General features: G+C 44.0%; 10 protein-coding genes and 1 long non-coding RNA gene across 26 annotated transcripts in view; 7 read left to right on the top strand and 4 right to left on the bottom strand.

Moving 5' to 3' along the window:
• Nucleotides 1–5,137: 5,137 nt before the first annotated feature.
• Nucleotides 5,138–8,330, top strand: LOC112566620. Its single transcript, XM_025242883.1, has 3 exons — nt 5,138–5,536; nt 6,110–6,499; nt 6,648–8,330. The coding sequence occupies exons 1-3, from the start codon at nt 5,164–5,166 to the stop codon at nt 6,953–6,955; spliced, it is 1,071 nt and encodes a 356-aa protein (XP_025098668.1). The 5' UTR covers nt 5,138–5,163; the 3' UTR covers nt 6,956–8,330.
• A 3,100-nt stretch (nt 8,331–11,430) lies between these two features.
• On the top strand, nt 11,431–29,378 carry LOC112566528 (probable ATP-dependent RNA helicase DDX10). The gene is made up of 20 exons (XM_025242749.1): nt 11,431–11,661; nt 12,389–12,449; nt 13,130–13,260; nt 14,657–14,815; nt 15,548–15,668; nt 16,652–16,766; nt 18,466–18,562; nt 18,937–19,041; nt 20,127–20,289; nt 20,856–20,940; nt 21,287–21,388; nt 21,704–21,791; nt 23,382–23,470; nt 23,678–23,984; nt 24,454–24,576; nt 25,082–25,240; nt 26,864–26,917; nt 27,316–27,455; nt 27,560–27,673; nt 29,213–29,378. Exons 1-20 carry the CDS (start codon nt 11,521–11,523, stop codon nt 29,268–29,270), a joined length of 2,412 nt encoding a protein of 803 aa, XP_025098534.1. The 5' UTR covers nt 11,431–11,520; the 3' UTR covers nt 29,271–29,378.
• Nucleotides 29,379–30,001: 623 nt separating this feature from the next.
• Nucleotides 30,002–46,630, bottom strand: LOC112566530. 11 transcript variants are annotated; one of them, XM_025242751.1, is made up of 8 exons: nt 40,347–40,609; nt 37,932–40,106; nt 35,769–36,052; nt 35,111–35,378; nt 33,434–33,623; nt 33,059–33,207; nt 32,263–32,437; nt 30,002–31,460 (listed from the first exon to the last, which is right to left on the bottom strand). In XM_025242751.1, exons 4-8 carry the CDS (start codon nt 35,211–35,213, stop codon nt 31,217–31,219), a joined length of 861 nt encoding a protein of 286 aa, XP_025098536.1. In that variant the 5' UTR covers nt 35,214–35,378; nt 35,769–36,052; nt 37,932–40,106; nt 40,347–40,609; the 3' UTR covers nt 30,002–31,216. The 11 variants fall into 11 exon arrangements, 8 of the variants coding, with proteins under 8 accessions (XP_025098536.1, XP_025098538.1, XP_025098535.1 ...); XR_003099620.1 differs by lacking the exon at nt 40,347–40,609 and having other exon boundaries at nt 33,434–33,651; nt 37,932–40,149; XR_003099618.1 differs by lacking the exon at nt 40,347–40,609 and having other exon boundaries at nt 32,263–32,598; nt 37,932–40,149.
• A 14,111-nt stretch (nt 46,631–60,741) lies between these two features.
• On the top strand, nt 60,742–90,801 carry LOC112566804. 4 transcript variants are annotated; one of them, XM_025243171.1, is made up of 4 exons: nt 60,742–62,133; nt 66,156–66,446; nt 87,410–87,628; nt 88,137–90,801. In XM_025243171.1, exons 2-4 carry the CDS (start codon nt 66,294–66,296, stop codon nt 88,314–88,316), a joined length of 552 nt encoding a protein of 183 aa, XP_025098956.1. In that variant the 5' UTR covers nt 60,742–62,133; nt 66,156–66,293; the 3' UTR covers nt 88,317–90,801. The 4 variants fall into 4 exon arrangements, with proteins under 4 accessions (XP_025098956.1, XP_025098953.1, XP_025098955.1 ...); XM_025243168.1 differs by having other exon boundaries at nt 66,153–66,446; XM_025243170.1 differs by lacking the exon at nt 60,742–62,133 and adding an exon at nt 64,419–65,356 and having other exon boundaries at nt 66,153–66,446.
• Nucleotides 90,802–105,857: 15,056 nt separating this feature from the next.
• Nucleotides 105,858–134,756, top strand: LOC112566839 (EF-hand calcium-binding domain-containing protein 6-like). Its single transcript, XM_025243231.1, has 25 exons — nt 105,858–106,148; nt 107,435–107,753; nt 111,192–111,274; nt 111,898–111,995; nt 112,266–112,340; nt 112,690–112,756; nt 113,346–113,512; nt 114,864–115,001; nt 115,653–115,936; nt 117,999–118,141; nt 118,474–118,622; nt 118,861–118,971; nt 121,781–121,879; nt 122,444–122,620; nt 122,894–123,050; nt 124,072–124,125; nt 124,419–124,489; nt 127,297–127,445; nt 128,819–128,979; nt 129,272–129,358; nt 130,325–130,410; nt 130,694–130,790; nt 131,546–131,578; nt 133,542–133,601; nt 134,007–134,756. The coding sequence occupies exons 2-25, from the start codon at nt 107,486–107,488 to the stop codon at nt 134,220–134,222; spliced, it is 3,030 nt and encodes a 1,009-aa protein (XP_025099016.1). The 5' UTR covers nt 105,858–106,148; nt 107,435–107,485; the 3' UTR covers nt 134,223–134,756.
• Nucleotides 134,757–135,176: 420 nt separating this feature from the next.
• On the bottom strand, nt 135,177–230,829 carry LOC112566838 (activating signal cointegrator 1 complex subunit 3-like). The gene is given in 48 exon segments (XM_025243230.1): nt 135,177–136,570; nt 137,072–137,163; nt 137,260–137,356; nt 137,677–137,830; nt 138,245–138,396; nt 139,008–139,176; nt 139,542–139,597; nt 139,967–140,101; nt 141,026–141,137; nt 181,036–181,161; nt 181,476–181,608; nt 185,211–185,331; nt 185,844–185,981; nt 207,145–207,287; nt 208,534–208,654; nt 208,892–209,037; nt 209,204–209,370; nt 209,706–209,791; nt 210,223–210,443; nt 210,810–210,978; nt 211,320–211,415; nt 211,755–211,847; nt 211,849–211,910; nt 212,216–212,441; nt 212,930–213,106; nt 213,635–213,721; nt 214,452–214,616; nt 216,221–216,241; nt 216,243–216,341; nt 216,574–216,798; nt 217,733–217,924; nt 218,123–218,224; nt 218,226–218,258; nt 218,634–218,725; nt 219,562–219,718; nt 221,214–221,378; nt 223,070–223,210; nt 223,406–223,606; nt 224,344–224,469; nt 224,752–224,893; nt 225,672–225,805; nt 226,091–226,143; nt 226,507–226,627; nt 227,015–227,131; nt 228,034–228,314; nt 228,534–228,724; nt 229,505–229,786; nt 230,492–230,829. Coding segments are annotated over 44 exon segments (5,880 nt in total). The 5' UTR covers nt 227,105–227,131; nt 228,034–228,314; nt 228,534–228,724; nt 229,505–229,786; nt 230,492–230,829; the 3' UTR covers nt 135,177–136,228.
• On the top strand, nt 142,563–153,222 carry LOC112566840 (cell wall protein DAN4-like). Its single transcript, XM_025243232.1, has 5 exons — nt 142,563–142,938; nt 146,992–147,288; nt 147,730–148,011; nt 148,893–148,974; nt 149,644–153,222. The coding sequence occupies exons 1-5, from the start codon at nt 142,866–142,868 to the stop codon at nt 150,824–150,826; spliced, it is 1,917 nt and encodes a 638-aa protein (XP_025099017.1). The 5' UTR covers nt 142,563–142,865; the 3' UTR covers nt 150,827–153,222.
• LOC112566841 lies at nt 160,926–178,744 on the top strand. 3 transcript variants are annotated; one of them, XM_025243235.1, is made up of 7 exons: nt 160,926–161,407; nt 169,169–169,338; nt 169,493–169,777; nt 174,041–174,385; nt 174,798–175,019; nt 175,649–175,724; nt 176,096–178,744. In XM_025243235.1, the coding sequence occupies exons 2-7, from the start codon at nt 169,263–169,265 to the stop codon at nt 176,205–176,207; spliced, it is 1,116 nt and encodes a 371-aa protein (XP_025099020.1). In that variant the 5' UTR covers nt 160,926–161,407; nt 169,169–169,262; the 3' UTR covers nt 176,208–178,744. The 3 variants fall into 3 exon arrangements, with proteins under 3 accessions (XP_025099020.1, XP_025099019.1, XP_025099018.1); XM_025243234.1 differs by lacking the exon at nt 160,926–161,407 and adding an exon at nt 166,578–166,931 and having other exon boundaries at nt 169,177–169,338; XM_025243233.1 differs by lacking the exon at nt 160,926–161,407 and adding an exon at nt 166,579–166,931.
• Nucleotides 187,384–204,023, bottom strand: LOC112566842. The gene is made up of 2 exons (XR_003099707.1): nt 200,811–204,023; nt 187,384–190,535 (listed from the first exon to the last, which is right to left on the bottom strand). It is a non-coding gene; the product is annotated as an uncharacterized LOC112566842 (long non-coding RNA).
• A 4,325-nt stretch (nt 230,830–235,154) lies between the features above and the next one.
• On the top strand, nt 235,155–243,759 carry LOC112567009 (probable G-protein coupled receptor 22). Its single transcript, XM_025243442.1, has 4 exons — nt 235,155–235,997; nt 236,280–238,311; nt 239,359–241,409; nt 242,223–243,759. The coding sequence occupies exons 3-4, from the start codon at nt 240,931–240,933 to the stop codon at nt 242,509–242,511; spliced, it is 768 nt and encodes a 255-aa protein (XP_025099227.1). The 5' UTR covers nt 235,155–235,997; nt 236,280–238,311; nt 239,359–240,930; the 3' UTR covers nt 242,512–243,759.
• Nucleotides 243,760–244,449: 690 nt separating this feature from the next.
• LOC112567008 overlaps nt 244,450–253,007 on the bottom strand; it is a 14,838-nt gene continuing 6,280 nt past the window's right edge. Inside the window, exons 2-5 of the mRNA XM_025243441.1 lie at nt 248,421–248,448; nt 247,799–248,052; nt 245,924–246,059; nt 244,450–245,353 (exon numbers count right to left, since the gene is read on the bottom strand). Of these exons, the coding sequence (XP_025099226.1) occupies nt 244,989–245,353; nt 245,924–246,059; nt 247,799–248,052; nt 248,421–248,448 (783 nt within the window). The 3' untranslated portion in view covers nt 244,450–244,988. The remainder of the gene's footprint in view (nt 245,354–245,923; nt 246,060–247,798; nt 248,053–248,420; nt 248,449–253,007) is intronic.

The following is a 253,007-nucleotide window of genomic DNA, read 5'->3' as shown; positions in this document are numbered from 1 at the left end:
AAGATGCAGTGAGAAGAGTCAGCATGAGCAAGTGGGGTGAGGGTAGTTCTGTTCAGCGAAGAGTAACGATTACAACGGCCGTTAGAACGGAGCCAATGGATATTTTTATATTTTACAGTGAGCATTGATTTCATAAAAGTATACTATAAACATTCTGCTTTAGCTTCATTGTATTTTTTCTTTTAATTTTATAACCTTTCTAAGTATATTTAATTGCTGTAGTCTTGAAAAATACTCCGTTTCGTTATTTGAAAAAAAATGTGGTTAACTGGAAATAAAATTATTTTTGTAGTTAAAGTTTTACCTTTTGCTAGCCCGCATCTTTTCTGTACTTAAATCGGTTTGTGGGCGTCTGTTGATAATTTGCCGGTTAAAACTGTCGACAGATTGCTCCTGTCCTGTTGTCTTGACTTATCTGCTGTCCTGAGGTTTGCCAAGAAGTAGACACGGATTTCAGTTGATGCTGCTGTTCAGCTGCTGAAGCAAGGTGAATTTATACTGGCCACCACTCGTGTGGGAGTCGCGCGTGCTGCATCCCCTCCCGACAAGTACACGCAGGAGGTGGAAGGTGCAGCAAATCGTGGGTTTGGGTTGACATGGACAACACTCTTCTGAACTCGTGACAGCTTCAGTTTTATTCATGTGTGACAAAGTGAAGCCTTGATCGTGTTCTGGTCACGGCTCCCTTTATTGATTAATGATTCCTACACGAAATTTGAATATTCATCAGCTCCGCTCTCTTCCCGGAAATCGCCGTTTCTTTTGTTTCCGGTCATCCCTTGACTTAAAAATTGTAAACCTGACTGATTGAAAGATATTAGTGATAATTGAACACGTCCAGGAGATGAGTGAATAGACAAGTTTTATGATAGCCACGTGAGTTCATTACTTTCTTGTCCGGTATCTTGTGTTCTAGTATGTGACAAGATGGCGACCATGGAGGCCGTTTGCTGCCTAAACACTTGGATCCTTGTTCATCCTTTGACAGTGGAATGTAAGCTGTGATGACCATGAAATACAACGGTGTGGTGTACAACACGCACCTGCCGGCATTTCATGGACTTTTTCTATTCTCTCTCTCTCACACACACAAACCAAACAACAAACAAACAAACATACATACATATACACACACACGCGCGCACGCTCCTCACACATCCGTTCATCCTACTGTTGCCTACTACCTTGGTGTTCTCTATGAAGGTATCCATGTCAAATGTGAGAGACAGTGAGATGGAGAGGGAGGATATGGATGGTATTTATGTACAGGGTATCACAGCAAGAGGAAACTTGTGCTACTCTCACAGTTGTAGTGTTCAGTTCAATGAAGGGATCAGTCACCGATTTCCTTCTCTCAGTTGTGTTTGCCTTTGTTGTGCAAAGGATGCAATCTTGACCAGGTCTTTGCTTTGCTACTGAAGTTTGTGTATGGACCATTTGGCACTTTCAAAGAAACGACTTCTATTGTATTACGGAAACATAATCTCGTCTAAAAGCTACTGTAAAGCTAATAACTATTTATATTCTAATGTTTGTTACAGTTGATTGTTATCAGACGATATTCGATGCCTCCTCTAGCGGGTGTGTGTAAGCCCATGTGAACAAATTCCTTAAATAATAACTTCCTATTTCCGGTACAACCACTTGGTTATACCTTACAATATTTTAGGAAATGTATTTTTATTTTGGGTCAGTGAGGTGCATCCCTCCCATTCCCCTACACCATGCCCCACCTGCAGCAAGACCGTGTATAGAGCTCGAGCGTTGACGACACCCAGTCTTCAAATAAAATCCACTTCTCCACCTTTCTTGCGACACGAGTTTCTACCTCAGCCTTTCCTTCAGCGCACCCCTTGCCTACCTTTGTTTGCACTTGGTCCAACTTGACACAAAGGCCATGAACACCTGCACTCGCTGCTTTTTAAGCCAAGAGGATGCACTGAATGAAGCAGGAGTCTGGCTGAACATGTACCTGTCACCATCCCACAGGATGGCCAAACATCAGTTCTTTAGCCGGCAGTAAAAATATGACATTTGGAAACTGTTAACAATTTGATAAACAGGTAAACAGGTATGGCGTATTGAAACATACTTATACAATTATTTTCATGAAGATTTTTAAACTCTTTATTTAACACAAATGTTACAATACCCGTGCTTTCCGGACCCTGCGCTGGTTCATGACGACTTAAAAATAAAAATAAAAATGAAAAAAATAAATATAAAAATAAATATAAGGTCTGAACTACAAGCAACATGGAGACTGAGGTGGAGAGATGTGAGATGTGAAGACATACTTCCCTAAGAAAGCGTTCGACCCCGTATGTTTAAATTTGCCTTCAATTCAAATAAGTGCATGGGCGTGTCCCCTGTATAAAGTGGACATCTTCAACACTGGAGACACCACAGACAGTGACAGGCATTTCCAAGGCGAGCAAAGACAGACAATTTGAAGGATTACTAGTTCTGTTTCTTCGGAGTTATCAAGGCACGGAGGTTTGCTTGACTTTTCGTTTACAATATAGCTTTCCTTTTAAAAGTGGAAATAATCACACACCGAGTTATTTCTGTCCCAAGGATGTAAACCTTTCATTAACTCATTTCTCTTTTCGTTATTTTTCCTTCCTCCCACGAGTCTTCTACTCCACCTTCCAATAAGTTGGTGTAATAGTCTAGTCGGAGTCAAAATTTCTGAGAGATAATTAGTTGAACAGTCGTGAAAGTGTAGGAAGGGTTTCAGTGTAGACGGTCATTCCAGCATGTTTGTGCCCAGCTTTACACTTGTAGTTGTTGATGGTACAGGTCCGTTGGTACATTGTAGATTGTACACGTCATCGCCACACAGAATAAGTGCATAACTGCTTCTGGGATACAATATCTCATCATAAATTTATGTCGCCCAAATGAACATACATGCATGTCTGTCCTGGTGTGTGCAAACAGAAGGCCGTTCTCAACCCATTACAAATAGATCAAGTGTGGAAATATTTTGCGGCCATCATGTAAACAAAATTGAATAACAACGTGGTTTTGCGACCATCATGTAAAAACTTTACCGAAAGCAATAAACGTTCCTCCGTATTCATCCGGTGAACATGTATTTAAGGTGTTGGGACACTGACTGCATGTTCATGTTCGTCACCCAGTGCTGCCAATGAACCCTGTTCATGGTTATGATCATTACCCCAGTACTGTCATGTCTTCTATTTCTTTACTTTTTCTGGGGATTACTATCTCTCCTCCGAACCGTCCAGAATCTTGGCATTACTGTGGAGGAATCATGATCTCTTGAATCGCATAGAGTAAGTCTCTAAACAGCACAGTCCATCAGTCCATCGTCTTCAGCTTCATAGGCATAAGCTTGGATTCCACACTACAATAGTATCATGATGATTACGACAACGACAATGTTAACGACAATGATTATTTGGGGTACCCTTCCTACCCCTCTTGCTACTGCTAGCTTGGCAGTTCTGTCCTACAAGGGCTGTCCAGTCATCATGGATGTTGCTGAATGTCTGTTGTCCCGAATCGAACAACATGGGGCTTCATGTGTGCAGTTGTATGATTACAACCGCCAGTGGTCGCCTCCACCTGCTGCTTCGCCAACTCGCCATTGCCACAGGGATTCAAACCGTGGCGAGGTGGGAATGATTCGCACAACATCTGTGCGCTCAGTTATTTATGTAGTGGAGCCATGACACGGGGACACCTCCATTATCTAACCCTGGGGACCTTGACCCAGTGGCACTGAACCCCGTTACATCGGGGGGACTCGAGTCTACAGTGGATGACCAGGGCTTCAGCTGTCTGCCACTCCACAACGCCTGCTGGAACACCATCTCGACCGTTAAAACCTTCTGTATGTTTCAACCAGCGATTCTGCCGGAATCAGTCCTCGCATGCGTGGGGTAGGTATGCTCGTTATCTTAGACGCCGACCTGGGTGTGGCCTCTGCAAATAGCTATGAAGAACCACTAATGGCAACTGGGTGCCAGGTGAGGACCAGTCATAGGCCAGTTGCTCTGGTAAGCACAACAAATTACCCGATGAGGTGCTACCTCTCGCTAGCACCCCAAACACCCCAATGGACACGAGCACACTGCTGGTCCTAAACAAGTGCGCTGAGCAAAGCCTGTGCATCACTAACACTATGTTGAATCTGGCAGACACTTACAAAGCCACCTGGCTGCACTCATAACTAAACACTAAACACCACAGACTGTCCCATCTGTGCAAGAATGTACTTTCTCATTAGCACTGGGGAGTTATTTGAGAAGACACAAACATAAGTGAATAAAGCTAATCCTCGCCTTCTTTGAACACGAAGGACATCCAGGAGGAGGAGGAGGAGGAGTGGTAGTAGTGGTAGTAGTGGTAGTAGTGGCAGTGGTGGTAGTCGTAGACTGGTAGTGGTAGTATACCGACGCCCCATCTTATTAGTAACCCCCAATTGCATTGGGCTCCACCTTGCTAGCAACAGAACAGCTATAGTCTGTCAGTATTGTACAACTCACTACTGTAGTTATTGCTAGTAATACATAGTCTGTGTGAACACATTGCTAGTAACACACCAAGTGTCATGTCGCAGCATGCCATCACCTGCAGGAAAGGCAGTCATGTGGATGTTGAAGGTTGTCTTGGTGTTGGCGGCCAGCCGGCACATCACTGCACGTGTGCTCAAACGATCTGCAGAAGGCGACCTCCTCGACTGGGCCAGAGACTTCCTCAGGTCCACAAGCAGCAGTGGTGCTGCTGACCACTTAACAACCAGCAGGTCCTCCAGTGTCCTTCGCCGACTTGACAGACGACACGTGTGAGGCTCTGATGACACAGTGCGCGCTGCGCGACTCCCCGGCCACCCGCTACTACGTCCTCTGGCGGGACGCCTACGCCACCGCCGAGCTGGACAGACAGCGGCGTCAGTACGACGACTCCCTGCGACGTCTGAAGGTCTTCGTCAACACGCTCGTTGACTCCATCATCGCTAAGCAAGCCATACAGCTGCCGACTGACTTGTGCACTACTGGCAGCACTGAAGCAGAGATAACGCCAGCGACCTCTCAGACAATCACTTCACCAACGTCTGTCACATCTGCTTTACTTACCTCCATAGCAACCACAACCACAACCACAAGCACGCCACCACCTACATCTACTCCAATGACTCAAGAACCGAAAACTTCCACGACGGCAACTACTCTTCCTCCTTGGAGCACTACAACCACCCAGTCACCTGCGATCTGCACATCGACTGCAGGGCCTGTTCTCACAAGCGCAGATCCCTCTACAAGTGGAGCATCGGAAACGTTTTCTACCAGCACAACAACTACGTCGGTACCGCTCACAACCACAAAGACGACAACAGTGACCACCGTGTCAAGTGTATGGGAGCAGTGCGTGAGTCCCTGGAGCCAGTGGTCAGGCATCTATGGCTTTGGCACGCAGGAGAGGACGCGCCGTGTGCTGAGGGATGACATCGACTGTCCTGAGGCCAACACTTTGCTGGAGACAAGACAGGTGGACAACTTGCGAGGTATTCCAAGATAGTTTACAAGATAGTTGTCCCATGTTCCAGCAGTAGAAGCTGCTTCTACGTCAGCAGTAGAGAACACCCCTTAGCAACGTGTGCAGTAGATATTTATCTATTATTGTATTTTAACAGCAAGAAAATGCGTCTCTAAAGTAGCCTACTAGCTAAGCCCTCCTTTGTTTTTCACGAATGTGTGCAAGAAGAGCTTGAAACTTACGAAGTACATTTCTTAATATATTCACCAATGCAATTTTCATTGAAAATATGTAATCTTACGTTTAATACTTTCATTAATTATTAACATTTTACAGAAGAGTAAAAGTACCCTTGTCAGACGATAATGGCAAGTAACCTCACTAAAAATGCTTAAAGTTCATTGGGCGGATTTAATGCTATCGTGTAGAAAGTTCGGTAATGGGAGTATGGTAAGTCAGGTAAGAAGCTCTTTTGGTATTATGAGATGTTATCTACGAACGAACACGTCTACTTCATTGACTTGATGTTTTTCTTTTCGTGTGCGTTTTTATTTTACATTCACCGAAGAATAACACACATGCAATGTGGTTTGTTTGACAGACAGCAGAGGGCGATTTGTTTTTGATGATATGACTTTAGTCAGTGGTAATTTCTACCATGACTTCGTGCAACCAACACGTGGCCTGCCCCGAGACCTGCTCGTCATCATTGACTCCTCAGCCTCCATTCCAGACTCCGAGTTTGAAGCAGTTAAAAATGGTCTGAAGGTCTTGATTGACGTGCTTTGTGGCAGCTTCGGCTTAGGCAGCAACAACAACAGGATGTCAATCATCCAGTTCTCGTCCGAGAGCAAACAAGTTCACCAATTCCGGGAGCCTCAGAGTCGCGACGCCCTGTTGGCCGCAGTGGACAGCATGCAGCACATGAGGAGCTCCACGTGCACTGGTACCGCGCTCGAGATGGGCTACCACGCTTTTGACCCCTTAAACGGTAAGTCTTAACGGCAAACAGATTGTTGAATATTACATTGCAAATGAAACTGACCGACTGAACTGTTGTTATTCATTTGCGATGTTTGGCATCGTCTGAGTTTGATACAACTACTGACAGTGGCCTTTGGCACACTACTTGTTGACAGGTGCTCGGTCGACTGGTCATGTTGCTCACGAAACCTTGCTCATCACAGACGGAAGGTCCAACTGCGGTCCTGACATCAAAGAGGCTTCCCTCCTTCTCCAGAGCCGCTCCACTGTCTTTGCTCTGGCCATCGACCTGGGCTACGATCTTAAGGCTGCCAAAGAACTGCAAGCCATTGTTTCCACAGAAAGCCCTCGCTATCTGTTCTCTCTGGCCAACTTCCAGGACTTTAACGAAATGGTGCGCATGGTGCAGGTTAGCAAGACTAGCAGTACGTGCTTGGAACTAGAAAACACAAATGACAGCTAAGACTGAACATTGCAGCTTCAAAATTTCTGACACCTTGGAAAAAATACCCCGCTTTCTCTCCACCACCACCAGCCCCCGCCACACACACAAGATAACAAGCACAGATGTAAATAACGATAGTAACGGACGTACACATCAAAGTCAAGTATCTTGGCTGGCTCTGAGGAAAGTTCCCTTAGTGACAGCTTCACTAGGACTTCAACATTTTCTTCTATGTGATCGAAGTCTGGATCTGGAAGATTCCACATCCTGGAAGTCAGCTGGTGTCATATTGTAATACGGTTGATGTGATTCACTCCAGTCACTATCAACCTGACCAAGTATTCGGTCCAAAGCTGCTGTATCGTTGGCATAGACACTTGAATTCCTCTGACATGTCATCTACAAAAACAAGTCAGCATTTAAACCGATATAGTGACCGATGCTTCCATCCTCCCAGTTGAAAAAAACTTTGTAGGGGCAGTGGTCTGGGTTAGTGACATTTGTCATGTCCAGTAAGCTGCAGTTCTTTTGTCCAGTGAAAGGAAATGCTCTCTTATTTTTTTACTTTCGCAATGGAGGCTATAGACTAGCAACCAACCTTATAGCACAAGACTGTACGGGCATTTAGAATTATAGCACCGTGCTATCACGGACTTGTATTACTGGACTGCTGGCAGACGGTTCCCCCCTCCCCAGTTAACTGCTAAAACGAGGCATGAGACTACAAAGCTTCCGGTTTAGTCACATTTTTTGTTTAGGCTCACCGAGACTAACAGCGGAGAACGTTGCAAGACGCTAAACGTTGGTCTCGGCAGACAGACAGCAGTCCACCTACACACGTCCATGGTGCTATTTTCTGTGACTAGGTCCTGAATAGGTCCTGTACCCAGCTACACACCTTTTATATCCTCAGTTTTGATGTAGGTGTTTTTGCTTAGCTAATTTTATTGTCTTTGGCATTCCAAGCTTTGACAAGATAAACACGGCATTCGGAAAATGGAAATGCGCATGTCTGATGGCCTTTTGGTCTTATTTTCGTTTAGGGTAAGAAGTGCAGGCTCGACGTGCATGCCAGTTCAAGTCGTTTAGATAGTTACACATTGCATAAAATCAAATAATATTTGAATTATGGAGGTAGAAGAAAATCATTATAGCAATATACACGAGTCTCCGCTATCTCAGTCAACCGCGGGTATAGCTGACCAAATAACCGCTAATACAGCAAAATAAACAACGAATAACTCACGTGGAAAAGACAAGTTATGTTGTACATAAAGTCTTACAACAAGAAACTGAACACTTCTTATAGCATTCCTATAATAACTGATTTTTTTCATGTAAGAAATGTGTATCTATTTTACATATATCACGAGTAAATATTAAAATAACTATTATCCTCAGTGGCTTTAATAGTTTTCAAAGATAATTTGGTTTTTCGCTTTGTGTATACATGTGAGAGAGAGAGAGAGGAGGATAAGTGGGAGGGGAATCTGAGATAGCAAGGAATGAAGCCTCTGGGTCTTGTGTCACAATCTTCACCCGAGACATCAACAAAAAACATCGCGAGTCTCAGTGCAAACTGTGTACCAACGGCTTGGAATTCACGCCACACCAGTCACCAGTGACCCGACAACCTCGATCGTGCTGACGTGTCATTGGCTGTCCTGGCGGTGACCCACAGGTGACGTTTGACTGAGACGTAACACGAGCGGGTGAGCGCAGCTCTCGCTAACCGGCGCTGGACACTGGCGAGCTCGTCAGGTGTGTAAATTGAGAAAATATAGTGCAAGCTACGACTGACATCTGCACTGCCATCACAGGTGAGTTAGGGGGTCAACAGGTACATGTTGAGGACAGAACGAAACAAATTGAAACAATGGCCGTCAAGACAAATGGATAAAGTAGTGGCGATAAACTGAATATAGCTACAAGTTATTTCAACTTCTTGAAGTGGAACACGAAAGGATTTATATTAAAGCTAACGTCTCCTAGACTTTATGGTTTATGTGTCCACATTGGATTTTGTGTGTCTAACTGAAACATTTAGAAAGGCTTTCCACTCAGAGAGCTTTCCCTGCCACACAGCGTCCAGCAAGTCACGTGTTAGGTTATCAGAGCACGGAAAACGATCGGGAAGACTCTTAATCCTGATTGAAAATGAATTAGTGTCTTGTGTAAAGCATATTAAAATAATTTAGATAACATTTCTTTAGCCAATCCTTTCCAAACATGGTATGCGTGAAAAATTACACAAATGTGTTTAAAATATGTACAAAGCGGTTAAAGCCCGTGTGACATGTGAAGGTGATTTTACTGATTCTGCTGAGTGCACGAAGGGAGTTACCAACTTTTTTGTCTTTTTCATTAATGAGCTAGCTTTAGAAATTATGAACAATGGACAACATGGAAACTGTTTGACATCATGTAATGGAAATATTTATTCTTTTATTTGCAGATGATATTGTATTAATGTTAGAAACTGTAATAGGACTACATCAACTAAATACATTGCATAAAACATCAGTAACACTTAGTCTACATGTTGATGTAAATAAGGGGGGAGCCCGGTAGTGTAGTGGTTAAAACAATCGATTGTCACCACTGCAGTCAGCGGCTCAGGGTTCAGATCTCTTCTTGAGACACTTTCTGTATGTGACACATGTTCGCAGGACTGGGAGTCCGGGGTTTTCTCCGCTTTCCTCCCCCTCCCCCGATAGGGCGAAATCGCTGCAAGGTGGAAGCACTTTTCTACTAAACAAACAACAAACAATCTAAATAAGAGTAATGATGCTGTGTTTAGAAAAGAGGGTTTCTTAGCAGCGAATGAAAGGTGGTAAACACATATAAGTATTGACAGATATGGTTGCTTTAAGTCAAACAAAATCATTTGTATGCTAAAGACCATTTTGATGATAAGAATCACCTGTAAAATAAACTAAAACAAAGGGACTTTAGTAAAGCTAAAAAATAAAATGACAGCAATCGTTAAAGGAAATGTTCAGACAATAGCCATACAAAAGCTAGTAGGGGAATTTAGAAAATGGAAAGATAGGCGAAATAATAACATATAATAAGTCTCAAAAGCAAATATAAACAAAACCAATGAGATACTAATCTTATGGTATGTCTATTTCTCTTATGGTGTTATGTCTCTTACAGAGGCTGGATAGCAAACTTAAATCAAATTGCAAAGTGCGCAAGAATGCTTCTGCCTTTAATGTCCAGCAGGTATGTCTTAGTGCAAACATGTTTCCACAGTTTCAGAAGGGACAAGTCGTAGTCACTATTTTGCTTTTTAGGGTTGAAAGTATCCATGACACTCATCACGTGATTTTAATATTTTGTCCTTTTAGGCAAAAAGTCCACAGCTATCGCCAAATGCCGAGAGTCAGTGATATTCCAAGAGGGATGTAAGCAATGGCGAGAATCCAGAACAGAATCAGAAAGAGAAACGATTCTGACACGTCCACAGCGGGCAAGGAATCGAAGGATTCAGACACCCTGTTCGCAATCTCAAACCACGAAATGTGTCCTTCATTGATAGAAGTGTAAGTCAGATAATGTATATTGGGATGGATGGAAGTGTGTTAATATGTGCAGTACTCCTTGGGGTAAATAAATAGTCAAGAACACAGAATTTATGTGAAGTGAGAGAGAGCAAACAAAAGTGTTTATCCTTTGTTTACATGTGTTCATCTAGAGGGCAGATTGTGAACTTCAATTCTGCAGAAGAGGTGTGCCTCGGCCATGCTATCTGAGAAAACACTTCAAAAACCAGAAAAAAAAACTTACACGATATTGCTTTTGCTTAGATCTTTCATAATAAAAACGCCCATAGCACGAAAAGTAGTCATAGTACAACCTGCCATTTTAAAACGAATTGCACGTGCGAAGCATACCCATTTGATGTACCCGTAAGGTGACCAGACGTCCCGCTTTAGGCGGGACAGTCCCACTTTTGACCTCGTGTCCCGCCTGCTCATCGGGCGAGACGCCCAATGTCCCGCTTTCTGGCTTTCTGGCAAGTCTATCAAATTGTCCCGGTTGTCTTTAAAAATCACTATTTTGGGCGTTCTTTGACGGTGACGACACCATCATCGGCACGTGTCCCGCTTTCGCCCCCGCAACGTCTGGTCACCTTATGTACCCGCGAACTGAGTATGCATGATAAGGACGGCTTCCTCCAAAGTGAATAGAATTCTGTTGACAAAGTCTTCTAAAGTCTCTTTGGCTCCTCTTTTACAAAATGAGAGATGGCGACAGGTGGAAGTAGGGAGAGGACGGTAGTTTGTCTTACTACAATCAAAGACGAACGCACAATACCCGCCACGAATTATACACGACCGTGACAGCCGCCCACAAAATATTAATTCGTGGTTCGTGCAGTCACTGAAGCGCGCCAGCTGGCCAAGGGACGTAACTCTTATCTGGCCAAGGGACGTAACTCTCAGCTGGCCAAGGGACGTAACTCTCAGCTGGCCAAGGGACGTAACTCTCAGTACTGACAGCGACTTCCCGTTTTGTCCACCACGCGATGGTGGCTGGCTTCCAGACAAGTTGAAGACAAGTTTACACAGTAAATCATGGAAGGAAAAAGTTTTGGTCAAAAATTTACATTTAAGCGAAAACGAAGGGGAAAGAGCCTGAATCGAAAGTCAGCTGTAAAAAAGAATCAGGTTATTATCGATGAAATTGCAGACCTTAACAGGAGGATAAGTGAAGGGGTAAGTAATTCTGTGTAGACATCACATTCGAGGAAATTACTTAAATGCTTACTCGGTACTTTCTGCTAGGATAACGCAAAGAATTATAAGTAGCTTTTATGCGTTCAGAGAAACAATACCACGACAGCAGTCAAGCCATGATTGAGAGAAGGTGTGTTTTGAAACAATTTCCACTGACGATGACTGAGGGACTTATATGTTTTCTGTTTCCCAGTGCCATATTATTTGTGTTTTCAGATGCCTTTCATTGAATTTTCTTTATGTGATTTGGATTTCTTTTACACGATTTCTAAAAAATTGAAAACACAGATTAGAGTTAGTCTTTCATAACCCTGTCATCGTAGAACCTTTTAGTACATACTTCGTGATTATATTAGCAGCTGTATTGTACAATGGCTGGATGGTCCAGTAACAAATGCCAATAAAGCATAAACATATTAGAAAATCTGCAGAAAGCTGTGCAGCACAGTTCTCATGTCACTGCTGCAAGTCATATGAAATGTACACATCACAAAAATCAATGAAAAAAGCAGTGCTATAAGTGTCATATCAAATTCATGTAAATGTCACCGTTCACACATCACAAAACCAGTTGTGCTACAAATGTCCTTTCACTGTTTACACAGTCCAAAAATTGAGTTACAAATCCATATAGTCATATCATGTTACATAGATAGTGCAACGGTAAACTCATCAAATAAAATATGCACTTTTTCATTTGTTTCAGATAGTTTCATCTAAGATTAAAAGTTTTACAGATTTCCCTTTGAGCAGGAGAACTCTAGATGGTAAGAACTAAATTTAGAGTGTCATCCCACAATGAAAAAAATTTTTTTCTTTGTTAAGTGACAGCAGGAAGTCTTACAAATAATCAAGCATATGAGTGATTAAATTTACACATATATATGCAAGAGAAGAAGTAAGCAGTAAAAAGTGAAGTGAAACCACAAAGTCTTACAAACAATCCAGTATATGATTGGTTAAAGTACATCCATAGATGCAAGAGAAGAAGAAAGCAGTAAAAAGTGTAGCTCCAGTTCTAATTGGCTGTGTCCTTAAAAGAAGTAGAAGTTACCTATTCTCTGCTATCATTTTCTCATATATCTCTTTCTTTCTTTCTCTTTTATTTGTGGGGTGAAGGGAGACTGAATATATGCATGAAACAAATTTTATTTTTAGGAGTTTTTTGGCATAATCTGGTGGTGCAACAGTTAGTGTTTGTCACCAATACAGTGAAGGCTGTCTGTCCTGGGTTCAGTTTTTGTGTCGGACATGCTGTTCTTTCTCTGCATGTGGCATCTGTTTACAGGGTTGGTTGCCTTGCCGTGATATAGCCTTATTTGCTGGCTAGGTGTAAAACACCAATTCTCTCTTCTCCCAGGTTTGGGTCGTACACAAATAATTTTTAATACCATTTAGATGCAGCTATAGCAAATAATTATTTTAAAACAAATAATGTGTGCTGCAGGTCTAAAAAATGCCAAATATGAGGTGCCAACAGAGATTCAAAGGGAATGCATTGGTCTGGCGCTACAAAACAGAGATGTCCTGGGAGCGTCAAAGACTGGATCAGGAAAAACGCTGGCATTTATTATACCTGTAATAGTTGTATATATTTCTCTGTGTGTGTATATATATATGTGTGTGTATGCCTTAAAGAATGAACAAGTTAGCAAAACCAATGTGAAAGTTAATCTTTTCAGTCACTTATGTTTTGATGAATGACAACATTTATTGGGCCTTCATTAGCACTAGAACGGTGGCATGCATCAATTTATGCAATTAGCAATATTGACATTTGCTGACTTATTAAGAAGTTGGATAAAAAAAATCAGGAAAAATCAAATTGTTATTTGTTTCTGTTGCGGAGTTATAAAATGATAAATGCAACCGTACTCCCTTGATGTGTGATGCACCTGGAATCTATAAACACAGACTCAGTATTGGGGTGGGCAAAGTTTTCTTTTTGCAGCCCAGTCTCAAAATTCTAAGCTATGTAGCAGGACACTAAAATACCCAAAACCAATGCCAGGTAACCACATAACAAACTTAGTGATAATGGATGGACAACAAATGAGTACATAATAGCGTTTACTTACTGAATTTATTGTCTGTCATAGGTGAAAGTGAAGCTGTTTGAATTCGCTCACAATAAAACTTTAGAAACAGCCTTTTCTTTGAAGGCAGCAGCTGCTGCCGATGCTCTCTCATAACTCTGTCAGACATGTCAGCCATGTACTCTGTGTTAGAATGTTGTACTTGATAGATTAAATTTCAGTCAAATTAACTAAGGCTGAATAAAAGAATAAAATCAGGTTCACTTCACATTTTGGCAGACAGGCCGGTCCAAAGATGTCTGTGGGCCATACTTTGCCCACCTCTGCTCTATATAACAGAACTAAGCAGCATAGACCTCTGCTGTAAATGCCCTCACAAAGTGCCCCTCAAAAATGCCCTGTACAAAGATGCAAGTGTTATGGAATCATGAGCCTTCCTTTTCCCCTACTTTTCCAACACCCTATCAAAGGGCAATTGGTCCAACTGCTTTGTGGGGGATTTTTGAAAAGATAACTAAGAGAGTAAACATCTGCTGCAGATAGTGAGTCCAAAGTTTATTTGACAGCCATAGCTGTTGGTTTCGACCTACAGAAGTATAAAATTATATCATGTAACTGATTAGGTATATGACCTTAACCATAGACTGAACTGAATCTTTTTTATATTTGCTATGAACTCCTGTCATTTTACAGCCTTTTCTGAAATGGATTGTAAACCGCTTTGAGCCTGGCAGATGCTGGAGAAATACGCTATACAAATAAACTCATTATTATTATTATTATTTGTTTTATCTTTGCTCACCAGGGACACGCCATGGTTAAATGAATTTTCAAATCCAGTAGATTGTATATAAATATACATAGATTAAAGTATTGTAATATATTTAATGAAGAATAAGATATTTAAAAATATAATTAAAAGAATATTAAATATGCAGGTGCTGGAGACCTTGTACAAAATGAAGGGGAGTCAGCTCTGTGGCTTATGTGCTCTTATCATATCTCCAACCAGAGAACTTGCCTATCAGACTTTTGAGGTATTGAAGAAAGTGGGACGATTTCACGATTTTTCTGCAGGACTTGTTATTGGGGGCAAGGTAAGCTAGTATTAGTGCATTGATCTGTTTGGTTATAAATAAACATAAAGGGGTAAAAAATGTATCTGCCTTATTCATCCTTGGTGCCACAAACTATGAGCCATCAGTGCCTTAGAGACAATAGATCTATGATAACAACAAAAATCTCTAGAGGAAAATCCTTAGAAAAGCATCCTGCAACCTTACTGATGATGTATTGGCATGCAGTATGGCTACAGATATGTGATGCATAATTTCTGCATAGTGTATGATCAGGACTAGAAACTGCAGTGATCGTACATTTTATGTAGTCCTGAATACATTTTTATAAATGCAGTTGGATATACATAAGTTCTGTTGGATTTACAAGACATTTTTATTTCAAGATAGAGGAACAGTTTATTTCTGCTTTGAATTTTCCTTATAATTATGATGTCTGTGACATGTTCAGATTACTTTTCATGACCTTTTTGAAAATGTTTGATTCTTGTCTGGGTATCCATGTGAAGATCAAAGTAATGTAGCCAGAAAGTTTTGCAATGAGCATATGCCAAACTCTTTCTCTTATCTCTCTTACACACACTTTTACCTATGCAAATGTATCTGTATATAAGATTTCTTTTACAGGTTACTTGAAGTACACCAGTTCACCATTTTCTCAGTGACAGTCTGGTTGTGTAACCAGACCCTTCTCTCTCTTTTTAACTTTGTTTGATATTTGCATATAAACTGGAATGATTTCTTTTTCACCAGCCACTTCAAGAGGAGGCAGAGAGGATAGCCAACACTAATGTCATTGTCTGCACTCCTGGTCGTCTCCTGCAGCACTTTGATGAAACATTTAATTTTAGTGCAGACTGTTTGCAAATTCTTGGTAAGACTTGGCAGCATTGAAGTGAACATATAGTGCATACATTTATAATAACCACTATACAAAACTTTGCATTGTGCTGCTTAAATAAGCAGAAGACCTGTACTCATGTATTTAGTTTAGTATTCTGTAAGCAGAAATGCAGACTAAGTTAAAAAGTTTCTTTTGATTCCTTTACCATATTATTTAATAGTACTGCATCTTTTGTTGATCATAGCATCATTTTTCAGCATTCTTATGTTACTGTCGGTCTTTTTGGAACTGTTTTGGACTGGTTCTGGTCCTATCTGACTGATCACTTTCAGTTTTTGGTAGTTGTGGGCACCACTGCTTTGCCTACTCCTTTGAAGTACAGGCTGCCTCAAAACTCTGTTCTTAGCTTCTTTTACTCACTGTGTGCATTCAACCACTCGGTTCCACCTTCTGCCATTTAAGCCTGCAATAGCACAAGTATACTGATGATACACAATACTTTTCTGAGCTACTGATGCCTTACCACTGAGTTGGTCTTTTTGATCTGCTTGTGTTACCCTCCTCTCTGTGCCACACATCAGACTGGAAAAATTTAGCAGGAATTTTTTTTTTTTTTTCCTGTCTGGAAATCTCTACCCCTTTCTCTTTATATATGCTCAAAGCCTTCAAAGCCCATTACTTTCAGAAATATGTTGCATAATCAAGCATACTATTCCACTCATTCCTCAGTTTTTCAACTGTGCACATTTGCTGACACATGTGTTTATTGTATGGTTGACTGATGGTTTGTTTTGTAGTCTTTAATGTGCAGCACTTTGAACTCGCATCCATTTGGAGAAATGGGTTTTACAAATTCAGTTATCATTATAATAATGTTGATTGTTTTGTCTGTTGTTCACTTTTGAGCTTGTTGAGTACTTTTGAGTTGGTACATTAGATAATTATTGCACACATTATTGTGAATAAATGTCTCCAATTTAGATTGATTTACATTTTGTAACTCTCGCTTTCAGTACTGGATGAAGCTGATCGCATTCTGGACTTAGGTTTTGCAAAGGCCATGAATGCCATCATTGCAAACTTACCTGCAGAGCGACAAACATTGCTGTTTTCAGCAACACAGACAAAGTAAGAATCATTTGCTTTTAATGCGTTGTTGGCCTGGGAAGTTCTACTGAGTTCACAATATATCTCATATATGTGGGCACAAGAATCTAGTTTGAGACACAATAACATGCAGGAAAGATGGTTTGAAGGTATCAGCATTTACAAGATATAAACTTAAGTATTTCTATCACATAGGATTTTAAAGTACAGCCATGTCTTGCTGACATCAGCCAGTCCAGTAAATCAGGTGATGGCTTACTTTGGTCATTGTAGGGGATGCTACTTTGTGGCTTGACCCCAGCTTACTTTCGTCCGTCACGTTTTTTGTCTTGTTTGATTCCTATGGGAATTTTGTTTCTACCAGCTTGTGCACATATGGACATAAGAGGTACTGCAATGCATCTGACTGTGGAGTATTATTTCTGTGTGTGTGTTCCTGTACGTAAGACTTTTTCCTGCTTGATTGACACCAGGGTCTTTCTTACGGTTCTTTCTTGCTTTCCACTAATAATTTCTTTACATGTGGGACACACTTTCCTTTGTACCTTTTGGCGATGTAAATGCTACTTTAAGTTAAAATATTGTCCTCAGTATATTTCTTCAGCAGAGTTGGTGAAAGCAAACATAGATTTCACATCTTTTGCAAAGCTCACATCTTGCATCAGAAATTGCTGGAATGTGCTGAATACTGATGTAGTTCAGCGTCAAGAGAAAATGATCTCCCTCTTCAGTGCAGTTGCTTCTTTCACATTGCATGAGACCATCCACAATCACCTGGTGCAGAACAAACCAAAAATGCCCGCGACTTGGATTATTTCCATGTCCTCCTTTCCTCATATTACAGAAAAGAGGTTTTTGTACTCAGTTGTAGTTTAGTCTGCTAGTTTGGAGGAATTCATCCTCGTTCGTTTTGCCAAGATCGTCCCAGAGTTGAAGGAGGCTTTGTATAGCAATTTTCCAACCAATCATACATGATGAATTTCTTTTAAGTGTTGGCAGCCATGACAAAGTTTTGTGCAAGAACTATGTGACCCAACTTATCCAAGATGGCATCACAAATAATGTGGCTGCTAAACATGCCAAGGTTGTTGAGTGAAAACCTGGTAATTTTAGGTGTTTTTCTATGAGGTGTGGAGCCTTTCAGATACAGTTCTTGCTATCCATACTGAAAAAAATCTATGTATTTTGGTGGATTCAGTACATCAAAGATGGTTGAAGCTGCACACCAGATCAGCTGGCAGTGTTTGTTCATAAGTTTCACGAAAGGGTTTGATTCAAACTGGTCAGAGCGGAGTTCACAGTTTGCATGCAAGTACAATACTGGCTGGCCCAACAGATTGCTTCGCTGACAGTTCTGCGCCCACTTATTACATCAGCGGAAATGAGAGCACAAGACTTGTGAAACTTCTAAGCAGCAGCATGTGCGGCAAAACCAAAGGTAGATTCTACTAAAGAAAGGAAATGCTGTTAATTCCCCTCTCTTCATATTGCAGAAAAGAGAACAATCAAAAATCTTTAGTTAGAGAGTTGTGGCAACTTGGCAACTCCAGGCATCCTCGCATAAACAATTATAGTCAGTACAGTGAGGTGTGACCGCGATCACATCCGGGTCAGAGTGGTTTCTCTTTTCTGACTAAGTGGTGGCTCTAGCTATCCTCTTTGATTTTATGTAATCGTAATAATAGTAATTTTAGTATATTTCTTGCTTCATATGCTTCAGATCAGTCAAAGATTTGGCACGGCTAAGTCTTTTTGATCCCGTGTATGTATCGGCACATGAAAATGCTGCTTACAGTACTCCTGTTCATCTGGTTCAGGTCAGTTTGCAGTGATCAGGTATATAGGTCATCCCCCATCAGAAAGAGAAAGCTTAATAATAGATTACACCATAGTTACTGTAAAATTTGTCAATGAATTCATTTGTAGGATTACTTCATTTGTTAAAACTTTTTCAATGTGCAAAGCAAGTACATTTACCATATTCAAGTAGTAATTTCATTCAAGTTTTTATTGATAAAGTTGACTATGCATCAGGTCAGCTGAAATGCATATTGTTTGTGTGTGGGATGAATAATTGTATGTAGCATTTCTGATTTCATTTTCAGACAGTTTAAACTTTGGAGACTTATGCTGCTGTTTATGGCAAAAGATTGGATAATCTTATTAGGACTGCTTTTTTTTTCATCCACAGAGCTATATTGTGTGTGATCTGCATCAGAAGATATCATTGCTATGGTCATTCCTAAAAAATCATCCACGTTGCAAGATTTTAGTATTCCTTACGTGCTGCAAACAGGTATGATGAAACATTCTTTTGTTGCCTATACTGAAGGATTGATTATGAGGATTTTTTTAAAAGTTTCTCTATACATCATTGCAGAATGGTTTGGTTCAGCATTATTTAGACCCCTATGATTTACAGAATGTTGGAATATTCTTTTTTTAATACAAATTACTACTTTCTCGACCTTCAGCTTTAAATAATATTAATAGTAGCATTTCTATAGTGGATTTCTATTGTGACAGCTAGCACTTTCACGTAAGATATTAAATTTATTTTGACCTTTGAGATCATCTAGTATATCTCTTGTTTTCCCGTTTTAATATAGCCTGGCTGATAATAATAAGTGGGAATTTATAAAGCACAATATCTCACCCAAAGGCGGACTCATTGCGCTGAACGAGATCATAAAATAGTAACAAGGAACAAGTTAACAAAAAAGTGACAAAGATGTTGAACAAGGTGATAAAAAAGTAACAAAGATGTAGAACAAAGAACAATGTAAGGACTCGCTCTTTTCCTGCAGTAGAGGGCGCTCGCTGTAGATTTAACGGTAACGACTCCAGAGAATAAGGTTAGTTACATCAGGAAAATACTGGGAAAATATTGAAAAATCTTGAGAATATTAAAAAATGTTATCATAAGAAACTGCGAAAGGTGATTATCACTTTGGGTTATTCACTGTAGCTCAAGGTCACTGCTGAAGTGAGTGAAGCACGGCAGAGTGGAATCCAGCCAATAGATACAAATAGTTGATGATGAGGATGATGATTGCTGATAATGGATGATGATGATGAATCGTACAATATCCAGTAGACTCCATTTGTAACTGGTCAGTCTCGCATCTCAAGTCCTCAGTTTACATCCAAGAAAAGACTGCCTTTGGAAAAGTCTGAGATGAGCATTCACAGACTGCAGAGTGTAATTGGGCCCCCAAAATTTATTTGTAAAAGGAATGGTTGACTTCTTTGTTATGATATAGCAATGGTTAGGAGGAAATGCCGAAAGATGTAAAAGAGATTGATTTAATATAAACTATAAATGCTTAGTTTTGGCATAGTTATTCTGTGCAGTACTTTTGTAACTGCTAATGATTTCAGGTAAAATTTGTACATGAGGTGATACGAAGACTGCAGCCAGGCATGACTGTGTTGTGTCTTCATGGAGGTATGAAACAGCTGAAGCGTGTTGAGGTGTATGAAGAATTCTATCGCAAACAGCATGTTGTGCTTTTTGCTACAGACATTGCATCCAGAGGACTAGGTATGATGACTGGAAGAAATTCTTACATCTTGATACTTTTTGCCACCATTCATTTTATTTTAATATTTGCCAATTCTTAGTATAAGAGATTTTTTTTTAATGTTGAGTGTCTATATTAGCTCATGGATGTGTTTAGGGGGATTGCTGTCAGTCTGCCAAGACCAACGCTTAGCCTCTTGCGAGCCTAAACAAAGAATGGGACTAAACCGGAAGCTTTGTAGTATCATGCCTCGTTTCAGTAGTTAACTGGCAAAAATCGTCTGCCAGCAGTCCAGTTATAGCAGTTCCTGATCACCTGTATCAAAGTCATGACAGTTTTAGTACTTAAACCATAAAATTTTTAAGTCAGCTAGTACAAATAAAAAGAGTTAAAATAGTGATTGAGGAATTGTTAAATTTTATGATATTGTGTTTGATGCTTTTCCCATTTCTTAGCACTGAAAAAGATTCTTATACAGTTCTGTATAAGTTCCCTTAAAGTGAAGTAAATAAAAACTGATATGGTGACTTGCCACCACATTCAAGTAAATAACATCTAAGTACCAAATTTACTTTTGTGATCACAGACTTTCCTGCTGTTAACTGGGTTGTACAGTTAGATTGTCCAGAGGATACAAGTACTTACATACATCGAGTGGGACGAACTGCAAGGTAAATATTGACATTCTGTTGGACAAATGTTGACTGCTGGCTTTAATGTAAAATAATAAATAATACCCCAAAAAGAATGAAACGGTTTTAAAGCTCATTCTTTTTTCTGCTTCTCTCGTTGGCACATTATGTTAAATGATGCTCCATAAAACAGACCTTTCATCACAAATGTAAACTGTAGAATGGCAGTTAGTTTTATTTGAGTGCAAGATGTATAACATTTAACATTCATCATCTTGATGCATTTTTGTCTTTGAGATTCTGATTAATTGGGGACATATTTTTCATACTAAAGAGTTGTTGTCTAGACAGTGAAACTTCAAACTGTCCACTTTACTTGCTTCAGATTTGAACGTGAAGGTGAAGCGCTGCTTGTATTATTGCCAACAGAGGAGGATGCTATGATACAGCAGCTTCAGTCAAGAAAAATACCCATTAACAAAATAAGGTTTCTTTTTCTTTCACTGTTTCTCTGCAATCTATTTTTCCTCATACTGGAGTAGTTCTAGTCCACATTGATGCTGCTTAGTAATCTAGACTGTATGTTATATTGGAGGGAAACATCACACTTAAGATTTTAAATAATCATTGCAAATCGAAAAGAAAATAACAAAACTTATGTTTATGATGAAGACATTATGATAAGTCAAAATAAATGACAAAATAGTTTTGTGTCTAAAATGTATATTTGGTGCTGTTGCTAATTTATTAAATTTCTTTGAGCTGACTAAATTAATTATCATTTGGGTTAATTCTGTAACAGGGTAAATCAGAAGAGAATGATGGATCTCTCCTCTAAGCTGCAGGCACTGTGTGCCTCAGATACGACACTTAAAGAAATGGCTCAGAGAGTAAGCCCTGGCTGTGACATGCCATTCTTTTTGTGAATATATGTGTTACACATGCATCCATATGTAAAACATGATGGAAACACCTGCACTCATACATCCATGCACACACAAAGATTGTTACGTTAATATTAATTAAAAAATACATAATTTATATACTCACACTCCAAAGGAGTATGCTCCGCACGAACAAGAACAAAGCATTGATAGCATACGAGGGACAGGAAACCAAAGAACATATGAACTATAAAAGAATAAACAACCATACTAAGAATAAAATCAAATACAGAAAACACAAGAACAAGAGCTGAGAGTAACATGACATTGCAAAAGGAAGAGTGTGAAAAGGGACTAGCAGTATAGGAAAGGTTGTTAGGAGTAATGTTTATGGAAGAGGTGTGTTTTCAGTGCACGTTTAAAGGATCTGATCGTGGGTAGGTGGCAGATATGGAAGGGGAGAGTTCCATTGTTTCGCTGGACAATAACCAAAAAGCCTGTGCCCATATGTTGTTGATCTGGTGACAGGAAGAGTAAGAAGACGATCATCAGACGAGGACTGGAGTTGTCTAGCTGGGACATTAGGGAAGAGTGGTTCAGAGAAATAATCAGGGCAGGTGACAGCATAGAAATAAAACGCAGCACAGTTTGTACTGGATGTGAGAACAGATGGGAAGCCAGTGTAAAAAATGAAGGAGAGAGTTTTTGTGGAAATCGTGGATGTCATACTTGCTTAATGACACCAAGACTGATGTTCCCCTCTTTTTCTGGAGCTACCAAACTGAATTATCTTTTACCTTTATTGAGCTAGGACATCCCTTTTTCCACTAAGAGAGAAATCTTGGCTTCCTCTGTTCCACTTCTCAGTGAAATAGCACATCACCGAAGTCAGGCTGTTATGCTACCTTGAGCTTTAGAGGATTAGTTCAATGAGACAGTTCCTCATTGAAGGAACCACTAAAACTCTCATCACATTCACTTCCTGTGTGCTATCTCAGACTACTGCACTGCACTCTTAGCTGGTTGTTCTGATGCCACTCTCAATCACCATTCAGAAAGTTCAATATTCTGCTGCCTAAAACACATCACTGTCAGTCTTGTACACAGGATTGGCTTCCTATCTCTGAGTGCATCCAATACAAGGATGCTTGTATGTACTATGCCATGATCACTGCATATCTCCTAAGTACCATTTTTTGAACTCTTGTTTTCTCTGTTCTTCATGAGCAGCTATCTTTATCTAGGCTGCTTCAAGTGTCACCCCTTCAGTTTCCATTTCTTTTTGTATGATTGACTTAAGCCTTGAAATTTTGTCCTTTAATGTTTGACACTTCTTTTTTCTCAGCCTTGAAACCTCAATAATGTATTTGTCGTGGTAGTGCTACTTTTAATGTGTCTTCATTTGGTCTCTTGCTTGACTAGATTGCTTTTCATATCTGAATAATGGATTATTTGTTGTGTTTTCTGAGTCATGTGCATACCAAATACTTGTTCATTGTACTTGTTGAATAGATGCCTTATGAATGCTGATCAATATTATAAATTAGAGAATATTGTTGTTTGTTAGCTGTGATTTAACAATGTGAAATATTGCAGGCATTCAGAACCTACCTAAGAAGTATTTTGCTGATGAAAGACAAAAAAGTGTTTGACGTTCAAAAACTTGATACAGAGGCCTTCTCCAAGTAGGTTTTTTTTCTATTATAGATTTCATATGAGATAGACAAGTAGGATAAGCTTTGTAATATGAAAATGTAATGGTTAGGTATTTATTATTATTGTGAAAAGTTATATTAAGCAATACTAAACTTAGAAATTCCTGAATAATACAAAAAATATTTATCCCCTTTAATTTATTAAACTTTTTTTTAACATTTAAAATTGGAAATCAGATCATTAGGCCTTGCCATCCCACCTCGAATCCGTTTCTTGGGAAAACATGAAGCACAAATGAGGGCACAAGACAGCAGCAGTGGCCAGGACACTAGCAGTGAGGATGAGAGTGAGGACAGTCATGATGAAACAGACGAGAGCTCTGAACATCTGCCCAAAGCAAGAGAAAGCCAAAGCAACAGGAAAAATGAACATTTTGCAGCGTTTCTGGATGAGGAAGACACAGATGATGATGGGGAAATAGGCATGTTTAGAGTAAAGAAGACAGCAGCAGCAATCACACCTGTAAGCATGGTGCCTGAAGAGGTAAGTGAATCCATTACTGTGTCTGTAAGCGCAGTGCCTGAAGAGTTGAAACACCCAACCCTCCTCCTTCATCTGGGCTTGGGACAGGCAGGTTACTCGCGGGGTTTCCAGGTGAAGTTAGCTGGGGGAATGCTGCTGTTTAATGATCATGTCTTGTAGGAGAATAAGTAAACCTATAACTGTTGGTTTTCTCGTGTATTATATACTTATATGTAGACTTATTCTATTGATGTTGTAGGTAGGTTGTTTGATATTTTGACTTAATAAATTCTGTTTTAATAATAGACAGATAACCCAGCTTGTGATACATATATAAATTATATGTTAACATGGAAACAATTTCCACACTTTTCGGCTTTGACTAGGACAGGGAAATTAACTTAAGTTTTTAATTAACTAGTAGTATTTGATATCATGCCTTATGCTTGTATTTCAAAGCTTTCTGTGTTTGTTGTTTCTGTGCACACAGACAGAGAATGAGGAGGAAAAGAACTCACGGAAAAGGCCAACAACAAAGGCTGCCATAGCTAAGCGCATGCTAAAGAAAAGTATTGTTGCCAACACAAAGACAAAGTTTGACGATGAAGGAAATGTAAGTTGGTATATCTTGGTTAAAATTGTTATTGGTTCTTCTCCACCCCTCCAGTTTTCATTTGGGAGATATGCGCCTGCAGTGAGATGCAAAATCATGTTTACTTGCATGACTAACATGAATGTCAGTACCATCCAACCCATGCTGACTCACAACTAACATGTGAACAATACCAAGAAGTTGGATTGATGTTTCTGATTTCTTAAAACAATTTACTTTGCTATAGCAGGGGGAAACAGTTGTATGTAATTCTGTCCAGTCTAGAAGTACTAAGCCTTATTTGTTTGAACTTGAGAATTCAGAACCCAAAATACCACAAGTAGATATTTTTCACCATTCAGCAAGATTTTTACAAACAAAAAGGCATTTAGAAGCTAGTTTTTGTGACTTTTTTAATATTTGTGGTAATCTAAAAGAAACTGTGGGCTAGAGAGGGACAGATCCTTATAAATTTTCTGGTGATATACTGATATTTGTGTTGCTGCACACATTTTGTGTTGTACAGGCAGTCATTGACATCCACAAGAAAAGATTGACTGATGACCAAGAAAGGGTCGAAGATGAAGCAGGAGGTATTAATGTAGAGGCAGCAGCAAAGCGAATGAGGATGGAAGACATGGTAGACAAAGATTTGTACAGACAAAAGATTAAGCAGAAACACAGAGTAAGTGTGCCAACCACTTTTATTTGGTGATTGAATTTTCTTTAGATGCTGGCTCAAAGAGTTCTCACACCATTTGTCACACACTTTTAAAATTCGACAAAAATCTGAAGCACAAACATGCTGTATTATTATTGATGTAGGTCACTCAGTCAGTTATCTCTTAACTGGCATCTGTTTTTGGGACGAGCACATGGATAGATGCAGCAGCTGACTGGGCCCACCACTCTTGCGTATTTTGGGCGATAGCAGGTCCTGTACATGACAACCACACTTTGACATTCATAAGCCAGTTCTTTCTCTGGCTACCCTCCAAGGTGCCTTGAAGGAAAGTCTTCGACGGGGTTTCGTGCCAGGTCACCTGGCCAAAGAAGACCGGCTTATGTCACTTGACTGCTGAAAGTAGGGGTTCATATGACTGTGGCAGTCTTGTTTCTTACAAAGTCATTGATCTTATGTTCTTTGTATGAGATCCGGAGCAGCCTCCTTAAGCACTTGTTCTTGAATGCCTGGATTCTTTGTTCCATCTGGTCAAGCAGAGTCCCTGTGTCACATCCGTAGAGCGGGATCAGCACTAGCAGGGATTTGTACAGTTTGTACTTGATAGTGAACCTTATGGTTACACCAGATCTTGTCTAGTCTAGCCAACGCCACAATTACCATTGCAATCCTGATGCTGACATCTGGCATGGAGCTGCCGTCCTGGGGTAGGGTGTCTTCCAGGTATTTGAAGCTGCTTAACTCTTTGAGCTTTACCCTGTTTGTATAGATCACTGCCTTGCCTCTGCCATTGACCATAACTTTGCTCTTCCAGTGCTATTCTCCATTCCATATGCATTTGAGCAGTCAGTTTGTTGGTGAGGTCTTGCATTTCCTTAATACCTGCTAACAGATCTATGTCTTCAAAGCATAGGTTGCAGATCGGTCTTCTGCCAAGGTGACATCCTTGACATACACCTACTGCTGTGTGAAAGTACTCCTATTTGGTTGCTCAGGATTACTGTACTCGTTGAGCTGTTGTGCAGTGCTTGAACAAGGCCTTCTTTGATGTTGAATGTTTGCATCACATGGCACAGCCCCTCATGCCACACTCTGTCAAATCTCCTTTGAAGTAAATGAAATTGTGGTAGGGGTTCTGCTAATGCAGAAGACGCTTTTATATGAGAATGTGACAGTTGAAGATCTGCTTAACTGTGCTTCTACATGCTCTGAATCCAGCCTGTTCTACTATCAGCTCTTATGCAGTGGTTGTGATGCAGTTCTGTATGATCTTAAGCATGACTTTGCTTGGGTGGCTGATACGGCTTATGGTTCTGTAGTTCTCCCATTTCAAAACCAGGATGCCAGCATTTTGACAACCCCTCACCCTCATTCCATTTAGCTTATGTTCCAGATGGTTCATTGTAAAACACCAAAATCCTCATCTCCCTCAAGCACCCACCCACTCTGCTTACATCAAACTACACAAACACAGAAAAGATGATGTAACTTCATTAGCAATGAAAAGCAACTTCTTTTGACCATAACAATTTGGACTGTTATTAATTATAAGTTCATAAACCATAATATATGGAGAAAGCAAAAATTGCAACTATGGAAGACAATCTTGATTTTCATTACTTATAGGAGGAACGATTGAAGAAAAAAGAAAGACTGCGTGCAGAGAAGGCTCAAAGAAGAGTGAGTAAAAATAAGTCTGTCTTTATTGTAATTCAGGACAAAGCTTAGTCATACATAGTGTAAAAGCTTTGTAAAAGTTTTATTGTCTATATTTGTAGGCACCAAATCAAATAGTGTAAAATCTGTTTGGTGCTGAACACTTTACATTTAGCACATTTAGTTTGATTGTAAAGATCTACCCTCACCTTTTCCATTTGTTATGTGCTGATGTTAAGCTGGAAAAATCCGGAAACAGTACGGACCACACAGTACTTTGGTGCACAGAAACCAGAAGGCATGAGGGAAAGATGTGTACAGTGTAGTACAGTGGTGCTTTACTCCACCTTTTTCTAAATCCTTTTTTTTTTTTTTGTCTTTGAATGAAAGAAAACCTCAGCTGACCAACTTCTACATTTCAGGCTGGTCAAGAAGATGAGGAGGAAGCTGTACTTGCTTCTGCAGATGATGATGTAAATCCTTTGAACTTCATCCCAGACCCTGATGAGCTGGCAGCTAGAATCTCAGCACAAGAAAATAACAGTGGTGATGAGAGGAGCAGGTTAGTTCCATCCTTGAGTGTGTGTGAGCGAATGCACATGTTTATAAGCTGGTTGTTTTTACATCTTTATATTGTTGACTAAAACCATGTCTATATGCTTACAGCTTTGGGGAAGAGGAGGATGAATCCTCAGATAATGAAGAAAATAGTGGTTGTAATCATTCATTCAGTGAGTCTGTGTCTCAGACCAGTGATGAGGAAGAAACAAGAAGAGAAAGGTATTACACATTTTTGTTTGTTTTGTTTTAGTTCATGTGGACGATAGTGCATATAAACTTTTATGTGAAAAGACATGCTCATTTTTGTCTCGTTAGAATAGCATAGAGATTATTTTAGCTGTTGGAAGATGGAATCTTATAAACCAGTTAGAATCTGAAGATTTTATCATGATACTTTTGTCTACACCCATGAAGGGGTAAATGAAGACAAACCATCTTTCAAGTGCTAACCTACAGCCTAAAGTACTATTTTAGTAAGTTAGATTATCATTGTGATTTTAACTGTCTTTGAGGATAGCACTGACTCGACTGTAGCAGACTTTGTTATCTCTGCCCCACTCTCCCTTGTGCTCTGTGCATGGGTGGGAGAGGAATATTTTGGAAGTACACTTGTCAGCCCTCCTATCAAATTACTTCTAGAATTATAGATTTAGACAAACATCAAACATGACGATGACTAAAGGGGAACAAATTGATCAACGAAAGACAGGGTGGTTTCAGTCATTAGCATTCAGCTGCTTTCACCCACTTCCATTGTTGATCTAACAAGTGCATTTTACTTTATGAGCTATTAAAAAAATGATGAAGCCACATGGGCCTTCTTAGCAAAGCTCAGTGGTAAATCATAAAGAAATGCACATGTATCTAGTAGCAGCGAATGGAGACAAGTATGGGAGCTTGGTGAATCTGAGTCTAAAATATTTAATTATTGTCTGAACCTAGTTATCATATTCTTCCTTCACTATCTTTCTAAAAGAAATCTTTTATTGTAAGTTATTGGAAAAGAATGGGTATCAGATATATTAAATGGTTTTCTAATTACTTTGAAATGTTATATCCTTGACAAGGGGTTATGATTGAGATGATCAGGCACTCAGATTTAAGAAGGGGGAACAGGAGTTTAGTTTAAAGGTACCTGAGGTAGCTGACTTTAAAAGACTTTTTGATTTATAAGTAACAAAATATAACAGAAGAAATTGTTAATGTAGTGTCTATTAGGAAGTGTGAGCAGCCTAAATGTCCGCTGACAAATGTAATTCACAAAACAATTATTTCCCTTCAAAATTTCAAGTAAAATCTTGTAAACATTGACTTAAGATATCTAGTATTAGACTAGTTGAGTACTTGGCGAAAATAAATAGTATATTTTATACCTATGAATGACAGTAAGACAATCAGTAACAACAAACTGTAATCTGCAGATGCTATGCTGTTTGATGTAAACTTTAACCTGCAGACACAATACTGCTTTGTTTTGTAAACCAATTTTTCCGTTTTATCATATTACAAACTGCTTTCTCGTGTTTTAAGTCTTCCAAATAAGATGTAGGCATCCATAGATGTAGTATTTTATCAGCATTTTCACCTGAGTGAATAGTATTTTGTCACTATCCCAATGAGCGTATTTACAAAGAGAGGGCACCAGATGATTCATACAAACTGGTTAGGCCTACAACTCTACCAGAACCTCTCATTGACAGTAATAGGTATTGCCCAGAAAGCCATAGGCACCACTTGAAGACTGCTTTTTTGTCGCAGTGTGCAAGATGATGAGGACCTGGCACTTCGTCTGCTTGCTGGAGCCATGCACAGATGATGACAGCTTCCACTGGACTGTTTTGATTTCAGAACACCATTGACCTTAATTGTTTATAACAGCTGTGTCAGGCATCTTACGGAGTTGATAAAAATGATATATGCAGTCTTTCTGTTGTGATTTGCTGTTGTGCAAGTGATCTCAACCCCAGGATTGGCCTTGTTTTATCCTACCCAGAAAACTGTATATCTTGTTGCTGTTGGTTCACTCATGTTCACCGCATAGTCCTGAGAAACAAAATGTTTTTTGGGATATATAAAGCACCGTCATTTGTAGCTCTTGCTTTCATGGAATCTGCAATTGTCAGTTTTCTAAATCTAGCAACATTGTGGCCAGCTAACCCCCCACATGTGAAATCCCTGATTTTTTTTTTTTATGTATGTTCACCCCAAAGACTTGTGTGAAAGGAGAGGTGAATCAATAATGTGTGTACGTAGCCTGCTGTCTAGGTAGGATGCTGTGTTTGATTAAAAAAAAAAATCTTTGTAGGATCCCTGCTCCCCACAATTAGTAGGTGGGGTGAAGGAGAAAGATTACAGAAGCAATCTGGAATCTGTTGCCAGAGTTATAGCATGATGCTGTATGTCTGCCTGAAATATGGCTTGCATTGTTAGCAAGGTAGCGATGGTACAAAGACAAAACCCACGGGATAGTCAGCGAGTGCTCTTCATGTTTAGTTCCTTCAGACTTGGGTTCGCAGGCACTCAGAATGAACACTGTCCACTTCCTTATTTCTGTGTTATGCAAACGCTTTTCAAAAAAGATCAGTGAATGCTTCTCTCAATAGAGGATACATCTGTTTCCACCACCAATGCTGCATCTATCTTACAAACTCTGAACCCTGTACATTCTTTAATAATAATAATGGGTACTTACAAGGTGATCATCATGACCAAGGTATATCGCACTGTCAGACCAATGATAAATGAAAGATAACAGCGAGCAGACAGTGAGGTACTTCTAGGGACACTAAACAACATAAAGATGAGGTACAAGATAACAGTAGACAGTAGGTACTTATAGAAACTAAACGGCATAAAGATGAGGTACAAAAGTAGAATATAAAGCAATGGATGAAGGCATATAAACAGTGTCAGGTGGAGTCGATACATGATTGTTAACATGACAGTACTGCCAGGGTGTGAAGATTAGTAATTCAGGGTCAGTACTTTGTGGACAGATATGTTTTCAGGGAGGGTGTGAATGTAGCCTTGGAGCCCGAGTGGTGAGTGTGTCAGAGTGAGTTCTAAATACCCTGCTGGCCCTTGTAACAGAAAATTGCAATAAGCACAATAATATTTTGGTTTTGGTCGAGAAGTAAAAGGGCTGTAAGTATTCCTAATATCACACATGGTGTAAAAGCAGTGTAAACGTTTTGGAAAGAGCAGCTCTATAAGGAGCCACACAGCACAGCATCAAGAATCCTCAGCACATACCACTTTCATACCCGCCACACCAGGAAAACCTCAGTCACAAATCACACACACATGATCTCAATTCATTCACACTGTAGCGTTTAGAAGTCACATGACCGAAACAACGAAGGACGACTTCAGTCTGTTGGTCCTGCATGCAGGCGCACAGAAATCTGACGGAACTCTTGTCATCTTGTCATCACCTGGTATTGCAGACACTTTTGAAAATATTTGTCTTTTGCGGAGTCTGACCGTCAGTCTAGGCTGTACATCATAACATGTGAGCAGGTGTACACAGCACGACTCAAGCTGTTATTGTCTTGCACTGGTACATTGTAAAAACATGACCGAGGAGACCACATCCTCTATAGGAGATTTATATAAACAAGCTGAAGGAATGTGTGGGAGACATAAGGCCTGAGGCGCAGCAAGATTTGGCTGATGATTTACCTGAGGTGCATTCTTTGAAATAAGCATTTATTTATTAACGGCACAGTCACACTTGGCTGCTGGGTGCCGCCGTCCTAAAGGTCACGTGATGTCAATGGTCTGGCAGGCCAGCCTCTGTGATTTGTGTCGGTAGAAAGGTCTGTGGACGGCCGTGGAGTCCAGGTGAGTCTGGCGCGCGATTGTGTCCATGAAGGCCTTGTAGAGGTCGCTAGGGTCCACCTGCATCGGCGATGAAGACGACGAGGCCGCACGTGTGACGATGTACATGCGTGAAGACACGTCCTCGCTCTTTACCGGCATCTCACTCTTTCGCTTCATTCGCTGTCTGTGCACAGATTGAAACGACAGCAATAGTCTGTTTACCCATACTTTTCTTTTGCCAAATGCTCTCACATCTACCCAAGTACATTTTGTGACATCATCTTGGTTTACTTCTTTCCTGACCTTTCTCGAGAAGAAAACTGCATTTCACTAAAGTCTCGGTACAGACCATCCTGTACTGAGCTCAGCCCTCTCATTTGGAAAAATAATTTGCGGTGAACAACTAGACCTAGGATAAACTGAACCAAAGCAATTCAAATAAACTGCATATAAGTAAAGTTGCACTTTAATAGGCCTAAGACGAGTGGCCGACCTCAGCATTCATCAAATCTTGACAAATGGAAATAGCAGACATTTCTTTCTTACAAATTTCTACAAACGCCGGTAAACGCTCGCAAACCAAAACCTGATGTGTCGACCGTGTGTTCTAACGAATGCTGCGAAGTTCTAAAATGTCTTCACCGTCCACTGGCCATCCTGAACTCGGCTTGTGCTCAGACTTGGCGACGATGTTTGAAACTCGAAGCATTGATCATATGCTGTTTCTTTTTTAACTTTCTAGCGCTCTGTTTCGATTCAATAATGAGCTGCGGGCGTGACCTTTTGTAAGAAACACATTTTGTCCAATAAATTTGCAAATAACAGTTCACAATGACCAGAGGTTTGGCACAGATAATGAACTTAGCAGGGTAGGCTTTCGGGGACTAAAGCTAACACACTGCATGACCAGAAAGTACTCAGCCCCCATTAGTCACACGGGGAAGTTCCATCAACCACCTGAGGCAGATGTCGCACGTCACGCCTACCTGTTAGTGACGTAGCGGATGCACTGTCTAAGCCTGGAGTGTAGACATCCCTCTCTGCCCTTCAGACACTGGCGCTGGTCGTTGCTGGCGGGCCTTGGTGTCGGACAGAAGGGCCACAACTCCGGCGCTGTCCACTTGTCTTGTCCTGCTGCCATCACTTCCTCCTCTGCTGGCTCTGGACCCACAGACACCAGCTTACATGTCCTTGCAGTGCCATTCAAATGATGAAGATTCGTATAAATTTTACTCTTGTTCCCCTGGTTATCGTCACAGTGGTGGTCGTCATGCTACTTTGGTCAAACAAGTAGACACAGAACTTGTGGATGGGAGAAAATGCTAAACATAAACCAATTCTTTGTAAATCAGGAACACAACTTTCTCATAAACACACAGGAGACACACACTGAGGTCGTAAACACACAGGAGACACACACTGAGGTCGTAAACACACAGGAGACACGTCATACTGAAGTCGTACACACAGGAGACACACACTGAGGTCGTAAACCGGAGGGTGACAGGATATTGCAATCACACAGTGCAGTCATAAACACAAATCGGAAAACATACACCGAGAGCACAGCTGTACAGCTACTTTCAATCAGGGTATAACCTGTGCCTGGGTGGTCAGTGAATACATCCAAGCGGCCGTTAGCTCCACATGACATCTACGATGACAGGTGACTACACACATCAGCAGTCAGCAGACAAGATATTATATATATCACTCACACAGTGACTCTAGTGCTGTGTGTGTGTGTGGCGATGACTGCTGACCTCAGCATGCTCACCATACCTGTGTTTACGGGTAGCTCCACACTCTCTTTCTTTTGCGCCGTAGTCATCGCGCACACGCCAGTCGGGTTCCCATGACAACCAGCCTCAGCCAAACTGTGTTTGACCACCTGATGTCTCCATGCTCCGGTCCTTGAGCAGCTTCTTAACCTGCAACAGCAGCTTAATCCTAATCTGTTGTCATGCAGCGTGTGTGCGTATGTTAGCTATGTCTGGGTACTATGTACCCTATGTCGCACTAGGTACCCCATGTCCCCTATGTCGTACTATGTACCCTATCTCACACTATGTACCCTACGTCACACTATGTACCCTATCTCACACTATGTACCCTATGTCACACGATGTACCCTACGTCACACTATGTTTTACTCACATATTGTGTCTTTCAGGGTCGGCAACTGTGAACGGTCGGGTAGGTGTGTGCACACCGGCTGATGTGACGAGGCCAGGGTGAGGTCTGGCGGGGCTCAGTGAGCTGATGTACAGCTTGTCCCGGATGTCGTGTCGTTTGGCTGTCTCCTGTCTTCCATCCTCACGGGTGGAGGGCGGTGGCCATTGATACGCTGATGGAGAGGGATGGGGAGACCAAGGCTGTGAGATCACGTGACACCTCTTTCTTACATTTGCGAGTATTATCACTACCATGATGATCTATACAGTTTTGTTATTTGTATTTTTGACATTTAATGTCTCACTCTTGTATTACCTGTACATTTGCTCACCTCAGGGGCTCAGTGTGTTTGGTGTCTGCCCGTTATCGTTACCTTGTGTTTTTCATGTCATTTCGTTGTTATCGTTGGTCAGCACAGAGAGTATATGATATAAGCAAAAGTTGGCGCACATTTATGATTATTGTTACCGCAAGTAACATGTGGTACCTCCGTAAGACACTTGCTATTATTAGCACTACATACTTAGCACTGTCATTACTAGTATTGTGACAGACATGAGTGTACACTGTACTGTACACGTCCCTCAGTTCTCATCGTACGGTGTGGATGCGATGTGGACACAGCTCGCTGAGTTTCCAGACACTCGTCAAGCGAGAAAGTGGTAACCTGGTGAACTCAGGATCTCAGACACACCCGTTAATATGTGTTCTTCCTTTCTCTCCTTCCCCGCTTCCCCGCCTTATCGCAGTGATAGGCTCAGTGTGTTATCCGCGGTGTGATCCACCCCAGGTACAGGTCTGGCAGGGTATTACTCGTTGACACGGGGACACCACTGTACATGCATGTCTAATGTGTACACACGTTCACAGACATGTATATATGTATACTGTACTAGGAAACATCATTTGTTGTCCGGCGCTCACATACAATACATATACCTATGTATATACCTATACGTACCTCATACATTCACATACATATACTCAAAAACACACACACATAATATGTACATACACATACAAATATACACATGTGCACAAATAAACATATACACGTACACACATACAGACAGACATGCACATAGCACATCACATGCATGTCTACACATAGGTACACACAGGTATACACACACATGCACCCACAGCTACATAGGTACATACACATGTATACATACGTATAGGTACACACATGCACATAGATATTTGTATACATCCACATGCATACATATCTACATGCCATACACACAACTATTTGTTCTTTGTTGATGTCATCTGATTGTTTTAGACATCGGTCTGTCCGAGTGTCTGTCTGTCTGTCTGAGTGACTGTCTGTCTGTCTGTCTGAGTGACTGAGTGACTGTCTGTTTGACTGTCTGTCTGTCTGAGTGTCTGTCTGAGTGACTGACTGTCTGAGTGACTGTCTGTCTGTCTGTCTGAGTGACTGACTGTCTGAGTGTCTGTCTGTCTGTCTGAGTGACTGAGTGTCTGAGTGACTGTCTGTCTGTCTGTCTGAGTGTCTGAGTGTCTGTCTGTCTGTCTGAGTGACTGTCTGTCTGTCTGACGCCTGATTACTTGAGGGAGGAGGTACACGTGTGTGCTGCTTGGCGTGCTCTCCCTGTCAGACCGCTGTTGCTACCTGGTGGAGTGACCCTGTCTCACCTTGCAGGTGTGGAGAAGAGCTGTAGTCTCCTGTCACTGTTCTCAGACATCTTGACGATCGGACACCAGGGTGGGAGGACGCCAGCCTGCTACCCGATATCATTGTGCCAGGTGGCTGTGACTGAGTCCTGTCAACACATGTAACTGGGTGTCAACCCGGGTATCCCTGTATTTTCCTTTCTGTCAAACAACGAGGCGATTGTGTGAAGCGCCTGCAATGAAGTCAGTTGGGCGGGTGGAGCTTTGTTGACAGAAGTTGCACCAGAATCTGTGGACATAAACAGACGACAATTCTGTCGATGACAATAAAGACAATATCAGCCTTCTTTGATCAATAGATGAAAGGAAATTTGAAACCGCCAGAAGTAACCAACAACAGGTAAACAAGCACGTGACAGGCAGGAAGATATACAGGACAGAAATATCTTTCAACATAAACCTTCTGGCGATTGAGTGGAACTGGCGACAAACGACTTTTGCTGCTAGAAGTGGGTAAACAGACTTTCTGTGAGAAAGTGTGTGTGTGTACAGGTGTGCGTGTCAGTGAGTGAGAGAGAGAATGAGGGAGCGAGTAGGAGTGAGAACACGTCAGCCAATGCAGCTCAAGAAGGTCCGTGACGACAGAAGTCGAAGTTCAAGCAGGTGTTCGATTTCTTACCTGGATACCTGGCTGCAAACGTTTGATCGATCGACTGTGTCTTGGTGCACCGGACGACACCAGACTCTACTTGTAGGTACACAAACTAATGATGACGACAGCCCCTCAGCCCGCTGACCCCAGTGTCAACCTGCATTAGTCAGTGCACGTGGCTGTGAGCACGAGAAGTGGCGGTGTCAGCCACTCATTAGTTCTGCAACACTCGCTCTACACTTGTGCATTCGTGTGGAACCTTTATGGACTCTCAGCTACTCCCCCGCTGTTCTACATTTGTGTCTGGAAACCTAATAGAGAGAGAGAGAGCGTGAGAGTGAGTGTGTGAGAGTGTGTGTGAAAGAGTGCATGAGTGTGAGAGAGTGTGTGAGAGTGTGTGAGAGAGTGCATGAGTGTGAGAGTGAGATTGTGTGTGTGAGTGTGTGTGAGTGTGTGAGTGTGTGAGAGAGTGTGTGTGTGTGAGTGTGTGAGAGTGTGAGTGTGTGAGTGTGAGTGTGTGTGTGTGAGTGTGTGAGTGTGTGAGTGTGTGTGAGTGTGTGAGTGTGTGTGAGTGTGTGAGTGTGTGAGTGTGTGTGTGAGTGTGTGGAGAGTGTGTGTGAGTGTGTGAGAGTGTGTGTGAGTGTGAGTGTGTGTGAGTGTGTGAGAGTGTGTGTGAGTGTGTGAGTGTGTGAGAGTGTGTGTGAGTGTGAGAGTGTGTGTGAGTGTGTGAGTGAGAGTGTATGAGACAGTGTGTGTGTGAGTGTGTGAGAGAGTGCATGAGTGTGAGAGAGTGAGCGAGTGTGTGTGAGAGAGTGTGAGTGTGTGAGTGTGTGTGTGAGAGTGTGTGTGAGTGTGTGTGAGTGTGTGAGTGTGTGTGAGTGTGTGAGTGTGTGAGTGTGTGAGTGTGAGCGAGTGTGTGAGTGTGTGTGAGAGTGTGTGTGAGTGTGTGTGAGAGAGTGTGTGTGAGTGTGTGTGTGAGTGTGTGAGTGTGTGAGTGTGTGAGAGAGTGTGTGAGTGTGTGAGAGTGTGTGTGAGTGTGTGAGTGAGAGTGTATGAGACAGTGTATGTGTGTGTGAGTGTGTGAGAGAGTGTGTGAGAGAGTGTGAGCGAGTGTGTGTGAGAGAGTGTGAGTGTGTGAGAGTGTGAGTGTGTGTGAGAGAGTGTGAGAGAGTGAGTGTGTGTGTGTAAGTGTGTGAGAGTGAGTGTGTGAGAGTGAGTGTGTGAGAGTGTGTATGAGAGTGTGTGAATGTGAGAGTGTGTGTCGCTGTGCAGCATGTTCATTTTCAACTCTTCACGCAAAGTGCGGGGCTTCGTCCAGTCCCACATCTACTGGGTTATCAATCGTTTCTAAATTTACTGACGTGGACAGCAACGACATTCTGACAGACTGAGATGAAGGGATGTGTACTTACAGCCATCTCTCACAGTTTATGGCACTCACATCACTCAGTGTCACAGCAAGCTGAGAATTTACTCCATAGCTGACATGTCAGTGTCAGACAAGTAGAGACATGTCAGTGTCAGAGAAATAGAGACATGTCAGTGTCAGACAAGTAGAGACATGTCAGTGTCAGAGAAGTAGAGACATGTCAGTGTGCAAGGACCGAGACATCTGGAGCATCTCATTGTTAGAGGACATTTCAGTTTCAGGACAGAAGATGGTTCAGACAGGTGACAGAGGTGACAGAGGTGACAGAGGTGACACTGCCACAGCTTAGTGTCGGTGGTGCACGGACTAATATTCGCACCAAACATATTCTATACATATTATATACATAGTGTGACATAGATGTAAGGCATGTACATAGAGCGTATCGGTGTACATGTATTCCAGATGGTGGCCACATGCTGTGAGAGTTCTGCTTGTGATTGCTATTTCTGTAGACATCCTACATGTCTACGAGTATATACGCCACATACAGTGTCTATGCTCATCAAAACTCAGTTTACTACTGTCATATCATTGCTGTTTTTCACAGTTAATTATGGAAGCTATTTCAATAATATCTATATCTGTACTTACAGTACATTCCCCACGCAAACAGTATTTCATCTCAGCATCTGATGTTTCACGCGAAATGTGAAGTCGCGAGATAGAATAATGAGATACTTCACGTGTTCCACGGAATAGGAAAGGTGTACATACATCTCCTGGAATAGGAAAGGTGTACACACATCTTGTAGCCTCACCTGTGTTGCTGTAAAGTGTCAGGCATCCCAAAGCCAGCAGCTGCAGTGTGGACAAGCGGCGAAAGGCCGGCACCTTGTCAGAAAACCTGTCGGACAAGTGAGTCTGTGGTGAGGGCAACCGTCAACAGTCGCCCTCGTGCAAACTCCCTCTGACGTCAGCAGGCGGCCAGGTGTCGCAGGTGAAAGTGGAGATGTGAACAGCCGGGGATATTAAATGGTCCCCGTGCTCGGGATCAAAGACGATGGTGTAGATAGAGGTTAGGTTGTACAGGGTGCATACACAAGACGAGTGAAATCAAAACACAGCAAAGTTGAGGAGGAAAATTTGATAATGTGATAATGTGATAATGTGACAATGTGATAATGTGATAATGTGACAATGTGACAATGTGACAATGACTCCGCCAGTCTGTGACACAACTACTACTACATGCACGAATCTCCGCATCCTTCATCAACAACAAACCCTTCTCCACCCTGTCACTGCAGTCATGTCACAACAAGTGGCAGTGAGTTTCCAGCGGAGAGCAATGAAAGGTTTCATTGTTTGGGGTGGGTGGGTGGCGGTGCCATCAAAAGAACAATGGCTAGCAAGCACTTCAAGAGGTGTTCGGTCTCTGTAAAATATAGATATTGCTGAACAGAGCAAACACAAACAACTGCAGTGACCTTACACAGACAGAAAATAACAGCATGCTGCACTTTTTGTAGCACCTCCGTCTGTTCAGCGAAATGAGTGGGTGTGTCTGCAAACTGTGCTAATGGCAGGTGCTGACAGTGACAGAGAACTGTGTCTAGCAGCAGCTAACCTAGTGCCACCTGTTGTTACCTGCAAACTGTGCTAATGGCAGGTGCTGACAGTGACAGAGAACTGTGTGTCGCTACCAGAGTATTCGGGTGACAGTAACACTGTATGAGACTTTTTCTTACAACTGCACTGGTCTCTGTTAACATCCAGTGAAAAGTCAGCTTCTAACCACACCAACACCTGCAGCACCAGCACGTGGCTGATCGTTAGTGACGTCACCGGCATCCACTGGTCGTTAGTGACGTCACCGGCATCCACTGGTCGTTAGTGACGTCACCGGCATCTGTTGATCATATAGCGTTACCAATATCAACTGATCACATGTAGCATTAATGATATCTCCAATATATCTGTGGCGTTACTACATATCTCCTGACATGGCCTCCAGGAGACTTGTATTGATCCTTCTGCCACACGACTGTCACTGTCACTGTCACTGTCACTGTCACTGGCTGCAAATGCCATTCAAGGAGGTAATCGCAACAAGAACTTTCACTATTGTCGCAGCTGATAAGGCCACCCGCCACCCTCCACCCGTTGTAGACAGCAGGGTGTCATTCAATCCTCCCTAGCATGTGACACACCACAAGGTGACAAGTAATCACACGTCCTGTTTCCACACTCGCGCACACACTTATGAACGTGCTCGTAGGCAAGCGCGCACGCGCACTCCCTCACCGGAAGTAGAGATCAAATCCACAAAGAGCCGTGGGTCTGAGCTCAAAGAGCTCGTGTGACTCACTTCAGGCCTGCCTGGCAGATATTCTCACGAAAGAACAGCTTGGTGAAAAACGAGTTATCTTCCAGTGAAATCGGGACAAATCCCGGTAAAAGCCTGGCTTAAGGTCCTTGCATTTTACTGTAAAATGAGATTTTCTTCAAGATGTTTATTTTAGCGGAGGCAGGGTGTCAGCTTCAATATTATACACGCATTAACCATCAGGCCACGTGACACGTGATTATATTGGTTCTCGCGGGGTTTAATGGAGGAAGAGGATGGCAAGAAGAAAGCGAAAGAAAAAGAAAACAGCGCTGATACCAGCAACAAATTTAAAAAAACAAGTACATATCAAGAGTAATCATAAAACAAACATCAGCGATAACAATAAAAAAAAGAAAGAAAAGAAGACTGTCAGGTAATCCTGCTAGTGATTTGCATGAGCACATATCTGGCACCACGAGGAAAGCCTAGTGGCTACAGCAGCGGGGTCCGAACCCCAAACCACTCACAGTAGCCGGGTATCATGATACTTGTGTGACGCAGGGTACTTACACAACCCTCCCCCTCATCCCTACACAGCATCCAGCTGTGAAATGGTTATCCGACTCCTCAGAGGGTAAGGCGGCGAGGGGAGAATGGCACCGCCCTCACAAACAAGGTGGCTAGGAGACTAGTGGTGTCTACAGCTCACCACCTCACAAACAAGGTGGCTTGGACACTAGTGGTGTCTACACCTCACCACCTCACAAACAAGGTGGCTTGGACACTAGTGGTGTCTACACCTCACCACCTCACAAACAAGGTGGCTTGGACACTAGTGGTGTCTACACCTCACCACCTCACAAACAAGGTGGCTAGGAGACTAGTGGTGTCTACACCTCACCACCTCACAAACAAGGTGGCTAGGAGACCAGTGGACTCTACACCTCACCCCCCAACCACCACGGGGCTGTAATTGTGAGACCACACACTCGAGTTTCTCTGTGCAAAATCCCGACTTAGTAAAAACCTGTTCACTCAGCCAACACAAGTCTTCGTCTGCTCTCTGTGTCAATGTTTACGAGTGGTGCGATGTTTTTGTTACCTGGGTGCCGCCAGCTCTGCTATCACCTGTCGCAGCAGACGTTTGTGGAAGTATCTCGATATCAACCTCACACACGAGCACCTAGGCCTTGTGCTTGCCTCGCAACTCACAAGTGACAACATTGTGAGTGATTCGCTCACTCTTCATGCAACCGCTCCCACAATTATAAATCACACTGATCCGTGCGCACCGAGAAAGTTGACCCCCTCCACCCTATCAACCACCCACCCCCCACTGGCGGCTTCTCGGCTCCTCTGTTCCTTTGAAAGTCGGGTGTCGGGCGAGACAGCACACATTTTCACATTTTTACATTTATCGATAGATTTCCCATCATGACGGACACGATATTGACTGACCCCTTCTTCTCCCTTCCCCCTCCCTCTCCACCATTTCCTGAGGAGTGGCGAGGTCTGGGAGTGTGGCGAGTGTAGTGAGGTATGCGAGTGTGGCAAGTGTGGCGAGTGTAGTGAGGTCTGGGAGTGTGTAGTGAGGTCTGGGAGTGTGGCGAGTGTGGTGAGGTATGCGAGTGTGGCGAGTGTGGTGAGGTATGCGAGTGTGGCGAGTGTGGTGAGGTCTGGGAGTGTGGCGAGTGTGGCAAGGTCTGGGAGTGTGTAGTGAGGTCTGGGAGGGTGGCTTGCCCTGTGGAGGCCAACGAGAGCAAGTCTGGTGTCGTGGACGCACCACAGGTTTCACACACGTGTACACGCCGCACAAAGACATACGGAAACAACTCTTTTGCAGGACTGAAGAACGATTAATCTACTTGCAAGACAAGTCCTGTATACCGAGTACACCAATTTCAAGAATACTCAGTAAAACGCCGATGAAGTAGTCTAGAGCAGGGGTGGGCAATTAATTTTCCCGGGGGGCCGCATGAGAAATTGGGATGGTTTTAGAGGGCCGGACTAATATAGTTAACTCAGTTTTACCCAATACTGTATATATACTGGCGGGCGAGCCAGCGGGCGGGCCGGTCAGAGACAGGAGGCGGGCAGGATCCGGCCCGCGGGCCGCCCCTTGCCCAGGTCTGGTCTATAGAGTAGAAGACTGAGTCACACATGTAAATACTATGTTCACACGGAATAGACTAAGTTTTGTTAAGCTGCTGACATTTTAATGTTTTGGGGGAAGAGCAGAAACTATTCTGGTTTAAAATCAGTTGACACGGGACGGTTGTGTCACGATAATGTCTCCTTGACGGGCAAAGATGACCTGTACAGCTGCTTAATTGCCATAGCAACGAAAGACAGATGTCTTGTGCGAGTGTGAACAGTACTGAGCACAGGGAGGAGGAGAGTGAGCAACACTGTCGCAGCTGTTGACTATATGTGGAGAGTGGGAGGATCACGAACTTGTATTACTGGACTGCTGGCAGACGATTTTCTCCAGATAACTACTAAAACGAGGCTGTTGTGTACAAAGCTTCCGGTTTAGTCGCATTCTTTCTTTAGGCTCGCCGAGACTAATAGTGGAGAACTTGGCAAGAGGCTAAGTGTTGGTCTCGGCAGACAGACAGCAGTCCACTTCTACACTTCCATGGGTGGATGTTGTAAATGTGTTGTTTATGTGTGATATGTAAATGTGTTGTTCATGTGTGATATGTAAATATGTTGTTTATGTGTAAATGAGAGCAGTTTACCTCTACACTTCCATGGGTGGATGTTGTAAATATGTTGTTTATGTGTGATATGTTAATGTGTTGTTCATGTGTGATATGTAAATATGTTGTTTATGTGTAAATGATATGGTGGATGTTGTAAATATGTTGTTCATGTGTGATATGTTAATGTGTTGTTTATGTGTGATATGTTAATGTGTTGTTCATGTGTGATTTGTAAATGTGTTGTTTATGTATGATATGTAAATATGTTGTTTATGTGTGATATGTAAATATGTTGTTCATGTGTAAATGACAGCAGTTTACCTCTACACATCCATGGGTGGATGTTGTAAATATGTTGTTCATGTGTGATATGTAAATATGTTGTTCATGTGTGATATGTAAATGTGTTGTTCATGTGTGATATGTTAATGTTTTGTTTATGTGTGATATGTAAATGTGTTGTTCATGTGTACAGTGAGGGACACGTGACGTCTGCTAAGGCCGCCATCACTCTTTCCAGCGCCTCGTCGTTTTCTTCCTTTCCTCCTCTCTTCTTCTCACCAGCGATGCTTGCCAATGGCTAAGTGGTCTTTTCTCGGCGCTGGCCGTGTTTCCGGGCGCCTGTCCTGTCTCCTGTCTCGTCTCCTGTCTCCTGTCTGCCGGGAAATGTGTTTAGCAGCGATGGCGCTTGGCGGGCCTAACGCGATTCTCTCAAGACTTACAACTCGCACACGTCGAGGACTGACAAGATGAAGCAGCAAAGACCGAGGACTGGGTGGTCTGCTGATGACAGCAATGCTCTTGTAACGACATTCACCTCGCAAATTCTGATTCTCATCTTGACTTCTAACTGTAGATGTACTTGAAAACTGAGCTGAAACTCCACAGAGAAATGTCAGCTTTGCACGATCACCATTTGATGAGACGAAGTGGCAAACACTGGTGATAAACAAAATATCAGTTCCTTTGACATGAACACAATCTTTAAAAACAACACAAGCACAATGATAGATGGCAGTCTTCAAATGCTGAAACTGGCTCAGCAGCTGGTTTCCAACAGCACACAGTACACTTAGTATACATAATACACCCAGTACACACAGTACTCACAGTGCACACTACTCACAATACACACAGTCCACACAGTCCACACAGTCCACACAGTGCACACAGTCCTCACAGTACACACAGTCCACACAGTATACACAGTCCACACAGTCCTCACAGTCCACAGTCCACAGTCCACACAGCTCACATCACGTTTGGCATGTCGTCCATACAAAGGTTGCTGTGTGGAGGACAAAGCAAGCTCTCAACACACTGTAGACTGAAAAGCTTGAACACCTGTGGAGAAAACTCGCCTTGAAACTGTAAAAGTTAAAATGTTTAAGCTTTAGATGGAGGACTATACGAGAAAACAGTATTGGATGATACTCTAGATGGCTTTACGTGTTTCTTTCTTCCGGTTTTGGGTTATTTTATTGCATTAAGTGTTGAGTAGTACTTGTTCTCAAACCTTGAAGAGAGCCTGAGAAGTTTACAACGATGAACATATCAGACTCCCAATAGTTTAATATTGCAACACCTGGACACGCAGACAACATCACAGTCTAGCTGCAACATTTGGTAGTCCAGGCGAGATAAAGAAAGGTTAGTTTAACAGCTGAGTTGGAGGTTGAGCTTGAATATATTCTGGAGGACAATACAGTGAAGAGCAGAGTGTAGAGAGTGCAAAGGTCATCACATCTGTGGCAGCAGCAGCATCCACTGAGCCACAGCGAGTTCATGGAGCAGGCGCAGTATGGCACACAAGGCATGTAGCATCACAATTCAATCGACTTCATTTTACACCAACACATCTTGTCTAAGTTGTAAACAAATTATGGAGGAAGTGCATGGTGCACACCAACACCATGGAGACACCACGGACAGGAAGGAACTGACACCAGACACACACGTTCCTGGACTAACCGCAGGCGTACAGACTCACATCACATGTGTATAGACTAGTCACCAAGACACCAGACACACAAGCGCATGTGCCACACACATACACGCGGACAAACTGCTTGACTAACTCTACAGGAAGGGATGAGAGGCACGAGAGCAGCGCCATGTGTACAAGTTGAGGACCATAAGCAAAAAGCGATTTTTGCAAACAGGAGAGTGCAAAAACTGGGGAGCTGACCTCCATATTTTTAGTTCATATTTTAACACATTAAACAATATTGGATTTAGCGGCCAGGCCGGCGGAAATATCTAGCTCTCGCCTGGATAGCGATTAACTTTTATTTTATTTCCACTTGGGTGGGTCATATAAAAAATATGGTCAGTGCGCAGGCTTGCTTATGCAAAGTGTGTGTGTTTGTTTGTTTGTTTGTTTGTTTGCGTGTAAGTTGTGTGTGTGTGTGTAGCAGAAGCAGCAGCCACCTAAACGTGTATTAAAAATAAAATATATGTATGACTAGATGATGTTATAAATGACAAAATACTGTGTGAGGAGGGAGGGCTGGTGGTCTGAGGTACTTGCACTCGTGTCTGCACAAGTGATAAACAGACGCTTGCACACAAACAAACAAACAAACAAACAAACAAACAAACAAACAAACAAACAAACAAAACACACGGTTATCTGTCTCAAGTAAGCAAGCTTCATCAATCTTGAGCCTGTGCGATGTTTGTGTGTTTTGTAGCTATCATTCATGTTTAGCTGTGTTGCCAGGAGACTGTACTGACAGATGGAATAAAATGCAAGAAGCCACCGCCCCGGCATCAGGAGTCACCGGCATAAACATAAGTCATCTGCACAGAAGTCATCTATTTTTGCAAAAATATCTGCAAAGATAAACAGAAGCAATCTACAGAGATAAACTGCCATCATTGATTTTTAAACAACCCCCAGCCAGTGAAATCAAAATACAATCTGTGAGATGGAGGGCACAGAATGCTGCGAGGGAAGGAAGAAAGAAAATTCTGTGACTTTGCAATGAAACGAGTGTGAAGCAAGTGCCAGATGTTCTCAGCATCCTGCTGGTGGCACCAGACATCCGTGGAGCAGAGCCTGGAGACTACGATGGCCATGGAGCAGATTATTTCTACAAGTCGCTGACGCCCGCCGAGGTCTTGGAGATATTGTTGTACATAACAATCAATCTCCATTCATCACCCGCATTTTGCAATATTATTTAACATATCGTTGTTTACAGTCTCCCATAGTTGCAGCCACTTGTGTACGACTGTAAAGGTTTCATTAATTCTCTTTCTCACTCACTAAACTGTGGCGATGGATGCAGATGCCATTTGACCTTTGGGATGCTGCGGGAAACAGCTAAATACATGTATATGGAAGTGACACTGAGCTGACATGCTGACCACTGTATTTGTGGACATTGGAAGTTGACCTTTTGCTAACATGGCCGAAACTCTAGGCTGGGCTAGTCAAGTTAGCCGACAGGAATAATAGCCATTTATAATGAGTAGAGATTGTAGTGAGATGTAATATAATAATATAATACTAGAGATTGTAGTGAGATATGATAATATAATATAATACTAGAGATTGTAGTGAGATGTGATAATATAATATAATACTAGAGATTGTAGTGAGATGTAATGATATAATACTAGAGATTGTAGTGAGATAATAATATAATACTAGAGATTGTAGTCAGATATGATATAATAATATAATACTAGAGATTGTAGTGAGATATGATATAATATAATACTAGAGATTGTAGTGAGATATAATATAATACTAGAGATTGTAGTGAGATAAATATAATAATATAATACTAGAGATTGTAGTGAGATATGATATAATAATATAATACTAGAGATTGTAGTGAGATGTAATATAATAATATAATACTAGAGATTGTAGTCAGATATAATATAATACTAGAGATTGTAGTGAGATATAATATAATAATACAATAATATAATACTAGAGATTGTAGCTGCTACTCACGCTGAGCTCCTCTCCTCCTCTAGCAGGTTTAACAGGTGTCTGAAGGTGCAGCACAAGTAGACAGCCCTACTGAAAACATTTTCTTCCAGCAAATTCCAGTTGTTATGCCAAATGCTAATGGCTGCTGCCTTCTATGTCAGTCTTGTAGTTGATGCCTTTGTTGAAAACCATTTCTGGTACCTTCTATGTTGGAGCAGTGTAGTTACCAACATCTGCGACTTCTGATGGCAGCCTGGTGGCTACCAAAGTCTGTCGTCTGCATCTCCACCTGAGTATTTCTCCACCTGAGTATTTCTCCACCTGAGTATTTAGTATTTAGAAGATGTCGTCCTCAGTGAGTGTTCCTGTGAGTTTGGATTCGTCCATTGATGGCGATAACCGCTCGCTGGCCTGTTGACGAGCTTTTCTTCTCGATCAGGTCCTCTCCACAAGGAGGTGTCCAAGCTGTTTTCTGAAAAGATGGAGGAAATCGGTTGTACAGAGATGCAGTTGTTAAAAGATTTGATGGGGTGTATAGGGAGGCGCTGTGTGTTGGTTATTTCTGTAGGTCTCGGGGCATGAGGTGGGTAGGGTAGTGCATGAGGCGGGGTGTCGCATGTTTCACTATGTGCTTGCTGTCAGTGGAGGAGAAATAGATGGCAGGCAAATTTACTGACTCATGCTTCCAAATCTCGTTTTCCTCGCGTCCCCTGCTTCCCTGCAGGCGGAGCTTGAATGTGAGTTGAGGAGAGAGGGCGAGAATGGCTTTGATTTATGGCGGCTGTGCGACAGGAGCGCTGCATCACTCGCCCTCGGTAAATTACTTTGCACTAATTGCCCTCACAACTAGGTACTGCTGGAAACAGCAGCATGGCCAGGGAGCCATGTTTGTAAACAGTTGAACAGCGAAGCACGACATACTGTTGCACACTCATTCATCTTCATTCATGCTGCTCTGTGCGAATGGCGCTAACAAGTGAGATGACGATAATGCAGGTGTGACCTCTGACCTGGCATCACGTGAGCAGACCAACCACTAGCACCCACTGGTGCAGGGACTGGTGTCAGGATAGCTGCATGTCATTTGCTAAATGGCGACTTTAATACTATATATACATACACCTCTATAGCAGCAATAGACTGTTGGCCATGACCTGTAGTTTCAGCCACGTGACCATCAACTTCCTTAGTCTTGGTTTTACTGCTGTGACTAAACATGTTGATAAGTATACCTACATGTCACGTGTTGCCGAGACTAAACATGTTGATAAGTATACCTACATGTCACGTGTTGCCGAGACTAAACATGTTGATAAGTATACCTACATGTCACGTGTTGCCGAGACTAAACATGTTGATAAGTATACCTACATGTCAAGTGTTGCCGACTCGTGAGCACCACCCCAGCACTCAGTGCATTCAAGTTCCGCGAGTTTGGAGCAGGTTTCTGTGGCAGAAAACAGACTGTCCACCATTCCTCAACCATTCTCAGTAAGAGTGCTTGGGAACCTTGGGCAGTTGCTTTGTGTGTGTGTGTGTGAGTGTGTGTGTAAGTGAGTGTGAGTGTGTGTGAGTGTGTGTGTGTGTGAGTCAACTTCAACTACTCACCTAACACTCAACGAACTCATGGTCGCCATAGCTGATTCACTGAAACGAATGAACACAAATAACAGCAAAGCCCGCCAAAGATTGCGAGGAAGCCATTCATTGGATATGCTTCAAATAAATAACCAGGGAGCGCGTGAGCTGCGAACGACAGAACGCCATTACTCCGACATGCTTCAGTCACCACAGGACGCCCGCCGCTGGACCCACGATTGACAAACATTTGCAACAAAAACAAGCTGGCGGCAGGCGACTTTAAACATGGCCGGGCAACCAGTTAAATATGGCCGGGCAGCCAGCTTAAACATGGCCGGACAGCCAGGATAAACATGGCCGGGGATTCAGTTAAACATGGCCGGGCAGCCAGTTAAATATGGCCGGGCAGCCAGGATAAACATGGCCGGGCAGCCAGCTTAAACATGGCCGGGCAGCCAGGATAAACATGGCCGGGGAGCCAGTTAAATATGGCCGGGCAACCAGTTTAAATATGGCCGGGCAACCAGGGTAAACATGGCCGGGCAGCCAGGATAAACATGGCCGGGCAACCAGCTTAAATATGGCCGGGCAACCAGGGTAAACATGGCCGGGCAACCATTTAAATATGGCCGGGCAACCAGGGTAAACATGGCCGGGCAGCCAGGCTAAGCCCGGTGTGTTTCTGCGCTCACGTGCAAATGTCAAGGGTCACAGCTGTGGACGAGAGACAGCAGCGCAAACACTGCCATCATTGATCTGCCAAATGCTGCACTCACATCAATATCTGCTTTTCGTCGCCATTTGTTTTAAAAAATTAACAAAGTTGTTTATTTGATTTAACTGCCACAGGCGCGGTGTGGCCATTTTCTCATCTTGTCTCATTCATTTATCATATTCCTCTCTGTTCTTCTTCACTTCCCGAATGTTCCTCTGTGTTCCTGTTGATGAGAAAGAGAGAGGAGGGAGGGATACACATGTTTTAGAACTTTCTGGTGCAAAGTGGACGTAAACTCTGATTTGCTGAGACAGACTGGTGTTCATTTAATACTAAAGTAAGTATTGTTGTGCGGTTGACAGGTTACACACAGGGTTACACAGGGTTACACAGGCACTCGTGCATCACACCTCCTTTCAGTCTGTCCACAACTTTTACAGGTGGTGGCGGTGGTGGTGCTGATGGTGTTGGTAGCCATAGCGATGACTACATAACGGAAAGACGTTTCTTTGCAGTTTCATGTGATTTTTGGACTGTAACTAATCAACTGAAGTATAAATTTATAATTTAGCTATAAGACCTCAACAGGCTTGTTTACACATAATGCACGTGGACTCTGTTGCAATGTTCGCAACATTTGAAGACGAATGTGTTCTCATCATGGCAAGACACGTTTTCATTGGTGGTTGGTGCGACAAGAACTTTGCCCCATGTCCTGCTGTCCTTGTGTCCATGCTGCCCAGTGATTTCCTACAAGCCGCCATTGTTAACTGACGACTTCACAGATTGTGTGTTGTGTCAGTGCAGTCAGCTGTTACAAGCTGCAACATGCTTCATAATTATTTGTTGACATAAACAAGCCGCTAATTACGTCCTCGTGTCTGTACTGGCAAGTGTGTGGCAAGACAGTCAGTCCCACAACTGACAGGACGAAGGACCTGCTGGAGGGCAAGGCCTCCTGGGTGGTGCCGAGCGAGGGACAGTCCCGCGTTAATCTCATCAGACGATGACTGTAGACGAGAAGAGCGAGGAAGCCGGGGTTATTGGTGCGGGGTCAGAAGTTTCTCTCCACAAACTGGAATAATTTGCCGGCACCGAGGCGGGGATGTGGATGGAGGAAGAAGCGTCCGCTAAACAGATTCTGTGGCTGAAGGCGGCAATAGCCAGCAGCCCTCGTGTCCACACCCAGGGGCTGACCTCTGTGTCAGGCAGCGATGCTCCTCCTTCACTGAAGTGGGTGGTCGCACGAGAGTTTCTTGATCAAAACAAAAACAAGGACATCGATTTCGTGCAGTTTTGACAGTTGGGATAAAGTGCTGCTGCTGTAGCCATGTACTCACACGTCACACATCAGTTCATCACAGCTTCACTTCCTCCTCACCATGCTGTGACATGCGCAGTGGCTGTAGACACGTTTTGTGTGACGAGTGTCTGTGACTCGCTACAATCTTACATTTCTGACTTTGCAGTCGCACTAGGAGATGCGAATAACTGAACATCGCCATCACAAGACGACAGACATCTTGCTTCCACGTGACCGGACAGCAGGGTCGCCATCAGCCAAAGTCACGTGGGAGGAAGGAGACGTTGCTACGTGTTTCTATCGTAGACATAAAGGTGTAATCAGTGGCTTCAACATGCACACCGACACTGTGTAGCACAGTGATTGAACTTTAACCTCCTGCTCCACTCCTGCTCCACTGCACCATCAGACCATTGACCTTTCAGCGATGGCTGCGACCACAATCGTCGTAAAACACACAAGTTGTAGTCACAGGTGATGTAGGAGGGCAACAGCAGGTAAATAGTTGTGATGCTACAATACACAGCGAGGTACAGTCACACGGCACAGAGCGTGATGTACTCGGGGTACCGCAGCCCTTAGCGTGTCGTCATGGTAGCAGCAATTAGTGCTATGACGTCAGCAGCACGCACAGACACGTGTAGTGTCGTTAGCTATGACGTCAGCAGCACGCACAGACACGTGCAATGTCGTTAGCTATGACGTCAGCAGCACACACAGACACGTGCAATGTCGTTAGCTATGACGTCAGCAGTACTTAGAGCGGTTCCGTCTCATGCAGCGTGTCGGGGGTTCCCGTCAGGCCCCAGAAGCAGACGATCGATGTTTGTGTGCGAGTGGAGTGAAGACGTCACAGCAGTCGTGTAAACAACGCCGACATCCTGTAATAATGTTTCTACAGCAACATGTCGTCTTAGCTGCTGTTTGATTTTACTCATCCAGCCAGTGATCCTGTATGTCTCTCTCTCTCTGTCTCTGTCTCTCTCTTATATATCGTTTTTCAGTTGGATCTAGTATTTATTTCACTGTAACTAACAAATAAAATGTCCAAGATGACGATGGCGATAATATTTTGGTGATGGTACTAAGGACTACAAGGAAATTCCTTTCTGTTGTACTGAGTTTTTAAATGTCTTGTCTGCCCTGTAGCACTCTGTAGACACTTTGTAAAGATAGCAAATCGTGCAGTTAACATAGGTAGTCCTTCGTCGATGCTACGACACTTTTATAAAAGTAATTAATGTTTGTATAGAATTAAGATAAGACTGTGCAAATGAAGCCAGTGTGCACAGGACCGCACTATTTGTTTGTCATCCAGTAGCCACCTCTTATTACAACACAGACTTTACAGTTGTAAGACTCACTGACTGGCATACATTCAGCCTCCAGACAAGTTGAGTTTTGTGAGTGAATGTGCTGTGATGACAGGTGGAGGTGAACATTTACAGGTCTGCATCTTCTGCAACCTGTCCAACACCGCGGAGTGTTTTTACCGTTTGTTTCTGAGACTGTTGTCGTCTGATTATGTGCTTGGCGAGCTACGTGCCTGCAACATACTGAGTGACCTGCTGGCCCTCACCCTCCACGACCCTCAGGCAGGAGTGAGAATGAAAGCTTCGCTGTTTCTCTTGAATCCCGCGGCGTGTACAGGACCTGGACTGCGGTGGTGTAGACGGGGCTGGCGGAGGTCATCAGGAATTCCCGGCATGAACCTCAGCCCTCCTCAATGGCTTCCATCAGTCGATGGCAGCGGAAGGCGGGCCAATGAAGGGGCCACCCGATCAGCACGCCCCCCAGCGGCAGCTCGAGGTATCGCCATGTTAAGAGGTTAAGCCCAGGGGACGGCGTGCGGGATTCGCGCCTGATGAGGTCTGATTACGGGCCGTGATTACCATATCTGTCCGTCCTCGCGCCAAATCTCTCCATGATCTCTCTTTGATCCCAGTCTCAGCCCTCGCCACTTGCGCACTCGGCTGTTACCGCTGTTTCTGGGGGACGCAGAGGTTCTGGAATGTTTTCCATCGCCGCCGACAATTCTTCCCTCTCTCCAAGATTTCTGTCTCCTAGTCGCCCTCCTTCATCTCCTCCTTCATCTGTCACGTCGTTGAGTTCGTGTTACAGCGCCATCTTCCGCTCGCCTGCCACTGGTCACGTGCTGACGTGAGCATTACTGATGCAACACGTCTGACAAGCACGCTGACAAACGCATCGACTGTTGGGTAGACGATGCCACCGGATGATAAAACATTCGGATTTCTTCAATGGACACAAGCAAGATGCTTGTAGAAACCTGACTAATCATAATCCAATAGCAACAGATATAACTGTAGAACTCAGGGAAATCTTACGAAGTAATAGTTTGAAAAGTGCTAACAATCCACCGACAATCTGCAGAATGAAATGAACGTTATTTCTACATGTAAACGCCCTCAGACACACCCCATGCACACCCTGAACACAACCCAGACACACCCCATGCCCACCCTGAACACACCCAAAGCACACCCCATGCCCACCCAGACACACCCCATGCCCACCCTGAACACACCCCATGCCCACCCCAGACACACCCCAGATACACCCATGCCCACCCAGACACACCCATGCCCACCCAACACACCCATGCCCACCCAGACACACCCATGCCACCCGGATCACACGGTCACCTGCAGTGACTATTTAAAGTTGATAGTTTCTCAGGTCTTAGTAGAATAACCCTGTGACCCCAGATGGCTGGACCAACCAGAGGCGGCGTACATTCTGCGAACCTGGGAGACGTCACCGTCGGTAGAGTCCGTCACGTGATGTGCACAGCCCGGTCACGTGTCCTCACGCGTCAGAGCTGGTGTCCTGGCGGCAGGCCGCGGTGCAGGGTGGCCATGTTTTCAGGCCGATTTGGCACAGTGTACCCACAGCTGGGCCGTCCGGAGAGGAGCGGGCTGTCTGTCGGCCCACTTTTTCCCGCCATCGATCTCCCCCGCTCTTTTCTGTTCCTCCTGAACACCGCAGTTTGTACGTGTCCGTGGGGCGACAGACGGAAGAGATGGACAAATCACAAATCACGTAGTTTGTCCCTGTGAGATGTGAATCGTGTGATGTGTGTGATAGCGACTGTACACTGCAACCACAGACCGACGAGAGCGGGGGAGGCAGTAAAGGGATGCTAGAGGGCGCCATGCCAGTCACTAACGCTCAGACTCACGTGTTTACTTGTTGTTTATGTTTTGTAAGGACAGCGCGCGGTGCGTGTCGCCTCTACACCACGTGATCACAGACAGGCGAGAAATGGCGGTGTTTATTCGTGTGTATTATTGTCTAGCCAAGCTCATTATGTGCCAGCGAGCTTCCATCCCTTTGCCATTCTTCACTCTGTCAGACGAGGGGAGGTCGGTGGTCGCCAGAGCTATAGCTTATATCTATATAAGTACAAGTATACATACGTGTGGGGCGATACGCTCCAGTGACGTCACGACGTGCAGTAACGTGACAAACACGTTCTCGTCTTGACTGCGCATGTCAACGTTTGTCTTGTGACTGTAGACATTGTATACAATAATAATGTGAGTAGACATTGTGTAAGTAATGCCGACTGTGGACATGTCTGTGTACAGCAGCTGCTGTAAACGCTGACGTGTGTCATCATCAGAATCACTTCCTGAAGAGGCGCTGACCGGAGCCGGTCCGACCGTGGGGCCGGCCCCAGGTACCTGTCATTAAGGTGTCGTCAGTGGGGAGACGATAAGACCCAGTAGCGACACAGGCCCGCCAGGGGGGATAATCTTCAGGACCGGTTCAACCAGACAACCAGACCGGTTCAACAGTCGCCTGGGATGCAGACACGGAGCGGGAGGGGCGCCAAGATGGCGTGCTGCTTTTGAAAGTGAGGAGCAATGTTACAGGCAAAGATCCTGTTTATAGAAGACATCGGCAGGACACGTTGCCTCTGTAGGTTGACCTCCCCACACTATAGTGTCTCAGGTCATGTATTACAGGAAAGCCACGTCATCCCAGGCGCATCTGACGAGACCAGCGGGGACGTGGAGGGCGGGAGGGCGAGGACAGACGTTGATGGTGCAGTGGCAAGGGGCTGGTGGGGGTGGACCTCTAGACTCTAGAGTATCGTGTCGACTTTCCAGTATTCCGAGCATGCTGGCATCACTTCTATTCTTAAAGTCAGTCTCGACCCTGTTACCCTAACAACCGATTTCATCTCACTTTTCTGTCTACAGTTGAGTTTCCTCAGCTGCTGAACCAGCCACAGCTTACCTGAATTATTTCAGTCTGTCTGTTGTGAGAATTATTTCAGTCTGTCTGTTGTGAGAACTATTTCAGTCTGTCTGTTGTGAGAATTATTTCAGTCTGTCTGTTGTGAGAATTATTTGAGTCTGTTGTGAGAATTATTTGAGTCTGTTGTGAGAATTATTTGAGTCTGTTGTGAGAATTATTTGAGTCTGTTGTGAGAATTATTTCAGTCTGTCTGTTGTGAGAATTATTTGAGTCTGTTGTGAGAATTATTTGAGTCTGTTGTGAGAATTATTTCAGTCTGCCTGTTGCACTACCTGCTTGCGACAAGAATCACATCTCAGTACTCTCAATGCTGAATCTGTCGTCTGCCTTGGATACACTAGATCATGACATGAGTATCGTGTCCAACATCATGTTTCTCTCTGTCTCTCTAGCAATGTTTTGACCCCAGTGCTGACCGTACCTGACTGACCTCACACAGTCTGTAGGTGAAGGCCCCACATCTGTCTGCTACTTGGAAGTATGGAATGCTTCAAAGCTCTGTTGTCAAGCTCCCTTTATTCACTGTGCACGTTGAACCACTTGCTCCCCGCCCTCTCCTGCAGTATGAATGTATGCTGATGGTACACAGCTGCCAGCATCTGGCCCAAAGTCTCAGCTCCAGTCGGTCTGCACCACACAGCCAACTGAAAGCCTCAACGTCCACCAACAAATCCAAAATGAATGAGGACAAAGCTGAGATCTTTATAGCAACCTCTGAAAACAAAATCCTCCACTACCTTTACTTCCTCTGGCAGAACATCTCTCCCTTCCACCGTGTGCGGACGTTTTGCCGACGGACGTTTCACCGACGGACGTTTCGGAGTCGGACGTTTTGCCGACCGGCGTTTCGCCGCCGGACGTTTCGCCGCATTATGTCAGAGAGAGAGAGAGAGCTTACTTACTTCTCAAAGAATGAAAGTAACTACTAGATTACACAATAGTTCTTTATTTCAAACAAATTTTACACACAGACTTCACAGACAGTTCACTGTTATTGTCACAGATTATGCGCAACAGCTTTGAGAAAAAACATTGATACAATGGCGAGAGAAATGTGTGAGCTAACGGTTCACATGAGGAGGGATAGTGAGAGAGAGTTCACTGATACATTGATACAATGGCGAGAGAAATGTGTGAGCTAAGGGGCGTCCCACACTTGACTTCGGCTAAAGGTCCCGCGTGAAATGCCGAAATGAAGTGCCCCGCGCCGAAACGTCCGGCGGCGAAATGCCGGTCGGCAAAACGTCCGACTCCGAAACGTCCAGCGGCGAAACGTCCAGTCGGCAAAACGTCCGGCTCCGAAACGTCTGGCGGCGAAACGTCCGTCGGCGAAAAGTCCGTGTACCCCCTTCCACACCGTCAGGAATCTCGGACACATTGTCTCTGGAATCTCACATCAATGCAGTCTGCAAATCGATCTTCCTTGAGCTTTGCAGGATCAGTCACATCCGATCCTTCCTGACAGGATCTGCCACCAAACAGCCCATGTCTGCCTTGGTGCTGTCCCTGCTTCTACTTCAACTCTGTACTCGTCCATCTCCCCAACAACCTTCTGGACAAACTTCAGAGGACTCCCGATAATGCGGAGTGTGTTGTCTTCCGTAGGCAAAACCAGACAAAGCTGCATCCATTTCCCAAATTGCTGTGGCTGCCAGTGGCAGTTGGCATTGACAGCAAGATCGCCCCACGGTGCTACCGTTGTCTTCACGGCCTTGACCCAGTGCTTCTGTCCGAGGACGGACGTGTCGAGGTTGATGGTGGGTCTGCCGAGGCCAACGCTTAGCCTCTTGCTGTTAGTCTCGGTGAGCCTCAACAATGAATGTGACTAAACCGGAAGCTATGTACACACCTGCCTCGTTTTAGTAGTTAGCTGGCAAAAATCGTCTGTCAGTAGTCCAGTAATGCAAGTCCATGGTCTGAGCTACTGACGACTTGCCAGGACTCCGTCTCTTCTCTCTGCTCTTGTTGCCCTCGTCAGTGTGCCAGGCATCAGACGCGAGAAACTCGGCGGATGCTCCTTCTCCTCTCCTGGACTCACAGTTTGCAATTCTCGGCCTCTTTCTCCTCCAACTGTGCAAACGTTCAAAGCTTGCAAGCTCCGCCCCAAACACATCTTTTTGAAAAGAAAGACCTTACTTAATGAAACACGCTTTCTGCTCTCTCCCCAGTTCTTAATCTTCCTCCATACACAACACTTCTTGTGTGCTTGACACTATGTCCTCCGTGTCCTGTTGCTTCAGTTTCGTCGTTACATAATAACTATCTGTCGGTTTGTTTATAATCTTTCTTCTCCTTCTCCTCCTCGTCATGCAGCACTAACTTTTGGTGAAAATTAAAATAGTTTGGTTTGGGTATGCTACAGTAGCTGTAGTTAAATATTGTAGTCTGAGTATAAACACTGAGTATAAACACCGAGTATAAACACTGAGTATAAACACCGAGCGTATAGCAGACTGACTGCACTGACCACACTAGTGTCCACCATGCTTATTGGTGTTACTGGTATTAATACAAGGTCTTCATTGTGTTCAAAGCCCTCAGACGTTCATTAGCAGCTCTGTGTTTTGTGCCTAGCCATCAGATTTATGTCATTGAACATGGGATGTAGGTTTTTAAATAAGTATTTTTTCTAGCTCCATGGACTCAGCGATGCCATCATCAACATTGTCTGGAAATGTGTTGGCGAGGAGGTTAGCAGTCTGGCATCTTGCAAGGCCGAGGCGAGGTGTCGAGTTTAAACACGGAGCACCAGTACGTGAGGTGCTGGCCAGTCTCTCGTGTGATCTCGCGGGATTACACCACTAGTCACGTGGGATTACACCACTAGTCACGTGGGATTACGCCAGCAGTCACGTCTGCCATCCTCCTGTCTCCCAGCACCCACTGTGGCAGGCACCCTCGCCAGTCTCGAGACACTTGTCTTAAACCTCTGGCAGGGTTAAATCTCGAAGACGGCGCACTTTAAGATTGATGAATTAACAAGAAGAAAAGGAATTGCCTCCCAGAGACGAATTCTCCCTTTCGTTCATTCCCCACTGAACATGTCGGCGGATCGTACAACTGGTGATGTATCTGTCTGTCTGTCTGTCTGTCTGTCTGTCTGTCTGTCTGTCTGTCTGTCTGTCTGTGTATCAGCACGGAGTAAAGATGCGGAGTTCCTGCAGCTTTGTGTCTTCATGTCCTGTGTTTCATGTCCTGTGTATCCATGTCCTGTGTCTATGTTCTGTATCCATGTTCTGTATCCATGTTCTGTATCCATGTCCTGTGTCTATGTCCTGCACGAGACTTACCTGTCCCACACCAAGTGCTCACAAGATCCCACAGCCCGATGGTGAGCATCCCTCAGCGCCATCACCCGGCTGTCTTCAACCACCACTTGCCACTCAGGTGTGACTACCTGCACGTGTGACTGTAGACACACCGCACCACACCTGTAGTCTGGTGGAATGTCCACTCCAATCACAGCAGATGGACGCTGGTGTCAGGCTGCTTGGGTCTGTAGCTAGAAAACCTCCCGGAGCTGAGCTGCAGGACCAAGTACCTCATTCATCAGGGGAGGGCAATAAGTGGCTGGGGGGGGGAGTGTCAGGCTCTACCCTCCACATACCGTGCCACACACCGGTAAATCACACGTTCACCCACCTGAAGACTACAGGACACTTTACCTCGTTAATTCTGGCCGTTGACTGTTGCTTTGGTTACAAAATCTTGTGGTTAACTTTTCCTACTGCTCCTTTTTTCTTTGTATTCTTGGTGGCGTGAACACTGTGTAACTGCACCAGGGCTACAGAGCAAACAGAAAACAGGAAGACATGTCCAGCCTGCACAAACAGAATACAGGAAGACATGTCCGTCCTGGACAAACAGAATACAGGAAGACATGTCCGGCCTGCACAAACAGAATACAGGAAGACATGTCTGGACAAACAGAATACAGGAAGACATGTCTGGACAAACAGAATACAGGAAGACATGTCCGCTGGTCTACACACCCACAACCTGTAAGAACTGCTCTAGACACTTCCCACCCAGCCACTTGTCCCGATGCTTAAGAGGCTGCAAAGTGTTAATTTTCATGATTACCAGGCTAGCCTTCAAAGAACCTGACCGCCTGCCACTCATGTCCGAGTGGATCGGAACTTGGCACGCACACGCAGGCACCACCAGCATCAGCACCACCAGCATCAGCACCAGCAGCATCAGCACCATCAGCAGCACCAGCAGCACCAGCAGCACCAGCACCATCAGCACCAGCAGCACCAGCAGCACCAGCAGCACCAGCACCATCAGCACAGCAGCACCAGCACCATCAGCACATCAGCACCATCAGCAGCACCAGCAGCACCAGCAGCACCAGCACCAATCAGCACCAGCAGCACCAGCAGCACCAGCAGCACCAGCACCATCAGCACCAGCAGCACCAGCACCATCAGCACCAGCAGCACCAGCAGCACCAGCAGCACCAGCAGCACCAGCACCATCAGCACCAGCAGCACCAGCAGCACCAGCACCATCAGCACCATCAGCACCAGCAGCACCAGCACCATCAGCACCAGCAGCACCAGCACCATCAGCACCAGCAGCACCAGCACCATCAGCACCAGCAGCACCGTGGCTCCGTCCTACAGCAGCAGCAACACCACTGATGTGTGCAAGTATCACCTAGCAACATGTGACAGTCATCAGCTGCAGACACAAGAAAGAACATGTCTACTGGATTCCTTGCTCTGCCAGGCGTGATGGTGTAGCTGTAGCTGTAGCCTCATGTCCACCATGTCCACCATGCTTCACAGACGCCAGAGGTCCGACGGAAGAAGCATCACGGATGGAGGTTAGGAGGGTGGAGGGTGAGATGGAGCTCGTGATTTGTAAAGCTGATGGCAAAATGAAAGATATCTTGCCTGGTAAAAAGCTTTGCAAAATGGAGCACGGAACGGGTCACGCGTGTTGCCTTCGCAATCATTCATCATCCTGGCGAGAGCTCAGCGCCGAGGTGGAGCAATATTTTGAGAGAAAACAGATTGCGTGTCCCTGTCTCCCTCCTCCTCCACACGGCGGCCACACGCGCGGGTTGGTGATGACAAACACAACCTCAACTTGATTTGAGGCCACCAGAACCGTTTATTTATTTTGAGTTATTATGATAATGACATGTAACTGTCCTGCTCTTACTCTGCTGATGTGACATCACCACTCGTGTGTACACATCGTGTGTGTAGGTATGGCGGTATGTATGTAGGTATGTAGGTGTGGCGGTATGTATGTAGGTATGTAGGTGTGGCGGTATGTATGTAGGTATGTAGGTGTGGCGGTATGTAGGTAGGTATGTAGGTGTGGCGGTATGTATGTAGGTATGTAGGTGTGGCGGCTCCTCCACGACAGGAGACGAGAGCGAGCTTGTCTGTGTTATCCTTCTCACTCACTCCATGGTGGATGAACTAGAATCACGCATGATGAAAACTTCACAGGTAATCACAGGTAACAAAAGTCACAGTCTTGCCAAGAAAAATCTACGTTTTTCGATGACCTGAATATAGCGGATGCTGGTCCTGCGCTGACCGCCCTTGGCACGTGCAGCTGGACACAGCACTGGTCACGTGCTCAACGTAAGCAGCCACGACTCACCTGCACCTTGGAATGAGGTGAGTGTCCTGGGTACCGAGACCTCAAGTACTGTTATATTCAGGTACTGACACACTGAGGTGTCGGAGTGCTGAGGTACTGGGTACTCAGTGACGTACTGAGGTACTGAGTCCTGAGGTACTGTCATATTAAGGTACTGAGGTAATGAGGTACTGACACACTGAGGTACTGGGTACTCAGTGACGTACTGAGGTACTGAGTCCTGAGGTACTGTCATATTCAGGTACTGAGGTAGTGAGGTACTGACACACTGAGGTGTCGGAGTACTGAGGTACTGGGTACTCAGGTACTCTTATATTCAGGTACTGGGTACTTAGTGAGGTATTGAGCTACTGAGTACTCAGTTATTTACGTATTGAGGTGTCGGAGTACTGAGGTACTGGGGACTTAGTGACGTATTGAGGTATCGGAATTGCGGGGTAATGTAGCTAAATGCTAGGTACTCAGGGTATGGTGTACTGAAGTACCCAAGTAATGACCTTTCAAAACGGACCAAGTACACAGGTTGCTAGGTATTTAGGTAATAAGTACCTACATAATGACAGAGAAATACCCAGGTGCTGAAGTACCCAAGTAATGTTTGAGAATAAGTGCGGTACGCATGTTCTGATGTACTTAGGTACTGAAGTACCCATACCATCGTGAAGAACTCGGGTGCTGATGTGTATGTTTATGGGGCAACACGGGTGCGACACTTTTTCTTTATGATCGGGTTAACTTGATTTAAAAATAATAATTCCTAAAATACCAGTATGTAATTATGCTTTATTTGGAAGATTAAATATTTGTCAAGTGTTGGCCAAGGTACAGAAACACGTAAAAACGACGAGGAACTGTCGTCTGAATGACACACTCCGTGAAGTGTGTAGTGTGTAGTATGTGTGTGTAGTGGGAAGTGTGTAGTATGAAGTGAGTAATGTGTAGTGTGTGACGCGTGTAGTATGTGTGTGAAGTGTGTAGTGTGTGAAGAGTGTAGTATGTGTGTGAAGTGTATAGTGTGCAGTGTGTAGTGAGAATGCAGTGAGTGTGTGGAGCTCACCCAGCACCCGTACACAGGTATCGCCTCTCTTTGTCCCCCGTGCAGCGCGTGTATTGAGTGCGCATGTCCGGCCAAGCGGCGTGAAGGGCTGCAGACGATGGGGCGATACAGGGAGGATGCTGGGCGGTTGTTGGGAGCACGTCAGTCGCTTGTACTTCGATCTTAGCTGCGTGGCGTCTGCAGCAGAGCGGCGCTGGGGCTGGCGTCTGCCTTCACTCCGCCGCCGGCGCCCGGCCCAGCACGTGCGACAACCGCTGCTGCGACAGGCGAGGCTACTCTCCCGGCACGCTCGCTGCCCCTCCCGGCACGTTTGATCTCGAGACTAATCAACCTTCCTTCCTTCACCCATCCCCCTTTTTCCCACCCTCCCTCCACCCCCCGACACGCACCACCTGGATCCCCCTTCCCCCCTCCTCGTTTGTCGTCACGCGGGCAACGAGGTCTGGTGTCCAGGCGGGAGGCACGAGGCGAGTCTGGCACCAGCTCTGACGCTGCCCGTCACCAGACTCGGTGGCTGAAGATGCGAAGTTAATCGCAGAGCCCGGGAGAATGAATTGACAACAACATTCCCCACTCTGCCCATCACTCTCGGGTAGGGGTTGTTACAGGGGTGGGGGGATGATGGCGGGAGCGTGGTGCTGCAAGTGAAAGCTGCTGGCTTGATGGCACCGCGATTTCGTGCATCAGCGAGCCAACGATACTCGCCAGCTCACGTCTGCGGGTGGCCGGGTAGTCGGGTGGGAGGAGCCTGCCATGTTCGGGGGAAAAAAATACAAAAGCAGCAAACGTCATGTGGTCCAGCGTCATCCTGTACCTGACGTCGCCAGCCATTGATTTTGCACACCGCCACTCGGGTGCACGTGAGATGCTGGCTGCAACAACTGTGTTCACCCTGCTTCCTCACATCGCACACAGGCTCACTTTCAGTCACTTTCCCTGATGACGACACCATTGATGTAAGTACAGAGGGCCGTCTCGAGGCACAAGTGTCAGAGGACAACATCAGCGACGTGACCCCGGGATGGAGGTGACACGACATGATGGCTGTGTGGCCGTGTGTTCTGCCCTCCAACACCCGACATCTTTCAATATGTTCGCTTTACGGCGGGACTGAGCGAGGAACTTTTCACCTTGAAGTCAGGGTACATCAGGGTACATCACTTGTCCAGGATAGCTGAGAGCTGACCCAGCTAGCCACTAAGGGCAGCACGCAGGTGTAGGTGACTACAAGGTGTGAAGCAGTGAAAGTCTCCAGAAGCCGAGGCTGTGGCGAGCCGGCAAGTGTTACCAAGCAACGGAAACAAATGTCCAGGTTCTGGACAGCTCCCGGGTAGAGGAGGCTGAGTACACAGAACCCTGCAGCTGCCACTAGAAGTGAGGAGAGCAGTGTAGGAGGGTCTGACAACCCCGTGCTGAGGACAGTGAGACAACAAACAAACAAGGACAGCATTGTACACCTTTACTCACAGGTGAGTTTGTTGACTCAAACTGTTTGCGAGTTTGTATCAGCGGACTCATGTCCTCCACTTCCCTCTACACCTCTGTATCTCTCACTCCTCTCTCCCCTGCATTTTGTTTGCTTGTCTGTCTGTCCACTTCATGCTCTTGGCTCTAATGTTTCTACACGTGTATGTTCACTGTTCTGACTTTGTCTTTGATGTTGTTGTTTACCTTTATCACTGCAGCTATCTTTGTTCTCCTTTCTCTCTCTCTCTCTGTTTCTCCCTCGGTAAGTCTCTTTATTATCTCAGTGTGGCTGTCTTAAACTTTATTTTTCTTGTTGCTGTCTGAGTCTCTCTCTCTCTGTAATGTGCGTTTGTCTGTGAAATCACTTTACCGTCGGCCATTCCATCTGTCCGTCCATCCATCGATAAATATTTGTGCCATGTAGTCAGTGTAGTCAGTGCGTACATTCACAACAGTCTCCATCAAAAGCTCATTGTGTGCCATCGACTGTTTATTCCTTTATGAATATTGTTGCATATATTATGTTAGATATAACTGTGGATATTATTGTAGTTGTGTTGTAGATGTTGTAGATACCAAACTCGCTTGGATGCCTACACACCTGTGCTAGTTTAGGAGAGCTGGTATAGTGTGTTGGCCACTGTATAGTCGGGTAGACTCTCCAATATGTGTGTTGGCCACTGTACAGACATATAGAAGACTTATGTGTTTGGGGTGGCACTGTCTGTGGGTAGGCGTGCTGTTACCTGGTGGTTAGTACTGAAGGCTGCAAGTACCGAAGGTATTACAATACAATACAATACAATACTATATGTCACACACCTGCCATAGTACTACAGTACCAAGGTATTACAATACAATACTACCTGTCACACACCTGCCATAGTACTACAGTACCAAGGTATTACAATACAATACTACCTGTCACACACCTGTCATAGTACTACAGTACCAAGGTATTACAATACAATGCTACATGTCACACACCTGCCATAGTACTACAGTACCAAGGTATTACAATATTGTATTACAATACTACCTGTCACACACCTGCCATAGTACTACAGTACCAAGGTATTACAATACAATGCTACATGTCACACACCTGCCATAGTACTACAGTACCAAGGTATTACAATATTGTATTACAATACTACCTGTCACACACCTGTCATAGTACTACAGTACCAAGGTATTACAATACAATGCTACATGTCACACACCTGCCATAGTACTACAGTACCAAGGTATTACAATATTGTATTACAATACTACCTGTCACACACCTGCCATAGTACTACAGTACCAAGGTATTACAATACAATGCTACATGTCACACACCTGTCATAGTACTACAGTACCAAGGTATTACAATACAATGCTACATGTCACACACCTGTCATAGTACTACAGTACCAAGGTATTACAATATTGTATTACAATACAATACAATACTACCTGTCACACACCTGTCATAGTACTACAGTACCCAAGTATTACAATACAATACAATGCTACAGTTCACACACCCGCCATAGTACTACAGTACCAAGGTATTACAATATTGTATTACAATACTACCTGTCACACACCTGCCATAGTACTACAGTACCAAGGTATTACAATACAATGCTACATGTCACACACCTGCCATAGTACTACAGTACCAAGGTATTACAATATTGTATTACAATACTACCTGTCACACACCTGCCATAGTACTACCAGTACCAAGGTATTACAATACAATGCTACATGTCACACACCTGCCATAGTACTACAGTACCAAGGTATACAATACAATACTACCTGTCACACACCTGTCATAGTACTACAGTACCAAGGTATTACAATACAATGCTACATGTCACACACCTGCCATAGTACTACAGTACCAAGGTATTACAATATTGTATTACAATACTACCTGTCACACACCTGCCATAGTACTACAGTACCAAGGTATTACAATACAATGCTACATGTCACACACCTGTCATAGTACTACAGTACCAAGGTATTACAATACAATGCTACATGTCACACACCTGTCATAGTACTACAGTACCAAGGTATACATATTGTATTACAATACAATACAATACTACCTGTCACACAACCTGTCATAGTACTACAGTACCAAGGTATTACAATACAATGCTACATGTCACACACCTGCCATAGTACTACAGTACCAAGGTATTACAATATTGTATTACAATACAATACAATACTACCTGTCACACACCTGCCATAGTACTACAGTACCCAAGTATTACAATACAATACAATACTACCTGTCACACACCCGCCATAGTACTACAGTACCAAGGTATTACAATATTGTATTACAATACAATACAATGCTACCTGTCACACACCTGCCATAGTACTACAGTACCAAGGTATTACAATATTGTATTACAATACAATACAATGCTACAGGTCACACACCTGCCATAGTACTACAGTAGTCAAAGGATGCAAACATAAAACATTTGTGTGAAACATCCTCTGTTAGTGATAACACAGAAGTGTGTATGTGTGTGATATACAGTAATATTACAATATTTATGTTGTGACAAACCTTTTACAAGCCTCGTACTCTGGTCACAAGCATCCATCGTCAGATTCTCTAAAACACTTTCACAACGAGTTTGAACCTCCTCTCTCATTCCCTTGGCGCATGTTTATGGTGTAACATTGGAGGACTGCCTGGCTAATCACAGTGTCAGTGATTTCAGACATTTTGTGATGAATTTCATGTCACAGTAGTTCTAGAGACTTTGTGTGTCAGTGTACAGGTTTCAGTCGGTGAATCAGCTAACCACTCGTCTGGTAGGTTGTAATCGTAGTCCACATAGACATCTCCCACTTTGTACACCAGGTGAAGGTGGACTTTGATAACATGACAGTTTAATGTATGTCAAGGACCTGACAAACGGAGAATGATGTTTTGACAGGAGCATACACTACTGTATATTATCCATTATACAGAAAATGACATTTACAATGGTGTACTGGTATCTCTATGTTGGAAGACTGCATCCTGGAGGTGATGAGACCGCTAGGTGAACACAGTTAGTTGTTTTAGTGATTTCAGTACAACAGTCTGACAGTGTCTGGCATTGTGATGACTTATTAGAGAAGATGGCAGCCAACACTGAATGAAGCTCAGCTGTTCAGCCAGTCAGTGCAATCAAACCTCAGCTGCTACTGTGATATGTGAGTTTGGACAATACTTAGTACACGTCTGTAATGAACTTTAACCTTTTATTGCCAATGGTCTCACTGTCGCAGGCTTTCACCTGATGTACAGATATTTCTGGCACAGAATGTGGTGGGACACGTGATGCTGTGGTGTCAACATCTTTGTTTACACAATGCAAAGCTTCTAATGTTATTTCACGGAGTCCACACATGCCTGGTGAGCTCCACATGTCGCCTGAGTTTGGTCCTGACAAGCTCGTGGTGACAGTGAAACCTGTGGCCGTGAAATATTTGTGTGGACTGGTGCTACACGAGCCTCAGTGAAGGTTGCAGTCAGGAGAACAGAAGTGTTTTGATGAAGCAGCCAGTCGTATCCTACACGACTTTAATAAGGCATTGCTAAGTTTAATGAAGGAAGGAGAGTTTGACAACATTTTGCTTAAAACAAAATAAACAGGCTAAAATAGAAACTATATCTCATGGAAATGCAATGAGTCGAGGGCACAACCGTGGTCTCTGTCATCTTCAGTTGACCTTTAACCCACGTGCTTAAGGTGTGACATTGAATTGTGCTGTAAAATTATATAAATATAATAGTAGTGACACAAACAGGCAACGGTGACAGAAACAGATGTCTTCAACACCGATAAAATCAGAAAACATATTTGAATAAAAACTTTAAAAAGACGATCACATCAAATAAAATCCTCCACTTCATGAATTCTTAACAAGTTTCTGACGATTTATCTCCGTCATCAGCTGTTCTTTGCCTGTAAGACTGGACTAACTTACATGTTTTTACTGTTTTCAGCAGCCCATCCACCCTTTGGCGGGAGCCGCGTTGCCGTGGAGACAGAGGGACAAGAAATCATCCAGGGCGACTGCTCATGCCGCCATTTGTCACAAGGAATATTTGGAAAAAGTGCGAGAGGCTGGAAGGAATGGCAGCACGATGGTCACAGTAAAACAAGTCAACAAGTGTGTTGAGAAAATGTCTCGTTGCAAGGAGCTGACAGTGTGGCCATTGCTTCTGTTGGTCCTCAGCGGCATCGGATACCACTCTGTCACTCCGGAGTTTGTGGCACCGGGGGTCTCCTATGAAATGGTGAGCTTTGCTTTCATCTTGTCTTTCTTTCTTGCTTTCTTTCTGCATGTTATTATCATAAGACATTTGGTTGTTCGTCTGTGGCGGAGCTCACAGTGGCATGCACAGTGCTGTGTGTGTGTGTTTATGTGTTCGCGTGCGTGTACGCGCTGTGCGTGGTTGACACAAGAGTTCACGGTGAAGGCTGTCTCAGTGTCTGGCTCTCGTGAAAACATTCCACAGCCTCGCCTCAGTCATCTGACGAACAGCTTCTGTTTCAGTCGATGTCCTGACAAACTTCAAAGAAAGAAATCAGGGCGGTTCTTCTTGCCATCGAGAGATTCGATCTCTAATGTCAAATGTTTCCGTAGTCGGCCATTGCGCCCCCAGTCACGTGACTGTTCTTGTCCGCACACAATCCGCTGGGAGGGGGAAGAAGGGGAAGGCGGGGAGGCTTGTGGTCTGTTGGCTAGTGCGTTCAGCTTGGGAGCAGAATTAAGATGAGGTTTGCCCAGCCCCTGAGAGAAAACCTCCCCGATGTACCCACTGGGTGGTCCTGTAAGTGTGCACTCCGGGTACTCCAGGTACTCCGGGTACTCACTACGCAAATAATGGCGGAGGAACAGCAGAGCTTAGGCTCCTTTCTTCATGCAATGAATGACTTAAGAGTTCACTTGTCCTCCGGCCAGCCTCTTGTGTTTGCCCTGTAGGACCTCGTCACACTCTGAGATGCAACGAACTTTGTCTAGAGACAGGACAGACTCTGTGCCCCCCACGGAGGACTGGACGACTTGAAAGACTCATCTTTATGTCGGCAGTCAGATTCTCTTCCAGAATATAGGATACTGTTTACAAAACACATGCGAGGTGTTCTTAAAATAAGTGAACTGTTTTATAAACAATATGTTTGTAGTTGACGACTACTCACTACTCACACGCTACATGTTCCTGCTACAAGAGACTACTGAGCCAGTGGAATAAACATAAACAAGAGCACGAGACAGCACACGGCTTCAGACAACCTGAGGCAACACTGAAACACTAGTACAGAAGCAGACAAACATTATTTCAAATTCACAAGACAAGACACAGACATAAAGTGCAGTCACCTCCTCACGCAGAATGCCACCCTGGCATGAAGACCAGCGCCGGCCATAAAGCCAGACAACAGGCAAAGGGTGGCACGGACACACATCAAAGTAGGGAGACAATAAACATTGAGTAGAACCCACAGTCCGCGGTGTCAGGCCCGCCTCCCTACAAGTCTTTTCTCTCAAACACAACAGACTGCAAGAGGCTGTCCGGGGCCTTCAGTAGCTCGTCACACAGAGTCCTCGTCACCTCGTCACACAGAGTCCTCGTCACACAGAGTCCTCGTCACCTTGTCACACATAGTCCTCGTCACACATAGTCCTCGTCACCTCGTCACCTCGTCACACAGAGTCCTCGGCGCGCGCATCTCGCACAGGTATCACGTGCATGTCTCACAGGTATCACGTGCATGTCTCACAGGTATCACGTGCCGGCAATCAATTCACCTGAAGCACGAGCAGACACCGTGTGCTCGCTGACCAAAATTCCACAAAAGCTGTTGCCTGGGATTGGAGCGAAACCTTTAAACTACTGACAGTCACAACACAGCAGTAAACTGACGTACAAACCGCCAGGGTAGCGAAACTACTGTCTTCATACGGGTACTCTCAAGGTCTACTGCATTTATACGGGTACTCTCAAGGTCTACTGCATTCATACGGGTACTCTCAAGGTCTACTGCATTCATACGGGTACTCTCAAGGTCTACTGCATTCATACGGGTACTCTCACGGTCTACTGCATTTATACGGGTACTCTCAAGGTCTACTGCATTTATACGGGTACTCTCAAGGTCTACTGCATTCATACGGGTACTCTCAAGGTCTACTGCATTCATACGGGTACTCTCACAGTCTACTGCATTCATACGGGTACTCTCACGGTCTACTGCATTTTTCTCATCCCCAAAGCGAGCGACTAACGCAATGGCGGGGTCAATGACTGCGCACAGTCGTGAGCACCTTCTTCACTCTTCCTGTCGTTGGCTACCCTCCATGTCGACAACCTCAAATTTCTCAAAGAAACGCTGACATCTGACCTCGACTCTCAGCTTTTCATTGGAAAAGTAGGCGGAAAAGAGGCAGGAAGGAAGGAATTGGACTCCGAGAGGAAACTTGACCTTAAAGACAAGCGTACCTGTCTGTTCTACTCTCTAAGGTTCAGGTAAAGTCGCCCTCTGACCCTTTTTAAACGGGTGTTGGGTGAGGTGTTGGAGATCTCCACTTTGGGAGGCCAGCTTCTCGTGAGGGCGGCGATCACCTCACCTGCGCTGCCTGACCATCCAGTCCCTGTGACATCTTTGCAATGTTCAGTCCATCGGGTGAGTACAGCATGGTTGTCTAGGAGATGATGGCCGTCGTTGTGTTGCAGGACTGAGGTCTCGTGTTCACCTGTCAGTGAGGGTCACCTGTCAGTGAGGGTCACCTGTCAGTGAGGGTCACCTGTCAGTCAGGGTCACCTGTCAGTCAGGGTCAACTGTCAGTCAGGGTCACCTGTCAGTGAGGGTCACCTGTACTTGACAGCGTACTTGTTTGTCAAACAGCATCCGTGTGGACAAACGCCGGACATAAGTCCTACTATTACATCTTGACCCACTGAAATCTGCCTTTATAGCTGGAGGAGGTGTAGATAATAAATAATAATAAATAATAAATAAATGTATTCTTATTTATTATAGAGGTGTAGGTAAGACTTAGGTGTGTATGCTGAACACTCGGTACAAACATCTGGAGCAATCTCGAGTTCATGTCGGGCTTTTCTTTGCTGAGCTTTACTAGAGTTGTTATTTCACAGACTACTCCTTCACTAGGCTCTCTACTTTACAGACTGATATCATTCACTTATGTCTGTAAAGTAAAAACTGAATGTCTGTAAGTGATATCATTCACTTATGTCTCTACTTTACAAACTGACAACTCTGTGAAATCGAGAGTTTGGGATGAGAATTTGCGGAGGGAAAGTGAATGTAAGAAAGCATGCAAAGAAGATACCTCCATGTGCTTGCTTTTGCACACACATTGTGTTTGTGTGAGTGTGTGAGTGTGCATGAGAGAGAGAGAAAGAAGTACTCATGCCGTGAAATCAGTCTTTTCGCAAGGAGGGAGCACGGTATCTAGCAAATGTTGACTGGCCCACGTGTAGGAACTTGTTTCAAACAGGAAATGGAGCGAATTTTGGTTTTTAGCATTACACAGCTTACAACATGTAAACTATTCGTGATGTGTTTAGAAAATACTTATAAACACAAGAGCCAACCTTGCATTATGTAAACTTTATCATATTATTTGATGCTGACAGTATGTTGTACTACTATACTATTGACATGAAGATGTAGACAATAACTATACACAGCGATACTAGTACACTCGGGTGACACCTGTTGTGTACATCTGTAGATGTAACACCTGTTGTGTACTCCTCTCAGTACATATAACACCTGTTGTGTACTCCTCTCAGTAGATGTAACACCTGTTGTGTACTCCTCTCAGTAGATGTAACACCTGTTGTGTACTCTATGTAGATGTAACACCTGTTGTGTACTCCTCTCAGTAGATGTAACACCTGTTGTGTACTCCTCTCAGTAGATGTAACACCTGTTGTGTACTCCTCTCAGTAGATGTAACACCTGTTGTGTACTCCTCTATGTAGATGTAACACCTGTTGTCTACTCTCTGTAGAAGATGATGATCCCAAAGTGTTTCGATGCTCAAAGTGTATGTTGCACACCTTCTACGATGTGTAACTGCTCTTTGTGTCCGCCTTCAGTGGTGAGAAAAGTCTCTCTCTATAAATATTATAAAAATAAATATAATAAAGATAAGTAACCACGTGTTTGGGTAACATTACATTACATAAGAATGTTTTCACAAACATCTACACACAATTAAGTAAAACTATGTTACACTTTGTGTACACGTAATTACATGTTACAGAAAAAGTACACAATATAAAATCAAGGATCGTTGCGATGTTTATTATTGTTTATTATTGTGTATTTGACTCAAAAGAAATAGCTGACCTGCACACATGCAATCCCCGTGGTTACCACTGGGGTTAGTGGGGAGCAGCCAGGAGACAGGCCACCTGAGGACACTGCTGCCTTCTGTCAGCTGCCGCAACTGCAATTTGCAGCTTGAGCCTCACACACCTCACACACCTGTACAGTGAGGCAGCACGACAAGGTGGTGAGGTCCTTGTTGTTGTTGTCAGGGCAAAGTGCTGTGAGCCTGTCCTGTAAACATCACACCGCTCTTACACCTCCCCCTCCCCCTACCCCGCTACCCGTCATCCTCACCACAGCCTCCATCCGCCCAGCATCGAAGGTTGAAGATAAGCACAGGTAGCCGTCCTCCATTGTTATTCTATTGCCATCTTCTGACAACAAACATTTGTTGACTGTTACAGCAAGTCGTTAGTGACATGACTGTGTCTGCCAGTGACAGAGACATGTAAACAATGTGTACACAACTGTAAACACCGTTTTACAAGATATATATAAACACTGTACATGTTACACGTGAGCATTGTTTGCACGTGTAATGTGTAAATAGTAGCTGTACATGTTACATATAAACACTGTACATGTTACATGTAAACACTGTACACGTTAGATGTGAGCATTGTTTGCACGTGTAATGTGTAAATACTGGTTGTACACGTTACATATAAACACTGTACATGTTACCTGTAAACACTGTACACGTTACCTGTAAACACTGTACACGTTACCTGTAAACACAGTGCTCCAAATAAAGACTGTTTGTACACGTTACATATAAACACTGTACATGTTCTAGCCCTACACTGTTTTGTACATGTTATACTTTGTACATGTGATACTTTGTACATGTTTTGTTTTGTACATGTTATACTTCGCCAAACATCAGGTGTCCGTTGGTCTGCCCTCAGCAGGCCTGTAATAGTCAGCAGCATGCTCAAGCTCCACGTCTGACCTTTGCTCTCTACTGGCTTTGACGACTGTCTGAGTTCTGAGTTCTGAATGAGTCAAGTTTGAAAGGCAAGGACAGCTCTAAAAGACTCAGTGAAGCGTGATGCTTGAAGGGAGAAGTTGTTTGTTTGTGTTTACAAGCTGACAAAGGTCTGTGAAAAGCTCTCTGTGGCTGTGGCGGTGGTTATTAAAGTTTCAGGATGTAAAACATTCTCGATGCCCAGAGCTGTTGTCACAAAGCTTGGCGGCTGCTGGTGTTTGAACAGCTCCTGACAGACATCGGTCCCTGGAGTCCGTCCATTAAACTCCGGCGAGACTGTCCTCCGTCCTTAACTCTTTCTGTCAAAGGAGGATGCCTTCAATGCCTCTTTCAGACTGAATAAGGGTCGGCCTACTATTCTCTATCCATCATTCAGACCCAGTGAAAAGTCTGTGTGCGGCATTCAGTATGCTTCACTCACATCCAGAGGTTTGTTTGTTGCTATGACAAACCCGACCGACAGAAGCTGCAGAACTGGTCTGTGTACCCACCCCTCCTTGTGTTGCTCATTGGGAGGTTGCTGTTGGCGACAGGACATTGTCTTGCCCTTAACCTTTCACCTTAACCAATACAACCAACTCTTGAACGCTCACTCCATCCTATAGAGTCGATGGATGAGTGGATTTGAGTTCTTAAAGGTCCAGCTGACTGGTGAGTCAGGACCTTAAACACATCCTACATAGTGGAATTCTCGAATGTTTCGAAAATATAGTAAATGAGGATGCTGTATTATAATATTTGTGCATATAGCTCCGCACCTCAACATCAAAGGCAGACTAAAAGCGGATGTACAAACAAAAACACAGCTGGTGTAGAGGACCAACGGTTCCTTGTGAGTCCTGTCAGCTCCTCGTGTTGACAAGACAACAAATGCCATCAGCATGTACATGATCTCAGCCTTGCTGAACCAACAAACTTTTCCGAACCTGAATTGAGTTTCCAAAGTTCGTCCTTTAGGTTTCTTGTCTTCAATATTTAATTTGTCAATATTTACTCTCCCTTCCTTCCCTCCACCACCGGACTTTCCTGTGAAGTTGACCTCAGCAAAGCTGCGAGTGCTACCGGCGATGTGTAGAACTAAATGCAGCCCAGTACAAAATGATTTGTCGGAAAACATCTTTTGAAGTTTTGGGGGAACACTGAGAGCAGAGCCCATCCCTGCACGGAGGAAGATAAACATCTCTGGCAAGGAGCGAGGTGCAGGTGACACCAGGCACATCTACCATCAGCCATCTCTACACAACATGTAGACAATGGCATGGTCTGTACATCAGACAGAGGACCACAGCATGGACCACAATGCGGCCACAATTTAGCGGAGTGTTTCAAAAAATATTTTATTAGTGTGTCAGCGGATTACAAATTCCTATTTCTGTACAAGTAACAAGAACAGGCTCAACAGCCCACACAGAGGTTCATGGTGCATCGCAGACAACCTGTTTCTGAAAAAGAAAGCTGTGAGAAACTATGTCCAGTGTCCAGTCGAGTCGAAACCGTTTCTTTATCTCAACAGGAGATTTCATTTTCGTCTTTAGCTGAGGATTAGAGGGATAAGGACAAGCCGACAACATGTTCATGTTTAGTCCAGTCGCAAACATGTCTGAAACAAGCGAAATGAAGACTTGAATACAGAATGAAAGGGTAGAGATTGGATGAATGAGCATGGAAATGGTCTTCTCTGGATGTGTTTTCACACAGATACACGGAGAGACTCAATGGGAGGCGTGGTCAATAGAATTGTAATCAGGATCAGCGCCAGGAGAGCATGGAGCAACTGTCAACAGTACAACATGGACTGTGTCAAGCATAACTTGTGACATAACTCAAGCATAACTGACAGTTAGAGACATGAAGACATGAGGACCTGAAGACAATAAGACATGGAGACATGGGGACATGAAGACAGGAAGACAAGAAGACTGAAGACATGAAGACCTGAAGACCTGAAGACAATGATACATGGAGACATGGACAAGGGCCTCCAGCGTGGCGTTCCTGTAGTTACGCAGCCATTTCACCTCCTTTTCGCCTACAGAAGACAGTTCGAGCGGCATTATCAGAAGACCTTTGAAGACAAAAGAATATTCAGCTTTCTCTGTTTTCTTCCAACTAAAAATCCAGGAGACTGGCGGAAGAGCCGGAACACAAAATCCGGAGTTGATTGTCATGCACATGGTCACCATCTCGTGTCCTCTGTCATCTGGGCCTTAACATCTTGTTTCCTTACCTTTTGTGTCGGAAAGATTCCTGGTTGAAATGTTCACAGTGCCCCCATAATGTCCATCAGTCTTGTTTTTCATATTTCTGATGTTACCGGCAAAGGCAGCATCTTGTGACAGCCTTGGAACAAACCACCCGAGAGTCTTGGCTGTCTCTTGTTACCTACTTGATGTTTTCAGACCCTCCGTTGTTTCCTCCGTTAATCTTCACTCAGATTCCACCATGCTTGTGTCATCCTCCTCCTTTAGAGGTAGCGCAGGCTGTTTACACCCTCCCTCCATTTCTCTGCCAGTTTCTCTCTGACTCTTTCTGCCATCCTTCCTTTACGATGTTCAGTTGTTGTGCTCACCTCGCCCTCAGTCAATCTCTGCGGATGAAGGGCTCGACTGCATCCTTGGTCTCTGAGTCAGGGGAGGGCATCAGGCAGGAAGTCCTTTATTAAAACTAATCTTTTACACACAGAGTACATATACAGGAGATAAATATAGAGTAAGATACCGTTTTATAACTGCATAGAAATTATTTTGTATTTTAATTGAAGAAACATGTGATATTTCACTAGATAATCACCATGTAAGCCACTTGCTCACAACTACCATTGTATGAGGTAATTCCTACAGAATATTCCTGTTGTGGGAAATTCCTGTTGTGGGATGAGTGACGACACAGTCATGTCACTTATTATAAGTATGTAAGTATCGTTCCCAGAAGCTACTTTTGTCTGTAACCACAGCACGGTATTAATTTGAGTAGCAGTAGCAGTAGAGTGTCAGGAGGACACTGTGTCAACGAGGGTTTGTGACTGTTCCAGACAACTAAGTGGAATTACTTTCTAACATCGCCATTAGTTTCTTTGGGATAATTAGGTTTTTTAAATAATCAGGACAAATCCATTACTGAACTCAGTGTTTCTTTTTGATCTTTACGTTTTGTTTGATTAATAAAAGTAGCTTGACATTTGACACTATGATTTGTGTCTTTGTTGTTCACCATGTAAAATACAAACTACAAGAGGCTGGCACCTGTCGACACTGACCGCAGGATCTGACGACAGTTGAGTCAGCAACACCAGCGCCATCTGTACTCAGCAGACGTCAGGGCTTCATACAACCTTCAGTCTTCCTCATCTTATCTCGTGGTGACACGTCCCCAACTGCCCCCACGTGACACCCGATAGCACAACGGGTACACATTGACAGCTGGGGAGGGTACAGAGCACCCGTATGTACCTCCCTTTCTTCAGTCCTTGTGCAGCCATCGTTGTGGACTAACGGAACCATCGACTTGCACCCAGCCCCAGGTGTCATTAGCGACTGGAAGCCAGGGTTGGCAGTAGTGGTGGTGGGCACCGCACTCTGGCACCCTCACCCTAACGAGAAATGCAGACGTTGTCGCTTTTATTTGTCATAAAGATGCGCAGTTACGCCCCTTTGCTGGGCTGAGTGGTCGCCCCAGCGCCTGACCCTCCCGCCTACACACAACCTTAACAACGTTTATGACCTCGTGGAGATGACATAAATCTGTCGTACGAGCAACCTGTAGGTTACAGGGATGGCGGTGATGCTTATGTAAAGTTGACATCAACTTGTCTTCATGTGGCTGTAACATCATGGATGTGAGAAAAGATGAAAGTTTTCTCTTCTTGATTCACAGTTCGTCCAACTGTTCTCTCCATCATTCTTTCGGTTCTGTTCTTGATTTTAGTGCTTTTCTGGACACTTTTGTTCTGAAGAACCTGGCGATGTCAGGGAAAAAAAAAAGAAAGAGCGACAGATCACGTGACATCGACATATTCGTGCAGCAGCGGCTCAGGTGACGTGGAGACATGGTTCGTTTAGCGATCAGTCCTCCTTAACAGCAGCTCAGCCATTTGTTCGCAGCTCAACGACCGCATGATTTATTCAGATGGTGAGGACGGTGGAGGTGTAAAGGTTTGTACCCACTCAACACCCAATCTGCTTAAAAGGGCCGGAGGCAGACGTTGCCGTGACAGCAGGCTCGGGGATCTCGCGCGGCGTGCTCCACACGTGACCAAGAAAAACCTCCGATGCTTGATGTCTGCTTTGAGAACAAGCGAAAACTGCGGCTTCCCCCCAATGCCACCCCCGCCAGCTCTGCCGCCCGCCCAGTGTCTGACACGCCTCTGCATTTTAAATGAATTACAGCGTTTGTGGGAGGATCAAAAACTCATTGCTTTTGAAGTCACGGAGAGCACTCGGGGATTGAGGACAAGTCAAAAATTCGCAGCGATTTTTGTGAAAGATTAGAGTTTGGGAGAGCCGGTACACTGACGGGCGTGAGAGATCGATCCCCCGCCCTGGACAGGCGCGGAGTCAGACAAGCGTTTGGTCCTGTGAATGCTCCCAGTCCACTCAATGGCTTGCAGATTGCCACCCTAAGCCTCGAACACACCAGCTCCCACTTGTAATGGTCGTGCCAAGTGTGGCCGACATCAGAGGATGTCTTTACCTATCATTCAGCTGGAGGACGCAAATATTGTCTCAGTTCTTTATGTCTGAGTATTCGATCTCACAGCTGCTGGCCAAGGGGGAGGTGTCCTGGTTCTTCGTCAGAAGACCTGTCCTCCAACCACTGTCCACCCTGCCGCACTGCATGTTGTGTATGAACCAGTAATGTGTATGAACAATAATGGACTTTCTCACTTGCTTTCCGTGGGATGAGTTGATTACATCACGATTCCATTACACGGATACTGTACACCACTTGATTGAGTCGACCTTCTGCTCGTGTTGTCTGAATTGTTTGACTGAGTATTGACTCCAGCGTCTGTGATTATTCCATCACTGTTTGCTGGCATCAGCTTTCCCTCCATACAAGCAGTGTGATATATTTACCTACACACATGTGTAAACAAACCAGCATAGCAGACACACAGCATCAACACACACAGGGACAGAGGCCGACAGACAAATGCGCCACGTGCGGCAGACATCTACATACCTACCGTGTTACACCCATCAACCCAAATGTTCTGTGTTCACAATTCTTGCTTCGTTTGGTAATGGAGGAGGTTGTATGCCCTCTCCTTGGTCTGACTCCTCACTTTGCTGACTTGCTGCTTGCCCTGCCATCATCAGTTGCTGTCGTTAGCCTGTAATTACAATGACATCATCAGTTGCTGTTGTTAGCCTGTAATTACAATGACGTCATCAGTTGCTGTCGTTAGCCTGTAATTACAATGACGTCATCAGTTGCTGTCGTTAGCCTGTAATTACAATGCCATCATCAGTTGCTGTTGTTAGCCTGTAATTCCAACCCCAGCAGCAACATTGACATCAACTTCTCGCTAAGATAGACAAAGTGTTTTTCTCCAGAGACAGCACAGTAAACAACAAATGTTTGTAAACATTATTGTAGCAATGCCTCAGATGCAAATCTCTGTAAACTGCAGACACTTTGGTCGAAGCTACACTTTCAGAAGTTCGAACAGGTTAGCATCTCCTTGAAAAGTTTGAGGAAAATCTGAGGATAAAGAGGAATTGACTTCTCCTCCTGTCTTCTGACAGACCAGCCGTCTGGTGGCGCCACTAGTCGCCGAGGCCTGCGAGCAGAATTCTATGGACGGCTTCATTACTTGCAGAATTGTGTGGAGCCAGCAGCCTGCCACTCTTTGATACCGCCAACATTTGGCAAGAAGTCAGGTCTCAGAGCCCCTTACCTCCAGTCCGCTTCTCATGGAGGATGTCAGATCTGAATACATGTTAAGGGGCCGATGATTGGTTTATTGGCAGCGCGCGTGCAGCGTGTCACGTGCAATTAGGGGCCGTTAGGGGCTAGCACGAGGAGAGGGTGCGTGTGCCTCCGTCTCTTCGTTAAGTCTCTTCACACGGCCGTCCGTGTGACGATAGTAGCGCCAGCATCGTGCACGCACTCACGTGTCCATCTGTCCGTGTGTGTGTGCACGTGTGTGTGTACGTGTGGATGCGTACGTGTATGTGTGTGTATGCACGTCTGTGTGTACGTGCGCGTGTGCACGTGCGTGTAGGGCTCGTCAGTACTACACTGTGTGCAGCTCACACCGAGGCTGTGACTACCAAACAAATCGTTTTTCTCTGTAATCAGCCCGCGGTCCTGGTGTCTGCCATGTTCATTGGCGCAAGAGAGATTGTATGAGTTGTAAATGTCTCGTAAGAAACAAACACCGGAAATGATAATTGAAAGTTTCTAATTTGATGGAGAGAACAAAGAACACAGCTGTGGGGCAAAGAATAAAGCAGGGACTTGGGGAACTAGCTGAGCATCGACCCTGTGACAGTTATTTCTTATCTCAGGGCTCTGGCAATGTGCACACCAAGTATTCATCTGTCACCTCAGTCTAATAACACCAACTTGTCGAGCAAACATTTTTTAAAGTTCTGGTCACGTGATATGCTTACAATCACAATGTGATGCTTAGAACAAACACGTGACAACAAGCACGTGACATGTTTCACATCAGGAGACACTCACAAGTGTTGGCAGCCAGAAGGCGGGTACACGGCCTCAGCCATTGCTGTCAACAAACAAGTTCTCGTCAACAAAACAAAGAGCGTCAACACTGGAACAGCAAAGTTTCTGCAGCCCTCGGCTAACGGCGAAGGAAGAAGGATTGTGTCTGTATAAAGCAGGGTGTGTAGGATGAGGGTGTGACGTGTTCACACACGCACGCAGCATGTCACTACAAACTACTATCAACACGCTGATGCCAGGCGCCATCAACACTCCAGGCTGTGGTCCTGCAGGTCCTGTCGTCTGCTGCCATGACAGTGTTTGCTGTCAACATGCTGCACTGCACGGCCACGGTTTGCTGCACAGCACGTCTTGCCTGCTGCACAGCGCTGTGCTGCTTATGGCCGGTGTGTGCTCTCCTACTTCTCCACTACAGGCGGAAATGACGTCACGTCCTTAACATTACAACTTCCTGTCTGTATCTTGCCAGAGTTACCTCCCACATTTAAATCGTCGGAATCCGCCGGGGGCAGGGATGCATCAGCAGGTCAGAGCAGAAAGCGAAAAAACAGTAAATGATGACCTGACGATAGGACACGTGTGCGCGCGCACTGCAGACAGCAGGGGCAGCCCCTCACGACCAGCCCCATCCTGCGAAATATTGAGAGACAGAGCAGATAACTCTGTAGTAACAATTCCTTGCAAGGAAAGAAAACAACAAACAAACCATATCGTGGTTACTATATCGGCATCAACAGGTTCGCCGTCTCCTGTCACGTATACTAATGAGTTGGAATTGATGTAATGTTGATGTAATGTTGATGTAACATTGATGTAATGTTGATGTAATGTTTATATAATGTTGATATAATATTTATGTGTATACGTATACTAACAAGTTGGAATTGATGTAATGTTGATGTAATGTTGATGTAACATTGATGTAATGTTGATGTAATGTTTATATAATGTTGATATAATATTTATGTGTATACGTATACTAACAAGTTGGAATTGATGTAATGTTGATGTAATGTTGATGTAATATTGATGTAATATTTATACAGTGTTTATGTGTAATTCATATGTAATAGGCATTACTTACACACCGTCCTTGCTAACGACTCACAGCTTTACAACAACAACAACAGGACAAGGACCCACCCACTGGCGTGTTCACATCTGCTGCTGTTCATCGTATTTTCCCTTGGACTGCTACCTTCAGTAGCTCCGAGATAAAATGGATGAATGAATCAAGAGAGACAATCTATACAAATACTCACTTGTCACAGGCTTTCAATTATCAGGCTTTTGGCGAACATAATCTTCCATTGGTCAGCAGGCACCTGAGAGCCAGAAGAAAGTGAGTGAAGTAGAAGAGAGAGAAAGAGGAGAGGTGTTGTAGGAGGAAAAGATGAATAATTGAGACTCAAAACGAGGCCAACAATTCGCAACATTATTTGTTCATATGAAACTGGCCTGTGGCGTGTGAACTCTGGCGTGTGTGTCTGTGTGTGTGTGTCTGTGTGTCTGTGGCGTGTGAACTCTAGCGTGTGTCTGTGTGTCTGTGTGTGTCTGTGTGTGTCTGTGGCGTGTGAACTCTAGCGTGTGTCTGTGTGTGTCTGTGGCGTGTGAACTCTAGCGTGTGTGTCTGTGTGTGTGTGTGCCGTGTGACCTCTGGCGTGTGTGTCTGTGTATCTGAGTGTCTGTGGCGTGTGAACTCTAGCGGCCAGTGACACGCTGACACGGCTTTCCTCCTGTCTGAGTGTACGTGACTGTAGACAGTCCTCTGTAGCTCGTGTGTGTGTGTGTGTCTATATGTGTGTGCCTGTGTGTCTGTGTGTATGTGTGTTGCGAGTCGTGTTCAAGTGTACACAAGTGTCAGTGTGATTAGATGTTGGTAATGACAACGTGTGTGTCTGTGTGTGTGTCTGTGTGTCTGTCTGTGTGTGTGTGTCTGTGTGTCTGTGTGTCTGTCTGTGTGTCTGTGTGTCTGTCAAAAGCTATCAAAGGTCGCACGTGCTAACGACAACTGTAGAAATCCTGTTCATTGCCACATAAAAAGAAGTTCTCTGTGCTCGTGTTGTCTGGGTTGTTATCGGTCATCTTTCATCTTGTTTAACGAGAAGAGGCTGATGACAGAGGCTGAGGGCACTTGCTGGGCTGCACGTGCGCCGCGTGTTAGACGGCTTCTGGCGATAGAGGGAAGGAGGGAAGGCGGAGCAGAAGATGGACTGAGCTTGAATATCACGTGACACCATCGTCCACACCAGTGATGCCCAACCTTTTTCGGCCTGCGGGCCATATCCATTTCGGACAGCCGTGTCGCGGGCCACTTCACCGCAAAAATACAAAAAAGAAAAAAAAATAGAGCAGATACCATTTTTTATTAGAAACAAGTTGTACTTACCATTAATTATGTAGTAATTAGTGGGATATTTGAAGTTGTTTACCCAAAACCAACTTCTGAATGTCCGGCCTCACCGTAGAGACACCAAGTCGGAGAACTGAATCGAAATGTTCGTCCATCGAAAAAAAAAAAGACTGGGAGACGCCCGTACGCAGGGATAAATACTTCTTCTTCCCTTTTTTTTTCGGGTTTTTTTAAAAATTATTATTATTACTAACATGCCGATTTTCTGCACTGTGGGCTGAAGTTTCGCGGGCCGGATGGCACCGCGTCGCGGGCCGGATATGGCCCACGGGCCGTAGGTTGGGCATCCCTGGTCCACACCATCTTGTGTTCTACCTCCGCAACAAATTCTGTGAAAAGGTTCTTTTCTATTGTTTGTCTACTTCTTTGGTCTGTTTGCTGAGTTGGCTGGCAGCAGTCAGTAGCAGCCACCAGTCACTCCCACCCTCGGACAACATGCGGGTGGACTGTGGGCGCCGTCTACCCCGGGTAGTACTGTTAGTAAGAGATTTTTACACTTCACAGAGACTGTACAGGGATGTTGACTGTGTACAGGATGTGCACTGTGTACAGGATGTGGACTGTGTACAAGGATGTGGGCTGTGTACAGGATGTGCACTGTGTACAGGGATGTGGACTCCCCTGACATCATCCTGACTGTAAACAGCAGTAGACCTTCGCACACACGGACACAATTACACGGTTACTGTGTTAACTGTTCATCTTGTTACAGTGTTAAGTGTTCACCTTGTTACAGTGTTAAGTGTTCACCTTGTTACTGTGTTAACTGTTCACATTGTTACACTGGTAACTGTTCATCTTGTTACTGTGTTAAGTGTTCACACTATAAAATCAAAGCCATACAATTGAAGAATTCAGATCAGTTGCTAAAGCACACACCCTCATCATGCCGAAAACGAGACAAAATGCCTCCGATGAACCTTCCGAGTTGTAGATATCTGCGGCTGATAAACCATCAAGATGTAGGTATTTGCGGCTGATAAACCAGTGCGGCTTATTTGAGAAAAACGCAGATATAAAAAAAAAACAAAAAACAAACAAACAAATGAGATGGTGCAGGCGAGACACAGGTGAGCTTCACAGACGGCACTGACAAGGTTGACATACACAGAGCTTTTACACTGAAGTATCCACAAAGCTGTCCTCCAGGATGACGTGTCTTAGTTAATCAGAACAGCCACACACACATGCACACACACTCACAGACACACTCACAGACATTCTACTGTCACGTGCGATAGCGGTGTTTACACGAGGCAGAGTAACGGCGAGGTCACGTGACAGCCACGTTGCCCAGCGTAGCATCCGGTCTGTGATCAATACCAGGCTGGTGCCTTGACAACACCCAGGTCACAGTCTTCCAAGGACAATGGGATGCGCTGGTGGTGCTGGAGGTGCTGGAGGGCGTGACAGTTAAGTAGTGTTGATGTCGACGTCAGCAACTGCCAGATAGTCCAGTGACTTAAGTTCAAAGTCTTACTACGCATGGCGCCCTACCCAGAGTGCATCTCGCACATCAATTGGTCGTCCAGCACACTACCCCATCACCGTCCTCCTCATCATAGCTTGACTGGCAGTACCTGACAATCAGTTAGGCTGGCAGGCGGGTACTGGTCGTGGGGGTCGTGGGCGTTGTGGGGGTCGTGGGGGTCGTGGACGTTGTGGGGATCATTCTATACACGAGGACCTGGTAGGAGGCAGAAGCTGACAAGATGGTCACTTAGGCCTGTCACATGGTGATGACCAGGTCTGCATGCAATGACCTGTGTACTTTGTCAACCAGTTCTTTCTCTGTCCACATCAACCACCTTCCAAGGTGCCCGGGGGAAAAGTGTGGTCGTGTCGGGGACAGGCAGCCCCACACCAGCGCCTGCTCCTGAGCTGTAGCGACACGTGTCACCTGTCATCAGTTATTGTCGACACATGTCAGGTAAAAACTGCTTTGAACAGGTCACCGACAGGACTGACATATGGTACAGTGAGATATGTCATACCAGTTGTCTAGCAACCACAACATCATGATGATGGGAATAACGACGACGACGACGATGATAATTCGAATTTTTATTTTGCTGCTATGTCAACAACCTCTACGAGATAATTACACAGATTTTGTGCTCAGATGCTGATTTTATTGTATGCCTTGCACTGATGTTGTTGTTTTTAAGGTGTGTCAGTCGTTTGCCGGCCCTAATGATGTTGCTGAGGGCAGCACGAGAGCGCAGTCACGTGTTTGCCACGTGGAGCTGAGTCTGTTGACGGCCCGATCTTCATTTCCATAGAAACACGAGTAGTTGCTTTCAATTAGGCAACTGCACTTTTGTGGGAGGCGAGCTTTTCATTAAGGTTCCTCCCTGTGCGCAAATGACCGGTGCTGTGGCAGTGAACACGCATGCAAAGCTCCCTGGTTACCACGGGTAGGATGGGGGGAAGGGGGGAGACGAGGTCCTAGAGTTACCTCCCCACGAGGCGCTGCGAGGATCGATGGCAACAAGGCGGCGAACGTGGGCTGCAAATCGCGCCATTATTGGCAATTTGATTCTTGGTGGGCAGACTAAGATGGAGACCAGCAATGCCCCTAGACGCCATGCCGACAGTCCGGACAAGGCCAGTGTGCTGACAGACGACAGGACGACAGACGACAGCGACGACAGGACGACAGCGACGACATGTACACGCTGCACAAAGCTGTCGTCAGCCAAACGTTTCACCAACTCTTGCTCTGGAAAATATTTATAATCCACTTGTTAGACCTGCATTGCTATTTAAACCCCTTAGTGAGATAGTCTGTGGGGAGAGAGAGAACAATGAGAGTATAATAAACAACTTCATAAGGGAAGGAAGGAAAGAAAACACCTTGATACGTCCTATTTGTCATTTATTTGGGCTGAAAAACTCTTATGATCAGTTATTTCCTTTGGCATCCTGTGTGGGAGAACTTGTATTGACCATTACCTGCGTGTTTCTATGAGGGTGTCAGACACAGAGGGACATGCAAGCAGCTGCCGTAAGGATGTCAGCAGCGTGTGAAAGGTCCTTGGTCCTTGGTCCTTGGTCAGCGGTCCTTGGTCCTTGGTCTGTCAGAGACCAGCAGACGATGTGGCAACAGCCACAGGTGTGGTGCTCTGCTCCTGTCAAAGTCGCTGTTGCGAGTGAACACGAGGTGTCCTCTAGAATAATTCTGACAAAGAGCGGGTGATCTTGTGTGATCAAGTTCTGATCACATTTCACACGGAAGTATGCTTGGCTGTTCGAATCACAGTAATCGCAAAACATGAAGTTTCTCGTGAAGATCGTTTTTTTCCGATCTTTTAACGATGTAGCGGTCGTAACCTCTTGCTGCAGTATATTCCCCACGGCAATAGATTACTGAATAATGGTTTCCTATCAATTTCAAGCTAAAGGTTTATGGCCTCGGGGAGCCGACGTCTATGGCCGGGATTGGAGTACAGGGCGGGGTGAGCGAGTCACGTGGTGAGCGAGTCACGTGGTCAGCTCTGCAGGTCTTGCCAACACTTTAACAACTGCGATCTGGCTTTGGCTTTGGAAACTATCTTCTTGAGGATTTGGAGATCGGCGTAGTGTAGTATGTAGTATGTAGTAGCCCTGTAGTAGCCCTGTAGTGTGTAACATGTAGTAACCCTGTAGTGTGTAACATGTAGTAGCCCTGTAGTGTGTAGTAGCCCTGTAGTAGCCTGTAGTATGTAGCTACTCTAATTAGCCTACTACATGCCCTGCACTATACTGCTCCAAACAATGGCAGGCCCCAGCATTGTCTTCAGTTTTATTACTTTGTCTACCACCAGTGACCAGCTGCTCCCAACTTGTTATTAAATGTGTTGCGTGGGTGAGCAGTCCAACATAAGTTGACCACAGTCCAGTTTCGTCTTGTGCGTTCTGACTACACAGTCCAGCACAACAAAGGTCAAAGGTCAGTGAACCCACAACAAACTGTCAGGCGCTGCAACACGTCCGCGTGACGAGGCCGAGATGAACAGAAGGAAACACGCGCTGCACGTTCTCGTCCTGTCCATGTTCAACACCACAGTAAGTCAACACCACAGTAAGTTACAGCCTGGGAGGCTTACTGCCGGCTTCTGAGTGATTTTGAAATGATGCCTCACAGACGACGATGAAGTACTGTAGACCAAGGGAGGTCACTGAATAGCTGCAGGAGGGCGTAGGTGTTTGACAAAATGGCCGCTGATGGCAGTTGCTCGCTCTGTCATTCAAACGCCACGAGACCGGTCAACATGCGACTGTGGGAGGTGAAGAGATAAGACACCGGGACTCTAGTGGTCAACGACCACACAGCAGGACAGGTTAGTTGTCCTGTCGGCTGTAAGACAGGGGTCAGCCACAGGGGACACAGGGCAAGCGGCTACCAACGTAGCTGTCAGTGACCACAGGGCACGCGGCTGTAACCCACTGGTAGTATATTGTCTGTAACCACTGGTACTATATTGTCTGTAACCACTGGTAGTATATTGTCTGTAACCCTCTGATACTATATTGTCTGTAACCACTGGTACTATATTGTCTGTAACCCTCTGGTACTATATTGTCTGTAACCACTGGTACTATATTGTCTGTAACCCTCTGGTACTATATTGTCTGTAACCACTGGTACTATATTGTCTGTAACCACTGGTACTATATTGTCTGTAACCACTGGTACTATATTGTCTGTACCCACTGGTACTATATTGTCTGTAACCTAAGTCCTGGTAGTATATTGTCTGTAACAAACGTCCATGTACTATATTCTCTGTAACTACAGTCAGTCTTTGTGACAGCAATCCTGGCCCTGTGTTGTCTGTAAGCACAGTTAGTGCTGGCCCTGTATTCCCATCAGCCCCTGTCCTTGCTGTACCCACTGCATTATCCGAGGATTTGGTGTAAGTCGCGAAATCTCGTGGAGTCAGAGGTCACCGCAATGTCTCATCGATCATGTCGGAGAAACGCGAGACTCAGTGGCCCAGACTGTTAGTCATCGATAAAAAGGAAGGAGAAGGCGAAACCTTCTGCTGTGGGTCTGTTGAGCCGACAAACATGGGAACGTTTAGCAGACAAGTGGAGGCGAGGGCGAGGGCGAGGAACTTGATGTCGGACTTGGCGAGGGTACAGCGTCTGGTGACTGCGACAGTTGCTGGGACACCGACAGTCGGGATGCTGGCCCCGCGCCTCCTGTCCTCCACATCCGACTGCTTGGTGGACAACAACGAATGGACCAATGGTTAGCTCACGATTTCCCCAAGTCTGCGTGGTGACCTCTATTCGTTCTGCAGATACACACCTGCAAACACTCACAACAAGAGGTCAAAGGGTAAAGTTGCTGTGCATCTACTTAATGTCTGTTGCCAGCTCGCCCGGTGGCTAAGGTCTTCACAATATAAACACACTCACAAACACACTCGTGTTCTGCTCTGGTGTCCGGGTGGTTGACCTCTTCCTGTGCAGGGTCATGTTTGCAGGCTATGTGATGTCATGCTTGTACACGTGTATCTCGATACTAGAAGTGGGTATTTATGGCAATAGTATGGTGTCTAACCCAATAACAACAAATATGTGCACTCCACTAGTCCTCCAGTCCTCTTGCTGTCAATGAAACTTTGCCTTCTAAAGACGAAAGCTCAAGACACAAATCCTAATAAACCGAGAAATTCTGATAAACTAAGGAAATGTTAAAATAACGAATGGACGACAGCCAGTCCTTGTCAGTTGTGGACATCAGGCTGGCACCGTAGACACCAAGCATCCACGTGACTAGAGACTATGTGTACAGTTATGTGTATAAAGTACATTTATACATACAAGTGGGGGCCAGAGGGGAAGACTAGCATCAGTTGTTGAGTGAAGGTGCCAGTGAGCTACAGTCACGTGGGCAAACCTTTCTGAGGGGCCAGCCCTTACAGCGCGCGCTGAGCATCGTGCTTACACACTGTCTGGTGGACAGCACGCGCCCCGAACTCTGAAGGTGCGTGTGTCTGTGAGTATGTGTGTGTGTATGTGTGTGTGTTTGTGTGTGTTTGTATATAAGTGTGTGTGTGTGTGTGTTTGTATATGTTTGTGTGTGTGTTTGTATATAAGTGTGTGTGTGTGTTGCCTGACTGTGGCACTCAGTTTGTTGTGTGCATGCTAGGAGCGCCACCTGCATGTAGAGACCTGTGTAGGAGTGCCACTACCAGAGGAACACTAAGCCCAGTGTAGGAGCGCGTGGTGTCACGTGACAGACATTTTCTCATTTCACGGTTGAGCAGCTCACCGCCGGCAGCAGGGACTCGCCAGTCGATGTGAAAGCCTCCGACGAGACTCGTTTTTGCTCCTTTATTTGTTTTGATGTGAATTTTGTGGCATCTAGATGTCACGGAGTAGTTTTGCCGGGGAGCAAAGAGAAATATTACGAGGCAGGTTCTCTCAGGCTGGGTTCACCAAGAGGATGCTTCTGAGGGCAACATCGTTAGTGGGGAGGGGTAGTCTTCTATTCCCCCTTCCCTATTTGTAATTGCACAATGCGGGACTCAAGACAGTGCCCAGAAGTATTTCTCTGGCAGAAGATACATCTCCTGTCTTGGTGTTATGATTGCAGCTGTTGCAAAGGGATGTTGCTGCAGGTCACGTGTGAGTTGCTGCAGGTCACGTGTGAGTTGCTACAGGTCACGTGTGAGTTGCTACAGGTCACGTGTGAGTTGCTGCAGGTCACGTGTGAGTTGCTACAGGTCACGTGTGAGTTGCTGCAGGTCACGTGTGAGTTGCTGAACTAACTGCATGTCAACAGTTTCTGTGTCCTTTGTGTGCAGCCGGACGGTCCCTCCCCCACGATGGCTGCCTCCGTGCAACCCAAGTATTCTATCAGCCTGGAGGCCTCCAAGACAGTCTGCTGCAGGGGGACGCTGGGATACGCCTCGGGGGACTACTTGTTGCCATATCCTTGCGCCAGCAGTCGCTGTTGCAACGACTCGGAGACTGTGGCAGTGATACCAGTGGACATCGCCCTCGGTTTTAAGTTTGTCTGCATGGTGAGTTGTGTGTGTTTGTGTGGGGATGTGTGTGTGTGGATGTGTGTGTGTGTGGATGTGTTTGTGTGTGTGTGTGTGGATGTGTTTCTCTGTGTGTTTGTGTGTGTGTGGATGTGTTTGTGTGTGTGTTTATGTCCTCAGAACATGTGCGGATAGAATGATGCATTCTAAAGATGTTGCCTCTATGTATCCCCCGACAGAGTCTTTGGGAGGGTGCATGGCCATGTACACGTCATCAGGGGTGTATGCAAAGGGAGAGTTGGAAGAATATATTAATTAACCATACCATGACGTCACTGTGATCTCAGTTTGTGCATGGTGACGTTTGTATGTATGTATATCTCGTGGCAATGTTTATATATATCGAGAATAGAAAGGCAGTAATCGTGCGATGTGGTGAAGTCTGAAGCTTCATCCCCCCTGTAGAGAAATAGGTTGCCCCCCCCCCCCACCAATGACTGAAGCTTGCTGTCCGCTGTCTGACACTGACCTAACCTGTCTCGTCAAGCCCAGGACTGGGGTGCGAACCCTGTGCTACCAGGCCGGCTCGGAGGTGTGCACGAGCAACCAGGATCCTGATCACGTGCCCCGCACGTGCTGCAGCGGCGCTCGCTTCTCCGTGCTGCTGAACCGCTGGTACGCCGCCATGATCATCAGGTGCGTGGAGGGTGTCCACGACAGCCGGTGACGTCATGCTACACCTGACCACACCTTGTCAGCCTCCAGGGGCCAGTCGCACCTGCCTGCTGGAGGACTGCCAGCTCAGGCCTTGACGGAAACTTGAGTGGTTTGAGATGTTTTGCCACAAGTGGTTTGTTTTGGATGGGTGTCCATGTCTGCTATCCTAACCGTCCTGCATGACCGCACACACACACACAGCACTCGTTCATTGGCAGGTGATTCTGTCACTTTGCTGTCATCGTCGCAGGTCACAACACAACGCACGGAAACAAAATCAGATCCCACAGCTTCCGACTGGACTTGGAGGAATGGTTGAGACAGTGCCAAGTGATGTGCCAACACCAATGACCTTTGACACCAACTACATCTTCTGCACAGTGAGTTAGGAGACGGTGGGTGGCACTGTCATGATAAACACACAGGATGTCAACAAGCTGCTGTGTAGTTTATTTACAGCCTGCACTGTACTGACAACACTGCACAGTACTGTCAGCCTGTACTACTCGACAACCTGATTGTTGTACTGGATTGTCTGTGACAGCAGGCACTTGCTTGACAACCTGATTGTTGTACTGGATTGTCTGTGACAGCAGGCACTTGCTTGACAGCCTGCATTAGGACAATCTGTAGAGTGTTGTCTACTGGCGGTCTGCTCTATATTACATCATCACTAGATAGCATCACTATATTCCAACATCACTATATTGACAATCTGTAGAGTGTTGTCTACTGGCGGTCTGCTCTACATTACATCATCACTATACTACATGACTATATTGACAATCTGTAGACTGTTGTCTACTGGCGGTCTACTCTATATTACATCATCACTAGATAGCATCACTATATTCCAACATCACTATATTGACAATCTGTAGAGTGTTGTCTACTGGCGGTCTGCTCTACATTACATCACTATACTACATCACTATATTCCAACATCACTATATTCCAACATCACTATATTAGTCTCTAGTCCTGTCCCGTGATGACAGACTGATGCAGTGGTCAGGAAGACATGGGAGGACATTCACAAGGATCTGAGCAAACACTATATTACATCACTATATTCCAACATCACCATATTCCAACATCACTATATTCCAACATCACCATATTCCAACATCACCATATTCCAACATCACTATATTCCAACATCACTATATTCCAACATCACCATATTCCAACATCACTATATTCCAACACTATATTGCACTGCGCCTTACACACACAAGACCGTTAATGGAAACAAACTGTGAGCATCGAAGCTTCAGTGTTCTCCTCGTGAAACAGGTGAAACACAAACACACCTGTAACGTTCGGTGCTGGCGGCCCTGTGCACCTGCAGCAGCAACAAGGAATACAGTGACGTCACACTGAGTGCAGGTGACAGAGCAGACAGATGTAGTGATGAACTGATAGTACGACACAAACACAACCTCGTGTGGTGTCATTATCTCTACTTCTACAGCAGTGTGGTTTGACCGTCGCTCATTTCATCGCATCTATCATCGTCAACGATGTTTCTAGAACCTGCTTTGCGCGCATGTGTTGTATGTGAGGTTACAACTGTACAATAAACAACAAGTATTTGCTCTGTGGACTTGGACACACGTTGGTAGTCAACAGAAGGGGTTAATGGCAGCCACTTGCTGCCACACAGATGTCCCAGTACCTACATCGTCATCGTGAGTCACGTGGTCCCTGTACTAACATAGTTCATACAGACATACAGCATGGAACGTTCCTTTCTCTCAGACAACGCATTGTAGCAAAACTGATTCCTTGATGCAGACCGCTTATAGAGCCATGGGGAGACAACACACATCATATTGTAGTCTTGTCTGTGAGTGTCAGGTGTGTCGGTGATGTGTGTATGTGTGCGTGAGTGCGTGTCAGCAGTAGGTTTAGTGTGTTTGTGTGTGTGAGTGCGTGTCAGCAGTAGGTTTAGAGTGTATGTGTGCGTGTGAGCGTGTTCGCAGTAGGTTTAGTGTGTTTGTGTGTGTGAGTGCGTGTCAGCAGTAGGTTTAGTGTGTTTGTGTCTCTTTACGCCCGTTTGTACCTCGCCGTTACACGGAAAGAAGTCGCCAGCCAACAGGATGCCCTGGAGGTGCAGGATACCCTGGAGGTGCAGGATGCCCTGGTGCTTCTTGGGAATGGTTAGCAGGTGACCCACCCTGACATCAGCACTTGCGGGAAGTTTTTCCAGATCGCTCGGTTTTGGTAGAGTTAGGTAATGGTAGTTTGTGAAGTACACCAAGTAATTGCTTTTGTCGGTGGTAGTCGTGGTGATGAGGATGAAGACGAAAACCTTTTTTCATACTTTGCACTTTTTTTTCTTTCATTATTTTTCTGACACGAGTCTGTGAATGCAAGGTGGGTGAAAATTTGATCTAAACATTAATTTTATTAACAAATTACTGAGTGTCGTTATTTTCTTTATTCCGTTTCGCTATGTGTGTGTTAACTGAATAAAGAAATCTGTTGGCTAACTTTGAGATGTATTTATTGTTCACTTCAAGCTGACTTTCACTCTGTGACAGACACCCAACATTCAGGTGTTTATCCGTGTCCACACACATGTCCACACACACACACATCATGTACACACACATGTCCACACACATGTCCACACACACACACATACATCATGTACACACACATGTCCACACACACACGCATCATGTACACACCTGCATACCCAACTCTCCTACAAACACACCAACTCAAGTCACCAGGTGGCCGTCCTGTGGAGGGTCTCTCATGTTTGTGAGACAAAGTGTCAGAAATTATTTTGTTGTCACCACAACTGGGAATCCACATTGATTGTCGAATTATTGCCAGACAGCGGCAAACTGGAATTTCAAAGTGGAGAGAACCAAATCGATGTTGCCTTTGAGTTGAGTTGTTGGTCTGCCAAGGCTTGCTTCCAAGTTAATTTCTATTTCATGCCATCTCACTATCTGCTGCACGGAAATGAGAGCGAGAGTGCGCGAGGCAGAGTGGCAGGCGGCGAGGAGGATGAGGAGGACGGGGAGGACGGGGATGTGCGTGTCTGCGAGGGCGCTGCGCCTGAAGCCAGTCGTTCCGCTGATCGCACAGCGCCCCCTGGAGGCCACGGCGGAGATTGAAAGGGGAGAGAAATCAATGGCACGAAGATGGGGAAACAACTGGCGTGGTGGAGCCGATGTTTTAGAGGTTTGCGCCGCGTGTCTGTCACAAGGTCGACCAGGAATCAGCGGTTGGAAGCTGGTGTGGGAACTAATGAAGCAGACGTCAGTTGTGTTTCCCGCGAGGATCCAGCCTCCTGTGGTGTATCCTCCCTCCTCCGTGTCCTGTCCCCCCGCGACAATCATGTATCCTGTGGTGTATCCTCCCTCCTCCGTGTCCTGTCCCCCCGAGACAATCATGTATCCTGTGGTGTATCCTCCCTCCTCCGTGTCCTGTCCCCCCGAGACAATCATGTATCCTGTGGTGTATCCTCCTCCATGTCCTGTCCCCCGCAGACCTCAGTCTTCCCTCTCAGGGTCCAAACTTCATTTTAGGTTTGAAAATAAAGTATTACAAGAAAACGGATTCCTTGAAGCAGAATACACAATGGAGCAGGGATGAAACACGTGTGGGTATTATGTCATCTTTAATAATAGTTGTTGTTATTATTAATATTAATATTATTATTATTATTACATCTCGCATTTTCCACCTGCAGACTTCATTCAGTGCGCTTTACAGAACAAGTAACATCAAAATACAGATGTGAGAAACTCCACGTTGACACGCCGCATTTATCAACAGCAAGTATACAAGTCAACAGACAGAAATACCGGGTAGAGAAGGAGAATGTCACACACAAGCATGTCACAGCAACACAAGCATGTCACACACAAGCATGTCACAACAACACAAGCATGTCACACACAAGCATGTCACAACAACACAAGCATGTCACAGCAACACAAACATGTCACACAACACTGTTCACCAGGATAACGATGATGCTGCCAGTCGTTGCCTGCCGTAGTCCACAGGTGTGTTGGACTGTTTGAACGACACGTTGTCACCACACAGACCCGAGCTTCGGGGCAGGCAGACCAGTCATCTGCCACAGGCCCCGCACTTCTGGTGGTCGTCAGGGCCCCGCACTTGCCCCACGCGGGGCTAAAACGAGCCTGTAACACAGTAATTACAGGTTTCTCTCGACACTGTTGACACACGTGCACCCAGTGCTACAGAGTACAGTGTACAGAGTGAAGTCAATTAGAGAGTTGTTAATTAGGATAACACAGAGATGGAACAGTGTACAATGTACAGTAATTAGAGAGTTGTTAATTAGGATAACACAGAGATGGCACAGTGTACACTGTGCAGTAATTAGAGAGTTGTTAATTAGGATAACACAGAGATGGCACAGTGTACACTGTGCAGTAATTAGAGAGTTGTTAATTAGGATAACACAGAGATGATATAGTGTACAGGATAACACAGAGATGGTATAGTGTACAGAGTACAGTCAATTAGACAGCTGTTAATTAGGATACCACAGAGATGGAACAGTGTACACTGTGCAGTAATTAGACAGCTGTTAATTAGGATACCACACATATGCTGTAAAGTCCGCTACTGGACGAAGGCAAGATGGCGCAGACATAAAACAAAACAATCCCGGGACCGAAGCGGGCAGCAAAACGAAAACACAGATGAACAGTTGACATCGCCATCGATGAAAATCCCTGGCAACAGCAGAAAGAAGATGAAGAATGAGAAAGAAGAGGAGAGCCGCTACTGTAGAGCGAAGTGAGTTTACTTTCATGACTGGAGTGCTAGAGGTGTAGGTGTCACGTGACATACAAAGTTGTGCCAAACTGCGGATCACAAAGGTCGCTAGGTGTATAGTATAGTCACTATAATGTATAGTGTATAGTGTATAATAGGTGTGTGCACGTGTCTTTGTCTACGTGCGTGCCTCGTGTAGCATAGTGAGTCTAGTGCTGTATACCACTATAGCAACAACATTAACTGCACAGAAATTGTGTGGGTGGGAGGTGGAGTACAGCTGCCTGGGACAGGGTTGCGTGCGAGACGGAGAGACAGAGAGACAGAGAGACGGTAAGACGGAGAGACAGAGAGACGGAGAGATGGAGAGACAGAGAGACGGAGAGACGGAGAGACACAGAGACGGAGAGACAGAGAGACGGAGAGACGGAGAGACGGAGAGACGGAGAGATGGAGAGACAGAGAGACGGAGAGACGGAGAGACACAGAGACGGAGAGACAGAGAGACGGAGCAGCAACAACAGACACGCGGCAACTCGACCCTGGACCCACCGGCGGCCATGAGGCTGGGGACCGCCGTCCGCTGCACGCGACAGTCACATTATCCACATTATCTCACATTATCCAGGATAAAGACTTGCCAGATGTGATAAGGAGCAACACTTTGGACTTTAATTTGCTGTTTGTGAAAAGTCATCGAAAGAAAAAACTTTTAATGAAGGAGGACGGCAGGACGTCAGATGGCGTCACGTGACTGTCCTGCCAGTTCCTCTCTTGTGACAGTTTCGTTAGCGATTAACAAATCTTTACTTACAACCAAAGAATGAGACCCACAAGAATTTCGACAAGCTGACTGATGGCTGTGGGACTGTTGCCGTCACCTGTCGTAAGTTCACATTTAATACCAGTCTGGAAACGAAACAGAGAGAGTATCGCAAGTTTGTTTTGTTGACCAAGTGAGAAGTTGTAGTTGCCTCCATCACGACACAAAGGCGATGTTACACACTCACATTTGTTATCATTCCACACATTATTAAATGCTTTCTGACCAACAATAAGTTAAGGTCTCTCATTTCTATTTGGTGTGTGACATTCAAATTCACTGCCTGCCATGCTCAGTCTTGTAGCATCTCTCGCCTTTCCTCCTCTTCCCAGCATCCTCTCGTGTGATGAGCGCCGCTTACTGGAGACTGGTGATGGGCAGACTGAGACACAAACAATTTGCATCACGAGTCCAGAACTTGACACAATAATGTACCCTTCAAATTCATTTGTTTCTTTTGTGTTCACATGTCTAAGCCCCGCACATCTTTATGCTTTTTTGTGCTTTTTCTGTTATTTGATTCTCAAACGATTTCTTTTCTCCTTCAATTTTCATCTCGAGGGAATCTGCGAATATCTAAAAAATACTTCTCTCGTGTTATTTTTCTTTCTTTTTATTCGTGCGTTTTCACCCCTCCGCTAGTGAGGGAGAGAAGAAAAGCAAGTGTGTGATGTCATTGCGCGAGTAAGGACGTGTCACTCAAGTAATCATGTTCACTTCCTTGCCTCCCTCTCTCTCTCCGGGATTTGTTTTTCCCTCTAAGGTTGCAATTTACAGCTGGGTCCTAGGGCTGAACATATACAACTGGATCACAGGGTTGCAATTCCTCCTTTGACATGTGATTTTCCCAGCCCAGAGTGTTTTTGCTGTAAGCCTGGCTGTCGGTCCCCGGGAGAGAAGCGACCCGAGGACCCGAGGACCCGAGGACCTGGTGCCAGTGGCGGCGACGGAGGGTCGCAAGGAGGGCACCCAGTCTCCCAGTCTCCCTGAGGAGACATGTGCACCCAGCGAGACATGCAATGTGTCCTCACTTTGCTAGCCTCCTTGACTCCCTCATCTCACATCTTCATGTGTTCTAACATCCACATGGGACACCGGGGTGGCTGAGGTGTTGGTGTGGGACGAGGACGAGTGGAGGTGGAGTCACGGCTGCTACACAAGGGAGGACACGTGGTCAGGTGAAGTATAGTCAAAACTTATTTAGGGGTTTCGTAGCAGGAAATTATAACAATTGATGGTTGATTGGCTGACTGATTGGTTGGTTCTTTGCTTTGCTTGTTGGATAGTCGATTTCACCCCAAGTGTGAGGACTGATGGAGGAGCAGGAACACTGCCGAGGTCCAGTCAAGTGGTGAGATCCTCATCCACATCCACATCCTCATCCTCATCCTCACTGTGTCGGTGGCAAACGATTAAATAGTGTTCTGCGCTTGATTCTACACACAAAGTAATAACATTATTTTGACTTGTTGCTGTCGAAAGCAAGCAATCGGAAGAAAAACATCAAAACAAGTGCAATAAGCACAAAAATCATGATACGTGCATTACGTGAGCGAGATTAGGTTTCTGATGAGAAACAACTCAGACGAGTGGTGTGTACTGAGCAAGCTGAAGGTCTTGAACAGAGTGCTACATCCTAGAAGCAGGAATTTTTTCTTTTTTAATAATAATAATAATCATCATCATAAACAACAACAACAACAACAACAACAATGCAAAATCTGTAAAGCACTCACACTCCTAAGCAGTATGCTCGTAGCACTTAAGAACAAAAACGAAACATGGACAACATACGAGGGACAGGAAAACAAACAAATAACATATAAACTATAAAAGAATAAACAACAGTACTAACGAAGAATAAAACCAAATACAGAAAACACAAAGAGGAACCAAACAACAAGAACAAGAGCTGAGAGTAACATGATATTACAAAATAAAGGGTGTGACAAAGAACTAGCATTATGGGAAAGGTTGTTAGGAGTATATAATGTTTACACAAGAGGTGTGTGGTCAGTGCACGTGTAAAGGATTCTGTAGTGGGGTGGGTGGCGGGTATGGAAAGGGAGAGAGTTGCAATGTTTGGCTGCACAATAACTAAACATCCTGTGGCCACATGTTGTTGTTTTCATGACAGGCAGAGTCAGGAGACGATCATCAGACGACGAGTGGAGTTGTCTAGCTGGGATGTAAGGGAGGAGCAGTTCAGAGAAACAACACCGTGAAGTTGTTGTCTAGTCAGAATTTCTTCAACAGGCAGCAATGTTTACAGGTTTCACACCTTAATAGTCAAGGTAAGCACCAAGGTATACAAGCGATCCTTGAGGGAATCTGTGCTAAGAAGTTGTTGTGGTTGTTGGTGTTGCTGCTGCTGCTAGTGGTCATGGTGGTGGCAGTATTTGGCGCCTTCAGCAGCTAAGACATGCACTGAACACATCACTTACAGAGATATCTGAAGCCAGGAGCTGGTGCACCGACTGCGAGCGTCAGCCCCGAGTGGGGCACTGCTGTCGGTCTCCTCCAGGCCTTTCTCCTCCTTCTTTCAAAAACTCGTCTAAAGCTGAAGCAGCCTGAAGGTGTACCCAGGAGTTTTGAAGACTATCAAGTTCACAGACTTCAACGATCTTCCTTCGACTCGCGACACTCACCCGACACCTCCCGCCCCCATCTCCTGCCGCCGGTCTCCACGAGCGGGAGGCTGGTGCTTCTGCGAGACAGCCCGTCCCCTGACCCCCATTTTGCCGGAAGTTATCGATTCGATTGGCTTGTGGAGGATGCTGAAGACGTGAGGTGCTGAGTGTCTTGTGAGTGTGAGAAGACACTTACGAGCACTCAGCCCGAGGTGCGAGACGGCCGGACACCAGTCTCTGGAGAACTTCAGGGGCCATTAGCTTTTATCCTCCTCAACTACTGGCACTTTCACTGCTTGCACACGTAATAGCTCGGCGACTGCTGGGGGCTGGGGACCATTTGTGCTTGGCTTGCTAACTGTCACACCATCCAGCTCAGCCAGACAAGTCCTAGGTACTGTCAAGTAGATGAGAGGTCAATAGTTTCACATTCTGACTGCAAAATATGGATCCCAATCCCTAGGCATGAGATAGAAGTGCATCAAGGAGTATGAGAGAACTGAGCATTGAGAGAATGATGATGTGTTTACTGTGACTATTTCAACTGACATACACGACTGTTCACTGGCGGCTGAATGATGACGCACTCATCCTATTTTTCTATTGACATCCATTCTAAGTGCTTCCTGTCACAGAAGTTAAAGAGAATTGTAAACGAAGCACTTCAAAAGGACGGAAGTGACGCCATCGAGGTCTTTAGTGCATTTGCTCATTATTGGCTCTGGCAGCACTTCCTGCAGTGACGTGCACACCCTGATGCACAGCAACAACCGCACAACCGTGGTATTGATCCTCGCCAACCTCCTTGTCCAGCATCACCTCCACTCGGAGAACATGCTCCTTAGGATGGAGGAGGTCAGAATCATTTGACACCAGCATCCTCCTGCCTTCTGGAAGTGCTCTGTTCGTTCAACATGGTGTCAGTCTTGGCTGACGACTGCTTGAGTTGTGATATGGACCCTGATGAAAATAACACATCATCTCTCTTGGCTGTAGTGCTTACAGTCAGCATGGATCCTGTCAGGGTTTGGTTAAATAGTTCTAGTATTTACCATGAAATAATTTGAAGTCTTAATTAAATTCCTGTCTTCTGGGAATCACACTCCAGAAGCCTTTCCTGGCGATGGAAACCTGTGAAACACACCTGTGTAGCGCTAACATCAGACACTGTACACGCCAGTACCTTGAGGGTGGTACAGTATACTGTGCAGAACGAGGCTTAATGAGGCCTTAATGAGGCTTAATGAGGGCTGTTCGTTAATTATTCAACGCTCATCGGGGGTTAATTTGTGAGCCACTCAGCTGCTTTTACCGAGACAAACAAAGGTAAAGAGATGAGTGGAAAAGACCGTTGTCATGTCATCAACTGTCACAAACTGTCAATGGCAAGTGCCAACAGACCTCAGTCGAGTCTGAGGTCGACATTGGTGGCAGGATTTGAGATAAGTGACCCGAGTTTAATCAACTAAATCCCACCATCACACCCCGATATTAATGATACGGAAAGGAAAGTGAGTGAAAGCATGCAAGTGTCTCATGCAAATACCTCTTACACCCCCTACACCCCTAACACCCTTTACACCCCTTACAGCCCTTACAGCCCTTACACTGTCAGTTCCAGTCTCGCCAGGCTTGCAGAAAATAAAAGTGTGTTGCAGCATCAGGCGCTGGTGGAGAGATGCTGGCAACATCAGCGTTGATACAAGGTAACCTGAATAAATGTCCTTACCTTCCACTCACACACACACACAAAGGCAGAAAACTTATTTCCTTCACAAAAACAAGTCTCTTGGTATATCTTTGAAGTCCATAACATACAGTGTGTCAACACAGAAACTGCTAATTATTGTTAATGATCAAAGGTACTGACTGACTGTTGTAGACCAGACTGATGATTGTTGTGCTGATGGGTGTCACATTGCGTGTCAGCGGGTTACCTGAGCAAACACGGCTGTCTTCTTTCAACCCGCTCCACCTCTCCTGCTTTCTTCCCTCACTCGGTAAGGAAAGGGTTAACGACAGCAGCACGAGCTGATAGTCCTGTATACCTCCGTGACAGCCCTGTATACCTCCGTGATAGCAGAACGAGCGGATGTTTGCTCCGCCAGGGCTGCCCAACGTGGAAGAGCCAGACACATGTAGAGTGTGTCCAACTCTTCCACACATCCAGTAGACTTAGTCATCGCTTTGCTTTGTCTCCGCTACCCACCTTCTCTCTCTCACGTCAGCGAGAGGCGGCAACTGTGCAATGGACCTTGTCAACCTGACAACCTCTGTTGATCACAGACAATAAGTAACAAGGACAGGCAACTCTCGCGCGGGAACAGATCTCGTGTGTCGCGCATGCGCTGGACTAAGTTAGTGCTTCGCCTTTTCCGGTTTCGCTTTGCGCAGTTGGTGGCAGAGCTTCTGTGGTTGTTATGTTGACATGCCGGCCACTAGCTGTGCCATTCCACGATGCCCTGCTTGCAAAGGTCGACACAAAGTTTTATGATTTTTTCCGCATCGGAAAACTCGACAACCAAGACTGGGACAAACATCTCGTGAGAGCTGGGAATACTTGTGATTCCATCTTGAAAGAGCGACACTTGCTCCACACATTTCAAACTTGAGTGTTACATGGAAGGTAAGTCAACAGGCGAGACAAATGTAGCTTTTTATATTTTAGAATATTTTCTTCAAGATATCTATATCTGTGTCTGTATCTGTATCTATATCTATCTTTATCTGTATCTATCTGTATCTGTATCTATATCTGTATCCATGCCACGAAGTTGATGTGAAGTTCGTGAAGGACGTTCAGGGCGGAAGACTGCGAGGAGGGGAGCCACTCACGTGTTCGACTCCGTTCTCCCGCTGCTCACTAACTGCTAAATGCTGATTGTGTTGTCATGGCAATGACACAAGTGAAGTACTATCATTTGCCTGATTACCACAAAGACAATTTGCCTGATATTCCACGGCAAGACCCTTCTAGCAACCGACGCTTCTGATAGTCAGTTAAATTCACAGGCAAATGGAAAGTGCTGGTTCCTAGAATGTTCCCTGAGCTCCTGATGTGTGTGGTGGTAATATATACATATACAATATACATATATACCACAATATACATATGTACATATACCATTATACGTATACAATATATACATGAACATATACATATACACCACTTTACAATATACATATATACCATTATACAATATACATATACCATCATAAAATATACATACCATTATGCAATATACAAATATATACATGTATATCTGGGAGTTGTGTCTCCTGTCTATAGCTTGTCGGGGTGGATGAGGAGCAAGGTGGGAGGGATGGAGGGGAAAGCCACTCATGTCTGCACGTGCGGCGAATAAAGTGCAGAAGTCTAGACGATAAGGAGCGGTTAGCTGCCTTGTTTACCAGGCACGTGCTACAAGTTGGTGACGTAGCGCTGTGCCGCGTTACCAGGCACGTGCTACAATTTGGTGACGTAGCGCTGTGCCGCGTAGGGATGATGACAGGGAAGGAAACCGTGGTACCCATAGAAACCCAGACGGCCATACCTACCCAAACTTGTCACGACAAGATATGAACCCTGAAGGTTGCTAACGTGACAGTCTAGACAAAGGAAAGTTTGATGACTGCGCTACTGCAGTCTACACTGGTGGTTGTGTTTATTTATTGACACTTACTGAGTACACACAGTTTCACCAGGTAATTCTGTCGCTGTCAGCTACGTTGTCAATCAGTCATACGAGCTGAGTGGTCACTGCAGTCGTGATTAAAGTCATATAAAGTATGGGCAGCATCCTCCGGCCTGTGTGGTGAGTGTGTGTGTGACCAGAGAAGTCCCAGTGTCAGACCGTGAAGCAAGGGAAGTAAACACAGCTACACTGCGGAGGAGCGGAGGAGAGGTTGTTTCCCTTGCAGTAATGTGTCGACAACAGCGCCAACTATCAGCTGCTCGGCAGCTCGCCATATAACTCTTGCCCTGTGTGAACTGTGTGGCTACTCCAGAGCTTTGTGTGGCACACCATGGTCATCACAAGAGTTTCTAGCAAGTGTGTCTGGCGGCTTCTGCTGCGTTTTCATTCCGCACGATGACTAACTGTCACTTTGTGTCAACTTGTGTGGGTGGCCTGTGCAGTGGTGTGCATGTCTTTGTGCATGTCTTTGGCTGTTTTCTTCAATACCACTCTCATCAGCAGCATGGGAATCTCTAAAGAATTCCTCTGTTCATGTTGGCAGTCCATCTCTCTCCGTCGCTTACAACATGGCAAATGTTAGTGTATGTCAGGTGTAGGAAACCATATCACAGGTTGTAATGTGCGTGAGGTTCATTGTTTTCCCAAACTTACTCCAGTGAATGGCTCATTCCTGACACACCTTATCTCCAGTTTCCATGGAGTATGTAGAACAAGCCTGATATGTCGGCTGTTGAGACAGGGCCCACGTGTTACTGTGGGAGACTAGGATGTCAATAGGAAGTCAGAGGTTGAATATAATATGATTATCTGTGGGCAGTAAGCTTGGTTATTACACGTGCATTCAAGCACCAGTCTGGTGTTGCGCGGCTTTTCTCACCCACGGCAAGGGATTGTTTACCCATTAAACCAGTGAATAATCTGGTCACGAGGAGAAACCTGAGTATGTTGGACTTGGCACCGGCACAGACTGAAATCAGCCTTGAAATCCCCGGCAGGGTGACAGCCAACAGTTGACAAGAAATACAGCCTCGGCTGTTATCTACCTCGTTGTGCCCAGCACCACATACACTACAGACAGACAGGTACAGTACAGGGGCAGTACAAGCACCACATACACTACAGACAGACAGGTACAGTACAGGGGGCAGTACAAGCACCACATACACTACAGACAGGTACAGTACAGGGGGCAGTACAAGCACCACATACACCACAGACAGGTACAGTACAGGGGGCAGTACAAGCACCACATACACTACAGACAGACAGACAGGTACAGTACAGGGGCAGTACAAGCACCACATACACTACAGACAGACAGGTACAGTAGAGGGGGCAGTAGAAGCACCACATACACTACAGGCCTGTACACTACAGGAGACAGGTCTTGTAGAGGGGCAGTACAAGCACCAGTCACACTTGAACACATTTGTGCAACTACCACAACAACTACCAAGCCTTCCTCTCCACTTGCGCTACAACGACAAACAACACAGAAAACATGGCTACAAATGAATAGCAAAGTACATTGCAGTCACACAAAACAAACACGACTGAAGGACTGATCGAAGGACTGAAGGACTGACGGGTAAGATGTTATCGCGTGTGCTTGGCAAAGACCAAACGGTTAATCACATCACATCACATCACATCACATCACGTGGTGAAGGCGAGGGTGTCCGGCAGGAGTCATGACAATTTGTGGACTCACCAAACTCACCAGCACCTGTTGTTACACACCATCCTGCTACACCCCCCCCCTTTCCCATCCTTTCTCTCTCACACACGCTCACACACACACACAGACAGAATCCCCAGATGATAAGAACTTGAATACATCTTGGCACAGACAAATAGAAGCGGCCTGAAGTGTAGTCTACTAAGCCAGTGGTTCTCAAAGTATTTCGGACCGCGGACCACTTTACCTCAGTAAAAATTATGGCGGACCACCAAGGCCTAAAAATCACTCTGTACTATGAATTTCAAATTTAAATTGCCGCATTTGTTTGATTACAATTAAAAACTAAATGTACTTCTGTGACAGTAGTCTAGTAATAAGTTGACATAAAACTACCTCGTTATTTGTAATTAAAATGTTAATGCGAGGAATACATCACTGTAAACATCACTTTGCTGACATGACGACTGTCAGCCGCGGACCACCTGACCTATGCCTGCGGACCACTAGTGGACCGTGGACCACACTTTGAGAACCACTGTACTAAGTAACGGAGCTTACAGAGAGAGGAAGACAGACAGCCGCCCCAACCTGTGAAGTGTACTTCAGACATAATAACACGACAATACAATCGTACTACAGTCATGACACAGTAATGACAGTCATGATCTACTCTATGGATGTACTTTGCTGGTAGAGTTCAGGCCCTTGGGTGAGGTGGGTAGGACACACCCACTACTGTAGCAATCTGAACACGAGAGTCAACCCTCCGCTCACAGCTCACGTGATCTTCACACTCAACCCTTCCTGAGCTTCCACAGAACTTAAGGTGCTGCATGTTGTCACTAGTGTGCCACGTCATTGTTGTTGTGGCAGTCAGTCAGAGTTTGAGTTGTGTGTTTTGTGTGTTGTTGCTGTGTTGTGTGTGTTGTTTTTGTGTGTGTGTTGCTTGTGTGTGTGTGCTGTTTGTGTGTTGTGTGTGTTGTTTGTGTGTTGTGTGTGTTGTTTGTGTGTGTGTGTGTTGTGTGCGTGTTTGTGTGTGTTGTTTGTGTGTGATGTGTGTGTGTTGTTTGTGTGTGTGTCTGTTTGTGTGTGTGTGCTCTGTTTGTGTGTGTGTGTGTGTGTTGTGTGTGTGTGTGTGTTGTTTGTGTGTTGCTTGTGTGTTGCTTGTGTGTTGCTTGTGTGTGTGTGCTGTTTGTGTGTTGTGTTGTTTTGTGTGTGTGTACTGTTTGTATGTGTGTGTTGTTTGTGTGTGTGTGTGTGCTGTGTGTGTGTTGTTTGTGTGTGTGTGTGTGTGTGTGTGTGTGTGCTGTGTGTGTGTTGTTTGTGTGTGTGTGTGCATTGTTGTGGTACTGATTGCCTGTGCGTGAACACCGCGCAGTATTTGTTAATCACCCTAGGTTAATTTGCATAAAATTTATTTTTTCAAGTACAACAGAGAAATCGACAGTCCGTAGCACTCTAACCCAGACAAAGTAAACAGATAAACAATAACAGCTGACATGTCTGACGGAGTCGTTAGAGGTTAAAGGGCGGCTGTCGTCAAAGGAAAGGCTGAGGAGTTGAAAGTTTGAATGTGAGCGACTTCTACAGCTTCACTGTACAGTTTACAGGGTACAGTTTACAGGGTATAGTTTACAGGGTACAGTTTACAGGGTATAGTTCACAGGGTACAGTTTACAGGGTATAGTTCACAGGGTACAGTTTACAGGGTACAGTTTACAGGGTATAGTTCACAGGGTACAGTTTACAGGGTACAGTTTACAGGGTATAGTTCACAGGGTACAGTTTACAGGGTATAGTTCACAGGGTACAGTTTACAGGGTACAGTTTACAGGGTATAGTTCACAGGGTACAGTTTACAGGGTACAGTTTACAGGGTACATGCGGCAGGTGGAGGCCACTGTGTACATTCACATCCACTCCATTATCACGAGGTTTGCTGTGTAGTCACCTGGCGTGGGGGTAGGGTAGTGAGGAGAGTTCATGGCACGGGGAAGTGGGGGAACTCGGACAACCGTGACCACAGCAGCTGACAGAAGAGGGACGACGTCACGGACAGTCCGTGGCCCCGTGTTGCTCAGACTATTTAACCCTTTGGACGCCCACGGACTCAGTGCATGTTGAATGTATGGCTGAATGGAGGAAAACAGTAGAAAGGAAAGGGTTAACTGCGACAGACAGTGTTTGGTGAACAGTTCACCGCTAGCTTTTGGCGGGAACGAGGTAGGAAGTTGAGTCAGGCCCGGGGTACCGAGAGGAGGAGACGTACCCGGGTCACGAGTTGTACATCTCCCGAGTTGAGATTAGTGTGTAGTGGTAGTAGTAGGTAGTGGCCATCCACCCTGGGTGCGGGCGGTACTCACCACTCACCCGTTGTTGGAATAACCTCGCCTAGACGAGGCCTGACATGTCTTTGTCATTACTTATGGAATTGTATTACTGACATCTTCTGTTATTTCTTGTGAAATGGTAAGAGTACCTACGTGGGTTTGGAAGCTGGAAACATGCGAGAGAAAGATGTGTGAACTGGAGAACGTAGTGAGGTAGTAGAGTATGGTAGTATAGTGTATATAGTAGTATGGTGTGTATGGTAGTATAGTGTGACCAAGGCCGTGCTTAGGGGCAGGCGGACGAGGCATCTGCCTAGGGCCCCGCGCTTTTGATTGATATGGTAACTAGGCATATGGAAGTGTAGTCAGGCGTATCACATTCTCGCTGGACGCGCTTGGAGACAGAAGGCTGCTGGACACCGAGGATTTATCGCGCATGAACGTTCGTGCATTGAGCTATTGCTGGATTTATGTGCCACTAGGGGGGCAAGTTGGAACTGAGTGAAGAGGTAGGTATAAGGTATGTTACTGAGGTGTGGCCAGTCTGTGAATTGAGTGGATTGGGCCCCGCCCCTGGCTTTGCAGCCTGTAAGCGAGAGGTCGAGTGCTTTATTTCCTAGTTACTGAAACTTTCTTTTCCCGTTTCTCCACCACCAAAAAAAAAAAAGAAAGAAATAACTACTACGTTAGTCTAACTGAGCTACAGAAGGTGTCGGCACGCTGGGTGGATTGTAGGGTAGGAGGTAGGGAGGAAAGTTAATGCCACTGGACTCCGAGGACAAAAGTGACTTTAGATCCCAACCAAAACCGTGTGATCGTGGCGTGAGGGCCCCGCACATGCCCTTTGCCTCGGGCCCCGCGGGGGCTAAGAACGAGCCTGAGTGTGTGGTAGTATAGTGTGTATGGTAGTATAGTCACCTCCCTGTTAACTCCCTGTTACTTGGTATACCTCTACGTTACTATTTTACCTCCCTGCTACGTGTTATACCTCTACGTTAGTCACTGTTACTTGTTGTACATGTGTTCATGACATAACTGCTGTTTGTTGTGACGCTGTTACTACTGTAGTCACTGTGTAGTCTGTAGTCTGTCTGTCATTATCTTGTGACTACAGACAGAACTAAGGATCGCCGCAGGTGTTGATGACAATAGGTAACACACGGTGGCGCAGTCAGCACCCGGTCCCTCGACCGCCAGGTGTGCACACATTTGTGACATGGTCTTCTGTAGACACCTGTCTTCTCTGTAATCTCCTCACCTGTGAACACTTGTGAAGCAGCTTCGCTCCTACGTTGTGATCAATAGACACGCACCTCACCCACACCCCTGACGAGCAGTTTGCCCCACCACGACACCTCTCTCCCTCTCTCCAAGAGTCGTGGGTACAATAAATGTTGCCTTACACTTCTGGTTGCTGTGCAGCAGGTCGCACTGTACTGGCGCTGTGGTTCTACCCACACCTGGCAACAGGCCAGTTCTTAGCCCCCGCGGGGCCCGAGGCAAAGGGCATGTGCGGGGCCCTCACGCCACGATCACACGGTTTTAGTTGGGATCTAAAGTCACATATCAATCAAAAGCGCGGGGCCCTAGGCAGATGCCTCGTCCGCCTGCCCCTAAGCACGGCCCTGCCTGGCAAACAACAAGCCCCCTCCAGTCAGCGGGACGAGGACTGAATGACTGCCGACCCCAAACTCTGTCCTGCAACCGAACTTACAGGCAGCGACGTCCCCTTGTCACAAAGAACACGTTGCCATGGCGACAAACTATTCAAGAAACCTTCACTGCGTGGCGGTCAGCTGGTGACATCTCGTGGATCATTAGGACCTTGCGGCGGTGGTCCAGTGCCTGGAGCTTCTCTGTGGTCAGTGTAATTGGACTTCGCCATTGCACCCATCGTCACCCGCGTAAGTATAGTGCGCTACATATCGTGTGTAGAGTGATTTCACGATTACAGTGACGATCGGCGATCACAAGTTCATATTTCGTCAGTCGCACTATTCCTTCTCTGCATGGGGTATGGGGAGGGTGGTTTGGTGACGTCACGGGTAGCGCCTGTCCCCAGTAGAGTGAAGGCTGACTGCCCTGGGTTCAGCTCTCGTCTCGGGCACGCTGTTCTTTCTCTCCATGTGACATCTGTTTACAGGGCTGGCTGCTTTACCGTCATGAAGCCCTAGCCAGTCTCCCCCACCACCCACCATCCCTGCATGTGGTACCTGTTGGCAGGGGCGGGTGCACGACATAGAAAGGTAAAGGAAAGGTGGTCCCCCAACCTCTGTAAGTCGGTAGGGAGGGAGGAGTCAGACACCGCAGTTTTCTGAAGGCTCGCTTTTTGTGAGGGTGATGTCCATCTCCGTTACTTTGCTGCCTTACTTCCACAAACCAAGTAATGTGCACAGCTTAGAAAAAGAATCGTCATTAATTCATGTTGAAACTCGTGATGATCATGTATCAAGTCAGTCACACGGTGAGCACGACTGTCCTACAGTAAACTGCTGCAAAGCTGTTGCGATGCTCACCAGCATCATGGCGATGACACACGCTTTCTTTGTTTGTAAGGATCGATGCTTCCAACCATCACTTCTGATTGACCACAGACACCTTTTGTAATACAGGCTGATATGTAGATTCAAATGTACTAAAACAAGTATGAGTAGTAAATATTGACTATACACCGATTTGAAAAATAAACAAATGAAATGAAAATTAAGTAGTTAAAATCATTATTCACTCACCCAGCTGGTTGATGAAGATGAAATGACTTTCTCTAGGATTGCTTGCCTAAGTTCAACCAGTAGACACGTATTTCATATAAGCATGAAGTGTAGGTGTTGTTATTTTCACTTGATGCCACACACTTCGTTACTGAGGTCAGATGAATGTTGACATGTTAAATTACAACAACACAAGCTGACAGAACTTTCCTCTTCTTCCATGTTTTGTGACATGCATCAGTCGACACAATGGCCTCAAATACTGAAACATTAGTTGTTTCCCTGAACTGTGAAGTGTAAGTCTCACATTTACAACCCTTTTAAGTTTGTAGCCACCTTGAATCAACAAAGTACCTGTATACAAAGTAAGTAATATTTCAGCGTGTACTTAATGTCTGCAGAGTGAACGTGAAATGAATGATATGTGTGAAGTTAATTTGTCGTATTGTCGAGTTTACAACCTCTTTGTCTTTACTCAGAAAGTTGAACAGCCCACCCGAGCGCACACAAAGCTGCCACGTGGGGCAACCATGGCGAGTATTGTCTCCCCTGGTGTGGGCCAGTCGCCTCCCTTGCCCAGGCTGCCCTCGTGCCACGTGACTGTCGCCCGTCGGTCCACGGCGCACTTCGTCGACTTCACGGAACTTGCGGCCTCCACATGGAGACCCCCGGGCCTGCGCCGAGAGCACACGATCGCAGGCTACCCTCCCGACACTGACAGGACAGAGGTCAGTGCCAACACGCCTGACATTGGTGTCGCCACTGGTGTCCCCGCCAGGATGCTTCACTTCCCACCCAGTGAGTCCCACATATCACAGCTTTACCTACACTTTGTCCCAACTCCCTCCTTGCGTGAAGTCGCATGTCTCAATGGATTTTACAAAGTGTTTGAGTAACTCGCCCTAAACCTATTTGTTATATTTATTGGCTGTTTGTGAGCCCGGATTCGAGAGAGAGAAAGAGAGAATGAAAGAGATGAAATAGGCAAAAATATATACCATCAGGTAATGGCATCGGACCGAGGAAAAGAAGGAATAGGAAAGTGCACAAAGAATAGCACAGAATCTTCGGTGTTTCTTTGATGCAAGATTTTGAAGGCCTGATTAGAAGTTTTAGTTTTAGTTGAGTTTAGTTCTTGTTACTCATCGAGGACCATAGGGCCACAACAACACCTCGCCAGCGGACCCGGTATAGGGCAGCTCCCCTCACTCGGGCCCAGGTGGTTCCCACGTCCTTTGCCTCGCTCTCTACTGTTCTTTTCCAAGTCTGCTTCGGTCTCCCAACTCTCCTCTTCCCCTGAGGTCCCAGGCTAGTGCCTGCCTGGCCATGGTGTCAGCTGGTTTGTGCAGGGTGTGTCCTGTCCAACATCATTTGCGCTTTTTGATGCTTAATCTTGAAGACCGCCACTAAGAGCTGGTGGTCTGAAGCAGCATCTACACCTCTTGTCACTCCGACATCGTGGAGACTACTTATCCAGTTTCGAGCAACTGTGATATGGTCAGTCTGGTTTTCCGTCTAGCCATCAGGGGAAGTCCTAGTTGTCTTGTGTATATTCTTGTGTGGGAGCACAGTGCCAGCTATGACGAGGTCTGTGAAGAGCTCCCCGTTTACATTGCAGGTGACGACGCCATGTCTTCCCGTGATGTCTTCACCCTGTTGGTGCTATCATCTCCCACTTTGGCATTTAGGTCTCCCATAATGATCTTCAGAACTCTTCTTGGTGTGTGGTCAAGCAGAGACTGCAGGGAGCTGTAGAAGTCTTTTCATGTGCTATATTTGTTGGCGCCTAGCATTGGATGATGGTGATCTTCCTTCCTTTAGCATTGAATCTTGCTGACATGAGCCGTGGTGAGACTGGTTCCCAGGCCATCAGTGCCTTTGTGGCCTCTGTTGACATCATCAGTGCTACTCCCTGGGTGTGACCGTGGTCCAGGTCTTTGTGGCCAGAGTAAATAATAGTTTCTCCTGATGTTAGTCTGGTCTGGCCACTTCCATCTGGTTTTGCATAGCCCAAGAACCCTGATGTTGTATTTTCTCATTTCGCTCGCCACTTGAGCTGACTTGCCACTTTCATAGAGAGTTCTGATGTTCTTTCATACAGGGTTCTGATTCTTGCCTTGGTCGTCAGAAGATGAGTCGGCAAGCTGACTTCCTTAAGGCTTTCACCAGCATGCTTCATAAGCTCTTCTAGAGAGGAATCTTCCCGACCAGGTCCTTGTGGTGGTGCTGTTGCGGTTTCTGTAACAGCTTTTGTTTTTACATGAGAGGGTTGTTAGCCCAGAGTAAAACCTCCAACCTGGAGAGTTAGACATTTTAGTCTGGCCTCTCCCCGGACAGACCTGTACGGGTTGGTTACACCTGCCAGGAGCACAAACCTCCCGCCGACATCGCTCTGTGGATCGACAAGGTGCTCAAGCCACCACACCACTAAGAGATGAGTTACACCAAGTAGTGGTGGCCTGATTGTATGAAGGTTTGAAAAATACAGATCTTTTCCCCCTGGATGTGGTTTTCACCTTCCACTTGACAAATCTTCATGAAGTTCATTCCATCTTGTTATTCGCCAATCTTGTCGTGGTCATTATGTGTAGGCAGTGTTTTTGCAATACAGTTTAAAACATCAGTTTGCCTGTCGCCAGTATCATCTTCAGTTATCAGAGGCTTGGCCCTGTGCTGCTGGTGGCCGGACGTGTGGCTGCCATCCTCATCTCTCACAGATTGTGTCCGGCACTTTGTCTTCAGGCAATGTAGTTAGGGCTGGAGAAGGGGGCATCACACCGGCACATTACACAGTCATGAGTGCGACATCTCGTGCCAACCCCACAGACATTACTCCACCGCCAGACGACAGCAGTCGCACGAGGCGCGCGGTGTGACAGTGATTTGCTGCTGGCGGCGATAATTCCCCATGATGCACCAGCAAGGTCGTGGGATTAAGAGGAAGATTGTTTATATTAGCAGACGAGTGTCTTGCGTTTTTCTTTCGCAGATCATGATATATTGTGGCACTATAAAGGTCGGTGTGAGTGAGGCGGAGCTTGACGCCATCACAAGATGGAAGCCGCTGGTTGCCTGGAAACCAGATCTAAAGACAGTAGTGCAGGCTGACCTCTCAAGGCTCGTACGTTATATTTGGATGTTATACTCAATGTTGTTGTTTTCACCCTTTGCATCACCTTAAAATATTTCCATTTGCTCAGAATGTTATTAGACATCTGTTTCTGTGCCTTTGGGCGTCCATGGCGGGGTAAATGTGGGAGGGACCTGCAGAGGGAGACTGATTGACGAGCGACTGGTTGATAGAGTGTCGACATGTGATGAGCACTTTCTTTCTGTTTACAAATCCACTATTTTTATTTTTATTGGCAGCCATCCTGCCTTGTAAAGACTCGCGGTGTGTCTGTGAGTGTGTGAGGACGGAGTGGGGGGCGAGGTGGTGCGAGTGGCCTCCCCTGTGTGTGACGTGATGGTTGCCATGTTGATGGCTTTCTGTTACGGAACTACACACGTCCGTCGTCGAAACTCAAACAGCGACTGGTGTTGAGCATTTGATACTGCTACAGCAGCAAAGGTCAGTTCAGGCGGCTGCTACTTGACTGAACATCTCTTGCAGGTCTGACGGCGATGGCGCTGTGAACAGTTTCTGTCAGTTAGACTCTAGCATCACAGCAAAGTTTGAACTGTAGCACAAGTTGTACATGTTGCTACAGCAGTAGCTTCCTGCAGGTAAGCCACACTTCAAACGGTAAAGGGAACTTTCATTGCGTAGGTCTTAATGTCAGCTAAAAATTATGTTTAAATAAATAACAAAAGCCGAGAAAACTGCCAGTAAGAGCATCCATTACTTCGCTACGTGTGATGCTATCTGACAGTCTGTGTGCCTCTTCCTTCGAGGGATAGATGTGAAGTAAGTACTTGTTAGATCTGTTGACGAAGGTCGACAACGCCAGCATTTGATTGTTACACCGACTTACTGCCGCGTCTACCAGCGGAAGGAATGAATTGCCATCAGTTACAAAAGCAACTTTAGTTAAATGAGTCTGCACCTCCATGCTCTCCAATTTTAACTTTTATTTCTTTCGTTCTTTTTGTTTTATAGTTATTTATTTATTTTTTTGTTGTTTTGCTTCCTGCTTTCTTCTCCTCGAAAGAAATATCATCAGAGGCTGGCCCTGTCTGGCTTAATGTCACCTTGTTACATCCTACACCTGACTAGAGAATGACATCCATTTGCAGAATTTTTACGCAATTCAGCCAAAGCCAAGTACAGGAAAACTAAGAACACAACAAAGATGTCTTCGTGTATTACAGACGGCGAGGTAGGTCCTATAGTGCTGGCAAACATTCCTAATCATAGTTTACCTAACGCACTGCCGACACTACCATGTGAGTAGGTTGGTGCCAGGGGGATACTTGGTTAAATACTTGGTTAAATACTTGGTTAAATACTTGGCTAAATACTTGGTGAAATATTTGGTTAAATACTTGGTGAAATATTTGGCTAAATACTTGGTGAAATATTTGGTTAAATACTTGGCTAAATACTTGGTGAAATATTTGGCTAAATACTTGGTGAAATACTTGGTGAAATACTTGGTTAAATACTTGGTTAAATACTTGGTTAAATACTTGGTGAAATACTTGGCTAAATACTTGGTTAAATACTTGGCTAAATACTTGGTGAAATATTTGGCTAAATACTTGGTGAAATACTTGGCTAAATACTTGGTTAAATACTTGGTGAAATACTTGGTTAAATACTTGGTGAAATACTTGGTTAAATACTTGGTTAAATACTTGGTTAAAACTTGGCTAAAAACTTGGTGAAATACTCCGTCAGTAGTTCCGCAGCTACACGTCTAAGTGCCAGAACATAGTCAACAGGTGTCAAGTAAAGCTGTCCTGTCAGCATGAATATATCAGAAAGTTGTGGATGTTTCAGTTGGTGGACCTGGTAGCCAAACGTCTGTCCAGGAGCTTCCTGGGGATCCGCACCATGTTTCGTTCTTTTGACGAGACTGGAGGCGAGAGCGTCAACCAGTGAGCTCGCATTGTTTATCTTCACCCTTCATCATCTCACGTGACGCTGGTCGTCGCTTTTATCTGATCTGGGGCCAGGGTGTAGATGAGAGCATAGAATAAGTAATATGGGATAACAATGATTTGTTGTTGTTGTTGTTTGTTGTTGTTGTTGTTGTTTTGAATACTCAGTAACTCAGAAAAGTGACTAAACTGAAATGACAGAAATAGTTTTTTAGCTTGAGTTTGTTTTCACGTGACGCTCCTATACATGTTGTCCTCTCGCCACAGGGATGCCTTGCTCAAGATCCTGTATAACACCGTTGGTTACATAACACCTGAGCAGTTCAACGGGTTTCTTAAAAGGTATGATGAACATAACACGATAGACATAAAGCATAACCCAAACATAAACCTAGTTACAGACATATATCAAGCAGGTATACAAACGTATACTAAACTTTCAAATAGAAGACTGATAGACTTTCGTCTTTCGCGATTTTATTATATTTCATTAGTGTGTCATTACATAATTTATTTTCTATCATTCTACCATTTCTCTATTTCTGTCTATCGTTTTTACTTGTTTGTGTCTAATGTAAGGAAACAGCAGAGTAAGAATCAGTCAGTTTTGTCTACTTTGGGGTGTAGACGTGGGTGGGTGAGAAAGACTGAGTGTGGTAGCTAGCTCACTACGTCCCTCCATCCATTTCAGCCTGGGGATTGAGAACAAGGCCACCATCTCCTTTGACTTGTTTGTGTCTCGCTTCAAGGACAAAGAGGTGGGTGTTGGCTGAACTCTGTGACCCTGTGGGTGGGTGCGTGAGTGGGTGAAATGGATTTCGATTACTAATCAGAGTAATAGATGATCAAACAGGTGTGATATATAAGGCAGTAAATAAGTGTTCTGGTTTGCTGCCATGTGCTTGTGTGACTTCACAAGAGTACAGTTACACAAGCGATTTGCTGGAAAGACGAGGAGTTATCACCTAAACAGCGATGCGGCTTGTTTGCGGATTTTTGCAGATTTTGTGCAGATTTCGATTAATTTTTCGATGAGCTCCGTGTTAATGTGTAATCTGTTCACGTTGTTACAGTATTGTTTGAAATTTTTAAATCAAAGCCGCACACAATGTAAACATTCAGATCCGTTGCTGAAGCACACACCCGCATCATGCCGACAACAAGACGAAATGCCTCCGATGCGGTTTTCAAGTTGTAGATATTTGTGGCTTATAAAGCACTGCAGCTTTTTTGTGAAAAATAAACAGAAAAAATAGTGGGTGTGGCTTGTATAACAGTGTGCTTGATAGACCTAAATGCACGGTACTTACAAAGAAACTAAGGTCCGGTGGGTGTGTCACGTGACAGGATATAGACCAGCAGTGGAAGAGCCCGGTGTGGAGGGCCGTGCAGGCCGAGGCCCACCACTACGCCCACCCAGAGGAGGAGCTGCGCTGTGTTCCCATCACGGAACTGAAGAAGTACACCACAGCCCCTCACGCCGCCACCCTGCTCCACAACGCCGTCAAGAGGGGGTAGGTGTTAGCAGCATCTTCACGCATTCTAGTTCTCGTTGTTGTCCTCCTCCACGTCCTCTAGACTTGTACTGGGGGGTCCTATGACGCCAGTACTTACCTCCTGGGTTCAGAGGCTGAAACACAGTTAGCAAACGATAGATGCAGCCCATTGCAAAAGTATAGATGCATTACTAAAGTCATTACACTACATAATTATCACAATAAAATAATGTACACAAAATATTTGAGTAGAATAACTATACTTAAACCGGAGGAAAGGAAAATTAAAATGTCAACTTCATCCTGTGGAAAAGCATGGACGAACGAAGAAACCTTCTTTTTCTTGCCTCCTTACCATCTGATCATTGGTCTTGATGCCTGCCTTTCACATATCGCTAACTATTTTTGGCAGGTAATATTTGGGCCATTTTCTTAGGTTTTAATGATTGCTTTTTAAAATCTGTAACAGTCTGTAACTGATACATCAAGTGTGTGTGCGTACCTCCCCATGCGCTTTCTATCCGATTACTTGGATTTTTTCCCGATGTTTTATCGTTTCAACAATTTGTTCTCCTATCCGCTTTAGTGCTTCTTGATATATGTATAGAGGCATTACTAACCCTTAGGGTAGTATCCCTAAACTCATGTCAATAAATGAAGGGCACCAGTACCTTGATGTGTTTTCGAGTTCAGCTTAGACTTAGCATTAAAATATGAGCCCAAGCCATTCAGTCACGAGACCGTCGCTTCAAAGTGTATATACTGTATATATTTGCAAATATCGCACCAGTTGTACTGACAACCATCGGGACCATCCCAATTATTGTTTTCTAATTTAGGAATTCCACATCAGCCCACTTGTTAGAACCGAATCGTAGCTATTCATATTGTACCCGCATTGCATGCGAACTTTTCTATGATTCTTGAATAGTTAAAAGCTGGAGTAACTGAAGCATTAATATCCACTCGTAAAGTCTTCATCATGTCACAAAGTGTCACGCGTTCCAGTGAAACTAAATTTACGGGTCTTGACAGAGCAGATCCTCTAATTGTCCTTGTTGCTGTCATTAAAATGATCAGCAGTAGCTGTGGTGTCTGTTGCTACATGTCGCCACACCATTGCAACAATGTTTGCAGCTAGCGCAATGTCCAGCACACGTCACTTGTGTGACATCACCTTGAGGGGTACCCTAACCATGACGGGTGTTGTCCTGTCCTGCTATGACCCTGGTGGTGTTGCCTAAGTGTCACGTGCTGTCTGTCCTGTCCTGCTATGACCCTGGTGGTGTTGCCTAAGTGTCACGTCCTGTCCTGTCCTAGCACCACCTTGAGTGACGTTGTGTTGTTGTTGTGTTTGTTTGTGTTTTAGGGACGTGGACCTGCGCTCGCTGCTGCCAGACGCTTGTTTCCTGCCCAACGGCGTGGTGCTGAAGCCACAGCTGCGCGAGGCCCTGTGTCAGATCGGGGTGGCTCTTGACGACAAGCAGTTCACCTTCTTGTGGGATAGGTGTGCTTTGAATTCAGATGATTTGAACAGAGCACTTTAAGACTCGCAGAAATTGAAAGTTTGAGCATGCATCATATCTTCTTCATCATCTTCATTGTCCATTGTGAATAGATTACATTTCTACATTGGCCTATTCTCTCAAGTACAGCGATTTAAACTGTTAAACAGTTAAACTAGCTATCTACCATCCATTCAACTTGGTTAATCACTTCCTTGCCCCTGTCTCTAGTGCAAATAGACTATCCTACAATAATTATTCTCGCAATAGTTAAACGTTATTTGATCCCCGGTGTAAATTGCATTATTCGTTACACGTAAGTGAGAATATGGCGGACAGGTTGGCTGGAAGTTGTCTACAGATTGTGTGGCGTGAAGATCATGGACCTGTCTTGGTGCTGCGTGCTACAAACGTTTAGCTGCTAGTTTGGGGCGAAACAGACTGGGAAGAGCTGTTTTGCGAAGGTGTCCCCAAAGCTATTTCTTCATCCAAGTTATTTGGTGTTACTGATCAATAAACTATAGTTTCATTGTTGACAGGATTTCAGCATCCCAGAGAACTTCATTTCGTCTAATGAAATGAGTCTAACTAGGACGATGCAAAGAAAATAAAACGGTGTCTAGACATAACATGTGATGGGTTGCCACCTTCAGATATGACAAAGACAAGACTGGTGCCATCCCCACCAAACGCCTGTACTCGATTTTGGATCTGAAGTTGGATGGCGATCCGTGGGACCGAACTTTGCCAGTTGGCACCCAAGATCACTACCGGCAGTCGACTCCATACTACAAGACCACCAAGCAGGGGAAGGTCCATGCATCCCCCGCTGCAGTCCCATCAGCACTAGACGACGGGGTGAGGGGCGAGGCAATCAAAACTCCCAGCTCTCCCTCCAAGTCTCCCACTCATCAAGTGCTTGAGAAAGACACTGCTGGTGAGTGGTATGTGGACAACATTTGTTGGTTTTATTTCTTTTGAAAATTTGGTGAGGGATATATAGATAAATTAATGAGGTGTTGAAAATCGGGTGAGCAAATTATTGGAAAAGGTGGGGAAGCCGTAGGATCATGATACTGCAGATGCTATGTGTGCATGAAATTCCTGAACTGATGACTTTTTCGAACATTCTGATTATACTGTTGTCTTGCGACATTCCTTCTTTTAAAGATCTGCATGACTGCACAGCCGTACATTGCTGTCTTGTTCCCATGATATTCTTACTACAACTTCCGACCATTAATGCTTTCAGAACGGATTGTCTTCCCTCTCAATTTACTTGTCATTGTCGCCTGTAGCCTTCGCCAGTTGCAGTGTACAGTTGCATGCCATCATTTCGCCATGTTACAGCTCGTGACTGCACGATACACACACCGCTGGTTACAGAAAATAAACATGTTTTGTGTCTGGGCTGAGCTGTCGACTCTATCAGCCAACATGTAATATATTGCAGTCTTTCTCGCTCTCCCTCTCTATCACTATTTTTGCGCTCCTCAGTCTTGTCCCACCTTTCACAAACATCTCAACTGTTCAACAGACCGGTCACTGCCCGATGAGCCACACAGGGGAGTAAAGTTCACCGAACTCAGATCAATGCATGTCACTGACTGCAAACCATAAGTAGCACACCATTGTCATAAACGACCCTCAACCTTTCAGTCAACCAATCTTTATAAACAAAAGTTACTTCAGTAGTCTAAAATTCTCACCTACGATCACACTTACAAACACGTATGCACTCCCTTGACTAATCTTCCTTGAATACTCTACTCGGGGGCCGCTGGGGTTGAGGCTGACGACGATACAGTGTCTGTAGCCCACAGCAGGTGTTGACTGGCAGACACACCTGGCCGGCGATGATACACTTCAATTCGTCTTTCCTTCCCCTAGGTAATTCCGGAAAACCTTACTTGCCTATGAATATTCATACTCAATTTTAACTAGATCGTTACTACAAAAACAACAATACCTCTTTCATTATCATGATTTTCAGCCAAATATCAAGTGTTGACACTGTTCTCTCACTGTATAAAGATAACCACAGCAGTAAAGACAGCTTGTCCCTACCTTGACTAGGCCAGGAATTATTCCGATTGCCCGGTCTTTCACACAGAAATTTGCTATAATGCCTTTCTTCTTCTTTAATTGACGGCTGGCGGGGGAAATGATTGAACTCCGTGTGTAAGGGCGACAATCCGAGTTTTTTAAAGACACACAAGGGGGATAACCTCCGTTCCTACCACCTGGATAGAGAATCAGCTGTTAAGTTAGAAAGGTAGACTAAATCCTGTTCATCAGCCAGGTGGAGGTACCCGGTAGATGAAGGGTGTCATCATGCAGGCATTGGCTGAGTCAGCGTGAGACGGGAAACGAATAAACCGAGAAATACTTTTTAAAAGTCGAAAAACTAAGCAAGAAGTTATGAATAATCACATTTATTTATTCTGAATAATTTCACAAGTATTTAAGCAAATGACTACAATATGAAACTGTATGAAGAGCGTTATACAAATAAACGTATCATTATTATCATCATCATCATCTTTGGGAATCAAATGACCACCAAAGAAAGCCGAAAGACACAGTGTCGATTGCAAACATCTATTTTGTTTTTATGGCCTCGGATGATGAATTTAATAAAACGATATTTACCGAATAGCTCTTCCGTGGGCTGTTACCTTTATCCAATTTATTTATTCCATCTAGCTAAATTCAGTGCTCACCTCGGTTGAGCTAAATCACAATCCCCACTACCTGTACCCTAGAAGGGAGAAAGTTATTTCCACATCCAGCACAATGCCAGGTGGCAGAACGGTTTGGGTAGGCCCACTCCAGTCGACGAATACAGGGTTGGAGCCGCTATCCCCGGTTAGGTGATGTATCCAGTTTGGTTAGGTTAGCAGGCTGGAATTTTAGTCCTGGTCGGTGGCCACCATGAAAGGAAAGAATTATAAAGATGTTCTTGGTCTTACGAGTGACTGATATTGCTGCGTGTTCAGCTGCACTGGAGAAGGAGGAAGACAAGGAAGTGGAGGATTCCCCGACTGCTGATGCGGCCAAACGAAGTCAGATCCGGGAGGTGATGCAGCACGACAGTTCGCAGCCCAAGTTTGACTCCATCATCGACTGTCTCTTTTACAAGGTGAGCGCCGTCCTCTTGCAACATCTAGCCTCTCCTCTTCAAAACACGGACATGGGTCTAGGTAAAACTCACTGAGTCTATGTACAGGCGGTGCCTTTTACCTCAGTGAATGTGAGCATGAGTGATTTGGGATTACAGTATTATATAGCAATAATGTCAATATTATAGAAGACTTCAGGTATGTCAGGAGTGTGTACTGTTCTTTGAAAGTTAAGACTCGAGATGTACAAGTCAGGCCGTCCATTGTCAAATTAGAAAATGAAAATAAATCTTACTCTTTTGCATTTCTCTGATTTACTTGATTTATATCTATATAATGCCCTATGTGTCAGTTTGAGACCCGGTACCAAAGCATGCTGATGGCCTTCAAGCTCTTCGATTTGTCGCATGACGGTCAAGTGATGAGGGTGGACTTCCGACGGGTACTGGCCGAGTTTGGCTTTCCGCTGACGGCAGTGGGTCTGATGGACGTCCTTAACAAGTAACGGTGGCCTCAGCTGACGCGAATGACTGTTTTTTGTCTGTTGTTTGTTGTTTTTCACTTCATTCTATCTCTGGCACTCTCACCCTCACTTTCTTTTCTGCTTGTCTAGCGGTCTGCAGGTCTTTCACCTCCTGTTTGTGTCGTTGGTGGTCTTGGTATGTGTTGTATACGCCAAATTTTGTCTGTGCATTTATTGAAACTCTGTGCCTGTGTCCGTGGGTGCGTGTGTTTGCAGGCTGCCCGTTCCTGTCCATCATGGCATGATTGACTACCGCATGCTCCTGAAGAAGCTGATGACGCTGACGGACAACTTTGTCTCGCGCACCCTGGACGCTACGATCAAGTCGTGAGTACCCGTCTGACTTCTAGGGTGTTGCATGATCAGAGCCACATTTTGCTGAGGTGGCTGTAAAGGAATCCATTTTGTTGTTGTTGATACAGAGAGCTTGTAGAAGATTGTGCTAGAAAACGGCGAGCAGATTACGTTTCAGTAGGGAGGTGCTGCAAATATTGAGACTGGTCTTATCTCACTGACTTGTAGCCTGACGAACATCTCTGGTAGTGTCTACATCTGCGCTTATTCTCATCGAACATTCCTCAAGTGACGAGGTATTCTAGTGTCATATTGTCTCTAACAGATCCTTCATATTTTCCATCATCGTGCAGTCAAAAGACCCTATTCTTACAATGCTTGCTAGGCAAGCATACCCCGGGGTCCCACAGGGGCCTCAGGCGCATACTTAACATCTTTTGGCCAAACACCATCACCAACGAAGAACTCCACCGAAGAAGTGAAACCGAGTCCATCACCACGCAGGTTCAACGAAGGCGTTGGCGATGGATTGGGACATGTGCTCCGCCAGCAGACAGCAGACCTTTCCACAGTCGCCCTACGATGGACTCCAGACGGCCGAAGAAAACGAGGCCATTCCCCAAAGGAAACTTGGAGAAGAACAGTGGAAAGGTAGATGAAAGGAAAGGGGCTGAATATGGGGTCACCTAGAGCGGGTTTCAAGCGATCGACATCGGTGGCGCCTTACGACTCTGGTTGAGGCCTATGTGCGGGAGGGAGATTAAACGTGATGCACGAAGAGAATAGATAGATAGCAGTCAAAAGATGATGTTTGACTCTCTTACAGTTGGGGGGGGGAGGGAAGTTCATGGCTACTTACTGTCCTTGCGCCAACTCTCAAAGGAGAGCTTCTTAAAACACCGGTTCATTGTTGATCGCACTTGTCGTCTGCTGGTCCAGGCGAGTGGCAATTTATACAGAGACGACTTGCAAAATGGAATTGGTGGGCATGTTGCTGCGAGGGTCAGACCTGTTGTGGACATCACCGCACTGAAGAAGAAACAAAATCACACGTGCACACGCAGAGCGCAGTTGTGTTTGTTGTGCATCGTAATTAATCTGTCGACACCTTGTGGCAAGCACCACATGTATGTGTCTCATCATGAATGTTAGAGACGGATCCAGCAAGGGTCGGCATGGTGTACAAAAACAAGGAATCAGCAGCTTAGCCACTCTTACTGAAATTATTACAGAAAATATCGTGTGCGCGTTCTCCTGTCTGCTAGTACGTACAGACCACACGTAGTGTCAATAAAACTGTAACTACGGGTGACGAGGGACGGAGAAAGACATCAGACAAACAAAGAGGCAAACGTAAAAACACAAATACAGATACGGACACTGACAGATTCAAAGGTTTGGCGGAATATGACCAAAGCCTTGTTACATCTTTCACACAATGGAGACTGATATCCCTTGGCCTACCTGGCCGCCTACCTGGCCGCCTACCTGGCCGCCTACCTGGCCGCCTAACTGGCCAGCAGGGAGCAGCTCTCGTCGCTTGTCATCTTTTGCTGTTAATCTGAGTGATGTTTTGTGTGAATGTTGATCTGTGCATTTATAATGCAATTTCATATATTCCTGGATTTCATTTTGTGTCTGTACCACTTTTGTTCGTTTCTACATTTGTTTCCACGTCAGCGCTATCTTGTCATGACTGACATTGTACATCTGACTGATATTGTACAACTGACTGACATTGTACAACTGACTGACATTGTACAACTGACTGACATTGTACATCTGACTGACATTGTACAACTGACTGACATTGTACAACTGACTGATATTGTACAACTGACTGACATTGTACAACTGACTGATATTGTACAACTGACTGACATTGTACACCTGACTGACATTGTACACCTGACTGATATTGTACAACTGACTGACATTGTACAACTGTGCATCAGCAGTCAGCTTCACACTGACAATTGTCTACAGTTGCTCGCTAAGGTTTGGATGGTGAGCTGTCCCAGCAAGCTTGGTGCACAGTACACGCAGGTCTGACAGACTAACACTGGGATCTCTCTGAAGCTAGGTTGTGACAGACTAACACTGGGATCTCTCTGAAGCTAGGTTGTGACAGACTAACACTGGGATCTCTCTGAAGCTAGGTTGTGACAGACTAACACTGGGATCTCTCTGAAGCTAGGTTGTGACAGACTAACACTGGGATCTCTCTGAAGCTAGGTTGTGACCGTCAGTGTGATGCTCTAACAACAGTTGTCATTATGGAAACTTATTTCTGTCTGCAAAAGTGAAGCCACTCCACCGAAGACTAACAGTTGAGCTTCTATAAAAAAATCGTACTAACTCTCAACTACTTTTTTAAAATGAGAACTTTATTGACATACGGAGATTTAATGCAATGGCCAGACTGCTGACCACATATGTACAGATGATGTTTGCTGGACACGCAATAATCTTGTTTACATTTCAGCTTTAGTATCATGTCTGGTTTTTTGTACTTTGAGCCTGCCTTTGATGGCGGTGTAAAGTGCGAGATAAATCCTCTTTATTTTTATTATTATTATCCTGCCCAGCTAGAGACTGTATCTGTATAGACATGCATTGATAATGCAGTTATTGAGATGTCTAGCATCCCCGCCGGCTGAGACGGTCCTGTAGACTGGAATTCCATACATTGACAGTACATGTATACGTATTCAGAGGTGAAACTCCTCTGGGAGCTAATAAAGTCTCTATGTGCATGTGTGTAGCGACTACAGTTATTGTGTGCCACACTCACACCTGAGTGTCACGTGACCCTAACCCTGAGCTCTGTCACATGTCGCAGGCTGGTGAACGGCTCGGACGCAGACCCCGACGACGGCCTGTGGGTGCGTCTGGTGAAGTTCCTGCACTCGGAATACATTAACTTCGCTGCTTGCTTGCTGTGAGTTGTCCCTCCATGCGTCTTCTCTCTTCACAAGGTGGCTTCATGCTAGCTCAACATATATTGAGATGACTAGTTATGGAAGATCATTTTAAATGCGTCACTTCGTTACATAAAAAGATTCCAAACTATTTTAAACAACTGAACAATCATTTATGGAAACAGTTTTAATTTTTCTAGGATCCACATGCTTGACTTCTGTTGTATTTAGTTACCTACTTATGTTTCCCTTCTAAGTTCATTATAAACATGTCATCACAATTTTATTTCGAGAACTGATGATGATTGATTGGTGATTGATTGGTGATTGATTGATGATGATGATGATGATGATGATGATGATGATGATGATAGATAGTACATGTATGCGACTAGATACTCCTGCTGTGCATCGCCTCGCTTCACGTTTTTGGAGAAGTGGTTTAATAATAATAAGAGTGAATTTTTAAAGCGCAGTATCAGCCAAAGGCGGACGGTCGAGGCCGATCACAGACTAGTAACAAAGATGTAGAACAAGTTCACAGAGTAGTTTGTGGATACAGTCAGCTTTCTGTGGCCTGCCAGGCGTGCGGACAAGAACATGAAGTACGCACTGAGTGTGCAGGAGGTCAAGCTGGCGATAGAGCGATGTCTGGTGTGCTCCATGACAGACAAGCAGTTGGAGGACCTGCTGGCCAAGGTACCCCTGGACGAGCAGGGCAACATCAAGTACATCGAGTTCCTGGAGATGTTTGAGAGAGAGTGAGTTGCCTTTAACCTTTGATTAAATTGGATTGAGTTCAGCACATCTGCCACCAACTGTGTCGCCTTTGAAATTGGCGTTGTGTAAAACAGAGGAATAGACACACATATGCTTTGGTATACGGGTGTTATCTTTGCGATACATGGGTATACAGCTGTCAGAGTGAGTGTAAGTCGTAAAGTGATGTACAAACAGCTCTGTCCATGAGAGATGATGAGTGCATTGGCAGTGACGTGCAACTGTGTACCTGAGTGTGTGACGTCTGTCTGTAGGCCAGGCACGTGGAACCAGGTGACGAAGTGCGGGGTGACGGTGCCCAAACAACGTGTGACCAACACTCCACCCACAGAACTCGCCAACCTGCGGCGCTCCCAGAGCAGCGTGGTGCCGGCCAGAACCATGATACGCAAGGACCGGGATCCAGGACAGGTGTGCGCTAGGCATCTCTGTCTTCACAAACTACAGCTGCACGATGCATTGTCGTGATGAGATTCAAATAAAAGTCAAGATATGTGTCGGTCATTTAGAAGTGAGATGTTAGACCTTTGCACGTATCTCGAGGCCAGCGTGTTAGCTCGCTGTTGGTCTCTCCCTCTCTCTGTTACTCACCCCACGCTTGTGAGCACTCACATACCCATTCAGTAGCGGACTCACCTGGGAGAAGAACTCTGTGGCACACGGGTATCGCACGTGCGTATCTGGCATGTGACTCTGGCTGTCGGGTTCACTAGCAAGAAATAATTGTAACCATAAGGTGCTTTCCGAGTTACGAACGAGTTACCTTCATGATAGCATCCTTGTCGTTCCTTTAAGTAGGAGCACATTTGTGTGGTTCGTCATATAGTTGACACTTTTTGTGGGTATGAAACATGTGAGAAACACTTCCAAACACCATAAAACATCTTAATCAAGAGCTCAGCAAGTTAGTTCCAGAGTTGGTTAAGAGGAACCGTCTGTCTATAACTAGACTTCACAATGAAGCAGCTGTGTGGCAGCTCACTCGCAAGCGCTGATGTCCGTGGCTCTAGGAGGCTGCCTGTCTGTAGATAACAGAGACACATGGAAAGAAGAGAGCATCTGTTATCTGTTGACCTGCACAGTCGTGATTTGTTTATGTTTGCTGGACATTCTTGTTCTCTCGACGGTTAGCATGTTAATATCTGTTTGTTGTTTCCCTTAGTACTGATTATCCAGTATTAATATCATTAACACAATGTCTACAAACAAACAACTAGCACAACAAGCATGTTTAGGGTGTAACAGTTGGCACCCAGTGTATATGTCACAATGTCAACAACAATGTGGGTTGAGTAGAAAGAATAGATGAATGCGGATATGGTGGTTTGTGTGTATGTATAAGTGTGTGCGTGAGTGTGAGAGAGAGACGAGAGTGAGGTAGAACCACAAATGCCGACTTTTCCTATTCACCTGCCATTGATTTCCATTCCAGCTCAAGGAGGAGTTAAGGACCTTCTTTGACAAACATCTGTTTGACTTCGATGAGGTGAGTCGCTACACGTGCACGTCCCCCAGTGTCTGGAGTTCTTCTGTCCGTGTAATCAGCTGTCATTATTGACATAAACAATGAATTCAAATGGTAAACAAGCATTGCGGCGATTATGATGACCAAAGTCTGGTTTCGAACTAGCAATCCAATTAACAAATGTTAAATACACGTCCATTGCATTTAATTATAGACCAGAGGACACCGAGACTGATAGAACTTAAAACCTCTCTGCTGTCATGACTGTTGTGAACATGCGTCAGTGTATCGCCAAGTGATGGTGTTGTGTGCAGAAATACAAACAGCTGGACAGGAAGTCGCACAACCGCTTCAGTCGCTGGCAGTTCGGCTCCATTCTAAAACTGTGAGTATATCTACTTATGCAATCACTGCGTCCTGTGAGTCCTGGGTAGTGTGGTCTGACGGTTCTGTCACGCCTCCTGGTAGTGTGTAGTCACTGTCACTGTCACGCCTCTTGTTAGTGTGTAGTCACTGTCACTGTCACACCTCCTGGTAGTGTGTTGTCACTGTCACTGTCAGGCCTGGTAGTGTGTTGTCACTGTCACACCTCCTGGTAGTGTGTTGTCACTGTCACTGTCACACCTGGTAGTGTGTTGTCACTGTCACACCTCCTGGTAGTGTGTTGTCACTGTCACACCTCCTGGTAGTGTGTTGTCACTGTCACTGTCACACCTCCTGGTAGTGTGTTGTCACTGTCACTGTCACACCTCCTGGTAGTGTGTAGTCACTGTCACACCTCCTGGTAGTGTGTTGTCACTGTCACTGTCACACCTCCTGGTAGTGTGTAGTCACTGTCACACCTCCTGGTAATGTGTTGTCACTGTCACTGTCAGGCCTCTTGTTAGTGTGTTGTCACTGTCACTGTCAGGCCTCTTGTTAGTGTGTTGTCACTGTCACTGTCACTGTCAGGCCTCTTGTTAGTGTGTTGTCACTGTCACTGTCAGGCCTCTTGTTAGTGTGTTGTCACTGTCACTGTCACGCCTCTTGTTAGTGTGTTGTCACTGTCACTGTCAGGCCTCTTGTTAGTGTGTTGTCACTGTCACTGTCACGCCTCTTGTTAGTGCGTAGTCACTGTCACTGTCACTGTCAGGCCTCTTGTTAGTGTGTTGTCACTGTCACTGTCAGGCCTCTTGTTAGTGTGTAGTCACTGTCACTGTCACTGTCAGGCCTCTTGTTAGTGTGTAGTCACTGTCACTGTCAGGCCTCTTGTTAGTGTGTTGTCACTGTCACTGTCACGCCTCTTGTTAGTGTTTGTCACTGTCACTGTCAGGCCTCTTGTTAGTGTGTTTCACTGTCACTGTCACGCCTCTTGTTAGTGCGGTCACTTCACTGTCACTGTCACCCTCTGTTAGGTGTGTTGTCACTGTCACTGTCAGGCCTCTTGTTAGTGTGTAGTCACTGTCACTGTCACTGTCAGGCCTCGTTAGTGTGTAGTCACTGTCACTGTCAGGCCTCTTGTTAGCGTGTAGTCACTGTCACTGTCACGCCTCTTGTTAGTGTGTTGTCACTGTCACTGTCACGCCTCCTGTTGACGTGTGGTCATTGTAGGACCATGCTAGGACTGTTGACCACTTGAAGGAATGGCTTCGCACTCTTGGCATCTCGTGACGCCTGGTGTGTGAAGTAAGAAGTGAGAGCAGGGCTGACGATGACTGTGTGTGACAGGGAGGGTCAGCAGTTGTCTGTGACCTTTCTCCAATCAAACAGCAGTTGTTTCGTGCCAGTCAGACTGGTTGAGTTTCCTTGTCTCTGACAAGGAGGTTGCCTCACAGAGAAGAATACTTTCCAGCCTCCAGCACACATGGCGTTGAAACTGTCTTTAAAAGCTAGGTGTATCTACATGGTCTACAATACATGATTATTTGTCTTGCAATCAAAACAACTAGTGGCGGCGTGAGTTTGTCGTACAAAGCTCATCATGGAAGACATGAGCCACAACAAGCGAATGGAGCGACGACATACACGAGCATCGTCGGAATGACAGAGGGAGCAGAGGTAGAGTGAGGCTGACAGAAACTTGTTTGTGATGTGTAGCTGCAGATGTCACCGGTCGTAGCTGTAAAATAGCTCGTACAGACTAACCATATCAAAAATTACCATCAGATAGATGGCAAAGATCGCCATCACCGCCAGTACAAGATGACTAGGAGATGACAGCAGTGTTGCTGTGTTGCTGTGTTGCTGGGTTGCAGTGTTGCTGTGTTGCTGTTGTTCATCCCGCTGTTTGGAGACACACCATGATGACGTCACGAGTCTGCGTCCGTTTCCTGGTTGTCCAGGAGGATGTGAAGCTCGTTGCACTGCTCCTAACAGCGGTCTGGGACAGATTTGTCATCCGAGAGCAGGCCAACTCTGTTTTGTGCTGGCCTTCATTAGTGAGGGTCTCAAATGAGCTCTAATTTAAGGTTAACAACGATGATGTCACCTTTCGCTAAGTACCAAAACCTGTAAGTGATTTCCCTTCCAGCTCAAGGAGGAGTTAAGGACCTTCTTTGACAAACATCTGTTTGACTTCGATGAGATGGTGGAGATTGGTTTTTTACGCGACAGGTGAATCTTGAGGACAAAATGGTATTTTGCGATAGGATTAACCCTCTGACAGAAACATGACAACGTTGAGCTGTTGTACAAATTTAGATGTACAGCTCATCCTCGTGAATCATGCATCCTACTCTCCTTGGTGCCCTGCTCCCAGTGCTGCAGGCGTGCTTGGCGTGGAGGCTGAGCATGCTTCCCTCCCACTGACTGTAGCAGACTCGCGGTGTTACTTGCCAGCGCCATCACAGACACGATCGACCACGGCAAGCAAACCTTCGTCTGATGACAGGATATGAAGATTGTATTGAGACGCCGGTCCTCTGTCAGTTCCAAGTATAAAAACACAGGATCCGTCCTGCGGGTCTCGTTGTGAAACAACAAATGTTGCATCCTGAGCGCTCTGGGTTCACGTCGTCGGATACAGGTATTCACTAGTTGACAGACATCACACTTGTACCTGCTGTGCCATTCTTAACGCATCTTCTTTCTTCGTGTTTGTGCGTGCGTACATGTGGTCGCGTCTGTGTGTGTGTGTGTGTTCGTGCTTCTGCGTGGTGCTGGTGGATGCTGGTGGGCTGGTGGTGGTGGTGTGGGCGCTGTGGCGGCGAGCAGATGTGGCTTTGAGATTACCGACTCGGAGCTGTCCAAGCTGTGGCTCACTCTCAACCTCAGCAACGATGGAATGTCCACGTACAACGGCGTCATCATGGAGTTTGCGCCAAGCCACACTCCATTCAATTTGCATGTCAAAAAAGAAGCAGGTGAGTTCACTTACATCGAAAATGACTTTTCAAAATGTTTGTGTAGAGACATTGTGTCATGGAGTCCGTTATCGTAGGTTGCCACCACAAAGAAGAGATAATTATAGTAAAATACACAGAAGTGTCACAGACTACTCTCACCAGAGCAACACACACACGACGCCCGCACGTGTTCTGTCAACAAGTAGACAACACCTGTCCACGGGCTTCTGGTCTTTGACTGAACGCCCGCTGTCTACTTTCTGTTCTTTACTTCATGTCTGTTATCTTTTTTTAAGCTGACTCTGGTCAGGTCCCAATAACACAAACACTCTTCCTCCACACAGTATTAGTTTAGTTTATTCCTTGTTGTTCCTTTGAGGACCATAGGGCCGCAGCAACACCTCGCCAGCGGACCCGGTATAGGGCAGCATCCCTCAGGTGGGCCCAGGTGGTTCCGATGTCCGTTGCCTCACTCTCTACTGTTCTTTTCCAAGTCTGCTTCGGTCTCCCAACTCTCCTCTTCCCCTGAGGGTCCCAGGCTAGTGCCTGCCTGGCCATGGTGTCAGCTGGTTTGTGCAGGGTGTGTCCTGTCCAGCATCATTTGCGCTTTTTGATGTCTTGGCTAGTGGCATTCTGGTTAGTCCCACACAGAATAATACCAAATAATTCTACTTAGACAACTCGCACCGTGTAAACTCAATGCTAACTATACCTTCTCACAATTCTCAGTCTCGCTTCTAAAATTGTAAAGTTTCTGTTACTTGTCCTGACGTCTGGCTACTTACAGAGGAACGGGATAACATCGTGGAGCTATGTCCGATGACTAATGGCCACACTGAAAAATTAGAGTAAGTCGAAAATAACACAATTCCCGTCAGTCCCTGGCCTCCCAATGAACAATACTCTCACGAATCTCAGCGCCAGGAATGTTCTTGCCCACAGGCGCGCTGTCACACTAGCAACCACACTAACACGCCACTGCACGTATTGCCATGGAAACACCAATGCTGGTAGACACTTCCAGACTCTTTGCCCTGGACAATAGTGGGAACGCCGACAGAATGCTCGACTCCTCGCGCGCCCGACAACCGACGAAACTCCAGGCTGCCTGGGTCGGTTCGAGTTATCCCCTACCACCCCACCCCCTGGGTGGGTCCGGTGTAGTAGAAGGCTGTCACGAAGTCAGAAGTCTATCATGAGAGCTCATCTCCGAGTATGCCTGTTCGACCAGTGTTGTGCTGCGACAAGACGCTGACAGATTTCCACCAAGAAACTGTTTTCCAGAGGTCTTCACACGTTCTCTTCACGATATGTCGTTTAGCGCTGTCATTGTTGCTGATGCAAAAGTGTGTTCTGTTTCTGACTGTAATGAATGTTATTGTTCGCAACAGAAGGTGAGGAGAAAAGATATGAAGCGGATGAAGAATCGCCAAGAAGTTCACCTGGTGGGACGTGTGAGCCACAAGTACCTGAACCTCAAGAAAACGTTGGGAACACGGAGGCGCCATGCCAGTCACACATGACTCCGCTCTTCTGCAAATTGCAGCCGTTCGTAAGTCTTGTTTGTATCTCAGTTAGGTGTTGTACTCGCTGGTTGTATGTACACATCAGTTCACCTATAATATGATGTCTAACTTGATGGCATGCTGGCATTGGGGGCATGGTGTCTAGAGCTCCACGAGGATTTTAACTGATGTCCCGTTGTAAGGGCCAACCCTTAAGGCTCTAACAGGAGAAAGTAGCCCGCCCTGTAAACGTACAGAAAGAACAGATGCTAAGAAAAGCCGCCGAAAATATTTTACAAACGTTTTCACTTGAGTAACCTAACTTTGTATATGTGATAGGTATCTTCTAATTGGGAGTGCGTGCGCTCAGCGTTTCGAAAACAGGATCCACATGGTTATGGAACTGTGTCCTTCGAGCAGATGCAGGTAATTCTTTGAAATGTTTTTGGTTTTTTCAGCTACACCTATTGGCAGCTAGTAAATTTGAATAATGAACAACTCTGTGTGGGTGATTCACACGGAGCTCATGCTGACACCACTGATATAATTAAGGCACGTGACGACTGCGTGTCCACCATCTCCTCACTTTCTTTTTCTGTCTTTGTGGCGCTGGTAGTGTTGTTGTTCAGGAAGAACACGAGGAGAAGGAATGAAGGAGACTTGATCTCTTTCCTAAATAAAGTTGATCAAAATATAGGCTTGGGACAACAGGAACACTTTCCTAAACGATCAAAGTTTTCTCTAAATTAATACGCTGAAGCCATTTGAGGGAAAGTTAAAAAAAAAAACAAGAATCTGTACATTGTTTCACTTGCTTCAGTTGACCAGCTAAGACGGACCAGCAGCGATTGTGTGGAGGATGTCATTTTTGTTTCGACAATTTATGAAGTCTGACAATAAGTTATAATTGTGGCTGCATGGTTTAGCATCTATTGTAATTTCTCATTGAAAGAAAGTGACGAGACATGACATCTTTAATGCGACTGACTCATAGTCATTATGACATGGGGGAGATACAAGCGTCTTTACAATACAAAGCAGCATGTTCAACAACGGTTTGTAGGCAAAGGTACATTGTCATGTAATGTGGGTCTAAGTATATGGTCATGAGGCATATTTTCTTTCCAAAGGGGAATGACTAATGTTATACAGTATATAGATATTTCATTATACTTCCATCTATCTGTGCATACGTCTATAAGTAGTTGAAATATTACCTATGAATAGCCTGGTGTGTACAGCTGCATCTAAATATACACAAACTAACCCCTTATTCCAAAATTGAAAGGAAGTAAACGCCAGAAAAGTCAAAACTTCTGTCTGGCACATTTTAATTAAACAGTAGCCAATACAAATCGTCAATATAGAGCCGTGATGTGATATTGTTTTCAGCGGCTGATAGACAGTCTACATTCTGGACTTAGCCCAGCAGAGAGGAATGCAATCTGTGACCAATTCGATTTCAGAAAGAGGGGCAGGTATGTGTGCCACAGACCTTGCTGTCATTCAGTCCAAAACTTGCATTTTCTTAATTAGCACGTTAATGTACATACACCTGCCTGCAGCTCATGTGTGCAATATGTGCAACATGATGTGCATCATTTTCTTTTACTCATGTCTTGGTGGCATCCCTAAGTCCTTTGATAGTTTCTTGTTATGTAACCTAGTTTCAAAGTTGTACTTAAGCCAATGAAAACAACTTTCGCTAGAAGATAGACGAGTATTGTTGCCATAGATTTGAGCTGCTTTTGTCTGGAACAGGTGCAACTATCTGTCATTTATGAAGGCATTTTCCACACCATATGTGCCCCACTCCAGACTGACCTTTTCTGTGGATACATGTAAGCTGGAAAAAAAGGTGAATATCTTTCTCTATAGTAGCTGAAAGAACTTTGTTATTCTCTTTATTTGGACACAAAGTTAAACTCTGTTTCAAGATTAAATTAATTGTCAGAACACTGTTTATAAGATTGGTTTTGTCTTTGACCAGTACAGCAAATCCAGTTTTACTACAGTTTGTTCAGGTTGTAGCAAGAACACTTTACTCTCCTAGATTAAATAAAGCAATGTTACAAATGAATGTAGTATTTTGAACTGTCTCACATTAGTCTGATTTGGGCAGTTTTGATAGTAGTATAAGTATAAATATACTAAGTATATTATCTCTTATTGAATAAAATGTCGTTTAAAGTAGCTAAGAAAATATAACTACTACCAACTAAAAGTACATGACATTCATCAAAGATAAAATAACATTTTGTCAGGATCATGCTTTAAATCAGATCAGATTTTTGTTGACAGAAGATTTATAAAAATTAATGACAATTGCTTATCACAAAGGCTAGTCCAGCTATGTTTCCAGAAAAAAAAGCCTTTGAGAACTTAATACTTTCCCATAAACTAACAAAGGCTAAACCAGGAACAATTTACTACAGTTTATGATCCATTATGCTGGTTCTTTTTTTAAGAACAATGTTCTCAAAAATGTACAGAAAAGAAATGTGAAAGACTAGTTATCAAAAAAAAAGGTGGGGTGGGGTGGGTGGGGAGGGTAAGGATCACTTGTATGTGTATTGTTTCATGCATCTATTATTCTGACACTATGCTCACTAGACTCACCTAGCAAGGATCCCCACCATTTCTAAGGTAAACACCGTGCTTGGTACTAACATTGCCTGTACATCTATCTACTAGATGTGCCCGCTGTTGACAGGCCTGGCCGCTTTGCCCTGATATAGAAATGTGATTGTTAGCTTGGTGTAGAACACAACTTCCCCTCCCCCTACCTCAGCCTATTGCTGCACACATTTTAAACGTTTGTATTTATTTCCAAATTTCACTGCTGTCATATCCTTTTTCCATCTTTCTAATTTTTGTTTTGCAATTTTCAACAGACTAAATAAAACACTGTTACCTGTGCTAACATACACACCCTTATGATGATTAGTTCTTTCTCTCACCTTTGAAAAGGAGGGGAAAAAAAACCCAAACTGCAAACATGAGCAGATCCTATGACACTATATAAAAGAAAGACAGCTGAGATAAAAGATGCTAATCTGAACAATCATGTGATTGACTAGTCAACCATTTCCTTTTTTCACACAATTTTTAGCCTCAGAAATCATCAATCAGTGTCTGGCTTCATCTTCATCAAAATGATGAATATTTAATTCTGTCTCATGAACATATAACAAGTTCTTGTATCCACATAGGTTAGCAACATCACGACAACACTTGCCTCACCATTGCTTCACCACAAAGCTACTCTGCATGCTTAGCCAGTTTGGTTTTAAAAAGCTTCTGATAGAAATCCCTTGATATGCTTTGCGACCGAGGTACAGAGCAACCAGTTTTTGATGTCTGTCAAACTCTTGCTTGATGCCAGATGCATGTGCATTTTATGTGGCTGTTTATTGCTAGTGTTTTGGGTATGTGTGCATTGCATATGTGCTTAGTGTGTGTTTGTGCAGGCGGCCACCCACAGGTACATGCATGTGCAGATTATTTAGATTCACCACAGGCTCGTTGTAGATGAAATGCTAATCCCAGGATAAACTCTCTCATGATATACAAGTGTCGCTGATGATAATGTAATTTACTTTTAACATCAATAATTTAAGAATAGTTCAGTCTTGCCTGATGGTCTTAAAATTTCTTTTCTTTTTCAACATTGGCATTTTATGATCCTGCAGTAAACTAACTCATTCTCTTCTTAGGATAGTCTTTTGCTTCTGTAATCACCATTCCATTAACACATGTATTTATGTTTATTTGTGCATTATGACTGTATCACCAACCTGTCATGATCCCTCCTGTACAGTGATCATTGAAGAATTGTTAATTGTAAAGGTCTTTGAGGATGTAATTTGTTTCGTAATTACTGGGCAGAGCTCAGTACACAAGATAATCTTCCCAGATCTGAGTGAATAACCTCCTCTTGAAATAAAAAAGCTCTAAAATAGAAACATCCACAGTAAAGCTTAGATAATGTTTTACAAATGTCCACATCTATGCTTACCTTGTCCCAACTCCTTCATTGACTGGAGCCTTAAGGTGCGGACACACGAGAAGCCAAAAGCGGCTTCGCAAGCTTGGCTTTCGAAGCAGCGCTTTTCCGAGCCCGCTAGCGGGCTGCTTGATAAGCCGGCTTGGAGGGGGCCGCTGGTCACACACACGAACGCTGTTTCGGTCTTAAATTGTTTGTGCCTATATTTAGGCCGTCTTGAGTCCCATAGCATGGGAGTTAATTAATTCGATCAAATGAACGGTCTGGTCCTCGCTGAGGTTCGCCAGAGGCCCTGTTGCTTTCACAGCCATGTGGAAACGCGTGGAAAAGTAGAACAGGTTCTAAAGCGCGAAGCAGGCCGCAAGCTGAAGCCAAGCAGGCTTACGAAGCCGCTTTGGGGATAGCTTGCAGTGGTGGTCACACGGCAAGCAGGAAAAGCAGGGTTGCTTCGGAAAAGTTTCGCGCTTTTTGCTTCTCGTGTGCCCGCCGCTTTAGTAGTATAATAGGTACCATGTTCATTGGCACCAAGGCAAACCTTTTGCCTGAGGAGACAACAGATATGTTCCTTTTTTCACATTTCATGCCTTTGCCCTACTTCCACAGCCCAGTGATGCTCAAAAACCAATAACAGTGTCAGAAGCTCTGCTGCTTATCAGAAACAAGGTACAAGTAGCATTCATTCTACAGGCTTTCATTTCTTTGCTTGCTACAGTAGTCAGCTTTATCATTGTGATCCGAGTGCAGATAAAAAAATATTAGCCTGAGAGCTAGTTATGTTTGGCTCTACGGTTGATCAACTGATTCAAATCTTGTAAAATTACATAAAAACAAAGGTGTGCTTGAACGCTGTTACATGTTTGTGTCTAAAAATATCAGGAAAATCTAATGTTGCATATACTTTCTTACTTTTGTAACTTTACTATCAACTTTCTGAAAATGTAAACAAGGCATAGTGTTCAATGTAATCATGCATCTTTTAAAACAATTATTAGAGATTTTTCTGAAATTACTGGTACTGAGCAAGTGAGCAGTGTGCAAGTGATGGTCGCACCTGGTGTTTCTCTGCAGCTGATCAAGCACTGGAAGAACCTGCGCCGAGCATTTCAGCACAATGATCGCTCTCACACAGGATACCTGTCTGTGACAGACTTCAAACGCGTGCTGAAAGAGTGCAACATCCCTGTGTCACAGGAGGACTTGTACCACATTGTGTCAGAGTTTGATGAAGACATGGATGGAAAGATCTCATATGTAGAGTTTTTGGATGGTCTGCTTAGAGTGTAACTGTTCTGGGCAATCAGTGTCTACTTCCATCAGAACTATTTTAACAGGGTCCCTCTTACTTGGTAGAAGGTCAAGTATAAACCAAGATGTCTTGATAATTTTTCGTTGAAACTGTGTATTCACAAACACTAAAGCTTAAGAATTACTATTCAACATCCACTAGTTCTAATTTTATTATGAAGCATCCATTAACTTATGACCTTTGAACCAGTTTTGTTCTTGATTCTTTCCATTACTCCGTAACATTTTGTTCTCTTCTTTCATTTAGATAGGAAAAGTGCATGTCACTCAGTTTTATTCTATGGCTGTCTGAAAAACACCAGAAACGATGCTCTTCATGCTTTCAAACTCTGTAACCAACATTTTTAAAGGTTTAAGAGATATAGAAGATATATATATATAGATATCTATAGATACAGGTTGAAAAGATATAGTCATCTGGCTCCAAACATCTAATTGAAAGAAAAACCCAAAACGATTTTGTCTGTTTTCTTGCTGAACGTTTATAAACAAATAAAATTATTTTTAAAACTTAACACTTATAGAAATTTACAGAATCTTATAATTATGAAGATCAGTCTTTGTGTCCCAGTATTTGTTTTGATGGCAGAATTTACAAACTTTGTAAGACTTGTACAGCAGCAAATGCATGCAACTTTTGAGCATTATGCTGTACATATTGATATTTCCAGTACAAAGGTACAAAGATAAAGAGACCAAGAACACAGTCTAGTGTCCCTACAGGGCAAGATATTTTGTCCTGCTGTCACCCTCCTCTCAGTGTGTTTTTAGGCATTTTCATGTTATTCTGTTTAGCCTGAAACTTTGTTTAATGCTAACTCTTTCAAAAGCACTTTTATAAGCTGGTCAACTGTAATATTTTAACATAGCTTCTTTTTTATGTATTTTAGCAGAGTAGATGTCAAACAAACTGGAGTGTATGAAAGCCTTTTGTTTTAATTGAATATAGTTTAATACAGCTCACAGTTGCATGAAATAATAACTCTTTTTTTCAGCACATCATCCTAGCCCAAGCCAGGCTATCCTTTCCAAAAATCAAAACATGCACAATTCCGATTTACACTTTTACCCACATTCCATGCACCAAATCTCACTCATTCTCACACATCTCTAACATCTATGCACACAAACGTACAAAAGCAGAAATCAGTAAAAACTGGTGCACCAGGAAAGAGCTGAGTGAAATAAGAAATCAGCTGAAGAAATTTATAGAACAGACGTGCTTTTTTGAAATTATGAGCAAGAGGTAAAGCCAGATCCATGAACTTGCTGTCACTGGATATGAGGTGTTGGATCACCACCTTTTCTAGAGGTCGTTTTTCAGGAGGGCAGACCTGTCTCCAGGAATCTCTAGTGATGCTGAATCAGATCGAATACTGGGTGAGAATTCTATGTCAACATATTCAAGTTGCCCTAACGACGTAATGTCAAAGCATCAGTTTTTTTTTTAAAGTTAATATTTAATATTTTAAATTAATATTTAGCTTGCTAGCTTTATCATTAAGCTCTTCATGTCAGCAATATACTGCTTACAAATACTGGTGTGATCTCTGAGGGATGACAGGAGATATGCCACTAAGAATCTACAAAAGACTGGTTAAAAGTAGCTTAGACTATAAGTGACAGATAAATAAAAATCTTTAACACAAGATGTTTAATATGTCAAAGGTTTTAATAACCAATAAAAGGTACACTGTTTAAGATTTTTTTGCAATGAAATGTCCAAAGAAAATTAAGGCTGACTTTATCAGAACAGTCTTAATGATTTTGATTACTGTTCAAAACTAAGTATATTCTTCAGACGACCATGTCTTGCAACGCACTATTCTGAACTGTTGAATTCAAAGACTGAACTGAAACTTGTGAAAGTAATGAATAAATCTTCAATTCTTGCACAATCAGTTAAGTCTTCTATTAAAGCTCCACAACATTTCTAGCACAATGATGCCTCACATATTTCTCAGAAGCTAACAATTAGTTCATGGTCATTTCTGACCACCTTCCTGACTGTCACACTCCAAGTCATGCAGGTGGCCAGCCATGTCTGTGCTGCTTTTAGAGCTCAGGTGGAGTGGCAGAACATCAAGGCAAATGTCAAACTGCTGATCCAGGCCGATGTAGCTGTCACTCATGAGATACAAGGTGTAGATTGTACGACCTTGTGTCTTTGGTGTGAACAGTGCCAGGTGTGTCGTTGTACGACCACGAATGTAGCCAATTCTTTTCAGTGCCAACACTTCCCGAGTTTCAATGGCTCCAACCACTAGAATCCAGCCCTCGTCCTTAGGCTTAGGAAAACGTGGTGCATAAGCTTTAGTGTCCGATTTCTGTAGATAAAATTAACAACTTTTTTCAAGCAACTGCTTTCTACAAAATTGTACATGCTGAAAATAAAGATAATTGTTGCATGCAAGTTTACATCTGAATGCTGTTTGAGATCTGTTTAAATTGTTTACTGACTTCACTTCTAGTTCAAGCCATATATCAGTTTGGGGGACACTTTTGTCTAGGAAGGTATATCTTGTGACTTGTCTAATCAAATCCTTGACCCTTTTACAGATTCTTATTTATTTTCTGTCATTTCAGTAAAGACACATGCCTCCCTGCTGTGTATATCTGTTTCTAATTGATGAGATGTCAAAATTACCGCACAATAACATAACCAAACTACAGTAACTTACAAAGACTGAAGTGTCACCAAAGAAAAGTATGCACAAAATAGCAGTCGTGCATGTGAACACACTCCTCCATTTATCACTAAATCAACCCTGACATAACTCAAGGTGAACCACAACTTGAGCACATCTTTGATGCTTGGTGCCTATTACCTTGCTTCTGTTAATGCGTGAAAGAATGACATGCAGGGTGTACTCCTTGTCAGCATGTACAGGGATCCAATCACTGTCAGGTCTCAAGCCCCCTGCAACAGACAGTTGTTGTTTTTGTTGTATAGTCTTAGCCCTTTCAAAGCAGTAAACAACTTTTACAATCCTTTGTGTGAAAAAAGTAGGCTCACCATTATGCATGGTGTGAACTTGTTTCACAGCCTGTTCATCGCCACGCAGTTCAAGGCTCACCTCCAAACGTGGCAGTTGCTCCACAACCCTGGTGATCTGACACAGAACAGAACCAGCTTGCAGTTAAAGACTGCTACATTAGACTGTTACTCCTTCCCTTTTGTTCATTGCACCAGGTAAACAAATGACTGCTACTTTAATCTAACTCACTTAATTCTGTTACTGTATTAATATATAATTTAATTAGTTAATTCCTTGTTACTCCTCGAGGAGCAAAGGGCCGCAACAACACTTCGTCAGCGGACCCAGTTTTGGGCAGCCCCCCTCAGTTGGGCCCATGTGGTTCTGACGTCCTTTGCTTCTCTTTCTAAATTTTTTTAATTAGTTAACACTAAATATTTTAATTGATCTCTTACCTGATCAATATGAGAGCGAGACAGTTCATCTGATAGTAGTCCGTACAAGAAGTCTTCTCTTTCATCACAGGCAGCCATCAACTCAGGTAAACACTCAATTGGAAACGTTAAATTAACAGAACCCTTTTTCCTTGCTCCTTGACTGTGCTGAGGCCTGAAATACAGTGTTTTCTATAGACACTTGGTGCAGCACTGTCAGATACTACTGAGCAGTTCCCTAAAAGTACTGGCATTCTCTTTTACACTACTTTTTACTTGTTACTACTTTTACAATAGGTTTTATCTTACCACCTACCCCTATTTTATTTCTCACATTGTCAGTAATAATTAATCAATACACTGAAAGGAAGTAATTAGATTTTAAACTATGATTTTTAACAAAGAAAAACAGAAGAAAATGCTAAACAATGGCTTATGCTGGCCCTTTGTGCTTCTCTAAAAACTGATACTTCACAAAAACATAGATTGCTGCACAAAAAATGTGCCTTGCATGAACTTGAATTCCACATCAAAGAGACAAATCTTTACAAATTCTTTAGCCTGTTTCACTGTTAAGCTTAGCCTTTACCTAAACCATGCCAGGTGGTATTGCTCTATGAAAGGTAGCATGAGAAGGGAGGAGTCGTGCCACCAGCATCCCTGCACTACCATCTGGAGAAGTATGATGATCTGCAGCGAGGTCACCAGCCATCCCTGGTCAGCACACATGTCCAGCATAGCCTGGCATAGAAAACCGATTTCATTGATGCATTATGCAAGTCAGCTACTGGAGCTATACCAGACGAACTGGTTGAGTCCTGTAAAGAGATACTACTTCCAGAAAAAATATGAGCTGGCAGCAAGATGCCACCCACAACATTCACTGTCTTGGTGACCAGCACTTTACTGCAGTCCAGTGGACTGCCCTGGTCAGCATTGTCACACCAGTCCCTTAGCCCTGATTAGATGTGGAGCTATCCTGAATATCATTCAGTGGCAATGACAGGCCAGTTTATTCTTGGATATTATTTGGACATTTTTTTGTTTTCTTCAATTACCTTCCTTAACATAACATAACACTCTAGCTTCCATCTTTTTACCGCTGCCATGTCATCTTTGCCTATTTGGTAAGCAGCTATCGCTAGAAATGCTTTAGCTTTGTACACCAGTAAATTTGTCTAGAAGACTTGAACACTTATCCCAATGACAGCTATATAAGCTACAGGAAATTTTTACAAAGTGAAAACATCCATTGCTCAAAATAAGTCTTGCACTAAACTCAACTTGTGAAGTGAATGACATTAGGCAAGCATCTAAAGAGTTTTGACAGTTTTATATCATGTTCCACTTACCTGCAAAATACGAATAGCTTGGTCTAGTACTGACTTGGTGTCAGTGTGGTAGTCTGTGGAAGGCAGGGTGACTTGGCTAAAGTGAGCTTGCAACAGCAAATGTGTCTTGGTGTGGGCCGAGTCGAATGAGTGCGGACTGACAGCCAATGGGAGCTTGGTAGCCAGCTCGCTGAACAGAAATGGTAGCAAGTGCCATATTATCCTGAACGGATTCTAGCTGGCATATACTGTATATGTGTATGTACACACAAACATACTTACACATTACAAATGTATGCACTTTAAGACAAAGAATATGTTTGCAAACATGTATATACACATATATACCATGTCTTACAATTAAAATAGAGACATTTAAATACAAAAAGATTTACTGACTGCATAATTAGGAACACCATTATGCTAAATGTTGAGGCAAACTATTTTAGAAAAGCATGTGAGAGTTGCAGTCAACAAACTTAAATCAACTTAATGCTAAATAATATACAGAAGTTAATAATGTTAAAGAAAAGAAAAAGAAAGCAGGCTGAATACCTGTTGATTTGGTCCTCATTATGGCGAACTGGCAGATAGGCATATTCTTGTGCATTCTGTCAAAAATCAGTTTTATACGTCTTATTTTTGGACTCTGAAAGTAGTGTGACACAGTTTTGCACTTCACTCAGACTTTAAGAGTTGGCCTTCTGTTTTACGCTCCATTATTTACAAGTCCTATGCAATTTATTTTCAAAACACTACTAACCAGCATCTGGAACATCAGAACAACTGCAAGCAATGTATGAATTGCTTAATAATAATAAATAGCACATTAGTATAGCGCCTTTTTCCAGCATCAGCCAGACTCGTACAGCTCGACTATTTATGTGTATAGTTCTTGAAAAGTACTTTTATATTTATACCACTGCTACCTGCTTATGTTATAAACTACAGGTAATGTTAGGTTGGTGACTTGTCCGTACTGAAAGGATGTCCAGAAGGTCTGGTATGCTGGCGTCATCCTTGAGGTGCTCCACAAAATTGCGTGCCGTGTGGTGGCTGATGTAGTAGTACGAGGCTATGCGGCCCATTGTCAGTGGGCTGATACTAGAAGCATCCTACCAGCAGAGAAATAAACAGATGCACAGTTGTCCATTGCACAGCCACAAAACACTAATGTCAGATCAGGCAGTCTTTTCTGTCTTTAATAATGGACAGGTTTTCCTTTACTAGTCCTAATAATGAATGATTTGAGAAACCAAGCCTACAAAATGTTTAAGATTAGGGAAAAAGTGAACCCATCTTTAAATTTATGCTAAAGGAGCCAAACTCACCCTAATATTTGCATAAATTTGATTTGGAATGAATGGTTATGAAACCACACACAAAAAGCTGATGTGGAGGCCCAAACTCACAATGACAATGCAGCCACATCAACTGGACATTCAATGCCTAACAGTCAACAAAATAGCTAATATTTTAAAAGCATTTAAGCTGTGGCCACCCAGCTACCAGCTACCAGCTACTGTGCATCCAGCTGTAGACTTCAGCTTCCCACAAGCATGCTGCTAGCTGTGGTATGTGTCGACTGTGCACAGCCTAAGAGCAATGTAGACGTAACTGCTTCTAAATGGAGCTGCTAGGATCATTTGATTTGCTCTAAAGCCCTGATGTATCACATGCTCCCAAATATCTGCTCATGGTTGGGATGACAAATACTCTTGTAACATCAGCAGTCTACATGGTGAATATGACTTTCTGAATGATACAGCAGGTGGACATAATGGACTGTGAAAACTGATCACATGATCTTGCTGCTGGCAGTTGGGGTATTGCTGCTACTTATATAATATTACTTCAGGGTACCTTGCTTCACCCAGGTTGATCTCTGCCACCTGGGTGTGTGTAGCTGACATGAACATAGACAGGATACATTTCACACTTCATTCATGTGCATGTTCACATCTCACTCGCAGACAAACATGCTCCATAGTCGTTACACTTGCACACACACCTACAAAGACAAGAGTGAAGAGACTTACATCGCCAATCTGTAGGCAGTATGATGTCTCAAGTTCCTGCAAGGCTTTCTCAACCAGGGCAGACAAAAAATGGTTGATGTGGTCACAGTCTACGCCGTGCAGATCATAGAAACTGTAACAGATCAGTGAAACATTTTAGTTAAATGACAAGATACAGTGGTACTTTGGCACTGGAACTGCATTTCAGTCTTTGACCAATAGTTCTGAGAGAATTGTGTTTCACTTGCTTGGTCCTTGCTCTTTCTGCATTAGACACCATGCTTACCCATGATGCTTCAGGATGAAACAAAGGGAACACCGTTATTTTGCAGGTTGATTTCTAGCAGTAAACACCTATCCTGGTGTTGTGTTCAGATCTTGCATTTTTTTTCTTTATACATAATATATATAGACATACACGCACCATATGATCATCATGAAACCCAAGAAACTTTCTAGTGCTAAAAGTGAATAAAAGAGGAAAAAGAAAAGTATTCAGTATGTCATGGTTAAATAGATGATGTGAACAATTCTGAAGTGATACAAACACACATGCCCATATGCTCTCACACACAATTATCAACTGACCAATCAGGTTTTTAACTTAGTAATCACTTAGAAATTTCAGTTTTGTGCTGACAACGTCAAGTTTTGATCATGCAGCGGAACGACAAATTTCTCACAGCTTATCTTTATTCATGTCATCATTCTATTGCTGTAGTGGAAGTGACCGTGCTGAGGGTGAGAAGTCTAGAGTACTAGCAGCTTGCTCACACTCTTGGTGCAAGGCTTCACTTGTTCACTGGTGTGTAGCATGGTTTGTTCACTGGTGTAAGGCATGCTTGTTCACTGGTGATGGCCAGGCTTGTTCAGTAGTCTGATCATCTGCTTGTCCGCCCTAATTGTCGTCCTTGTCCTCAGAGTGGATCTCTGGCCAGCGCAGACTACATACACCCTGGTTACACCCTGGTTAGCCGTGCCTACCCCACCCTAACCCTCTCAATGGGCGCACACACACACACACACGCGCGCATGCATGAAGCTTTCATCATGGCTGACAGAGCTGCACCATGGCTCAGTGATATGCACATGAAGTGGCAGGAAGCACGCCCTCTCCTTTCAATCCTTTCAACTTGTTGTAATTAGTCTTTTGAGGCCGCACACAGTACAAACATGAAGACAGACTCAGCTTGTCAACAATGCTAATAAAACTTCCCTTAAAAGTGAGAAGTGAACTTAAATAAACGGAAAAAGCTACATGAACAGTAGTTCATTGAGCAGTAACTATAGCAACAAAACCAGATAAAGATACCAATTTTAAAACTGTCCCAAAACTGGAAAAATCCTTAGAGTGGACTGTGAGTTTGACTGTAAATACTATATACTTATATCCCAGGCAAGGCCCCGCACTATCATATGCATCCAGAAAGTCAGGATATCTAAGTTTAGCTGTACATCACTCCAAAGTTTCGCAGTTCATGTTCTCTTGTGATTCGACAGCTGAAGCAGGAAGCCATTTACAGTCACACATGGTCCCATTAGCAGAACAACGAGTCACCTTTCACGTCCACACACCACAGAGCCCTTGTTGATGCCAACAGTCAGCTATCCACAGCAGCCATGCTGGATGCTAAATACTAGCTGTGTAGGAGGCAGACCAAGACCAAGTGCTGAAGCCAATGACGATGCCTGAGGGCTAACCTGGCCTGAGGGTGTCTCACGCCTGTGTCAGCAACACAAGGAGCAGGAGGGGAGAGTCCAGCGGCAGGCAGACATCCTGAGCCTGGGAGCCAAACACTCTGCCATTCCATCATCTGCTTTGTGTGTCCTCTGGCTGAGTGGTGGACCGACAGAGGACAGCATGGCGACACGAGTGAGCGGCGTCCTGTTTGTGGCACTGACAGTGATGTCATGCATGGCGACGACAAGTACAGGTGAGAGGTCATGTAGCGCCTTGTCTGACGATGGCATCTAGTGACGACAGTTCACATACAGCAGGTCGCACACATCATACATATATACGTGTATGGCACGCACAACTATGAACATGCGAATGCTAAGATGACAATAATAACAAAGAAGGATTTTGATATGAATGTGAACAGATCGTGTGATGCGGGATGATCCTACTAATGTGATTTTGTTTAGAAACTGGGGTATCGCCGGTATCAAACTTTGTTAGTGAATGCAAAGTTTGTTGATTTTGTCGTGACTTGGGTAAAAATCGTACTGTGACCTTTGACCGACAGCGCTAGCATAGACAAAACACTTGGGAAGAAATGAGGCTAACCGCCTCACCACCACATTTCACACCGAGTTCACAGCCACGGCGCCAGCACGTACACCGACACATAAGTAGTCGCTATGTCAGGATGACACAAGTGAATAATTATTAGTTTAGTGTCAGATTAGTCGCAAGTCTGGAGAAATAGCACAGCCGCGATGATTGGTCATGTTAGCCGGACGATGTTTGAGAGAACAACAACAGGGCGACTGTGGGATGCAGCTTAGGGCTGCTTCACACGCCGACAGCAGGCAGTGTGGGGTGTGCTTAAAGGCCGAAGTTTTCTGTCAGGACAGAAGACAGTGGTATCGCCCGTGCGAGGGAAGGTAGGAGTACACGCGATGCTATTTGTGTCCAGTCGTCTCAAATTACTACTGTACCTGGACAAAGGCGGGGTAGAGATCAGAGACACCGCCGACCCGCCTGGCAATAAAACTTCTTCCTCCTCCGACCATTGTACTTGCCGCAGGGTCTGAGCGCTGAGGCGAAACGACTTCTATGTGAACCTACTGTCACAGGCTCTAGCCTAGCAATGCAATGTCTTTCTGAGCTGAGTACTTGGTGTTGGCGGTTAGAAAGCTGAAGTGAAACGGTTTCCAACTGAACACACTGTCAGGGTTAGGACTGAATGTATTCTCCACCAACAAACAAACTAGAATATACAAACAGAGAAGAATGAACAGCGCAAGTGACACAAACATAAAAACAACTGAATTTTCAAACAAAATCAGTGGCTGGAGGCACTGCCGTACAGATTGATACATAACAAAGCAAAATCACCAGTATACATGGAAGCACAAAATTTAACACTATTACTCATCCTTCAATTGATATCACAGAATAAAACATGTAAAGTGAACAAGATAAAAATCAGGCGATAACATACGAGTGGGTCTTGCAGTCTTAGACTGGAAGGAACATGTCTATATAGACAATACATTTATCGGTGTGGAGCTGTACGTGGTAACAACAATTCAGTTTTGAAAATACAAACATTGATGGTAAATTATTATCTCATTAATGAATGATGGTTGGAATTTGTTATTTAAATTATATTATTAATTTCGGAATCTTCATCAGAACTACTGTCTGTTTCAATTAACATATTTTCCTCATGTTCGGAATCAAATTTGTATTGTTCAACGACACATCTCCAGATATCCTCTACTAAATTATAAGTTTTCTTTTTTAATGTGCGTTGTCCAAGTTGTCTCCGATTGTGCTGTACACTTGCTTTGTTGTAATTGGAAGTAGAGTCTCTATCAACGTGTTCATTCCAGTCTAAGACAGCGAGACCCATGCGCATGTCATAGTGCATCGGGCTTTTTATATGAACACGCTTAGGCAGATACATCAGACATATATTATTAAAACTTTCAACATAAAATGTGTCCCTAGACATCACGTAATCCTCAGGATGTTTATACAAAACATGGCCGTGTAGAAAGTCGCTCAGCAGCTTGACAGCAGCAGGATCAGTCAGCACTATTAGAGATGGTATATAGAGCGATTGCCTGCAAGGTGAGCCTTGGTTACACTTGTCATGGATGTTTTGGAAATGTGTAATACATCCATCCAACAAGTGCCTAAGTCTCACAGGGTCGCCATCGCAATGATCTATACACCAGTACACATGATCTCTGACCGCTGCTGTCTTGTCACTAGCTGAGGATGCCACGTCTTGCCGATGTTGACTTTACTACCTTGCGCCAGTTTTTTCATCCCAGCTTTGATACTCTTAGCGACGTGCCACCTCTCGTTGATGTTTCTAACACCTTTATTTTTTACTAACTTATTTATTGTCACATTACGATCGTGAACGTGTTCTTGAATTCTAACACCTGACTCATTCATACTTGCATACATCCTCTCGCATCCCACTGCCTCGTGCCGCTGGGTGCACACGTCGTCCTCTTTGGTGATATGTTGGAGGTTTACAACCTTGTGAGTCGACAGTCCTAGAGTAACATGATCAGTGTGATACGAATTTTTCCGACAAGCGTGCCGTGCATCTGTCATCACACTGATCCCGTCGTCCACAGGAGACTGTTCTGCTGCAAGTGCAGCTGCGACGGACTGGCGCTTCAAGACGTCAACGACTGCAGAAAACCGTGGAAGCCTTTTCCTCAAAAATGTATCGTTCACATGTCCCAAATTGGCAAAATTAGAAATTTTTTATATTGAATGGGGATGATCCCCGACGTAATGTACGCAAGGTACATTCTTTCATTTGCAAAATAACTGTCACTAGTGGGGACGACGAGCTCCAGATGATAGTATGTCTGTTGGCACAGCCCAAAGTGATGATCAGCACATGCCCATCATTGTTGAATTATTCACTTCGAGCGAAGAGGTGCACGAGACTGAATGTGCATGAACTTGATCAATAATATCCTTCACTTGTCGTGCTCACCAACAAACAAACATGGGATTGCTGATGATGTTTGTTCTTGCATGGGTACATTATCACTATCTTGACTGCAGGGAAACTCAGGACTTTCACCGCTCAAGAAATTATCCAGTAGAGAGGACACAAAAGCAGACCGGGACTTACATCCCGATTTTTTTAGCCCAAGTTCAAACTTATCATTAAATATTTTTCTTGCTTCTTCATCATCAAAAAACAAGCGTATATCTTTTGTTACAGCATTATACTCGTAGGTTTTAACAGTGCCGTCCGCCAAAGTTTTCTTACTGCGTTTCTTCAGTTATTTCCTTTTTATTTTTATTTTCTTTTTATTTGATGGAGAATACATTCAATTGCCGGTCCTAACCCTGACTGTGACAGTATGTTCAGTTGCCAACCGTTTCACTCGGCTGAGAAAGACGGTTTATCGCCTGCGATCTCCACCCTGCCTCGGGGCCAGGGTAGCAATTAGGGAAAACTGACCGCTGGTACTGACCCCGTGTACTCCTACCTTCCCTCGCACGGGCGAAACCATTTGAAAACACGCCCATTTCGACTTCGGCCTTTAACTCGGCCACTTCCTCACGGATAGAGATTCCATCAACATCAGTTTATATCACAATAGTCGGTGTTTTCAGGGAACGGACACACACACAGAGTATTTAAACACTCAGTCGTGAGGTCACTGTAACTTCTATCTCCGCGGTTACAACAGCAACGAGCGATGGCGAGGACGTGAACAGCAGGTCACAGCACGCTCCGTAGGACTGTAGGTCTTCACACATTTTGTATTTATTATTATTATTAAATGGTCGTCTTTCGTCCTGAGTGAGTGAAGGGGGATGCGTGCTACGTATCCATACCCACGATCTGATGACAGTGTATGACTTGAGTGAATGAAATGTACCAAAGGCTGGCGAACAAAGAGGACGAATGAAGGGATGAGCACATTTTGACTAGCCTTGTACGTTCTTCCACGCGTGTTGGTTATGTTTGTTAGTTCTGGTTAATAAATTCTTGATTAGCCTGTCGCTTGTTAGTGTTGGTTAGTAAGTAGTCACCAGTCTCTCGCTTGTTTTCAGTATCAATACATACCAGTCTGTTCTTTCATCATCTTGTGAAAAAGCCACGAGCGAGAAAATGCACGTGCGGTGACGACGAGTTGAGAACATTCACAGGTGGAGGTGATGGTGCATCTACAGTGAACACTGCGTGTCTAAAGATGATCTGATGTATATTTACAGGTGGAGGTGATGAACACTGCGTGTCTGAAGATGATCTGATGTATATTTACAGGTGAGACAGAGGCCCTGCTGTACGCGTGTGCACAACATGTGTTGACTACAACAGCATCAACAGTCCACCTGGTGGTCCACTCCAGTTGCGGTGGTTGGCAATGTCAGGTCACGGGACAGTTCAACATGACTGTCAGTCAGGATGTGTGCCACAATCTGTCCAGTGTCATGAACATAACAGGCTGTCAACCTTCCACAAGCGAAGAACTCAGTTGCAACACCACCCTCCCGTGTTCTAACATGACTCTAGACATATTCAACACAGTGGAACCTTCTTTCGCGGTCCTTTCTTTTGAAGGTAAGCCGCCACAAAGGTCAGTGAGTGGGTGGAGGTGTGTGTGTGAGGGGGGTTTCACGCCGAACCAGCAACTCAAGCAGTCAGGCCTTGGGCAGTGGGTGACATCATCCTGAAGTTTCTGATTCACGACCACTTCATGGTTCCCTGAAGATGTGAAACTTGACGACGGCCCAACAGCATGAAAACAGTTCAACTTGCTGCCTTCACACAGGGTTTATAAGGGTGGGGTGGGGTGGGGGGAATGTATATGAACACAAAGCCCTACATGAGGTCATAGTTGAAACCAGATTCTGTGTGGGGAAATAGCACAGCACTCTCATCACCATGGTTACTGTGATTTGTGAAGTGCCTTGAGCTTGGCAATATGGCTACGATACTTCCCTATTATTATTGTTGTTGCACTCCACTTGCGAGCTTAGAGAGTAATCTCTTGTGTCACAGGGCAGAACAGCAATGTCAGTGTCGGCTGCACTCGGAAACTGGATAACACCACACCAGGACCGACCTCTTCAGGCACCAACAACGACCTAACATCCAATTTGTCCCAGTCAGCTCCAAACACTACAACGTCCATCATGACCTCAGAGGGCGTTGATACCCAACACAGCATCTCCTCCACCTCCTCGTCTGCATCCTCCACCTCCTCTGCATCCTCCACCTCCTCTGCATCCTTCACCTCTGCTGTCCTCAACACCACGACTACGGAAAGTACACAGGGCATAGGTACAAGATGCTTTCTTTCTTCTGCAGCACTCTTTGATGCACACCGCAGCTTCACTGGCCTTTCTCAGTTGACCTCTTTATTGCATAGGTCAAGGCTGTTGTCACGGTTTGTCCACAGTCCACATCTTAACTCTAACTACACCAACTCAAATGAACCCTGCCTTTTCTCCATGAAATTATGTAAAATGTTTCCTTTTTGATACATGGCCATCGCACCTTGTAGAGATGATGGTAGTTCTGGTATGCAACAGATATTCTCTGTATACAAGTATTCAAGTGTGTTTGTGTGTGTAAGTATTGTGCGCGCGTTTGTCTATTTGTGCAGCCAGCTATCCAATCACATATAAATATAAATATAGACTATGGAGAACACCTTTTGTAGCCACTTGGGGCCTTAGTTATGAACCCTGGGGGTAACGTAGGAAGTTATAAAGCGGTGTCTCTACCCCGTGGACACCACATCGTGTTTCTTTACCCCAAGATACCCTTGCCCCCGCTGTTTAAGTTCGGTTCCGGGAGTAAAACCTCTGCGGACTGTGGACATCCCCTTATAACCAGAAACAAAATGCTTGTCCTTGACTTCCCCATCTTGCCCCATGTTACCCTCCCTTGATGACTACGACCCCGGGTGGATAGTGGCTAGACGAGAGCATCATGATGTGCACACAATGTGCAAGTAAAAAGCCAAGGACCAAAGCTTGTAAATGCTACCTCATCCAGCCCTGCTACCATGGTTACAGAAACCCCATGGTTCATACTGCACCGCTACCTTTAGGCCATGGAATGTCGGTTAAGTAGAAATAAGCTGTGCCAGTGATCTCCAGGTGTAATTCATCTTGTCCGGCAAATACAACATGTCTCTGTCATCTGTCTGTGGGCAGTGAGCTACGTGGTGCTTGCCGTTGGAGTCCTTTTTCTTGTCATCGCATTCATTGTTCTAGTCTACGTAGTCCGAACTGTAAGGTGAGAGGATATTATGGGTGATAGTGAGTGGACAGATGAGTGGATCATACCTCATGGGTGATAGTGAGTAGACAGATGAGTGGATCGTACCTCATGGGTGATAGTGAGTGGACAGATGAGTGGATCATACCTCATGGGTGATAGTGAGTGGACAGATGAGTGGATCATACCTCATGGGTGATAGTGAGTGGACAGATGAGTGGATCGTACCTCATGGGTGATAGTGAGTGGACAGATGAGTGGATCATACCTCATGGGTGATAGTGAGTGGACAGATGGGTGGGTTATACCTCATGGGTGAGTGCGGTTTGAGTCAATCGCATGTCTTTATAAGGACCTGGTGGATGCGAGTCAGGTGATAGCCTCATCAATAGTTAAGGTGAGTGCGAGGACATCAAGGGGTGCGCGATGATCACGAAGGAGCATGCTCTCAGCGCGTCAGACAAGTTGGAGACATAGAATACGAACGATGAAAGGAGAGACAAGTAAACAGACAAATAATAAAAGACAAAAACAGAAGACACAAAAAGGAATCAGAGAGCAAACAGTAAGGATGGAGAGAGTCACAATTTTGGACAATTAATAAATAAAATGACTAACATAAAGACAGGACAGATGTTAAAATGTGAACACTTTTACACATCTTTGTATATCTTCTCATATGTACAGACTCCGGGGGCAGGCAGAACAGAAGGAGATCAAAGACTGGCAGGACAAGGCCAGGCCCAAAAAGCGAGTCAAGCAAAGGCAGGGGGCACTGGGCTCCAGCAACGCCTCCCTCATCAGCAACCAGCACAACTACGAGGAGGTGTCTGAGGATGGGCTGAGTGGATCGGATGTGAACCCCTTACAGGCCAGGAAGACGTCCAGCAGCGTGTCGCCGCCACGGGGCCACCAACAAGACCAGAGGGACAGGAACCAGTCTGGGCCCCGCACACTGGACGTCAAAGACAAAGGTCTTGACCCAGAGAATGATGCCATGGTCGACGACGACTACAACGTTCTGGACCTGTGCCAGTCCGCCAGAAGGAACAGCGCCCACCAACAGAGCAGCTCGCCACAAGCGCCGGGCGCTCAGCAAGAGGAAAGCGACTACATGGAGGTCGGCGACGGAGACGGCATTTATGACAACCTGAGAGAAGACACCCCTCAGGCCAAAGGTCACCAGCAAGGGGAGAGAACTACACCGCAGATCAACGTCAGCAAAGAAAAGAAAGATCGCCCACAGGTGGGCTGCGATGCAGAAGTTGTGTTTCTTAACGACACAGTCGCACAGAAAAACACGTGGGCAACAGTCCAGCAATACAGCAAAAGTTATGAAGATGTCACAGCTGAACCCACTTCACCCAAGGAAATGCAAATGAAGCAAAAGAGCTCTCGCTCTCTGGACCTAAACAAAGCTAACTACGAAAATCACATCGTTAGGTGCCCGCTCGGCCCTCTACATGGTGACACTTCCACAACACGAGGCATCAGCAAACATCCCACTGGCACTGGTGTCAGTGACAGCCACACTCTCTTGTCACTAAATGCCCTGCACCAGCTCGCCGGCTCCGCCAAACTCTCAGGCCATAAGAGGAACTCGTCCAGCCCCACCATCATCACCGAAGGCAAACTCACAGACGCTGGTCACGAGGATGTGATCCTGCGCAAGAAGTCTCGCAGGCCCCACATCAAGTCTGCCATCCCCACCTCTGTGCCCCACCCAAAAGGTGCCACGGCCAGTTTCTTGGAGTTCCAGGAGGCGGTGCGTCACTCCATGGAGATCAACCCTGACGAGCTGGTTATGATTGATAACATTCTGTACGGCACGTTGCCAAGGAACAAATCTCTCCCGACAACCGAACTATGAGCCGCTGGAAAACACAGCACAGCGCATCCCAATAAAACTTATCTAACCTTTTCATTTAACAGCGCTTTGTATAAAACAGTTTTTGAAGAAAACAGGGTTTTTACAGTCTTGGCCAAAGTTGAAGAAAACACTGAACAAAGTTTGACAAAACCATAAACTGTTCACAAATACTGAACATGCTGCTGGGCACAAAGCACAATGTCATGGTGCATGTAATTGCTGCAGACACAAACAGTTTGTTTAATCACGAACTAATATCCCTGGACTGCTTTTTTCCAGTTAACCACTAAAATGAGGCTTCTGGTTTAGTCACATTCTTTGTTACGGCTCACTGAGACTAACAGTGGTTCACTTCGCAAGAGGCTAAGCCTTGATCTTGGCAGACAGCAATCCACCTATACACATCCTTGGTTTAAAATGTTTTGACGAAAAGAGGCGTTTGTAAAATGCCATGCTACATATTGGTATCTCTCATCTGCATCTTGTGCACACTTGGTGTGGCTGGCTTACAGTATACTCGCTATACAGCAACAATTGTGGTCGTGTAACACTGACATTACACCGTGTACAGCATTAGGGGGCTGCGCTCTGCTGGCAATATGACCGTGCATTATCGGAGATTATAGAAAATACTGGCATTACTTGAGGTGCAGGATCCAGTCTACTAGCATACTGTGACAGGAAGCAACCGAGATCCTGTGAATTCTGTTCATCTACAGAATGTCTGAAACACTAGCACAGTGATGAAGGTACTGATAAACACACGATAGTTTTGATGTCAGTAAAATGAACTGTTTAAACTTAGTAATGAAAGCAGGTGTCCCAACATAACGTTATGATATGACTACCGTGTTCACGTGACGTTGGTCGCGAGGTCGCATTAAGTGAGAACAAGTGCACGTGCACTAATATGCCTTGCTTATATTGTTGGTTTACTACTGCTTTTGTCTCCATCTGCCTCCCCCCACTCATTGCTTCAGTATTTATTTCTTGTGTTTGTTGCCTGTCAGACATCCTCCTGTAAACAATGGTGTAAATTATGTCCTAATGTGAGAAGCACAGAGAGGACCATAATAATACAAACAGTACAAACTGGTAGCAGGACTCGGTGTGAACCGTACTGGTATAAACAGTGCAGAACGATAGTGTCAGCCTTGATAATTATACATTGGACACTTTTCATTTTATTTTATTGGCTATAAGCCCAGGGGGCATTTTTAGTCATAACATCATGAATACTGACCCCAAGCTCGTGACTGTTACGATATAAACATGTATTTATGAGTCCAGCTGTTTACATTGTGGGTGACGTAACTGTAATGTACTCCAGGTATCAAAGAATTTGAAAAATTTATATTAAAAGTTTTCTTCTTTCACTAGTTTCTCTCTATTTGATCAAGATATGCAAACTAATAAAAATCCGAAAAGATCATTTAATTGGAATAAACTCACAACATATTTACTGTTCTTTCCTTTTAACACTTTTCTTTAAAACGCCCGGTCCCCACAAGATGCTGTTAAAAACCAACTTCTAGCCCTGCAGAAATTGTAAGCCAAGGGCCAGCTGCACAACATAGTTTTGATTCAAAGCACTTTTAGGCTTTAATTTTATTTTGGCAATTTATAGAAACAGTTCAAAACACACTTTTAGTTTAAAAATAAGATATAACTGATTAAACCAGACTTTTGTTCCCATTTTGTGCACGTGTTTGTGCGAGGCATCTAAATGGGATCACAGTGAGTTTCTTAAAAAAAGTTTCTAAATTTGCTTCCTTAGAACAGTTTTAGAAACATCTGCGACTAGCCCCAGGTCTGCAGTGAACAGATGTGGATGTGTGGACAGACAAAACAAGTAGAGAACTGTCTGGCTGGCCCTGTACTAAGGGAGGCTACCTACAACAGACCTGACGTGTTGCTAGACAGGGTTAGCTCCCCTGTCACTGGAAGAGAATCAAACTGGCAACCCACCCAACTAAATACATAAAACCAAAACGGTTCAGCAATGATCACACAATAAGTTGTGTGTTGTTTTTGGTAAATTTTATTGTGTAAGAAGCAGAAAAGTCCAATCATGTAGTCATGCGTTATGTTTGTACAAGGTGTTCGTTATTATGCTGTGTGTTCTATTCATTTTATGATCTAGTGCAATTGCTTTTTTAGTATACCTTAATTCTTACTACTTGAAAGTAATGGAGTATAACAGCAGATCTCATTACTGAAGCCCCCTTCCTCCTTGTCAAGTTTCACATGTGTATGACCATGAAAAACAAATAACATGTCGATGGATGGCGGTGGGTTAGCGGTGGGAAAGCCCGAAATATTATTTAAGTGTTGTGAGGAGGGTGCAGTAATTGTCTGTTAATTTCCACACGTTTAAATAAACATCTGTAGCAAAACATCTTTAGCATGAAAGGGAGAGAGAGAGGAGTGGAGGGGAGATTGAGAAGATTCACAGAAGTAATCAATTTGCTGGTTGTGATATCCAAGTGAAAAAGTTCTCTGATCTTGTTTCTGTGTTTATAACCAAAGAACAACTTTCAAGGGATGCCAATGATGGTGATAGTGATAACCTGTGAAATGAAACAAGTTTCTGATAGCCAGTCTACCAAGACCATTAACAATTAAAGCAGCTGATTGCACTGTATAAAATGAAAAATAGATATTGAACTACAAAAAGTTATTCTTGGGCGATAAATGGAGACCCAATGTCACCAACAACATCACTAGACCAAAGTTGGCTTAAGCACATGGGTGTTACATGGCTGCTAATGAAATGACAGCATATAATCAGAACTGGACTAATACTGAACCAATCTTGGGCCAAAGAGGGCAATACACATGGCCAGGATTCAGCCAGTCTTGGGCCCAATGCTGGGCCAGTTTTCACTTTCCATTGTGTGTCAACACTGAGACCAAGGAAAGGCAAATGTTGGTTCCAATGAAACACCAATGTTGGGCCAATCCTGGTGTGTATGCTGAGAATTTATAGAGAGAACTATTTTGAAACTGCCAACAAGAGACAGACCCTTGCAAGACAATATATATGTTTGTCACATTACAAACACAGTCATACATAAAAGTACTGAATAATGGATGTGAAGAAAATTTTTTCAACTATAATATCCCATTTGCTCTTTCCAACCAATGTTTGACAAACATGATTTGGGGAGTTATGCTTAGGAACAATTTCACCCAGCATTTATAAGGGATGAAAATCAAACGCATGCTAAAGATACATAAAAACAGAAAACACCATACAAGACTTACTATATGATCTCTACAGGTGAGAGATGAAACAATATAGGATTCTATAGCTATACACAGGATTATATATATATACAGGCACAAAATGCAAAGAAGAAAGGCTAACTTAACGAAAGGACAGATGGCTGGTTTAAGCTGCACCTACCAGAAAGGTGTCTGGGAAGAAATTCCCAAACTGTGATGGGTGAAACAGTGAATGTAGAAGGTGTGGCAGTTAATACGACATCTAAGCCTTACCTGAAGTCATCTTCTGTGACAATGCTTTGTGTGTGTGTGAGAGAGAGAGAAAGACAAAGAAGCCTGAGACTGCAGTAAAGTTGTGAAACACAATGATTTCACATGAAGACCCCGCACCACTTCAGTAGGGAGGGGGCACTTTGGCAGATCTGCAAACTTCACTTTTAAGTTTCGGATCAGTGACAAAACTAAAGGCAAGCTTCACTTGGACGCTGCAAGCCTTCAGGCCTGTGGGCAGCTGTGGTTGTGAGCAGCTGTGAGCTGTGCAGGGCCAGTGGGCAGCTGTGGTTGTGAGCAGCTGTGAGCTGTGCAGGGCCAGTAGACAGCTGTGGTTGTGAGGAGCTGCCGCTCATCCTTATCGTGCAATGATGTCACTACCGATGCTCAGGTGCACCTGGTCAGGTGCTGACACTTTCTTAATTCGTACCTTGTTATCGTCGACACCAGCAACTGCACCGATTACGAGCGGACGAGCTTGCCACAGTCAGCTTACAATGAAGCAGCTCCACAGGTGCTCGCGCTCAGTTTTTTGTTCTTGTTAATTTTTTGTGTGCAAATCTCCATGACCTACAACCTTCCAACTCTGGATGTGAATGTTCCCTTGTCTTTCAAAGATCTTTTACTTTAACCTCGACATGATTGTAACGGAATGCAAGTAATGTCCATCCCCTGCCTAGGTCAAGTATTCCACAAAAAAGGGAGAAAGGTTATGTACACTCCTGACAAATTTCACAGTGAAAACAAATCCCTTAAATGTGAGGCACATGCATTTGAAGATAATCCATAGTGATGGAGAGCTGCTAAAGTAACACAGTGATGGAGGGCTGCTAAAGTATCCTAGTGATGGAGGGCTGCTAAAGTAACATAGTGATGGAGGGCTGCTAAAGTATCCTAGTGATGGAGGGCTGCTAAAGTAGCATAGTGATGGAGGGCTGCTAAAGTAACACAGTGATGGAGAGCTGCTAAAGTAACATAGTGACGGAGGGCTGCTAAAGTATCCTAGTGATGGAGGGCTGCTAAAGTAGCATAGTGATGGAGGGCTGCTAAAGTAGCATAGTGATGGAGGGCTGCTAGGATTGGGAATGGTGTTAAGCATCTTCAAGGAGAAGCATAAGGATAGCATCAACAATGTTAAGTTGAGATAGCGTGTGTTGGTGTGCACGGACATCAGTGCTACTCAGAGGAGAGGTGGCGATGAGAGGGCAGACTACAGTCAGCCATGTGCAGACCCCAGCCCCGACACACGAGGGACCGACACACGAGGGACGGAGGGCGGCACTGTTGGGTAATCAAGCAGAACTGAAGGTGTTCACTTTACAGGAGTAGCTGTTGGCACATGTGAACAGCTGCACGAGCCCACGAGTGGCAGACAATCCCGGGGTCAGTTCTGTCAGTCTGCTGAGCGCCGACAGCCCAATAGGCGAGCAGGTAGCTACAGGTACACACCTTCGTGTTGAAGACTCGCACCTGGTGAACGGTCTATCCCAGTATGTTACCTGGATTAAAGCAGTAGCTCCCACTCCCTTCCTTCATCTTTCTCTCAAACACACTTCTCTCTCACTCAAACACAGAGTGCGCACGTGCATCTCGCCGCTACCCTACAACCAAAAGCAGTTCTCTCATCTCTCAGTTCTCTAATCTTTCAATTTTTGCAATGTTTTTTTTTCTTCGTAAGCAAGCAGCTTTTTGTGGCCATGTTAGCGAGAGGAAAGCCTGGTGCAAGCGGATACAAACAGCTGTTGGTCTGCCGCCGTGCGTACGTCACGTGGACAGGTGGACCTGGAGCCTTGCCCACGGCCAGCCCACCCTGCCAGCACCCAGTGCCAACACCCAGTGCCACAACATACCCGATGGCAGCCGTCAGCTGCAGTCTCTGCCAGGCAATGGCCCTGTCCTGTGCTTTTGTTTCTTTCTTTCTATTCAGGAAACTTCCGAATCTCATCTTCTTGTATGAAGTGAGTCCTGACTTCAGTGCCAGACACAACTCTCTTTGTGCCATCACGAGGCTAACACACTTCCACTGACTGCGCGAAGAATAAACACAACCTAGCGCTCTCAGCCGTTCATTTTAAATAAACTACAAAGATAATGTTCAAGTTGTCCTCATTAAACAACCCTGTCCATATTCCACCAGTCCTCAGACCCAGTGAATACCATGGGTCAAAGGTTCCGTCAGGTCGTCAAGACTGTCTGACCTCTGCTACATCTGAATGTTCTCTGTCTGTCAGTGTGTTGCTTGCGAAATAGGGACTGGCACTGTGAACACTGTCAGGTTCTTACACCTTGCAGCTACAGTTTGCCTACACCTTCCGTCGCCACTAACAAGAAAGAAAAAAACTGAAACTGAAACAATCCAGAAAATATACAGTTTAAACTGAAACAAACAACGAGATAAATGAATAATTTACATTAAACAATTCGACCTGTGAACTGTTTTCAGCGAAACTGCCCCGCAATGAGTTCATTTCAACAAGACGATGGTGTATGCTTCTGTATCATTTGTTACTGAAATACTCGTTGTTTCCTCTTCTTTCTTTCCAAGATGTGTTTACATTGCCAAATGGAGCACGTAGACCGCCAACTCCACGGCACTCACCTGTACCCACCTGCACTCACCAAATGGCCAACGACCGGCAAGACAAGTGAACAGTCTCGGACAAAAACACAAGCGAACACGCGCAGACGAAAGGCAAGTGAACAGTCATACAATAAAATTGAACGAACAGACAGACGACAAATGAACAACATCAGAAGGAGACAAGTGAACAAGAGAAAAGCAACAGAAAGAAGACAAGTGAACAGCCCCAAACGCCTGGATAGCTGACAGAAATGATGGACACATGGAGCGACAGAAGCGGACCCTCATTCATTAACTGCAGTAAACAGCGTGAGCAACAACAACAACTGACGGCCTCCCTACTGCAGACCTGCGGCATTGTGAGCTTGTCTTTACATTCAGCTCCCCTCCATCTGAACACCACTACAGCAACACCAACCCCCACCTTCACTCCTAAAAAAAACCGTCCACATTCAAGGCGCTTAGTCCAGTATGACCATGCAGGTCAAGGCCTTGGCCCAGAATGACCATGCAGGTCAAGGTCTTGGCCTGTGGGTAGACCGGTAGGTGGCGTGTCGGTAGTAGTCGTGCCTTGTAAGGGCCGACTGTACTACGCTGTGGGCTGCCTGCAGACAGGCAGGGGGCAGGAGGAATGCAGGGGCTGCTGTAGTAAGGCTCACCTCCTGCCCGTCATTGTGCTTGTACCTGCCCCACTTCACTGCTCGCTCGCTCTCTCCTCTTTTGCTTGCTTCCCTCATCTTAGCTCCCTCTCCCCTACCCTCCCTCTCTCTCTCACAGCTATGTAGTTGCAGTCCGGACCAAACTGCAGACTTTGGATGTTGCACACTTCACACAAACGTACTTAATAAGACACATGTTCAGTCTCCTGCAGCTTGCAGCAGCAGCAGCAGCAGATGACAGTCATCTGTTCTCACCACTGAGCGTGATAAAGGTGCACTGACTTCACCACACGCTCACCGACTCCGACTGTCAGCAAGACGCAGACGACCAACCAGTCACAACGCCGACAACCGCCGTAAAAGATGGTACACACAGCTATATCATTCCTCCTCTCCACAACACCCGTCCTTCTCTCTGTATCCTCCATCCCCACCTCCATCTCCTAGCCCGTTAGTTATCAGTTGGCAGCAGTCGGCGCCCAGTAAATGTATCGGTCTGTAGCTCGCTGCCAGCCTGGACCATCGAGTTCACAAGTCGGCGTCAGGCTACACAACACTGGGCTCCATGTAGCCATGACTACCTTCTGCAGAAGCTCCTTGAATACATCCGAGATCCGCATCATCATACGGGGAAGGGAGGTGTAGACACTTATACACCTCAAGGCCCCACACACACTGAGCGATGCTCCTGGCAGTTTGCCGCATCACTAAGCTACGGAACATGTCCTAAGTGATACGTCCATACATACAAACACGTGACCATCATACAGATGTGCAGCATACCTACATGCCATGACATGACAATCATCTGACCATGCCCTCTCTGGCATCTCTCAACATCAAACTTGTGCCTCTGAAGGCCGCACATCGTTAACAGTGTGAGCGAGGGGTGTGAATGAACAGTGAGTGTATGAATGTACCCGTGTACGTATGCAGTGTACGTTGTGGGTGTAGCGTGTGTGAACAGTATGAAAGTGTGACTACACACGTCTGTGAGAAACTGAATTTTATGTCGTGTTTCTCTGCACAGCACGAAGTCATTAACATTGCCCCCACATCATGCAACCTGCCTCACTCGCCTCTACCACTGCTGTCATACAAATGTACTTTGACTTATGACTGTACCGTTACTGACAAGATGGTAAACTGTATCACGCGGTCACACACACACATCGTACATACAGACACACACACACATACATACCTACAGACATTACACACACACACATCATACATACAGACATACACACACATATATCATACATACAGACATACACACACACATCGTACATACACACATATCATACATACAGACATACACACACACATCGTACATACACACATATCATACATACAGACACACATATCATACATACAGACATACACACACACATCGTACATACACACACATATCATACATACAGACACACACACACATCGTACATACACACACATATCATACATACAGACATACACACACACATCGTACATACACACATATCATACATACAGACATACACACACACATACATACACACATATCATACACACACACACACACATCTACATACACACACATCATACATACACACACACATCGTACATACACACATATCATACAGACATACACACACACATCGTACATACACACATATCATACATACAGACACACACACACATCGTACATACACACATATCATACATACAGACATACACACACACATCGTACATACACACATATCATACATACAGACATACGCACACACATCGTACATACACACATATCATACATACACATACACCCACATCACACACATCATACATACACACACATACATCATACACACACACAGCGCCAGACAGTATCTGTAAGGTCACCTACTTCCAATCTTTGTTTAGCCTGTGGACAACTCTTCAAGACTCATTATTTATTGCTACACCCCACCCTACAGTTCTGGACTCATTGATGCCCACCCCCACCCCGATCAGTTGCACAGCAACAGGAGTGCCTTACTCCTGGCCAAGGACAACGTACCCGAGCTCTTGGAACATACAGGGTGATTGTCTCAGGGAGGTGGGCACCTGGTGAGGTGTGTGTAGACCGAGTACCTCCAGGGTATGTGCACAGTACTGTACACCGAGTACCTCCAGGGTCTGTGTACAGTGCTGTACACAAGTACCTCCAGGGTCTGTGCACGTGTGTGTACAGTGCTGTACACCGAGTACCCCAGGGTCTGCACGCTGGTCTAACGGGTCAGCTACACACGGGGCGGGTGGGCTGAGGGTGAGACGAGGGATGAAAGCGAAAAGCGTCAAGATGAGGGAGCTGTAGGCAGGCCAGAAATAGCTGATGTCTTGGGCAGCTGCCAGACTTGTGAGCTTTGCTGCACCAGACCACAGGTAGTATCCAGGTACAGGGCAGCACACAGCATCGGTGTAGCCTTGACTTCCAGCAAACACAAACATTCAAAAGATCCCAAACTCCGACATGTTTGTGTGCCTGCATGCCTCTGTGACTGAATTAACGAGGGTAGGGACGTTTATAGGAAGAGTAGGGACGTTTACTGCAGGCGCTCGTTGTCACAAGCAGGTGACCGCCAATACTGAGGCTGGTACTTGCTGCTTAGTCGCCACAACCTCCGACATCTCAACATGCTCTTTAACCCTGCTTCTGATATATTTAAATAAATCTCGTGAGACCTTCAGCGTGAGGGGAGCTACAAACTGGTTCCACCTCACTGCTTGCTTCTGATCGGCCATCAGGCTGTACATGAAGCAAGGACGGGGTGGGATGCTGGTCATCTAATACATCGAGCAGAGGTGGGGACAGGGATGCTTGCTGGCCGGCTATGTGGTGTACGTGAAGAACACTGGGCCTTCCAACAGTGTCTGCAAGGAAATGACACAAGATTCACTAGCTGTCCACTACTACATTGCAGAATGTCTTTGTATACAATATCTTTACCACTATTGCACAATAAAATAAGTATTTCCGTGGTAGCATTCACGCCAATCGTCTACTCCCCTGGCAGTATTCCAGTCTAAACACAAACTGCTTCTCTGAGTTGAGGTCAGACACTATCCACACAACTTCCAGACAAAACCAAAGTTACTTTCGAGTGTTCCAATTAAACCGTAAAGGCTTCAGGCGATTAGAACTGACTTTTGACAACAAACCCATGATCTGATTATGGTGACACAAGCTCATAATAAGCTCTGTCCACGACCACGCCGCTTGCTGTATATGACATCATCGTCCACACACATTTTTCCAAACCTCAAACAAAGTCAAATGTTTCGTTTGTTTTGATCGCCTGTCCCATTTGCACAGACAGCCTGTACCTGTGGGCCATGATGGAGGGAATGTCGGAGGGCATGAGGCCCTGTCAGACAAGAGGCGCCGTGGCGAGACAAGAGGCCCAGTGATGATGACAATGCCATGCTGTCCGCCCAGCATCTTGCCAGTCGGGGCATGCAGCAAGCCGCCCAGTGCACGGGGACACACCTGGCCACATCAAAGGCCGCCAACAAGCCGCCTTCATTGTCTGAACCTGGCCATGATGACACACGAGAGGTCGGCCACAGCTGCCTTACAGGAAAGTATCAAGGTCTTGCAGTCATCGCCTCCGTCATCCTGCTGTCCTCTCTCACTCGCACAGCTTTTTCCTTCCTCACTTCTACTTGATGTCCGCCACTCAAGCCTGGGCCACACACACCAGGAGTCAAGGACCTTGAGTGTGGGGGAAGTGGTTGGGTGGACCTAAAGCTTCATGACACAAGCCCTGTGAGCAGACGCCACAAGCAAGAGTGTCTGTGGACCCTGCTGCAGCTTTCACCATCTCGGTAAGTGAACTGGTGTTCACTGCACGCTCACTCTCCGTGTATTCATGTTTTATTTAAATTTGATATTTTTAAAAATCCTCAAAACGTGTCTGATTCTATCTGTCAAACAATTACATATCTTCGTCTACAAGATTCTCAAATACTCTAGCTTCTGCCTGGATTTAACAAAGGAAACTGTTACTTCTTTGGAAAGAAATGTTCTTAATTTAAAAAAAAACCTTCTGCAGTCGTAATCCAAGGAGTGTGAACAAGTAAACACACATACACATACATACACATACTGATAGAAGATGATCAGTCCGCATGCTTGAATGAAATATCTTTACTTTAGAGAGGAGGTAACCGTGCATATTGAGTGTGTGTGTCTAATATCCACAGTGGTATTGACTAGGAGTTGTATAACATCGAAGGCGCTAGTCGTCTATGAGTTTTCTAATATCGAATGTGTTGGCCGACTGTGACAGATAATAGAGAACACAGCACACAGCACATGTAGATGTTTAGTCAAGGTACAACGATCGACCTTTGAACCCTGACTCCAAGAGCGCATATAGGTTTAGACACCACCCCCCACTCCCTCAGTCCCTCATCCTTTACACACACACAATCCCATGTTCACCCTGCAACTGCCTCTCCCTCCCGGTGCCTCCCACTCCAAGAACGAATGGCATGTGGAGAAGAGCGAGAAGGAGGAAGGGAAACACAGAACCTTGGACAGTGCGTGAGTGTTAGAGCCGTTAGTACACAGTCTCCTTCTTCCTGTCGTTATTACACAGTTTCCTACTCTCTGACAGCAACAGTCAGTCGTTTTCCTGATGCCAGATTAACTGCATCTCTCCTTGGTTTCACCTGCCGATGACTGGTGACGCGATCGCTCAGGTGTGTGGGTTTATTTATCAAAACCAGCTCAAAGCATATTGTGAGTTGCATAATTTTGCTTTTGCAATGTTGTAATGTTTCGTCCTTTACTTTTATTTCAAGTAAAATGCCAATCGAAGATTCACATGACCGAAAAGCATACACCCGTTTTACCCACGGCCCGCCTTCAGGCTACTGGTCATGAGTGCAGTTGTGCTGACCGGTCCGCTGGCCGGTTGAGGTGGGGAGCGGAGCGTGACTGTTGGCTGTGGCTCGTGACCAGCACCTCACGTGATCAACACGGTGCTCCTCCCAGTCCAACCCCGCCCCTCACCGCGCTCACCATCGGCAGCAACAGCAACAACAGCCACCACCACCAGCAACAGTGCAGGTGACAGATGGTCACCCAGGGCGCTGTAGGCCGAGGAAAGTGGGATGGGCCCTCCCTTCATCCACTGTCGGCTGCTTGATGGAGTGCAGCTTTGTGATCTTTGCCTCCCCCACCAGCCCCGTGGACCGACAGCCTCCACCTGTTGACAGAAGCTGGTCGTGACAGTGTGCAGACTAAGGCTCCCTACCCGCGGGTGTTGCAGCGCGAGCAGTGCTCACTCCCTGGTCTCCATCGTCTGCTGTGCTCGCACGTGTCAGTCGCTGTCTTGGTGTAGCGGCCACAGAGCGCGTGTAGAAAGCTACTTCACTCTGCACCAATCACTCGGCCTAACAGGGGTCACGTGACCTGCATGGGCGATGCAGTGGGTCAACTAACTGAACAGTTGTTTACCCTGGACACAACGTTGTAAAGCAGTGCCCCTGAATAAACGTACAGTGAACCTCCACACAATTACAAGACTGGGAGGAGGTGTGGTGAGAGAGACGAAGCCTATAATTACTTCCTGCAGAACGTCATCACGCCAGTAAATAATAAACAGTAAATAATAACGGGCCGCAGACCGTCGGCCACAGTGTACTCTGTCTTATGTTAATGTGATTGAAATTTAATTTGCCAACTACGACTTAGTCTTATAAACCTGCAGTCCCTAATGTTGTACCACAAAGTACAAAAGTAACAACCAACACGGGCGTCATGTCTGATGGTTTTAAATGAAAGGTTCTAACATTTCCTAAACGAAATTCAAAGAGCTTCACTTTACACATTCAATTCGGTAAGCAAACACTAGTCTAGTGAGGTGTGCTGCATCGGCCCACCACAACTTTCCCACTCCGGGGCTGATGGTTCTTACCCATGACACCCTGCAGGGTGTCTGAGAACACAAGATGGTTCTTACCTTACCCATGACACCCTGAACACGACAAGATGCTACCTTACCCATGACACCCTGAACACGACAAGATGCTACCTTACCCATGACACCCTGAACACGACAAGATGGTCTACCTTACCCATGACACCCTGAACACGACAAGATGCTACCTTACCCATGACACCCTGAACACGACAAGATGTCTACCCTACCCATGACACCCTGAACACGACAAGATGTCTACCTTACCCATGACACCCTGCAGGGTGTCTGAGAGCACGACAAGATGGCCTACGTCTGTAGGTTGTAGCTGCAAGTAGCTGCCTAGACTTGTGCTACCTGACTGTTTTTCTCATTGTATTACCTTGTTTTCTCTCTCAACCTCTCTCCGATCTTCACTCGGTGTCTCCACACCAGTTCACCTGCTATTGCTACACTTTTCAAATTTTCTGCCGACCTGTCAGCAGGATTCAGACGGCGGGAAGACTACAGGACAAACAAGAATGTTACACGTCAGACCATCTGTAGTCAGAAAGCTTTGCCATCTATGCTTGCCATGAAGTATTGTAAACAAAAGACAAAACAAACATACCCAAAACACAAATGCCCTGTACGCACACAGAATGGCAGTTGTCGTGGGAAGAGAAGTCAGCGCCATGTTCTGGTGTAGTGAACACCCGGTGCCACTGAGTCCTGTTATTCTGTTATTCATCCTTGTGGCCAACTGTCCGCTCATCTGTTTACCCACACAGGGCGGGTGGCCTGTCGCACGCACTACATCAAAGCCCCATGATGTCCAAGTGTTGAGTTTCATACCGTGTCAACAACAGATATATCGCAGGCAAAATATTAATGAAAATTTGCGATAAAACAGAAATAGAAAACTCCATAAACGAAAAGCTGCCTGGCGGATGACCCCTGGCGTACCTGGGGTACATAATGAAGTGCCCACAACATTCTATGATTATCAGCTTTTCCTCCAAGGGTGTGAGTGCCGAGACTCTCAGACCTGCTATGGGAGATGTGGTCCAAGAGAGGAAATGCTGCGAGTGTTTCCCCCACCCACAGACCAGCGGTGAGAAAGGAACGGGTAGGCAGGTGTGACCGACATGTTGGCGCTGGCCCAGGCCCCTCCACAAACTCCCACCTCACCTGGCGTACTTTCCACACCTTTAAAAATAAAAACAAGTGCAGTTTACGCAGGTCTCCTAGGGACGCCTGATGGCCGCACACAGCTACGTCACGCTACCCGTCACGCTACCCGTGTTGTGTGGCGCCCGTCTCACCGCACCCAGGAGATCGATGTAGTGTCTCTTCCTTCGTCGGTTGACGGTGTAGTACGCGCCTTCTTTCTATCATTTGTCACTGTCACGCAATAAACACAATCAAGTAACAGCGAGTCAGGTCCTTCCTATCAATACCGCTTCTCCACCTTCCCCTGTACACCTATCCACCCTGCAGTGCAAAATCGCCTTCAGGTGGAAGCACTCTCCCCTCTCAAACCCAACAGAAAGCCCTCCACTCCCCCGGTACAGCTTCCCCTGGGTTTAAATTAGTCGGGACATAATTTATCGTTTTTAGTGTTACTGATTTTATGTTCACAGCACCTGCATGGCACCTACAGTGTATTTCCATTTTCTACCCGCGGCCTGGCATTTATACCTTTGCATATTCCGGTTTGAACAAAGCCCTGTTGTCTCGTGTGGGAGCTGTTCCTCGTGTCAACACGGAGCTCACCCTGGGTCCCGTGTACGAGCCTGGGGGAGGGTGAGCGTGTGTAAGCTACATGTTCATACTGGGTATTATTGATGTCACTAAGCAACACCACTGGCTGTGCAATCACTCCCCACCCCATCCTATTATCTTGCTGGCTGCACGAGACACCTGGTGGCTAGGTCACGCACTAAGCCAGCTCGGGTGGGGAGACACAATGGTTTGTAGGATTCAAACCGTGACGACACTGCTTTGTCGCTGCCTGGTGGTGCAGTCAGTCACACGAGGGCCTCTACCTCCGCCAGTGATGCTGACGCGTGTGCACCTGCGCGGAGCGACGATCACCTGTGGACTCGGCAGACAAAGAGCGCGACGTAAGTATGGACAACTCACCTGACGATTTACTCATCGCTCTCTACACCTGTTTCCCGCCACCCACAAGACTGAGCTCTTGTCCCCATCCCTCCCGACCTCCTCCTCTTGCCGTTCGCCATCTGCCGGGGTCAAATGCCACCACACGCCTGGCTGGCCAATCGCTGAGGCGAGAGTTGAGGTTGTTGTTACTTTGTGTCACTTAACTTGCCGTGTGGTTTTATGTATCTAGGGTTGGTTTATTGGTTTGTTTGCTTGTTTGTGCCCACTTCCTACCAGCCTTTAGTCTACATTTCTCTACTTCAGTCTGTCTGCCGTTGTTATTTCTCCCGTTCTGTTCATTTCTATTTCGTCTTGCCCAGCATCAATGACCAGGGAGGACAGGAGGTGATGAGGTGGATGTAGTTTATTCTACACGCAAATAACCCAACACACACACACAAGGTCCCAGGCAATGACGACGATAGTCTGGACAGTTCGGAGTGAAACTATTGGACCCCAATTCACGACAGACACCTTGTGCTGTATTCCTCCCTTCACCAAACCACACTTTACCATCACTCCTGCACACACGCACCAACGTACACACGACTGCCGGTCTGCCATCTGGCGGTAGACGGTGAAGTGGAAACTGAATCCTGAGAACAGCAGCAGAGGCAGGAGGGAGGTGTGTGTGGGGGGGGAGGTACCGTCTCCTACCTGTGGCGAGGAGGGCCTGCAGCTTGCCAGGTGCTGTGCGGCGCGTGCCGCGGATCAAAGGTCTGACAGGAGTACGCACGCGCACACGCACCACGCACACACAGACAGGCAGGGACACGCGCAGCCTCATTACTCTCCTGATCACGCACACACACTGGGACGTTGGGGAGGGGAAGAAGGGGAGAAGGGGGAGGGAAGAGGAGGGGGAAGTGAACACAGGTCAAGGGGGACCCTAGGCTCCAGTAATAAAGGAAGGCATAAATTTGAAGGCGGTGCGTGGTGTGTGGAGTGCATGGGGGAGGCGGGAGTGGTAGAGTAGCCGCAGGAGTAGCTGCAGCCCGGCCGCCGTTAATTATTCAGCAATCGATGGCGAGCCTCGTGCAGCACGCGAGCAAGCTTATAAAAGCCGCTGGGCCGCGGCGCCGCGCCATACGCAGCACAACAACTGCACGCAGCTGAGGTCGACGCCCAGCGCAGGACGCCACAGCGAGTCAATGAGATAAAAATACTGCGAGTAGCAGCGCCTCCTGCCTCACCTCAACAGCTGACTGGTGACAACAAGGAGCAGGACAGTGATGCCAGCCCTACACCACCGCACGCCGGGCCCCTGAGCACACAAGGCGAGTATACACTTTGTCACAGTAGGCCGCGGGTCACAGGTCACAGGTCAATGTTTGACTCTTTCCGTAGGACATAGCTGTAGAATCCCAGTCCTTAGCGGCTTGGGGGAGCGGCTGCTGCTACTGCTGACGGACTGCCAGGAGGTTGGAGTGGCAGATGTGACTGCTGTGGCAACGCTCACCGAGCACGTTTGTTCCCTCGCCCTAAACTGAACTGGATAACTCGGCTAACCGGGGATAGCGGCTCCTACCCCATGTTGACACACAGACTTACCCCAAGTCGTTTGACCAGCTGCTATTTTATCCTGTTTCAATAACTTTCTCCGAATTACAGTCAATTAAGCGGAAATCGTGAATGAGTTTAGCCACAGGGTACTGAATTTTTCTGGTGTAAAAAGTAAAACAAAGCTACAATACCGCTTTCAACTGAATTCCTACTCTGAGGCCAACAGACGCCATAAACAACGCAACAGATGTTTGCAACCGACGGTGTACCCGACGTTTTCTTCAAAGGTTATTGACTCGAAATGAAAATAAATTTATATTTCAGTCATCTGATACTCGAACTACATAATTTTGTCAAAATGAATACATTCGACCTTCCAGTGCTTCTTGCTTGCTTCTGTCGATACTCTAACCTTTTGATCTTAGTTGCACGCTGCACGTAGCCTTGTACCCGTACCCAATGACACCACCCCTCTGTTGCTCCCTGAACTGGACCAGTGACCATGCTGAGACACAATGGCGATGGCACCTGGGTGGTTGGTATCTCGGGAGTTGGTCAAATGAAGCAGCTTGAGGGTGAGCTGGGTTTGTCTCCGTAGTTATCAAGCGGCATCGGGATTTGACCCCTGGGATCGTACAAAGCTGTGGCTAAGATTCCGTGGGGTCAAGTCACATGATACACTATCCATGGGGTCTCGACAGGTCGTCATGCCTACGGAAACAAGATGTTGTCCTTGATTTCCCCACTTGGCCCGCAGGTAAAGACCAGGTACATGGCCTGTGGGACCTGTCCAAGGCAGGGCCGACTGCTCCTCTCCACGAACCCAAGCGAGAGAGTGGACAGCGAGGTGATGTGGGTCACACCCTGCCCACGTCCAGCACTAGGTTGTTCACAAAGCAGGAGAATGTCTGGCGGTCTGGCACCACACCAAACATCCGTAGTCTAGGCTGGCCCTAGCATCACCCTAAACTTCGGTGTGTTGAGCACACCTGTGTACAAGCCGCACACCTCCACTGTACAGAGATGTCGATTTTATTGACAAACAAGCCGCAAACATCCAGCCTCCTGCGCAGGGTCCATCGCCTTTTTTAATGATCGACATGATCGCCTTCATCTTGTGACAAGCTGCCTCCCACGCATTTCCTCTCGTGGTCACCAGTGATGGGTGCTTGTGCAGATGATCTTAGATGTTTCATTGTAAGGCCACTTGCAGTTACAAAGGAACAGCTAACACTTAACAATGTGAACACTTAACACTGTAACATGAAGCTAAGAATGGACTAGTGCAGACCTGGGCAAGGGCCGGCCCACCCGTCAGTATATATACTATATATACAGTATTAGGTAAAACTGAGTTAACTATATTATTCCGCCCCTCTAAAACATCCCACATTCTCATGCGGCCCCCCGGGAAAATTAACTGCCCACCCTGGACTAGAGTGTGATGCTCCTGAGAAGAAGTCCGCCAGCGAGCCGCAGGGTTGACAGGTGCAGGAAACATAGGTTTGTAGTCTAAACTGACGGTACCACGTGACTTACTCAGATTAACCCCGACTGACTGCACAGGGTTAACGATAGGTAGCTGCATTTTGTACGCAGCTAAACTTATCTTCCGTGACATCAAAGTTCACGCTGTGAAATGTACGGCAAGGCTGTGTGTGAGCACTCGTACAAGCCATGTCGGGTACACGATTGTCTGTAAGTCACTATGTCGGGTACAAGACTGTCTGTAAGTCACTATGTCGGGTACACGATTGTCTGTAAGTCACTATGTCGGGTACAAGACTGTCTGTAAGTCACTATGTCGGGTACACGATTGTCTGTGTGTGTAAGCACTCGAACAAACCATGTCGGGTAACATGATCGATGTGACTAACCCTGGCGGCCAGGCGCGTGGTGGCTGCAGCAAGTGCTGTGTCAGTCGCATCCTCGCAGCATCCTGCAAGCGTCAAGCTGCATGTAAGATCGAAGGTGTGAAGACGACCTTTAGAAGATGTTTTGTGTGCTGCAGGTGGGCAGGTGTGCAGGTGTGCAATGAAGGTGCAGTGAGGGACAGCCAGCACGTGGCTGTGGGATCACTCCGTCATTGTCAACAGTCCATCGCGATGGATACATCGTGGGGTGGGCGAGCTGCCACACTGACGGCGACTGTGTTGTTGCTGACCATCTACACAGCTGCCGGTAAGTACACGTGGGCTGAGTGGTCGTCCTCTAGACACCGACACTCATTCAGGTGACGTGCTGTAGTCTGAGACGTTGTGTTGACGTGACATAGCTGACAGAGTTACACACACGTGACGTGCTGTAGGTGACAAGATGTTGCTGCGGGTTGCAGGTGACGTGCTTACTGCCTGTTATGACGGCAGCAACAAGACGCTGACCATGGACTGCGGTTCGGAAGCCCTGGTTCGAGTCCTGAAGGCGTTCTACGGCTACAGCGCCCACGGGACGTGTCACTACACGGAGGGCGACTGCACGCGCCTGCAGCAGCAGAGCCTGGAGTGTGTGGGCCGCAGCACCTGCACCGTACCCCTGGAGGGCGCACAGCAGGGAGGCGTCATGCTGCCCGCCTGTCAGAAGCGATCCAACTATTTCCAGGTGGAATATCAGTGTGTGCCAGGTAAGGTGCCTTCTGTCACTCTTGTCACCTGTCATCATCTCCATGTAGTGTTTATGCTGTTTTCACACAAAGCCACAATACACTACATTGACTAGAATATCAGGAAATGGAAAACACTCCTTCATACTTTATCACAGCACATGAAAAAACAGGGGGGTGGGGATTGGTGTTTTACGCCGTGTCAGCAACTAAGGCTGTATCACGACAAGGCAGCCAGCCCTGTAAACAGATGCCACGTGCAGAGAAAGAACAGCGTGCCCGAGACGAGAAATGAACTCTGGGCAGCCAACCTTCACTTCACAGGTGCTACCGCTGCGCCACCGGACCGCTGTACATGAAAAAACAGCTGGCCAAGAATTGTTATATTAGCCTTAAGAAAACTGTTGGTTTCTTAGGCCTTGTCTGCCTGGTCGTTCAGAAAAAATATGTTACTGCTTTTACAAAGGCTGACATTTGTCAAGGGAATAATTCACAAGCCTAAAATTTAATGGAAACGGCTGTTAAAGGACAATGAGTCTTGCCATGTGAATGTCTGCAGACCTTGTAGACTCCAGCATTTGACACTTTGCTCATGCGCATATTGCCCAGGGCTCCAGGCCAAGTTTCCCACTCCCTGGGCCTGAAGTGAAGCCCACTGTTTACCTGTGCACGTGGCGTGCTGTAAATCAGCTGCCAAAAGAACATTGGCACTAGCAGTGTTGTAGGAAGAAGAAATGGGGTTTCATGGTGGAAGACCTCAAAGTTAGACACATAATCTATTGACTAAGACTGGGTCATAAAGGTCTTAAACCAAGAACATAAATATATTGTACTTTCAATGTTGCATCACTCCTTCACATTTAGAATTGGTACCCGCCCTTGAAGGATGCAAATAGCTTTACAAAACAGCTCGAAGAAGCATGCAGCTTTGGAAATAAGGAATATCTAACAATATCAAAAGCACACATTCAGCAAGCTGTGTTGTTAGATGGCAGAGAGCTGTAAAACTACCGTGCAAGCAGTCAAAGACTTCATTATGAAAACAGGACAAAATTGTACTTGAGGGAGAGGTTTGCTTCATGCTGCAGCCACTTGTGGGTTTTTTTCCCTCTTAACTCTGCTAGGTGTCTAATTTTTAAATTTGTGTGCCAGGCTTCTTTGGACTTTGTTGAGTGGGAGTATGCTATTGCTCTCTAGCTTATTTCTGCTTGTGAACATTCCAAGAATCGTTTCATGTTGTGACAATATCATTAGCAGATATAAATCCTTCTATTAATTCTACTTGAGTCAATTCTGTCTTCCTTACACATACCTTCAGTAGACATTTTCTTGCTGCAGGAGTTCAATCATAAAAATATGTCAACATGTGTGTTTGTATACATGCACACGCTACTTGTGATGGACTTTCTCAGTCTCTCGTTTGCTCATAAGTGGTTAGCACTCAGCCCAAGCTTACCGTGCAGGCTGGACTTCTAGACTCGCTTTCTGCATTGGCAAAAGTATCAGTAACGACCAACTAAGCACCCATCGTCTAAGTCTGTGTGACCCACTTAAAGCACACGACCATTCCATTGTTTGCAAACAAGGAGCTTCTGTGTGGAAGCTTGGCACAGCAGGGGCTGGAACATGGGGTGGAATCCTTGGCACAGGTAGGAGAGAGGTTTTGAACCAGGAGTGGGGGAGAAGATAACCAGTGCCAGGCTTTTATGCCATCCCTTCCACTTCACCCACACCTGTCCCTCCACTACCTCCAACCACCATCATGCACTACCTGAGCGCATTGTAGGGAGGAGTGTGTGTGACACACTTGGCAGTGGCGCCGCCAACCATTGCCAGTGGTTACCTGAGCGAGCCTGGAGGTGGTGGGGGTGGGATGGGATGGGGCGGCAGGTGAGCAGCAAGCGGAGGAGAGGCTTTGCTGTACCCTCCCGCTGTGCTGCACCATAATGCGGCCAGTGATGCTGCCGTGAATGTGGAGCGACGAGGATTACTAGGCAACATGCCGCTTACACCTGCATGAAGGCGTGCGGGAAGCTTGCCAAGCGTGACTTTTTGACCTTTTCTCTTTTTTGAACGAAAAGCACGTGAGATAAGTAAAGTTCTGGGCCGCTTCAAGCTGCGTCACTCTTTAAGGTGAAAAAACTCTTCCTTCCCTTGATTGTCAGAAAGTCGGTGCGGGGCCATTCCACAAGTGTACAAGCGCCTTCATAGTTTACAGATTTCTTATCTTAAAAACCGCTAAACAAGCGGTAACGACAGATGTGTTGCAGCCTCATCAATAGGTCTGCTTGTTCTAAAATGAAATAGCTGTTGCTGCTGATATCTGCAATATTTCAGACGTCTCCAATGTTAAGAAAGAAAAGATGTTTGACACTACTTGTAATTCTTGATCGACACTTCTGTAAATGTTTCCTCCTCCCTCCGAGTATATTTAAATGAGTGGATTTACCAGTTTTATCTGGGAGTATGTGTATTACACAATCTAAATAATGGTATCAACGTCCATGCTTCTTAAAATATCAACAACACCCTCGTGCTGTCAACACCCCTCTCAGCAAAAACAATACAAAGCAAAACATAAACAATACAATACAACCTGCGTGCACACATGCACACTGCATGCATTGTCATACTCTAGGCTGTTCAGTAGGGGAAAGAAGAGGGATGGGACAAAATGAAAATGGATAGTTGTATGTTTTAATTAAGTGAACAGGTTTCACCGAGGGTACATGTAGTATGTCACTTATATGACAACTGAGGCAGCTGAGGTGTGCCGACCGCTATGTCGGCAGCAGCTCCCAGACCTGCGCTGCCAACAACAGCAGCAACTGAGAAACCTGGGGGAGGAGGGTTGTTGTGATAGTTACAGACCCATTACAGAACTCAGGCATCCTGAAGAAAGATGTGGGGCAGGCAAGCGTTTTGGCACCCAACTTACTACTGCGCTACACCTGGCATGTGCACGGTAAACACTGCGCTGCACACTCTTGTACCCAAGTGGAGAGAGTGCAGTGGAGTCACTTTTCATTATGTTGTCATGCTGAGTGATGTCCTTTCTCTGGTCTCCCATAAACCGAGTGTCTACACACTGCACTAGTATCCCCCTCACCCATCTCTTGTCTCCCATAAACTGTCTATACACACTACACTAATATTCTTTCCCCTCCCTCATCTCTCGTCTCCTCTCTCTGTTGCAGCTTGAAATGTACAGACATTAATGACATGGTCCAGGGATTATGATCCTTTATGTATGAAGCATTCCAAGTAGTGTAAAACATTTTCGTAAAATGTCCAGCAATCAGAGGCAGACTACAGGTAACAAGCTAACGTGAATCCTACTGTAAGACACATGCAGACCACAGCTAACAAGCTAACGTGAATCCTACTGTAAGACACATGCAGACCACAGCTAACAAGCTAACGTGAATCCTACTGTAAGATACACTCACACTACAGCAAACAAAACTCTACACCACCACAAGCTACACGTGGCACTTGTATTACACTAGTCTTGCCACAATTTCTTTTTTCACCGCCTTCAAAAGAAGGGAGCAGGGAGGAGGTAGACATGATCTGTAAGCAATAAGTGATGCCAGTCATACCAGCCTCTGCTCGTCTCGCTGGCCTTCACAGCCTCATGTCTGGGACGAGCGACTATTGTGCTGAACACCAGGAATGAAGGCAGGTCTGTGTTCCCCACTACTTCCCTGCCTATAACCGTTCACCGATCAGATGCCATGTACTTCATTGCGACAATTAATTACTAGAATGAATGGGGCAGAGAAAACGGCCCGTGGCTGACACAGACCAGCAGGCCATGGTGCAGAGCTCGGGTAGGTGGGCATGGTCTTCATCATGCTAGAGGATGATACTTGACGATGACAGATGTGTGCTAGTCCCGTCCTTCGTAGCTGCCCGCCTGGGCTTGCTCTTTAAATGAGGCGTTGATGATGATGATGATGATGAGGAGGAGGAGGAGGAAGCCCGCCGACAGATCAAAGGGAGGCTGCTTTGTGGTATGGGTGGAGACAAGGCCCAAGGGTCAAAGGCCGTACATAAAGTACCCGGGTGGCCGCTAGGTGAATGCTGCTGCACCCACCCTGCTGGCGAAAAGCCTTCACTTCTGCCCCTTGTTAATTTGTCCCTCTCTGCTTGCTTGTGGTCTTCAATACTCTTTCCACTTAATATACACATAATATAAATAAGTGAAACAGTCATCATGCTTTGCTTGCAGCGCTAGTAGCTTCTTACTTAACATCACTATTATTTTGTTTTCAATGACAGTGAGAGAGATGTATGATATCTGTCAGCACAACAATCTGACAGCTCAGACTGGCCACATCGTCACCCCTAGTTACCCCAGGCCCTACTACAGTCGGCTTCACTGTAACCTCAGCATCGTTGTGCCACCTTCCCAGAAGCTTCGCGTGAACATCATCACCATGGAGCTGGCATCACGTGGCAAGACTGACTGTGCCGACTTTCTGTACTTCAACGACAAGTTCCACAGTCTGACACTGTGTGGCCGGCGGTCCAATGTCTGGTATGACATGCACTCAAATACTTTGCTGGTTGAACTGCTGTCCACTTCCTCTACACGAAGCCCAGGCTTCTGGCTGTACTATGAAGGTAAGGCCAATTTGCATATGATTTACTACCATCTTCTTGCACATCTTGAACCCATTACGAAGCTGCCTGCCTCTGTACCTTCAACTCAGACAACACTTATCACAAGCCACTTGGCCTTTGGCACCAATGTCAGGAGGTCTTAGATAATGAAAGAGCTAGCGGCAGGAAGAGATTCTGTAGCTCTTGCAATAGATAATTCCTAACAGGAAGATGGCTACTGATCATGATATTTCAATAAATGTTCACTCTCAGTGCTCTTATTGTGGTGGTATCTCAACTGATAACAGTTACACCAGCAACCATTAACAGGTAATTCTACTGAGGAAGAAATTTTATAAAATTGATCTGCAGCGACCTTGTCAAACAGACAACAGACTTTTCTTTGACACTGTATGCATAATTCTGTCTACAGCATTTCCACCACTTCCAGTCACAGAACCACCACTGCCAGTGACAGATCCACCACCACCGCAAAACATAAAAGACTCCACAGAAACTTCTTTGGCCAGAAGTTCCTTGCTGCTGACCAGTCTGTCTACCAAACAGGTGCAAGTTCAGGGAGACATCACACCCATACCTATTCTTAGGGAAGAGGATAAGCAGTCAAGTACTAGGAAAGCATCACTACCATTTGGTAGGTTTTCCTATGTAGATTCTGCCATTTAGTCATCATTCCTTTACAATAACAAAATATATTTCAAAGGATCATATGTTGGTAATATGAAGGTATAGTAATCATGATGAATCATTTCAGAACTGAAGTCACAACAAAGCACTTTTCATTCGTTCATCCCTTGACTGGTACTGGTCATTTTTTGGTGGGGTAGGGATAGGGGAGCACACGGATAGATGCAGCGGCTGACAAGGTTAGCCACTCACGCCTGGACAATAGTGAGCAGGTCTGTCATAGGATGACCAGTCCACTCCTTCATGCTGTTCCTCTGGCTACTGCCGTGTTGACCACCAATCAAGGAACTTTGAGGGACAGTCTCTGACAAGATGTCATGCAGTCACATGGCCAGACCAGACCAGCTTACATTGCGTGACAGTTGCAAGTAGGGGTTCCTGGTGTCCCATGAGTGTGGCAACTATGCTTCATACAAAGTCATTGGTTTTAGTAGCAAATAAATGGCTATGTTTGACAGTTATTTCAAGGTCTACTGTCTCAACAACAAAAAATGTGTGTCTTGCATGTGAATGTCGGATACAAGGGACACATTGACAGAATGTAATAACACCACAGAAATGTGTTTTCTTTGGCAGCCGCCATAGCTGGGGGAGTCATTGGCAGCCTCTCTCTCATCCTCATCATTCTTCTGACTCTGCTGTTTATCAAATGGTAAGATAGTGCTCAGCTTATGTCAGAGTCTTCTTCTTCCATGCCACATAAATAATTCAATATCACAAAGTATTTGCAAATAGCAGCAAGAATGTTATAATAACAACAATAACAAGATTTAATCTTGTGATTATGTATGCATATAATGTATTCTATTTGGTGGGTATTCCATATGCTTTCTGTGTTTAAAAACAAAACAAAAAAAAACAATAACAAAAATGTTATTTCAAAGAGATAGCTTAGAGGAACCATGGGAGAATAAGTAGGTGACTTTGTATGCAGTTGACATGCACACGCATGCAAGTGTGAAAGATGAAAAGACATATCTTAAAATATATGTTCATATAAATTATTCTTGTCCTTGCATTCAGGCTGAAAGAAAGACACTACTTCAGGGATGAAAAGTTCTTGGAAATTCGAAACCCGGCCTTTCGCAGCAGTGGAGATTTCAATGAACCCCACACAACAACCTACTATTGTTAAATTTATGCAATGATCATGTCAGTTCTAAGAAAGCAGCATGACACTGACTAATGACAACAGTGCAGAGAGTAAATACACTGAACAGCTTTGAATTTTAAGAGAGGAAGGCACATCAAGATGGAGATTGGACTGCGTGCTTACTGGATTAGAAACATTGTACACAAAAGATGGTCATGAAGCCACTTTAGTCTGTACTCTCATTAATTTCTGACCACAAAAGGAAAATGCTTATGATCTGCCACTAGTGTTCCGTGAACTATGAAGGCAAATACTATTATAAGTCTTTTGATGACTGCCTTCAAAAGATGAAGTGATGACACATAAGCAGTACATAGACTGAACAATTAATGACCATGACACTGAACGGATTTGCAGATCTGCTTTACTTGGTCAGAAGCAGAACTACTTTTGTTATCCAGTGATGCCTGTTCTATGAATGTATCATGTTGACATAGACTGTACATACTTGTTTCAAAATAGTGGATAGATGTGTTTTGGAGAATGCTTCAACTACATGTCATCAATGGCTGCATGGTGCAATGAATGTGTACAGAATCGTCATCTGAGTAAATGTGTAACGAGCACAAATCTATCATTCTTTATGGCCGTGTCGCAAACTGCATAGAATGGATTGAAAGGTTGGTGTTCTGTAAAGTTATTCTTCAACAGAACATTAAGAGATGTTTTTAATATGACTATGCTTACGACAAGGTTAGGTTCTGGAGTGCTGGAGAGAGGAAAAAACTTAGATTTTTCTCGCCAAGGTTTGTCTGTGATACACTTGCATTCCTCAGTGCATGCATGGCCTTTGTAAATATTTTCTGGTAAAGAAGACAAAGCTTTTGAGAAGAGTTAGACGATCACAGTCAGAGAACAACAATTTGAAAGTGTCTACATCCAAAGTAATATATTTGCACCAAATGTGCATATAAAGCCCATGCCTGATTTTCCTATTATATGTTCATACATTCATTAAATAGTTCAGTGTGATTTTTTTTTTAAAGAATGGATATTCAAGTTCAGGACAGAGTGGGACCGAAACTGAAAATCATATCCACTGTCTGGCATGACGAGATATGAGAGATGGTCAGACAACCTTTAAGGAGTTGGTTTGAAATATTTGAACATAATTTTGTGGTACCTTAGACGAAGCCTAGGTTCCCAAACCATAACACTGCCTATGCCATGCTAGGCATGGCAAAACTGGATTGGTTGATGTCCACATTTGTGCATTACAACTTAAATGAGTATGGGTATTTATTTTCTTCTAATAGCAGTATACATGCTCTATATCTGATGGTTTCTTGTGTATGAGAAAACATAGTAGATGATAGGGAAATGTGATATACTGATAGAGACCATGTCTTTATCCCATATCAAATCTTGCTGATCTGATGCAAAATAACCCTATGCAATACATAAATGATCAAATAATGTCCTAGTTATTATTTTTAAAAGGATCTGTTTTTGTAAAAAAAATTAAAGAGAAAGAAAAATTCTTATAATGTAGACCATCTTGGGTTACTGGCTACTAAATACTTCATTAAACAGAAATTTGTGCAAAACACATTGCAGTGTTAAAAGTGTGAAGCTGGAATACTTTATCTATGCAGAAACACTGTATAGCTGCAGCGTATGAAAGTGAAAAGAAAGGTTTATGTTACTGTAAAGTTCATTTCCCTCTTCATTAAATCAAACACTGTCTTTTCAGTGGTAAGTACATGCTTAAGTTTGTGCCACCATTTTGTGTGCAATAACAACTAATAGCAATTAAAAGGGTTCAAGAGCATATAAACTGATAAACTGAGAAAGAAAAAAAAAAAGATCAATCATACCGACACCAGCAAAGCTTTATTTTCACCAGTAAACAGACCCTTCCATATACTTACAGAACTAATGTTCTTGTCACCATGTACTGATAGTAGCACCATTGTAATTAAGCTGTATTAGCTGTTTCCGGTGCTAAACACCCACTGAAACAATGCCTGATACCTCATGCTGATTCATCAAGTATTGACTGTTAACTAAAGGTTAGCTTTAGTCTTTCTGTTCCCTAAGACGTTCCAAATTCTGTACACAGAATAAAATGTATGAAGAGTTTGCAGACGCAGCAGATTAGGCTTTTTAAGCTAGATCAGATCTTACTTGCTTCTGTTTGATTGTTGTGTATGTATATCATAACTGATCGTCATAATTACAGCTGATAAAATTCCTTTAATGCATCTCTTTATCATTATTGTTGTATATGATGAAAATTCCTTAATTTATATAGTGTGGCTTTTCACACAGTACTGTACTTAGGTTCATTTGTTTTGCTTTTTTACTTTAATTTTGGTCTGATGCGTAATGTGTTGTGGCTGACTTATGAGAATAAAATACACCTAGTGACATTTCATATTTTTGTAAGGTGTGCAAAGTGTGTTAGTATGATTCTTGGTTCATCCAGTTTTGTAGCCAATGCACTATTATTATAACAGCAAATCATGTAAAAAATTATCCAGGATGTGGAAAAACGTAACAAAGAAATCAAAGGTGTCCCACTAAATGTCTTGGGATGTGAATGCAGTGAACATTGTTAGGAAGCAGCTAGTGTGAATTCTTTTGAAAAGCTGAATTAACAATAGCTTATAAAGCAGCGGAAACGTGAAAGTGTTTATGCAAATCTACACTATTTGTCCAATCCTGACTAAGTTTTAAAAGAATGCTTCTTTCATCTGCGTGGAGTTCAGACACTGTTTGGTTTATATATGTATTATGTGAGAGCATATTTAGGGTTTATTTTACCTATTGTGTTACCGGTGACACAAATGGAAAAAAACCTTGAAGTGTTAATTAGAAAAAACATAATGAGGGAGGTATCTTCCGCCTCACTAGGGGAGCAAGGAGACTCATTTCAGCCCAGCACCTCCACCTCTCTACCCCACTATGGTCTGATCTGGACTGTGAGTATAGAAGTATGAGTTGAGCACTGGCAGCTTGTTAGAAGATACGACATCCCAAAGTTACCTTCGTCTGTTTTTATCTCTCCATCATCTTTACTGTCACTTTCATCATTATCTAGTATGAGATTATGCTCATTCCTCCCATTTCTTTTAGCATGATATTTTAGGTTCAACATCTTTGGTTTAAATGAGGGAGATACAAGGAGAATCACTAGAAATGTAAAAATGATCACATTTGTGGTGTAAGGCAAGTAATTTCTGTTTAAAGATCTCCTACTGTGACAATATTACTTTAAGTTCGATTTGTCCATTGCTTTCGACACTTTAGATCACCACATTCTCCTCCAGCAGCTTCATACTACAGCTTTGGCCTCTCTGACACTGTTGTCAGTTGGTTCCACTCCTACCTGTCTGATCACACCCAGTCCATGAGTGTTCATGGCTTTGCATCAGAACCTGCTGCTATGCTTCATGGAGTGCCTCAGGGTTTAATCCTCAGGCCTCTCCTGTTTGCTGCCTATGTCCAGCCACTCAGCTTTGTGATCCGCCACTTTGGCATGCAGTATCAGATGTATGCCAACAATACTCAGCTTCTGGCATCTGGTCCAGCTTGCCAACTCCAAAGTCTGTTCACCAGTTCTCAACAAGCCCTCGACTCTGTCAAACACTCCATGTTGGTGAATAAATTAAAACTGAAGTCATCCAGATAGCCTCTGCACTTAAGCAGCTGCCTCCATCTACACTCCTCACTTTCTCCCAGTCTGTCAGAAATCCTAGAGTGTCTTTTTGACACATTATTATTCTTCGAGAATCAAGTCAACTCAGTTTGCAAATCCATTTTTCTTGAATTGCGCAAAATTAGCCGCATCAGACATCTCTCTGTTGGCTCCACTAAGCAGCTTATGTAGGCATTTGACTACTGTAACTCTCTGTTCATAGATCTTCCTTGCCACATGCTTGACAAGCTCCAGAGAGCTCAGAACAGTGTCCACATTGTATTCTGTAAACAGAAGATTGACCATGCCACACCGCTTCTGCCTGATCTCCACCAGTTCCAGTTCAAGCTCACATCAAATTCAAGATTGCCATGCTTTGCTGTTGTGTTAATCATGGGCTTGCCCCAGTCTTTCTGTCTGAGCTTGTGTTGCCACACCAGCCCCACAGGTCAGTTTGCTCTGCCCACATTGGTTTTCTCTCTTTTCCACATAGACTGGAGACGTCCAGCAGTAGCTCTTCCTCCTTCCCCAGCCCAAGCATTTGGAATGGCCTACCTTCATCTCTCCGCACATTAAGTCAGTACGTGCCTTCTGATCTAGACTTAAAACGTCTCTTTCGGAAATACCTACTATAACATCCATCCTGTTATCCTTTCTCCCCTACACTACTGTCTTTGCATTCCTTCATGTTCTTGTATTGCTAACCAGTGCATGTTCTTGTATGTATGTTGTACTTGTCTGTGATGTCTACATCACACGGCCTCTTTCCTCACTGCCCCTGGTCTTTTGTAAGGCGCACTGAGCTTGCCACCGCGTAGGGAAATGTGCTATACAAATTCTGTTATCATTATTACTCAGCATGTCACATGGTTTGTGTTTTGCAAAAATAATAATAAAATGCTTGTATGAACCACATTTTACTGACATTTATATCATGTGTACTGAGGACTATGAAGCACCTCATACGTACAACTGACATTACTGAAAACTGAGAAAGGGCCTTTACTTTGTTCTCTATAACACTGTATATCAATCCGTGTACTCGGTGAGAAATATAGCTACATCTGAAAAATAAATATTATATCAATGTAACTATGGAGCACATCACAAAGTGGCAATAAATATTTACAACATTTGAAAATGAATAGAGAATGAAAATAAAGGACATACGTGGGGTTCATCACCAGGCGCCTGAAGAAATAGGTCCAGGTAAGATAATCCATGGCATCCTGCTTGGAGGTAACAGTACCAGCTACAATCTCAGCATTCATGTGGTCAGGCAAGACCTCTAGTAGGCTGTCATTAAATACAATGTGAAATATGCCACAATTAGAAAACAATAAAACATAATAAAAAGTGATAATTTACACATTTAGAAATTTAACTCTTTAGGATGTAAGCAGCTATAAAAGTAAATCACTGAGCATCTTTATTTTCAAACAATAGCTTCAAGACTTGCTTTTATCACAAAACTTTCATTTTACAAAATGAAGTATGCAATCAATAATCAAGCATTGTGACACTGGAACTTCATCTACACTTCAGTTCAAGTTACAGTGGGTTAAAATTTAGGAAGTAGTTATGAATCTCAAAACCTTGGTGATTCTTACTTAGATTCCACAGGGAAGGGCTCATACAGGAACTTCTTGTAGAAATGTTTCTTGACATCATGTACAAAAATCACAGCAATTCCAGAGTCATCAAATTGTGGCCTTCCAGCACGACCCATCATCTGAAGAACGTCTGAAAACGACAACAATTAGTTGTTATAACATTGTTATAATGGCTATTTATTCTGGAAATACTCTACGACAATTCTCCTCCATAGAAATTGAAACAGTGCTATAACGATGAGCAATCAATTAGGGCAATACAAGCTTACAATAACATGCTTTTCTAAGCCACTAACTGCAAACATTTTCTTCTTGTACGAGGCCGTGCATCTCCACCAGTTCCTCATATTCTGCTTAACAGAAACAGTGCTGGTTCTAACCACATAACTTCTCCAATTTTCCTTTCTTCTACACCACTTTCCTTTCATCTTCTAATCCAACTTCTTCTAACATTGCTGTCATCCAAGCCAGCGCTCAAAATCTGATGATGATGAAGACTACTATGAACAACTGCAGAAGAGACAACAGTGCTGTGACATTGAAGAAAACCTGAAGAATATAAAAAGCCATATCAAACAGTCAATGCACTCACACACATGAAACAAAAGCAAGTCTCTACTGAGACAAATCAGGCAAGTGTCAGACATGGAAGAATATGACATCCTTAGATGATGGAAGAAGTACTGACCTGAGTTATACATCAGAAAGCTATAGGAGACCCAGAGGCACCGAACATTCCCATCCCAAATAGTAAGGATGACCGTCCCGTACTTCACAAAGGAGAAGAGGCAGTAAGAGCATTAAAGAAAGGGATGTCACCAGGAGTTAAGAAAATCCCAACAGAACTGGTCCAGGCTGGCAAAGAGCATAGCACTTATTAGCACTTATTCTACACAATGATCTAAAAGAATGGGGAATGGCTTATAAGTTGGATTAAGTCTCTCATTGTGACACTTCCCCAAAAAAGTATTCTACAACTATAGCAGAACTATTGCACAATCATGCAAAAAAACAAAAAGTTATGTTGAAAAACAGACTGAAACCACAAGCAGAAAAAAATCAGTTAAGAATAGGCAGAAAAGCAGATTGCAGCACTAAGCAGCAGTGAACTCAAATGGGTTACCACGGGATTCTTCAGGAAGGTTAAGAAGGTATTCAACAAAGTGTGGAATGCAGCAGTATGGGCAACCATGAGGAAGTACATCATCAGCAAGACCTGATCCCTCACACCTCTACATAACATCACTAGTCCAGTCACCTTTAACTGAAATGTACATGATGGGATCAGCGGTAGTTGATTATAATATGGTCAGGCAACATAAGAACCATCACAGTTTGCACATTGTGCAATGGAGGAACAATCACCTGCAGTATGGCCAGTCCCACCACAGCGAAAACAGTGGGCTTGGGACTTGCAGGAGCTAGCCCTGTGTCCATAATGCTGACAGCTGAAGCAGCACAGCAATGAAGGAATGAAGAGACACTTTGACCTGCAAATACCTGACCTCCAATAAAATCAGGTATTTTGGTAAACAGAAAGTGAGAAAAGTGGGTACAGACTTCCAGAGATGAAGCCTTTGGACAGCTGTAACCCCCAATGATGGTGTCCGGTCACTTAATCCCCGACACTTAATCCCCGACACTTAATCCTTTATAAAGCATTATGTAATGCTTCTGTCAAAGCATTGAATTAGAATACGTCATCCCCACACACTTATTCCTGTATAGAGCAATAAGTGATTTCTAATCACTGATTCTTTTATAAAGCATTGTTTAATGCCTGTATAACGAACAAACAACTCTGTGGAGGGTTGGCATCACGCCCTTCAATCTCTCTTCTGTCATCACCCAACAATGTGAACATTCCTTGAAGGTCTACGTAAGGATTGTCAGCAACACAAGGCGTCTGTTCTACAATCATGCGCCGGAACAGAGAAGTGTCCAAAGAGGAAATACGCTGAGTTAGCCAGGAGAATTGGCAACATTGTAGAGAGATATGAGTCAATGGATCGTCTTCTGTACCTCCGATCATTAGCTTACCTTTCATATTGATTAACAACAATTACCTCGCAAACACTCAAGAACAATTTTCATATCATATTGTTGAAGTATGAAATTAATACAGTCAAAACTATGCCACCTATTCGTAAAACGGCTTTATTTGTTCAAGTTACCCGTCAGTCCAAAGCAGGGTGGGCAATTAATTTCCCAAGGGCCGCATGAGAAATTGGGATGGTTTTAGAGGGCCGGACTAATATAGTTAACTCAGTTTTACCCAATACTGTATGTATAGTATATATACTGGCGGGCCGGTCAGAGACAGGAGTCCTTTGCCCACAAAGCTCTCAAGAATCGTGGCTTCGCTAGCTGTCTCCTCTCATTCTCCCCTCACCTCTTCATCCTCCACCCCTTCCAACCACATCCGCGCACCTGCATCCTGTCGCTAGTCGACCCCCTCACACCTTCCCTGTCACGTGGCTGTCACCCGGCCAGCGACCACCACCCCCCCACATTGCCAGCCTCCACCCTCCCTGTGTGCGTGCTATGTTCCATCCCACCTAACTGCAATGTCCCACACTACCGTACAGTATAATAATCGAGCACTGCGCGGAATTTCACAACTTGTGTCTTTTAACAGTCACAAAAAAGTGGCATAGTAGAGAGAGTCGGGGGTGGCATAGTAAATTTTTTTTTACATTGAATTTATAGTCGGGACCGAGCAAAAGTGGCATAATACCGAGAGTGGCATAGTAGAGAGGTGGCATAGTAGGGAGATTTGACTGTAGCATGATTTGAATTAGAATTATTTGAATTTCAATTAAATTTTTCTCTAACTTCATAATTTTTATAGTTAAGGATTTAGTTTAGGGATTAAGTGTCTGGGGATTAAGTGCTTAGGGATTAAAAGTCTAGGGGATGAAGTGTCGGGGATTAAGTGTCCCTTAGAACAGTTGAGGGAGCTGTTCCATTCCATTGGCAAAAAGGGCCTTAGAGGTCTTCTGGTTTCTGCTCTGGATGAAAAATTGTCAGGTGCAAAGGTGTTTAATGGAAGAAAACCCTGAGAAAATATATCTTTAAATCCTCTGACAATTAACAAGCTCCCTCTACAGATTTACAAACATTTTACTTCATCCTCACTGTCCAAAGACGTCTCAATTTCTCTGTTGTGCTTCCTAATATTTGATTTCTTCATAGCCATTGTTGAAAGATTTACAATTCGTTCTCTCCACCTACTAGAGTCAAACAATGGGATGCAACTGAGCAGTATCACCGAGGGTATTTGTAGCAGGGTTGCACAGAAGGCCTTCAGAGACAGACCAGATTGACCCTGGCTGCAGTTTTCTACCACAGCTTGGGTATTGTGCGACCAGCCCATTAACTGGTGTAGGCCTGGGCCACACCAACCTCCTGTTAAGGAGAAGTCTGGACCTGAGAGGTTGGTTGGTGTGACAGGCCACAATTCCTCAGTGACCTCAACCTTCAGGATCCTATCCTCTTCTGGAGAAAGACCAGTATAGACAGAAGATAGGAAAGATAAAACAGTAGAATAAAAGGGGGAGAGTGTGTTGGCGAAGGGACCAGTAAAAGAGAAAAAGGAATGGTAGACGATAAAAGGGTGGGCCAGCTCACTCACCTAGGCAGAGAAAGAGGCCGGGTGTCCACCCATGGCATGAGAAACCAGGTTCATGGGGACTAACATTATACAAGTGCAAATATTCAGAAAGGCTATACCTGTAATAGGAAAGTCCACATATCTACTAGTCTTCCCATCAAAGTACTCTGTGCCCTTAATGATGACCAAGTGAGCAGGAAAGTTCACTCCCCAAGCCAGTGTGCTAGTGGCTATCAGAACCTGAAGACACAATGAAGAGTAAACAAAATGAAATGAACGGAGTTTTTTTTAATCAGGGTTGTCATCCTTACTCAACAAATAGTAGCATATTTATATGGTTGACTAGTGAGTAAAAGGTTGTTACCTAAAGTTTTTTCAGGTAGTTAGGGAGTAAGATGTTTGAGACTCACTTTTCTTGGGGCCAGCTTTACATGAGGACAATACCCATCTTCTCACCTCGTTGCCAATCCTCTATGGAATCATATAGCCCTCCCCAACTGCTGGGTCGACTGGGAGGAAGTTTGCTGCACCACACAGGTATTAAACTGGTGCGCCTGAGTTCAGAGATACCACTACTCTAACCACTTGGCTATCTGCTTCCCCAGTAAGGATGATCGCCTCATCAGTTAGCTCAACAATCCAAATGGATTACTGTATTCAATGGCTCTCTAGTGTTTGAGCAACAGGTGGATATAAAGCTTAACAGCCACTGACAAAAAGAAAATATTAAGATTATCAGTAAAACAGATTACCTGGATGCGTTGATTGACAAAGAGCTCCTCAACAGTCTTTCGGTCTCGCTCCACCAGACCAGCATGATGAATACCAATGCCAAAAGCTAGCATCAGTTTCAAGTTGTTGTCACGGATACCACTGATAATATTTTCCATCTGCAGAAAAACACAACAACTATTAATACCTGTCACGTGACACTCTTACATCCACAAGACTAAGTTATATGACACTCTTACTAATATTTGCTCTACACGGTAGATTTAAAAACAATTGAGTTATGGGTAGCATCTTAGGATGAGTAAAATAAACATTAAGGATGCTCTGGAGCAAAATATACAAACCAAATGAAATCCATCACTTGTACAGACAAAAGGTGTGTGTGTGTGGGAGAATTGATGTTTTACACTGAGCCAGCAACTAAGGGTACATCACGAAAGAACAGGATGCCCCAGAAGAGACCTGAACCCAGGTGAGCCAACTTTGGTGACAGGCGCTAACCGTTATGCCACCGAACCACCCAGACAAAAGTAGTCCTGGATCAGGCGGTGTGGATTTGCAACTATCAAGGTCTCTCTCCCACACATACATGCATATCACCATACTCTGCTTTAGAGGTCTGTCTTACTAGAGATGCAGGTCTGAGTGTGCACTTGCAATTCTGAATGCACCTAAGGTAAGGAGACCCACTGGTTGTTTCTTGAGTGGGTAAAATCTGACAGATTTTCAAATGAATCTCAACATGTATCTTTTGTGGAGTGAAAATGACAAAATTTAATGTTTTCCCTACAACATCACAAAGGCACGTTATCATCAGCAGTGACTGTACCTGGATGTGTGTGGGAATTTTATTGTATATGTAATGTGCAGCATACACTGTGAACATAGGTAAAGGTAAATTCATCCCCTAACCTTCTCATATCATTTTGGGGGAGTAGGGTGTTAGAGACCGCGCATATCTCGGGGCCAGCTTTAGGTGAGGGCGGTGCCCATCTTCTCTCCCTTGCTGCCTTACCTTCCACAACCCTTTATGGAGTCGGGTACCCATTCCCACCAGCTGGGCCTACTGGGGACAGTTTTCTGTGCTGATCAGGCATTTCAATTTAACCAGTGCGCTCTGTTCTCACTCGGCTATCCACTTCCCCACTGTGAACATAACCTAGTATTTTCTGAGAATTTATTTTTGACCCTTCAGAGAGGCATCAATGCCTGAGGGAATGATTAGTGATTGCATTGGATGGGTGTGCCATTTCTCAATGTTTTATTTTCTTGTTCTGAAGTCAATTTGTCTATTAACACTTTAAAATAGCCTGTGACGAGTTTTATATTTGATGTTTGCATGTGTGCTGCGCATGCATGTAAATTCATGCCTTTTTCTAATACAGGATAGTCCTGTTAATCCTACTTAAGTACTTCCCTCATCACACACATCATACATGTAGCAAAAACACATCCAATTTTTATATTTCACATAATGAACAGAGAAGCATAGCCATGACCCATGCAGTCAGCTTGTGTAGGAGAAGATGGTATGGAAAAACAAAAAAGTCTCTTGAAATGTATGTTTTTTTGTCCTTTAATTTCTTGAATGAAGAATGTCTTCATGGTAAAGTGAAATGGAACACAATAAATGTGTCACACACTACTGTTACTGCATTATATGTTGTACAAGATTTAGATATGGTAAATATCAATAGAATTTGTCACACTAAAATAAGACTTATTCTCAAAAGATAAAGTTAAGCTTTGAAGTGAATATTGGCCATTAGCGCTCATAAACTATTACAACACTGCAAAGTGAACTTGTCCTCATCAGCATTATAATTAGCATACACTTTCATAACCTCCACTGCAGTGCCATGCACGGTTGCCAACTATGCAGTTACAAGTATGCATACTGACATCACATGACTACCCATCACAGCAATGAAGTCATTGTTATTACACCTACGACTAACTTTCCAGACAACAACAGCCCTTGCTGTCACTGAGTAGATAATGCACTGCAGTGTTTGCAGTGGTGGAGTGTCTGCATTAACTGTAATATATTTAGAAATGGAATGCACTTGAGTTTTAACAGGGTCGGAAAAAATATCAACACAAACAGGCAACATCACAAAGACTTTCTCATGACTACCATGCGGAAGATGATTGCTTTTCTTAAAACGCAAATAAATCAGTCACCTTAACCAGCTGTTGAAAATCAGCATGGATTTGGAATTTGGAAAATAAGCCCATGTGGTCAGTAAAATTGATTAACTCTCTCAACAAAGGGTACGACTATTTGGTAAGATTTCTCAACCTTTTGCAAGACTGTCCAGAAAGTCAATCAGTGGAAAATTTGTCAAGTGGTCTGCACAAACAACACTGTTCATTATTTTGAACGTTTAGTCTGATTTTACTGCAATCAACTCTTGCTTTCTCGTGTCCAACATCGTTAAGGCATCTTTTTATTTCCTCCACAGTCCCAATATTACTTTAGATTTTTATCACCTGGGCAAATAGTGTTCTTACTGAGAATTACTGAGAATCTAATTGAGATACAATGGCCCATTAGCATGACAGACCCAGATTGCAATTATAGTCATCACATGACCTTTTGCAATCTATGCTAATGCAATAGCAGTCCAAATTGTGTAGCAAATAGCACGAGTCCAGCGAATTACGAAAAAGTCAACTTTTTTAGAGGATGTTACGATATGCCTCGTTTTGTGATGACTTATTTAACAGTGACATGGCATTTCAAAACTGCCAGCCAAAAGTTGCTATCATATTTGTATAGTGCATCACACTCCTAAAGAGCATGCTCTTAGTGCTTAAGAACAAGTCGTGGGCAACCTACAAGTGACAGGAAAACAAACAACATGAGAACTACAGAAGAATAAACAACAAACCGATGATGAATAAAACAAATACAGAAAACGCAAAAGAGAAACCAAACAACAGTAGCAGTAACAGTAGCTGTTCGCTATTAAACTTTATGTAACACTGCAGCTTAAAGTGCTTGCAGGCACCAAGACATAAAAACTTTCCCTGAAAAGCTTACAGGCAGGTATCATGCTTTTCAACAATAAGCAGAAGCCCTGCCACCGTCAATGAACGTTGCGTTTATTCCCCTTGACGACTGTAACCATAATGGCGGAAGATTTGTTGCTGGAGTCACCTTATCACAGACAATCGACTTTGTGTCCCACTGCTGTCTTGCCAGGTGTGCAGGTCCAGCTCTTGAGTACCGCCATCAATCAGTCCTTACACCAGGTCTCCCCTTCTCCTCCCTTTCCTCCGCACACTCAAGGCCAACATCCACTCGGTTACAAGAAAAAGTGCAGTTCGCTCCTCTGTGCCACTGTCTGAAAAGGTCGTGCGTGCGGACTACGCACTTGCTTCTTGACTGCAACAGCGAGATCCCCTCCCCCAGACTCCCCACCAACCCATCACCCACCACTCCAAGCTGATGCCTGCGCTAGGGATGCTGGTCGCTGTAGTGGCGCAGTGCATTCTCAAACGCCTGCAGTCGGGAGTCTACGGCGGCCAGCATCTCCTCACTCAGTTGCAGCGTGCGCGTGGCGTTGCGCAGCGTGTGCGCCGTGTGCAGCATGTCGCTCAACACCTTGCGGCGCTCCACCTGCAGTTCTTGCAGCAGCCGCTGGTGCGGATCGAGGTGATCGGAGCTGCCAGAGAAGAGGATGAAGAGAGGGTGCACGCCTGTGGGAGGGGAGCTGAGTTGCAGCAGGATGAAGACCACGTCAAGGAAAGCCACCACGCTCAACGCCCTCCACGTGGCCAAGTGCTGCAGCATGCCCAGCAGCTCCATGGTGCTGAGTTCACGTGACAGCTCCTCTAGGTTACTTCGGGCAACAACGAAAGCGATGATGTGCGCACCACAGGTGAAGAAAGAGTGTCGCGGAGGGGATATGTAAGGGTGGAGAGGTGCAGTTACGATGTGCGAATGATGGAAAGGTCACCACGCTGATCCACTTTATAAGGATTATAGAAACCCCAGATTAAGTCATGCACTGATCACTCCAAGACAATAGATTAACGAGACAACTTCTCCAGCGCACACAACCGTCATTCCATCACTTGACAGCCCGGCTTACTCTAGTGCTGCCACCATGCACAGACCTGTTATCTTCAACACCATGCTTGTGCTTAGTCGCTGATGTCCACTCAGTAGCAATTATTAGAATACAATGCGCTGCAGAAATATGAGAAATATTTCCGTGAATTACTGTAAAGCCTGAGCCACGAGCAAATCGTGGTGATGAGCAGGTAGCAGACGGCTTTCTCCTCACTTTTTAAAAAGAAAGCCCATGAAGTCAAGCAACAGTGCTTGTCTCCCTAACAGGCGGTACTAAGGCGCTCACTGACTCATTTGTGATGACAGGGGAGGAGGAGCGACATCCAGGTTTCCAAGTGTTTAGTCCAATAGTGCCCGTATCAAAACCAGGCCACAACCTATGGGCGACAAAAGATGGGGACGGGGGAGGTGAGACATGCAAGTCGTCCACTCTCCTGTTCAGCTAACGGGCCACAGGTCGCGAGGTCACAAAGACTGCGAGCAGTGCTCAGTTCAAACCACACTGTGAGCTAACTCTATACCAGGGAATTGTATTCAGTTTGTCACGATGATATGCTTTGGTGGTGCAGCCAATATCACTCTCGTTTCATTGTCTTGCTGACAGCTCGTCACGTCCACATCAACCTGTGACCTGGAACAGAAAACAAATACTTGGCTGTTACACAAATCATCCAAAAGATGCCACAAAATGAGTCGCGAGCATTCAAACGCGCAAACACGTTTTCTCTCTCGCTATACTACAGTCTTTGCATCGTAAACAAAATACACGGAGAATTTGCAATCTTCGAATATGATCAAAATGTTGACCACCAGCGACTACACAATACTAAAAATGTATGTACAGTAACCTTGTTTTTTTTCACACCTCTGCCAGAACCCATTTAAGCTGCTTGAAGTTCGTTTACCGTGATTATCCCAGCATAAAAAGCCAATTTTAACTACGAGTTCTGTGCATTGTCGGTCTTTATCTCTGTAAAAGACATTTGTCCGTCCCCAGAACAAGCGATGTACAGCCGTGCATCATGTACATCGTGTCCTGTGCTCAGCCTCTCGCTCCCCACTCGCACGTGAGGCGCTGCCTGACAGGTGGCTGTACACCTTTCTTGTTTCTACTAGAAATCACAGCACGAAAGTATGTACGCTTCTACCTATCTCTGTGTCCGATACTGTGGGGATGTAGAAATCTGACTGTAGCAAACAGGTGAGGTACAAGTTGTGTAAATGAATTCTAATACAGATGCTGGCGACCACAAGCAGCCTTCGATCGCAGCAACGATGATATAAAGGTGAGTGAGTGCTGCTGACAACAGCAGTTACACTTGATGTCACATCAACCCTCACTACACTAATGTCAGGCCATCGAAAAGACGGAGAAGCAATTAAACCTAGGGCTAATAAATGTCCTACAAGAGCGAATAAACATGTAGAGACATTGTAGCGTCTGTCGATAACTTTGATCCCCTGAGTCTTCACAGCTTACTGTACACAGGAAGGAAGCTGAGTGAAAAGTGAAGATGCATTTCTTGGACACGTTGTTATTCGACACGTTGACGTCAAGTTGCGCTTTGAATGCCAGTAGATCAACATGTAATGCCACTATATCAACATGTTATGCCACTATCTCAACATGTAATGCCAGTATCTCAACATGTAATGCCAGTATATCAACATGTTATGCCACTATCTCAACATGTAATGCCACTATATCAACATGTAATGCCAGTATCTCAACATGTAATGCCACTATCTCAACATGTAATGCCAGTATCTCAACATGTAATGCCAGTATATCAACACTGCGTAACAAGCGAATGGATGTAAAAAGTGGCGCCGATGATACGATGAAGTTCGATCAGTACGCAGTAATGGTTAGATGACAGAACTCGAGAAACATCAACTGCCAACATCAACTCGTCGTCAGGTCGATGCGTGACCCAGTTCCTGATGTCATGTCTCCTGTGCGTGGGCGGCAACACGGACTGGACGAGACGACAAGTGTGTCACAACTGTGACATTGTTACTGTGTCAGGAGGAGACTTGTCACAATGGACATGACATCGCCAAGAAGCACTGTGTCCACTGAGTGCATTGCTCTAGTCCACCACGTCACGAAATGGTGAGAAAAAGGCAGAGGCTGTAGTTTGCTCGTGGCACTCGGAGGGTCTATAGATGTAGAACAGGTGTATGGAGCACCAGGGAGCCGAAATACCTGTACACATTCGAAAGATGTATGTGGGAACAATCAAGCAGTAGTAGAAGACAGGTACTTGGCAAGTGATGATCTGTAGATAATAGCAAAGCCGCCTCCACGTGTAGGATGGGGAATGATTTGAGACACTGGCCCACTGGAGTGAGATGGACTCACGCTGTAGTCGCCTTGTTGTCTCCACGTGTAGGATGGGAATGATTTGAGACGCTGTCGTCGTCTTGCTGTTTAAGCCCGTGTCAGTGCTGATGAAAATATGGAGGTGGCGACCTGTTACAAACTCTACAATGTCGCCTTCAGTGACTGTTGTGCGGATGATGTAGAGTGAGAAGTTAGAAGCTTAAGATGGAAGCGAGTGTTGAGCAGTGGTATGGCCGTGTCCTGTCCTCGTGCCACCATGTTGATATGGTGTTTACACCTGGTGTTTAGCAGTGGTATGGCCGTGTCCTGTCCTCGTGCCACTATGTTAATCTGATGTCTAGCAGTGGTATGGCCGTGTGCTGTCCTCGTGCCACCATGTTGATATGGTGTTTACACCTGGTGTTTACCATGTTGATCTGATGGTGTTTAGCAGTGGTATGGCCGTGTCCTGTCCTCGTGCCATCATGTTGATCTGATGTTTACACCTAGTGTTTAGCAGTGGTATGGCCGTGTCCTGTCCTCGTGCCACTATGTTAATCTGATGTCTAGCAGTGGTATGGCCGTGTCCTGTCCTCGTGCCACCATGTTGATCTAGTCGGTCGTGTTTACACCTGGTGTTACTGGTGATGACGTTCACTGCTTCCCTTTCATCGTAAGGATGCTGATGCTGACGACGACCACCACACAAGGGTGGCATGTTTTGCTGAGAGAACGGTCACAAAGGAGGAGTTCACGTCAGGCTCAGTCGCAGAAGGAAGAAAGCAGAGCGAGAAACAAGATCTAAAATCTGTCATGGCGGACAGTGTCACCGCTACAGTTCAATCCGCCAAAAACGGAAAGCCAGGCAATTACAAGCAGTAAAACAATAACAAAGGAAAGTTTAAGAGAAACAAATACGGCACGTAACGAAAAGAAACTTATGGGTAAGGAATAAACAAAGACATCACACAAGAAAACAGCGAAGTGGCAGAAGAAAACAACTCAGCCTGTCAGACGAAGCCTCGTTTCCGACGACAGAGAAATGCAGGGCGACCTCAGGGTCACTTGAACTTCAAATATATCTCCAGCTTTCTTCCTAGCAAACATATTTACTTCAAGTGAAGCACAATCGAAAGGTAAATGTTGAGGGACAAGCAAGGCACGTGCATTACGGGACACAGACGAGTACATGACGGGACAGAGACTGGAGGCTGACAGTGTCTTTGTTGTCAAAGTGTGTTTGTTGTTGTTTGTTGTCAAAGTGTCTTTGTTGTCAAAGTGTGTTTGTTGTTGTCAAAGTGTGTTTGTTGTTGTTTGTTGTCAAAGTGTCTTTGTTGTCAAAGTGTCTTTGTTGTTGTTTGTTGTCAAAGTGTCTTTGCTGTCAAAGTGTGTTTGTTGTTGTTTGTTGTCAAAGTGTGTTTGTTGTTGTTTGTTGTCAAAGTGTGTTTGTTGTTGCTTGTTGTCAAAGTGTGTTTGTTGTTGCTTGTTGTCAAAGTGTCTTTGTTGTCAAAGTGCGTTTGTTGTTGTTTGCTGTCAAAGTGCGTTTGTTGTTGTTTGTTGTCAAAGTGTGTTTGTTGTTGCTTGTTGTCAAAGTGTGTTTGTTGTTGTTTGTTGTCAAAGTGTCTTTGTTGTCAAAGTGTCTTTGTTGTTGTTTGTTGTCAAAGTGTGAGTTGTCTCCAACCTCAGTTTTCACTTGACAATAGTGTATGGCCCTCAGCAAACAAAATAAATAAGCTGTCATACGATCAACAGCGTGGATCCCTTTGCCACAAGCTGATTCAAGCGAGCAGTGCCTTGACATGGGGACATGAGCTCTTGGTTACACAGGGTGGCTACACCCCAGTGACTTACTATGTGTCTGTATGGTGTCAACATCAGTTGATATACTCGCTCATTTGATGTCAACATCAGTTGATATACTCGCTCATCTGGCACAAAACTAAAAGACCGGTCAGAAGGAACACCGAAGGACGATCATTCAGTACTTGCTGCTTATTTTCCACTGTACTGAGATAACAGTGGCCAACTAATTGTGATATTCCAGGTACGCCAACATGTTGCATCACTTGAGTGCTTGCATCTCCTTCTAAACAAATTAAAACCCCGTGAATCTTTTAGTACGGAAAGGTAATGTGTTTCTTAGGCAAGCCAGTTCTGGCATCGGTGAGCTGATGCACTGATTTGTGTGCGACTGACAGAACTGCAAGAGCCACGTGGCACAATGCCTTCCCACCAAGGCTGAACAACAAGTGGCAGCTACAGTAGTTGTGGTGCTTGCAGCAGTTGACCTTTTCTCTTGTGATTTTCTTGTTCTAGTGTGAAGAATAGGGATCTTACATTTACGTCTATTTAAGATGTGCGAAACCGCAGAATGGCAGACAGCAATTCACACACACACACATTCTTAACAAAATGCACGAGTTCAATAGGAGTAAGAAAGAAATCCACCTTGGAGCTAGGAAGTGCGAGGGTACACTACAAGGTGACAGTTCGCTACAACAGTCGGACACTATCGTGACGTCAGCACTGTCAGGAAATGTCTGGCTGTGTCGATGGCTACGTGCTGGCTGGCTGCTAACGATGCCAGCATTGCCAAGTATGTGGAGGCCATGTTTTGAGAAGATGGCTGGTCGGCACGTCCACTAGCATCCGACACCATCCCTACTGACGTCACGGCAAACAGTTTTCGACCTATTATATTTGCCTATCTCGCTGACCTTGATAAATAATTATCCGACAAAGAAAACAACAAACAAATTACCTAACGCCGAGCGGCAGCTACCTTAGCATTCAAGCATACATATAACAGCAAGAATCTTTGTGTGCAATTATCAGGAGACGATGTATTCTGGGGAGATTTTCTTTACTTTAGTCTCCATGTTTTCGCCGCCAACCGTGTGTGACCTACAGTCGTGTCCTAGTGATGCGGCCATACAGCAGTCTGTGGCACAGACAGTATGACACTAGTATGACACTAGTCTGACACTAGTATGATTATGCCAGCATCCTCGGGCTCGTGTCCCTCCGCACCTCAACTCGTCCCATCCCAGTCTGCACTAACATCTTCTGGAGAAATAGGACTGCATGTGACCTTCAGCCAAAGTGGAGGAAAAACCACTTCTGGAACTCTAGATATGCGTATTATATATAGTATTCATTATTAGTAATGCACTAACCCTGAACAACTACAGAGAAATAGCATCAAGGAAAACGGGTTTGTTGCTATACTCTGTCTCCTCTAGGAACGTTGTAAGTATAAACTATATTTTACAGACTCCAAATGGTTGTTTGGCTCTGCTTTTCCTAGGAGCAGAACCTATTTCTCGCATCTAATTATGAAAAGGCCAGTTGTGGTGGTTGAGAGAATCGCAGTGCCACGCATGTGCCATTGTACACGTCACAACACCCTTAACACAGTGGCGAAACCACACCTTCGCCTAACAGGCTCATTTTAAGTAGATAATTTGATAACTGTCAATAGTCCTTGCAGGAAAAACGGTTCCCATCCCTGCCGCACAAGAACCTCCAGACTGGGAGAGGGCGGGGGAATGAAACCTTTGCCTACAAACCTTTGACTAGCAAGCAAAAGTGACAAAGGACTTGTTCCCACCAGTCTGACAGGAGGGGTCAAAAGTCATAACACTGGGGACAGGCCTAACATGCTCTGGTCAGGCATCAAAGACAGTGTTGGCAGCAGTAAGGCCGCCCATCTCCTGGCAACTCTACACCTCAACCTTGTTAATTAATCTCCGCCAAGATATTAATATCGTCAAGGAAATACCAGAGCGTAGGAGACATCACGTGTCCTTACGACATAGTAAATACCTAGTTCTTTCACGCGCCTATCAGCATGCGGGAAGTATCAAGTGTTGTGGAATAGTAACTGACTATTTCTTTCACGTGCCAACCCCTTATCTCAAGGTCTCTCCCCTCTCCCTACACAGGGCGTACTCTCCCTGTGTTTACAAACACCATCCTGTCCTTCGTGCGGACCACACGACCTGAAACTCTGGCTGCCAGCAGACGACAAGACCAAACTGCACTGCAATGTTCCCTCGTTCCATCTGTCTAAAAGCGTTCAGCTACCTACAGAGAGCAGAATGTACACTTTCTGTATAATGTTTCTTGTATAAACATTTGTATAAACATTTTGCACCCTCGCTCCTTCACTAACGTCTTTCTTCTCTTCTATCTGCCCTCCATTTAAAGTGAGCAAATTCGGTTCCTATATACCGCCTATCTCAAGTCACTGCATGCAACTAGTTTAGCTTGATATTTCCATCCTCCACAATTTACCACTCTTTATATCGTCGTTCATTGTCCATTTATTTTTTTCTAAACTACTCCGTACTCACTGCTGCCAGCCAACAATCTATCAAGGTATTTATTTGTCTAAACTACTCCGTACTTGTCAGGCTACACAGTCCCACATCAACAGCTTGCTAGCTTATCAGGCTACAGTCTCACTACCATGACACCATCACAACTTGCTAGCTTATCAGGCTACAGTCTCACTACCATGACACATCACAACTTGCTAGCTTATCAGGCTACACAGTCTCACTACCATGACACATCACAACTTGCTAGCTTATCAGGCTACACAGTCCCACATCAACAGCTTGCTAGCTTATCAGGCTACAGTCTCACTACCATGACACCATCACAACTTGCTAGCTTATCAGGCTACAGTCACTACCATGACACCATCACAACTTGCTAGCTTATCAGGCTACAGTCACTACCATGACACCATCACAACTTGCTAGCTTGTCAGGCTACAGTCTCACTACCATGACACCATCACAACTTGCTAGCTTATCAGGCTACAGTCTCACTACCATGACACATCACAACTTGCTAGCTTATCAAGCTACACAGTCTCACTACCATGACACCATCACAACTTGCTAGCTTGTCAGGCTACACAGTCCCACATACAGTGCTAGCTTATCAGGCTACAGTCTCACTACCATGACACATCACAACTTGCTAGCTTATCAGGCTACACAGTCTCACTACCATGACACATCACAACTTGCTAGCTTATCAGGCTACACAGTCTCACTACCATGACACATCACAACTTGCTAGCTTATCAGGCTACACAGTCTCACTACCATGACACATCACAACTTGCTAGCTTATCAGGCTACACAGTCTCACTACCATGACACATCACAACTTGCTAGCTTATCAGGCTACAGTCTCACTACCATGACACCATCACAACTTGCTAGCTTATCAGGCTACACAGTCTCACTACCATGACACATCATCAACACATCACAACTTGCTAGCTTATCAGGCTACACAGTCTCACTACCATGACACATCACAACTTGCTAGCTTGTCAGGCTACAATCTCACTACCATGACACCATCACAACTTGCTAGCTTATCAGGCTACAGTCTCACTACCATGACACCATCACAACTTGCTAGCTTATCAGGCTACACAGTCTCACTACCATGACACATCACAACTTGCTAGCTTGTCAGGCTACCAGTCTCACTACCATGACACATCACAACTGCTAGCTTATCAGGCTACACAGTCTCACTACCATGACACATCACAACTTGCTAGCTTATCAGGCTACACAGTCTCACTACCATGACACCATCACATAACCTAGTCAGGCTACACAGTCTCACTACCATGACACCATCACAACTTGCTAGCTTGTCAGGCTACACAGTCTCACTACCATGACACCATCACAACTTGCTAGCTTATCAGGCTACAGTCTCACTACCATGACACATCACAACTTGCTAGCTTGTCAGGCTACAGTCTCACTACCATGACACCATCACACCTGACTGACTGACTTACCTTGGCTCGCCTTCATTTTCATTCTGAGCCTACAGTTGATTTATCTCCTTTTGTTTTTATTTTATGAATCGCACAACATTCAATAGTAATATTTATAAGTATCATAACCCTGAAAAAAAGTCTTAAAACATTTGACTATAAATATGCAGGAAATATATTCTAAATATTAGGATAGAGGAAAAGGTACGCACGTGCACACATGAGTTCTATAAAGTCGTAACAAAAGTAGGGTAGGTGTAATTGTCGTGGGAAAAGGCAAGGTGATGAAATCAATAGTCCCTTCACCTGTTTCTACACAGACACCAACAGTTTAGTTGGTTGTTTGTCTTTTTTTTTTTTTTGGTTGTTGTTTTGTTTTTTTGTTTTTGTTTTTTTTTTGGGGGGGAGGGTCTTATGTTTATTTGTGTCACCATGTTAGTTGTCATTCATTACTCTCATCAATCGTTGTATTAAACAGATTTTTCACGGTCCATTTGTGACTTTGCATCCTTTTCTTTTTCAATAGTTGTCTAGTTCGCAAGTCGATCCTGTCATTCGGTTCGCATGTTCATCAATCCACACTGTTGACCTGTGTGTCACCTCATTTGCTCCAACAAGTGACCATGGCACTTTACAGTGTTGTAGTCAGCGATTGTGTCACTCGATCTTTTGTCCAAACGGCGCTTACTTGACTTTTATGATGTGAGTGTTTGAAGATAATAGCAGGCTATGGAGGAATATAGTCGTTTGAGCACCTAGCGCCATGTGAGCGCCTGCGTGCTGAAGCCAAGTTGTGTGTGAGTGACAGGACCAGCTGCCTCAGAGATGTCAGCTGACTTTTATTTCTCCAAACCTTGTCACCCCCTCATCTCAGGGGCTGGGTGCACACAACGGCTAGCTGCATGGTTAACCCCTAGCAGGCAGCTTAATCCTAATAAGCGTGTTAGCTGAGTGCTAGGCGTTAGCCATCCACCCAGAGGACTGTGTACACAGTGCCAGGGCCTCAACTATTCCCTACACAAGACTGTCATTAAGAGTCATCTGGTCATGCTGACAGTTTTACGACCTCGGTCAGCTTAATTCACCTTGTGAGCGATGGGTTAATCAATGACTCAGTGCATTCTTTCTCTGTTCCTTCTCTTACCCCAACCAACACATACACGACCACCATCATCGTCACTACAGGGGTGAGCAACATATGCACCATCAGTTCTCTAATCCATGTGTTCGTTTTCTTCTATAATCGTGGACCACGCAGGTTGAGCCTGGCAATATATAATATCCTTAATCACTAGTACAGCAATTAAAGTTACAAGAATCAGGATTTGTAGGTTGAAGACCATTTTACATTTGCCTCTCTCTCACAGGACGTTTTTCAACCACCACCAAGCCAGAAGAATCACTCATTCGCCATCAACCCTAGCGACATAGTTGTTGCTGTCACCTTTGTCTGACATCAGAACCTTTGTAAGGCTCTGGCAGGTTGTTGTTGTCACCTTTGTCTGGCATCAGAACCTTTGTAAGGCTCTGGCAGAACAGGCGCCAGGCCTCACACGGTCTGACTCCGGCAACTACACCGGGTGGCCAAGAGCTAGTCTGGGCGTCTACAGCAATACCAGTCCATTCAGTAAGTTCAGTAAACATGAGAAATATCAAGATTTCAAATGCGTCTGTCACTCGACTAAGGTACTTTATTACTACACACACACATGGCCTCTTTTTCTGTACTTTTTTGAACAGAATATTTTGTTGCTCTATGTAGATATATCACAGTCATCCTACCTGCTTTGAATTAAAATAACTATATTAATATCGCTGTATCGAAAACTTTTTAATATTTACTTTAATGCGTTTATAAATGATATTTGCCTAAACAATGACATGTCGGATTCTTTTTTTCTTCTTCTTTTTGGCCTGACACCATTTGGCATGGCCGAGAGTTTCTTCGCGGCCCCTCATTTTTCATCTTTTTCAAAAGTTGTACAAAATGCATAAAGGCACACACACACACAGTGTGTGAAATCTATTTTGCAGTGGGCGGGACGATTTTCTGACCCTATGTTTCATTCCTACGACAGGCATCAGACACCCCAGTCTACATCACCTCCTCCTACTCCACCCCAACCTCCAGTCAAATACTGATGCACACCTGAGTGACGACGCCGTACCCCGACAACAAATCACACGTGCCGAATACGGAAGGTTCGATATTGCGGCCCTGTTGTGTTTTTGTTACTATATTACACAAGGTGGGAATATGTGGGCACATGTTATTATGGTATAGCGAACACTATCCACAGGCGCCCTCGCCACCAACTCGCGGCTGCTGCCACCGGCGCAGGGGAGGCCAGCACTGCAGGCTCTGCTTCAGCCTGGTGAGTGGAGTTCTCACAACCATCTCACCTCTCAAAGTTTACAGAACACATCTGTAGGACAATAGCACTCATCACAGCTGCTTGTCACTCCTTTCATAACGTCGTCTTTCTTCGTTCACAGTTCAGGATTATATTCGTTATATATCTATTGGTGAGATAATTCTTCAGAAGCCAGTCAATGCAAGCCTGTAGAAGTGTTTGGTGAGTTTTACTCTCATTTTCTATGCCGCGATATAGATGCGATACGACGCGGAAAATATTAAATGCAGGTTTTATGAAGTACTAAAAGCAATAAGACAAAGTTTTCTTTGTTCTTTGACCGCCAAGAAACTCTCTCACACACGCACAAACAAAAGTATGAAAGAAAGAAGGAAGTATTGTACTCACCACTGCTGTGTCGCTGCCTGTAGGTGCCGATCTCTGGCGAGGTGTGTGAAGGACCACGCATCACATCAGCTGCCGTCAACACCGTCCATCACCGACTGTCGCTTCCCTCCCCCACCCCTCCCACCACCTCACCCCGAATTGCCCTCGTGCCACGTGGCCGACCCATCACACGCTTGTCTCCCCTCGCTCATCACCGCGGCTCTCCGCAGCCTCAGACGGTCAGTACCGCAGGCAGACTGCTTCTCTATCACTGACAGTCTGCAAACAGCTTCGGTTCCGCTTCGTTAGACGTCTACCTGAGGACCTCTTGTGTTTTCTCTCCGTCCAGGTGACATACGGCAGGAATGATGCGATGGGAGGCTGAGTGTATTTCGTGCGGAGTGCCGAGCACTTCACGCCGCCAGTTGGTCAGTGTGGTAGTGACCTACACATCTACACACTTCTACACTCAGCTGCTTTCTCCACTCGCCTCCCATTGTTACGTCAGGCAAACCGCTGTGTCAACATGTTAACCGTGCTACCGTCTGTCACAAGCAAGACAGCGCTGCGTCCTAGAGACAAAAGACAATTAATCATCTCTACACCCACCCAACACCTGCACTCCACCGCCCTCCCCAGTACGGCAGGGACTGTGGTCCATGGGAAGGGCCGGCAAAATATACACAATATGCTAAACAGCTATATAAAATGGCTATTAGCATGAACAGAGGGCAAGTTGCACAGCCACTACGCGCGCACAGGCCCACAACGGGAGGGGAGGGCGAGAGAAAGATGATGGCGCCCTCAGGGAACACGGGGATTGCATAGATTGATGCGATGTCTTCACCTGTGTGAAAGTTGTTCCCTGCTGAGGGGGCGGTCACAAGTCGTTGGCTGTCTAGCTGTCCTTGTCTGCACCAGAAAACCCATCTCGTCGCATCATGAAGTGAGCCGTGGCTGGCATTTTACAAACGTGTTCAGTATGTACACATCATACTCGCCACTTGCTTGAGGTACTTTTTATCTCCACACAGACATCAAACAGTCTAGTTTATCCTCCTGGACAGACTGTTGGCTACAAGGCAACTTTTAAAAGGTGTATCTTGGGTGATCAGCCTGGAAACCACTCAACTGAGACACTGGGCATTAAAAAGGAGATTGAAAAGAGATGGAAACTCAACTGCAGCATAATATAGAAAACTATAGTAGAAAAGCCAGGAGTTTAGACACAATAAGTTATAGAAAGTTTGATTATGGCGACACACAATCAGTCATCGAGTTGTTTTGACGTCGAGAAGCAGTCTGTTATGCAACGGGAGCGCCTCTGATGTAGATAATGAGCCTGAAGAACATGTCGACACACTTGTTTGTATTTTTCTTTGTTTGTTTTCATTTTCATATAAAGGAATGATAAACAGCAACAAAACTACACGTGAATGTTGATATCCTAAAAACACGACAATGTAGGAAGCTGAGGACGCTCTGCCGGTAGCTTCCAGTTTCATTTCCAGGGCAAAAACTGCAGGCGACAGAAAACTAAACAAAAACCTGATTATAGCAGCACAACTTCCACATGTTATCATCAGTAAGCTGAGCACTGGTGAAACGGGTAGCAGCTAGCAGGGTGCAGTGACACTCTAGTCAAGCCAACTAACTTCTGAAAAATGGAGCTAAATTGGACGGCACCATGGGCAAAGAAGAGCTTTCGCGTCCACATCAGGTTCCAGACAAGATGCGCGACACATAAATGTCAAAATGGACCCGTGATAGACAATCTGAATACTGCCGATGGTGTGGTTAGGAACGCTTTCCCCACCGACCAGTTCTACCTGTAAAAATTGTCAGTGTGCAGGGCAAGGGACTGTTGTTTTTCCATCAATGTTGGCTTAAGATCCAGGCGATACACATTTTAACGCTGAGATCGCAATGAGATTTGCAATGGCAACAGCATGGTGTCACTGTACATAATAAAAACTGCAAGATGGCATGGTGTCACTGTGAATAACTGACACAAGATGACAGGTATCACTATACCAATACAAGTGCAAGAGGACATGGTATCACTGTACGCCAACAAAAGAACAAGATGATCTGTTGTCACTATACACCAGTGGCATAGCCAGGTGACATGGTGTCACAGTACACCAGTGAACATGAAAACTATTTTTGCTGGTGCCTACCTCATTGCCATTCCCTTCAAAACTGTGAAGTATGCAGACCTGTCAGCTACAGGGAACTGTGAATTGATCTTCAAGTGCACGACTTGAAAATTGCTCCCTACCATACTGTAATGATGACAGCATACACTGACACATATGAGTATACAAATACATTAACTGTACACCTACTGTGATTGGAAAATGAACGTCAATGCAAATAAAGTGATTTAATAAAAATAGAGTTCTAGCAGATTGCTTTAATGATGTGTCCTGCAACAAGTGTGTGCCATATGCTCAGATCAGTAATAATTTTGGTAGTAAGAGACTGCAGGGAAGTCTACAAGACACAATTTCAACAAGTGATGGGGTGGTGCAAGGTTTGGGGTACAAGAAGACAATGAAAGTGTTATGATATTCGAAAACAAAAGAAAACTATGGCCCTGGCCCTCGGACTATATTACTAGTATGTTTATGAAAACAAGCCATGCTATAAGGAGACTGGAAATAGAGATACCATGTATGATTTCTACATTTCATTAAACCTGCGGTTTTCTGGCTGGATAAAATCTTGCCAGTTCCAACAAAGTACACTTAATAAATAGATACCTAAGGACTATTTTGTTGACAGACTGTTGTGCAAACAAAATGTCTCCATGGTCTGTAATGAAGGGCCACATTAAGAGCAAACTGCCAGAGGGTAAATTGGTGAATTGTCAGTGTCGCGTGTAGCAACGAATCCCATTGCTCTCCAGTGCAAAACAAACGACAGGCACACGTGAGAACACCACAAATACAGCGGAACCTCGGTTAACGAACATAATCCGTTCTGGAAAGTTGTTCGTTATCCGAAATGTTCGTTGTCCGAAACAGTTTTTCCCATAAGAAATAAAGGAAATAGATTTAATTGGTTCCCAGCCCCTAATGACTCGTTATGTACAACTCTGATGTCTGTGCGAGTGGCCTTGACCTGTGCATGCTGATGTTTGTGGGTGTTTATCTTGAGAATGGAAAGGGTGGATTACTTTGAATTCGGCAAGTCTTATCTTGAACGTATCATTACCTGGTATCATTAGACATTATTCCATCATTAGTTTTTTACTTGCATGTAAATCTTTCCAAAGTTAACGTACAAACAAATAACTGAAGAATTTACAGAAGATCTTCGTAAGGATGTTTTCTAAATCTTAAAAAATAAAGTCTTAAGAGTTTCCGACTCCGGTAGCCTCTGTGTTTATTTTCTTCTGTCTGTGAATATTTTTACTGTTAATGTTATTTGCATCGCTATGATATACTTTAATGTGAAATCTGTATGAAAGACCCCTACAGTCATTCAAACGTTAAACAGCGCTCCGGCTATGAAATATTTCTCAACGTGCAAGAGAGACATAAATTGAACCTGCAATGCCAACAACTATACTGAAATCATTAAATTCCACACACTCCTCTATATCAACATCATTAAATGCCAAACAGTTTTCTATGCAGCAAGAAAGCTTTGTGACTCCTTTTAAAACGAAAATAAAATCACTCAAGTAGAATTTGACAGAACGTAAACTCTGCTCCATAACGACAGATGTTACTGGTCTTGGCCATCTGACACACAAAGAAACCCTCCATGCTTATCATCACTTGGAAGGCAACAGGCGGTCAAAATGTGTTGCTGGGTGCACGAAACGTATCCTCCTCCTCATCATCATCATGTAGAGGAGATCACTTCTCGACTGTTCCTTCTCCCGAAAATTCAAGGGTCCCATAAAGTTTACTGAGATAGACTTCGTAAGCAGGGTTCTATCTGTATTACTTTCTTATTTTTCTTGCTGTTGGCTGTCCGAACTCTTGCTCAAAATCCAGCTATCCCAGATACATGCATATACAAAATAGTATATAAACTTCATACAGTAGTACAGCAGTATATACCGTAAAACTCAAGGTGTATACACATGCATAGAAGTATGTGTACTACATATACACAGCAGTACACTAGTGTGTGTATATGTAATAGTCTCTTAGTACCCATACATAATAATTAATAAATATATTGTAGTACATTAATACAAACATGGTAATTAATCCATATACAGTAGTACATTAGGGCATATACATGGTAGTGCTGAGTTGTAGTACTTACAGATGGAATATGTGTTGCACATGTATAGTCATAGTTGTCGTACATACATGAATGCAGTGTATGTGGCACGTGCACACAATGGTTTATGTAGTGCGTGTGTGTGTGTGTGAGAACAGTTATAATACAACATAAATGGAGTTAAATAAACATAAAAACATTAACGAAAGCATTTAAACATCAGAACACTTGTCGTTTTGACGGCGTGGGTGGATGGAGGTGTGGGGAGGAAGGGATGGAATTACTGCTTTGATTCCCCTTCCATGAGCACACGTGACATTGTAAAATTGGGGGGTAACTTCCTTTTTCTGTCGCTTTGAGGTTGAAGGAAAAAACTTGTCCACTGTCTGTTGCTTCTGCCTTTTTTGTAACACTCTTGGGTAATACGACATCACATTATCATTGAACATGTTTAGGCTCCTATTGCCTATTGCACTGTTAGGGAAAGACTTTTCTACAAACTTTTCTTTGGAGCCATGATTGAGGATTATCTTATTAAAATAAAGCACAAAAATCACTAAATAAGAAGGATGCACACAGACAAGGAACGACCGATCGTAACTGTGTCTCGAGCGCGAATGATGACATGCTGGTCGGTCACGTGTGGTTCACGTGGCTGTTCGTTATCCGAAATTTTGTTCGCTATCCGAGACAAATTTTTAACGAATGTTTTGTTCGTTATCTGAAATATTCGCTATCCGAGGCGTTCGCTAACCGAGGTTCCACTGTACATGTTTAATAAAAACAAAAAACAAAACAAACAAACAAACAAATGAAATAAAAGGGAGGAAACAAAAAACAATGGGTTGGGGACAGAAGGGGACACCTACATCTACTAAGCGCCACTCCCTCCCTTCTCCGTTTGTACCCTGAAACGTCCCCACAGATAGAGGTAGCTCCGTTCTTAAATCAGATTCCTCGCAGATAAATGCTACTCCGTTCTCACAACGGAATTTCACGCAGATAAATGTTACTCAAATGTCCTCACAACAGATTTCTCCCAGCTCAACATGGCTGCCTGGTGACCGTTCTTTCTCTTTTTTCCTTTTTCCCGCCAAAAACGTCAAAAAAGAAAATTGCGTCAGATTATAGTGACGCAGCAACGCCCTCCTCCCCTCTAGAACTAAAGCTCGGGCTGAGCCAGCATGCGACACGCGACGGTCACAAGGATCTGTTCTCTTGGAAATTTGGAATAATAGCAAGCTTAGATTATTACATTTTATCCCTAATTTTTTTTCCGAAACAAGCATCCTTAATTTTAGTCTTTTCACACTCCTGGCATCATATCCTTAATTGGTCAAACTGCTCCGCAAAACTGTTCTCCACAAAACCTCCTGTCTTACTTACGGCTTTAGCTTAATGACAGCATTTAACCACCACAGAAGGTGTAGAAGGAACTGACAGTTAAAAAATAAAGAATTTGTGCTGAGTTCACTCGCCTTGTTCTCTGATCAATTTTTCTTGTTGCTCCTAGGTCTGGTCGTCATACTTTAAAAACTCATTATAGAATAAAAGATTTCTTTTTAATAAGAACTGTAAAATGTATTATTACCCTCACAAACTATTGCTTGTTACACAAATTCTAAAGTAAACTTCGGATACATAAATACAGCTGTCAGTGGAGCAGTCATATGCTCATGTAACTTACAGCAAGTCACAAAAAATCACTGATGTGAATGTGCATGTGAATAGAATGAAGTCCTAATTTACCATTCTACACCAAGATAATATTTGTAACTGACATAGCAACTACTTTACTGTTCTATTTTCTGCTGGTTATGCGTCTTCATCCCTCTTCTTATTTTTGTACTTTCTTTTATTTGTGTCTTTAACTCTCTTGCTCTTGGTATGCATGTGGAGGTGAGCACTGTTTTTAATCTACCTTCGAAAAGAAGGCAGTCACAGGGTCCATTTCATTAATGTAAATCACAAAAACATATCCATGTATGTCACTAAGTATACCTCCCAAAGCAAGCCCCTCAATAGCTTTCACAAAACAGACTTCAGCACACAGCACAACTTACAACAATGTTCCACAAAACACTTCTCAAAGTAGTCAAGAGGTGCATACCTCCAGATCAGGCATGTGTAGCCACTTCCTTGGGTTTTCCTCTGCTGCCAAAAATGCAATGAGGTCCAAGGCAGTTAATCGAGTCTGACGTCGTGATGACACAAAGATGAGGACTGGCTTTGTTGGTGAGTGTGTTTGAATAGCTGTGAAACAGAGCTTTTCTTTTCATAATTTTTTTTAACACTCTTTCAATTATACATGAATCATCACATTGAAAATAGCTGGTCAGATTATTTTGATGCAGTATCTTAAACCAAGTACATCTAGGGAAATTCTGAGTGCCTGGGGGAATGGTATTTTACACTGAGCCAGCAACTAAAGCTACACTATAGAAAAGCAGCAAGCCTTGTAAACAGGTGCCCACCTGGAGAAAGAACAGCATGCCCAAGAAGTGATCTGAAGCCAGGGTAGCTAACCCTCACTGTATTGGTGACAGGCACTGACTGCCACTGGACCACCCTTCTCAATGAGACTTTAATCACATCTTATGACGTACTTATCAAAAGAAGCTGAATACACAAGTCATGATGGAAATGTTAAAGATCCTGACTTCTGTTTCTATCTCCTTTGTACCTCCAGTCCTATTGTTCTTCTTGAGAACATGTGTCTGAACACCAGATGCAAGTGCCCAGCAACCTATCCTTGACCTGAATCAATCCACTTAAAAAAAATAAAATAAGGTAGCTCAACTCAGCTTTTGTTGAAAGATAGAGACTAGACTAAGAAGCCACCACCTCAAAAAGAGTTTCATCAGCTTTAATCAGTAAAACCAAAGATTGTCTCAGAACTCTACGCCAGTGGTTCTCAAAGTATTTCGGACCGCGGACCACTTTACTTAGGTAAAAAATATGGCGGACCACCAAGTCCCAAAAGTCCCTCTGTACTATGAATTTCAAATTTAAATTGCCGCATTTGTTTCATTACAATTCAAAACTAAATGTCTTTCTGTGACAGTAGTATAGTAATACGTTGACATAAAACTACCTCGTTCTTTGTAATTAAAATGTTAATGCGAGGAATGCATCACTTTAAACATCGCTTTGCTGACATATGACGACTGTCAGCCGCGGACCACCTGACTTATGCCCACGGACCACTAGTGGTCCGCGGACCACACTTTGAGAACCACTGCTCTACGCTAAGTCCCATAATTGTCCTTCATTAAGAGAAAGTAGATATTACTGCGCTATGGGATAAATAGTCATATCTTAAAAGATAACAGAGGCTAGCAAGTGCAGTGTCTTGTTCATGAAGTCACTAGTCTGAATAATAGCAAACAGATAATATAAGCAGGGCCAAGGGACAAAAAAGGATAGATATGGCTAGTCTTGTGAAAATATCAGCTGAATGCTTCCATAATTAATAAACAGCAAATTATTTAAAGCCAACCTTGGAAGCATGGTTTGTTCATGGTAGACATACGAGGACAGTAATGCTGGCCAGGAAATCCCTTCACATGCACTTCCAGTGGTACAGGCCGTACAGAAGGTCGGAAGTTGAACAGACCCATCTGAAACATAAAATAAACTGTGTCTGATGCTTTAACTAGCAACCGATATGCAATAAATCATTCATCAAGAGAAAATGGTCAGAAGTTGAATATATTAATTTTTATATTTACCTATAATTTATCTATTTATGTCAATGTTTTATTGTTTTAATTTTGTGAAAACATTTAATTAGAAAAAGATAAGACACCCAAAAGCATACACATGTGCACACACTTAAACTCACACCATGTCCATACCTCCTTAATGCCAAGCCAGTCTGCCAAGTCACGAGCATTGGCCAATGCTGTTGACAGCCCAACAATTCGGACTTTGTGAGATGTATGAGAGGAGATGAAGTTTGTACGAGAAACAATCACTTCCAGGACAGGCCCTCGTTCATCACCTGTGGGCATCAAATAACTTTGTAATAATTAATGCTTTTGGAAGCAGCAATTATTCAAGGAAAAAAGAAAACAATAATTAAAGATAGTATACATTTATCTATATGTGTATATAGATCACTGACAATTTTTAGCCTCCTTAAAAAAAAAAGATTTCCACGGGCCAACCTAGGAGATGTATCTCATCAATGACAAGAAGGGCCACAGCTTTTACATAGCTGCGAGTCTGCCAGGATCTGCTGACACCATCCCATTTCTCTGGTGTGGTGACAATCAAATCAGCATTTGCTACAGCACGCATGTCAGGGGTCACATCTCCAGTGAGCTCCACAACCCTGTATTGGAAGAATCATGTTTATGACCATCAGGAGACTTCAACTCAATAGATCTTTGTGTTCCTGTCTACCCTCTCTTTTCTGTGCATTATTAGACACTGGGGTCATTGTTCCAGATTTTATTGGGAGCTCTCTATGTAAATGACAAAATCTGTAAATAAAGTTCTGGTCAGTAAGATACAGGTGTCTTGGCACATTCAGCCATTAACATAATGGTGACAAGCCACTTACACGACATCTACTTCTAAAATGCATGCATGATACATATGTAATAGTGAAGGTATAATGACTTGCTCTGGATACACAGAGATCTTCTGAATGTAAAAGTAACTTACTTTTTGCCCAGCTTTTGCTCAATGCGCACTTTCCAGTCTTCCATCCTTTCCCTCACCAGGGCTTTTAGTGGTGCAATATACACACACTGTAAATACACAGAAACTGTGTGCATATATTTCCCTCATAAACATGTTTTACAATTAACTTTAACTGTAATGATGATCTGCCCCTCTTCCAAAGAGCTCATTGCACAGAACAGGGAGATAATAAACATGGGTGGAATGACTTGCACTTCCTAACTAGACAGTTGTTTCTTTCTCAAAGGTTATCCTGGCAGTTTTTTTCAAAAATAGCAATCTTTCCAACAAGCTAACTGATAACTGTAAATATATATTTAGTAAACATGCCACCTGTGTATAGATCTTCATTTATTACAAGCATATTTAAGATAATACTAGTCTCTACTCAAATATTTGTCAATAACAACATAGACACATAACACTTGCAGAAACTCAAATATTTAGAATATTAACAAGATGACCAACTTAACATGAGGGCTGAAGAATATGTACTCACCTTGAACTTAGGAAATTCTCGAAAGACCCGAAAAATAGCTAATTCTGCGGCAACTGTTTTGCCAGAGCCTGTAGGTGCACCAAGCAAAACGTTGCAATTACTATGGTACAATGTGTGGAAGATTTGTGTTTGCACTGGATTGAAGTGGGTGAAATTATACAAGGCTTCCAGATGGGCATCATTTAAAGCAGTCACTGGTAAAGGCTGGAGATCCAAAAGCTCTGCAAGAATACAGTAACAGTATTATCAAGTGAATATTAGTGAACAAGACAGAAAGAGCAGGATAGTGAGAAAGACCGACACTGTAAGAGCAACGGACAAAGACAAAGAAGACAAGAAGAGACAAAGACAGGGTAGCAGCAGAATTTTGTAAATAAAATGATGGCTTAAAGGAGGAAAAATCGTAGAAAAAAAAGCTGTAATATTTTTAAAGAAATTCTGCATCAGAATCTTAGTACTGAAAATATAAATGAACTGGTTCACTTACATGTGAATGAGCTTAGAATTTCACCGTTTTGTGGTGAATACCACTTTCACCACAAAACTTACATGCATGTGGGGAATGTGGTCATGTTTTATTAATTTACCTGTGTGTGGAGGATGTTTCTCTGGAAGAATGAGATGTTGGAAGGAGATGGCACAAGTGGATGATGAGCCGATCCATCTATCTGACAAAGCACGAACATAGTACTGGGTGGGCAGTGGCTCAAAGATGGGAATGGTGAACACAACTGTCTGAGGTTCTCCAGATAAAGTCTGTAAACCATAAGCAGAATTTTCTGCACAAAGGCTTCATGTTTATCCCAACAGCTGCAAATGACTGCAACTCTCATTTAAAGAAAACAAAAATAATTGATTCTACAGTCTGAATAGCATATAACAATAATAACTATCCTACATATTTATTTCTTTGTGAAATCTTAAGTATTAATGACTCTTTAGATAGATAAATGTAAAAAGGGCTCTGTTTGAAATGTAGTATACTTCAACTCAGGTATGATGCTAGCTTAGGTTTTGCACTGAACCCACCAGCACCTGGGAAAATATGAAGTGCTCTTGGTAAGTGATATGACCGTTATGACTGGTACTTAAACTACCTGCTTCTTGTGAAGAATGAAGTACTCTGAGTGATAGATGTGATTATTCTCAGGGTCCTCTACCCAGATCCAGAATGGTTCTGAACTTCCATGAACCTGCACATTATAAATGTAGGCACCTATATTCTGAAATTTTTTCAACACTGCTGTTGTCAGCATAGCCATCATTTTATCACTGCTGACACAAACGACCTCCCCTGTTAAAGGCTAAACTTCTACTTACTGGGGAAAAGAATGATTTAGCCCATGGAAGGAGGTGAGAATTACTCAAAAAACCAGCTGCCATAGTGGCTGTGCTTTGCTGTCTCCACTTGGCCTGACAAGTATCCTCACCTCCCTTCCTTGGGTCAAACATTTCTTTCCTGGCAGATTGTGGATGCTCAGCGTTTAAACACAAGCACAATTGGATTAAACAAAATCAAAAGAAAATCTTACCTTGTCATCCCAGTGAAAGTCTGCCTTGATGTCCAGTCGCACACGTAAGACGGTCCGTGTGATAGGTTGGATGCTGGCATCCAGCTCCAAGGCAAGGCAATTGGCTCACACAGCGTTTGATTGTTGGTCCCATCTTGACATGGTTGATCATGGCACCTGTAAAATAAAAAAGTCAGCAGCAATAACAATCAATTCAGACTGCTGTCTTTTCAACACAGAATATTATGCACAAAACTTCCTTTTGAAGATCTGTTGAAAAGGGACAAATCAATATTAGGAGCAACCATTAGGTAAGAAATTGGAGTGATGGTATGCAGATGAGAGCCATGGTTCTCCATCGTTACCTCCATTAGCACATTTTTTTTTAATACACACATGAACTCCTGTCCCCCATCCAAATCTTGACTATAATCTCATGGTAATTACTGTACATACACAAGCATAAAGAGATGTATTTTCACCTATTTCTTTGGGGTCCATCTCTTTCAGCCTCTCTACTGTCAGTCTTTTCTTCTCTAGTTTGTCAAGGATCTCTGCAGGCAGAATGGGAAACTGTCGCAAAGGGTGTTCAAAAGCCCACAGCCTCTTGTCAATTGTCTTGCACTGTTCCAGCAGCCGGCCAGTCATAATCGGCCAACCCTTTCGTATGGCCATTTCAAACAGTGCCCGCATTATTCGGCCGGCATTCTGTAAGATGTTTATACACATGTTATTTATTTACATTCTGTAAGATGTTTAGTAATACACATGTTATTTATTTTTGAAGCTATTTGCGTGATATAATGTTTGACAAATATTGTAAAAACTTAAGAAGAAAACTGTTCATAAGTGAAACAAAATTATAAATGTAAAGCAGATGAAATTTCTACATCTGGCAATAGACTGTAAATGAACTCACTGTTCTATGAAAAACATAATATTAAGTATAATATTCCAAAATTCTTCTCCATTCTTTACAATAATATTATTTTGGTAGCATTTGTCAGCTCCTAACTTAGGAAAAGTAAAAAAAATGTTTTAGACTCAAGACTTGCTAACTGAGGCAGCAAAGAAAGAAAGCAAAAGCAAGTTACAAGAAATACAACATAGTCACAAAAGCTATGCCATAACCAGCCCAAAATTCCCTGCTTTAAGCCTCATTCTTTTCAAGACAGCAAGTCTCAGCATTTTATTACCTGGGCTACATAAGCCATATCAGATATGAGAGAGAAGGAATCCACAGGGGATTTGGAAACATAGGCTTGCAGAAGGATGTTGACTTTGCCATGTGTGTTCTCCTTGCCACCAGGCACTCTCATCTCACAGCCAGCTTCAGTCAGAAGGTCCAGTTCTTCCATCTCATCCTCACGGACCTGTTGGACATGCCCAAAAGAATTTATGTGGTACCTTCACATCAACATTGGGTTTTACCTAAACAGCTCAAATGCAGGAAAGTGAAAAAGATATCTAAATCCAGACATTCATTTGTTGGCTAAAAAGGGTCTTGCATGTCAACAAATATCATATTACTTACAAAAACAGAATAAAAAAATCCTTAACTTTGCTGAAATCCCCTGGTGTTTCAAATAATGATTGCTAGCCATACAAGTTTTCATTCCAGTCTATGCAGCATACATTTCTAAAGTATATCTGTGACATTTTATGCAGTATTATTAAAAATTACAATGAAGACAATGAAATTAATAGTCTATTGCCATATTGTGCCTTGCTGCACCATAAAATCAACATCACATTTTATCACCATGTGATTGCTGTGCAAAAATGCTGTGAAAAACAAACTGCCATATTGTGAACATATTTTGGTACATAATGCTGAGAAGCAAACTCACTAAAAAGTAAAGCAATTTTTATCATTTACATGTTAATTATCAATATATTACCTTAATTTGATCAAACTCCTGAGCATGGGATACCAAAGAAAAAATGTCACCCTCAGTCATCATGGCTTTAAAGTTCTCATTGATAACCTGGAAATAATAAAAATAACATAATAAATGCGATTTTAAATACAACAGATAAGCAGAACATAGCTACGAAAATCAATTTTCGCTATCGTGTTATTCATAGCCTTGACCCAATCTATCTGAGCTTGTGTTGCCACATCAGCCTCACAGGTCAGTTCACTTGGTCCACTCCAGTTTTCTCTCTATTCCACGTATCAGACTGGAGATAATGGCCATCGTTTTCTCCTTCTCTGGCCCAGCATTAGGAATGGCCTGCCTCCATCTCTCCACACAGTGGAGTTGGTACATGCCTTCTGATGGGAACTTAAAACATGTCTCTTTTGGAAATACCTACTATAACATCCATCCTGTTGTCCTTTCTCCCCACACTCCTACCTCTGCCTGCCTTCATGTTCTTGTATTGCTAACCGTTGCATATTCATATATGTTGGGCTTGTTTGTGCTCAGTTGTGATGTCTGCACCAAACAGCCTCTTTCCCCAATGCCCCTGGTCTCTTGTAGGCTTGCCTACATGTGGGGAAATGCACTATACAAATCCTATTATTATCATTAAATAAAAAATTACCTAAGAAGAATATTAATAAAATAAAATCACATATACAGAATGGTAAAAATAAGATAATTCAGAAAACATTTTAATTTCATTTTGATCTGCCAGTGAACTTTGTTTATTTTCAGTTTTACTTTATGCATATATGTTTAAAGAAATGAAATCTTCCATTCTACTGATTACCTCAACAGTATCATATTTGATGTAGAAGTGGCTAGCAATCCTGCCAGTGTCAGTAGGATGCATATAGCCTGTGCTTTCATCAAAACGCACCATGCGTGCCTTGTCCAGCTTGCGTCCGGCATTTACAATCAGATCATATCGATGCTTTTCCAACAGGGGATCATTCTGTTACAACCCCACAAACACCACAACTAAAATATCACTTTAAAGTCTCAACAAAGTTGAGCCCAATGCCATGACAAATGATACATTGTAAGTACCTTATACTTTCTGGGTACTAAAATACAAGTTATTAGGAAAGCATATCAGATTATAAAACTGGTCCTAAAAATTTTCATATCAGTATATAACAATGAAGTAAATGGAAAGAACATAAAACCTAATTAGAGACCTCCATGTTACAGACAGATGACACAGTAGCTAAGTAGAAACCTCCATTTTCTGGACAGGTGGCAAGATACTTCGTTTTTCAGCTAAAGTTGTGTGTCTCACGCTTTGGTCACAGGCAAGTCAGGTGCACGTGTGAAGCAACTTTATATTAAAAAAGCAAGCTTAACATTATTTTTGTCAAAATGCCTAGAATGTTTTAGATGGGTAGCTGGCTTGATATATTCTGACCACCCGGTAAGATCTGCACTTCTTTTTAAAGCCAAAAACATTTGAGGAAGTGGAAACTGTACCTGCTCAGAAAGTTGGGGTGAAATTACAACTTGTGTTTGCTGTTACAAGGCAGCAACCTATTCTTGAAAATAATTTTTTCATTTTACAAGAGTAAATATGTCATTTGACGAGGAGTAAAATCAAATCAAATACAGCATATGTGTTAAAACTGTGCATCCAAAAAGTACAAGGGGGCTAAAAAAACAATTCTCTTGTTCTGCCATTATACATCCCTCTTTTCACATGTTGCTTAAGGAGCTTTAAACAGTCACATATTTCCAAAAAATGAGCTGAACGTTATCTTTCTTGCCTATACAATAGTTGCAAAATTCATCTTGTTCTATGCCCTGCTCACCAATGTCACTTTTGCAACCAATATCTTATGAACTAATCTTATGGTTAACCATCTCAATGCTTGATCAATAACTGACGTAATTTTGTTAAAAATACAATTCCACTCAATGTTTATCATAGCAGTTTAGTTTAGGATTTTTCATAGTAACATTTTATTACATTCTTATACATTTTAAGAGCCTTTTTGAGGTGTTCTGGTTATATTGCAATGACAATATGTTCAATTGTTACATTTAGCTGATCTGGTACACTTGTTTACAGCTTGTACACATCTGGTTTGAAAGTTGGCTTGTTTATTATCTTGATGTTCTTATTACAGAAAATAGGTTCACCTATTATTGCTTCCCTTTATCCGGAGGAACATTTTTACCTAATTCATTTTATTTCAAATGTAAAAGTCCAAAAGTCATAGGATCTAGAAATAGGCCAATTGATGAGCCTAATTTATATATAGACTGACCTATTTTATTTTATTTTATTTTTATGTATTTTATTTTAAGATACTGTAAATATTGTTTTTACTTTTCTTTTCTTGGTATGCCACTGCCTTTTATTTTGATAAAGTGATTCACAGTGTATATAAAAATTTACTAGTTGCTGCTGTTGTCATTTCTTTTTTTTGTGTGTTGATATTAGACAGGGGATTGTTGAGTCAGCTTTCGTTGTTTTTTGTGAGCACAAAAGAACATGTGAAAGTCAGTCTGCTTGAGTGACTGAGATAAGACATATATGTGTATGGTGACTCTTCAGCTTACCTCCAGCTGGTCATAAGAAATTGCCGTAGACAAGAGGATTGATTCGCATGCGGACAAACAGATAGGTGTAACTCAGCCATTTTACTGCTTCTTCGATGTTGCTTACTGTGCCTAGTGCAACCTGAAACAGATGTATTTGCCTAAATTCTTTGCCTAATTAAGAACAAACCTTTTAAATTACTTAACAGATTACTTTACTATTATTTACAAAAAAACAAACAAATGAAAAAATATGGTCAAATTTACCACTAAAAAAGTGCCATAGGCTTGAAAGTGTAGCTATTTCAAAAATGTATGTTAGCCTGAACTGGACATGTGTGGTCAGCAGTGACAACAGTAATAAAAAGTGTTACCTCAGCATTCAAATTGTCTGTGAGACTGTTTATAAACTGACTCTCAATGGCATTCTGACGAGTCATTAGAGACAGATAATGAGACAGCTTGTCATGAGTGGTGATAATTGTTCCATGACCAAATGTGTCATACTGTGGACGGCCTGCACGACCAAATATTTGCATGACATCCAGGATGCCCAAGTCTACAAACGAACCATGCTTGGCATCATATAGCTGAGTTCCCTGTTATCAAAATAAAATTGAGAAAGAGGGATAATTAGCCTCAATAGTTTTGCTAGACATAACAACTGATATACCCTTTTCATACAAGGAAGGACTTTTTGTCTTTATTAATTACCTAAACTTGTATCACACTATATTTGGACTCTGTCACATCCTTGCAAACTAAGTGATTATTCTATTTCAAACAGTCAGTGTAAATGCATACTTCTCTTTGAAATAATTAAAGTGTGATTTTTTTTTTTAAACTTTTACACTGACTGTTTCACATAAAAGGAACCTCTGATCATCTTGTTACCTTAACAGTATTTTTAAGATTTGCATTTTCTAAAGATCTTATCTATGCAAAATATTGTGGGCTTTATGGTGTATTTTGCAGAAGCAGAATACAATGTAGTAATATACAAAATGTAGTACAAAATGAGTGTAAAAATACATAGTCAACTTCAAGTTTCCTTTAAAGGCAATATCTCCAATTTCTCTAACTATTTAATTTTATATCATCTTTTATCTAACATATCTAACAAAATATAAGAAGACTGAGTTTTTAATATGACTTATGCAGATGTTAATGAAGTGTCCAAAGTTACTGAGTAAAATCAGATTTTGTTTCTCAGCAACTGCAGTTTTCCGAAACACCTTCACTACCAGGGCTTCTGCTAGAGCTAAATTCATAGGGGTCCCAGGGACCCCTTCTTCAGATTTAAGGGGTCCCTGTTCTTCGCCCAAATTTGAAGGGGACCCCATGGACGAAAATTGAAGGGGTCCTCCAAACTTTTAATGCATACTGTACGCAATATTTTGCGTAAGCAGAAGCCCTGACTACGTTTCTAGTATGCAGCCTATGCTACAAAAGCCAGATACGCACACTGTTAATAATAATGAACTGACTACAACAACATTTAACAGCCACCATTTGAGTCACTCCTAAACTAACCTTAATGATAACTGCATGAGCTGGAAGGTTTACTCCCCAGGCTAATGTGGCAGTACAGCACAAAACTTTGATGTGTCCTTCAGCAAAGTATCGCTCAACCAGGTTGCGGTCTTGCCGAAGCATTCCTGCATGGTGCATAGCAAAGCCATCAGGAAAAAGCTCCCTCAACTGTTTGTTGCGAGAACGCAGGATCTGTGTACATGTAAAAATGGCACATTTAATGCATAACAAATTCACTTTGAGTCAGTTCAAAATGAAAGTAAAAGATACATCTTAATGTCACCATGCTGATATAAGACATCAAGGGGCTATGTGTATAAAAATCTAACATAAATAAATTTCTGTAGCTTCATTATTTCATATAAACTGCACAGAAAGTGAAAAACTAACATTTTTCTCTGCTTCTCCATATTTGGGTGTCTGTTCAGGTACAAAGTGGCCAATGTCTCCATTATTCTTGGCCATGTCACGCATCGTCATAGCTGTTCGTACCTGTCTCATTACGTGCATGGACGAAAACCATTACCTGACATTCAGCAACATAATGTAATGTGTGAAATATTCTGATGAAAGTCTCCTTCAATGATGAAAAAAAGTGTTATCAAATTACTTGAAGATTTAAGTCTGATTATCATCATCACTATACCTAAAGCTGTTTTTTAATGAAAAACTAAGGCATCTCAATCTTTCATATAAAATACCCTAAAAATTATAGATTCTATCTCCATCCACATTTGTATTTGAAGTTTGCAAACAGTTGTAATAATTAGTAACTAGCTTCTGGTAAAAAGTATAAAGCATATCTCATAAATTAGGTCTAATCAGACAAATGCTATGTGCCACACACAAGCATAATAGAAAGTATCTGCACTTACTTATTAAAAAAAACAAACAGACCTACCTGGTGACCATTTTTAACCTGCTGTAGAACTTTCTCATAGCACAAGCTGTTCATATCTCGCAGCTGTTGCACCTTATTCAATGCTTTAATGCCTGTGAAATACAATTTAGCCATGCTCAACTGCCTTGATGAAAAGGTTTATCAAGACCAATCAGAAAAACCACATAAACAGATTAGCAAGCAATATGTGAGGATTATAATTAACTGCTAGTATATTTTCTTGGAACTTAAAGGCTTATACCGCCAATTAAAAGTTATAGCAGAGAATTTTGAAACCATTCTCATCATCAGTTCGCTTATCATGATTTTCTGTCCAGAACATGCATTTTGCAAAATTGGCTTCTTGCTGAATTTTCAAATATAAATTTGCCTCCCTGGACATAATAATCTAATGATTAAGTGAAATCATGAAATAATATCCCTGGACTGCTGGCAGATGATTTTTTTCCAGTTAACTGCTAAAACGAGGCATTAGACGACATAGCTTCCAGTTTATTCAAATTCTTTGTTACGGCTCGCCGACACTAATTAAGCTGATTAAGAGGCTAAGCGTTGGTCTTGGCAGACAGACTTCAGTCCACCTATACACGTCCATGGTGAAATGAACTCTTGTGTTGGTGAAGGGAGATAATATGTCAGGAGGTAAAGGATAGAAAGGTTACTAAACTAAGAGGATTGGTTTAGATGGAAAGTGCAACATGTTTCCTAAATGGTGCACACATAAAGGTAATGTCACAAGTGGCTCTCACTGCTGCTTATCAACCTACCTCAGCATAAAAAAAATTATGTAAAGAAGTTTAGTATTTGCTAAACTATATATGTGCATGAATGTGTGTGTGTGTGAATTTCAACACAATATCATAAAAACAAATTTGTAATTTGTTACTTTTCTTCCTCTTAAAAAAAAAGGATTAAAATTTACAGCCACCTATAAATGTCATGCCAAGAGGCACTGGACGAAAACGACCATCAAAGAAGAAAAGTCCATGATATGGGCTGACACGAAGAAAATGTGCCACATCAATGTAGTTTGGCAATGTTGCTGATAAGCCAACAATACGAATCATGCTTTGAGAAGTTTCCACCTGTAAAGATTTGACAGTAAGACCATATTACCAATAAAACATTTATAACATTTTAACTTCAACACATTTGTTAACCTCTCTATAGCTAACCAACAGAAATTATTGCATGCTGAAAAATACAGCCCTTATATCAGAAAATATTATGGAAGAACAGACCAGTGTTTATACTACTCATCCTCAGATTATGAGGAATGAAAATACATTTTTTTAAGCTCCAACTTTCCTCCAGAGACTATATCAAATGATTCATATGGTGTTTTTATAGATATCAATAGATATTGGCTGAATATATGTATTGTGTAAACTACAGCATCTCATGCAGTCATTTCTGAAATATCTGGTTACAAAGTAGGTGTCTTGCCTCTACATGGCACAGAATGTCATTTAAGCAATGTTGTGTCACTCTAGTACTATGCCCCTAGCTAAGGCTGTTGCCTGCTAGATACAAAATAATACTTTATCTGACAATTTCCAAAATAGTTATTCCCACAAAATAGTAATACCGAAAAGGCAAAGGACAAAGACTTTTACTAATCTTGAAACTTTCAACTCTACATTCAAAAACTGAAGCATCTCAATGAATAGACAATGCAAACAGATTCAGACTCACTGTAAAGTGCCTTTGCTCTAATCAAAATCTTGTACTTGGTTAGATGCTCAACTACAGATGAATTGTTATTTGTGTGTGTGCACAGGTGTCTTGGTGTCTAAATGGACATTCGTGGCTTTAGCATAGCAAAACAGATATGATACAAGATCATGAACTATTGGAGTAATGCATCATATAATCAGTAATAAAAATAAAAATGCTTTAAAGCAAAATTCACCAACCATATGGCAAACACTTGGATTCAAAATGCTCAGGTTTTATCCAGAAATCTTCAATTCTTCTACAACATTACTCTTCCTAATGCTTTAATGCAATTATGTATGACTGAATTTTGGGTCACATACTACAACTACTGTCTTCTCAGTGAAACAAAAAATACATGCATTAAATGGGAATTAATTAAAGCTTTACTCCCCTGCACTGCATTCATCAACAGCACAACATTCCCCAACGCTTGAACTCTCAACAGCTGATATTTTGTAAATCATGAGAAACATGTTGCTCAGCCACGCTCTAGTGTGCAACACAAACAGCTGGCTGCATACCAAGCAGAGGTCAGTCCCTATACTTCAGCCATGGCAATTTCTGAACAGTTGAACTACAGCACTTTTATTACATTTCTGGAAACCATTTTTCTTTCAGCGTTTTTGAGTTCGATGCATTAATTAGCCCTACAAATGGATTTTTTCAAGCAGAATGTGCACTTGTTAAAGTTGATCTTTAGCAGAAAAAGCAAAACTAACATCTGTGAAATTTGAAAGACATCAACAAATAAAGATCTAGTCTGGTGTACATTAAGGAGCTAATACATTTGCTAGTAATGAAAGGCAGATGCAAAAAGCCATCTGACAATGACAGACACTGTTAAAAAACGCAGACATGTACCTGTCTAAGTGTCCTGGCAACCAGGCTCTCAATGACAGGTCCACGATCATCATGTAGAAGATGCACCTCATCAATGATAAGCAGACGTACAATCTGGGTGAGAGCCACATCCCCAGTGCTCTTTCTTGTCACCACATCCCATTTCTCAGGAGTTGTTACCAACATCTGTAGCACAGACCAACTCTTAAGAAAACAAGGATTTCATACATGTGTAACTAATCTGTGCAGGATTACTCTTCAACAGTCGTTCAATGACTACTATGAAAAGTATACAGATTTACCATAGTTACCAAATAATTAAATAGTACATCTCATTATTCTAAAGCAAGCTCTGGAAAAATAGTAAGAACATCTTTCTCCTCCTACAATACGCCCACATACTCATCCCCAAACCCAGACACGCACACACAGAGTACAAAAAGCCCAACACCAAAAAGACATCAATGAGAGAGTTCTGATGGACTCTCACACCATGGAAATAGCAATAGATGAATAGAAATCAACCTGGTATTGGTCTTCTTACAGTTCAAGATTTCAGCTCAGACCTTAAATGTTTTACCAGCCTGTTTATCAAAATGAGTTGACAAGTCACAAAAACAGTTCAGCACACAAGTACAAAACAAAAGCTCAGATCCAAATTGTGATACTTAAATCAAAGCAGATCTTTAGTGGTGCAGACATATGAGAAACCAAAAACAGGTTGCAAACTGTTTATCAAAAATAGTGGTTTGCCAAGCCCACTTGCCCACTGTTTCCACAAACCAGTTTTCGGGACTGCTAGTCGCACAGCAAGCGTTTAAGTATGCAGTTTAGATACTTTGTGAATGACAGTGGCTGATGACAGAATTCATCTGATCTGCTCACGTTAGTTTATGTGTGTGTGTGTATACACATATATACTTATCTCAAAGCAATGAAATAAAGCAAATATCTAGTGCATATTTGTTCTCAACACTTATAGCTCCTCCACAGTGTATGTTTTCGACTTATCTCCTGCTATGGCTGTATTTGTAGGCTAAGGAGTGATTAATTTATAGCGTAATTTTAGTATGGACTGCACTAGTCTAGTGAAAGACAGGTAATACCTGGCATTTCAGCAGTTGTACCTCATTAGACTGTCAGCTGCACAAATTTTTTTTTAAATCTTTTTGACTGCAAATTTATAGTCGAATCATGGCGAAGAAAGTATTATTGGCTGAGTTAAGTTACAGCTGTTTGCTTTGGAATCCTAGCCGATGCACTTACCGCTTTCACCACATACGCTTCAATCATTTGTGTGTCCAGTATCAAATCTTATCCTTTACTGACAAGTGTATAACTTTTCTCTTTTTTTCTTTTTTTACAACTTTATAATGCCAAGAAAGTAGATATTTGACACAAAACATTTTATTCAAATCACCAAAGCAGCCAGCCTGATGCTGCTTGCCGAACAGATACAGAACTTGTTTCTTCTAAAAAGAAAAATTTTTTTTTGCAGGACCCATAATTCATGATCAATTTATAAACAATTCACTGAAGTGAATGGTTTAATGCTCAATCAAGTTGGCAAGCGACCATGGAAGCCACGTTAAAAAACTGAAAACCAATGCAAATTTTTAGAATGAGTTCTAAAATGGCAAACAGGATTCAAACAAGAGCAAAAATGGTTAGCCAAACTGTTTGGGGAAAGTTTTTAGTGTATGTCAAATGGCAAACAGCTATTTCGGAAAAGTTTCATGGTCTTGGCTTCTCATGTGCCCACTGCTTCAAGCAGTCATAAAACACACAGAGCTGTTATCCTCAAGCTGGTCAACTGAATAAACATAAATAAATATGTAGGTTAGCAATTTAAGCGTTCAAAAATGAAGCATTCTTGCCTGTGTCTTCAGAATTTCTTGCTTTGTGAGAGTCATGTCACCTGTAAGTTCACGCACAGCGATTCCCAACGGCTCTAGCCGTCCTCCAAAGTTACGAACCATTTCAGCTGCCAATGCCTTCATGGGTGCTACATATATAATCTGAAATATCATTGTCATCAATTCATCATTAGTATTAGTGCTGTCTGGATTTCATGAGTTTATCAGTGAAACCTGTGTTTATTAAACATCATAAAAGATTTACTTATTCTAATTTGTTCATGTTTAAATGAACCATGAAATTTTACCAGTCTGTTGTAATGCTATTGCCTTAGTTTTATTTTCCTCTCTAAATACCTTGAATTCATCCTTCTTGATGACACCTTGTATTAAGTGCTGCTTCAGCTCATGTAGTATTGTCAACATTGCGATGTTGGTTTTGCCTGCACCAGTTGGTGCACAAATCAGCAGATTTTCATTAGAATTGTAAGCAGCCTCAAATACCACTGACTGGATGCGGTTTAAGGACTTGGTGCCTCTAAAGGCCAAGCGAGCAATCTGAATTGGTGAAAAATCATTTTTCATTCATACTGCAGAAAAACAGATTTATTATGATTAAAAACAAATCAGCTTTCAACTTGTGAAAATATAATGAATACACTCAACCTTTATGAGTTTTCAAGATATTTTCAAACTATCATTTCAAGATCACCCCAAATTCTTCAACCCTTTATAATCAATATAACAAAAGCTGGGATAATAACCACAAATGAAAGCAAGCTAGGTTAGTTAAGTTAGTAAAGCTAGTTAATAACTAGAAGTTAATTGAATAGATACATAAATTTATTAAAGTCATAACACTTTCAACACAGACTGCACACCTATCAAACACATTAAATGTTGAAAGAATCATCATCAGAAAACATGACTGAGTGTTTTCCACTGATTTGCAATTGTTCATTATCTTCAAGAAAAGTGGATAACCTAGTGGTTAGAGCCCCAGCACCCTCAGCTTTAGCCCCACAGGAGCCAATTCCAAACTTTGTCTAGAACATCATACTTACCCCTTGTCCTACCTGTTAAATGGGTACCTAATCTCTTAAAATGGAGTTGACACAGAAAAACAAGAGAGAGATGGGTATTAATGGCCCAAAACAGCTGGCCACGATATAAGACTCAACAACCAAAGGATCACTATCTGAGCCTTACAATCTTCTTCCCTGTGCCAAGCTGTTTACAGCACTGCTTCTTAACATACCAGTGTTCTAAAGATTGCATATAATAATAATACCTACCTCATCAAGAGACTCAACAGCAACTCTGTCCTTGCCTATGTCTGTTGGAGCAGGATCACTAGGTGGAATAATGATCTCCTCATACAATTTGTCGTCTTTATGAATGAATCCCTCTGGTAGCACAAGCTGTTTGAACAAAATGCATATTTCTTAATATATAGTACTTGTTTATAAACTATAAAAATCATGTTCTCCCACTCCCACCTACAAGACACAAAAAAAAAAATTAAGTGCTTGTCATATGAATGTGAAGAACAGCTGTCATTAAAGAAAACATCAGTAAAAGAAAAACAAGAAAATAAGATTGGAAAACATTGTTCTGTTCCTGGCAGAAAGAATGCATAACATTTTTTCATTTTTGGACTGAAAGTCAATGGCTGTGAAGTTAATATGAATCTGCTACCTCACCTTGGTGCCCGTGACAAAGGCCGAGGATTGCTTAGCCTCCTCATATAAGTCAAAGACAAATGGATACTTTTCACGTCCTGGTACCCTTTGGGTTCTTCCTGTGAGTAATGGTTTAGTTTTTGCTGTGCGCAATGCCATTTCTCTGTAATACCAAAACAACAGTTTCAAGTAATTCAAGGATTGTTTAGAATACCACAAATATTTTTTAACATGTTCTACATGGCAAAAAGCGATGCCATTGAACATTTACAACAGTAGTGCTAGCATGGAGTACAATATGTGTTCCAATATTTACATCTATTAACCTACAATGAAGACAGTCATCATCAACATACTGTTTTAAAAAGCATTTTTTTAAACATTTAAGTGAGCCAATTGCAAAATATGTGGTTTTTGTTTTCAAATGAAAGATGGTAACTGTATGAAATGGAGAGAATCTGTCATGAATGTAGGTTATGAGGCAGAAATTAAATTTAAAATAATTATTTACACTCACTATTCAAAAAAAAGTGCAAAACAATGAAATATTTTATAAGAATCTATATTAGACAACAAATATTACTATTATATTATTGTTTTGGCTATTGGAGTACAAATCCATGTCCAACTGAGTAACCATCAACTGTCTCAAACGTGGCTCTTGACCAACTCACTCAATGACTACTTTCAAATATCACAAAATACTTGATTTATTGACTATATTAGCTCCTTTAGGGAGAGTGAGGGGATTGGTAATTTATGCCAAGCCAGCAACTAAGGCTATATCACAGCAAGGCAGCCAAGCCCCCATGCCACAGAAAGAACATGCAGAGAAAGAACAGCGTGCCCGAGACGAGAGCTAAACCCAGGACCACCAACCTTTACTGCATTGGTGATAGGTGCTAATTATTATTGTTAATAAGAAGAGAATAAGAAAATACCTGGCTTGTCGCATATGATGAATGTCAAATGTATCATTTGTCATGTCTTGAACTTCTCCCTTTTTGCCTTCTTTTCTGTTAATCCGTTTTTCTTCACGCCGGATCTGCTTCTGTAGCTGCCGTTCTTCTACAGACTTTGAATCAAATGACATTTACAAAAACTATTTTTGTTCGTATTTAAAGATATTATCGATGATAAAAAATGTATTCAATCTTTTTTAACATAAATCGATGACAAATCTTTTATGCATTCAAAATATAATATTTTATATGCAAATGATATGGCATTATCAAACAATGTGCCAATTAATTCATTGTAAATTAGCAAGAATACAAGCAGTCTGCTTTGTAACTTGGCATGATAGCAATATAAGTTACAGTAAAACTAAGTTGTCATTTAAAATAAAAATATGCTGCACCTGAACTGTAACTTGACATCCATAGTTTGGTCGCTCTGCTTCCCTTTTACTTTCTGTAAAAGAAAAATAAAAGTCCTCATTGTGCCACAAGTAAAAAGCACCACAAATGACATATGAGTACACACACAAAAAGTGTTATCACTGCAAATGAAGGGGGTAAAAATGTATGACAGGTTAAGTAAAACAATGATGGAAGAGTACTCCCATGAATACATAACCATGTTAGGAGAAAAGATAATGAAAGTGAAATATTCAAATATTCAAATGTTTACAGACTACATGCCTAGAATTTAAAGACCTGCAAAACTCCAATCAAACAGAATTCATGAGCAATCAATCTTTAGAAGCAAAAGGCATTTAAAAAATCTATGCAATGAATTGCTTTCCCTAGGAAAAAAATTGGAAGAAAAACTCACTAGGAGCCTGAAGAATAGCCTCTCTTGTTGCCTCCAGCGCTACATTCTTTACCAAGCTCCTTCGGTTTTCCAGCAGACTCTGGATCAGCTCAAAGCGGTCAAAACCCAGCAAGTCAAATAACTGAAAACAGTATGACAGATAAAGCCTTGTTTTTGTGTTTGAAATGTTAACACAAATAAAAATTGTTGTAGCAATAAATAGCACAGAATGTTCTGGTTCATTCCCAGTTTTTCTATATGAAGGTAAGTTCCCAACCACAGAATAGCTCCACACTTACCATAGTTTTATCATATTTTAATGGAAAAACAAAACTTAATTACATACACATTTAGATGCACATTAGTGCAGAAAACAGACACACATGGTTATTCACAATCAAGTACACTGATAAGGAAGAATTGAAAGTTTATTTATTTAGCCTAGCATCCCTTCAAATGGTGTATAATAGTAATTAAGACAAATGTATTAACAAACAACAAAAATAACTTCACAAACAGTGCCAGTTACCTCATTCTGCAGTTCATCATTTGATCGTGATGAAGACAGCACATTAACCAGTGTGACATTCAATTCTCCAATACTTTGCCATGGCCCCATATCCCTGCTTGTAAAGTAAGGTTGCAGCTGAAAAATAACACTTGGGTTTAAGCTTACAATTTGATGTCTAAACCCAAGAATCACTTAAGGTGACCTAATTTGAATAATATGCAACGTAGGCTCTTTAACTTCTTAGGGGTGGGAATTTTTTTTTACATAAAAATTTTAATTGTTATATTTTACAGTTTTGGTTTTGTTTTAAGTACCTTGAAGGGACTCAGTGCACTTTACAAGTATCCTAAACTAAATGTAAAATTCTAAGCCCATGACTGTACCAGAATGCATGAGCACACTGTTCACCCATGAGATCATAACTGGTTCATGGCGTATACACAGATATGTTTTGACTGAAGCATGAATGACATTTCTGGAACTTTAGTATATGCAGCAAGACTTTACAGTAATTTTTTTTGTTGTTAGTCATTTTATGTATATTTCTTCTCTGGCTGTGCCCATTTCGCCATAGGCCTTAAACATCGTAAAGTATAGATTATCATTCGATAGCATCTAATCATATCTAGTGGGGGTTTGTTTGTGTTCCCTGTCTTGTGAAAGCAAATATTCATGACCTGGGCAGCCTAAGGCAATCATTGTTCTTTGTTGAAAGAAGGCACAATTGATCTGAATGAACAAGTTAAAAAATGCATAAGTTGCCTGACACACTGTGACTAACACAGACAAAATGTCGGGATGAAGATGAAAAACTGAGGAGTAAGCTCCTCTTGTGCCTTATACCACTTTATTTTTCTATAACAGTTATAGAAAACTTGCAAATCCTCCAACTATCCATAAGCATTAAAACCAGCATTTAAAACAAGCTTAACACTAAAATAAAGGCAAAAATAACAAGTCCTTCAACAATCAAAAACATTTATCAGCATCCTAAATCTAGATAATAAACCAAACCCCAGTGTCAAACAACCACATACCTGCTTCTGAAGCCATAATGAGTCTATAGCTTCAGTACCATCTGCTACATCATTTTCTTTGCCCTTTCGAGCCTTCTTCTCCCTGGAAGTCTCTCCAATATACAACAGGTTAATTTCCTTTGTGGCTGTGGATGACTCCTCTTCTGACTCAGAGCTGGAGAAATCTTCGCTCTCCTGGAAACTGTCAAATGTAAATTTAATCCCAACACCAAATTCTTCCTGGTCTCAGCACCATCTCCATCTTCACGCTGGTCCGATTCTGAGGACAACTCTAGCAGTATCTGCAATAAAACCAATATACAATTTAATAAGCAGACAGCAGCAATGTTAAAGCACCTGAGACAAGTCATCTTTCATTATGAGCAGATATAACAATACTTCTTTATTCTCAGGGTTTACTGCGAAAGCTGCATCTCTTTTAGGCTTGGGCCAATATGTCACTAAATGGAGTTAAGGTATAGCTATAAGAAACATGGTTCTTTACAGTCAATATTACTCACTTTTTCTGGTAACCAGAACACAATCTTGTTCACGAGCTGACAAGCTTTTGTTGCCTGAGTTGCAGGATACGGCCCAAAGGTGTTGCGCAAACTGCAGGCTTCAGACTGACCCAAAGTCTGTGCATTTTTAAAGATTTCAAACAGATAAGCTGCTGCACTTTCTACTGTATCAGGCGATGACTCTGGTCCAGCTGTTTTATTGAAAGGAAATTAAATAACATTCAGATAAAATGAATCAATGGTGTATTTGTCACAAATATTCTTCTTTTTAAAAAAAATAAAACCCAAGAAATTTTTAATTTGTGTCATATTTTGTGAACAATGAAGATTGAGTGGAAGCAATTATAACAATAAAGGGTAAAAATTGTACAATTACAAATTTTATGAGTCAAAAGATACAGATCTTAGCAACAGCATTAGCAAATTCTAGATTTTAAAAAAAGTTTCTTTCTTTATATTTTTGTTATAGACCTAAAAAAATATTAGATGAAGAAAAAGCTATATAGCTCTTAAATATTAGGAAATTAACTTATTCAAAGTGGAAAACCACAAAAAATTTATCACAATGAATTTTGATTGATATATTTCAATTTCTGGAATTTTTACAAAATGTTTATAAGCATATACAGCTTTAACAGGAGCAAACAAATATGAGAAAATTATGTTTAAACAAGAGTCAAAATGTTTGCAATATGTGGTAGGTAGACAGGTAAAGACTGAGAAATTTTAAACTGAAATGCTGCAACCTAGTTTTATTTGTTCTTTATAAGAAGTATTTAGCACATTCTTGACTAGTTCTAATATTTTTTAAAGAGACAACTTATGTAAAAAATGAATTATTTTACTTCCTGTACATATATTTTAATTTTTTTTTTTTTTTTGTAAACAATTCTCATGATACCAGCTGTTTACTTATTTTAATGTAAGAAATATCAAAGATTAATATAAAAATAATACTGTACAAAAATTACCTATTGCTTTAGCACATGCTAAAAGTTGCTTTATTACATCTGCAACTTCATTTTTTTCTGCCTTAGCACTTCTTTGCACTGCAGTTGAGATCTTAGCCCAAGAAATACATGTTCTGCTCTGCCGTTCTAACTCCAAAGCCTTGCGTTCAAAAATATCTTTTCCATACTTTGCATCTTCAGCAGCATCTAATTTTTCAGAGACCGTGCCAAATGCTCGAAGAGCTGTGGACAGTCGTGGGATAGTCCACACCATGTGGAATAAAGGGTGATCTCAGAGCTTTCCTGCAATTCCCATAACAAAGATAAAATCACAAAATATCATTCTTTACTAAAAACAATAAATTATGTAACAACATCATAGAAAAAATGTAAATTATTATCAGAAATGGGACAATTTGGAGAAATGACTTATTCAGGATTAGAGTTAGGGTTATGGTTAGGGATTAATTAAGGATAGGGTCTGAATTAGAGTATAAACTGGGCAAGGCAGACAACATTATCGCATACAATTGGTTCAAATCCCTACTCTGCTCCTCAATTTTTGTCAAGACGCCAGCGGCACCATACATGAGCGTAAAGTACACAAAATATGCATAAAGCATTTATACATTTTATCAAGATATTTATAAAATATTATGGAAAATAATGGATATAAAAATCTTTTTATATTTTGACTAAAATTACTCACCTTTCACCAGAAAGAATTATCACATTTTCATTTTGTTACACTTAAACTCAAAACTGTTAAAGGGGTTTAAGGAATACTTCGTTAGTCATGACCACATTGTGTTGAATCGGAGAATGTTGACGATTTCACTTGAGTTCAATTTTTGACCAGTTAAGAAATTTTAACTAAATTTAACAATCGTAAAAATTCACCATCATTATCGTGATTTAAAAAAAACTTTGTATCTCTGAATCAACTATGAAATATGCAGTTAAGAGAATGATTAACTACATCCCGCGAGATTTTATCCCAACACTTACCTCTCTAACGATTAAGCTGGTGATACGTTAAAAGATGCTAAATGATTCTGATACCAAAGAGGACATGCGGTTTATTTTAGCAGTGACAGATGCAGTCAGAGCAGTTGTTGAAAGTGAAACTTGACACGTCGGATGTAGAGAAGCATCGCGACGACGTGAGCAGAGTCTTTAATATGCGCTTGTCAAAACTTTTACAGTCAAAATATGTTTCCCTAACGCAGACAACACGAGTATCTGTATCAGTTGTGTATGAGGCTGTCAGTACGTATCAGTCAACTGTGCATGCTACTTGATGGTGAAATGTCTCGATGTAAGCCTTGCACAACCATGGAGTACCAAGGGACGCAATGCTCACCGCGCAGCGCATTACTTCCCCTGCGCACCGACAATCCACTGCGCGGTCCTCAACCCTGCGAAAACTACGGCTTTCGATCGTTCTCAGCGAAAAGACTAATTTCTGTTCATTTCGGCATGAAGATGGGCCTCTGTTTCTTTAACTCTGCGTTTACATTAGCGTGTGGCATTATTGTTAGAGAGGGAACTGGGTGTTGTTGCCGGAGCAGCGCAGGGAGAGAGACTGTAGGTCACGTGTCGTAGATAACAGCTCATTACACCCTCGGCTCTGACATCGTGAGTAACCCTGATTCTGAAAGCTGGCAACGCGCAAATACTATATGAGAATAAGTAGACTGCATATGAAAATTTCTTATATAATTTGTTCACTTGTTAACTAGGGCGTCGTATAGACAGTGCGCTGTGTGTATTATACCTTAATGTCGTTAGGGTAGCGCGTGCGTCTAGGCAGACCAGAGGGAGGTCCACACGGAATACTTGGACCTAAAGGTCAGTGGAAGCGATCCGTTCTTCAGCTGTTACAGTTGCTCTGTTGCTGAGAATGTCTTAGTCACGTATAATTCTCACGCACATGCAATGCTCTCCCGAAATCGTGCATCGTCGGCGTACTTCGACCCTATATATATATAGTTTGATTAAACACAGAGAGGTAGGTAAACATTGTTTTGAAGTCGCTAACAAAGTATGCATCAACCGAAACTGTCAAATATAGCTACACCATGAAGAGATACAAAATTACGAACAAATGAAGAGACGGGCTTCCCACTTATCTGGCACACAAATCACAGTGCACAGTTTGCGGTATATCCAAGTGGCAACAATGCACATTCTCATAGGCCAAACGGGAGGACAGTTACAAAAATATTCCGATGTAGTTGATATCACAAGTCAGTGTATCACTCGTCAGTGTATCACTCTGCGACAGAAAGGAATGTCATGGCACATGCACTGGCACCGGTAAACTGTGATCAGCATTCGTTCCCATCGTGGCGACTATACAGGGAACCAATTAAATCACTTATTCACTATAAATATAAATTATCTGTACATTAGTTTTGGTCTAGAGTTCAGGGAAATGTGTAAATGCGGATTTTTTTATGTGATGTATTCTAGCATGAGACGAATACACTATGGCTATTGCTATCTTGTATTCATGCCGTGACTTTCAGAATAAGGATGTCAACAATAACAATACCGTCAGTGAAATCCCGTCACCACCGCTGTCGGCGCATTCCTCAGAGAATCGAACACACTTGTGGCAGCTGACCACAGGGCACTCGTCGGACCCGATGGCATTAAGTTGCTGCTGTCCATAGTTCAGTGCGTTTAAAACTGTTAGCAAGCTGCCTGTGCAGTTACTTAGTTCTTTGTCGCTTGCTGTCCATGCAGTGACTATGCTGTCCATGATGTGGACAAGTGGTAGGGACAGTGACTATGGGCCCAGTGACTATGGGCCGTAAGGACACTGGCCCAGTGACTATGGGCCGCAGTCTGTGGCGGTGCCGTGCAATGCTACCGTTCGCCGCAGGTCTTCTCGCAAGCACCGATTGAGAAGATTTCTGGCATCCAACATTCTCGTGTGATGACTCAGTCGCAGACCGGCAGATACATCTTGGCTCTAGACCTGTCTGACATAAGAAGAATAAATAGCTCGACCGGATTCTGTGCTAACTGCACGTGCACAACTATTTCGGGTCACAACTGCTCAAGGTGCGCTGTTAATGTTACATCACGAGCTCCTCACCTTCATACCTGTGACAGTACAAGGCGCCAGCACCTTGCTTCCGTTCATTTACCTGGAAACAGTAACGGCTCTTAGCCTTCCACCCTTATTGAGCTTTAGTCACGAAGAGACTTGACATGTCATACAATAATAATAATTGCACAAGGAACATGTCTGAATGATGGCCACCACTTGACAACTGCCAAACACACACAGAGCGAGACACGCATTATATGTAAAACGACAAAATTAAATGCAAAATAAAATGAAAAATAAAGTTAAGGGAGGCTGTACTGCTTCTGCTTAAAAACTGTTTCTCGGGCGGAATGTTCTGGTGTGGACATATCGGACCCTAAATAAGTGAGGTGTGACGTCAGCAGCAAATCACAACATGCGGTGGGCGGAGAATGTACCTCCAGGTGCGTGGGCGGGTAGGTGCCGCAACGGTTAGCACCTGTCACCAATACTGTGAGGGCTGGGTGTCCTGGGTTCAGCTCTCGTCTCAGGCACTCTGCTTCTTTTCATGCAGCATATTTACAGTGTCTATGCAAGAAAGTTAAGTTGTGTGTGTGTGTGTGTTTATACAGGATAGATTATTATATCGTTGTATTCGTAAGAGACGGAGTAATGCACTTCCAGTGTAGGTATAGCTGCATGATGGTCACACATACAGTTGATGGACACAGACGTGTTCTTGGATTCTGACCAAACAAAAATATGCATGCTTACATATTGATTCTTATATTCTGCATTGCTTTGTTAATATTAGGCTTTCGTCTCCTCCATGGTCATAATGATGATGTTTATGACATTAAAGATTGCAGAATTGTCAATTGTGCGTGAGAGAGAAAGAGAGCTAGAGAGAGAGTTCAGGAGAAAGGTCAGTTCGTTAGCAAGCTTTCTTTATGCTGCTAGTCTCGTGTCTCGTACCTTACGACCTGGCTGCCGGCGGCAAATGACAATAATAACTGCCTTCAAGACCATTCCGTGGAAAAGCTGGCTGGAGTCGCCAGAGGGCGCACAGTCGTTACAGAGTTCACTGCCGGGTGTATCAAGCTGTATTGGGACTATTACCACACAGGTTACAGCTTAATCAAACCTGTCCTCGGTTTTCTCCAAGATCAAAAACCTCCAGCATCGTCTGAGGTAGTCTCTTCAGAAATCTCTCTGTCCGTTTTTATCTGTTTGTGTTCTTTCTGTAAAAGTCAACAGTAAGTTATGTTCCGAGGCGATATACACCTTGCTGCTTCGTCGAGGGACATCAGAGTAGTAGTGGCCAGGTAACCTTGATGTCATTGTTTGTCATCATGGATCTCAGAATTGTGCCACGTAAGTCAGAAGACGCCGATGAAGAACTATTTCAACGACCACTGACAGAGGGCAAACAGTCAACTGCATGCTGAATAGGACATGGCCTGTCGCTGAGCATTAATATTGTAACATCAAGATTGACATGTACCCAGCACGACAGAATGCGCTGTGTAACGACTGCATCCTTCCTTCAGGATCACTGTGATCTCGTGGAAATGAAAGTAACATTTCTACAGATGTTGGGGTACAAAGCATTGTCATGCATCCGGACTTGGCTTGTGCTGATGAAGTCCTCACTGAAGCATCACCACGCCCCCTCACAGCTGCAGGCAGCGGCACCAGGTCTTACTTTCTTCTTGGCATCATTGGCGAAAATGCTGAAAGCAGTCTGCAGCACAGTGACAAAAGGATGGGGAGTCCAAAAGGAGATCCGAAGTTGTTTAAGAAGAGTGACAACGCAAACCTGCAGGGTACAGTCAGGGTTACTCATCCTTACAGTTCAATCTCCGCTTTTGTCCTGTCGGTACACAAACATTATTAAAACAGTATTTTTACTGGACACATATACCCGTGTGTGTGTGTGTGTGTGCGGTGTAAAAGTGTTGTCTTTGATAGTTGTTTTAATATTTGACACAAATACTGTTCATTTTGTGTTTGCAATTACACCTTTGCTCGTTATTTTAGATGAGGCATGAGGTTACTTGCGGGCTACAAATACTCCCGCTAATCGATCGACACTAATCATCCACCTAACTAATTAACACTAATCATCCGAAACAAATTAAAGTCTCCCTCACCCACACACTCGCAAACACTTGTATTCATGTGTAAAACACAGGCTTGGAGGGGAGGGGTGAGGGCAGATAAAGCAGGAGTCAAGTTAATAGCATCCATGGCTGCAGAGAAAGTGGAAGCTGCTGTTGCTGTTTCTGTCACTGTCCTGTGTTTTGTAAAGGTTCCTGTGTTTATTTCAATCATTAAAGTCTATTTACTCACGCAAGTACCATCGATTCTAAACACAGTGGTCACTTAAAAACTCAGCTCTAGAACAACACTTCTTCAGAGAGTGGAGTGAATTATTTCATCGAGCTTTACTGTCGACAACATAACTTGACCTTTCGTGACATTAACCTTTGCACATGTTTACGACCGTGACGTGGCACTTAATAAGTTAGTGAGAAATAAACTGTTAGAAACATTGGGGCAGCACGTTGCTCAAAGTATAAAAGCTGCGATGAAAAAAACTGGCGCAAGGTAGTAAAGCGAACTCGGCAAGAGGTGGCGCCCTCGGCTCAGTGACAAGACACCAGGGTCAGGGGTCACAGAGGCTGAGGCGGATGGATAAGAGAGACACAGTGGTGACACACGGTGGTGCCAGAGTCTCACAAGGAGGCTGCTACGACAGAGACACGTGGTGACACACAATGGTGCCAGAGTCTCAGGAGTCTCACTAAGATCGACGGAGCGACATCAACGGATTCTCAGACGTCAGCAACATCGGAGGGTCCTCCACGTGACAAGAGACTTTGTGTGAAGAGATAAGTGGCGAGTGTGTGTTACACGAGTTGTAGTTGGTGGCTCACGATACCTGCACTAGGCGTAGGGAAGTTAACAGGACACCTAGAGAACGGAAATATTTGGAATTGTATCATCCTGTGAACTGGTTTGAAAATCTTGATTATTAATATCTATTACACTAAATTGCCTTGTGTTCGTTATTGGGCATGCGCGCTGGGGGCTCGGAGTCAAGTAAGTATCATCAGCAATTGAGTGTAAGTGTGTGTACGGTGAATGTCGGTGTGAGGTGGTGGAGGTGTCGACAGCGCCATCGAGCAACGGCAGTCGCAACTTCTGATCATCACGTGCTCATTCCCCGGAGTTCACGACAATATTAATAAAGTAAATTTTGAGGGACAGGCAAGAAATGCTGATTACGGAATAGACAGGACACATACGGGTACATGACAGGACAGACAGGTGTGCTTCTCATCCGTGTCCACTTTGGAGAATTCTGCAAACCTCAGGCTGAGGGTAGACCACTTCCGGTTGATGTCGGCTGTTGATACGAGTAGCATTCTTCGCCCATGTCGGCTCCTACAATACAACAAACAAACGAAAGTGAGTGTCGACTTTGTTTCTTACCCTAGTGAACAGTTCAGGTTTACAAATATCCTTTCGTGGATTTCCAAAGGGAGAGCAAATGAGAAAGCTTTGGCTAGTAAAAACTGCGCTTGTGTGTGGTGTGCAGCCAGGCATGTCTATGTGTGTAGCATGTGTGTCTACACTTTGTAAATGTCATCAACTCCTCTGTCAGTTTTGCTCCTATACAGTCTCCTCTAGGAATGTCCTAATTAATATGCATTTTACAGACTGCAGACAGTTGCTGTCTGTGTTTTTCAGAGGAGAGTCAGTTCTCGATCACCTTATTGCGAGAAAGCGGATTGTGGTGACTGAGAGGACAGGAGGACACTGTACACACTGCAGGACACTACAGCTTGACAGAATACAGCAGGCTAGATAATTGTGTATGTCCAGCAAATAATCTTATAAATATCAACACGGCCCTAAGTGGAAAGAAGGTTGCCTATCCCTGATTTAAAGCTTGATTTAAACTGATTCACAAAATGCTAAGGCAGAAGGAAATGTAATTGTCTCCTGTGGTTAGGAGATAAAGTACTCCCGTCTAAAATGAAAGAAAAAAAATGACAGTTGTCTACAGTGGATGACAGTTCTACTCCAGCATAGAAAGGGCATCGTGGGTATGGGTGTGATGACATTGCGGGATATGGTCAGATGTCCCTGTCGACAAGCGATGACAACTGTCCGAAGTTCGGGAGGGCGACAGGTGATAACAGTTGTCCCGAAGTTCAAGAAGACAACACCGTGCATGTGGAGTGGTGCCTATTGCTTGCAGACATGGGGCAGGTGTGGGTTTGTAGGCTCCTGTAGTGTCTTACCGATGCTGGTCCCAGGCCATGTTGTCGGAAAACAATCTTGTTGTCGTCTTCTTTCTGATTTCTCTTTTTTCATCTCATCGACTACTTGCCATTATCACCAGCTTGCCATCTTCTTTCTTTTTTAGGGAAGGGAGAAAATATTTGGCAAGAAGAAGACAGAAGAATATCTTCTCTAAACTAAGCAACCCTTGGTGTAAACACTTCTCTCCAGACACCTTACTATGCGTCTGTCAGTGCGAATCCACAAATTTCTGTAGTTCATTTCTGTTTTGTCACACGCGCAACGAGAGAGCAACTGCATTATCCTTCGTGTTCTTGTTTATTTGTTTGTGTTTTCTCATGCCTTTAGTGACACTGGTGTCAGCATTTTCAAAAAGATAAATGTGCGAAAATTATTGTAGTGGTTATAATTATAATGTAGTGGTTTCCAGGTAATCAGGGCCTTCGTCTTACTGAGGTTCCTTGATGTCCGCGCGTGTGAATTCGTCTTTTGGGGTGAGCACCACAGGTGCTTCACACAGGTAGCAGGCGGACAGCACACTCTTCGCCCACTTTACACGTGAGGATGTTCACAAGCCTTCTTCTAAACAATCATTATCTGCTTGTCTAAATGCTATTTCTCGCCCTGCTATTGAGCCGCCATTCGATGATGTCGGTGCCACGTGCAAGAACGCGTTTGCTGCAAACATGAGAGAGAAAGAGAGAGCGGTGGCCGAACAACGACAATCGCCAGATGTGAAAATCAATCTATCAGACCATCGATCTGAGGGCAAGAGACAACATGTGATGAAAGCGCCCTGAATGCTGACGACAATGCGGTCAGTACATGGATTGAACTCGACACTGGATGTTTAGCGCGCGGAGGGCGGAGGCGGAGGCGGAGGGCGGAGGCAGGAGCTGCCAGACTGCGCTCAGCCGCTGTAGCCAGACACACAGGCAGCTACCACAGGAAAACAGTCATCTTGGTGGCTGGTACATCTAGCCAATAGGTCTTTTTCTTGCATGTCCCTGCTTGCAGACCACACTGAGTCGGGTGCAGCAGTTGGTGCTGGCCGTGTCTTGGTGCCGCGATGAAGACGTGTGAGTGGTTGTGCAGGTTCCTGGAGCAAACAACGGGACAAAGCCAGCAAGTGGAGCGACAGTTGTGACTATGAGAGGAGTGGCAGAGGCAGCCTGTGAATGTGATCATGAGAAGTGTGACAAGGGGCAGTCTGTGAATGCGATCATGAGAAGTGTGACAAGGGGCAGCCTGTGAATGTGATCATGAGAAGTGTGACAAGGGGCAGCCTGTGAATGTGATCATGAGAAGTGTGACAAGGGGCAGCCTGTGAATGCGATCATGAGAAGTGTGACAAGGGGCAGCCTGTGACTACAAAGGCCAAGGTTCGTACCCGGACAGAGGAAGACGTAGAAGGCAGGGGCTTGCTGTCGGCTGTCGCTGGTGGAGGACAAGGCAAGAACAAGGTAAGAACAAGGTAAGAACAAGAACAAGGTAAGAACAAGTAAGAACAAAGTAAGAACAAGAACAAGCAAGAACAAAGTAAGAACAAGGTAAGAACAAGGAGAACAAGGTAAGCTGATGGCTCTATGGCAGTTTACACGAGGACATCCCGACTTCTCCATTGAAGCTGCTGTTTGAAAAATACTGACAAAATATCCTGCAAGCCACACTGGTGAGATAAGTTGTATATATATACTATTTACTTTGTTGTCAAGTTGCTATCTCTGACTTACAGTACCCTGACGACATACCTGTCTTACCTACATACAGGCTAAGTTCCTATACGGGACTAAATTATCAATATTCCAGAAATCATCTTGATAGTTTAATAGCCAGTGACTTCCAAGAGTGAGACTTACACAGATTTTGAGCAGTCTTTGGTTCATGCCATAGTGATGTCCGTTACTTTCTTTTTCCTTTCTGTCTTTAACCTCTGGTCACATTCACAAGCTGATGTCATGTCTAAAGGTGATCGTGATGATAGACTCCTCTTGCTTCCTTCCCTCCCTTCCTCCCTCTTGCTTTCCTCTTGAAACCAGCAGTCCGTGACCGTGTCATAACACTTTCTCTCCCACAAACTGCTGCTGTCCGTTCACTACGTCTGTGTCGTCGTTCATTACGTCTGTGTCGTCGTTCATTACGTCTGTGTCGTCGTTCACTTTACGTCGTCCGTGTCGTCGTTCATTACGTCTGTGTCGTCGTTCATTACGTCTGTGTCGTCGTTCATTACGTCCGTGTCGTCGTCGTTCATTACGTCTGTGTCGTCGTTCATTACGTCTGTGTCGTTCCTCACAAACATTAACGATGGTCCCATATCAACTTTAGCGTTTTGTTTGTAGGTAATGTAGGTAAAGGTGACAACAACAACAAACCTGTTCGTGAAGCGTGTAATCTTGCCGTTTAGATACGTAAAGTGAAGTGACTGACCCTGTGTTAGTAAACAAGACTGAGGGATAAGCTTATAGTGGTAACATGTCATGACAAGACACAACTACATGGTCACAACTCTCTTATTGTGCAGAATGGCATGTCAGTGACACACACCCTTGTCATCACCACACACCTGCTACAGGTGTCACACCTGGTCTCTGTCACAACAGAGGACAGAGAGGAGAAGAGAAATCACAGCGTGTGAAAGCTGTCGACAGTAACCAATACCAGGGTTCATCGGAACACAAGTCTGTTTAGTGTTAAGGCCCAAAAGCAAAACTCTCATAAAATGGAAAGAAAGAAATCTTTCTCCTTGTCGCCACAAGTCACCAACCGTTCCAGTGTTATCCCCAGTTCTGTCTCTCTAAGGATGGTCGCTGACTGTTAGACTAATTGGCTGAAGAGGATTTCGTCCTGTAATAAGTTGCGGAAGATGCAGTTTCGGTCAAGAGAGGCTGTCAAATGAAGTGAACAGGCAAAGTTCTTGTTCTGAATTTGAAATATAAATTACCTGTGCATAGAAAGAAGAACAGACGCATTTGTTTTAAAATCGTAAAAAAACCTGAATTTTATGTAAAAATGAAAAGAGGAACACAAACCTTTGTAAGACTTGTCATCTATTGTCAGGCTAGTTTTCATTAGGTGGAGTGCGAGGAATGAGATTAGGGAGGTGGAGGTAGATAAGAAAGCTGTGTGCTGCTCCAGTGAACTGTAACAGGCTTGTAGTGTGCATGCCATTCACCTCCACAATAGCAGTCGAGGCTTTGATAGACCGACTGGCTGCGAGATTAGGAAAGTTCTACAGAAACTTCACACTTAATCAGGAAGAGATTTTATCGAAATGTCCTGAGTGTACAAGTCACCTGGAGCAATTCATTGATACACTTATCAAAGGATACAAGAATTGTGAGCGTGGACCTCTGTCAATTAGTGGGATTAACGGGTGGAACGTTGTCAGCCACATTAACCCTCTTTATCTTGAGGTCTTCAACTGGAGTGTATTGTGAAGCTTTCAGAGAAAATTCCTCTTTATGTGTGGGTGTCCTCCGCCAGGTCACTGGCAGTGTTTGGCCATTGTTACAGACCACTAAGTCTGACAAACTCCATCACTAGAGTCAGTCTGACAAACTCACTGACAACAGACATTCTTCAAGCCATGAGCAAGAAACATGATCCGTTGAGTGAGCGCCGCTGACTGTCACAAAACTTTCCTGTTTGTAAAATGTTCTTGTGGTCTGAACATAGTTTGGTAACCGAGATGACTAATGTCAGCCCAGTGCCGTGGAGTTTGTCTATATAGCACTATACCTCATGGATAGACACATAGTATTTCAATATTAGGATGTATTTATTGAAGTCTGACACGTAGCCGGAGTCTGTCTACATCTCTATGATTTAGAAATTCAGCGGGAAAAATAAAAATGTCCCAGAATGTCATAGGTAGTTTGACTAAATGAAATTAAAACTGCCTTCCAGGTGGTTGAAAATGTACTAAATGCGCAATCAAAGTAGTGAGTCAGAAAAAAAAACATTGTTTGTTTGTTTATTTATTTATTTATTATTTATTTATTTATAGTGGATTCGGCGGATTACTACGATAAGCTCATCTGAAAGACCAGCGAGCACAAAAGGATGTGACAGGTTTGAGTGCCAGCACGAGACCATGATCGCGGAGGAACACCCCGCTGCCCTGGTGTCCGTGGTGACCACAGTCATCGCCGGAGAGATGGCCTTGGGTCTGGCCTTCAACATCGGGGTGCTGATGGTCAGCCGGGGGAGGCTGGTGAAGGGTGCGGAGCACGGCAACACCTTCCTGGCCTCCCTGAGTGCCGTGGACATCGTGGCCTGCCTCACTGCCCTGCCCTTCACCATCGTCTCCGCCCGCCTGTCGCGCTACCACAACAACCTCATCTTCTGCCTCTTCTCCGAGGGCGCTGTGGCGCTCAGCACCACGTCGTCGTCGCTCACCTTGCTGTGCATCACCCTCGAGCGCTACCAAGCCGTCACCAGACCCGCTCATCGAGGCCTTCTGTCCTTAAAGCCCTTTGTCTTCCTGCTGTTCATCTGGATTCTGTCGGCATTTCGCCTTTTGTGCGCCCTTCATCCTTCACCGACAGGATGCTTTGAACAGGAAAGAAATGTGTAGCTTACTGACCACGACAATGAACACGAGCTTGAACGAAGCTCTGAACACAAGCAGCCTCGGCTTTCAGGGCCCCAGTAACTCCAGTGAAGTGGAGTACAACCAGACAATAGTAGAGTGCTTGTGCGCCATTTCTGAAGAAAACGATACAGACATTGACGACAAAGTTTGTTTAGTTTCTTGCAATATGGCCATTAACTCTTCCGGGTACCTGCGTGCTTATGAACTAGTGTATGTCATGTCTTTTACTGTCACTGCCTGTGCCATGGGTCTCTTCTACCTCTCCATCTTGAAAGTGGTGAGACGACGCCTGGCGGCCAAGGAAGCAGTCGCCTCTCGCAAGACGACTCTGATCACAAAAGCATCTGCCCCAGGGCGAGCCACATCTCACCCTGGTGGTGGTGAGACCTCACTGCTACCCACCACCCGCGCACAACCAGACCCCAGTAGCAACAGGCAGACCACTATCTCTACCTGCGCATGGTCAACGAGCACTGGGGTGAAAGGTGAACAGAGTTCACAGAAACAACAGGTGATGCAACCATCGACACTAATGCCGTCTGTCTATCAGACACAGTCGGAAAGAGGGATCCAACCCTACGAAATACATGAGACCCAAATGAGCAACAAGCAACGTGTCATGGATGGTCACCCTCATCAGGGTCAGTCTATTGAAAGTCCCACCCGAGGCCCCCAGATGCCTCCAGAGGACAGGCCTCAAGAGCAGCAGCCAAGCAGCTCGTATTGTGTGGAGGGAGAGCCGCTTAGACCTCAGCAAATAAAAGCAGAGCCAGTTCAGGAGCAGGTCGTTGACTTGGGTCAGGAGAGGAGGATCCGATGGTTGTCTCTGGGATCGTGTGCGTCTTCTTGCTGTGCTGGGGGCCGCACGTGATGCTGACGGTGCTAGAGATGGTGCAGCAGGACTCCCTGCAGCTGGAGGCCGCTCACCTGGTGACACTGATGCTGGCCTACCTCACTGTCGTCATTCACCCGCTCATCTACGCCTTCTCCAGGAAGAAGTTCCGTGAGTCGCTCGCTCGCCTCTGGCGCCGCTTCCGAGAGAAACGCAGGCGACAGGCGCACGTGGGTCCTGCCTCCTAAACAACAACAACAACAACAACAACAACAACAACAACAAACATCCAGGTCTTGACCCTGTCTGCTCTTTGACCTCCCAACTCTTGGGTGACCACTTCATGGATTCTTTCCAAGAGAGCTCTGCCATGGAGCTCGAAATGCCCGATCCCTCGCTTGACAACCTTGTGTTGATCTCTCAATCTTTATTTACCTGACAGAAATTACAACACCGACAAAGAAGTGTTTATTTTTGTGTCTGTGTATCACTTTGTAATCAAGATAGACTGAAGACAACATCATTGAAGAACATCTTGTGCTTTGCTGTGGTGCGCTATTCATTTCAACAAGTATTTAACATCAGTGGAACTCATTGCTACAGTAATTACAGTAATTACAAATGTTGTCTTGCGCCTGGTGGTAGACCAAGACTCAGTATATTTGTAGAGCTTTACAAATGACGAGGCTTCACCCTCCATACCACAATGAGATTAAATGTAGCAGTCCACTCCACTAGCAGATTAACGGTAGATACTGTGATGTATGTTACTGTATTATCTATCATATCTATCACATCTATCACATCTAATCATCTGATACATCGCTCAGTGTCTGGAAGTGTGGTGTGGATGCTACGTTTGCTTTCCGGAACACACTTTGTCATCTGTGGCCACTAGGTGTGACTTCTGACTACATCTCTTTCATTAGACAGCTTTCTTCTTTAGAGTTATCAATCGTTAATTTATATTTTGTTGTGCATTGTGTCTGCGTGCTTGTTGGTGTGTTCGTGAAGACATTCTTGCCTGTCCTCCGATGTGTCCTGCGCCTGTTGACAGAAGTGTTGGAGTCCGGCTGGTGCAGGACAAAGGTGCTACAGAAATGTGATTATTAATTTTGTTAAACTTGATCATATTATTGTAGAGGTTACTCAAATTCATTATCGGTGCCGCATGACTAACGGTTGTCAGCAGTAAGCAGGGAATAATTCCAGATGGCAGTATGAGGGCTAGTATACTTCATTACTTTCCTTTGTTGACCTTTTATTTTTTATGTATTCTTTTAGAGAGGCTTCCTGAAGATGGTTGCTTATCAGTATGTCCGTCATTGTAGATGTAAGTGCTGTTTACAAAAGATGAAATACATGCTCAACTCACAAGCGTAATAACTCAGTCAAAGAATTCACTCACACAGGAAACAAGTAAATATTTCTTTCCATCTAATTAATCTGAATTTTAATACCTGACACTAACTCTTTAACAAAGTTTCAAATTGACAGCAGTTATTGGTTTAGTAATTTAAAGTTTGTTTGTTTGTTTGTTTGTTTGTCTTCTACAAAATGAACAAGCACCCTCTCAACTCATCTGTTCGCCCACCCTGTCCGAACTAAATTCGCAGTTGTTAAAGACAAGTTGACAGATGACTGGAGTCCTTCCTTGTTGCGAGAAGAATTTGCATTTCACAAACAAAGACTTACAGCAGACTGAGTGCACCTACTTCAAGTCAAGTAGCAAAGTAACATTCTGTCCACACGAGCAACTGGTTTGTTGAATTCGTCTATAAGGTGGTAAGAACGGAAGTGAGCAACTTAAGACTGAGTAAGATGTACCCGGTGATGTCCATCATGCCATGAGACCATTGTGTCAGTGTGATTGTGCATGCTGCAAGTACTCAGGAGGTGGAACAAATTGTTAACCTTAACCTATGGCTGTCTTCACGACCTTGCGCCTGTCTATCTACAAGAACTCATTCGCTGTTACCAACCCCAGCGGAACCTTCGTTCAGCAGCACACTTCAGACTTGAACGACCGAGTGTTCAGTCAGGGAATGCTAACAAGAAGACTGCGGGTTTCAGATCCTTCTCCAATGTAGCCCCGCTTTTGTGGAACTCGCTTCCCCTCTCGACCAAGGAGTCTGATAGTATTGCATCTTTCAAGAAAAATCTTAAGACTCACTTGTTTAAACTTATTTGAAGTTTTCATTTGACCTGCAGTTTGGTGGCTGCTGGGATCACCGCGCATTGAGCGCATCTTTGTGATGCGGATACTAGCGCGTTATAAAACTACATCATCATCATCATCATCAACTGCACAAGTATCAAATACTAGGATGAGGTCATGTCTGTACAGGTGTTGCTAGCACAGGTCATGTCTGTACAGGTGTTGCTAACACAGGTCATGTCTGTACAGGTGTTGCTAACACAGGTCATGTCTGTACAGGTGTTGCTAGCACAGGAAGGGCAACAGTCAACTGTGCGGCTGCTGATTGTTCACACCTGGATGGCCGAAGTAAAATTGTGGAACTAGTCAATGATTGGACAGGTGTGGGCCATGGGCATCGGTAATTCAGATTAATTAGTGTTTGTGTTGTGTACAGCAAGCTGTAGGTGTAGAGAAGTCACGTGATACGGGGAGCAATGGAGGTGTATTATGCACACTGAACAGAAGGAAGAAGCTCCGTCACAATGTCGCCAGAGGAGGAAGCAGACGTCACGTGACCGCACGCTCTCAGTTGCAGATGCAGTGGGACGGTGGACAGTATCCCTTCCTGCAGTTGTCGCTGCACCATTCCCTCATGATGTCGTCATCTGCCCACTCCCATGCACCCCTGCACCCGGTGCTGGTGTCTGGGGAGGTTGACGTGGCGGCGGTGGTGGTTGATGTTCTGGAGACGGTCCTCCTGCTGTACTTACTGCTTGCTTTCGTGTTCGTCACTGTGGACGCCGCTTGAGTCACTGTGCTGTCAGTTGTAGTGTGGATGTTGGATCCACTGTCGCCTCTAGCAGTGATGGCGATGTCCACGCAGTTCACAAACTGCTCCTGTGGTCCACAGCCAATGCAACATCCATTGTCACCGCATCCCCAGCTATTGCCTGCAAATCACAGCAGATAACACAGCAGATAACACAGCAGTCAACAGATAACACAACCGATAACACAACCGATAACACAACCGATAAGTCATGACCATATTCTAGACAAAAGTATAATCATTGAATCGTGGATTGACTAAAACCCTGGCCTGAGCAAGAAATAACTTCGATGACCAAAATAAACAAGAAATAAATGTGGTGTGGCTACTTACAATAACTTACAAAAGAAGAAGTGTGATATAAAATTATTGCAATGTGGTCAAAGTAACTAGCTGAGATGGGGGAAATGACAATGAGGAGGAGAACGGCGATGATAATAATGATATGTCGACAACAAGTCTTAAGTCACCGACGATAACACTTGCTCACAGTGCGACATCAGAAGACGAGATCACAAGCAGGTAGGCAAGAAAAAATGTCTGACAAGAAACTTGTCTCTCTCTCTACGCTGATGCACAGAACAGCAAAGTATAAACAAGAGTAACAGTCCACTAATCGCAGACAGCCAGTGCAAGCAGAACATGTTCACAGTTCACACGTGGCATTGTTGTGGTGCTTGTTGTTGTTTACCTGTGTTGTACGTCCACTGCAGCACACACTGAGTGCACGTCACATCCTCCGGCAGCTGCAGCCTCACGTGCTTGAAGCCCACAGTGTTGTCGATGTAGTGCCGCTCCCCCGACACCTGTCCGCTCGCATCCACCACCTGAGGATGGAAAGATGGAGGGATACCCCGTGTAGCATGCAGTCACATAAACATGCTGGGCTGATATAAGTAAGCAAACATAGTTGACACATTCAAACTGAAGCACAAAGAAAGGAAGAAGCTTAGAATCTTAAAAAAAAAAAAAAGAAGTGAAGCAGATGTGAATGAAGAAATAGGTAATAACATCATCGCTAACCCGGATGTGAAGCTACTCACAGATTTGCGCAAACGTACATTGTGATCACAAATTAATATCATTAATATCATTATATACATCCGTGGTCTGATCGACAAGTTTGAAGATTTTGTCGAATAATGCATTTGCTAAGACGTTTTGTAGACAAGTTTGCAGACCGCAGGCTGAGAGAACATTGGCTGCTGTTGAAGGAAGTGTGTGGTGCCAAGTACTGTCGCTGTCAGTGGCACTGGTGTCAGTGGCACTGGTGTCAGTGGCACTAGCTGCTGTCTACACTACATCACAGCCCACAGAGGCCCCGGATGTTTGCTGCTGTTGTAGAGAAATGTCAAGATCCGTTATTTCCTCCACCGTGCATCGATCTGGACTCCGACAGACGATCAACCGACACCAGCTACTTGTGGACGTCCGTGGCTTGTCTGAGTGTAGGGATCTGTCAATGTTGCCAGTCACCTGCTGTCCTCATCCACTAACTGCTGTTTGTCACGACAGAGTAGAAGTAGCCCTGTAGTGCCCTCATTTAACCTCCCACCCGAAGCTGAGCAGACGTGCGGTCAACGGACCCCGTGTGGAAGGTCACATAGCGGTACAGTCATTGTCGGCAGGTAGGGGACGACCTCTGACCTCTCACAGACAGGAAGGGTGTAGTGTCGGGGAACATCCCGGGTCCTCAATGATGGCCGGACTGGCAGGTCAGAGGGAGAAAATGTTCAGGAAATGTTCTGTGATAGAGAGCCACAAAGAAACATGACCTGTTGTGATACAATTGCTAGAAACGACAGATTCCCGAACTAGCGGCAAGGAGGGACAACCTGAGAGCAGGACGAGTACATCGACATGTTTTCAGTCTCAGACTCATCACAACAATGTGGACGAGAGCCTGGATCCTGAAACTGCACTCACTAGAGAGATGTGAGTAGTCGGCTTTAGTCCATTTGGCGGCAGATTATGTCCAATAAACTGTTCAGCTCGGATTCTATGAAACTTAATGGGGTAGGTCCTAGTGACGTCACAGACAACAGTGGAGGTTAAAAGCTTTTAGTCGTCTTTGATGTCGGCGACATCCGGGTAACCCCGGGACCACTAAACATTTCACCGCGGGCACAAATTAAGAGCGGCGGACGGGGAGTGTAAAGAGAGAATTACTGCTGTTACGGGTGGAATGATCCACTTTAATAGCTGACCATTGAGAAATTACGAGAAAAAGCGAAGACGGAAATCGCTTTACAAACAAAATGCAGAATCACAAACGATGGAGATGGCTTGTAGACAGCTTGTCGCTACCTTCAAAAAGCTCTTTTGTTGGTGGGAAAGCGGAATAATACCCTGGGTGGGGACAGCACACAGAGAGTGCTATGCTACCCCTCATTGGTGTGGTGGAAGGGGCCACAAGATTTTGTACGTGGAGGAGTAAATAAAAATATGTATAACAGTATATAAAATATAAAAAATAAAATAAAATATGTGGTCATTAAGTGGCAGGAAGAAATAACAAAGAGAAGGAAACAAAGAAAGAAGGTAGTTTCTCTGTATTTCTTCTCACCTGCAGCACGAAAGAATCGAGACATGTCTGGGTGGCCTCTTTCTCGAAATTATTGTTTGGACAAAGTTTGAAGGTGAAGTAGCCCATGTGATTGGCCGTGATGTCAACGGTCACGTTGATGACGTCAGCCTGGGTGTAGGTGCGGCTGATGACGCCTGTGGAGTACAGACCTCCAGCCTCGTGAGGCCGAGGGGAGGGCAAGTCGTAGGCGTCGCCACACACTCCGCACTCCCCCCATTGACGGTCCACTGTTGCTGAAATTCACAGGACACAATTCTAAGACTTACAACTACTCGAGGAAAAGACTGGAGAGAAAAAATAAACAACATTTACTACATCAACAACAACTGGAACTGTCCTTGAGTGACATTACATGATACTGTAACAACAACAATCGTCTGTGAGCATGATGTGACACTACATGATATGACACTGTATGATATGACACTATATGACGTGACACTACATGATATGACATTATATTATATGACATTACATGATACTGTAACAACAGCAGCAATCGTCTGTGAGCATGACGTGACACTATATGATATGACACTATATGATATGACACTATATGACGTGACACTATATGATATGACATTATATTATATGACATTACATGATACTGTAACAACAGCAGCAATGGTCTGTGAGCATGATATGACACTACATGATACTGTAACAACAACAACAACCAACAGCAATGGTCTATAAGCATATGACACTACATGACATGACACTACATGATACTGTAACAACAACAACAACAACAACAACAACAATGGTCTATAAGCATCACCCAGTGTCGGACAGGGAGTCGGGTGAGCCTGTCAGCAGTACAGTGAGGGTGGACTGTGTCGGGTGCGCTGTTGTTGCATGTGTTCAAATAACTGTGAGATGTTTCTACAGATAATGAAGATTTGTTGTCATGACTTAGTTTGGACTCGGAAAGTACGAGCGCAGCACTTGTATCTAGAGGAACACGAGAAGCTGCATGAAACGAACTTTTTCCAGAAAACTGAGAGAAAGCACGATTTTTGTAAAGTATTTCTGTTAGTCAAGTTCTTCCTGTGCAGTCAAGTAAGTCAGTGCTGCCATGACTTTATTCTGTTTCATATCAGTGTTATATTGATACTGTGAGTTACACCCTGAGATTTGTGTTTATATCTATATCATGGGATACAATTCGTCGTCTGTCATACAATGTTAGTGTCATCTACGAACTGCTGCATTATGGGTTCGATATCTATTATAATTACTTGTGGATTGCTATTTTTCTGCTCATAATTGCTACAATCTTTGCAAATAAAAAACAAATTTGGAATTTGTCAGCGCTTCTTCTGTTCTACAAACTTCTAGAACTTTGGCCTGACAGAGCTTCTCACAAAAACCATTTTGTTTTCTTCCTTATTTCCTGCGTCTGAAACACTGGACCTCGTCTGTAATCAGCTTTGTAAACCTTTTAATGACATTGAAATGTTGAAATGTTGAAATGTTGACAAGCTTTGCTCCTTCCGCTGACCATGCTGCTCTCAGCTGTGTCGGAAGCTGTTCATGTTTTGAAAGACTGTCAACGGCGGCCTCAGCCTCCACATGGCGGGTACTGCCAGTGCTTCTGTCTCTCCAATCCCATAAATGGAATGCACCGGGCTCTGGAATCCTCAGAGCAATTTTCATGTCATTTCTTGTGTAAAAATGTTATTTTGATTGAAATAAACGGAGCGTGCCGCTGGGCATCGTACCCGCCGACCGTTACTTGCGACTAATGAAGTGGAAAGGTCAGCGCACTCAGCCTGGCAGCCTGACAGACAACAACAACAAGGAGGCCAGACATTTCTTGATGACAGACGATGGCGGCGATAAGCATGTTGAGCATGTTGAGCAACGACAGCGACTGTTTGAAGTGAATACCTCGCACACCCTGACAAAGGTTTAGAAGGGTGCATTCCTACACCCGTTAGTCACGTGGCCAAGATTTGTGTGGCGGATGTTTTGAGCAATGTTTTTTTGCCGGTTGACATCTTGTATGTCATGTTGTATGTCATCTAGTATGTCATCTAGTATGTCATCTAGTATGTCATCCTGTACGTCATCTTGTACGTCATCTTGTATGTCATCTAGTACGTCATCTTGTATGTCATCTAGTATGTCATCTAGTATGTCATCTTGTATGTGCATGTCTTTGTATGAACTCTTGTGGTGCAGCCAGACGTAAGACTTAGCACGGAGGCTCAGGAGGCCACCCACTACCTGCACTGACACCCGATCTCGTCAAGCATGCCAGCGCTTAACGTCTACCCGCTCACTCGTGGGTACCTTCAGTCGTGACCGCCCATTCCGTGACACCTTTTGTTACGTTCTACAAGACACTTTCTGTTTGTCTCTGGCGCTCACTGTCTCTACCCGGAATGAGGATCGAGTAGCGCATTAACCGCCTTTGTTAGCCTGGCTGCGGTAACTATTGTTCTTAATAGCATCGCTAATGACATGCAGACAGGTGTCACTGTACTGTAGTCATGGTGTCTCCGGCATGTCACGTGACGATTGTCTCAGCTGATGAGGACGTTTGTGTCATTACTAGTCATGTCCTGTACGTATCGCTTACTGCTGGCAGTCATACACCTGCACGATGTCAGTTGTCACTGCTACTTACACCTACACGGTGTCAGTTGTCACTGCTACTTACACACACCTACATGATGTCAGTTGTCACTGCTACTTACACACACCTACATGATGTCAGTTGTCACGGCTACTTACACCTACACGATGTCAGTTGTCACTGCTACTTACACACACCTACATGATGTCAGTTGTCACGGCTACTTACACACACCCACACAGTGTTAGTTGTCACTGCTACTTACACACACCTACACGGTGTCAGTGGTCACTGCTACTTACACACACCCACACAGTGTTAGTTGTCACTGCTACTTACACCTACATGATGATGTCAGTTGTCACTGCTACTTACACCTACATGATGTCAGTTGTCACTGCTACTTACACCTACATGATGTCAGTTGTCACTGCTACTTACACCTACATGATGTCAGTTGTCACTGCTACTTACACACACCTACATGATGTCAGCTGTCACTGCTACTTACACCTACACAGTGTCAGTGGTCACTGCTACTTACACACACCTACACAGTGTCAGTGGTCACTGCTACATACACCTACATGACGATATCAGTTGTCACTGCTACTTACACCTACGCAGTGTCAGCTGTCACTGCTACTTACAGACACCTACATGATGATGTCAGCTGTCACTGCTACATACACCTACACAGTGTCAGCTGTCACTGCTACTTACACACACCTACATGATGATGTCAGTTGTTACTGCTACATACACCTACCTGATGACACTCAAGCGTCCTATAATACTACAAACTGTACTACAAACTGATGGGTGAGTTCCAGCAGCGGTCTGCCTTCTAGTTTGTTACTATAGCAACGACACTAGTACTCCACGGTCAGTGATGTTACTATGTTCATACTGTAGTGACGTCCGTACGTTCCTACCTTTAGTGACGTCGCTATGTTCAGGACATCCACTACTGAACCTATTTTTCTGCTCAAGGTAGTCACGACGATGTAACATTGCTTTGAGGACAAACAGTGGGAACATGACACCTGACATGACACTGACACTAGGCTGGCCCACTGAGCACAATGGGTGTCAACCAGCTGGCCTTGAAAGCGGCTGTTTATTTCGCTGTTGTTTTATTTCTGATTAACGGTGACACTGCTTTCTCAGGCAACACCTTGCTGCTGAGATCACGTGACCTGAGTGCGGCATGCATACCGCGGTGCAAGTGACTTTGTCTGTGGACAGGATGTGTGTTGGGTGCGGGTGGACTGGAAATCAGACACGCTTGTGTGTGTCATGCAATAATTGCAGGAACTGTGACCTACAGTCCAGGTGAGAGTAGTGCCACGTACCCCCTACGCGGACAATGGGGGGACCAGACAACCTTGTGTTTGCACCCTGTGACTAAGACTATCATCGTTATCGCCGCGGTATGTCCTCACGCCCACCCGGTAACTAGGATGTTGATGACTGTCAGCCCACGACGTGCGACACCCACTTCCTGAATCCTCGTTCACTTCAGGTTGTTCACTTGTCACCGTCTGTGAGCGGCTCCCCTCGTCTCTCACTCTCTCCTTACAAAGCTGTGGAGCAGCTCTCAGCTCTGTGTTCGCTGCACTCGGCGCACCCTGGACGGTCTGCTAACAGTTGATACCGATAATATGAACAAGAGAAAACAGGGATTTCATTGTGCAGCGTTGTCATGACAATAAACCAGATGACGTGGCCTATGCCAGTCCTCACTTTTCACAGTTTTTCAAACTCGGAATTGTCTTATTCAGTCTTTTAGAGGGGACTGTATTATTTTCAGATTATTTTATAGTTTTACTTTCATCTGCGATTCTCTAAATTCAGATTTTCTCAACAAAGTTTTTTTTATCTTTTTCATCTGTTAACATTTGTTTGTTAGTTGTTGGTTTTTGTTTATTTTTCTGTAATCTGCGTAAATGGATCAGATTCGTTAATAACTGTGTCTGTCCGACTGCCTGACTACGTCCGTGACCAGTCATACCCGGACACTCACACCCCTGTAATAATACCTGTAGTAGACCGGGGTACAGTTTCTGACAACTTGGAGACTTTGAAGTACACGTCACCTGAAGCAGGAAGTTGATTCACCAAGAAACAACTTTTCATCCAAGTGTGTCAGAGACTTGTCCTTTGAGAGGACGATGCTGCCCTTCTCTCTGTTCCTCAACGCAGCGCTGAAGTTGTGGGGTCGGTGTTGTGGGTGTTATTATTATTATATTGTATTTGTATGTTCATGTCTTACGGGAACTTTCCGATTCTCACCTGAAGTCTAATTCTAAAGACAAGAAGAGAAAAGAGTTGAAAGAGTCATCAACACCACACACTGGCAGTGGCGGGAGATGGAATGACTGAGTGTGGACAGGCAACGACTACAAGACTTGCAGGACTTGTTGCCTTTATTGTCCTGGGGCTAACGGCGGTTGCTCACCCAACGACTCTCCGTCACGCACAACCACGGAGTGAGACGCCAGCAACATCACTGGAGGCTCCAACATGAGGAGGGATGGTGACCCACCCATGGACTATGGCTGACAGAGGACTGCAGCATTCACATCAACACTTCCATTCAGT

This window comes from Pomacea canaliculata, linkage group LG6, assembly GCF_003073045.1.
Source record: "Pomacea canaliculata isolate SZHN2017 linkage group LG6, ASM307304v1, whole genome shotgun sequence".
Classification (NCBI taxonomy): domain Eukaryota; kingdom Metazoa; phylum Mollusca; class Gastropoda; order Architaenioglossa; family Ampullariidae; genus Pomacea; species Pomacea canaliculata.
Note: the sequence above shows the minus strand (reverse complement) of the source record. Positions and strands in the feature narration are given on the sequence as shown.

Bases quoted from the DNA above. Each gene is read 5' to 3' on its own strand.
- LOC112566620 (XM_025242883.1), top strand. From the start codon at position 5,164: ATGACTCAAGAACCGAAAACTTCCACGACGGCAACTACTCTTCCTCCT. The intron at 5,537-6,109 runs GTATTCCAAGAT...TTTGTTTGACAG, and splicing joins ACAGGTGGACAACTTGCGAG to ACAGCAGAGGGCGATTTGTT. The intron at 6,500-6,647 runs GTAAGTCTTAAC...ACTTGTTGACAG, and splicing joins CGCTTTTGACCCCTTAAACG to GTGCTCGGTCGACTGGTCAT.
- LOC112566528 (XM_025242749.1), top strand. From the start codon at position 11,521: ATGGAAGGAAAAAGTTTTGGTCAAAAATTTACATTTAAGCGAAAACGA. The intron at 16,767-18,465 runs GTAAGAATCATT...CATATGCTTCAG, and splicing joins TTTTCAGCAACACAGACAAA to ATCAGTCAAAGATTTGGCAC. The intron at 21,389-21,703 runs GTTTCTTTTTCT...ATTCTGTAACAG, and splicing joins ATACCCATTAACAAAATAAG to GGTAAATCAGAAGAGAATGA.
- LOC112566530 (XM_025242753.1), bottom strand. From the start codon at position 35,213: ATGATATCGGGTAGCAGGCTGGCGTCCTCCCACCCTGGTGTCCGATCG. The intron at 33,208-33,433 runs GTGAGTAAAACA...CTGCTGTTGCAG, and splicing joins GACCCTGAAAGACACAATAT to GTTAAGAAGCTGCTCAAGGA. The intron at 31,461-32,262 runs GTAGGCGTGACG...ATCTGTGCACAG, and splicing joins ATCCGCTACGTCACTAACAG to ACAGCGAATGAAGCGAAAGA.
- LOC112566804 (XM_025243171.1), top strand. From the start codon at position 66,294: ATGGTCACAGTAAAACAAGTCAACAAGTGTGTTGAGAAAATGTCTCGT. The intron at 66,447-87,409 runs GTGAGCTTTGCT...CTTTGTGTGCAG, and splicing joins CGGGGGTCTCCTATGAAATG to CCGGACGGTCCCTCCCCCAC. The intron at 87,629-88,136 runs GTGAGTTGTGTG...TGTCTCGTCAAG, and splicing joins GTTTTAAGTTTGTCTGCATG to CCCAGGACTGGGGTGCGAAC.
- LOC112566839 (XM_025243231.1), top strand. From the start codon at position 107,486: ATGGCGAGTATTGTCTCCCCTGGTGTGGGCCAGTCGCCTCCCTTGCCC. The intron at 118,972-121,780 runs GTGAGTACCCGT...CACATGTCGCAG, and splicing joins CTGGACGCTACGATCAAGTC to GCTGGTGAACGGCTCGGACG. The intron at 130,791-131,545 runs GTGAATATCTTT...TATGCTCACTAG, and splicing joins CATGTAAGCTGGAAAAAAAG to ACTCACCTAGCAAGGATCCC.
- LOC112566840 (XM_025243232.1), top strand. From the start codon at position 142,866: ATGGCGACACGAGTGAGCGGCGTCCTGTTTGTGGCACTGACAGTGATG. The intron at 147,289-147,729 runs GTAAGCCGCCAC...CTTGTGTCACAG, and splicing joins CGCGGTCCTTTCTTTTGAAG to GGCAGAACAGCAATGTCAGT. The intron at 148,975-149,643 runs GTGAGAGGATAT...TCATATGTACAG, and splicing joins TACGTAGTCCGAACTGTAAG to ACTCCGGGGGCAGGCAGAAC.
- LOC112566841 (XM_025243235.1), top strand. From the start codon at position 169,263: ATGGATACATCGTGGGGTGGGCGAGCTGCCACACTGACGGCGACTGTG. The intron at 169,339-169,492 runs GTAAGTACACGT...TGCGGGTTGCAG, and splicing joins GACCATCTACACAGCTGCCG to GTGACGTGCTTACTGCCTGT. The intron at 169,778-174,040 runs GTAAGGTGCCTT...TTTCAATGACAG, and splicing joins GGAATATCAGTGTGTGCCAG to TGAGAGAGATGTATGATATC.
- LOC112567009 (XM_025243442.1), top strand. From the start codon at position 240,931: ATGATCGCGGAGGAACACCCCGCTGCCCTGGTGTCCGTGGTGACCACA. The intron at 241,410-242,222 runs GTAGCTTACTGA...AGCAGGTCGTTG, and splicing joins TTTGAACAGGAAAGAAATGT to ACTTGGGTCAGGAGAGGAGG.